The 229,224-nt window shown below is 55.5% G+C and overlaps 7 protein-coding genes and 1 long non-coding RNA gene across 16 annotated transcripts; 5 read left to right on the forward strand and 3 right to left on the reverse strand.

Annotated features, from left to right (window-relative positions):
* The first annotated feature begins 4,185 nt into the window (after window positions 1-4,185).
* On the forward strand, window positions 4,186-5,946 carry LOC138730561 (lysozyme C-like). The gene is given in 4 exon segments (XM_069875846.1): window positions 4,186-4,418; window positions 4,755-4,913; window positions 5,150-5,228; window positions 5,686-5,946. Coding segments are annotated over 4 exon segments (453 nt in total). The 5' UTR covers window positions 4,186-4,264; the 3' UTR covers window positions 5,747-5,946.
* Window positions 5,864-6,388, reverse strand: LOC138730562 (uncharacterized). The gene is made up of 2 exons (XR_011339044.1): window positions 6,242-6,388; window positions 5,864-5,941 (listed from the first exon to the last, which is right to left on the reverse strand). It is a non-coding gene; the product is annotated as an uncharacterized lncRNA (long non-coding RNA).
* A 3,092-nt stretch (window positions 6,389-9,480) lies between these two features.
* Window positions 9,481-58,903, forward strand: CACNA1S (calcium voltage-gated channel subunit alpha1 S). Its single transcript, XM_069875720.1, has 44 exons — window positions 9,481-9,765; window positions 14,189-14,294; window positions 23,578-23,717; window positions 24,260-24,393; window positions 24,943-25,095; window positions 25,383-25,588; window positions 26,167-26,270; window positions 28,014-28,162; window positions 29,089-29,170; window positions 29,700-29,860; window positions 30,504-30,729; window positions 31,301-31,508; window positions 31,984-32,104; window positions 32,596-32,710; window positions 32,836-32,929; window positions 33,692-33,761; window positions 34,005-34,137; window positions 34,414-34,543; window positions 35,307-35,366; window positions 36,773-36,879; window positions 37,287-37,374; window positions 37,638-37,745; window positions 39,076-39,128; window positions 39,676-39,822; window positions 40,075-40,276; window positions 41,590-41,748; window positions 42,094-42,204; window positions 42,711-42,794; window positions 45,845-45,901; window positions 47,790-47,918; window positions 48,520-48,585; window positions 49,090-49,181; window positions 49,663-49,822; window positions 50,217-50,344; window positions 50,873-50,969; window positions 51,953-52,055; window positions 53,167-53,268; window positions 53,390-53,514; window positions 54,516-54,644; window positions 55,912-56,108; window positions 56,853-56,917; window positions 57,380-57,489; window positions 58,054-58,170; window positions 58,411-58,903. Exons 1-44 carry the CDS (start codon window positions 9,605-9,607, stop codon window positions 58,669-58,671), a joined length of 5,550 nt encoding a protein of 1,849 aa, XP_069731821.1. The 5' UTR covers window positions 9,481-9,604; the 3' UTR covers window positions 58,672-58,903.
* A 5,030-nt stretch (window positions 58,904-63,933) lies between these two features.
* On the forward strand, window positions 63,934-108,954 carry KIF21B (kinesin family member 21B). Of its 8 annotated transcripts, none has more exons than XR_011339032.1 (36): window positions 63,934-64,032; window positions 78,872-79,094; window positions 79,395-79,577; window positions 82,979-83,128; window positions 83,333-83,467; window positions 83,833-84,000; window positions 84,822-84,937; window positions 85,912-86,107; window positions 86,663-86,852; window positions 86,953-87,016; window positions 87,488-87,712; window positions 88,010-88,091; window positions 88,557-88,674; window positions 88,979-89,170; window positions 89,794-89,993; window positions 90,144-90,251; window positions 90,699-90,767; window positions 91,116-91,345; window positions 91,713-91,863; window positions 91,965-92,159; window positions 93,439-93,540; window positions 93,651-93,816; window positions 94,112-94,172; window positions 94,497-94,554; window positions 95,036-95,241; window positions 95,719-95,793; window positions 95,963-96,076; window positions 96,740-96,778; window positions 98,445-98,581; window positions 98,864-99,044; window positions 99,929-100,093; window positions 100,615-100,732; window positions 101,468-101,638; window positions 102,524-102,723; window positions 103,162-103,426; window positions 103,996-108,954. XR_011339032.1 is itself a non-coding variant. In XM_069875723.1 (36 exons), the coding sequence occupies exons 1-35, from the start codon at window positions 63,950-63,952 to the stop codon at window positions 104,048-104,050; spliced, it is 4,926 nt and encodes a 1,641-aa protein (XP_069731824.1). In that variant the 5' UTR covers window positions 63,934-63,949; the 3' UTR covers window positions 104,051-104,090; window positions 104,294-108,954. The 8 variants fall into 8 exon arrangements, 4 of the variants coding, with proteins under 4 accessions (XP_069731824.1, XP_069731823.1, XP_069731825.1 ...); XR_011339033.1 differs by having other exon boundaries at window positions 91,716-91,863; XM_069875723.1 differs by lacking the exon at window positions 103,162-103,426 and having other exon boundaries at window positions 103,996-104,090; window positions 104,294-108,954.
* A 4,392-nt stretch (window positions 108,955-113,346) lies between these two features.
* Window positions 113,347-118,341, forward strand: ELF3 (E74 like ETS transcription factor 3). 2 transcript variants are annotated; one of them, XM_069875884.1, is made up of 9 exons: window positions 113,347-113,501; window positions 114,236-114,404; window positions 115,021-115,242; window positions 115,462-115,581; window positions 115,676-115,789; window positions 115,998-116,087; window positions 116,669-116,785; window positions 116,947-117,142; window positions 117,281-118,341. In XM_069875884.1, the coding sequence occupies exons 2-9, from the start codon at window positions 114,242-114,244 to the stop codon at window positions 117,399-117,401; spliced, it is 1,143 nt and encodes a 380-aa protein (XP_069731985.1). In that variant the 5' UTR covers window positions 113,347-113,501; window positions 114,236-114,241; the 3' UTR covers window positions 117,402-118,341. The 2 variants fall into 2 exon arrangements, with proteins under 2 accessions (XP_069731985.1, XP_069731986.1); XM_069875885.1 differs by having other exon boundaries at window positions 115,495-115,581.
* A 48,761-nt stretch (window positions 118,342-167,102) lies between these two features.
* GPR37L1 (G protein-coupled receptor 37 like 1) lies at window positions 167,103-173,399 on the forward strand. The gene is made up of 2 exons (XM_069875666.1): window positions 167,103-167,929; window positions 171,983-173,399. Exons 1-2 carry the CDS (start codon window positions 167,240-167,242, stop codon window positions 172,793-172,795), a joined length of 1,503 nt encoding a protein of 500 aa, XP_069731767.1. The 5' UTR covers window positions 167,103-167,239; the 3' UTR covers window positions 172,796-173,399.
* Window positions 173,400-175,298: 1,899 nt separating this feature from the next.
* ARL8A (ARF like GTPase 8A) lies at window positions 175,299-196,194 on the reverse strand. Its single transcript, XM_069875810.1, has 7 exons — window positions 195,894-196,194; window positions 183,744-183,824; window positions 182,909-182,982; window positions 179,430-179,523; window positions 178,168-178,235; window positions 177,209-177,279; window positions 175,299-177,067 (listed from the first exon to the last, which is right to left on the reverse strand). The coding sequence occupies exons 1-7, from the start codon at window positions 196,014-196,016 to the stop codon at window positions 177,018-177,020; spliced, it is 561 nt and encodes a 186-aa protein (XP_069731911.1). The 5' UTR covers window positions 196,017-196,194; the 3' UTR covers window positions 175,299-177,017.
* A 10,065-nt stretch (window positions 196,195-206,259) lies between these two features.
* PTPN7 (protein tyrosine phosphatase non-receptor type 7) lies at window positions 206,260-215,628 on the reverse strand. The gene is made up of 10 exons (XM_069875615.1): window positions 215,479-215,628; window positions 213,888-214,116; window positions 213,290-213,473; window positions 212,771-212,855; window positions 212,052-212,128; window positions 210,920-211,057; window positions 209,953-210,063; window positions 209,236-209,393; window positions 207,391-207,504; window positions 206,260-206,849 (listed from the first exon to the last, which is right to left on the reverse strand). Exons 2-10 carry the CDS (start codon window positions 214,016-214,018, stop codon window positions 206,756-206,758), a joined length of 1,092 nt encoding a protein of 363 aa, XP_069731716.1. The 5' UTR covers window positions 214,019-214,116; window positions 215,479-215,628; the 3' UTR covers window positions 206,260-206,755.
* Window positions 215,629-229,224: the final 13,596 nt, after the last annotated feature.

The raw sequence follows: 229,224 nt of genomic DNA on the forward strand, positions 1-229,224 counted from the left end.
TATTGATGGAATATTTACAAATGCACGGCCAAGAGTGTGTTCATAGGAATCGCTTGTTGGATAGTTGCCTTGTTACCATTGCATTACAATTTATACAGACCAGAGTGACAGAACCACATGACCACTTGTGCATACAAAGAAAAGTGGATGGTTAACACCTGCTTATTTGTCAAGTCCGCAAAACCTGAAGAAAGGTATAAGATGATTTTTGTTGTGCCATCCCTTTCACTTCACAAAGTTCCCTTCATAAAACTAAATAGAAAGTATAAAAACAACAAGGTAGAAATCTCTATCTTTGCTTTTTTTCACTCTGTATCACTCTCTGATTTGAAGAAAAAACCCACAGTCACCACCAAAACAAAAAGCAACCCCTACAAAGAACCGGATTATAAGAAAACAAGGTTATAATAAAAAAAAAATTAAACTGGGTTATAACAAAAAAACCTAAAGCCTGAACTATTAAATACACTCATGAATAAGACATCTGTTTTTCATGTAGCAGAGATTTTTCCTGTAGCAAACTGAGTTTTTTTTCCCTTAGTGTGCCCAGAAAAATGGATAATAGAAAAAGCAATAGAAACTTAAGTAACTTAGAAGTAACTCATTTATACTTCCTTTGTATTTTTAGTATTTCCGATACAATATTTGCATGCAATTATCAATTGCTAGCTAAGAACAAAAAAGAATGGTTCTCAGCATGGCCACGTTGAGTTGCTGTAATTTCAACCCAGTTGCTTACACAGCTTCTTGCTGAATGTTTCCTCCTCCACCCACTGTCCCTCAGAAACTCTTCCCCTGAACTCAATGACCATTAAGTGGTAGTTACAATTTCTCAGAATTAAGCCCTTTCTCCTAGCTAAATCTGACTGTCTTCCAATCATCATCAGTAACAAAAGCTCATGTTTCCACAACTATAACACACGCATAATTCCAATCTTACTAAACAATACCATAGATTTGGTCATACTATTATTCCAGCCCTGTTCAATGTCTTTATCAATGACCTGGAGGAAGGCATCAAGGGCACCCTTAGCAAGTTTGCGGACGACACTAAGCTGGGTGGAAGCTGGATCTGCTGGAGGGTCGGGAGGCTCCAAAGGGATCTGAACAGGCTGGATCCATGGGCTGAGACCAATGGCAGGAGGTTTAACAAGGCCAAATGCCGGGTCCTGCACTTGGGGCACAACAACAATGGTTGGACTCGATGATCCAGTGGGTTCTTTCCAATCTGGTTATTCTATGATTCTATGATTCTATGAAGGCAGCCAAGGGAACTGTTTCTGTTGAGGAATTTGTGTGTCCTGAGCAGCTCTGCCTCCCCGAGGGGGGCTGGGAGCCAGTAGCCCAGGCTCCCTCCAGGGCACAGGTCTGGGGGCCCGGCATCCTGGGCTTCCCTGTTTTTTCTGAGTCTTTTTTTTTCCCCGTCTCCTATTTCCCTAATTGCCATTTTCTGCCTTTTCTCTCTATATATTTTCACAGAGGTGACACTGGCTTTGCTGATGGTCTCAGCTTTGGCCAGCCCATCACTCTAGGTCTGTTTTGGAGCTGGCTAGATCAACTCTTCTCAACACACAGGCAGCCCCTGGCCTCTTCTCAGACAACTGCCTGCAACTCCCACAAAGTTATGCAAACGTTGTTCATCAAGCATGTAATCAGATATTAACACATAATTGTACTAAATGCCAAGCCATTCCTTGCACTTTCCGTGCATGCTCCAAGGGGTCTTTAGGGGCTCTGTGTGGTTGTCACCCCAAAAATTAATTACCTTCCAAGTTCACCCACCAGTCAGCTCCTCCCCATCTCCTCTCAGTTATTAGCTATTAGTTATTTAGTCCAAACAGCTTCCATGGAACTTTAAATTTCCTTAAGTCCTCAGTTCCTCAATCAAAAGCCATGCTGACAAATTGCATTATTATTTCCTAAACTCTGGCCTCTCTTATCTATAGAAACCCATACAGCGGAACAAATGTTGACTGAAAGTACATGTTCCCTTACCACAACAATTCCAAAAGATAACTGTTAACTGGGACCCATCCTGTGTGACGCTCCTGCCTGTATGACGATCCTGAGATATTTTTAAGGTACTCTGAAACACCGTGGGCTTTTACCAGCAACCACCCAGGTTGCTTTTTGCTGCAAATGAACTGGACACACCTTGTCCAGTCTCCATTCTGTTCATGAACATGCAAGCGGTATTAGCTCCAGTATCAGCCCCTGAGGAAAACTGCTCTAAAGTGACCACCACTAAAATTTAGAATCAGCAGCCATTCCACTTGGAGGTTCGTCTCGTTTTCACTCACCTTGCACTTCATCCATCCAGCCCTTATCACCTGATTTTCTCATCCAGGAAATTGTCTTGGAAGCCTTATGAGAGGACGAGGTTCACAAGCCTTGCTTTCCCATCGGCCATAGAAGTCGTCATTTCACCTTAGGGGGCAATCGGGTTGCTCAGCCACAATTTGCCCTTGGGCCATCCATGCTGACTGTTTCCAGTCTCTTTAGTGTCCTTCATGGACCTGGCAGTGGCTTCCAGAAGGACTGAACCCATGATCCTCCTGTACACTGAAGTGGGATTGACTGCCTGGGAATTCCCTGCATCCTTCCTTCCTACATTTTTGAAGATGGGCATCATGTTGGGTTTTTTTTTAACCAGTCCCCAGGAACTTCTCAACATACCACTGCTTTCCAGGGACATTAGAGTAACCACAGTGATATTGGGTATACCCTGTGGCACCTTCACAGGCATCCCACAGGGTGTCATGGACTGGTGTGTGTCCGGCATCCCTAAATCAGTTCAACACGGAGATTCAGCTACTGAGGAGAGGAAAGGGGAGGAAAGGAGAGGAGAGGAGAGGAGAGGAGAGGAGAGGAGAGGAGAGGAGAGGAGAGGAGAGGAGAGAAGAGAAGAGAAGAGAAGAGAAGAGAAGAGAAGAGAAGAGAAGAGAAGAGAAGAGAAGAGAAGAGAAGAGAAGAGAAGAGAAGAGAAGAGAAGAGACGAGACCAATTTCAGCTGACACAGACCTACAGTGATCACCTGGTCCAAATGCTTGACTACTTCAGGGCTGACCAAAAACTAAGGCATTGTATTAACGACATTTTCCAAATGCATCTTAAACACTGCTACCCTTAGGGCATTGACCACCTCCACGAAGCCTGTTGCAGTGTTTGACCACCCTCTTGGTAAAGAAGTGCTTCCTCACATCGAGTCTACAGTCTGTGTAGTTCTTCAGATCATGCTGGGAGCTGTGGAGACCTGCAAGCAGCTCTGGCTATTGAAGCCCAAGGTCCAGGTGGCATGGAGTACCTCAGCCCATCCCATGTCCTGAAAAAAGTGTTTGAGCTCTAACTATGTATTATGTCTAACTGTTATATTATGATTGTGTTTATTTTGTATTATAACAACAGTGTCATTGACTGGTATGCAAACTCCACTGCTGCACCATCATCTTATTGCAATCTCTTTTCCAGTAATGCAGTTTCCTTCAGGTCAGCCAAGTGGACAACCATTCCTTTAACATTTGGTTTGTGTATTGACTGAAGGCTCTACCTCCTTTCTGTAATAAGTAACTCATTGCTTGGAGCTCCCCCAGCCATTGTCCATGTCCACCCGGTGCCCAACAAACCCAAGTCCTACCCAAAGCTGGGAATTTCCCTCGCTTCCCAGCACTCTGTGTTTCTTCCTGAGCTGCCAGTAGAGGATGGTGGGGTGTCTAGGTGCCCCTGGCAGGAGCTGCATTGGAAACTCTTCCTCCATACACTTGTTGGTGTTTTTCACATCACTGAACGAACCCTATGGAAATGCGACCCTGGCCCTCAAGGTGCAAAATGCTTGAGACAGGAAATGTTGGTGCGCTAGGAGGTTGTCTCTGGGAGAAATTGCTCAGATGTCTACCTCACACTGGGCTTCTCATGTCATTAGGGAAATTCTAGCCTCATAATTGCCTGTGCAGAAATATCTCTTTTCAGTTTCACTGATAAAAGGAGAATAAGGCAAACCAAAGCCATAACAATGGTGACACAGGCATGTGCCCCAGCCTTGCAGGGCTGCTGGAATAGGTATGGGCATTGCCCAGGAATTGTCTTTGGCTTTTGGCCCACTTCCTTATGGGCTCCTTACTGTAAAGTCCTCCCACACTTCCCTGATGTGCTTTGCTGGCCAACTGGGCCTCCTCCTGGGAGTGGGAATAAAAGGCTGGCATTGCCGGCAGTCCTGGCAGACAGACAGCCCAAGCTGCTTTGGTACTCGCAGGCTGTGGACTGCGTGATGAGAAAGTCAATGATTCCTTTTGTCTTTCTTCCTGTCTTCCTTGGCCTGGTTCTATCAGGCACCCAGGGAGAAATCATCTCCCGATGTGACCTGGTGAGGATCCTACGTCAGAATGGCTTTGAGGGCTTTGAGGGCAAAACTGTAGCTGACTGTGAGTACAATGAGCTCCCACTGCGCCTCTCAGCCTATACCACCCTTGTCCTTCTCAGGTTCTTTGTAATCTACCAGCAGTATTATTCTGTCCCTCCATCCCTTTGACTTCATAATTTTTCTTCCTCATCCTCTTCCTTGCCCCCTTCTATTGCTTAAACAACAAACACCTATCCAGACCTTTATGCTTCCAAGCATTTACCCATCCATTTCTCAGACTTATGGTATCACCACTTCACTTCTCCAGCTCTTCATTCATCCTTGTGCCCTTCATCTCTTTTATTTACCCTGAGCACAGCTTGATCTTCGTCCTCAAGGAACTCTCTTCCTCCCACAGGAGTCTGCCTGGTGGCACATGAGAGCAGTTACAACACTGATGCGTTTCATAACAATGGTCCAAGCAGGGACTACGGGATCTTTCAGATCAACAGTCAGTACTGGTGCGACGATGGCAAGACCCGTGGATCCACGAACGCCTGCCATATCAGTTGTTCAAGTGAGTGTTGGGACAGAGCAGAGATCCTTTCTTTGCCTGTTCTGTGAAAGCCCCTGTTTCTGTTCATGACACCTGCCTAGAGCTGCTCTGGGCATTTCTCTCTCTGTGTCCTGTTCATCCATCTCCTCAGTATCCCACTTACCCTTCCTGATGAACACCTTTTACTCTGCCCATCTAAACCTGCTCTCCCTTTAATCCCTTTTCCTCCATACTGACCTTTTCCCCCTTCTCTACAGAATTACTGGATAATAATATTGAGGATGACATTCAGTGTGCAAAGAAGATTGCTGCAGAGGCAAGGGGCCTCAGTCCTTGGTAAGAATAATTGCAGTGGGTCCTGGGAAGAAGCAGGCAGAGGAGACCAAAGAAAACCCTGCTAGTGACTGGTGGTCGTGGGAGGGGGTGACAAGCTGTATTTGGGAAAGTTGAGCACAGTCCTCCTAGTGCTGAAAGAACTGAGGAATCCTGGCTCCCATCACCTGCCTTAACTCTCTGAATCTTCCCCCCCTCCCAGAGCTCTCCCTTTGGTTTCATAGAATAACCAGGTTGGAAGAGACCCACCGGATCATCAAGTCCAACCATTCCTATCAAACACTATTTCCTTCCCCTTTCCCCAGCTGCCTAGATTGAGGTGTTCAGAATTTCCATTGACTCATACCTTTCATGCCCAGCCTTCTTCACCCAAGACTCTCAAAGACTAACAGAGTTTGGGTTTATAATCAATTCAATCATTACCTAACTCCTCAAATTACATCATGTATTTCTTTTCCAGGTATGGCTGGAGATACTATTGTGAGGGCAGAGACCTGAGTTCCTATGTCGAGGGCTGTTAAATCACCTCACAAGCAGCAACTGTTTCCTCAGGATCCCCACGGGTGTAGTGTAAGGGTGTTGCGGAGCAGAGGCTGGGAAAAATGGATGGGTGTGGGGAACTGAGAGCAGCATATTGCTAAGGTAGAAAGAGTGGTGGCTATTGGTAACTCTATGAACCTTTTGCACTGCTGCAATGCAAATAGAGAACTAGAAGGCTGCTGGCTTAGTAGACACAAAGCTTAGCAGAAGAAGTGCATTAGAGCTGGAGTTTCAGCCGTTTACTTGCATAATCTCATCTCAAGATTTTGATTTCCTTACTAACAAGGCTTTTGTCTGGCACAAAATAGGACACTGGAGGGGATATCTGTCTGGCCTGGCTGAATATGGCTTTTCTTATCATCCTTGGAGGTATCAGATCAAACAAAGTCTCAGAAAGGCGCAGGTAGCATATCTGTGAGGAAATAATGGGTTGGAAAGCCATTTAGGAAAGGGAAATGTTTTGTCATTTAAGTCACGAGTGTTTTTTCCAAATGAAGGTTGAATCCAGAAACAGTACACAAACAGAAGGTGACAATACTGAAACCACATTTGCTTCTGCATGTCCTTTGTTCTGAGATGTGCTAAGCAGTGACTACTTTTATGTTCATGCAATAAAGTGATGCTTTAAGTCATGTCTTGTGTGAATGAACCAGCTATGAAAGGCTGAATCAAAAAAACCTCAGCCACCAAAACTAACAAAATTGTTCACAGTAGCCTTGTCAGCAGACCCTCTTCCCAACTTCTAGGCAGACAGGGTCTCTGTTCCCTCCCATGGAATCATAGAATAGTTTGGGTTGGAAGAGATCTTAAAGATCATTTATTTCCAACCCCCCTGCCATGGGCAGGGACACCTCCCACTAGATCAAGCTGTCCAAGGCCCATCCAACCTGGCCTCGAAGACCTCCAGGGATGGGACATCCACAGCTTCCCTGGGCAACCTGTTCCAGTGCCTCACCGCTCTCATAGTGTAGAAATTCTTACTTACGTCTAGTTTAAATCTGCCCCTAGTCCTATCACTACAAGCCTTTGTGAACAGTCCCTCCCTCACCTTTCTTGTAGCCTCTTTCAGGTACTGGAAGGTTGCTATAAGATCTCCTTGGAGCCTTCTCTTCTCCAGGCTGAACAAGCCCAACTCTCTCAGCCTGTCCTCGCATGGGAGGTGCTCCAGCCCTCTGATCATCTTAGTCACCCTCCTCTGGACCTGTTCCAACAGTTCCATATCATTCTTATGTTGAGGATTCCAGAATGGGACACAATACTCCAGATGAGGTCTCACAAGAGAGGAATAGAGGGGCAGAATCACCTCCCTTAACCTGCTGGCCATGCTTCTTTTGATGCATCCCAGGACACAGTTGACATCCTGGGCTGTGAGTGCACATTGCTGCCTCATGTCAAGCTTCTCATTGACCAGCACCTCCAAGTCCTTCTCTGCAGGGCCAGAAGGCTTCATTCTGTCATTAAGTAACCCAAGGCAGAACTATTTTATATGCCAGTGTTCGCCAGGCTTTTAAGAATACTCAAAAAGACTGAAGTAATCGCCTTCCTCTTGTCCACAGGGTGGGCACTTGCCATCTCTTTGGGTGCAGAAAGGGAGAAGAGAGAAGGGAGAAAGGGGAAGAGAGTGGGGGAAAGGGAGAAGAGGAGGGAGAGTTGGGAAAGGGGTGAAGAGGGAAAAGGGAGGAAGAGGGTAAGAATGCAGAAGGGAAAGAGGAGGGGAGAAGGGAAGGAGGGGGAGAGGGGAGGTGGGTTGGAGCAGGGAGAAGGAGAGGGAAGAGAGAGCAGAGCAGGACACAGGCCCGTGCCAGGAGGTGTGAGGTGTTCTGGTTGGTGTGGTCCCTGCTGGAGCCCCAGTGGAGGAGGCCGTTTTCCTATCCCTGCTCCTTGCAGAGCAGGAGAAGCCCACCTGGAAGGAACACCTCTGTCATGCAGTATGTTTGCTTGAAGCCATTTCATAACGGTGGTTGCCAGCACAGGATTGAGCAAAACAGAACATAGCAAGGTGAAGAGTGGTGGCCAGCTCGGTGTGTGAGCGTAGGGGTGTAGAGGAGATCAGTGAGGTCCCGAGTGTCCTCTCCACAAACCCCCGCCTGCGCCTGGCTGTCCATCCTTCCCAGGCTCACCCTGCCCTCTTCCCCTGAGACTTTTCCAGGGTGCCAAAGGGCAGCTGTTTCTCCTCGGGCTCACCACTAGATGGGTCCTCCCATCCTTGCTGGATCAGGTTGTCATGCACAGGCAGCAGAAATATGGCTCGTGGTTTTCACTGGGCTTTAGGGGGAAGAACAAGGACTAAATGAGAAATAAGACCATGCACGTACCTGCCTCACGTGGAGACGGGGATAGAGCCCTCAACAGGAGTGTTTTGACTCTGATTTGCACAAAATGCAGCAGAGTGGTGTCAGAAAGGGTAGGTTCCTAATTTAACCCCTTTACAGTTGAGGGCTCCTTCCTCCAAAGTGCATCAAAATGGGTTGGAGCTGCGGCAGGACCTGCTTTCCACACTGTGTCTCTGCCATGGGCAGGGAGAGATCAGTTCCCTTGGCACTGTGACCCTCCTGGCCCTTGGTCCAGCCTGCTGCACAGCTCTAAGAGCTTTTCCCTTTGCAGTGGGATAACCTTGCAAAGCAAAGGAGAGGAAGCTTTGAGTGAGGCAGTGTGGTGCAGTGGGCAGAGCAGCTCTCTGGGGTGCATGGGGTTGACTGGGGCACAGCTGATCAGTCCCATTAGACTATAGCATCTCTGTAGGACAGGGATACTGTTTGCCATAGGACATACCTGTAACTAATAAGATCACTGCAATTATTTTGCTGACTCAGTCCAGGAAACCCCAGGAAAACCCCAACAGCAACCCTTCCTGGGGCCTCGGTTTCCCCTGCTGTGAAGAGATGCTAATAACCTGCCACTCTCCCTATCTGCTTTCAGCTTGGGATTCACTCTAACAGTTCATACCATTCACCCAGCTGGGCTTTCCCAAGGCTAGCTGCACTTGCCAGGATGCAATCCAGCCTATGCCTGTTGGATTCCTGCATCTCCAGGTACCTCCACAGTCTTCAAGCAGGATTAGAGAAGTGAGGCTGAGCAAAGGGTTCTTTAAGTGACCAATGCAAGCCAATAGTTTCCTCTGCCCCTCCAGAAAAGAAAGCTTTTTTTAATCACCATGACTCCTTGTTGCTCTGAGGTTGGGGTCCAAGTCCCTGCCAGTGAGACAGACTCAGCCCCAGAGGCCCTGCAGCCCCGAGGTCACAGAACGCAGGGCTCAGCTGAGCAGTTTGCACCAAATGAAGGTGAAACCCTGCAGAGAAAGGGTTTGTGGAGTAACCTTCTTGGCAAACTGGGCAGGGTCGGGTTCTCCATCTCACTCTGAGTGATGTCATTCAGCAAATAAGGCTGCATACGTTGTCCCAGGCAGCCCAGCTTCCCAGTTTGGACAAGGGAGGCCAGGGGAACTGGGGAAAAAGCTGACCTGGGACAAAGGTGTTTTGCTTCTAGAAGCCGTGTGCCCAGTGAGGGCAGCTTGCTCCCACCCCCACCCATGGTAGTGGCATCTGAAGCACTCGCCCGCCTCCCCGTGCTCCCCGCAAAGAAGCAACAGCTGCAGGGGCCCTTTTGCTGCCTCAGGAGCTCTGACAGCACCCAGGAGCCAGGCTGAGGTCTAAATTTAAACTCATGCTTTCAGTGTTTGTCCATGCGAGCGCAGACTCCAGCGCTCAGTCCCCCACCGCCTCCCCGGGTGCGCAGAGGAGACAGACGCCACGAGAAGGGAGCTCCAGCTGGCTGGGACCCGGGGAAGGGGGGCTCGGCGGTGGGGCAGGAGGGGGAGAATTGACTAGGGGAGAAGCACCATGGACCCTGCTTCTCCACAGGATGATGTGAAGAAAAGGCAACAGAAGGAGAAGACCAAGAAGCCAGTGCCACCAGTAGCCCCCTGGCCACCCAGAGCTCTGTTCTGCTTAACCCTGCAAAACCCTCTGCGGAAGGCATGCATCAGCATCGTGGAGTGGAAGTATCCTTCTGGCTATGTGGCCTCGGGTGCAGGGATGCTGGGGAGGGATGCTGGGGAGCAGGACCCTGTGGGCTGCAGGCAGGAGAGCTGCCAGCCCTCTCCAAGCCTGTACTGGCTGTCTCATTGGGTCTGTGAAAGACAACAAGGTGCATGAGAAGCCCCAGTAGGATGCATTTCAAAAGTAACGGCAAACGGGGGCATGAATGGCTTTAATGGCATCTTGGCTTGTAAAACAGCATCTTGGCTTGGATCAGAAACGGCGTGACCAGCAGGGCCAGGGAGGTTCTTCTCCCTCTGGACTCGGCACTGGTGAGACCAAACCTCGAATCCTGTGTTCAGTTCTGGGTCCCTCACCACAAGAAGGATGTTGAGGCTCTGGAGCGAGTCCAGAGAAGAGCAACGAAGCTGGTGAGGGGGCTGGAGAACAGGCCTGAGGAACAGGAACGGCTGAGAGAGCTGGGGGTGTTCAGCCTGGAGAAGAGGAGGCTGAGGGGAGACCTCATTGCTCTCTCCAACTCCCTGAAAGGAGGTTGTGGAGAGGAGGGAGCTGGGCTCTTCTCCCAAGGGACAGGGGACAGGACGAGAGGGAATGGCCTCAAGCTCCACCAGGAAATTAGGAAAAAATTTTTCACAGGAAGGGTGATTGGGAACTGGCAGAGGCTGCCCAGGGAGGGGGTTGAGTCCCCTTCCCTGGAGGGGTTTAAGGGACGGGTGGATGAGGTGCTGGGGGACATGGGTTAGTGATTGATGGGAATGGTTGGACTCGATGATCCGATGGGTCTCTTCCAACCTGGTTATTCCATGATTCTATGATTCTATGAATAGGTCTGTAGGGGAAGCTGAGGCTAAGAAGTGGGTCAGGCCATGGGGACCTTCAGCAGGGTAGTGTGGGAACAGGCAGGGACGGCCTGGGTAGCCAGGGACTTGTGGGAGGGAACATGTCTTGTGCTGACAAGAACTGTGCTGGGGAGAAACAGGGTCAGCCCACCAGAGGGGAGAAGATTTGGCATGTGAGGAGGGAGCACAGTGCGATCCCGAGGTGGGGATGGAACCAGGCAGAGGAGGAGGGCCAGGCTGGGGGAGTGGGAGCTGAGGATGGAGCTGGGGACAACAGGCTGCCCCAGGGGAGAGGTTTGGGGTGGGTAGTGAGACCATGGCAAGCTGCTTGGGATGGCTCTTTGTGTGTGTCACTGCTTGCCTGATCTCACAGCTGCTCCCTCTGCTTTCCCATCCCTCTCCAGCACTGCTGCCCCAAGGGAAGGCTTTTGGGATCCAAACTGTCAGAGGGACCATATCTCTCTGTGCCTCTGGCTCAATTTAGGGATGGGGTTTGGTTGCTTGGTCTTTGCTGGCCATCTTTTCACTGGGACATTATAGCTCGGAAACACCAAAACATCATGTTTCTCCCAGACATCCAGGAACTATCCAAGAATGGTTGGACTCGATGATCCAGTGGGTCTCTTCCAACCTGGTTATTCTATGATTCTATGATTCTATTTTAGGCCATTAGATATCACCTTCTTGACTTGTATTTTATGTAAGGGAAGAGAGTGGGAGAAAACATTTCACTTTGGCAGCAAAACTTTAGGGCTTAAGCAAAAGTGATGAAATTTGGGGATGTTTCTGGCAAATCCAGTTCTTCCACTCCAACTTTTTTCCTTTTGGTTGCTGAATGTTGCTGAAGTTGCTGGATGCTCCTGTCTTTGGCCGGATCATCCCAGCCCCGGCCAGGCTTTGCTCCTCGTGCTGGTGGCTTGGTTGCCTCAGACTGGCTGTGTTGCTGTACACATCGTGCCGTGGGAACATCAAAACTGGGCCCCTGTGATGCTAGAGATGCCAGTTTGTTCAAAGCCCAGGGTGCCTTTTTGCAGCCCTGCTCACCCCTCTGGTGCTGCTTTGCTGGCCATGAGTTTTGAGCCCTTATTCCTTCACTACAAAGGGGGTCTCTGACCTTCAAGGAGAGCGAGCAGAACTAAAATTGAGGAATTTTCCATTTCTGCTTCTCTGGCATGAGGACTGGGTTGTTGTGCAAGCACACGGAAGGGAGCTGTGTCTGTGTCTTAAATAGGCACTGAGTGTGGAAGAAACTTGCGCATACACTCCGGAGCGGCATGGGAAGAGCTGGAAATAGGATTTGTGTCTTCTAACATGCTAAACTGCATTCCTTCTCCTGGGCCAATGAGTACCAGAGTGCCAGAGTGTGTAGTGCAGCGAGTGTCTTTCCCACGTTAGTGCCTTGGGAGGGGAGTGTGATGGGGAGAGGTGGGTGTCCCACCAGGAAAGTTGCAGATGCAGGTGGTTCTGACCTGTACAGGATAAATGATCCAGGCCATCAGGTTTCTCCAGTGCCTCTCTTGCACCTGGCTATATTTATACCCAAATGTACCCGACTTTCCACCTTCAGGGAACAGGATTTGCAAGGCGTGACAGGACTCCTCCAATTCTTACAGTCTTTTATGGTCTTCAGGGCCAGGCAGGCTGCCAAGAGGAGATTAGCAGTGCCTGTTTTCTATGGGGACACCTTGCATCTGGGCTCAGTGTGGCAGCACACATTCCTGTTCCTTTGGTCCATCTCTCCTGTATTGCTTCTGCTGTCGGAGCACCAAGCTGAGCCACAGGAGTGGCTTTTCCAGGCACTTGGAGAGTGGGGAGTATCACTGCACTCACTTTCAGTGGGTGAAAGTCAGGCTGGCTTGAGGCAGAGCAGGGTTTATGCTCACAGCTCAAAAACCATATTTGTTAGCACAAGGAAATTTGAGCACTCTGGAAATGGCTGTGCTCAACGTCTAACCCAGCAAGTTAATGGTTGGTTGCATATGTCCAGTTTTGTGATGTCACCCTGGTATACCAGGTTGGTTTATACCCAGGAGGACTTCAAAGCAGATGGATGATGGGTCTGGGGACCCTGGAGGACTACAGAGTTGCAAGGCATTGATTCCTACTGCAAGGCAGATGTTGGGACCCTTGAATGCTGTGTGGCAGGAGGCTGCTGGAGAGACAGAATTGAGATTGCAGGACAAGGATGAGGAGGATGTTGAGGCTCTGGCTCAGTGGCAAGAGGCAGAGATGCCACGCTCAGTGCCTCTTTTTTGGTTAAAAATCTGTCCCACTGTATTTCTACCTTATTACAGTGCCAGACTCACAGACTCACAAGCAGCAAGCTGATTCCAGCTCCAGTTACAAGATAGGTCACTCTTCGAGGAGGGCTGCTTTCACTGTCAGAGTGGACAGGGAAGCCTCTGATGCAGGGAGTAGCTTTTCCAGCTGATATTGGTTTTTAAAGTGTCGTCAAGTTGATGGATGGAAGGGTCCAGAAAAGGCAAAATAACCTGTGATGAATATCACACACAACTGACCCCACTCAGCCAGCTCAGCAGACCAACATGTAGAGAACGCTCCCTAGGTGCCCTTTGCCCCATGATGCTGGATTGGACAGTGGCATGGCCACTGCTTCCCAAGGCAGGCCTCAGAATAATTATCTGGAAAGTAACCTAATTATTTGATTAACTGTAGTGTAGGGAAGCATCAGTACAGCTGCAGGGCCTCTCCGCTGGGTTACAGGGTTTTGAGGGCTATGCTGGGCTCTGTAGTGGCATCAGTCTGTACGGCTGAGCTGCAAGTGCTCCCACAGAGCATGTTCGTGGGAGCTGTTCTCCTTTGGAAGGTCTATCCAAAGTGAGCTGGGGATGCTGGGAAATCCTGTCTTGTAGAATTATAGAATCATAGAATCACCAGGTTGGAAGAGACCCACCGGATCATCGAGTCCAACCATTCCCATCAATCACTAAACCATGTCCCTCAGCACCTTGTCCACCCCTCCCTTAAACCCCTCCAGGGAAGGTGATTCAACCACCTCCTTGGGCAGCCTGTTCCAGTGCCCAATGACCCTTTCTGTGAAAATTTTTTTCCTAATGTCCAGCCTGAACCTCCCCTGGTGGAGCCTGAGGCCATTCCCTCTCGTCCTGTCCCCTGTCACTTGGGAGAAGAGCCCAGCACCCTCCTCCCTACATCCTCCTTTCAGGTAGTTGGAGAGAGCAATGAGGTCTCCCCTCAGCCTCCTGATTCTGGGTGATTCACTGAAGGACGAGGAGGTAAACTACCAGCTCTCCCATCACCTTGTTATTTCTCCATGCAGCCTTTTGAGTTGTACCCCCTTCCCTATGTGTCCGTCTCTAGCACATGTCCTGAGTATCCAGGTCCTGCATCTCATCTTGGCCCATTCCCTCCCTCCTCAGGGACCTAAGAGATGGTCAGCAATGAGGTTGTGCAGAGGGTGAACTCTGACTGGTACTTTGCCCTGGTGTGAGGTTCTTTCCCCACAGCCAGTGGGGTTTGTCCACACAGACCTGGATAGGACAGAGGCAGAGGCAGGGCTGTACCTGCTTTTTTGTTCCTGTATCCACTCCTTAACACTTCTTCTCAGACCCTTTGAGATTATCATCCTTCTGACCATCTTCGCCAACTGTGTTGCACTGGCCGTCTACCTGCCAATGCCTGAGGATGACACCAATGTTGCCAACTCCAGCCTGGTAAGGAAAGCTGGGGAGAAGCTCTTCATCGGGGAATGGGGATAGGACAAGGGGGATGGTTTTCAGCTGCAAGAGGGGAGATTGAAATGAGATCTTGGGAAGAAATGTTTTCCTGGAGGGCCCAGGTTGCCCAGAGCAGTGGTGGCTGCCCCATCCCTGGAGGGGTTCAAGGCCAGGTTGGATGGGGCTTGGAGCCCCTGATCCAGTGGGAGGTGTCCCTGCCCATGGCAGGGGGTGGAACTGGGTGGGCTTTGAGGTCCCTTCCAACCCAAACCATTCCACGATTCTTGCTGTCCTGCTGGACAGCCAGTTGCTTGGCTTCAAGGGCTCTGCAGAGCTGGTCCCTCAGTGTGGTATGGATGGCAATACCTGGCGTGGGGTCATCTGCTGCTGCCCGGTGGGTTGCAATCAGATTTGGCTGGTTCAGCAAGAGATGCTTAAGTGAGAGACAGAGTTATGGAGAAATTACTGCAAAACAGTTTTCAGAGGGGCTGAAACGACCTCTGTGCTGACATCAAAGGCAACAGGAAGGAAGAATTGATGAAAAAAAGGAACAAATTCCTGTTTTATTTTAGCATTTTTGGAATAATTTTTTCTGACCTTTCATTTCAAAACTCTATTTTAATTTTTGTACTTTTTATTTAAGAGGAAAAAACCTATCTCTGTTAAGCAGAGAGTTTGCTCCTTTCTGAACAGTTATTCCATTTTTCCCTAGTCACTCCATTGTGACTGCAATAAGATGTTTTGATGTGATCCAAATCAATAATCTGCACTATTTTTAGTTTGCCCCCCACATTCCCCTCTTCAGATCCCTGTTGTGGTTCAATCCTCATTGATTTCCATTGAGAGTCTGAGTTCGGTGACTGAATCAAAGCATCAAAACACATCCTATTTTAATGAAATGTTCTCATCTGCTCATTTCTGGCCACTTCAATGTTGGGATGGGGTGTGTTGGGTGCAAATATTGCTGGCAACTTGTGACTTAAAAAAGCACCTCTCTGGTTTTTGCCTTAGGGACTCTCCAGGGAAAAATATTAAAGCAAATAATATAAAAAATATAAAAATATCAATGTTTCTGTGATACAAAATGTGAAGTAAGGTTTTACTTGTACATTTTTTTAGTTTCTTGAACTGCTTTTGCCTCTTTACCTCTCAACAAGCTTTTAACAACACTGAAGAGAGTGTTTCCTTGGGAAAAGAGGAAAAAGAGTCATTATGTCCTTAAAAAATAAAACCAAGCTCTGTCCACAAAGGAGAGGAATCAAAAATACCCACAGATTGTTCATTCCTGGGGTGCTCTTTCAGCCTCCCAGTGCATGACCAGCTTTTCAGGGCACAGTTAAGCTCAACGCACTGGTTTTAGCTTCTTCCCTAGCTGAGGGGGCAGCAGGATTTGGAAGGTGCTGTTACCTCAGCTGAGAGCTTGAAGAGGCAAAGCAAAACTGAAGCAAGTTGAGCATGGGAAGCCGGAGGTGGGGAGAGGGGCCTCCCACTAGAGCGGGGGTTGCAATCTGTCTGGGATGGGGATGCCTCTTAGTGTTTGATAGGAATGGTTGGACTCTGTGATCCAGTGGGTCTCTTCCAACCTGATGATTCTATGATTCGGTGATTCTATGATTCTAAGCCCAGCAGCATCTTGCGGTGTGGCACGATGGTGGCCAACCTGCCTCACGGTGCTCCCAGGCAGGGGTGGATGCTGCCCAAGAAGGACCAACAGCCTTTCCCATCAATGGGAGACAGGCAGGCATGAACTGACTCAGGTCAGGTATAAATGAAATTCTATCTATTTATATTCACTGTATATTCGATTACTTATGCTGCGTCCTATTGGGGGATTTTTCAGCCTGTTACCATGCCAACAGCCCTCTGTATCAGGAGCCTGGCAGCCCCAGGCTTCTGTTCTTTCGTCCCTGCTTTTCATGCCCTGTTGTCATCGTGTTCTGGTGGCTTCCTAGGAGCAATACCAGCTGAGAACTAAGCCAGATCCCCGGCACCTCAGGTATTGGCTATGCTCTGCCCGGAGCCCACAGGTAGTGCAAAAAGTGGATGTTGCAGGCATTTCTTCCCGCAGCAGAGAGATGCTGCAATGCATTTAATCTCTCCTTGTCACTACTTAAATTTTCTCTCTTCATTGTCCAGTCCTTTCCAGAGAGGACTGTCTTTATTTATTCCACAGAGACCTTAGAGTGCAGGGGTAGGACAAGGGGGAACGTTTTTTCAACTGAAAGAGGGGAGATTGAGATCTTAGGAAGAAATGTGAGAGTGGGGAGCCCCTGGCCCAGGTTGCCCAGAGCAGTGGTGGTTGCCCCATCCCTGGAGGGGTTCAAGGCCAGGTTGGATGGAGCTTGGAGCCCCTGATCCAGTGGGAGGTGTCCCTGCCCATGGAACTGGCTGAGCTTTAAGGTCCCTTCCAACTCAACCCATTCCATGATTCTACTTAAAGACATTGGAATTGTTGAGGAGACAAAACATGTGAAGGGTAACGGAGTTAGACCAGTGTCCCACGTTATTTGTGGAGGCAGGATTGGTGCTCACTTTCATCAGAGCTCACTGCTAACGAGTGTGCAGGAGCCTGTCCAGCCCCAGCTTCCTGCAGAGAAGCCTCCTGTGTCCCAGGCACTTAATGCAGTGAAATGCACTCTGCTTTAAATCTGACAGACTCCGGCACGGAGTCTCAGGAAGGGAGGGTCTTCTGGGAGACTTCTGCTGCCACTTTGTTGGAAAACCTGGAGAGCAACCATGCTTCTGACACTGTCTTTCCAGGACAACCTGGGGAAGATTTTCACACATCGTTCACACTAGATTTAGAATTAGGCTTTATTAACTAGAAGTCATTTGTGGGGGGTGAAAAAATGTGTGTTTAATAACCCGTAAATCTTCTATGAATCTGTTTTGCTTTATCCTGGAAGAAATACAGTTGTTTTATTTCAATGTAGTTCATTATTATTTTTTTTAGATTAGATTTTTTCTGATCCAGGAGATGTTTTTCTTTGGTAATGCTTCTTTTGGATAATTTTGTCCAATTCTAACAAGATCTAGAATTATTTAGAATCACAGAATCATAGAATCACCAGGTTGGAAAAGACCCACTGGATCATTGAGTCCAACCATTCCCATCAATCACTAAACCATGTCCCTCAGCACCTTGTCCACCCGTCCCTTAAACCCCTCCAGGGAAGGGGACTCAACCACCTCCCTGGCCGTTATTTTGACTTTTTAACTTGATCAAAATTCACAGCATTTATTTTCACTTTGACTTGAGGTCCCAAACTTGCCAGTGAGTTCCAAACCATGGAGTTTGTTTGTCTTTCATGAGACGCCTTGCTCCAGGAGCAAGAAAGTTCAGAAACCTGTTCAGCAAGGCGATTCAAGGGGATTGAAGGGGATTCAAGGGGATTCACCCAAGAAAATACAGGTATCTGCTGGGAGCAGCAGGGCTGAGTCCTATGTGCTTTGTGAGCGTAGCAGGCAGACCATGTGGCCTGGTGAGTGGGGACAGAGCTGGAGCTCAAACGGTACAGAAGACACTCTTAGTGACACAGATAGTGGCTTACGTGTGGGTGTTCTGTTAGTTTTGCAGATAATGGCTTGATGTTTAGGTAGCATGGATGTTTAACATGAAGGAAACAGGGTTTAAAGGCTTCTGAAGATCCCACTGCTGCTTTGGGTTGTATCTAAGGGATGCCTGTGTTTTAAAGCCTGAACACAGCCCCCGGCACAGCTCAGTTACAGGAATACAGGCGCCTGATGCTGTGGCAGGTGTCCCAGACCCCCAGCTGCTGCGCTGGACCACTTGTTTTGAATGCCAGTAAAAATACAGCAGATTCCAAAGCCTGCTCCATCCATCAGGATCCCAGAATCATAAGATGCTTTGGGTTGGAAGGGACATTTACAGCCCGTACAGTCCAACGCCCCTGCAGAAGCAGGGACATCTTTAGCTAGATCAGTTTGCCTGATCCGGAATATTTCCAGGGATGGGGGCTCCACTGCCTCCCTGGGCAACCTGGGCCAGTGTTCCACCATCCTCAGTGTGAAAAATTTCTTCCTTATATCCAGGATACCCCATGGTCCCCAGCTCCACAGCAAAGATTCCTCTGGAAGGACGTTGCTGACCATCTGCTGGCAGGCCTGGGGAAGGGTGGATTAACTGAGCTCCTCAGGATTTCTGTTCCTCTAGTTGGGCTCTCCACACCCGGGGTCTGATGGGCATCAACTAAGCCCATGTCTGTATTGTGTCAAAACCATTCTCCTTTTCCATGGTTTTGCTGGCTGAGGTAGTAGCCCTCAGCAAAGCCTTTTCAAACCAAGCAGACCCAGGGCATCTAGTGCAGGGACAACCCTCAGGAATGGCACCAAGGTGTCCCACAGACACCTGAGCAGACACGGGGCAGCTGGTGTGACAGGGAAGGGACACAGAGCAATGAGGAGCTGTGGACAGTGAGTGAGGGAGATCCAATGGGGAACAACTCATTGTAGGGCCTGACCCCTCCATGCTTACATATCTTCTGGAGTGGTTTGTTGCCTCTTTGGTTCTTGTCTCTGCAGCCCTAGGGTTTGTCAAGCCCAGGCCTGTCGTCTGTTTATAGGAAAGGAGAAGCTGTGGATCAGGGATATGGCAGAGAATCACAGCATCACAGAGAAGCTGAGGCTGGAATGACCTCTGTACACCATCCAATCCAACCACCTGCTCCAAAGAATTTGTGCAAACAATTCAAAAACTCTCCCAAATTCTTTCCTGCTCGTCTCTCATCCCAAATGTGCCCTTGCTGTGACAGAGGCTGCTGTGGGGAGCAGAAATGTTTCTCTCCATGTCTCTCCCTGGGCATAGTTCGCAGCTGCCCTGAGGGGCCTGTCTGGTTTCCACTGTGGAGCATGGCCACTTCTGTGCCAAGTACCAGGGTTTCCCCCCATATACTCAAAGGAGCCTTCCTCTGTCCCAGACCTCGTTTTTGTCTTGATTTTCCATAGGAGAGACTATGAGATTACTTTAACTGTGTTCCCATACTTTCACCAGCTGTACTGTTCCCTTCTTCCTCTCACACACAGAGAATCACACAGAATCACTAGGTTGGAAAAGACCCACTGGATCATCGAGTCCAACCATTCCTATCGACCATCAACCCATGCCCCTCAGCACCTCACCCACCTATCTTTTAAACACCTCCAGGGATGGCGACTCAACCCCCTCCCTGGGCAGCCTGTTCCAGTGTCCAATGACCCTTTCTGTGAATTTTTTTTTTTCTGATGTCCAGCCTGAACCTCCCCTGGTGGAGCTTGAGGCCACGTCTGCAGGGGTTCTCTCATCTACATTCAGGACAAGGGGAGACAGACACAGAGTACTCTGTTTTGCAAAGTGTGGTTGCTGCAAGCCTCTGGAGAAACCCCTTTTAAGTGTTTTATGTTTTAAAAGCCCTTATGAAAGACTTCAGCAGCACAGCTACCTGCTCGGCACATCCTAGAATCACAGAATCATAGAGTCATTAAGATTGGAAAAGACTTCTTGGCTCATCAAGCCCAACCATCAGCCCAACCCCACTGTGCCTGCTAAACCATGTCTCCAGATGCCACGTATAAATGTTTTCTTTAACCCCTCCAGGGAAGGGGACCCCATCACTGCCCTGGGCAGCCTGTTCCTAATGTCTGTGCACGCATCCTGGACAATGCACTGATGCACATACAAAATCCATTTTTACTTGGGAGGGTGGTCTAACCCTGGCAGAGGATGCCCAGGGGTGGATTGTGGAGATTTTGGAGGCAGTCAGGACCTGAGTGGACAAATCTGTGAGCAACCTGCTATAAGCTGGCTCTGCTTTGAGCAGTGAGGGCTTGGACCAGGTCATCCCCAAAGATCCCTGCCAGCCTCCAGCCTCCTGAGATGTGTGATGACTGCCTCAGCCTGGCAGTGAAGGGCAGTGTGAGGAGGAGAGGGGAGCAGGGTCTGACTGGGATGGAGAGGCTATAAGGGAGGTGCAGAGGTGATGGGGGCTGGAGCTGCAGGAGGAGAGGGGAGCAGGGTCTGACTGGGATGGAGAGGCTATAGGGGAGGTGCAGTGGCTGGTAGTGCAGGAACAGGGGGCACAGTGGAGGGCAGGAGGATGGGCACAGTTAGGAGGGATCAGAGAAGAGTATAAGTGCTGAGAGTCCTGCTGCACATGGATGTCTTCTATTGGGAAGCGGGCATAGCTATACGGCTATGTTAGTCACGCTGTCCCCTCACCATTTATCCCCCACTTTGGCTAGCTGAGATGCTTTAACCAAGGCCTGCTCCCCAGAATCCCTGGGGAGACACCAGGGACATGGAGCTGGGGGTCATTCTTGAGTGCCCTGTGTGGCTGTAGGAGCTGGGCAGTGACACTGCTGAACAGCCTGGAGATGTGTCATGTTGCATTGCATTGGCATGGTCCGCGCTGTTATTCCTGCTGCTCTGTGGCTCATTCAGTACCCACAGTTCAGGTTACTCTGTGTCCCTAACATGGTTGAAGCATGTGTGTATGTAGCAGCCTGGTGTGTTTTAACGACCTGCATCTTTTTATAGTGGTTTTTTGAATGCTAGACACTTTATGCACCAACCCCATCTCTGCCAGGCAGCCCTGCCGCCCTTCCCTAAGCAGCCTCCCACCTTGGGTAGCCAGCTCTGAATTCTGGGGATGATGAAGGGACACAGAGTGGGTCCTCAGCTGCTAGAAATTGTCCACATCTTCCATGAAGTCAGTGGAGCTGTGCCTGTACACGTGTGCCTGGCCTGCAGGACCTGCTGCGTGTCCCTCGTGGCACAAGCACGGGGTGGCCACTTGGATTGTGAGTGCCCTGTCTCTGTGCTGACCTGCACCATGGGCAGCACCATAGCTGGGGGAGGTGTGTGATGGATTTATTCTCAAATCAGCCATATGGGCACATAAGGGGGGTCTGCCCTAGTGGGAGGACATACAGTACTTAAGCTGGTATAAAGTCTTCCAGGACATAATATCTCTTAGCTTCTTTCTTCTGGCAGTCAGTCTGCCCTGCATCAGGTCATTGCATTGTGGCCACATGAGTTTCATTGCCAGCTTGTGTCCTGCAGCTACAACCTACCACTTGGAGAATCCAGAGAGAGTTTGCTGTGACTGCCCCACTGAAAGGCACTTCAGCCCACTGACAAGGATGCTCGTGGGATGTCTTCCTAGCCAGAGGCCTGGCTCCTTTTGCTCTGCTAACATCAGCACTTGTCCACAGTTTATAGTCAGATGAGCCAGGGGACCTGGACCAACTGTAGGATGGGTGATGGGGGAATCCCACCAGCCAGCACTGATGAATCACTGTGTACAACCTTTACGCTGGCCATGCCGAGAGTTTTCCTTATCCTAGACAAGTGATGCCAGAAGGAGAGATCAGGATGATCCAGCTCATTGTTTGTGGCTGGGCGTGCAGAGCCTGACAGTGAGCTGGTACTGTAAGACAGTTTGCAATTACTGCCTTTGCCTGGATAGAGGGAGTGTAGCCAGGTTGCAGGGGGCTGCCTGCTGGCTCTCCCTTGCCTAAGGTTGGAACCTTGCTTTTCGCTGGCTGTACCCTGGGCACCTTCATCTGGTTTGGGTTTCTCCAAGGGATGTCCAAGGAACATCAAGCCACTGTTGATTCTGGGGCGAGGGTTTTTAGAGGGAGATCCCTGGCAGTCAGAGACCCTGGAGGCTGATTCTGTCCTGCTGGATGGAGTAGGGCAAGGAGTTACAATAGCTTTTGCAATGCTGGGGCTCCAGGCTGGATCCTGATGCTCACTAACCTGGACCTTGGGAGCTGCAGGGCTGCAGTAGCTTGCAGTGGGCTCTCCTATTTCTTCTTCATTTCTAGCAGTGGAGATACCCACCTGCAATACTGGCTGCTGGTGTGGCTCTGCAGTCCCTCAATATATACCTCACGATAGTTGTATTTACATGTCTGGGATTGCAAGGACAGGCCTTTGGGGACAGGTTAGGGGAGAGCTGTCACTAATAAGGGGAGGAGGAGAGTGGCATTGAGTTGTGTTAATTAAAAACTTGAAGACAAATCTCTGATAACACCAATAATTGCAATGCTTACGTCTCTGCTCTTGCTGCGGCTGCCCTCAGATCTAACAAGGAACTGGCACTTGTGTGGGTGACAGTCATATAGGGACACTTGGCATGGCCTCTGCTTTTGGAGAAGCAATGCTTCTCTTGGAGCCCTGGTTTCTGAAATGGACAGCGTTTTCCATTTGGCAAGCCAGCAGGACCCCGGGAGGAAAGTATGCTTGCAGCACTGCAGCCTCCCCCAGTGGAGATCTGCTCCAGTTTGATCTCAGACAGACATTTCTGCCTTTCTAGGTGCGATTCCCTGCAGACCCCAAACAAGGATGCTCCTTGCCCCTGATGTGGTGCAGAGGGAGGAGAGGGGCCATGGAAATGGTTGGACTCGATGATCCTGAAGGTCTTTTCCAACCTAGTGATTCTGCGATTCTGTGAAAACCAGAAATATAAATAGCCCCATCCATCTAGCTGCTTCAGAGGGATTTTAATTCCAGTCTGGAAAGGGCCATCAGCAGCAAGGGCAGTGACTGCAGTGACAGGCAGAACCAGGTGGGCACAGGCAGCTCCTGGCTGTACTCTGGGGAAAGCTGAGCCATTACGGGTGCTGGGGCTGCAAGGCTGAGCCGAGCCCCTGGAGCAGGGTGCCAGGTCCTGCCTGGGAGCAGGATCAATGCCTCTGCCCAATGAAGCCCCCAGGCCAGTTTCTAGCAGCTCACTTTGCCAGGCAGGAGGTCTTGAGCCCAAGGGCTCATTTTCCTGGGAACCCAAGGCGCAAGGGAAGCCACAATGCAGCTGGCTTGTCCCTTGGTGGCTGTGCGGCGTCTCCAGAACAGACCCAGCAAGCCCTCAGCTGGAGAAGATGAGGAGAAGGTGTCAGTGCTGCCTGCGGGAGAAAGGCTGTGAGAGAACGGGAGGGTGAGGCAGGCAGGATAGGAACCAGGGATGTGCAGTGCCCTGGCCAGGCACCTTTGGGTGCTGGGTTAGGAAGAACAGGTACCCCTAGTCCAGGGACACGCTCCTGGCTGTGTGTCACTGCAGGGATGCAGGGGATCATGCTACAGACAGGGAGTGGCATGTGGTGGCTCCCTTCCTGCCAGGGTAGCCACAGCCCTGCCTGGTGGGGGTGGGAAGATCACAGATGGTTTCACAGCCAGAGCTGATCCAGAGAGATGCTGGGGGCAGCCGTGCATGGTGGTGATACAGGGGAGGTGACAGCTTGCTCTAACGGAACATCCTCTCCTGCTTGCTTTTCCAATACACAGGAGAAGATTGAAATCGCCTTCCTGATCTTCTTTGCCATCGAGGCGATGCTCAAGATAATTGCCTATGGGTTTCTTTTCCATACGGATGCCTATCTCCGAAATGGCTGGAACGTGCTTGACTTTTCCATCGTGTCTCTAGGGTAATGCAAGCAGGGGAAGCTGCTGGTGCTCGGCTCATACCAGGCCTGGTCTGTAGCCCATCAGCTACATCAATTTTTCTAGTGACTGCGGTGGGTTTGGGGGTACCTTATAGACTCAGTTCATGGCCTTGTCCCATGGGCCTCTTCTTCAGGCCCTGAAAGCCCCTGGGTTCCTCTCTAAGTCCTGTTTTTTCCTGTCTGACTCCTTGATGCTTCTTAGGTCTTCTTGGTCTGGAGAATGGGAGTAGCATGATTTTCTCTGGGATTTGGCACACAGGGAGAGAGGGTCCACTGGGCACCAGGGGGTGAGAAGGGTCCCCAGTTGTTCAGCAGTGAAGGTGACACCCACCAGAGGGGTGTCCAGCCAAGAGCTGTTCCCTGGGTCAAACTGAGTGTGGCTGACAAGGTCCTCGCTTTCCTTCCTGCAGAGATCTGAAACCTTAGCACAGATTTCTTGGTCTCCAACCTCATGCCCTTCTCTTTCTCTCTGTCCTTCCTTCTGCTTCCCCCCCACTCCCTCCACCCTGCCCTGGCTCTTTCAGGCTTATCACCATGACCCTGGAGCAGGTCAATGCGAAGCAGGCAGGGACTTCAGGCGGCAAAGGCGGCTTTGATGTGAAGGCCCTGCGAGCGTTTCGTGTGCTGCGACCCTTGCGCCTGGTGTCCGGAGTACCGAGTGGGTGCTGGTACCCAGGAGGGGCTGGCGGGTGGATTGAACCCCCATTTCTGGCCAGGGTTGGGGGGCAATGGGGCAGGTTTCTTGTTGCTACTGGATCAAGCCCAGCTACAAGATGGGTGTGGAGGAGCCACAGGTTCTTGCTCATCCTTGCAGCCTGAAGTTGTCAAGACTGGGGATCTGTAGGCTGGCACACTTACAGCTCTCTCCAGAGACATCATGGCTGAGCCAGACCTGGAAGTGTTCAAGGGCAGGTTGGATGGGGCTTGGAGCCCCTGATCCAGTCTCCCTGCCCATGACAGGGGGTGGAACTGGATGGGCTTTGAGGTCCTTTCCAACCCAAATCATTCTGTGATTCTATGATTCTATGATAGTGGGTAGAGAGAGGATTTCGTGCTTCAGAGATTTCAGTCCCAACCCACCTGTGCCCCTCTTCCCTTGGCATGGGGCATTTCAGAGGGTGTTTGTCAGAGGGGCTGGCAGAAATGGAAGGTGCACCCAAAGCTGTTTAGGAAGTGGCTGAGCTTTTCTCCCTTCTCCTTGGTGCAGGCCTTCAGGTTGTCTTGAACTCCATCATCAAGGCCATGGTGCCCCTGCTCCACATTGCCCTGCTGGTTCTCTTCATGATCATCATCTACGCTATTGTCGGGCAAGAGCTCTTCAAGGGCAAGATGCACAAGACCTGCTACTACCTTGGGACAGGTAGGGCTGTGGCAGGGATGTAATATGTCAGAGATGCCTCTGTGTGGCTGCTGAGGGGACCACAGAGGTTCTGTGAGTAGCAGAAAGTCTTGTCTTGCCAATGTTAGGCCTGAGAGTGTGGCAGGACCAAAAGATGTTTGGTACAGCACACAGCTTGCTGATGGTATGTGGTGTGAGGAGGCTGTGAAAGGGGCCTCTTTTGGAAAGCTTCTGCAGGGGGCTGGGAGGTACTGGGACCTGCTGAACTTGGCCTGACATGCTGCTCACACCATGGCTTTCCCCCTCAGATGTGATTGCCACGGTAGGATCAGAGAAGCCAGCCCCATGTACCAGCTCTGGCCACGGGCGACACTGCACCATCAATGGCACCGAGTGCCGAAGCGGCTGGCTGGGGCCCAACAACGGCATCACTCACTTCGATAACTTTGGCTTTGCCATGCTGACTGTCTATCAGTGCATCACCATGGAGGGCTGGACCGAAGTCCTCTACTGGGTAGGCTTCAGCGGCTTGGCAGAAGTGACTGCTGGTCCTTCCTCAGAACAAGAAATTCCCTCCAGGACACAGGACCCATAGCAGGGCTAGGTCTGTCTGACAGTGAAAGGCATCCTGCCCCATCAAGCTCCAAAATGGGATGCACATTCGTAATGCACCAAAAAACCTTCTGCATCTCTGCAGGCACTGCCCAAGTTGTCCTTGCTCAGCAGATAGACAGGAGGGTGCTCCAGCTCCCACCTTTGTGAAGGGGTACAGGCCAGGCACAGCCACTGACTGGTGGATGCTTCTCCAGCAAATCCCCGTGTTTTGCAGTCCTTGGGAGTCTGTCTTACTGAGGCTTAGGTATCAGGATGATGTTTAAATCTGCTCCCAAAATGCTTGGGTCTGAATTTACCTCTGCTAAACTCAGCTACAGAGACATAAGGTGCCAGGACTCAGAGTCAGGTCTGCCTGCTGCCATCGCAAGCACTTGCTTTAGAAGGAGCAGAGCTCCCCAAGACTCTTGAGGGGGGCCCAAGCAGTGACTGATGCCAGACAGTTCATTCAAATGCTTCATCTGCCTCTCTCCTTGCCAGGTAAATGATGCCATTGGGAATGAATGGCCCTGGATCTACTTTGTCAGCCTTATCTTGCTTGGCTCCTTCTTTGTTCTCAACCTGGTTCTGGGGGTACTTAGTGGGTAAGTGCCATCCTGTCTTTTCTCCTTGCTAGTGGATCAGTGAGCGTGATCAGAGCAGGGACATTGGCTCGGTTTAACTATGAGAAGAAAGCCTGAAGAAGTCTTTGTTCCTTTTCCTCTCCTATTCCTCTCCGCTCTTCTTTTTTCCATTCTTAGAAACCCTCAGACTTGAGTTACTTTGTGGGTTTGTGTTCATTACTGCCTGAGGTTTTAGCTCAACAGCTGATGCAGAAATCCTTTCCCTGTATAGCACAACGAGCTGCCAGCAAATGCAGCCATGAAGCACATGGTGAAGTGTTTGTAGTGTGGTCTGCCAGGTCTCACAGCAAAAGAAGGTGCACTCAAAGCAGTAGTTTTTACCCCACAGCTGTGAGCTGAGACACTCATTCTCACCGACACCCCCAGTGCTGCCAGCTTGTGAGTACACACGATTTCCATATGGCCAACTGAAGGAAAACACCTTTCATGTGAATGCAAAGAATGCAAGAGAGAATTATGCTTACTCCAATTAATGCTTCAACAGCCTCATCCAAACACAACCACAAGCTATCATCAGTCTGGCTACGGTGATCGTAACTCTTCTATGCCAAATGACTCAATTAATGCTAATTCCCACAGCAGTTGCAGTTAAAGCTGCTCTGCATACAATATCTTTGGTGCAACGCTCAACCCACTCTGCATTGCCGTGGTGAGGCGTCAGCATCCTGATTCTGTTGCTGGGAACTGCATGTTGTCCTGTGGAGTGGTGGGGGTTCTTCTCCTCAGTTCTGTGCAGGCTCAGGGTCTTTTTTATATGTTTCAGTCCTGTGTATGCAAGTGGATCACACTCATAGTCTCTATTAATTCACAGGGTTAGTTATCCCCTAATTAGTTGGATTTGTTAGTCATCTTCTGTGGCAAGAACCATACAACTGCACAAGGTTAATGTAACTAAAACAAGCTCAAAACCACAGGACAGACCACAGACACCTAACCCTTGCATGAATTTGGTTGTAAAAGTGGGACAGTAGTTACTGGGTCCTAGAAAAGCTGCAGGCAGAGCAAAAGCTTCTGAAGTGTACTTGCAAATACAGCTAAAATATGCTTGAGATCAGGAAAATCCAGACAAAACCTGACAAGTCTGGAGGTTTAGTGTGTCTAATGATTGTTAAAATGTCTATGACCTAGTACTAACACGTGGCACCTCCAGGCTGGCTGGGTAGCAGATCTACAGCCTTGCCAGATTCCAGGAAAGAAAAGAAATCAATTTAAAAAAAATTAGAAGTGTGAGACCCACTGCACTGGCAGATCTGCCCTTTCCACGTTGCCATGAAAAGTGTCCTGTTTACTTGCTGTGTGATGATCTTACCTTCAGCTTTCTGCCCCCCCAAGATGAGTGAGACCCAACTTGCTCTAATCCTTAGCAAAGCTGGAGAACTCCCACAGCTCTCAACATCTAGCATTAAGTCCAACCACAGGTCTAGCACCTGTCCAACCACAGCACCGTACAGCAACGAGCTCCTGAAGGGCAGCGAGTGGTGGAGAAGAAACCCTGCCTGCCATCAGGCATCAGGCGATGGTGCCCCATGATCTCACATCATGGAACGGGGCCAAGAAAGAGGAAAATCACTAGTGGTAGCACTAGGTGGTAGGATATTTCGGGCTTTTATCTTTCTGCAAGGACTGGCCTGGCTCAGGATTGTAGTATCTGACCTCCACACCATCCTCTTCCTTAGTCTCACTCTGCTGTTTGCCTTATCCCAGCGAGTTCACCAAAGAGCGCGAGAAGGCCAAGTCACGGGGCACGTTTCAGAAGCTGCGGGAGAAGCAGCAGCTGGAGGAGGATCTGAAGGGCTACATGGACTGGATCACCCATGCTGAGGTCATGGACAGTGACCGGGCCAGGGGAGAAGGTACCAGCTTTGCTTGGTCAAAGACTCTTAGCATGAGGGTCGGGTACCTTACACTGACTGTCCTAGACAGGAAGCATTGAGACTTTCAGAGAAGTCATAAAGACTCATTTTCCTTGAAAACCTTGAAACAGAATGCTCTGACTTCTGCAGTGCCGTTTATTCTACTTTTTTTTCTTTCCTGCATAATTTTATTGAATCTGACCCAAACTTGCAATAACGTGGCCCTCGTGCTATACCTCAACCACTGTGTTTAATATTTGCAGAGCACTAGCAGGGCCTAGGTCTCCTTTGGCAAAATGCCCTTGGAATGGCCATGAGAGGCCATGAGGAGCACGTGAGCTGTTGTGTGCAGGGGCAGAGTGCAGGGTTACCAGCTTGCTCACTAACGTGCATGAATTTCTTACTATTGTTTGACAATTTCAAGAGATTAGAAGTGCTCAGGGAAGGAGGGGAATACACAAACACCTAGCCCAAGGCTCAGCAAGGCCACTGAGCTGCTATGCCACCTCGCCTAACTTTTGATGCGTGAAGCTGAGCAATATCTGTTTGCAAAGAGCATTGGGAAACACCTCTTCCACACCACGGTTGGTGCACTCGTTGTTCAACATTTCCTCAGACCACAACTGACTCCAGTTTCTCCGTGCTGGGAATGTCTTGCACTGAGCGAGCCTACATACACACTGCTGGCTCTGCAGGCTGCCTCTCTCCTCTGCTGCTGCCCTCACTGCTGGGCAGGCATTCCCAGTGCTTCCCACTTGGTTTGCACCCAACACTCAAAACCTTCTGCCCAAACTCTCCCTGAAATGGCATTTTTTGATTTCACTTCCAATGGGGAAGCTCTTCCTCATGTGCTCCTGGAAGAGGTTCCCTTCCCCACGTTCTTCCCAAGGGCTCCAAGGAAAGCCTGGATGTCATTCCTTCCTTAGGTATGCTGCCATCGGATGAAGGAGGGTCAGAGACAGAGAGCTTGTATGAAATTGAGGGCATGAACAAGTGGATTCTCTACTTGTAAGTTTGCACTAGTTGAACCATCTGCTGCTCTGCATGTGGGCTCGCAGGGTTTCCTGCTCACTGTCCTGGCTGGGTCAGGCTCTCCTGTCAGCCACCAGTTCATGGGGGAAAGCTGGGGGGTTGTGCCCAGGAGGAAATGCAAACATTGCAGTCAGCAAACATGGAATTTTCCTCTGGTACCAGCAAAAAGCCACTTCAAGGTGAACAACTTCTTCACTTTGGGACCAGGCTCCGAGCATCCTCTCATGGTCCATGCATGCCTTGTGATCTAGGAACAGGGCCTGGTGCAGCCAACCCAGTGGTGACCACAGGCTAAAAAAGAGCCAGGAGGTGTTTGTGTGAAGGAACCACAACGCCTGAGCGAATGCGCCAAGTGCCAGAGGCAGGGTTATGTTTCTCAGCACTTTTCAGGGAAGGTGCCTGAAGAAAAGGGATGGGTTGGCTTTGCTCTGCAGTTTGCACTCACAGCCCTGGGTAGGACAGGACCTGCTGCTGAGCTCTGCTGACCCTTTGCCCGTCTCTCTAGCCGTCAGTGGAGGCGTTGGAACCGAATGTTTCGTAGGAAGTGCAGGGATGTGGTGAAGTCCAAGTTCTTCTACTGGCTTGTCATCCTGCTGGTGGCACTGAATACCCTCTCCATCGCCTCGGAGCACCACTTCCAGCCCGAATGGCTGACTCAGGTGCAAGGTGAGCAAAGAGTCTGAGGAGGGAGAGGGAGGGCTCGGACACCTTGCTGCCCTGGAGACATGTGGGAGTTCTTCCTGTGCATACGCAGCCACTCCAGCATCTCTTAGACACGTGCAGATTTGCTCATGCACACAAGTGTGTGCATACACCATCCCCACTGCACTGTCACACGACTGCACGCTGAACACGTGTGGTATCCCCAAGGACGTGGTTTTGCATGGTGAACATGCACAGAGGGTGTACATTTGCTCTCGCACGTGCACAGCACACAAACACACGTTGCATGTGCTCAGGCAGCACAGCCACATGCACATCTACACGTGCAGCCATGCTCTCTGCACTCACCCACACGCAAACACACACAGACACGCAGCGTGCAGCTGTGCACACGCGTACACTGCTCAGCCACATGCACGCACACATCCACAGCCCAGTGCACGCACACACACTGCATGTATAAAGTACAAAGTTGCCTCCTCCTCACCCTCCTCTCTTCTGCGCTCCCTGAAAGACAGTATTTGCTGCAGCTGCAGCTCAGGGCTCGGTCAGCAGAAAAGGGAGGTGAGCAGCACCTCTTTCCTTTCCTGCTGCGCCCTGCTGAAGTAAGAGGTCCATGCTCTGATGGGCTGATCTCCTACCCCAGACAATGCCAACCGGGTGCTGCTAGCACTCTTTGTGGCTGAGATGATGCTGAAGATGTACGCGCTGGGCCTACGCCAATACTTCATGTCACTCTTCAACCGCTTCGACTGCTTTGTGGTGTGCGCGGGGATCTTGGAGACCATCCTGGTAGAGCTTGGCACCTTGTCACCCCTGGGCATCTCTGTACTGCGTTGCATCCGGCTCCTCCGCATCTTCAAGATCACCAGGTTGGGGAGGGATCTCTGTGGGTGCTGGTGGCTCATTGTCCCCAGGCATCACTGGCCTCGTCCCTGGGGAGGGCTGCAGCCAGAGCTGAGCTGGTAGCTCCTGGATGGAGGAACAAGGCCAAGCTGGGGATTTCTGTCTCCAGGACATGGTCTGGGAGTGGCAAGAAGGAGAGAGCAGGGCTTGCTGGAAGTTCCTGAGGTCCTTCCCTTGCTCTGGGTTCTAGGTTGTTGTAAATGGGGGTGCTGTGGGCCAGGACTCCTGGCTTCTCTTTCTGGCACCAAGTTGCTGTGTGTTCATCCCCCTTCCTCATCCCGCTTCTGGTGTCTGGAGCAGGCAGCAGGGTGTCTTGCCTGTCACACCATGCCTGGAGCTTCATTTCCACCCCCTGGGGCACGGCTGGAGCAGTCCCAGTGCCCAGCTTTTGAGCGGTGCTGGTTCCAAACCCCCCCTTGCTGGCCTGACAACACATCCCCCTGTACCAGGTGGTCTGTTCCCTGCTCTTACCTTGTCCTGCCCAAAGCCTTCCCCACTCTTTTGCCTCCTGCACGCTCCTGTCTCTCCTGTCCCCAGGTACTGGACATCTCTGAGCAACCTGGTGGCCTCCCTACTCAACTCAGTCCGCTCCATTGCCTCTCTGCTCCTCCTCCTCTTCCTCTTCATCATTGTCTTTGCGCTGCTGGGCATGCAGCTCTTCGGGGGCAAGTTTGACTTCGAGGACATGGAAGTGCGGCGCAGCACATTTGACAACTTTCCCCAAGCCCTCATCAGTGTCTTCCAGGTACGGGGCTGCGGGAAGGGCCACAGGGGACTGGGGGACTGCGTGCTGGGAGTCACTGGGCCTGTGGGTCTCTGGACAAGAGCTGGGGCTCAGAGCAATGTGGGTTGGTGGGAGGTGAAGTCACTTTGAGGCAGGAGCAGGGAGATGCAGTTGGGGTCACAAGGAGAAGTGCAGGTTCAGGGCTGAGCAGGAGGTGGGGTTGGCTGTGGGGCTGTAGGAGCTGTAAATGGGGGAAATCAGGAGGTCATAAAGGTTCTGTGATACCCTGGGCTAAATTAAGGTGAAATGACACCAAACAACCAAGAAAAGTTTTATTTGATATCACACAACCTTTACACCACCCTAATTTCCCTTATTTGAGTCGTACTAGCTGTGAGGGCTTGGGGCTGGAGCCAGGAAGGTGGGACTGAGCTGTGGGGTTCTGCTGTGCTCTGCTGGGGCAGCTCGCGAGTCCCTGTTTCTGCTCTGCTCCCAGATTCTGACCGGAGAGGACTGGAATTCAATCATGTACGATGGGATCATGGCCTACGGGGGCCCATCCTTTCCCGGCATGCTGGTCTGCATCTACTTCATCATCCTCTTTGTCTGCGGGAACTGTATCCTCCGCCTGCCAAGCCAGACCCAGGGTCCCCACACCCAGCCCCGTGGCATCAGCTACATAGGACTGTGAAGGGAGCCAAGGAGAGGGGAAGAGGGGCTTTCTAAAGCTTTTCAGTGCTTACCTCAAGCCTTTTGGTTCTGGACAACAGGGGAACTAACCACAGGCTTCAGGGCTTGCATTAGCGATGCCTGGGATCTGGGGTCTGGAGTCTGGAGGAAAACAAACCATGGGGCAGAGCTGGATCACCAGCAAGCAGGGATTCAGCCGTCAGTCAGTGCAGTAACAAGTCTAGGCTGGAAGCACTGAGCTAAAGCAGAGAGAGGGCAGCCAACCCAGAGCTCAGTACTCATGAGGATGATGATCTCGAGGTTATCTTAAGGGCTCAACTACAGGAAGGTTTCTCAGGGCACCCTGAAAACCATGGGCAGTCATGGCCACGTCTTCCAAACAGAAAACAAGTTCATGTCCTTAGCACTGTCCTTCCAGATATCCTCCTCAATGTCTTCCTGGCCATCGCAGTTGATAACCTGGCTGAGGCTGAGAGCCTGACCTTAGCCCAGAAGGCCAAAGCAGAGGAACGCAAGCGTCGGAAGATGTCCAGGTGAGTGTTGTAGTGCCTGCCAGTGGGAGCTCCCAAGGCAGGTGCTTTGGTGTGAGGGGGCAGAACAGCATCGCCCATGGCCCTGCCTGGAGTTCAGTTCCTGCTCTCCCCTCCTCTCCACTCAGAGCTTACCCAGAGAAGTCTGAAGATGAGAAGCAGATGCTGGCCAAGAAACTCGAGCAGAAAGCGAAGGGAGAAGGGATTCCTACAACAGCCAAGGTCAGTGCTGGTAGGGCTGGGCCTTGGGGAGCTCCTGGTGAGGGACCAGACTCCTCCTCTGCCAGCCAGGACTGATATAGGCTTGGAGCCAGCCTAGGTCCGGGCTCTTTGTTGCCAGAATCACTCCTCACTTTAGCATCCTCTGGTGATGGGTGCTCTTTGGGCCCAGGCAGGTTAAACAGGACCATTGCTGGGGATACTTTTCCTATGATTAATTTCCTTGGCCATAGCCAGTTGTCAGGGTTTGAGGCGGACTGGTGCACAACAGTGTGGAGGGGAGCAGAGCAGATCAGCAGGATCCCAGACAGCCTTTATGTCTACACCAGCACAACCTGTATGCAAGCCTCTCTATTCAGATGTGCTGACTTCGTGCTGAACTGCCTTTCATAAGCATCTCACCAGCGGCTACTTCCCTACCCACTTCCCAGAGACGTCCCATGGGAACTCACCTAGGAGTCACCCCATGTCTTGTCCCACCTGTGGTATAGGTGCATGACCCCAGGCTCTTGCCCAGTGCATGTTCCCCTCGCCCATCCTCTTGATATTGCTCTTTGCTCACTTTGCAGCACCCCTGAGGTGTTGCCCCTCACTCTGCTCCCTTCTGAGCCAGGACTCCATGTTCTTGGTGCTGTACAAGCCAAATGCAGAGACCCTGCTTGCCCCACATGGCTTCCAAGATGACAGGGTCTGGCCACCATGCAACATTTGGCAGTAACACTGACACATGCAGCTGCATGTCCTCCTCTCTGTCTCTTTTTTTAGTTAAAAGTGGATGAATTTGAATCCAACGTCAATGAGATCAAAGACCCCTACCCTTCTGCAGACTTCCCAGGTAAGACTTGACCCTGGCAGGGCAGCAGGAAAGCCGAGGAGGCACTGCAGAGGGATTGTTCCAGAACCCTGGCTGTGTGCGGAGTGGAAGAAGTGGTGACCTTCTGCCAGACTCTGGGTGCTGTGCCCTTCTGGCACAAATCCCAGATCAGGATCACAGGATCAGAAGATTGTTCATAAGGTCACATTTCCTGTTCCTCTCTGGATAATTCTTTCCTTTCCCCCTGTCATGGTCACTCCACAGGTGATGATGAAGAAGATGAGCCTGAAATCCCCTTGAGTCCTCGTCCACGACCCCTCGCAGAGCTACAGCTGAAAGAGAAGGCTGTTCCAATGCCTGAAGCCAGCTCCTTCTTCATCTTCAGCCCAACCAACAAGTAGGCACTGACCCTTCTCCCAGTTTTGTGGAGCCAGGATTGGCCCAGGTACCTCTGGCACTCACCCTTCCCAGTGGGGTCCTGTTTGTGGGTAACAGCCAGCTCAGAAGGAAGCCAGCTCACTGGGAAAAGTCTGTGTGAAAGGGCAGGCAGAGACATCCCTTCATGCTTTCCTGTCCTTGAGGTTTCACCATAACCCTCTTCCAGGTTTCCATGGCCCTATCTGATGTCTCTCTGGCTGCTTGCAGGATCTCATGCTCTTTCTGTCCCTGGCAGGTTTCGGGTCCTATGCCACAGAATTGTCAATGCCACCTGGTTTACCAACTTCATCCTGCTCTTCATTCTGCTCAGCAGCATCTCACTGGCAGCCGAGGATCCCATCCGAGCTGAGTCCTTCCGCAACCAGGTGCCCATGTACCTGTGGAGGGTTGGGAAGGGTAGGGGAGACCTCATGGAGTCCCACAGTTCCTCAGTGAGCAGAGCCTTGCTCGCCAGATGTCAAGCCTCAGCAGGCAGCTGTAATTTCATCCCTGAGTCCGGGAGGGCAACACTCTGGGAGGAAAGGCTGGTTGTGTTTCCATTCAGGGCACAGCTGGGACAAGTTTTCACTGCTCCGTGTCCCAGTTTACTTCTGGGTGAAAAGATTGACCTGACAGGATGTGTGAGATCGGTTCAAGGCTGTGGTGGCTTGTCAGGGATAGAGTCATCCTATGACATAGCAAACTGGATCACTGATGTGTGCAGCACCCTGAAACGCTGTTGGCGTGGAGCAATGGTAGCCACAGGTCTAGCCACATGAGGCACAGATGGTTCTGTATGTGTGCAATGCCTGGCAGGGACTGGGGGGTCTCACATGAGACGACTTGCCAGGGCACTCAGTGTTTTTGGGATCGAGTGCTTTCAGTAGAATCAGGTCAAGCCTCACTTACTTGGAAACTGTGAGCTTGATCCCAGGCTGCAGGTTGGATCATGCACTGGGGAAAATCAGCAAAGCTGAGGGAAGGTCAGGAGTCTTCTTGGCACTGGTTTTGCAGGCTCTGTTGAGCTAGATGGACTTGCCAGTCCACCCAGTGGAAGGAAAACTACAATGACAGGATGTTTAAATACACTGGAGCGTTTATTTCCCATGCCACCCAAATCTCATCCAGTTCTGATGTTTCTGTTCCTAGGTTCTTGGATACTTTGACATTGCTTTCACCTCTGTCTTCACAGTCGAAATTGCCTTGAAGGTAAGTCCGTCTGTCTCATGGTTCCGGCCATGCACATGACCCAGCATATGGACATTTAGGCTGGACATTAGGAAAAAATCTTTCACAGAAAGGGTCATTGGGCACTGGCAGAGGCTGCCCAGGGAGGGGGTTGAGTCACCTTCCCTGGAGGGGTTTAGGGGACGGGTGGACGAGGTGCTGAGTGACATGGTTTAGTGATTGATGGGAATGGTTGGACTCGATGATCCTGTGGGTCTTTTCCAGCCTGGTGATTCTATGATTCTATGGCTCTAGACTGTTCTGGCCATGGGCACTCAAGCTCTTTGGGCACAAGCTTGAGGACCCAGACAGGAGAAGCTGCCAACTGATCCCCAGAGTTCATGAAGTCTAGTGGTGGGTGACCTGCCCCAGAGGCCACATGTCCCCTTCAGTGAGGTCAAGCCAGCCGTGCTGTGACACTGAGACAGATGGGCCATGGCATCTTGGGTTGTATCAGAAACAGCATGACCAGCAGGTCCAGGGATGTTCTTCTCCCTCTGGACTCGGCACTGGTGAGACCAAACCTCGAATCCTGTGTTCAGTTCTGGGCCCCTCACCACAAGAAGGATGTTGAGGCTCTGGAGCGAGTCCAGAGAAGAGCAACAAAGCTGGTGAGGGGGCTGGAGAACAGGCCTGATGAGGAACGGCTGAGAGAGCTGGGGGTGTTTAGCCTGGAGAAGAGGAGGCTGAGGGGAGACCTCATTGCTCTCTCCAACTCCCTGAAAGGAGGTTGTGGAGAGGAGGGAGCTGGGCTCTTCTCCCAAGGGACAGGGGACAGGACGAGAGGGAATGGCCTCAAGCTGCCCCAGGGGAGGTTCAGGCTGGACATTAGGAAAAAATTTTCACGGAAAGGGTGATTGGGCACTGGCAGAGGCTGCCCAGGGAGGGGGTTGAGTCACCTTCCCTGGAGGGGTTTAAGGGACGGGTGGATGAGGTGCTGAGGGACATGGTTTAGTGTTTGATGGGAATGGTTGGACTCGATGATCCGGTGGGTCTCTTCTAATGTGGTGATTCTATGATTCTGTGATTTTTGTTCTGATGTGCGTTAGGAAAAATTTTGACAAAGAGAAAACAATGGAAATCCGTGGACTAAAAAGAGTAGTTCAAGCAGGTGCTGCATGTTGTTCCCACTCCAAGTCTCTTCACTCTTTTCCTCTTTAATTTACTGAATGACTGGGAAGTGGTTTGTCTCCAGCCAGTACAACATGGAGGGTTTCCAGCTTGAGTCAGCTTCCTGCCCAGCTGAGAGGTAGAGGTCTGAGCAGGATAGGGTCCCCAGGTGATGGAGCTTTGTGAAGCCCCTTGTGCCTTGTCTACCCCAGGGCTGTGGAGGGACTGTTCCCCTTGAGCCCTTCTTGACCTCTCTCCTACCTCTTTCTGCCTCCCAGATGACAACCTATGGTGCTTTCCTGCACAAAGGCTCCTTCTGCAGGAACTCTTTCAATATCCTTGACTTGCTGGTGGTTGCTGTCTCCCTCATCTCCAGGGGAATCGAGTAAGCACCTCCACACTTTACATGGTGGGCACTGGTCTGTTTAACTTTGAGGGCAGCTGGAGTGCTGCAGCTCTCTGTGCTGGAAGGAGCCAAGGGCTGGGCATTAGCCTGTGTGTTAGAGTTCACAAAATCATGCTTGGAGGGACAGGGCATGGAAAACTGGGAGACAGGGATGCAAACTCTTGAGTGTTGAAGGTGAAGATCTGGGTAGGAATTCAATTTTGGAGCTGCCTTCTCTGGCTGCCAGCGCCCCTTGGCCTTGTGTGGGGTGATGGCTTAGTGACATCCACATGTCTCTGCCATCCCTTGCCCCTCATCCCTGTTCCCAACCTGGCCTCCATGGCTGCTCAGTGGGGCTGTGCCCCAGCAGGGGAATCTCCCCGCCTCAGCTCTGCCTTCCTCCTCAGGTCTAGTGCCATCTCAGTGGTGAAGATCCTCCGGGTGCTGAGGGTGCTGAGGCCTCTGCGAGCCATCAACAGGGCAAAAGGGCTGAAGGTAAGAAGGAAGCTAGGGCTGGGGGTCTTCGACCTGTGGGAGTCCTCATGGGAGGTTGTGTGGCAGGCATCATGCCCTGTGGGGTCTGTGGGACCAGGAACCCCGTTCCTACTCCCTGTCTGTGGAAGAAGTCTGCCCATCTCACTGCTCTTGGCAGGCTCATGCTCTTCCCAGGGTCCGTCCCTGCAGTGCGAGGGTGTGGGATGTGTGCTGGGGGCATGCCCCATCCCTGCTCATGTGTGCACTGTCCTTGGCCTCTGCAGCACGTGGTCCAGTGCGTGTTTGTGGCAATCAAGACCATCGGAAACATTGTGGTTGTCACGACGTTGCTGCAGTTCATGTTTGCCTGCATCGGGGTCCAGCTTTTCAAGGTGAGAGGTGTCTCAGGTGGACAGGAGATATGTTCTGCTCCGGCACATCCTGGGCAGGCTCTTGTAGTCATTGCCCTTGGGCACGGCATCTCCCAGTGTTGAGGTCAGCACAGGCTGTACTCTTTGTGCTCTGCAGGATGACCTGCCTTCATCAGGCTGCCCAGCAGGAGAGCCTGCAATGGGAATAAAACACCCAGGACACTGTCAGGGCCAGACAGTGCATGTAAATCCTGTGTTCAGTTCTGGGCCCCTCACCACAAGAAGGATGTTGAGGCTCTGGAGCGAGTCCAGAGAAGAGCAACGAAGCTGGTGAGGGGGCTGGAGAACAGGCGTTATGAGGAGCGGCTGAGAGAGCTGGGGGTGTTTAGCCTGGAGCAGAGGAGGCTGAGGGGAGACCTCATTGCTCTCTCCAACTCCCTGAAAGGAGGTTGTGGAGAGGAGGGAGCTGGGCTCTTCTCCCAAGTGACAGGGGACAGGACGAGAGTGAATGGCCTCAAGCTCCGCCAGGGGAGGTTCAGGCTGGACATTAGGAAAAAAATTTTCCCGGAAAGGGTCATTGGGCACTGGCAGAGGCTGCCCAGGGAGGGGGTTGAGTCACCATCCCTGGAGGGGTTTAAGGGACGGATGGACGAGGTGCTAAGGGACATGGTTTAGTGATTGATGGGAATGGTTGGACTCGATGATCTGCTGGGTCTCTTCCAACCTGGTTATTCTATGATTCTAAAGGGACCAGATTATCCCGCCCCGCTTAGTGCCTCAGTTTCCCCTTTCCAAGGCAGCAAGTACTTTTGACTTCCTCTGCACTTTGGATGCAAAGCGTTTCCCTTTCAGAGCACAACTGTTGCTCTCTGGGCCTTGGCTGCTCCATGGCCAAGCTGGATCTGGCTGAAGTCACCTTTGTTCTAATAATTGAGCTTAAATTCCCAGCCAAGGTGGGGAGAGTGTTCAGGGCACCCTGCAGACTGAGCAGACCTGACAGTATGCCTTAACTTTTAGTTAATTGTATGATTGCTACTTTCTTTCCTGTTTTCCAAATTGCTGCTTCCCAGACAGGAGGAGCTAGACAGGTCTCAGGTCAGGGCCCTGGAAGATTTGTTCCCATCACCAGGCAACGTTCCCTTGTCTCTGCCTGGGATTGACCCCAGGGTCCTTCGTGGCTCCTGAAACACCCTGTGAACTGGATTGTGTCCACAGGCAGAGGGGAAGCCAGTGGTGGTGTGAGGCCAGGGCTGGAGTCAGTGCGGAGGCAGGGTGGGGACAGACTGGGGAAAAGTCAAAATTGCCCAGGGCTTCTGAAGTCACAGCAATATCTGATCTCTTTTAAATGCAGGGCAAGTTCTATAGATGCACAGATCCATCCAAGATGACGGAGAAGGAGTGCAGGTAAGAGGTGACTGCAGCTCAGCCCCAGCTGGGCAGTGGCCAGGATGGGGAGGGTGTGTGTGACAGGGGCCACCTGTGCTCCTATGTGGGAATGCTGCATCCAAAAACAGGAGCTGAAGTCTTTTGCTGTTCTCCCTCACTCCGGGGTAGATCAGCAACAATCACAGGACTCCCCTCCCAGGGACTACAGAGCCCTGGGGAAGCGCCACAGTGGGTGAATCATAGAATCATAGAATCACCAGGTTGGGAAGGACCCATTGGATCATCGAGTCCAACCATTCCCATCAATCACTAACCCATGTCCCTCAGCACCTCGTCCATCCATCCCTTAAACCCCTCCAGGGAAGGTGACTCAACCCCCTCCCTGGGCAGCCTCTGCCACTGCCCAATGACCCTTTCCCTGAAAAATTTTTTCCTAATGTCCAGCCTGACCCTCCCCTGGTGGAGCTTGAGGCCATTTCCTCTAGTCCTGTCCCCTGTCACTTGGGAGAAGAGGGTGGGCTGAAGGGGCCCCTGCCTGATGAACCTCACAGCTCTTCTGCTGCAGGGGTTATTTCATCGACTACGTGGATGGGGACCCTACGCAGATTGAGCTACAGGAGCGAGTCTGGTTTCACAGCAGCTTCCACTTCAACAATGTCTTCTCAGCCATGATGTCACTTTTCACTGTCTCCACGTTCGAGGGCTGGCCAGAGTGAGTCTTGGCCATGTGTGGGGCTAGCTGAGGGATGGGGCTGTGCTGGGAGCAGGTAAATAAATGTAAAGAAAAGAGCTGCCCAGGCTGAGGGGCAGGGCTGTGGCTATGGAGCAGACAAGGTCAGCCCACCAGCCCTGTCCCACTGTTGTTGGATTTGGGATGCCTCCAGAGCTCACTGTAACCTTCAAGAAGAGAGATTGTATTTTCTGTCTCATTAGGAACTCTTCTGCCTCACTTTCTCTCTTGCAGGCTTCTCTACAAGGCCATTGACACTAATGCTGAGGATAGAGGCCCTATCTACAACTACCGGGTGGAGATTGCAATGTTCTTCATCATCTACATCATCCTCATTGCCTTCTTCATGATGAATATCTTTGTGGGCTTTGTCATTGTCACCTTCCAGGAGCAGGGGGAAAGCGAGTACAAGAACTGTGAGCTGAACAAGAACCAGGTAATGGGACGGGAAAAGGCAAGGTGGACCAGCCCTACGTCTGACACTGCTGGCACTGCCTGGTTTGGATCAGCCTTTAGCAGTGGTGCAGATGAGTGGAACCTACCCCGGGTCTGTTTGCCTTCCAAGGGGAGGGCAGTGGACCAGAACCAGTGAGGGGGCTTTCTAGTGCAGGCAGTGTGCCCAGAATGAGCTGGAGCAGAGGGTTGTGCCCTGTTCTGGGCTCCCCAGTACGAAAATGTTGTGGAAATACTGGGGTGAGTCCAGCAAAGGACCACTCGGATGACCGAGGGTCTGGAGCATCTGTCATGTGCAGAGAGACTGAGAGCTGAGTTTGGTTGGTATCGGTAAGAGAAAGTTCATGGGGATCTGTGTGTGTAAATACCTGATGGGAGAGTATAAAGGGGATGGAGCCAGGCTCTTTTCAGTTATGCTCAGTGACAGGACAAAAGGCAATGGGCACGAACTGAAGAAAACAAGAAATTCCATTTAAACATACCCCCCACCCCCTTTTTTCTTTATGGAAGGGGTGGTCAAGTACTGGAACAGATTACCCAGAGAGGTTGTGAAGTCTCCATCTGTGGAGGTATTCAAAACCCAACTAGGCACAGTGCTGGGTGAAAAGGTTTGGCTGGCCCTGCATTGACCAGACCATCTCCAGAGTCACCTTCTGCTGTCAGCCCTTCTGTGCTGCCATCATGCTGTGGTTCTAACTGGGGACATCGAGGTTGAAAGCAGCAGAAGTGCAACAGGCATTGACAGAGGACATGGCATGTGCTGGGGAGGACAGCTAGATGGTCCTGCTGGTCCACAGGAGATGCTGATGTGCTCTTGTGCTGAGCAAGCCTGCAGGGACAGTGTGGGCACTTGGAGCTGGAGTGATGAGAGCAGCACATGAACCCAGCAGAGATGGCCCTGGGCTGCTCAGCATCCCTCAGGCGCAGAGAGAAAACGCAGTGCCCCCTTCACCCCTGGTTCACGTGATGTCTTCAGGCTGCTCTTGGCCAGTCCTGAGATACCCTTGGAAAAGTGCTGTGGGAAACAGGCAGGCTCAGGTCTGGAGGGCATGGGACAAGGACAGCCTGGCAATCTTTGGAGGCAAGCAGTGGCTTTGGAAACTTAGTCCCATGCAGTTTATTTGCAGAAAGCACAGCAGATACCTGAACTGTGGCGGTGCCTGGCCTGTGTTGCTGGGCTGAAAGGAAGGGAGGGAACCCACTTTGTGCCTGTGGGGACAGTGCTGCTGGTGGTGCTGCCCCTGTGCCGCTGCCCTGTGCCCCTCTGTGGTTTCACACCCACCCTCTCCTCCTCAGCGCCAGTGTGTGCAGTACGCACTGAAGGCTCGTCCACTGCGCCGTTACATCCCCAAGAACCCCTACCAGTACCAGATCTGGTACGTGGTCACCTCCTCCTACTTTGAGTACCTCATGTTCTTCCTGATCCTGCTGAACACCATCTGCCTGGGCATGCAGGTAAGGGGCACGGTGGCCACCGTGGCTGGTGGAGGGGTGTCCGTGGCAGCAGATGGGCTAGCTCAGCCCTGTCATCTCCAAGAGAACTTCTAGGGAGGAGGTTTTTTCTACACTGCAAAACTCACACTTTGTGCTCAGCACCACTGGGGATAGGGGCAAACTGGCATTGGTTGGATGTGGGGAGCCCAGAGAAGGGGCTCTACGGGGGAATTGTCCTTTTTGCTGACCATTGCTGAACCATAGGTCTGTGGGAGGGGAGTATCTGCATCCAGCACACATCTCTGAGCTCACAACAGAGGTTGGACCAGCCACAAGCTAATGTGGCTCTTTCTGCTTTCCACTTAGCATTACAACCAGTCTGCAGAAATGAACCACGTCTCAGACATCCTCAACGTAGCCTTCACTGTCCTCTTCACCCTGGAGATGATCCTCAAGCTCATGGCCTTTAAAGCTAAGGTGAGGGGAGGAGATGGTCTGGAGAGCAGGAGAGGGCCTCAGGCCAGCCTGGAGGAGTCCATTTATTCTGCATTTGTCTCCCAAGTACAAGTACCCCCAGGCCTATTACTCTGGAGAACTTCTCTTTGTGAGACCCTTGGGGACCCCCACGAACAGAACCTGAGTTTCTAGAACTACTCTTTGTCAGGGCTACCCTTGCTAGCCAAATACAACCCAACCCAACCCAGCTAAGCACTGTTCCCATCTTCAGGGTCACCTGTCACTGGTGGGGTCACAGCTCTAGATGCCTCAATCCATCCTCCTCATTTCACACCTTTACAAGACAGGACCAGATGACAGACCAGAGGTTCCAGGGTCTGATCTCCATCCCTTCTTCTGCCTCTCCGTGAGGTGCCAGGCATCACTGGTTATCCTTCCAGCACTCCTTTCTCTGGGCTCCAGCATCTCTTTACTCCTTGACTTAACCCTAGGATATTCACTCCTTTTCTCTGTCTCTTCCTTGGCAGGGCTACTTTGGGGACCCCTGGAACGTCTTTGACTTCCTCATAGTGATTGGCAGCATCATTGACGTCATCCTCAGTGAGATTGATGTAAGTGTCAGGCTGCTCGGACACAGGGGTGTCCCTGCAGAGCACTGCTGCCAGCATCCACCTGAGGCTGTGCCGTAGCACCTGCCCTGAGACAGGGATGCCAGTGTGATGCCCAGCTCTGCAGAGGGTTTGTATCCTCTTCTCTGCTTGGTTCTGAGGAGGAACAAGGATCGGCCCGTGGCATGAGTGTGTGGAGATCACAGCAAAGGCCCTGTGGACCTTAAAGCACTGTTTAACCATAGGAGACCATGCCCAGACAGCCAACATGTTACACTGCCTTCTCCCTTCCTACAAATCTGCGGGCACTGGGATCCTATAGGGGACAACCAGGAGCAGAACGACCTGTGTCAGCTTCTGCCCCACTCTCCCTACCTGTCTTCTCCACGCGCATGCCTGGACAGCCAGTGTGTCCAGCCTCAGATCAGTGCAGGTGGTAAGAAAAAGGCTTCCACAACTGCCTGTACCCACTGGACACTGCTGTCCCATGCCAGGGGACGTTTGGGCTCATCGCATTTCAAGGCATTTGCTTTGCGTGTGGCCCTTTACACAGCGATCTGCACATATACACAGACTGCCTGGATATGTGCACACGTGTATCTCTAGGCACTACGTCAGAAGCTCTGCACTATGTGAACTGTGTGGCTTTGTGGCTGTAGGCAGTGGCTACACGGTAAGCGCTTCGCTGGGAGCATTTTCAGAGCAGTGCTAGGAAGCCAGCGTGCCACTGCCTTTCATAGCACTGGAGCATCCACGCCCTGGGTCTAGCACTGAAAATGCCCCTCTGCATGGGGAGGGTATGTGCTGTGTTTTGCAGATATGATGATAATGCTGCAAACAGCTGTAGGATTGGGTAGAAGATAAATCAAGCCTCTCTAGTGACTTCACCTACTGCCTCCTCTCGGGAGCAGGGCTTGCCAGTTTTGGTCCACTGCAAGGCTGTGTCTGGCAGAGCCGCTGCCACTGCCACCCCTGGGCAGGGTGATCTTCAGCCATTCTCGGTGCTGGGGAGGACAGGGTGTTCAGGGACCCTTGGTGGCAGTCACTTTCTTCGCTGGAATGTGGTCCAGGGCTCAGAGCTAGAATGAGCAGATCATCCACCTTCCTCCCCTGTGACAGCAACACACTCCTCCCTGCACGGCCCTGCAGACCACTACTGCTGTCCTCTAGTATCTGGGCTTCTCAGCCTTGATGAGCTCCCACATTTCATGCCAGTGCCAGCAGCCTTCATCTGTCATGAGGTCCTTGGCCTCCCAGCTCTTTGCATCTGTGACCCAGTTTCCTCTTGTCTGTAGGGTATAATATCCTAAGGCGCTATGCCCTTCCCCATGCTGTTGTCACTCAGAAGCGAAGTTCCAAGGGTACTCAGGGCCCTGCACTGGGCAGAGATTTTCAGTCCCTGTGGAGCAGGAGATCAGGTCAATTTGCATGGGTGCCAAAGAAGTGCCGTGCTTAGCCATGGGGATGCCTAGAACCCCAGGTCGACGGCACTAGGAGGAGTCTGGTGCCCAGGCTGGGCTGGCTGGGACTGACCCCAGTGCTGTTCTCTTTGTGCTACAGCACAGCTGGCAGCAGCAGGGCTCTGCAGAACCCCAGGCAGGATTTCAAGAATGGTCCTATCACGCCTGAGCTTTCCTGGTCCTCTCCCCTAGTTCTGCATGCCAAGGTTTCCCCTCCCAGCATTGCCAAGCTTTTCCCAGCCATCTGGTGATGTGCAGTGGGATTAGGATTAGGAGGTGGATGGGAGGCAGCCTCACCTGCCCTTCCAATAAGTTTCCTCCCTGCTGAGAGGTCAATGCAAGGTGGTTCTATTGCCTCTGTTTCCCAGGAGCTTCTTGCAACCCCTGCACCCATCACAGATCACCTTGTCAGTGCAGGAAGACTTTGGGGACCTTAGGGAGGATGGACTTCACAAAACCATCCAGCACCATGGTGTAGGGGTGGCAGGTGACAACTTGCAGCCAAGCTGTTTGTGGTGGCACCCAGGCACACGACTCTGGTTTGGAAAGTCTATCCTCTCCTCCTCTCTCTTTCCATTTTGCTTCTTTTCTCCTCCCTCGTGTCTCCATGTGGGGCTGTCAGGGTGAGGCAGCAGGGAGAGCCGTGCTGTCAGGAGCCCTCTGTCTGTCACCACAGCCAGATTCTCCTGGGTGTTCAGTCACTGAGTTCCCTCACATCCCAGGAGGTCCTGAAGGCTCTGGGGCAGGAGGGATGGGGGTCCCTCTGCCAGCGCTACCCCATGCTCTGAAGTGTAGGGGGCTGGCAGTGTCCATACTTGTGTGTCCCTCCTGCCACTGCCTGTGCTGGAAGCTCAGCCCCATTGCAAGGGCCAACCCTCCCATCCTACCCAAAGTCTCATGTGATCCCTATAGCCCAGGTATGAGCTAGACCTGCGCAGGGGAGACTGAGCCACTTCACGAAGGGTCAGGTGTTGGTGTCTGCTGGGAAGGAGTTCCCCTGCCCTAGAGCTTCTCCGTGTCTCTGCCCTGGGTCTGACCTGGGGGTGTCCATGCAAGGCAGCAAAATTACACAACCTGAGATCTGCCCAAGATTTCCTGTCCCGTAGCCCCTGCCCTTGAGGTGTAGGTCACAACAGGTGAGGTGTGGTGGGGCACAGAAGTGGGTAAATCCCTTCCCAGAAAGGGTCACTGGGCACTGGCAGAGGCTGCCCAGGGAGGGGGTTGAGTCACCTTCCCTGGAGGGGTTTAAAGGATGGGAGGATGAGGTGCTGAGGGACATGGTTTAGTGATTGATGGGAATGGTTGGACTCGAAGATCAGGTGGGTCTTTTCCAACCTGGTTATTCTATGATTCTATGATCCTTGTGTTTCCATGGCCATCTATCTGCTTCCCCTGCCCTTCAAAAGTCACATCACCTTGTCCGTAAGCCCAAGTGGTGGTGGCTGCCTGTCCTTCCCCGGTGCTCCTCCTCTTGTCCCCAATTTCCATCTTACTCATTCTTCTGTGTCTGTGTCTTCTTCTTCAGCCACCTATTCCTCCCTCCCTCCCATTCCCACCTCACTTCTATCGCTCATTCTCTTGTTCTCTTGACAGACAGTTCTTGCATCCAGTGGTGGATTGTACTGCCTCGGCGGAGGCTGTGATGGCATTGTAAATATCAGCTGCACGTGCTTGTCGTGCTCTCTTTTCCCTTCTGCTGCCCATGGCCGTGCCAGCATGCCCGTGGCCAGCATCTGCATGTGTCCTGCATGTCCTGCATTGAGACACACCAGACCCAACTGCTCTCCCCTTGCTAACAGGGACATGGGGCAAGACATAACTTCATGAAGTTCCACAAGGCCAAGGGCAAGGTCAAGCTCCTGGGTCGGGGCAATCCCAAGTGCACATCCAGGCTGGGCAGAGAATGAATCGAGAGAAGCCCTGAGGAGAAGGACCTGGGGATGCTGGGGGATGAGAAGCTCCACATGAGCCAGAGAAGTGAAGTGCACTTGCAGCCCGGAAACCCAAACCGTGTCCTGGGCTGTAATCCAAATCCATGGGAACAGCAGGTTGAAGGAGGGAGGGGATTCTGCCCTTCTGCTCCACTCTGGTGAGACCCCACCTGGAACATTCAGTTCTGGAGCCCTCAGCACAGGAAGGACATGGAGCTGTTGGAGCAATTCCAGAGAAGGCTGAGACTACCATGGAGATGCAGTAGGGTGGAGGTGCCCCGGATTGTTCCATAGAAGTTCTTGTAGGAGCTTGGAGACTGGGGAGGGGTTGGCTGTTGCCTCTCATAGGCTGGAGCCTCTTCCCAGGGGTCCTAGGATGTTGGTGTGGAGGGCAAGCCGGCCTTGCTGGGCACTGCCCTGGTCCTGGCAGGGGGGACATGGTGCACCGGAGCTGATGAGGTGTTCCCGACCACTGTGCTTGCTAGGCAGGATCTGGGCATTAGGAGAATGAAAAGTAAAAGAAAGATGGATGGGGAGAGGAGCTGGTGTTTTCCAGTGCAGAACTGGAACTCAGAAATGCCAGACTGGGGAAGATGAAGCTGCTGGGAGGGGTGTTTAAAAGTGGTTTTCATTGCCCTGAGATAGCTGGGAGTGAGTGGGTGCAATGATGGGAATGAGGAGGATCCAGTGGCAGCAGTAAAGCTCTGGGTGGCTGGAGAAGCAGTGGGGAAGGTGTCCGAAGCAGTGATGGAGTCAGGATGGACGGTGCCAGCTGGAGACCATGAGAGTCTGCTCATGGTTCCTGGTGGCAGAGGCTGGAGCTGTGCCACGCTGCAGCAGCCAAGGGAGCTGGTGACTGAGCCCCCAGCATCTCCAACTGCCAACGTCCCAGGTGCTCCCAGACAAGACCTGGCCCTTTAAGCCTTGGAGCTGTGCCAGTTGGTGAACAGCCCTGGGACTTGGCTGTTTGCCCCTCCAAAGCTGGGCCTGCAGCCACTCGGAGGGGAGGCATCACCGCAGGTGGCAGCAGCCCCCACAGCCACCCTGTCCTTGGGTAGTCAGTCCCTCCTTTGGTTCATGAAAGCTCTGCCGGGACATTCTCAAAACAACCTTTCCTCGATTAAACAGCCATCATTAACCCTTCATGTGCCTGTTGCCTGGCCCACAGCTACTGTTACAAATAGGCTCTGAGGTAGAAGCATCCCATACGGTCAGGAGGGATCTGCGCCTGCCCTTGGGTGGCCCCATCTGGTGTGTGGGGAACTGACAGCTCTCCCAGCCTGCATTACAGCATGCCTTTCTCCCCGCAGTGTCCCGTCTCCTCAGCTAATGGGGTTGCTCTCATATCCATAAGCGAGCATCCCAAGTGGCTGAGGGAACAGAGATGTGAAACATTGGGGTGGGGAGGGGTGTTGGAAAGGGTGGAGGGAACGTGCTGACACATCCCCTTTGCAGTCTGGTCCTCCATGCAGGCAAGGGCTGTGGGGACCATGACTGATGCCTGGGAGGGAATCTTGTCACCCTTCTGCCCCAGGACCTGGTCCCCACCTTGTCTGCCTGGAGGCATCAGCACTTGCTGCCCTCCAAGTGTTGTGATCTGCCTGCAGGACCCTGATGACAACTCCCGCGTCTCCATCACTTTCTTCCGACTGTTCCGGGTGATGCGGCTGGTGAAGCTGCTGAGCCGGGGGGAAGGTGTCAGGACCCTCCTGTGGACCTTCATTAAGTCTTTCCAGGTAAAGAAGGAACAGCACTTCCCTCCCATGCCCTCGGCTGGTGGCAGGCTCCGATCCTCTGGCTAACTGGGCGAGCAGTCTGGCCTCACTGGGCAGAGCAGGAAAGCTCCAGTGCTGGCAGGCAGCTGGCCAGGGGCTTGTGATGTGCACGAGAACATTTCCTATGTGGGTGGGAAGATGTGGGGCATCTCCCTGGCTGAAACCACCACAGGTCAGAACTGGGTTGAAGCAAGCAGGCAGGGTCTGCCTGAGCCCAACAGCCCTGGTCCCAGCAAGGCTGGGCTCTGCATCAGGTAGGTAGCTCCAGACCGCACTGCAGCATCTCAGCACACAGCTTTCTCAGCCCTGGGAATCCCTGTGTTGTACTCGGCTTTTGTTCCAGCTGTAGGGACCCAGTGCTACCTTGGGGGTTGGTGTAAGCCTCCTGTGCATGAGAACTGGAGAGTGGGGCAGTGCGAGGGTGGTGAGAGGAACGGGTGGGACTTAGGTTGTCTCCTCCCAACACAGAGGCCTGGATGCCAGCCTCACCAGGAGTTCCAGACCCTAGGTTGCTTTGATGCTGGGCTGGTGTCTCACACAAGCTGTGGTCCTTTTGTCACAGGCCCTGCCCTATGTAGCCCTGCTGATTGTGATGCTTTTTTTCATCTATGCTGTGATCGGGATGCAGGTAAGAGGCACAGGGGTGGGATTTGGTCTTAAACAGATGCCCTGAGCCTGATAATGTGTGGGGAGATGGGATGGAGAGGGACTAGGTCCTCTACCGGGCATTCCCTGGGGCTTTGCACATGAAGGGTACGTTTTACCCTGGTCTTCAAGGATGCTTACAGCCTCAGCAGCCCTCTCCTATCCCCAGGCTGCAGCCAGGGCGGCTGGGGCATTCAGCAAACAGCACTTTTGGAGTCAACAGCACAACCTCGGCATGGAGCCACCAGTGCTTGTTCAACAGATCTTGGCCCAGCTGAAGTGCAGCATAGGCAGGAGCATTTTCATCATAGGCAGGAATATCCAAGGAGTTCAGGAGCCTCAGAGCACTGACACCCTGATCCCAGTCTCTCTGGGGGACACCCAAAGCCAAGTAAACAAGAGGAATTGTTGCTTAGGGACAGAGCTGCTCTGGAGGGTGGTCAGTGCCTGAGAAAGGGTGCTGGGGACCTGACAATGTGACTTACAGATGTTTGGGAAGATTGCCATGGTGGACGGGACCCAGATCAACCGAAACAACAACTTCCAAACCTTTCCACAAGCTGTGCTGCTGCTCTTCAGGTAAGCCCTGTCTCAATGAGTGAACAACTCCAGAAAGGAGCTGGGCTCAGAGTTGGCATGGGAGCCCATCAGCTTGGAGTGAGGGAGGCTGGCATTTCTGTAGTTGATTTCTTTTTTGCCCTACAGAAGAATCTCTTGCAGCAGGGGAAGCATTTCAGGAGTGGCCGAGCTGCAGGAAAGAGAGACACTTTGGGGTTTCTATTCTGAATGTCACCTTCGCAGACTGGGTTTTAATTGGTGAATTGTGAGGAAACACAAGGGGAAGCAAGAGCTTGGCTCAAGGCTTTCCTTGACTCCAAAAACTTCACTTTGAAGCTTTCAATAGCAGTGTCATGACAGCAGCACAGCAAGCTCAGGATCCTGCCTGCTCCTTTCCCAGTGGTTCCCTGTTCCCCTGCGTGCTGGGCTGCCCGCAGCCCTCTCTGCCAAACCAGCTTGTGTCCAGGACGGGCAGAGACCAGCAGACATCCTCTGTCCCCAGGTGTGCGACCGGCGAGGCCTGGCAGGAGATCCTGCTGGACTGCAGCTATGGCAAACTCTGCGACCCCGAGTCCGACTATGCTGAGGGCGAGGAGTACACCTGTGGCACGGGCTTTGCCTACTTCTATTTCATCAGCTTCTACATGCTCTGCGCCTTCCTGGTATTCTGGGTCCCAAGGGGCTCTCTCTGGTACCCCCATCCTGACCCTGGACAGCCCCTGATGCTGAGTTACCCTTGCATCTCCTGGGGCTGAGCCCGCAGCACTCTCTTCCATGGGGTTTCTTCCCATCTACCCAGCCTTGCTGTAAGCCTGGCACCGCACTCCTGTGGGGCCCAGGAGCCCTTGTTGCTTCCTTCCCACAGCCCTCATGCTGCCTTCCAGATGTGTCTGTGTTGGCCCTTGCGAGGGTGGAGAGGGTGCATCGTGCCTGCTGCCGCCTTTCACGTGATCTCCTTGGGTGGAAGACCCTGCTTGGGGTGCCCCACAGCATCTGCTAGCTCCAGGGGACCCCTGCCCTAACTTGCATCCTTCACACCCACCCTTCTGCCCTCAGATCATTAACCTCTTCGTGGCAGTCATCATGGACAACTTTGACTACCTCACCCGTGACTGGTCCATCCTTGGGCCCCACCACCTGGATGAGTTCAAACGAATCTGGGCTGAGTACGACCCTGAGGCCAAGTAAGTGGCAGGGGGTGGGTGGCACAGAGGGGATGGTCTGTGGGGAGCCTGGGGTGGGCTGCCTTGAGACATGTTTGGCAGTGTGAGCTGTGGCACTGTCTAAGAGTTGGATCCCAGCATCTCAGAGGAGGATGTGGACTTGCCAGCATATTCTAGGGTTGATAAAAGCCATTAGGATGTTTGGGGACACAAAATGTCCAGTCACCTCTTCATTCAGGCCTGCTGATGCTGTCAACGCTTTCATAGGATCATGGAATAAGCAGGTTGGAAGAGACCCACCGGATCATTGAGTCCAACCATTCCTATCAAATACTAAACCATGCCCCTCAGCACCTTGTCCATGCCATTGTACACCTTTCTTTGCTGTCCAGTGCTATGGGGAACAGCTGCTTTCCCCGAGAGCAGTGCAGGGAGGTGTAGGGATTCGCCCATCACAGAGCCACGGGGCAGGTGACAAGGATAAGCCCACACAGCCCCTGCCCCCCATGGCTGCCACCGTACTATTGATGCAGTTTGTTGCCTCCACAGGGGCAGGATCAAACATTTGGATGTAGTGACTCTGCTGAGGCGCATCCAGCCTCCCCTGGGCTTTGGGAAGTTCTGCCCACACCGTGTAGCTTGTAAGGTAAGAGCCAAGGGGGTGGGGCAGGGGATGTGTGTACAGGGGCACCTTCCCCAAGCTGTCATAGAATCATAGAATGACCAGGTTGGAAAAGACCCACCGTATTGTCAAGTCCAGCCATTCCCATCTATCACTAACCCATGTCCCTCAGCGCCTCGTCCACCCATCCCTTAAACCCCTCCAGGGAAGGTGACTCAACCCCCTCCCTGGGCAGCCTCTGCCAGGGACCAATGACACTTTCCTTGAAATATGTTTTCCTAATGTCCAGCCTGAACCTCCCCTGGTGGAGCTTGAGGCCATTCCCTCTCGTCCTGTCCCCTGTCCCTTGGGAGAAGAGCCCAGCTCCCTCCTCTCCACAACCTCCTTTCAGGGAGTTGGAGAGAGCAATGAGGTCTCCCCTCAGCCTCCTCTTCTCCAGGCTGGAGAGATGGTGGATGCTCCACCTGGAATCCTCCTGGAAGGATTTAGAAGACATGTGGATGTGGTGCTTAGGGTCAGGGTTTAGTGAAGGAGTTGGCAGTGTTACATTTATGCTTGGACTTGAACCATAGAATTGTTTGGTTGTAAAAGACCTTTGAGATTATCAAGTCCAATCATACCTGTCCACTACCTGATGATCTTAAAGGTCTTTTCCAACTTAAATGATTCTGGTTCTGTAATTTTCTCCCATGGCACCAATGCCCCATAGGTTGGGTTATTTCATAAATCTGTCCTGGCCCTTGCCACAGCTTGGTCTGGTTTAGCCGGCTGGTTAGGACAAGTGGTGTCACTGCTGCTGGCCTGTGTGCTGCCAAGTGGTGGTGCCGAGCCCTGTGGCTCTGGGCAGAGCAGGGAGAGCCGGGAGAGCTCCTTGGTCGGCAGCTCAGTGCGCCAAGCAGAGCCTCTCCCCGGGCAGTGTGGTTGCCCTCTGGCCAGGACAGGCTGTGTGTCCGTGGGCTGCAGCTTGCTCTGCTGCTTGGGGTCACAGTTGGTGGTTTGCTGTGCAGCGTCTGGTGTGCATGAACATGCCCCTGAACAGCGATGGCACCGTCACCTTCAATGCAACCCTCTTCGCACTGGTGAGGACAGCCCTCAAGATCAAGACAGAAGGTAAGCAATGCTCCTGTCTGCCTCTATGGCCTGATGAGGAGCTGGTTACACACCGTTGCCCCACTTTGTCTAGGTGCCTCAGGGCATTTGCCTGCGGAGCCAGACCCTCTTGTGCAACTCTCAACTTCATGCTGTTAATTATCCCACTGGGCTGTAGACAGTGGGTACATGTGTGGGGCTGCTCAGGCCACTCCTGTAGAATATCAGTAGTTGCAGGCACGTGTGTTGCAGCCCTGAAGAGTGAACCAATGCCACCTGGCTGCGTAACTTCACCCTGAGCAGCTCGGGAGCCCTTCTGACCCAGTTCCCATCACTGCCACAAGGAACAGCCACCAGCCTCCCTCCTGCACTGCTGGGTGTAGACAGATCTCCCCCTGCCCCTGGTACAGCACTGCCTGCTCCACTTTTGCATTTCCCCATCTATTTATCAGGGAGGGCAGGGATAGTATGAGGGGAATGGTTTTCAGCTGAAAGAGGGGAGTTTGAGATGAGATTTTAGGAAGAAATGTTTTGCTGTGAGGGTGGGGAGACACTGGCCCAGGTTGCCCAGAGCAGTGGTGGCTGCCCCATCCCTGGAGGTGTTCAAGGCCAGGTTGGATGGGGCTCTGACCCATCCAGTGGGAGGTGTCCCTGTTCATGGCAGGGGGGGGTGGAACTGGATGGGCGTTGAGGCCCTTTCCGACCATTCTTTGACAATGATTTGATGATTTATAATCTCAAACTGGAATGGAAGGAGATAGATCATCTCCCAGTATAAGTGTGCTAGGGAGGAGTTGCTTTCACCCCCTTCCTTGCCAGCAGGATGGCTTGCAAAGCCCTGCTTTCAGAAGATGACCCACCAGTTTGTTTCCATGCCAGGTTTCCATCACCAGAACAGAGATAGAGGCACTGGCACTCCGCCTGTTTGCTAAGTCTGACTCGCTCCATACTTCAAGTCTTTTTGCTAAAATCAAAGCTTCGTTCCTAAAAAGCTCATTTTTGTAGGGAGAGGAGTCTGGAGAGGAGCTGTCCCACCCTGGAGAGGTGTGGCCAGGTTTTCACATGCTTTGTCTTCACTCGTGATCATGTTCCCCTGGGAATGAATCGCTCTGTCCTGCTTGTTTTCTCACAGGTAACTTCGAGCAGGCCAATGAGGAGCTCAGAACCATTATCAAAAAAATCTGGAAGCGCACAAGTATGAAGCTTCTGGACCAAGTCATCCCACCTATTGGAGGTATGTCACCTGGTGGTACTTCCCAGAGGGGCAGAGCAACAACCGGTCGGGGTCTGTGCTGCTTCAACAACTTGCGACCACGTGATAGGTGGTATCATCAGGTTGGTTTCCTCCCCTCCAGATGATGAGGTGACAGTGGGCAAATTCTATGCTACTTTCCTCATCCAAGAGCATTTCAGGAAGTTCATGAAGCGCCAGGAGGAATATTATGGGTACCGGCCCAAGAAAAACCCTGTGGAGATCCAGGTTGGTAGTGTGAGTGTGGTGTTGGAGGAGTGACCATTCCTGGGGCTGGGCAGGCTGTGGTGGGAGCTCTGCATATCCAGGAAAAGGACTCTCCCAGCTCAGGAAAGTTCACAGTGACTTAGAGAGGCAGAGCTGCGATGACACACAGGGGCTCTGTGCATCAGGCTCTGGAAATGACGTGGCCCCAGGTGAACCAGCACTGAACTGGCAATGAGCACGCCACCCCAGAGGGTGACCTTGGTCTTCAGGGCATGAGTGACTCTGGAAGCAAAGGAGAATTTTGACTCTGTCCTGCTGATTTCAGCCGCAGAGAAGGCTCAGCAGGGTCTGATGACTCCCTAAGCAGTTTTAAGACCTGGAAATCCCCATCACAGACCGATGTCTGGGCCAAATGCTGCTCATCCAGGCCCTTATCCGTTTGGTCTGTTACATTCCCTTCTCCCTTTCCTCACCCTAGCAGCGTTTGGGTAGTTCTGTGTGCCTGGTGCACGTCTCATTTCCTGCTGCAGCATCAGGTGAAGCAGGGATGATGTGCCTGGTCCTGAGCAGCATCACTGCACTCACAGGAGGATGCTGTCAGGGTGAGATGGGAGAGGATTTATGCGCCTGACCAGTGCAGCTGGGATGTCCCCAGCCTCTCCTGACTTTATGAGGAGAAAATCACTTGTAGAGATAAAAAAACCCAAGCCCCAGAGGTGCAAGGCACAGAAAAGAGCTGGCCCCCACCTGGTATCTCCAGCACGGCTACCCCTTGGGCACCAGCAGCTCAATCCCTCACCAAGACACCCTTAGCAAAGCCCTTTGTGGGACAGCATCAGCCCAGAAGTTGTTCCACCAAGCACAGAGCCAGACAGGGCGAGCCGTGGCCTTTCTAGTAGATCTCACAGAGCAGCCTGGCTTACCAGGTGAGCACATGTCATCACGTTTCCCTCTACAAAGCACAAAGTAAGAAGGGTGGTAGGGAGAGGCCTCATCCAGCCATACCTTCTTGTCCCCATCAGGCTGGGCTGAGAAGCATTGAAGAAGAAGCTGCTCCTGAAATCCGTCGGGCCATTTCTGGGGACCTGACTGCTGAGGAGGAGTTGGAAAGAGCAATGGTAGAAGCTGCCATGGAGGAAGGGATATACAGGGTGAGTGCAGCCCTCGGGGCACCCTGGGCAGTGTTGTTTTGATGTGTTGGTCATAGGCTGACTTGGCTACCAGCAGCTGGAGGGCAGTTCACAGAGTCTGACTCTAAAAGACAGTGTGGCCCACAAGGAAGAATCAGCAATTCTTTCTGCTTTCTGAGCATCAGAACATCCTGGTTGTGTCACCTGGGAAACCTGCTCTCTGCTTCAGTTTCCCCTCTGTGAAAGGACCCTCGTATGGTGATAGGGGTGTGCTGAATGTTTACCCATGGGCTTGGATGGCTCCGTTCACACCTTCTGCCAGGCTAAGGCAGGACAGCTTAAGTATCATCATCATCATCAGAGCAGGGACAGAGTCACTTCACACTCCCTAGGAGGCTTTGAGACAGCCTGGACAGCTGTAGTGTTGCAGGGTTGCACCTCCTGATGTGTCCAGAGGTGCCAGTGGCACAGGCTGTTTCACAGAGGTGGCAGGATTCGTCACGCACAGGGGTGGCTCTCATCTCAGAGCTGCTGCTTGATTGTCACCCCTCAGTGCCTCAGTTTCCTCACCTGCACAATGAGGGTTTTGGAACCAAGTGGTCTGTAAGGCCCAAGCAGAGAGACAAGCAGAGAGACCACTGCGCAGCCTGTGCTCATAGCTGAGAAAGCCACCCGTGTCCTGGGCTGTATCAGAGTGTGACCAGCAGGGTGAGGGAGGAAATTCTGCCCCTCTACTCTGCTCTGGTGAGATCTCACCTGGAGCCCTGTGTCCAGTTCTGGAGTCCTCAGCACCAGAAGGACACAGAGCTGTTGAAGCGAGTCCAGAGGAGGCCACAGAGATGATCTGAGGGCTGGAGCACCTCCTGTATGAGGACAGGTAGAGAGTTGGGGTTGTTCAACTTGGAGAAGAGAAGGCTCCATGGAGACCTTAGAGCAGCTTCCAGTCCTGAAAAGGGCTCCAGGAAAGCTGATGAGGGGCTCTTGGTCATGGAATGCAGGGATGGGATGAGGGGGAATGTTTTTCAGCTGAAAGAGGGGAGATGGAGATGAGATCTTAGGAAGAAATGTTTTTCTGTGAGGGTGGGGAGGCCCTGGCCCAGGTTACTCAGAGCAGTGGTGGCTGCCCCATCCCTGGAGGGGTTCAAGGCCAGGTTGGATGGGGCTTTGAGCCCCCTGATCCAGTGGGCTCTGTTCATGGCAGAGGGTGGAACCAGATGGGCTTTGAGGTCCCTTACAACACAAACCATTCATTGGTTCCTTTCTGCGATGCCCTCCTTATTGGTTGCAGAGGACAGGAGGCTTGTTTGGCCAGGTGGACAGCTTCATGGAGCCCAGCAGCCCCCTGCAGCCCCACGTCGCCAGCCAGAGGCCCCTGCAGTTCACTGAGGTGGGCAGCGAGGACCTTGATTCCCCCGTCTTCCTCGATGACTTCCCCCAGGAAGGCAACACCAACGTCAACAATGCCAATAGCTACTGGCTTGAAGGGTAAGGACTGGAGAGCCTTGCATGGTCAGGTGAGCAAAGGCAGAGCTGGGCTGTGCCAGCGGCTCCCAGCAGGGCTGAGGGGGCAGCTGGCTGCGTGTCGGTTTGGCCCAGGAGCTCTTCACAGATGGGTAAGGTCTGGACAAGTGGCTGAGCTGCATCAGTGAGGTCCCCGCAGACTGTGGGAGGAATCGCATGCTGGATGTGAAGGTGGATTCATGGACACAGGAGCTTTGTGCAGAATCAGCCCTTGGCATGTGAGGCAGGGCTCAGGCAGGGGGACAAGGAGGACAGACACACTGGTCCCCAGACCCAGCCTAGTGCTCCAGAGGCGTCCCTAGAACGTGCAGGGTAGCTCCAGGGCTGGTGAGTGGCTCCACACATCAGCAGTGGCTCCCTGCGTGCCCTTCTTGTCCTTTGCATCACTCCATCTTGGTGTCATGAGGATCAAGGTGGACAGCAGGGCAGGAGGGATCGCAGGAATGACCCTTCCCACTTCCCTGCCAAGGCCGAGGTAGAAGCCACCAGCACCTGCCTAAGCACAGGGACAAGGGATACCAATGTAAGAAGGTCCTTAATCCTACTTCTTGGGGTCTCCACCCTGTTCTTCCGTCCCAGGTGTCCCTTCTAATCTGCCCCTCCAGCTGCATTCCACAGGGTGAGAAGGTGGGGAGGGCTGCACCCTGCATAGGGATAGTCTCAGTGCTTGGTCCTGCTCAGTCTGATCCACCTGCCTGCCTTTGCCAGGATGGAATACGAGGATGAGGTGCAGAGGAAGACAGTGCCTGTAGCAGCCACACATCCTTCGCAGGGTGAGTCTTAGCATCATTCTTTTTTTGGGAGATCTGGACTAGCTTAAAGGCCAGGGTAGGGAGAAGGAGCTGATGTTGACAGGCAGGGGGAGAAAACGCAGGCCCCAACAACTTGGACGTTAGCTGAGAGCCCCAAGCACACAGGACCTGTCTGGGGAGCTCCAGGAGACCCTCCTCCCACCTTCCCACCCTCTGGGATGATGGAGCCAGTGCCTTGGGTTGCGGGAGAACTTACCACCTCTGGGCAGCAGGGCCAGAAGACCATGTTCTTTTCTGCAAACAGGGACTTCTTCCCTGAGTGAGTGAGGAGGCAACACAGGGCAGTGAGCAGGTACTAGGTCTTGAGTTGGTCCTGAACTCCTAAACGCTTTGGCTCGCCCAGTCTAGTTAACCTGGTTCCAGATCTGGGTAGCAGTCCTTGCTCTTGTGCCCATCCAATGTCCCCACCTTTCTCTCTCACAGAGCACAACCACCCCTTACACATGGAGAGGCTGCCACGGAGGCCAAGCAGGAGGCGAGGGGCCACCTCTGGCCATCACCCATCATCAGGGCTGCAGCTTCTTACCCAGGAGGTAAAGGGGACAATGGATGCCCAGAGGCAGTGATGCAGAGGGGCGGGGATGAACCTCCCTGCCCTCCTGGGAGAAGTTGTCACAGCCATGCTGGGAAGTAGCTGGTCTCTAGGTTTCTCCATCATGAAGGCAGCTTTGCTGGAGCTTTCCTTCATGATCAGCTTGAGGAAGGAGCTGGGACCCCTCTCCATTGCTGCAGTGGGTGCAGGGTGCTCATCCAAGCTGGGATAGCTTGAAGCAGCATCTCTCTGGCTCACTGGCCACCTCCAGAGCCAGGGCAGACCAAAGGGCTGTGCCAGGTTTGCCCCCACACTCCCCTGGCTGCCCTTGGCTGCCCACAGTGCCTCCTTGCCTGGCAAGTGCCAGGGCAGGAGATAAGGGCTGGTTCCCAGTTTGTTCTGCCCGTGTGGCCCTGCTGGTCCCACTGCGGGTGGTGACCTGGAGCTGGGAGGAATGGGAGTGCCTTTCCAGGCTGGGAAAGGTACTTGCAACCCCACGTTGACATGGAGGAGAGATCTTCCATGGGCATTGTCCCAGCTGCATCTCTCTGCTCCTCTTACTCAGCTGCCCAGAGAGGATGGCACCACCATGGGAACGGCATCCAGCTCAGGGTATCAGCAGGGTGAAAGCAGTGACCCGAGCACGTCCTCCACTCCGGCCATCACCTTTCTCATTCAAGAGGTAAGGCAGGAGTGCAGCCTGGCAGAGGGAAAGACGGGGCTGCCAGGGAGTGAAAGGGGTTGGCAGCGGTCCCGTGCTTATGCCAGGCTGGGGGGTTGGATGGCAAAGCTAAATTCCGAGGATGAGCAACAGGTAATTGCCAGCGCAGAGGGAAAAGAGGGCGGGGTTGGGCTGCTTGCAGTCTGGGACATCTCTACAGAGTGAGCACTCACTGGGCTGTGACCCCATCCTCTACTGCAGGCTCTGATCTCTGGGGGCCTTGCGACTCTGGCCCGTGACCCATCCTTCGTAGCAGTGACCAGGGACGAGATGGTGGCCAGCAGCCAGATGGAGGTAGATGAAGCGGAGAACGCAGCTGTGGCACTGCTAAAGGGAAGAGGAACACCGCAGGGCACAAGAACTGGCTCTGCCCCCCAGGATACCTCAGCGGCATCGCCAGCCAGCTCCCCAGGGCTCAGCGCAGCTCTCTCCCAAGAGACCATCGCTACCACTCACCTTTGAGCCGCCTGCTGATGCAGCCCAGCAGGCATGGTCCCCTCAGCAGCTTGCAGAGGTTTGCTGGAGCAATGAGGCACTACTCCCTCTCTCTGCCTGGGGTCTTGGTGGGCTCTGTCCAGCTGCAGAAGGAATTTTGGGCCGGGGAGCCAGGGTGGTGGTGCAGGACAGGGAAATGCTATGCCAGCAGGGTCTTGCAAGAGCTGGACGAGTCATTAAAGAGTTCCTGCTGTGTGAACCCATGGATTCCCTTGGTCCAGTGCTTCATCTGCCAAGCTCTGTGAGTCTCCTGGTATCACAGTAGCTGGACCCAATGTCCTTAAATCTCTGCTGGAGCCTAGTCCTCCTGCTTGCACTTGGGGAGGAGGACATGTCGGGATGGGGCAGAGGCACAAAAGCATGTCCAGATCCGTAGCCCTGGGTTTAACCACCAGGAGGGCTGGCCACTGCGGTGCAATTTCTGTCACTTCAGTACCTCCAGGCATTGCTCTCAGGCTTGGGCACACACCGTTCAGCCTGCAGGAGGATCTCATCCAGCCTACAGGCATCCCCGCTGCTCTGGGGGGCACAGGCCAGAGGTGCCGCAGCCAGGAGAGCTCGGGGAGCACAGTGCTTGCTGTGTGCCCAGCGCTGCCTGGGATCGAGTGGCAGCTGAGGTTATTCCTGTCTGGGAATGGGTCTGGCCAGGCGTTTCACTTTACAGATCTCAGTGCCCCAGGCACTGGGTGCTGAGAACTGTAGCAGCTACTCTCACCGGGCCAGCCCTTTGCTGGGATGGTGCTCCAGAGGGGTCCCAGCCCAGCAAACCTGGGACACTCCAAACATGAAGGGTGACACTGTGGTGGGGACATACTTTGGTGATGGGGCACCTTCCCCTGAGCTCTGGAGTTGCCCAGGGGCTGATCTGCCCCAAAATGTCATCTGGAGGCCATGGGGGGAGTGGTTCTTGAGTTGATTTCTGGCTGAATTTGAGCTGGCACAAGGGTGGGAGGAGGGAGATAGGGCCAGCAGCCCCACAGCACAGTCACTGCCCCTCTCTGCCTGGAGCTTTGGTGGGGAAGGGTTCAGTCTCAGAAACAAGGGCAGCTCAGGGTGGGATGTCCCCCTGACCCAGGTGTCCTTGCAAACGCAGCCCTCAAGGACAAAGGAAGAGAAATGCCGGCTCCTCACATACTTGCAGATCAACAGCCGGGCCATATCCTGCTCATCCCCATGGTGATGTACCAGCATGAGGTGTCCTGGAATTTACCCATCCCAGCAGGTGCCAAGCCAACTCCTCTCAGGTACCAGCATCTGGTCCTGGTACCTTGGGAGCCTTGGGAGGAGCACAAACAGATGAGGTGAAGGGACAATGCTGTTGAGGTGAAGGCATCCAGGCCCCAGAGCAGGTGCTGGACTCCACACTGGGCGCAACTCTGGCTTCGTTAGCAGTTGCCCACCAGTGCTGGCATCTCAGCGGCCTCAGAGCACAGCCTGGGCTCCTCAAAGTAAATCTCGGCATGCTTCAGCTTCCCCTCACACTCTGTTGCTGTCCACCCTTGAAATCAATACCAGCCTGCAGAGCTGGGGTTCCCCTGTAAGTCCCAAACCAGCTTCAGGTTGGGAGGTACTTTTTCTTGCTGAGCCAGAGGCTCTGGGTGTCCCTGGGCAGCACGTCCACCTGGCATCAGCCCCAGCCAGGTGAAGGCAGGTGACAAGGAAGCCAGGACAGGGCTCCTTCAGCTCCATGGTGCCCACTGGTCCCCAGTCCTGCTCCCTGCTGGGCCCTGGACGTGTTCCTCTCGCTAACCTCCCAAGAGCAGCTCCTAGTGTGGAGCTAGTAGCCCTTGGGCACTGTCCTCTGCTGCACGGGTGCCCAGCTTGCTGCTTGTCCCATGCAGCCCCGTGGTATGGACTGGGCATGCTGGAGAGCTGTGTTGGCCCCTGGGCACTGTCCTATCACCCCCATGCCATCAACCTCACCCCCTGTCTTCTTGGGATGAGTTCTGGCCAGGCCCTGGGCAACCCACAGGGAGACCATCCCCTCCTGTCCCAGTGGCTCTGGCAGGACAAACCAACTCACCAGTGCCCTGCTGCTCGGTGGAGTCATCCTCCCCACCAACCACAGGGCTCTGGGATGGGGCCAGGTGAAGCCATGAAGGTGTTTCAGCGATGTCAACCAAGTGGGGAGAAAAGCCCTGGAGCTAGTAGCCATTCACCTCTGTCCTCCAGGCACCACTGCTCGCAGGGGCAGAGACCTGCAGGGTCCCAGTCTCCATTCCCTATTCCAAACCACATCATCACACCACACATCAGGCTGAAAACATCCTTGTTCAGCACCGCGGGGCTGGGGAGTTTAGTCTGGGGACCATGCGGGGCTGTCATTAATGCCCAGGGAGGTGTTTCCCTCCTCAGTGCCAAGCGTAACGTGCCCTCATCAGTGCTGGGTGGCTGGGGACAGTGTATGGGGTAACAGCCCCCCTGTCCCTGCCTGTGTGCACACTCGGCAGTGCCCACACCTGACGGAAGAAAATGGGACAACACGCAACGATCAATGAGATCCAAGTGAAGCCATTTAATTGAAGTTCATAACACATTTTATACCTTACTTAACTCAAGCAAGCCATTGTTTTGCAAGCTGATTTGACAATTCTCCATTAGCAACAAATAATCATTAGTTACAATGCATTATTATATTTTCCCATGAGAAATAGCTATGTGAGCATTTCAGTCTACAAACTGATAGACTACGAAGTAACAAGTCAAGGACTACTGAGGAAAACTTCCCGTGAGAAATGAGAGGAGTATAAGGCAGAACAACTCTCTATTGTTGCAAAGAGAAACCTTGAAGACAGTGCGTTGTTTACCGTAGCTGCTTCTTCTGCAAAGTTAGCTTTAATTCTGGTGCAAAAGCTGTGAGGCCTTATGCTAAGGTGCCTTTATTTCATTTAGCATAAGCTGCTCAGTGCTCGGGGTGCTCATTAAATGACCTCTGGTTCGTAACCACCCATCACACACCCTCATCCATGCGGTGGGTTCTTGCGTGCTGCCCGGCTCCTCGCCATGACGCCCTGTGTCCATCCACTCGTGGGGAACTGGGGGTCACCTGAGGGGCTGTGAACCAGTGCTGCCAGGGCTGGGCTGTCCCAGGAACGTCATGTACCCTCCTTGTGTCCCACTCCTGGGCAGGGACAGTTCCAGTGTCCCCGCACAACAGCACCTGAGCTGCGGGGCTGGCTGGGAGCATCCCCATTCCCACCTGGGGACAGAGGGGCTGGGCGACAGGCACAGGGGCAGGACAGGAGGCCAGGGGGAATGAGCTCATATCATAGAATCATAGAATCACCAGGTTGGAAAAGACCCACCGGATCACTGAGTCCAACCATTCCCATCAATCACTAAACCATGTCCCTCAGCGCCTCGTCCACCCGTCCCTTAAACCCCTCCAGGGAAGGTGACTCAACCCCCTCCCTGGGCAGCTTCTGCCAGTGCCCAATCACCCTTTCTGTGAAATTTTTTTTTCCTAATGTTCAGCCTGACCCTCCCCTGGCGGAGCTTGAGGCCATTCCCTCTCGTCCTGTCCCCTGTCCCTTGGGAGAAGAGCCCAGCTCCCTCCTCTCCACAACCTCCTTTCAGGTCCGGAGTGGGACCTGGGTGCTCCAGGGCTGGTGAAGGACCTGGGTGCCTCCATCGGGTCTGGATGCACTGGGTAGCACCAAACTTTGTTGGGCTACAGGCTGGGCTGGGAACCGGGCGGCACTGGGCTGGCAGGCAGCTGATGGCCTCCCTGGAGTCTCCCAGCTCCCTGGGGCTCCTTCCACACTGGCGTCTGAGAAGGTCCCACAGCTTCCCACGCATGGACAACCCCCACGCTGCAGGAGCCGGCGGCTCTGTCGCTGTCTCTGGGGACACACACACACGGCACAGCCCCGGCGCACACTGGCACAGTCCCACAACAGTCCGATACAGCCCTGTACAACCCCAGCAAAGCCCGGTACAGCCCTGTAACGCCCCACTAATCATGGAATCAAAGAATAAACAGGTTGGAAGAGACCCACTGGATCATTGAGTCCAACCATTCCTATCAAAAAGCTCAATACAGCCCAATATCGCTTGGTACAGCCCAGTACAGACTGGTACAGCCAGGTACAGCCCCAGTAAAGCCCAATACAGCCCAGTACCACCCAGTACTGCCTGGTACAGCCCAGTACAGCATGGTACAGCCTGGTACAGCCCAGTACTGCCCAGTATGGCCTGGTACCGCCTGGTACCACCTAGTACAGCCTGGTACAGCTTGGCACAGCCTGGTACCACCCAGTATAGCCCAGTACAGCCCCGACACAGCCCGGTACAGCCCAGCACATCCCAGTACAGCCCAGTACAGCTCAGTACAGCCTCAGTACAGCCCAGTACAGCCCCGGTACAGCCCGGTACCACCTGGTACAGCCCGGTACAGCCCAGTAAAGCCCAGTACCGCCCGGTACAGCCCAGTACATCCCCGATACAGCCCAGTACAGCCCGATACAGGCCAGTACATCCCTGCACAGCCCCGATACAGCCCAGTACAGCCCCGGTACAGCCCAGTACAGCCCAGTACTGCCCGATATAGCCCAGTACATCCCCGGTACAGCTCGGTATCACCCAGCACAGACCGGTACATCCTGGTACATCCCGGTACAGCCTGGTACAGCTCAGTACATCCCCAATACAGCCCAGTACAGCCCGGTACGGCCCTGGTACAGCCCAGTACAGCCCGGTACAGTCCAGTACAGCTCAGTACAGCCCCGGTACAGTCCAGTACAGCCCCGGTACAGCCCGGTACCACCTGGTACAGCCCGGTACAGCCCAGTAAAGCCCAGTACCGCCCGGTACAGCCCAGTACATCCCCCATACAGCCCAGTACAGCCCGGTACAGCCCAGTACATCCCCCATACAGCCCAGTACAGCCCGGTACAGCCCAGTACATCCCCCATACAGCCCAGTACAGCCCGGTACAGCCCCGTATAGCCCAGTACAGCTCGGTCCAGCCCGGTCCAGCTCCGGTACCGCCGTGTGCAGGCGGGAGCGGGGCCGCTGCCCCGGCAGAGGGCGGCAGCGACCGACGCGTGAGCGTGTGTGTGTGCGTGTGCGCTCATGTCAGTGTGAGCGTGCCCGAGTGTGACTCCGCGCGTGCCCGTGCGCGTCCCCGCGCACCGGGGCTGCGCTCCACTCCCCCCCCCCCCCCCCCCCCCTTCCTCCCCCTCCCCCGGCAGCTCCCGGTGCCTCCGCCCGGCCCCGCCCCTCCCGCCCCGCCCCGCGCCCGCGGATGCTCGGGGCAGCGGCACCGCCGAGCCGGGGCTGGGCTGGGGGGATGGCGGCCCCGGACAGCTGCGTCAAGGTGGCCGTGAGGTGAGTGGAAGGGATGCGGGTGGGCACCCCCCGCGGTGAGACCCCCCCCCCCCCCCCTCCCGGTGAGCCCCTCTTCCCCGGGACATTGAGTGTCCCCCACCCTCCCGGTGAGCCCCCCTCCCTCCCCCGGTGAGTCCATCCCCCCACTCCTCCGGTGAGTCCATCCCCCCCCTCCATCCCGGTGAGCCTCCCCTCTTCCCCGATGAGTCCATCCCCCCCTCCCCCGATGAGTCCATACCAACCCCCCCCTCCATCCCGGTGAGCCCCCCCCTGCCCCCGGGACACTGAGTGTCACCCCCTCCTGCGATGAGTCCATACCCCCTCCTCCATCCCGGTGACCCCCTCCCCCCTTCCCCGGTGAGTCCATCCCCCCCCTCTCCATCCCGGTGAGCCCCCCCTTCCCCCGGAACACTGAGTGTCACCCCCTCCCCCGGTGAGTCCATCCCCCCCCTCCATCCCGGTGACCCCCTCCCCCCTTCCCCGATGAGTCCATCCCCCCTCAATCCCGCTGAGCCCCCCTGTCTCCCCTGCTGATCCCCGCCTTCCCCAGTGAGTCCCCCTTTCCCCGGGACACTGAGTCCCCCCCTCCCGGTCGGGTTTCGACCCCCACCCCGTCCTGCTGGCAGCCCCGGCCGGCAGGGGGGTCGGGGAAGATGCTGGGGGGGTGAGTGGGTCCCTGCGTGTGTCCCCCCCCCACACTCCCCGATGCGGTCTCGGTGTCCTTTGTGCTGGGAACAATGCGGCTGCCCGACCGAGCACCTCGAGGAGGGAGCAGCGGCGCTTGTCGGGCTCGGGGGGGGCTCGGGGGGAGCTGGGCAGGGCAGGATCGGGCCCCGTGGGGACCCCCCCACCCCGGGGAGGGCGGGGGATGCCGCGTCCCGCTGTCAGCAGGAGGCTGGGATGCTGCTGGCATCCGCGGCGGTGGGAGCCCTGGGAGCGGGGGGCACCTGTACGCCCCCCCCCCCACCCCCAGCCTGGGCTGAGCGAGAGCACAAAAGATGCTGGTGCAGTGTCAGGGATGGAGGGAGGGGGGGGGTGCGGGGCTGTGCACGCGAGTGGGAGTGGTGCGGGTGTGCGTGCATGTGTGTGTGCATATGTGTGTGCATGTGCACGCATGTGTGTGTGCATATGTGTGTCCATATGTGCATATGTGCATGCATGTGTGTGTGTGCATGTGTGCCTGCGTGCATGCGTGTGTGTTCATGCCTGTGTGCCTGCATGCGTGTGTGCCTGCGTGCATGCATGTGCATGTGTGTGTATGTGCATGCGTGCATGTGTGGATGGTCATGCATGTGTGCCTGCGTGTGTGCCTGTGTGCCTCCATGTGTGTGTGCCTGCATGTGTGCATGTGCATGTATGTGTATGTGCGTTTTGATAGGAATGGTTGGACTCCACGATCCGATGGGTCTCTTCCAACCTGGTTATTCTATGATTCTATGCGTGTGTGTGCATGTGTGCCTGTGTGTGTGCCTGCATGCAGGCATGTGCGTGTGCATATGCATGTATGCATGTGTGTGCATGTGTGTGTGCATGTGAATGCATGTGCATGTATGCATGTGCCTGCATGTGTGCCTGCATGTGCCTGCATGTGTGTGCACCTGCGTGTGTGCCTGCGCGTGCCTGCATGTGTGTATATGCATGGATGTGCGTGTGCATGTGTGCCTGTGTGCATGCCTGCATGTGGGCATGTGTGTGCCTGCGTGTGCATGCGTGTGTATGTGCATGTGTGCCTGTGTGCGTGTGCATGTGCATGCATGTGTGCCTCTTCATGCATGCGTGTGTGCCTATGTGTACCTGCATGTGTGCATGTGCGTGCATGCATGTGTGCCTCTGCATCTGTGCATGTGAATGCGTGTGTGTGCGCCACAACACCTCCCAGCCCTGCCTGCCCTTCCAGCCTTCCTGTCTTGGAAGCCGGCGGTGGGGATTGTCTGCCTTGCTCCCTTTAAGAGGCTGAGAAATGGGGCCAGGCTGCGATTCTGCGGGATGGAGGAGCCGGAGGGGTGGGTGACAGCTCTCCCCTGGAGAGGGTGTTGCTGGGGTGCCTGCGCTACTGCATGGGTGACCGTGTTGGGACACTGACCTGGGAATAGGGTGATGCCAGTGACTGGGATTGGAGATTTCCCGCTGGCCAGACTCTTCCCATCCTGCATCCTGCATTCCTCTTGGGATTAAACGCTTTAACAAAGGCCTGTCTTGAGGCTGGGGTCCCTTTTCGCCTGGAGATGCAGTGGGTGCTGCGATGGTGGCTGCAGAATCCTTTCTGCTGGGCTCTTCCCACCTCATCCCTTTGGTCCTTGCCAGTGATAGAGTTAAGGACTGTTTTCCCATGCACGAAGGGAAAACCACAACCGAGAGGTGACTTGAGTCTGCAGCATCCCGGTGAGGCTGGGGTGTCCGTGGCAAGGAGGGGTGTCCAGCTCTCTCCCACCCTTCCTTGAGGGAGCGAGCCAGCGCCCAGTGCCGCTGTTGAGTGCTGGGGCGACGCAAAGGTGAGGTAGCAAGACAAAGGAGGGCTGGGAGCAAGGAGGCTGTGAGACAAAGCAGGCAGGTTCAAGGCAGGAAAGTGGCTCCTGAGGCTGGACTAGGGGTGCAAGGACTGAGCCGCTCTCCCTGTTGACCACCTGCCTTTTCTGCCAAAGCAGCTCCCCGGGGCCTGGGGATGGTTTTCCATCCAGAATGGTTTTCCTTTGTCAGTGCTCGTGCAGAGACAGTGTTGCAGGAGCCTCCAAAACCCCCCACCCTGCAACCAAACCTACCCACAGATCCCACCTCCATCAGCCATCAAGGTGTGGAGGAGGCTGAATGCCTCTGGGCTGCTGCAGGACGCGAATTTATTGATAGGAATGGTTGGACTCGATGATCCGGTGGGTCTATTCTAACCTAGGATTCTATGGTTCTGTGATTCTTTGTGATAACATGAATGTGCCCGCTGTGCCATTTCTTCGGGGTCTCTGTGCCTGTGCTGCTGGTGGGAGGAGTTGGGACCTGGGGAGGGCCAGGTGGGACCTTGGAAGGCCCAGGGACACAGGGACATTGGTCCAGCCAAATACTGAGAGGTGCTGCAGCCAGTGGGACTTCGTCTTGGGCCTCACAGAGCCCTCAGGGTGGGACGAGTCGGGGTGGAGGAGCACTGGTAGTGGGGCTGTATGGTCCTTGGTCCTTGCTGGTTCTCCTGGGCTGGCAGGAGAGGTGCTGTGGCATTTCATGGTCAGCTTCACACCTTCCCGTCTTCCCCTTGCGAGACCCCCCAACTGCCCTGTTGGCACTGGAGGTCCGAAAAACTCAGGTGCTGAGCCACTGATTGAGGCAGGGGGGTGTTTTTACGGCTTTTTCTGTGACAGGAGCCGAACGGCTGCTGCAGTGCTGCTGTGGGCAGAGCGAAATGCTGGCCCAGCGGCTGCTCGTGGCCGCCGGGCTGATTTGTACTTGCGGCTCAGACCTGCACCGCCTGCAAGGCTGCGTCGTGCCCCAGCTCTCCTTCTCCCTGCCCTGCTGGCTGGCGTTGCCTTTGCTAGCGCTGACGGGCAGAGCCTGGCGTGATGCTGCATGGGTGCGTCCGTGCTCGCCGGCTGCAGCGGATGCTGCTGCGGAGGAAGCGATGGGGCCAAGCTGCCAGCACCGGTCGGGTTGGGTGCCCGTGCGCCCTGTGCTGGGGTAACGGTCTCCGCCAAGGAGCCACGATGGTGCTGAGCGGGGCAGCCTGGGAGTGCTCGCTTCTTGCTGCTGAGGGGGGGGGGTTTGCTGAGAGAGAGGGGAAGGCAGTGTAGTGTCTGCCTTTTCCTTCTGGAGGTGACCTTCAAATGGGTCCTTGCAATGCAGGCAGCTCCCTGCTCATGCCCCACATCTGGGAGCACAGCTGTCCCTTGGGGATCCAGCACCCCCCTCTCCCCGCAGCATCACCCCTCTCTCTCTCCCCGCAGCGTCGCCCCCATCTCTCCCCGCAGCGTCGCCCCCATCTCTCCCCGCAGCGTCGCCCCCCTCTGTCCCCCCCAGCGTCGCCCCCCTCTGTCCCCCCCAGCATCGCCCCCCTCTCTCCCTCCAGCATCGCCCCCCCTCTCCCCTCCAGCGTCAACCCCCCTCTCCCCTCCAGCGTCAACCCCCCTCTCCCCTCCAGCGTCAACCCCTCTCTCCCCCCAGCATCAACCCCCTCTCTCCCCCACATCCTCCCCTCCCCTGCATTCCTCCTCCTCCCTCCCCATCACCCCCCCAGCCCCCAAGCTCGCAGTCAGTGCTTTCTGCCACCAGCTCTTGCAGCTGCAGGGAGCCAGGGGTGCTGCAGAGGTGCTGCAGGGGAACGGGGCTCGTCTTGCTGGTTCCTGGAGGTGATTTTGCTGTGTCTGGAAGGACCACAGTGCCTATGGACCCAGAGGCCATTGAACCCCTTGGCGAGGTCTGAGAAGCCACTGCCCAGGTCTGAGAAGCTACTGCCTGCAGAAATGCTCCCTGAGGGCACTAACTGCCCAGCTCATCTGAGAGAAAGGGGCACCCCCTGTGTGAGAGCTGCTGCGCTAGCTGCTGAGGTGCTGCAGAGGCTCAGGAAATGCAGCTTCTGAAATTGGGGAAGGAAGTTGAGTCGGATTTCAAGTCTATTTAAACCCTTGCAACCTCCAGTGCTCTGCTGCTCTTATAAACAGTTCTGGCTGTGATGCTCTGTCTCCTGCCCCAGGGAGCTGCTCCCACCTCCTCCTCCTCGGGCAGAAAGGCAGGATATGTCGCTTGGGATAGGATGGACTCAGCACCCATCACCATGTGCCCTGGGTGGCCTCGGCTCCGTGGGAGTGAGCTGGCAAAGGGCACGTGCTGGGATCCTCTGGGCTCATGGTCCTGCCGGGGTTCTGATATCTTTGCTGCTGTGTGGCTAGGGCTGCTCTGCCTGCTGGGATGGTTTCTGCCAACCCAAAGCCTCCGGGACCGCTGGTGCCCAAAGAGGTGAAGTTGTAGCTCTTCCAAACCAGCTCCTGCTAGGATAGTTTTGGATCCAGATGGAGCTATGGTGTGAGCCCAACCTCTGCTGCAGTGTGGAGGGAGCTTGTGCAGCCTGGCACCCACTGCCCATCATCACCGCGGAGCTGCTGCAGCTCTGAGCCCCTGTGGGGTGATCCCAGGGGGATGAGTGGCTCGTGGGACACTGTCTCCTGTGAGGATCTGGCTCATGTCAGCCTGGTTTTGCTCAGATAGAATCATAGAATCACCAGGTTGGAAAAGGCCCATCGAATCATCGAGTCCAACCATTCCTATCAATCACTAAACCATGTCCCTCAGCACCTCGTCCACCTGTCCCTTAAACCCCTCCAGGGAAGGTGACTCAAGCCCCTCCCTGGGCAGCCTCTGCCAGTCCCCAATGACCCTTTCCATGAAATATTTTTTCGTAATGTTCAGCCTAAACCTCCCCTGGCGGAGCTTGAGGCCATTCCCTCTCGTCCTGTCCCCTGTCCCTTGGGAGAAGAGCCCAGCTCCCTCCTCTTCACAGCCTCCTTTTAGGAAGATGTCACAGGGTCGTGCAAGGGAGAGATGAGACAAACCCACACCACCACATGGGATGTGCCTGACTCCCTGTGGGGACGGAGGGAGGCTGCTCCAGCCTGGGGGTGCTGGGCAGGCAGACCACCAGTGTGGCCCCCCCCAGCCACTTTCCCCATCCTTTGCCTCCACTGAGGACAGCTTGGCGCTGGCAGTGCCCCCCCCCCCATGTCCTATATCTGTTTTGCTGCTGTACTGAACTCATCTGGATGATCTGCTGCTCTCTGGTTTCACTTTGGGTTTTCCCAGCGCCACGGTGACGCAGGGGTGAGCGTGTCGCAGGGGTGTCTGTGCTCACAGCCAGCAGGGTTGACTTGGTCTTCCTGGTCTGGAGGGAGATGTTGGGGGTTGTGGTGGGTGGGGGGTCCTGCGGGGTCTCGGTGGGAAGTGCTGAGCCCAGGTGTTTGGGCGCAAGGTTTTTTCTTCTGTGCCTGGCTTCAATCAGGAGCACACTTGCTGGCTTTTACAGCACAAATGTTAGAAAGGGGATGGAGATGGTTCTGCTACAAAGGGGGAGCACGCAGACACATCACTGCCCAGCATCGCTCGGAGCAAAGCAGCTTTCAGAGGGTTTTGGTGCCTGCACCCATCACCCGTCAGTGAGGGATTTAAATATATAATGCCATGAAGTCTCAGGAACTTGGGAAGCTGGGGCTGCCTCTAAACCAGAGGACACAGCCAGCTGCGGCTTTCCTGCAGCAGCAGTGAAACTGGAGGCAGGAGCAAATTGCAGGAGATCAAGCCCTAAACCAAGCTGTTGGAACAAGGCTCCTGGCCCCTGGAGAGGGAAGGTGATACCCGCGCCGAGCCTGGCTCTCGGTGAGGAGGCAGTCCTGGCTGTTCCTGCTGGGAGGGGAGGTCTGGCCCCAGTGGTCCCATGGGGCTGTTTCCTGCTGGTGGCTGTGAAAACAAACCCAGTCGTTGGTTAAACAGCCAGTGGGGTTTGGAATGTGGTGGATTGTTGAGGGAAGATGCCACCAGACTCTGCTGCAGGAGAGCAGCACGCTGCGGGGTGACCCCGTGCCCTGTTGCATGCTGAGAGGTTTCTGCTTTGGCTTGAGGGGAGGGCAGGTGACCAGCATCCTGTCCCCTTCCCCACCAGGCAGAGCTGTGCTGCCCTGCCACGTCCCCGTGTCCCTGCTGGCTCTGTGCTGCTGTGAGACCAGGGGTGGCTGGCAGCCTCAGCCCCTGTGTCCTGCTCCATGTGAACATAACACCATCATCGTTCCAGGTGAGGCTTCAAGGCTGAGCCCAAGGTCCCAGGAATCGCAGCGAAACCCCTTACCCTTCTCTGCAGCTCCCTGGACCCAGGACGTAGCAGGGAGGGTTTTTGTCACATCTTGCTGTAGGTGAACCTGACCCCAAATCTCCCTATCCCATGGTCCTTCCAAGCCCACGTAAGCCCCGGGGCTGGGATCTCCTCCCTGCCCATCTGCCCATGCCCGGCTGTGGTTCCTGGAGGGGGGTCTCAGTACCCTGCTGAAGATCTGGATCTGTGCTCCTAGTGTCACCAGCACCAAGGGCAAAGCACTGGAGACTGGCACTGGGGTGACCCAAGGGACATTCCTGCACCGCTCTGGCCCTCCCCAGGGCTGAAAGATTTAGTAGTTGTCCTTTCTCCCTGGCCCCTGGGGTTTGTTGCAGCCAGAGCCACACAAACTACCTCTGACCTCTTCCTTGGGCTCTTCCTTCCTCCTTCCCTACAGCCTGGGTCGTGTCTGGGTGCTGGAGCCCAAGGACCCAGGGAATGGTGCTCAGGGTAAGGGATGGAAGTGCCGGGTCTGTTCTGTGAGCTCTCTCTTCCTGAGAAGTCGCAAAGAGCTTCATGAGAGCTTCTGCCCTGCTGGGTACAAGAACCCAAAAAAGCTGTTGGCAGAGCCCTGCGTGTGTGCTGAGGGCACTCTGCCTGGGTGGTAGGGGTGGGATGTCTTCATCCCTGTGCACATTCGGGAGGAGATGAGTAATGCAGGCCAAGGAGGAAAGGCATCGTGTTGGGGGCTCCTGGTCCTTCCCTGCCTCTCTGCCCTCCAAGCACTGAGTGAGGACACTTCCCTGGCCCAGTGTTGCAGGGCTGGGAGGCACAACCTGGCCGCTGCCTGCTCTGGGAGATGCTGGTCTCTTAGATCATGTTGCTGTGATCTCTGCTCATCTGTTCTCTGATGGTGCATCTGCCTGAGGAGGATGTTAGGGCAAAACATGCATGGTCCCTTCCTAGCTGTGGGACCAGGTTTGCTTCTGGGTGCTTTGTGGCATCCCCTGTCCTGCTAGCTATGTGCTTGGGATTTTTTGGGGGGAGGTGGGCAGGGAAGAGTTGAAGAGGCACCTCTTCTGTTCCATGCACTCTTGTCTTGTGGGCAGGTTTCTCCAGAGGTCCCCTGCAGGCTCTGGGGTTGTAGCATCTTCTGCCAAGTTGGGGTTGGTTTCTCAGAGGCAATCGATGCAGGCATGCCTGCTTTCAGGGAGCTGGGAAAGCCTGATCTCCAGTATGGGAGCACCAGTACTGAGGTGGGAGTGGGGCAGTCAGACTTCACCAGGACACCTGGGAATGGAGAGACACTGTGGGTGTGATTCGCTGGCTTGGGAGGAAATGGGAGCCTCAGTACCAGGGTGAAAAATCAGGAGGGGGAGTGTGTCTGCCTGTCTCTGTCAGACCCAAGGCATCTCGATGTCCTACAGGGTCAGGGTGAGGGCTCCGTCAGGCCCAGAGTCTCCTGGCAAATGATGGTTTCCTGTCCCTCTTCAGTAATTGCTGATGCTGCTACTGAGCGGGTGGTTTTGTGGCTGTTCCTGCGTGGTCAGATGGGAGCAGGGGCCCTGCCAGGGTGCGCGTTGAGCCTCATGTGGTGCCATGCAAGTGTTTCCTTGTGCTGCCCTGGGGTTTTGGGGCCCTGCACCCCTTTGCAAGTGGGTCTTTTGTTTGCAAATGGTGTTTTCCAGACATTTCTCTTAGGCAGTTCCAGCACGGAGCTGATGGCGTTGCCAGTCACTTATGGGGGTGAAAAGGAGTCCAGGGAGATTCCAGACTCAGCGTGATCCTTCTCCCCTCAGGCTGGGTAAAGCGCTATCCTGTGCTTCCCCTAGGTCTCTGCCCGCTGTCTTGGGCTGGGTGTCCCTGGACACTGGGTCCCCGCAGCGTGTCCCTCGTTGCCACCCCAGTGGGTCTGAGTGCAGAGCAGATGGTGCAGCTCGGCGCCGGTGCGCTCCTGCCAGAGCTAATGAGCAGCACATGGCAGCTGCCAAAGCCTGATTTAAAGGTTTCCCTAAGCCTGAGGAAGCCTGGAGCAGGAGGATTGGGCTGGGGTGGGGGGTGGAGGGCAGCGCCTCTGTGGTCCAAGGCAGCCGGTTTGTCCCACAGGGAGCAGGCTGGGAGCAGCCGGCGTGGAGGATCTGTACTGGGGTCGCTTGCCCGGGGGTTGGATGTGGGATGAAAGCCTCTCTCTCCACTGGGTTGTGTCCAGCATGCCTCTAGACACACCCCAGCACTGCAGGCAGGGAGCTCCATCTTCCCCCAGTGCTGGTCCAGCTGTGCCGGGCACGGCACGCTCTGCCCGGCGGGGTTTGGCTGGCACACAGGCAGCAGCTGCGGGCACGGGGGGTTCCACAGGCGAGCTTAGCCCAGCACTCGCCCGTGTTATGCTCACTCCTGCTAGGTGCTGCCTCGCTCTATCTCTTAATTGGAGCGTTTGCTGACCAGACCTGGCAGTCCCCGGGGAGCCTGATTCAATTTTCTCCGATTGCTGAGCCGTTTCCCTTCTGCGGTAATTAAATGCTTAACTTTGTCTTGATTTGGGTCCAAAGCAACCTGTGGGCAAAGAGCGAGCCCGTGGCAGCCAGCTGTGTTCCTGGGACCTGGTGCTCACAGGGGGAACGGGGCAAGGGGGCAGATCCCTCATGGGACCAAGACACACTGAGCTGAGGCTTGGGTAGCCGCTGTCTACTGGGAAGGGCTAGCACCCCGCGCTTGCTGTGCTGGCTTGGATATACGGGAAAACCTGGAGCACTTTGCTCTAATCTTACTCTGGTGATGCTGGCAGCACCCAGCTGCCTGCGGAGCTGTTTGGCCAGGCTGGGTGCCCTGCACACCACCACAGGGCACCCCACGTGCCACATGCCGCCTGCCCTGGTGGATTTGCGATGCCCAAGGTGTCCTTGACCCGCAAGGTGTCCTAGGAGAGCACAGGATGATGGTCGAGCTGCTCTCCTGCTGCCTGCTCTGTGCTGCTGGGTGGGATCACAGGCGCAGCAGCAAAACATGGAGAGCAGGTTTTAGGGGGAACAGAGAGGGCAGCAAGGCCAGTGGGTGGGCTGTGTATGAGTCTGGGCTCTCTGGCAGATGCTTCTTCAGTTCTGGTGCTGGGAAGGTGGCAGGAGCTCAAGCAGGGCAAACATGGGCAATGCAGGGAGTGGGAATGGGGCAACGGGGGGAGTGGGGATGGGAGCCGGGCAAGCATAGGTGATGCAGGGATGGGAGTGGAGTGAGTGCAAGGTCATGTGGGAAGGGGAAATGGGGCAAATACAGGTGATGCTGGGAGCAGGGTGATGCAGGGATGGGAGCAGGGTGAATGCAGATGATGCAGGGAGTGGGGATGAGAGCAAGATGAAGGCGGGCGACGTGGGGAGCAGAGCCAGGTGCTGCCTGGGCTTGCCCAGCCCGCTTGTCTTGGCAGGCACATCCACAGCAACCAGGCTGCACTGCTGGCTGGGATCTGCCGGCGCCGACCTCCACCAGCCCACCCTGGCAGAGGTGCCCACAGCTGGGCAGCGGGCAGTGCATCAGCCTCTGACCTGGCGCTGGAGCTGCCAGCATTGCAGTGGGCAGCCCTGCCCCTCTGGAGATGAAGTGGATGAGAGCAAGTGGCTCTGAGCCTCTGAGGCTTGGCACAGAGAGGGAAAATGCTGTGGAGCTCCTCCATTCCCTGCTCTGGCTCAGCTCCCTGGGAAACCAGCCCTGCCTGGCTGGGCAGCCTCCTCCTGTGGGTGCAGGCAGTTTGTTGCGGGGGTTGTTGGGTTCTGGGTGTGGGTGGGAGGGCTGTGGGAGTTTGCTGCCAGAGATCTGGTGATGTGCTGGAGGGCCAAAGGGTGCTCGGGAACCCCTTGGGGTTGCCATAGTGGTGGGCTGGGAGTGGGGAGAGGTGAGGAGTTGGGGACACACGAGGACATAAAGGCAGCAGTCCATGTCAGCCGGATTGGAGGGGGTTGAGTCCCCTTCCCTGGAGGGGTTTAAGGGATGGGTGGACGAGGCGCTGAGGGACATGGTTTAGTGTTTGATAGGAATGGTTGGACTCGATGATCCGGTGGGTCTCTTCCATCCTGGTTATTCTATGATTCTATGAAACAGCCTCCCTTCAGTGCACGGGGCGGCTGGGGGGTGTCTCCTGGTGGATGAAGCCCTGCCATGGGGATACTGGCTGTGCCCAGGGTGGTGAATGCCATCCGCTCCACTGATTGCAGGGCTTGGGATGCTGGCACAGGCAGGTCTCTCCACAGCTTCTGCTGGGATGGAGAGACCCCTGTGCTGACCCTGTGAGGCTGCTCTGGATACTGGCTACCCCATGGTATCCATCCAGTGCTTGGCTCTCAGCCTTGCTCGGTTCCCCTTGGCCCTGGCCAGCGTGGGGCAGTGGCACCGAACAACCCGGGCTTTGTGCTTGCCACTGAGCACACCCGCATACCCGCTGAAGCTCCTTGGAGTGCGGGACCTGCTTCCCCTTCCTGCCATGTGCTTGGTTGCCCTGGCAGCCCAGGCGTGGAGCTGGGCATTCACACCCTGCCAGCCCAGCACGGAAGGGAAGGGGAGTGATGGAGAGGCTCCCAGCCGAGGTCCCCTTTGTGTCCCTGGCACACGCATCGCTTGTGCTGCCCGGCTTGGCTGCTGATGCTGGAGCTGGCAGGCTCCTGCTGTGCCACCCGTCGTTGCCCCAGCAGGAGCTGCCGCTTCAGGAAGGAGAGGTCCCCGACCCTGCCTGCATCTCTGTCTCTGCATCCATCTGCCTCCCAGACCTGTGTGCCTGGTTCCTGGGCTGGGAGGTTGAGAGGTTTGCTCAGCAGGAATACTCAGCCAGGACCGTGCAGCTCTGTCCTGTGTGCTCGGCCCCTTACTACGGTCTCTTTGCAGTGAGGTGAGTGTGGCCGGGCTTGTGGTGCTGCTGTGGTCCTGCCAGCTCTCTCCTCCCTGGCTGTGTTGCCTGTGCTGAGGCTGGTTTATCAGCATGGGCAGGAGGGAGGGGGGGCTAGTACTGATCATCTTGCTGTCCCCAAGACAGCCCGTGTCCTCCCCATGCTTTGCTTTGAGCAGAGAAGCCGTCACCCACCGGTGTGGGGACACTGGGAACAGGCTGCCCGGTGGAGCTGGGCTCTGGTCTGCTTGTGCCTGAGCTGGGGGATGGCGAGGCAGCACCCCACTGATTAAGCACAGGATTATTTTGCTTAATGCTTAGCAGGTAAGTCCCTAATTGCCACAGAGCCATAAGAGCCTGTACCATGGGGTCCCAGGGGATCAGCCAGGCTCTCTGGGGGTGTCCTGGCTGTCCTTCTGGCTGGTGGCCCGTGACCAGGTGCAGAGCAGGTTGGCTGCCTGTGTTCAGACACGGGTGATGGAGCAGCTCCAGAATCTTGTAGGTTGGGCCAACAGCATTGCAGCCAGTTCTTGCAGACCCGTGGGCAGACAGGACGCAACCGGCATCTTTTTTGATAGAGGTAGGGGCAAGGAGTGCCAGAACGCGCTCAGATGACCACCACTTTATGACCAACAAAGCTGCTGAGCTCTGTTGCAGAGCAGGGAAACCGAGGCAGAGTACAGCAAGCACTGTCAGTGCTTGCTCAAGCACTCAAGCATCACCTGGTGGAGTTGAGGATGGGGCCAAGAAGAGAGCCTATGCTGGCTCTGCAGATGTTTATATCATGTTTGGAGGAGGTATTGTGGTGCCTGGGCTTGGCTTGAGCTACATGTGAACACCTACCTGGCCCAACTAGGGTCTTGCATTGCCCAGTGCTTGGCATGATGATGTTCTTCCTGGCAGGGCAGGGATGGGACCCACCAGTATGGGAAACCCTCTGTTATATCTCTTGGTGGCCACGTAGATCTCTGGTGATGCTAGGTGGCATCTTTGCACCATCCCATGTGAGGCTGTAGCTGCTGGCACTGGTTCCTGCCCTCCTACTCTGCTTGCCCTGCTCTTGTAGGGAGGGTCTGTGTTATTTGCACACCAGCTGGCAGCAGCTTCCCCTGGTGATGCTTGACCAATTGCCTGGAGAGCTGCACCCTTGTGGAGGCTTCCTGCCTTCTCAAGGTGGGTCCTCAAATGTCTTATGGAAGGTTCACGGGCGCACATCCCTCCACCACTGCTGTTCATCCTCTTTTCCAAACCCACATGAATATTGAACCACCTAGGGGGAAGTCAGGGGAAAAGAAGACAGATGTCTTTGCTGAGAGCCCTGTTCTCATTTTTCTTAAGAGGGGAAAAACCACTCCCCAAATCCTCTGGTTTCAGTTTGTCCCTTTGCCTGCTCCCCAGGGGTAGGGCAGGTCTGGGGTGGGGAGAGGGGGAAGCACATCGTGTTGGTCAAAAAGTAATTAAAGCTGGAGTTAATTCTCCTGGAGGAGGGTGGGACTCTGGGAAGGCGACGAGAGCGAGACTAGAGCTGAGCACATCAGACAGTGCTTTCTATTGTGGCTGCTGGGCTAAATTAAATGTACCCAGGGACACAGAGCTGTTCTCCCAAGCTCTTGGTGGGGAGCGCAGGGTGCTTGTGCTGCCCCCGGGACACCCTGTCCCCCCAAACACAGTGGAGTTTGGCCCTCCTGGACTTTGCTTGTCACCACCCAGGCTGGTGGGACCCAGTGGCTCATGCAGAGCCCCAGCTCGCAAAGCGTCTGTGGTGGTTGCGCTGCCTTGCCAGCGATGTGGCTTTAGAGGAATTAATAGCTGTGTTAATAAAGCACCCAGGGAGCGGGGATGTGCAGTCATTAGCTCTAATGGGAGCTCTTTGCCGTGGCTCTTGGCTCCACGCTCTCTCTTTCTCCATGAGTCCTCTGGGACCGGGCAGCTTCCTGCAGCCGGCACAGCATCTGTGAGCTGGAGCTGCTGCAGCCCTCATGTGCCAGTGCCCGCGCCGCAGCGGAGCTGTGCCTGCATGGCTCTGCCTGTGCTGTACCCACATCTTTCATTGTCGGGGAAGGGGGGTTGACTGGGGATGCGGCAGGTCAGTCGCGCATGCTGCCAGAGCCAGGAACCCAGCCCAGCATCGCCTGTCCCCTTCCCATCTGCCGAGTCCCTGGTTGGGGACAGCCACAGGGCTGGGTGGTGGTTTGGTTTTGATGGTTGTTTTGGTGCTGGGACTGTCTCATCATGTTTTCGTGTTTTGCATTTCAAGCATTTGCAACTGCAGTTAGATCTCGCTGGCTGCAGCGCATCCCAGCTAGCTGCAGCGCATCCTTGCTGACTTTAGGCATCCTGGCTGCTCGCCAGTGCCCTGGCCGTTCCTTTCAGGGCTGTTTTGATGTATTGATCGGTGTCTGTGCAGCTCAGAGCAGTTTTAAGGTTAGGCTGGTGTCATTGCTGGGTCTGCCTGTGCTGTGGTGCCCAGCCCTGCCTGGCACCTTGGCTGCAGAGGTGGCTGGTGCCATCGGTGGGATGCATCAACCTCTTTTCTCAGCCACAAATGGACCAAGGTTGCCGATGGATGCAGGAGTTGGAGCATCCCCTGTGCTGTTTTCTCCACACTACAGGCAGAGTTGCTGCTGGTCCTCTGCCCACAGCAGTGATCATGGAATCATAGAATCACCAGGTTGGAAAAGACCCACCGGATCATCGAGTCCAACCATTCCCATCAATCACTAAACCACGTCCCTCAGCACGTCGTCCACCCGTCCCTTAAACCCCTCCAGGCATGGTGACTCAACCCCCTCCCTGGGCAGCCTCTGCCACTGCCCAATGACTCTTTCTGTGAAAGATTTTTCCCTAATGTCCAGCCTGAACCTCCCCTGGTGGAGCTTGAGGCCATTCCCTCTCGTCCTGTCCCTTGGGAGAAGAGCCCAGCTCCCTCCTCTCCACAATCTCCTTTCAGGGAGTTGTAGAGAGCAATGAGGTCTCCCCTCAGCCTCCTCTTCTCCAGGCTAAACACCCCCAGCTCTCTCAGCCGTTCCTCATAAGGCCTGTTCTCCAGCCCCCTCACCAGCTTCGTTGCTTTTCTCTGGACTCTCCCTGGAGAAGATGGTTCCAGCTGGGCCCATGCTTGCATCCTCAGGACTAGGCTGGTGTCTTCCAGGACTGGAGTAAGCCCCAAGGCTGCCCTCAGCCCTATTCTCTTCCTGCAGGATCCGTCCCCAGCTGCCGAAAGAGAAAATAGAGGGATGTCACATTTGCACCTCGGTGACACCTGGTGAGCCCCAGGTGCTGCTGGGGAAGGACAAGGCCTTCACCTATGACTTTGTCTTCGACCTGGACACGTGGCAGGAGCAGATCTACATGACATGTGTGGGCAAGCTCATCGAAGGCTGCTTTGAGGGCTACAATGCCACCGTGCTGGCGTACGGCCAGGTACGTTCTCTGCCTTGCTCCTAGGGCTCTGGCGTGGGCATCAGGCTCTCCTGCAGCCCCTTGTGTTGCAGTTGCTGAGGTGGCATCTGCAGAGGTTAGGGAAGGTGGGAGGGGGTGTAAACTTCTGGATGTGGAAAGGACAGAGTTGTCCCTGGGATGGGGCAGGGGGTGGCCTTAGTGGGAGGAGAAGGAGGCAGGAGCTGTTGGGGATGAGAGGGTCAACAGAGGCATCTGGGGGGTTGTGGGGTGGCAGGGGGAGGTGTGGGCCCAGCCAGCCCCCCACTTGCTGCCTCTTCACAGACTGGTGCGGGGAAGACGTACACCATGGGCACCGGCTTCGACATGAACATCTCTGAGGATGAACAGGGCATCATCCCGCGGGCCATCGGCCACCTCTTCAGCGGCATCGAGGAGCGCAAGCGGGCGGCACAGAGTCAGGGCACGGCGGCCCCAGAGTTCAAAGTCAGCGCCCAGTTCCTGGAGGTGGGTGACAGCGGGTCTGGGTGACACCGTGGCCCTGCCCTGTCCTTTGCTCAGCTCCCGTGTCCTGGGCACCTTGATTCCTCCCTATCCTGGGTGCTCCATGCCTGAGCTGGAACTCAGAGCAGGTGTGTGGCTGGGGTGTGTGCCAGGGCAGAGGCAGCTCAAAGCACCTGAGCGTTGTTGACCCCAAGATGACCACAAACTGAGGTGGCACTTTCTTGGCAGCCGGGAGCACCTTCCATAGGGACGGTGTTTGTGCCTTGGGCCCCTCAAGATCTGGGGGCTCTGGGCTCACTTACTCCTGTTTGAGGTGGAGTACAGCAACCTGCCTGCTCCCTTGGGTCTGGATCAGTGTGAGACAGGGAAAGGAAAAAGTGCCATTCTTTGGGGGATTTGAGGAAGGGCTGTGTGATTTCCCATGTCCTTTGCTGCATATTTGACCTTGAGAATGCTCCTTTGCATCCTCTCCCGCCTCTACTTTGGCTTCCATTTCAAAAGCCTCTTCTATTAACTGCTTCTTTCCCTGGAGAAGTTTGTCCCAGAAAGCCCGAGGACCTTGTGTGTCTGCAGTGGTTTCCCTGGGGGCTGGTCCTGGGGTGAAAGTGCAAAGAAGTTCAAGATGGGAACTAGTTTAATGTCCTGGTGAGAAAACATAGAGTGGCATTGAGCAAAGCTCTTGAACACACTTCATCTGGCTGGTGTCCCGATTCGGGGCACAGCCCAGAGGTGACATGCAGGCAGAGAGAGGGGCCCTGTGCTGTGATATTGCCTACACGTGGCATTGGTGGCCATCACATCTGGGTTCCTCCAGATGTCGGTGTCCTAGAGAGGTGAAACAGTGTCCAAAGTCACCTCCTTACTTGGAAAGCTGACCTGCCTGCTGGAGAAATCCTTCCCAAACAGCATTCAATCTGCAGAGCCTTTGTTAGCTCCCACAGTGCTGTTGTGTCCAGCCACATCCTTCCCTCCCCACCACTTGCCTGTGTGGGTTCCTGGCTGCCTTCCCACACATCCTCAGCCTTGTGGATCTCCACACTAGAGAACCTATGGGCTGGGATGGAAATGGGGATGATTTCTTGCCTGTTCTGAAGCCCTTATGGGCTTGTCAGGCTTTCACCCCACTGAGGTTCCCCTAATCCGGCTGGGGCAGAGACCTACCTGCCTTCCCTGTCTATAGGATCGGATACTGGTCTTCAGCCCGGTGTGCCCCATCACCCTATGTGACACACCTTTCCTTCCCTCTCAGCCTCCCATGTCTGCCCTCTAGGAGCTCCTCTGCTGTCCCCCTATAGTTTTCCTTGCCTCAGTTTCTCCCACTCAGTCTGGGATGAGTCCACATTTTCCCAAGAAGCTGGGTGGCCTGTTAGCTGGGGATAGGACACATGAAGGATGAACACTGGCGAGTGGATGGCTGTGCTGCCTCTGTCCCAGACCATCCTAGGAAGCATCTCTGCAGATCAAGAGGTCCAGCACAACCCCAGGGGCACCTGAGGGGGCTGGAGCAGTGGCCTTGCATGGGGGCACACCAGCAGCTGTGGGGATTTCCTGTAGCCTTGCTCTCTCTTCACCACCTCTCACCCTTGGTGGTTTTGACTCTCAGAACAGCCTCAGAGATGCTTTTCTGATGTGGCTGCGGTGGAGGATGAGAACAAGACTTCCTCTGCCGTGTTTCAAAGCTGCTCATGGTGATGCTCCCCAGGCCAGCTGTGCCTAGTGGGACACTGGCAGCCTCAGTGTGGGAGCGCCATCTGCCAGCTCATGGGGCTTGAAGGCTTTCCAAGGGCGCTGTTACCTGTGGGGAGAGCAAAAACCCTGCCTGCTGGCCCAGTGATCGAGGCTGCTGGAGCCTGTTGAGGGCTTTGCCCACTGATCTGCCCTGCAGGCATGGACATCAGCCCAGGAGCTCTTCTGCCACTGTGCTGAGACGTGTCATACAGCCACCCGTGTCCAGGCATCCTGAGGAGGTTTTATTGGCTCTCCTGTGCGGCGTGAGCATGTGGCTGCGTGCTGGTTGCCAACCTTGGGTTTGGCAGTGCTGATCCCCATCGTGTGACTCTCCTCCTGGGAACAAGGCTGTCAGAGCAGGGTTTAAACCCTTGGGGAGCCTGTTTCCACCTGGGGTGGCCAGGGATGGATTAGCCTGATCCACTTGGCTGGCCAGGAGCCTGTGGTCCTTGGGTGACCCAGCTCTGTGCTGGGACGTGAGTGCGAGAGGGTGACTTGTAGCATTGAGTGGTGGTGGCAGAGGGACAGATGGGCAGGAGTGTCCCTCCACCCTAGGGCAAGAGGATGCTGCAGGGTTAGGGTATAGATGGGGGCATCCTCTGTCAGGTCCAAGTCCTCAGGGTTTTCATAGAATCTTAGAATCACCAGGTTGGAAGAGACCCACCGGATCATCGAGTCCAACCATTCCTATCAAACACTAAACCATGTCCCTCAGCATCTCGTCCACCCGTCCCTTAAACCCCTCCAGGGAAGGTGACTCAACCACCTCCCTGGGCAGCCTCTGCCAGGGGCCAATGACCCTTTCTGTGAAAAAGTTTTTTCCTAATGTCCAGCCTGAACCTCCCCTGGCGGAGCTTGAGGCCATTCCGTCTCGTCCTGTCCCCTGTCCCTTGGGAGAAGAGCCCAGCTCCCTCCTCTCCACAACCTCCTTTCAGGTAGTTGGAGAGAGCAATGAGGTCTCCCCTCAGCCTCCTCTTCTCCAGGCTAAACACCCCCAGCTCTCTCAGCCGTTCCTCGTAAGGCCTGTTCTCCAGCCCCTTCACCAGCTTTCCCTGCTTGTCCAGCACTCACTGGTCTCCTTGTTCTCTTTGCACCCAGCAGAGGTGACCTCAGGGAGCTGTGCTGGGAGAGGGGCTCCGCTGCCTCCTGTGACCAGGGGCTCTCTGGGGGAGTAGGGAAGGCTGGGGACGTGTGTAGATCCTGAGTGTCCACTCAGGCTCTGGAGACAGGGTTCTGAGAGTGTCCCGATTCCCACACTGCTGCTTCTGTGGGATCAGGGACAGGATAGGGTTGGGCAGCTGGAACCAACCCAACAGCAGCTCGGAGCTTCGTGGGGCAGACAGGTGCACGTGCACACCCACAGCTGTCCTTGGGGTGCTGTGTCCTAGCTGGGTGTCTGTGCGTGCAGGTCAGAGCTTGCCTGTGCATCATCTCCTCTCTGTACACATCTCCTCTCCTACGCTTACCCGCACATCAACCCTCTGGTCAGCCTTGTCTACAAAGCTCACGTGCATGTTGTGTGTGAGCGCTGGTGCAGCCCTGGCTGTGCAGCCGCTCCTCATGGGGTTGCAGCAGCAAGAGGGCAGAGGACATCTCCTGTTGGTCCCCGCTGGGCTGGGCTCCAGCAGCCTCCTGCTCACTGCTGTTCACCACACACCTGCTTCCACCCCCCTCAGCTCTACAATGAGGAGATACTGGACCTGTTTGACAGTGCCCGCGACCCTGACGCACGCCACCGCAAATCCAATATCAAAATCCATGAAGATGCCAACGGGAGCATTTATACTACGGGAGTCACCTCACGCCTCATCAACTCGCAGGACGAGGTAGGATGGGGCAGATGTGGAGGAGGGGTGGTAGCTAAGTGCCCTCTGGGCAGGGAAGGAGGGGGATCTCATCTGAGACAGGACAGAACAGCCCTGGATGGTGCAGGGAGAGGTCACTGTGCCCACAGGGGTGCTGCAGGGTGCTGTCCTGGCTCCCTAGCGGGGCTCTTGAAGGTTTTTCTTCTCTGCCCTGTGTCGTTGCAGCTGATCCAGTGCCTAAAGCAGGGGGCTCTTTCCCGCACCACCGCCAGCACCCAGATGAACGTGCAGAGCTCCCGGTCCCATGCCATCTTCACCATCCACCTGTGCCAGATGAGAGTGTGCACCCGCCCAGAGCTGGTGAGATGTCCTCCTGCCTCCCGGCTGAGACCCAGGCGGTGTGTGGAGGTCCCTTGCAGAGGGGAGAGGGCTTGAAGACTTGCAGAAAGAGGCAGGGCTTTGTCTTGCTTCTTCCCAGCCACAGCCGGTGTTATCATTTAATGAGGGCTGTGGTCTGCCTTGGAGCAGCCCCATCCAAAGCAGGGATGCCAAAGCCCAAGGGATGGCCCAGAGCAAGCTGCTGTGGGATCCTGATCCCTGTCCTTGAGGATCTGGATGGAGAGGGAGAATGCTCAGGCTTTGCTGACCCTCTGGGTGCAACTGAGGTAGCTCCTGCCTGCTCCATATCTGTGACAGTGACCTTCTCCATGTGTGCGTGGCCGCAGGTGAATGGGGAGGTGACCAACCTCCTCGAAGGAGCCCAACCCACCACTGAGTACGAGACCCTCACGGCCAAGTTCCACTTCGTAGACCTGGCTGGCTCAGAGAGGCTGAAGCGAACGGGTGCCACTGGCGAGAGAGCGAAGGAAGGCATCTCCATCAACTGTGGGCTGGTACGGCCCTGGGCACCAGCACGGGAGGGGAGAGGGGAGACAGGGCCCGTGTGGGGAGCTTGGGTCACCTTTGGGTCCTGCTTGGAGCTGCTCTGAGCTGTTGGGGATGCTGCTGTCACTGCTGGGGTTTGTGGTACCTGGCCCTGTAGACAGGAATATGCCCAATCCAAAATGCCAGTGGTGAGGGCACAGCTCTGCTGCTGAAGGCAGGACTCGGGCTGGGTACAGATGGGCACAAGGGTGCAAATCCCCAAAAGGCTGAGGTCTGGTAACTTGAGCTTAAACAAACTCCAGGGCGCGATGCTGCTACTCAGTGCGTGTGGGAGAGAGCAGAGCCCAGGGAGGGGGGGCGAATGGCAAGACTGTGCCTCCACCCTCATGAGAAAAGGAGGCTGAGGGGAGACCTCATTGCTCTCTCCAGCTCCCTGAAAGGAGGTTGTGGAGAGGAGGGAGCTGGGCTCTTCTCCCAAGTGACAGGGGACAGGACGAGAGGGAATGGCCTCAAGCTCTGCCCGGGGAGGTTTAGACTGGACATTAGGAAAAAAATATTTCACAGCAAGGGTCATTGGGCACTGGCAGAGGCTGCCCAGGGAGGGGGTTGAGTCACCTTCCCTGGAGGTGTTTAAGGGACGGGTGGACGAGGTGCTGAGGGACATGGTTTAGTGATTGATGGGAGTGGTTGGGCTTGTTGATCTGGTGGTTCTATGATTCTCTTGAACTCAAACCTGTGTGGCAGTAGATGCCCTAGTGTGCTGTCTGGGTGGCATCTATGTTCTCAGCAAAAGCTGAATTTGGGTGTGGCCTTTCCTTTCTGTTGGTAGCTGGCCTTGGGGAATGTCATTAGCGCTCTCGGAGACCAGAGCAAGAAAGTTGTGCACGTGCCCTACCGTGACTCCAAGCTCACCCGCCTGCTGCAGGATTCCCTCGGTGGCAACAGGTACGGCGGTCCCAGGGCAGGGCTGGGGGAGGACCGCGGGGGCTTCCCCCTGCAAACGGGGCCAAGGGTCTGTGGGGCCCTGGAGGAGCTATTTTGGGACTCTAGTGCCTCATGGGTTGCCCACTGGTGGGGAGGGGCTGCTCGCTGGCAGGCAGTCCATCCATCTCTTTGCAGATGTAAAGCCCTTGGCTCCTCATGAATCCCAGGCACAATCAGCCAGCTTAGGCAGAATAAGCTGGTGTAAATGCTCTGGAGGCCTTGCGGATTTGGGACTTGGCCAGAGGTGTTGCCCAGCATGGGCAACATTGAGTGCCCTGCCTGTCTTGGAGGTGCTTTTCCAAAGAGCCCGTTCTTCCCCAGCAACCCTGGCAAGTGTGGGCTGGCTGGTGGAGGTTGGCATTTCTCAGCGCTGAGTGGTGGGGATCTTGCTGGTGCTCTAGCTTGGGGCTGAATCCAGTTTATATCTTGGTTATAAAACTCAGAAGGGCATAAGATGGGTGTCCAGGTGCTGAGTTGGTGTAGTGTAGGGGGCTGGAGAACAGGCCTTATGAGGAACGGCTGAGAGAGCTGGAGGTGTTTAGCCTGGAGAAGAGGAGGCTGAGGGGAGACCTCATTGCTCTCTCCAACTCCCTGAAAGGAGGTTGTGTAGAGGAGGGAGCTGGGCTCTTCTCCCAAGGGACAGGGGACAGGACGAGAGGGAATGGCCTCAAGCTCCACCAGGGGAGGTTCAGGCTGGACATAAGGAAAAAATTTTTCACGGAAAGGGTCATTGGTCCCTGGCAGAGGCTGCCCAGGGAGGGGGTTGAGTCACCTTCCGTGGAGGGGTTTAAGGAACGGGTGAACGAGGCGCTGAGGGACATGGTTTCGTGATTGATGGGAATGGTTGGACTCAATGATCCGGTGGGTCTTTTTCAACCTGGTGATTCTATGATTCTATGAAACTGTCCTTTCACCCTTACTTTCCCCTCCCCAAGCCAAACGATCATGATTGCCTGCGTGAGCCCATCTGACCGGGACTTCATGGAGACCCTCAACACGCTCAAGTATGCCAACCGGGCTCGCAACATCAAGAACAAGGTGGTCGTGAACCAGGACAAGACAAGTCAGCAGATCAGCGCCCTGCGGGCTGAGATTGCTCGCCTGCAGATGGAGCTGATGGAATACAAAGCAGTGAGTGGCTGTGTGCTCCTGCAGAGGTGGGATGGAGGCAGGAGCAGAAAGCCTCCTCCTTGGGTTTGAATTGAGGTGGGTTTAGCAGGAAAGACCCTCCTGTCTGCTGCGCTCTGTCCCTCTTGGTCAGGGTGGCTGCTAGGAGAGGTCAGGAGGCTTCAGGGATGAGGGCTCAGCTCCTGCCTGCCACAGGCAGGACCTTGGGCAAGTCTCCTGGGGGTGCTGGGGCAGGGAGAAGCCTTGAAGCATCTCTCACCCTCTTCCTGTTGAGCTCAGGCAGAGGTGCTTAGATTTGTCGCTGCCCCTGCTTTGGTAGCTGGGGCTGCCCCCAGGCATGCAGAGGTGCGCCCCCACATCTCTGCCCAGGAGAAGGTTGAGTCACCATCCCTGGAGGTGTTTAAAAGACGGGTGGACGAGGTGCTGAGGGACATGGGTTAGTGATTGATGGGAATGGTTGGACTCGATGGTCCGGTGGGTCTCTTCCAACCTGGTTATTCTATGATTCTATGATCTCAGCTCACCCTGCGCTCAGGGACTGCCCTCCTGTCCCCACAGGGCAAACGGGTCATCGGGGAGGATGGCTCAGAGAGCTACAGTGACCTTTTCCGCGAGAACGCCATGCTGCAGAAGGAGAACAACACCCTGCGCATGCGGGTGAAGGCCATGCAAGAGGCCATTGATGCTATTAACAACAGGGTCACCCACCTCATGAGCCAGGAGGCCAATCTCATGCTGGCCAAGGCAGGTGAGGCTGAGCTGCTGTGTGGTGTGCTGGGTCAGCCCAGCCGGTGTAGTTGGGAAGGGGGCTGTGGTGCCTTGATCCACCTGCACCTCTGCTCCTCCAGGTGATGGGAATGAAGCCATTGGTGCCCTCATCCAGAACTACATCCGGGAGATTGAAGAGCTGAGGTGAGCTAGACTCGGGGCTGGCGAGGCACCAGGGTCCCCAGAGCGGTGGGTGCTGTAGTGGGGTCTGAGCCCAGGTGTGGCTTGCGTCTTCCAGCGTCATTGGGGTGAGTCAGAAGCCCTGATGGATCAGCAGCTGAGACCACTGGGGCTGTGGGAGTCTCAGCCCTGATGCTGGGCAGTGCTTTGGCCATTGTCATCCTTTGTGTGGTGGTTGATGGAGAGGGAGGTCCTGGTGGGAGTGCCTGGTGTCTCCCAGGGGCTGCTTGCTCCCTAAAGCTGGGTCCATCCCGGTTTCTTGCCTGTTCCTGGGACCTTGTCTCATAGCATCCTGACCTTCTAACCCAACATGAATCGGAATGACTTTGTGGTGACTCTGTCCCTGGCTTACACCATCTGAAAGCCAGGCAAGATCCCCTCCTCTGGGGACAGTGGATGTCCTCTCTTTGATCATATCCTGTCTTCACTCCCTAGGACAAAGCTCCTGGAGAGCGAGTCTATGAACGAATCTCTGCGCCGCAGCCTCTCCCGTGTCTCTGCCCGGCCCCCCTACTCCATGGGCTCATCCCCAGCATCTGGCTTGGTTGGCCTGTGCAGCCCCATCACCTCAGTGGATACAGAGGCCTCCGATGTCCTCCAGCGGGCCAAGCAGGACCTGGAGCGCCTGAAAAAGAAAGAGAGGAGGCAGCAGAGGAAAAGGTGAAGGCAGCTGCTGTCCGGTGCTGGGAAGGGGGAGGCTGTCAGCCCTTGTGGGGTCAGGTATCCTGCTTCTTCCCATTTACGTACTAAAGCCAAGGCACCCAGACAAAGCCCAGACCCCTGAGTTCCCCTTCCAGCAGTGTCTTGCCCTTCATCTCCTTTTCACCTACCACATTAACATTATCCCAGAGGCTGTTTTCCTAAAGGGTCCAAAAGAAGGAGGTGAGGGGAGCTCTGGTAGAACCTGTCCCTGGGCTCCCTGCTCCGGGACTCACAGCATCCTCTACTCTCCCCCAGCCCAGAGAAGGAAGCGTTTAAGAAGCGGCAGAAACTGCAGCAGGGCAACGGGGTGGAGATGGATGAGAATGAGGTGGAAGAGGTGAGCAGACATCATGGTCATACTGAGGGAGGGGTGTTTGGGTGCGGAGCATTGTCATTGCCACATGTGGGAGAGGAACCAAGCCCAGCTTGGCCCTGCCAAAAGGCTGGAGTGGTTGTGGAGCTGACGGTGTTGTGCTACAGCAGGGGGGAGCTGGATGCTCCCCAGCCAGCCCCACCATGGAGCGAGGAGCCATGGACTTGGTTTCAATAAGAGGGATGTGGCTGTGCAGCGCTTCTCACCTGGGAGGGGATGGATGCAAGGATGGATGGGGCACAGAGCTGAGCAGCAGCGTGCGCTGGAGGTCCAGAAATGGTGCTGCAGCCCCTGGGTATCCTGTGTGGGAGGCTGAGCCCTGTGGTTGGGGCTGTTGCTGTGGAGTGAGCTCAGGTTTGAAGGAGGGGAGAGCTGCAGAGAGAGGGGCAAGGCAATGCTGGAAGCTGAGGTGAGGCATTTGTCTCTCAGGAGGAGGAGGATCAGGATGAGAGTGACTGTGAGGAAGAGGATGGACACGAGGATGAAGATGAGGACTCTGGCAGCGAAGAGAGCCTGGTGGACTCAGACTCGGATGCTGAGGAGAAGGGTAAAGTGCAGAGCCGCGCATGCAGCTCAGGGGATGGGGGCACATCTATTCATATCTCCCTGGCACTGAGGTCTGGTCCTGGGAAGTCTGCTGGGTTGCCCCAGCCATCTCTCCCCTGGGGAGCTTGGGGAAGCACCATGCATGCTGCAGGGAGTCTTCAGCACCCTTTGGGGTGCTTCTGTACCCCAGCAGTGTGGTTTCTCATTGGCTCCCTCTGCCCTGTTTTTGTGCTGTGGCTCAGGGGAGCCATGGGAGCGATGCTGCCACATCCCTCCCAGCCTGACTGTCCCCCACTGCCCTCCAGCTGTGAATTTCCAGGCTGACCTGGCAGATCTGACTTGCGAGATAGAGATCAAGCAGAAGCTGATTGATGAGCTGGAAAACAGCCAGCGGCGCCTGCAGACCCTCAAACACCAGTACGAGGAGAAGCTGATCCTGCTGCAGAACAAGATTCGGGACACACAGCTGGAGCGAGACCGGGTCCTGCAGAACCTCAGTGAGAACCTCCTGAACCATGGGATCCCATCCCTGCAGCACTGGGCCTCAGTCCCTGTTCCTGCCCAGCTGACTCAGAGCCAAAGCATCCACCCCCTGCACACAGTGCTGGCTCTGGTCGAGCTTTGCCATCCCCTGCCTCTGCTTGAGCCCCTGGGATCCCCAAGACCCTGCTTGTCTTGCTCTGGGAGTATGAGTTGGGATGCTCCTGACCCCAGGGGTGCTGGAGAGGTGACTGGAAAGGATGGTGAGGCAAAGTCTTTGATAGTCTTGAACGCTGCTTCATGAGATGTGGGAACGCTCAGGGAAACTGAGGTGCTGAGGGGAACACGAAGACTTTAAAGACCTCGTAGTGTCGCTGATCTCGAGGCTCAGCAGGGCAGGATCACCCGTGCACTTGGCTGTAGGTCCAGGGCTGCAGCTCCTCTCAGCCCAGCGATTGTGCTGTAACCACTGCTCCCCCTGCACTGAGCCCTAACACACCCCCTCCAGTGGGGGCCTCCAGGCAGCCCCCTGCCTGCAATGGTGTGAGGGGGTGATGCTCAGTGCTTCCAGGCAGGATGCGTGCATGCAGGAGGAGCCTGGGATGCGTGCTCATTGCATGTCCTCCTCTGGCTTCCCCAGGCACCATGGAGTGCTACACAGAGGAGAAAGCAAACAAGATCAAAGCAGACTATGAGAAGCGGCTGAAGGAGATGAACCGGGACCTGCAGAAGCTCCAGGCAGCCCAGAAGGAGCATGCTCGCCTGCTGAAGAACCAGTCCCGCTATGAACGGGAGCTGAGGAAGCTGCAGGCAGAGGTGGCTGAGATGAAGAAAGCAAAGGTACCTGCACATGCTGGGCAGGGAGGCACCCCTGGTCTGGTCTGGCTGCCTTGTTGAGATGTGATGTTTCCCACAGGATGTCTGTCTGTCTGGTGGGCATCCTGGGGTGGTCAGATGCCCGCACTGACACGTGGTACTTTCCTGTTCCAGGTTGCGCTGATGAAGCAGATGCGGGAGGAGCAGCAGCGGAGGCGGCTGGCAGAGACCAAGAGGAATCGGGAGATTGCGCAGCTCAAGAAGGAGCAGCGCCGGCAGGAGGTGAGGACCCAGCCTGCCCATATGCCACTGGGCATCCCTGTGCAGGGGAAGAACAGGGCTGGCTGAGGGGTGGGTGTTTGCCCTGCTCAGACAGTCTGACCTGTTCATAAATAGCAGTTGGTCAAGCTCGGGGTCCTGCTGCACCTATGGCCTCGCCAGGTCCAGCAGAGCACACCTGGCTGGATGATTCCCAGGGGCCTCCTGCAGCTCCCAGTGTGGCTGTGGGAGATGCTGTGAACTCCCTGCTGTGCTTGGGGGTGCAACGCACCATCAGGGCCAGCCTCAAGGCTGGAAACCTGCTCGCTGTTAAAAACAGACTGTTCATGGCAAAGTAACTGCTCCAAGCCTGGGTGGTGGGAGTCGTGGACTGTGCCCGTCGCTGGGGTGGCTGGGCAGGACTCCAAAGGTGTCTCTCTCTCAATCTCTCTCTCTCTCTTGCTTGTGCAGTTTCAGATCCGGGCTCTGGAGTCTCAGAAGCGGCAGCAGGAAATAGTGCTGCGGAGGAAAACCCAGGAGGTGAGGATGGGGACCTTGGCACCGCGTAGCCCCCAGCCCTCACTGGGGTCCTGGACCCAGCACTTGGCTCAGAGACATCCTGTCCTTCAGACAGTGCCAGCTCTGGGAGCAGGTTTCCCAAAAGGGTGGGAGGACTTTTGTAGCTCAGTAACCAGGTGAGAGAGGGTTGCAGGCAGCAGAGGGTGGACTGGGAGGGAGAAGAGGAAAACCCAAGGGGCACAAATGGGCCAGGGCTTCAGCTGTCGAGAGCTGCCACTCTTGGTTCCGTAGGGACCTGGAGCTGGTGGTGACAGACTTGGGCTGGGGGTGCCCATCTGATGGCCTCTCCTCCACTCCTCCTCTGGGCAGGTCTCTGCTCTGCGCCGTCTCGCCAAGCCCATGTCGGACCGGGTCGCGGGCAGGATGAGCCAGAAGCCGGCCATGCTGGACTCGGGTGCCGAGGTCTCAGCCAGCACCACCTCCTCTGAGCCCGAGTCCGGCGCTCGCTCTGTCTCCAGCATCGTGCGCCAGTGGAACAGGAAAATCAACAACTTCCTGGGAGACCCCTCATCCTCTGTGAATGGGGCTCGGCCTGCCAGGTCAGGGCAGAGGCTGTTTGGATGAGTGATGTGGCATCCCAGGACTGCCACATGTGGTTTTTGGCTCGTGGAGGGCATTGAATGCCGGCTTCTTGCTGTACGTTTGCTCTGTGTTAAACCGTGACCCAGTGACAGGCAGCATGTGACTGTCACCTCAGCCTGAGCCCAGTGCTGGCCTTCCATGAATGTTAAACGCCGCAGCACAAACCCTGCTGGGCTCATCTCTTGTCCCTATGGAAAAGTTGGGCAATCCAGAAATGTTGCAGATGCCTCCTCCATTCCTGGCCAGCCAGAGCCCAGACATTGTTTTGGGGTAAGCGCGGCTTTCCAGGTGGGTCATCCGTGTGCCTCTTCTCCCCCCTGGCAGTAGAAAGAAGTTCCCCAAGAAGGGGGCAAGCCAGACCTTCAGCAAAGCCGCCCGCCTCAAGTGGCAGTCGCTGGAGCGGCGCATCTTTGACATCGTCATGCAGAGGATGACTCTCATCAACCTGGAGGCTGACATGGAGCGGCTCATCAAGGTGATGGTGGTGCTGGGGACGGAGAGAGGGCTGGGTGGTGGGTGCGGGGCGGTGGGGTAACTGTGTTGAGAGTGCCCATCCTGCTCCTTTTTTTCCCCCAGAAACGTGAGGAGCTGGCACTGCTGCAGGAAGCGTTGCTGGGCAAGAGGGCAAAACTGCAGGCAGAGAGCCCCAAGGAGCAGAAGGGGCTGCAGGAGCTGAATGAGGAGATTGAGGTGCTGGGAGCCAACATCGACTACATCAACGACAGCATTTCTGACTGCCAGGCCACTATCATGCAGATCGAAGAGACCAAGGTGGGTGGCTGGACCAGGCCCAGCTGGCTGGGAGGGAGCAGGAGCATCCCTGGGAGGTTGAGGGTGGGTATGGCCAGGCTGGGTGTCCCAGAGTCTTCTGAGCTGTGCTGTGCGCTCTATGGGGCTGCATCTGCATCCTCACCTCATGAAGGGCTGGGCTGCCAGGTCCTTGCACGCCCATGGACAAGGTGCTGGTGACCCAGGGTGTAGAGGAGCTGCAGCCCCTGTTCCGCCGTAGGGCTGCTGCTGAAGTGACTTGCACCCATAGGAATTTCATGTGCTGGGGAGGACTGACATTTTTTCCTGCAGAAACCCTGCAGGTTTTCATAGAATCACCAGGTTGGAAGAGACCCACCGGATCATCGAGTCCAACCATTCCCATCAATCACTAAACCATGTCCCCCAGCACCTCGTCCACCCGTCCCTTAAACCCCTCCAGGGAAGGTGACTCAACCCCCTCCCTGGGCAGCCTCTGCCAGTGCCCAATGACCCTTTCTGTGAAAATTTTTTTCCTAATGTGTAGCCTAAACCTTCCCTGGCAGAGCTTGAGGCCATTCCCTCTCGTCCTGTCCCCTGTCCCTTGGGAGAAGAGCCCAGCTCCCTCCTCTCCACAACCTCCTCTCAGGTAGTTGTAGAGAGCAATGAGGTCTCCCCTCAGCCTCCTCTTCTCCAGGCTAAACACCCCCAGCTCTCTCAGCCGTTCCTCATCAGGCCTGTTCTCCAGCCCCTTCTCCAGCTTCGTTGCTCTTCTCTGGACTCGCTCCAGAGCCTCAACGTCCTTCTTGTGGTGAGGGGCCAGAACTGAACACAGGATTCACAGTTTTGTGTCTAGTTTAGACACTGGGCACTCCATAGAGACACTGTGTAGCTCCTGGCTCTCCTCTAGCAGCTGCTTCCCAGGCCAGAGGCTGTGTGCTGTCCCTGGCTTGTCCCCAGCTGTCACCTGTCTTGATAGGGAAGAAGGGGCTGCCATTAATTCACACATCGGCCCTTGGGCCCATGACCTGATCTGCTGTGGGTTCAGGTGAGGCTGGTGTTGGTCAGGCAAGATTAGTGTTGTATTAAGTTTTGGCACCAGGACTATTGTAGCAACACCGAAACCCTTTGAATGGTGTTGGCCTCCAGCATGGCTGGATCTTCCCAGTAGCCACTTGGGCTGACCGAGGAGAGTGGGTGTTGGGAGTGGGCAGTGCTAGAAGGACAGTGAATGTGGCCATGGTGCCTGTTCTGCCCGTCCCACACCCAGCAGCAAACCAATACCCATCCCTCCACATTTCAGGAGGAGCTCGACTCCACGGACACCTCAGTGGTGATCAGCTCCTGCTCCCTGGCTGAAGCCCGGCTCCTGTTGGACAACTTCCTCAAGGCTTCCATTGACAAGGTGCGGGGCTCGGATGCAGGACAGGGAAGGGAGGAGGGTACCAGGGTGGGGACTTGGTGGCAGGGACCCAAGACACCAGCTTGAGGTGCGGCGTGGCCATCCTTCCCCAGGGGCTGCAGGTGGCACAGAAGGAGGCCCAGATCCGTCTGCTGGAGGGGCGCCTGCGGCAGACAGATGTGACCGGCTCCTCGCAGAACCACACCATCCTGGATGCCCTGCGGGAGAAGGCAGAGTCACATCCTGAGCTGCAGGCCCTGATCCACAACGTCCAGCAAGGTGGGACCCCGTGCTGGTGCATCCTTGGGACAGGCTCGCTGCCTGTGGGGTGAGGTGCCCACCCGTGCTGGTCTGCCACGAAGCACCTGAAGGTGCCACAGCAGAAACCAGCATAGCCAGAGCTGCGCCAGGAACGATGCTGGGTGGGGACGTGCTCTGGCTACCACACAACAGGGATGGGGACTATACCCCCTCCGCAGTCACCTGGCTGCTCCCTGCACTGCGTGGTTCAAATGGGGTTTAGCTCGATGGGGTCCCCTCTGCGCTGCTAAAGTGCTGTCATCCTCCTGCACAGAGAATGGCTACACCAGCACGGATGAGGAGATCTCGGAGTTCAGCCTGGCCAGTGATGGAAGGTGAGTGCCCAGCCCAGCCCTGACTGAGCTGGTGGTGGCTGGAGGTGCCAGGGGTGGAGTGGGATGTCTGATGCCACCCGTGGGACCTCAGAGGTGGAGTGGATGAACAAAGCCCCACCTAAGCTTTCCTGTGGTGCCCAGACCTTGGGGAGGGGAGCAGAGATGTCTCTTAAACACCAGCAGGGACTGAGGTCTAGGTCATCCCTTGGAGAAAGGGTGCTAGGGAACAGGAGTTGACCCAAGTTGTCTGGTGGATTTGTGGCAACTTGCTCTCTAAAAGGAGCTTGGCACTGAAGATCCATCTCTGCTCCCATCTCCTTGCAGCATCTCCCAGTCCTTCACCATGAAAGGTTCAGCCAGCCAGGATGACTTCAAGTTCAAGGTTAGTTGACCTTTCTGTGTGGCTGTATCACAGGGAGTGGAAGGAGGGATGGAGGGCCGTGGTGTTCTGCAGTGCTCCAGGCTTCTGCTCTGTAGTCTGACCCTTGGAGAGCTGTGCCTGCCATAAGGCGCTATGGCTGGTCTCTGGCTGGGGTCAGATCTAGGCAAGGAGGGGAACACAGGCCTTCTGCTCCTCTGAAGCTCTAGAGAGTTGGGGGACTTCCACCACACCAACCAACACCCCCTGGATTTAAGCGGGCACCAGGGAGGTGCCTACATTGGGAGCAAAGGTGGTGGAAAGCCTGTTCTGCACAGGCTGTCACATTTATTTGGTGTGGAGAGCCAGCACGGTGATGGGATCCCTGTGTGATTCAGGGGGAACTTGATCTCCTGCAGCCAGAGAGCTCACCCTACAGCTCTCTGACTGCTACTGCTCTCCTCCCCTTGTGCTGCCTGTGCCTGAGCCCTCTGCCCTGCTCTAGGGAGAGCCCAAGCTCTCGGGGCAGATGAAGGCAGTGTCAGCTGAGTGTCTGGGACCCACGCTGGACGTCTCCACCAAGAACATCACCAAGTCCTTGGCATCCCTCATGGAGATCAAAGAGGATGGGATCAGCTTCTCCATCCGAGACTCCTATTACAAGGAGAAAGTGTCACGCACCATCAGCCTGCCCACGCGAGGAAGCACCTTGTGAGCATGGGGTGGTGGGTCCCTGGGCACTGGGAGGCTTGTGGAGGCGTGGGCCAGCAGGTGAGAAGCTGTGCCCTGGCTGTGGAGATGCAGAGTGGTGAGGGTGAGACCAATTCTGCATCTATCCAGGCCTGTCTGCAGCAAACAGTGATGGATTTTTTCAGTGGGCCTTGGAGAGTGTCCAGGAGTGTGTTGGTATCATATGTGGATGCAGAGTGTCCAGGAGGAGGGAAAGAACTGGGGCATGTGAGGGTCCCTGGCTCACTGCTTGGGGTTATCAGCCTTCTTGGATGCTTCTTGGGTTGCCCAAAGCCCCCATGTCTGTGGGGTGACTTGAGGCATCCTCTGATCTTGTGTTTGTGATCCCAGGGCAGCCCAGCTTCCTTGCTCTGCTGGGAAAGAACATGGGTGTCCAGCATGGAGGGATCCCAGCAGGGGCAGCAGGCACTTATGGGGCTTTTGTTTCACTTTCTTTAGTCCCAGGCAATCCCGTGGTTCGGACACTTCGCCTCTTACAAGGAGGAAATCCTATGACCGTGGGCAACCTGCCAGGTGAGTCCAGGAGCTGGAGAAATGGCAGCATGGACAGGGAGAGATGGGTGGCCCAGACACGTGGGGAGAGATGCTGCCTGAACCAGCTCTTGCTGGGCCCTGGCGTGCCAGGCAGCTGCCACATGAGCAATTCCCAAGTCATGTGTCCCTTTAATCCTCCCTGGCTCAGGCCTCCAGATGTTGGCTTCACGCCTCCCTCATCCCCACCCACCCGTCCACGTAACGACCGCAATGTCTTCTCTCGTCTCACGAGCAACCAGAGCCAGGGGTCTGCCTTGGATAAGTAAGTCTTGGTGGAGTGGGAGGATCTGCGTGATGGGGACTCACTCTGTAACAGCAGGTGGCACGTGCTGGGTCCCTTGGTGGGGTGTGGGAGCACAGGACCTGCTCAAGCCAGCCTTCTGCCACTGATTTCACTTCCTGCTTCTCTCCATGAGGGAGCAGATGCTTTGCAAGGGCCGTGCTGGACCCTCGCCCTGTCCTGCCTGCTACATGTCCCCTCCAAGCTTGCAGGACCTCACAGTCCTGCCCTCTGGCTAAGCCCTTCTTGGAGACTTGGCGGTGCCAGGTTGGACGACTGGAAGAGGCTGTTGATCAGGATGGGGTGAGGTGGATTGGGGCTCGCAGGAAACCGATGGACTGGCACCAACCAATGCTGCCCCTGCCTGCCTCTTATGCAGGTTGGGCTGCCCTCGCCTCGGAGCATTGCTAGCAGTGCTGACATTCCCTGGTGGAGACCTGCTGTCTGCTCCTCACATGCTCTCCTGCTCCTCTGCTCTCTCCCCTCGTTCTCCACGTGTGCTTCTCTTTCTTCCTCTCTCCTCTCCTCCTCCTGTTTGTCCTATACTGGCTTGGATGCAATAACAATCCTCCATCTCTGACTTCTCTACTGCTTTTTCTAGTCTGGGTTTTCTCTCCCATAATCCTGCTAATTTTCTGCCCCTAGGTCTGATGACAGCGATTCCTCTGTCTCGGAGGTGCTGAGGTATAGAAAACATTCTATTTATTATCCCTTCCTCTTCTTCTCCTCCTTCTCTCTGTCTCACGAGTCTGCTCTCCCCTGTCCCTGCATGCTCTGCCTGCACCTTGCTTCTCTCCCCCACCTCCCAGCTTGTGTGTGCTGTCCTCTCCTGGCATGCCACCTCCAGTGTCTGACACTGGCCCCTCGGTTGTGAGTCAGAACTGTTCCTGCTCTGCTTAGCCCCTGGAAATGTGGCGCTGGGCTCACCTGTGGGCACTGGCTGGTTTGGGGTGGCAGCATGTTCTGCTCTGTCTCTGATGGGCTCTTGCCTGCATGACACCACCGCATCCCCTCCTATCCCTCAGCTCTCCAGCAAGACGGTGTGATGCTGGGGAAGGGGGCAAGCAACGCTGGGTGCTTCTAGTGTGTCCTTCTTGCAAGCATCTTCCAGGCAAATACCTCCAGGTGCTCTCCACACCTGGTTGTGCTTCCCTGGTGTTGGGTTGTGGGTCAGTAGACCTCTTTCTGTAACCAAGACAGGTTGTGCTCCTGGGCTTGTCCCACTGCACCCTCTTGCCTACACAGAGGTTTCCCAACATGAGGGCCACCTTTCCCCCCACCCTTTAGGAGCATCAGCCCTCCAGCACCTGGCTGTCCCCTCACATTGTCCATGCCTGATTTCCCACAGACGCCCAGTCCCTGGAGAGGTGGCACCAGACACGTCTGTGCTGGCCAGGCAGCCGCTGAAGTCTGTTGATAACATCTCACCCTGGGGAGCAGGGATTGCCATTTAGATTCAGTGTCAGCTTGAGACTGGCAGAAGCACTAGAGGTCAGGGGAGGGCCTTTTAATTTGAATTTGGAAGCGCAACTGTGAACTGAGAAAGATCACATGCATGTGGTTTCCAAACCCAAATTAATGAGCTTGTTTGTCCTCATGACTAGTACAAACTTTAAGTGGCCTCAGGCTTGCCCTTCTCCAGCCCCGTGCCTCAGTTTCCCTGCATAAGAAGAGACCAGCACAGCCCAGGGCCGGTCCCCACGGCCACGGATGCCAGCTGGGAAGACCTGTTGGCCACGCACGCTAGGCTGAAGGGTAGGGCTGTTGGTCCTCAACACCGGGAGCAGTGCTGAGCTGGAGGGGAGATTGATGCAGTGTCCAGAGGTACAGGCAGCAGGGATCCCTTGGAGGAAGGTTTCTCAGGGACAGCTCCTCTCCTGCCCAGAGCCAGTGGTGGGTGCAGAACTTCAACAGTGCAAATGCCAGTGCTGTCTGTGCCACCTTTGTAGCCTTAGGTAAAGGAGCAAGGTCCTGTCTCTGAATGTCACCAGCCACAGGCTGACAGCCTCCACGGAACTAGGGTGGTAGATACTGGTACCCTGAACACTTACCCAGCAGAGCTTCAGGCTGGAGAATGCACATTTTGTCACAAACTTACTCAGTGTCCTGGGTCTCACGACAGCTTGGGTCTGTGTTGGCCAGGTATGAGAGGTTCAGCAGGAGAGCAGGAGCCACTGAGCAGCCCTCCTTTTCCCAGTCTGTGTTGCTGGGGCAGAGGCAGGAGCTGCTCCTGAGGAGATTCCCAGGGTTTCCATGAAGAGCTTTGCTCAGACTAAGGGGCCCATCGCACTGCATGATGCCTTTCCACACACACCCCACCAGCACTTTCTTTCTTTCTTTCCCATGCAAGGGGCATCATTAACCCGGTGGGTGGCACCAAGAATGCCCGGACAGCCCCGCTGCAGTGCGTCTCCGTGGCAGAAGGACACACCAAGCCTGTGCTTTGCCTGGATGCTACCGATGAGCTGCTTTTCACTGGGTCCAAAGGTGCGTGGTGGCAGGGAAGATGCGCGAGTTGCTGGCCTGCAGATGCTATAGGAGCAGGTTGGCGTGAGGGAATATGTGAAGGGCTGGGCACTGTGGAGTGGCTTGTCCTGGGCCCTCTTCGTGTCAAGCCTTGCCCTACACTACCCTGGTGCTGGCTCCTTTCCTCTGGCCCTTTGGGGAGGGGAGGCAATGCTGATGAGGGTTATCGCCCCAGGCCTCCGTGCCCTCGCAAGGGAGACTTCCCTCAGCTGGACATTCTTGGACACATTCCTCCTCCCGCAGACCGGAGCTGCAAAATGTGGAACCTGGTGACAGGCCAAGAAATTGCTTCCCTGAAGGGTCACCCAAACAACGTGGTCTCCATCAAGTACTGCAGCCACACTGGTCTGGTGTTCACCGTGTCCACGTCGTACATTAAAGTGTGGGACATCAGGGACTCGGCCCGGTGCATCCGCACCCTCACGTATGTGGCAGGCGGGAGCAGCTGTGGGGTCTCCTGGGCGTGCTGGGCATCTCTGGCTTTGCAGAAGACAATTCTAGGACCTGCTGGGGATGGGGGCAGGGCCAGTGTCAGTTTGCAGCACGGCATCCTTAGGCAACGGGGAGGCTGGGAGAGAGCTTGCGGTGAGGGGACCCTTGGGCACCTCCTGCAGTGATGGCTCAGGGTAGTAAAAGAGCTTTGAAGTGATCTTCAGCTACTTCTAGGGGTGGCCAAGAGAGCCAACAGTTCTGTAGAAGAGGCATAGGCCTGAATGACATCGTGGCTGGGTAAATCATAGGCTCTCCAGTGGGAAACTCAAATCATTATGAGGAGTTTGAGGTCTAGAAAGGAGCATGGGACAGTCTGCAGCTGTGGTTTGCCAGTCTGGAGCAGGGCTAGGATGTTAGGAGGTGGTGGCAGTCCAGGGTTACCAGCTTGCTTCAGTATAGAGCTCCTTCCTCCATCCAGCCTTGGCTCACCTACCTTGGCCTGAAGGTGCTTCTCCTCTGGTGCAGAGGACAAATACCTCTGCCTTCCTGTCCCTACTGCCAGCACTAGGCAGCTCTTTCTGCAAGAAGCAGAGGAATGGGAGGAGAGAAGAGCAGTCCTCAAATGGAAACCAAGGTGTGATGCTCCATGTCAGGCACATGCGCATGGTTCCCTCTGCAAGCAGGGCACTGGCCTAGGGGACCAAGATCTTGTTGATCTCATGGTGGCCAGAGAGACAATGAGTCCTCTAGGGCCTTTCCCTGATGTGGGACCCACCTTTGCCAGCCTGGAGCCAACAGCCTCATGTGGTTCCTCAGCGGGGCCTTGGTGGCCCTGGTCTCTGCTTATGCTCCTCTTTTGACTTCTCTCTCCTTTAGATCTTCTGGACAGGTGATCTCTGGGGACGCCTGTGCTGGGACCAGCACCCGCACTGTCACCAGTGTGCAGGGGGAGCACCAGATCAGCCAGATCGCACTCAACCCCACTGGCACGATGCTCTATGCTGCCACGGGTAACTCTGTCCGCATCTGGGAGCTGAGCAGGTGAGGGGGCAGGGCTGGAATGGCAGGATGCCCTGTGGATGCCCATCAGACATTGTTCCTATGGGTCTGAAATTACTCCTTCCCCTCCCCCATCTGGGAAAGTGAAAACCTTTTTAGCAATTAAAATTGCCTGGAATAAGGACTTTCAGGATCCTTCCCTATGGGACCCAAAGGGTGACGAGCAGCAGTGGGCTCCTTGGGGTGGGAGGTTTGTCTGTGAGCTTGAGAGAGCTTAGGAGAAGGGAAAAGACGTGGGATGAGCAGCAGTGCTCCTCTGGTTTTGCCCTTGCCTCCTCCATGCCAGGGGAGCACTGGGCTGCTGACCCCTCGCTGCAGCCTGGGCTCTGTAGCCAGAGGCTGAGGTGCCCCAAGGCTGCTTTCCTTCCAATGGAGGAAGGGGGTCCCTGCTTACAGTCCCCGAGAAGGAACAACCCCTGCTGGGGGGTTCTTTGCCTGGGAGAACCCTTTGGAGGAGCTCTGGCCCCTGGGGAGGGGCGGCTGATCCGTGTTACTGAACTCAGGTTGCAGCCCATCGGGAAGCTGAGTGGCCACATCGGGCCCGTGATGTGTCTCACGGTAAACCAGACGGCGAGCAACCATGACCTGGTGGTCACAGGCTCCAAAGATCACTATGTCAAGGTACTGTCATCCTTGGAGCTCAGAGCCCTGTGTCCCATAGGAAAGCCCAGATGCTGGCAACCCCTAAGGTCTCTTCTCCTGAAATCTGAGCCCAGATTTCTGTTTTCACCTCTGCACATGAGGTTTTTTGTCTCCTCACCCCAATTCCTACCTTTTGCTTGGTCCACACTACAAAAGCACCCTTTGAGATGGATTTGCATCTCTCATCCCCCAGGCTCTGTGGGTGGTGTTTGCATGTTGTGGCTGATTGAGATTAGCAGCTCACACCATTCTGCTTGATTCTCCACCACAAGACAGATGCTTTGTGCCTGCACCTTCACCACTCCAGCACAGCGAGAGCTTGCCCGTCCCTTTTAGGTTTTTGCTGGGTTTTAACAGTTTGAGTCGGAGCTGGCACGGGGCGCATGAAGAGGGATGGTGAGATGGTAAAAGAGGCAGATCCCCACCCTTCTGACAGCTGCAGTCTGTTAGCTTGTCTCATGGAAGCTCACCATGAGTGAAATGCAGCGGGATGGGGGCTCTGTCTGGTGGCAAACCTCCCCTGGAGGCAGCAGGAGCCCTGGCAAGATCTCAGCCCCACAAAGATCTCCACTGGCCAATGCCCACTCGTCTTTTCAGCATTACTCTGGGTGCCCCGAGCCTAGAAAACAGGGTGAGGGCCACGTTCTTCAAGAGAGAGTCATCTCTGTTTCCAGTGCTATCTGGAGTCTCTCACCTGCTGTTTTTTTCCCCTAGGTGTTTGAGATTGCGGAGGGCACGGTGGGCAATATTGGCCCCACTCACAACTTTGAGCCTCCTCACTATGATGGCATCGAGTGCCTGGCCATCCAGGGAGACATCCTCTTCAGTGGCTCCAGGGACAACGGCATCAAGAAGTGGGATCTGGAGCAGCAGGAACTTATCCAGGTCTGGAGGGGAACATCCAGTACAGATTCTTGGGGTGATGTGGGGCAGAGAAACAGTGCTGCTGAGGCGTAGAGGGTGACCATTGCTCTGGGACCCAGTTCCAGTGTCCTGCACTGAGCTAACCAGAGGGGCAATCCCATTCCTGGGAATCTTTCAGTGCTGTGCGAGGTGGCTCTGCACCCCTCTAAGTCTGTGCTGTAGGGTGCTCAGGATTGCTGGCTCCTTTGGCACAAAGGCATCAATTGCGGTGCCGAGTATTCTGTTCCTTTCTGAAGATGGAGTTGTTGTCTCATGCCCAGGGAACAAACCAAGCCCTGACTTTTGCATCCATCCCCTTGGCTTTCCTAACTTTGCATCACTAGCTCCATGATCCAGACCAGACCCAAGGCAACAGTGAGGATGTGAGCCTCCCAGGCTGGGTGCATGAGCCTTACGAGGAGCGACTGAGAGAGCTGGGGGTGTTTAGCCTGGAGAAGAGGAGGCTGAGGGGAGACCTCATTGCTCTCTCCAACTACCTGAAAGGAGGTTGTGGAGAGGAGGGAGCTGGGCTCTTCTCCCAAGTGACGGGGGACAGGACGAGAGGGAATGGCCTCAAGCTCCGCCAGGGGAGGTTTAGGCTGGACATCAGGAAAAAGTTTTTCACTGAAAGGGTGATTGGTCCCTGGCAGAGGCTGCCCAGGGAGGGGGTTGAGTCACCTTCCCTGGAGGGGTTTAAGGGAGGGTGGATGAGGCGCTGAGGGACATGGTTTAGTGATTGATGGGAATGGTTGGACTCGATGATCCGGTGGGTCTCTTCCAACCTGGTGATTCTATGATTCTATGAGGCTGCTGCTGGTGCTGCAGATGACGTTAGTTGTGACCTCCACTCTGTGCTTGTACCTGCAGCAAATCCCCAATGCCCACAAAGACTGGGTCTGTGCCCTGGCCTTCATCCCTGGCCGCCCCATGGTGCTGAGTGCATGCCGAGGAGGCATGATCAAAGTCTGGAATGTGGACAACTTCACGCCGGTTGGGGAGATCAAAGGGCATGACAGCCCTATCAATGCCATCTGCACCAACTCCAAGCACATATTTACTGCCTCCAGGTGAGCCCCTGGATTTCTGCTCCCCAGAGTCCCTGGGAGGTTGGAGACCCCTGGATTGCACTGTCATCCCTGGGCCTGGGTGGGTTTGCGCTGAGGGAACAGGGAGCAGGGAGGGAGGGAAGGAAGGAATCTCACAGCTTTGTAGTCCCTCTACTCCTTCATCTCACTTTGCCCCCTCAGCCTGCCCCATGCGACAGCCTGCCCACTGCAGTGCCCAGAGCTCTGGCCCTGGCCATCCCCTGCCCATGCTCTGGTGATGTCCTGGGTCACCCCCACACAGGGACCCCTCTTCCCTGGGGCTGGGCATCCTCTGCTGCTCTTGGGGAGCTATTTGGCAGCAAGACTGATATCCTCTTTTCGACCATGTCCCTTTTCTCCCTTCCTTTTTCTCTGTCTCTCTCTGTCTCTCCTCCTCCCCACCTCCCATCTGTGCCACAGTGACTGCCGGGTAAAGTTATGGAATTACGTGCCTGGGCTCACCCCTTGCCTTCCACGACGCGTCCTTGCCATAAAGGGCCGTGCTACTAGTCTGCCTTGACCCTCCTGCTCTTTCCGACTCTCTTGCTCATGCACTCTTTTTCTGTCTTTCCTTTCCTTTTCTCTTTCTCTCCACCTTGTTCTCCCTCTGTCTTTCTCTCTGTTGCTTGCTTTTGCTCCTCTCTCTTTTTCTTTCTTTCTCTCTGGTCTGAGCTGCTTCTTCACGGTATGAAACTATTTTGCGTTTTTTTCCACTTGGTAAATCTTTGCTAGAAGTGACTTGTCCCATTGTCCCAGCCACATCCCTCTATTGGTTTGGTTTGCATTTTTTTTTTTTCCTTGACAAGTGCCCACATCCACTGTGTCAGCTCTGTGGAAGCCGTGCCTTGCATGGATGGTGGGGTGGGAGTCAGCAGCACCCCCCGAAGCAGCCCATGTCCTGGGGTGCCCAAGCGCAGCAGCTCCCTGCGGTGTCACTGCTTTGACTTAGAGCTCATTGAAGGGGTGCAGGAGTCCTGTTGTTGGGGTCAACCCTGGAGGTCACCATTTCCCTTTGTCCCCAGTTGCTGCCAGTGGGGTGAGCTGGAGGCTGAGCCCCATTGGGCCTGTCTGCTCCCCAAGACAGACTGGGCAACCTCCTGCCCAGAGAAGAGAGCCTGGAGGTCTTGTGGGCTGCATGCTGCCGTGGGCTGGGGGTAGGGACCGTTTCTCCTCGCGGTGCCTTTCTGCAGCATTCCTGTGGGGCTCCTGCGAGAACCCCTGGGTCACATCGTCCTTCTTGCCGTTGTTCCTCAGTGACTTGACAGTGAAGCTCTGGAACGGGAGGAGGTTGCCCACGGGGTCGAACTAGGAACTGCAAAAAGACTGGAAGATGCGACAGGAGGGTGAAGGTCGGGGTATGTCTCCCTTGCTGTCAAGACCCTGTCATGAAGAGGAGCTCAGCCCTGATACAGGGATTGCTGTGCCTGACCCAACAGGGTGGACGATGTCCCATCTGGTACTTTGAGCACTGGCAGCTCCGGTGACGAGCAGCTCCGTGGGGTACTGTCAGCTCCACCTTCCCTCTTGCTGAGGTTTCTTGGTGGTTTTCCAGTGATCAGGAAATGTTTCATCTCTCTTCTCACCCACCCTGCTTCAACACCTGCCAGGATTTCTAGGGGTCAGAGCTACTTAGCTCCTTCTCAGAGACACCCTCCTGCCACCACGGGCTCTTGTGGCCTCCACCATGATATGCTGCTTCTGTTCCTGTTGGCTCCGGGGCTGGTTCCTGCAGGAGTCTTCCTCCACTCCATGGCCATGAGGATATTTGGTGTCTGCTGGCCAGGACCATGGCATAGAGGGGATGCTTCTTTGGAGACATTACTCGTGGGACAGCCTCTGCGGTGGGATCCTCTGCAGCAGGATTTCCAGGTGGTTCGTCTACCTGTCCCTAGTGACTGGAGGTGTGCACCTCTAGGCTCCTTTGCCATGTCCCAGCTGTGGAGGAATGGCAAGCCTGGGAAGTTCTCCATCAGGTAACTTCCATCCAAACCCTCTGCAGTTCTTTTCGACATTTTCTAAACCCGTCTCAAACTCGGCTGACCCATGGATCATGGGCTCTTGCCCCTGTGCCCACCTTCCTCTGCTCTGGAGAAGGGAAGGGCTGCTTAGCCCTGCTCTTGACATCTGGGCCCTCAGCAGGGGTTTGTGGTGGATTCCTGCAGTGTGTGAACTCCCTCAAGATGAAGAAATGAAGCAAGAACAGAGGTGACAGGGTGAAGAAGCCAAGACTGGATTTGTCACCCCCACCCCTGTGGCCCATCTTGTTTTACCATCGGTGGTGGCTGAGAGCTGTAACTCCTACCCTCAAGCTCTGCTCTCAGCCCTCCTCTAGAGAGGGGGTAGTTTGGGTTTCGCCCATCGGTCCCCGTGGATCCAGGAGCTGGAGGGGGCCCAGCAAGGCATGGAGCAGCTGGATTGTTGGATGGAGCTGGCTGTGCCTGGAGCAGGGTGAGGAAGGGGTTGCACATACTGGTCCCGCACAAGTCCCCTGATTCACCCCGGGCTTGAAGGACAATCCTGCATCTTCCAGAATCCAACCTCCATGAAAGGCTGGGGGCTCTGTCCAGGAGTGTGTCCCCAAGGACATGGCTTCTCCAGGATCCCTCCTCTTGTGCAAGGGGGCTGGCAAGGCCCTGCTCTCACACTAGAGCTTTCCTCCATCGCTCCTGTGGCTTGTTGGACCTCCCCCTTCTTGGCCAAGCAGAGCTTGTGGGATGGCCAAGGAGTCCCCAGGAGCTCTTGCCTCACGTGCTCTCACTTCCTCTGTCACAGAAGCAGCAGCTTTTGAACTCCGGTTTCAAAACTTCTCCATGTGATCCCACCAGGCACTGAACTGGGATCTCGGAGGCCAGGGGCTGCAGGACCTGCCCCATAAAGCATAGACTGTTTTCCTTCTGCTTTGTCCAATCATGCTGACTCACAGACGAGCCCCAGGCTGTTTGCCACCGGCCCTCGTTAAAACCATTCCATGTGGAGCATGGGAATTCCTCTACATCCTGAAAGGCAGGATTTGATTTAATGGGATTTTTTTCCCTTTTTGGTGTGGAGAAAAAAACCTATCCTGCTGCCTTGCCTTGGTGGAGGGCGTGATGATGTGTGTGGATGTGACCCTACCCAGGACAGTGGTGGTGGCTGAGCCCCGTGCAGCCAGGGACTGGTGATGGCCTCGAGGTGAGGAGCTCTACCTGCCGTGGCTCGGGGAGAAGTGGTGCCAGCGTCAGCAGCTCCGGGCTGGGCGCCCCACGAGACTGGAGGGGATCAACAAAACTGCATGGGGCACCACAACCACCAGTCACACACAGCTATGGGGAGGTCTTACCCTCTAAGCCTGCCTGGGAGAGGCTTTCCCTGCTCATTCCTCAACAGCTTTAAGCTTTGCTTGGCTGTAGGGTGGATGAGGGTGTGTGTTTGTAGCCAGGTGTGTCTGCACCAAGAACTGCCAGTGCCTGACGTGAAACCTGCTCCCTGCTGAAGGGACCTGCTCTTGGGGGGCTTAGGGTCAGACCTGCCTTGCCTTTTGCCACCCGTTTCCTCCTGTGTGTAGGCTGCAAGTGCCTGCTTCATTTCCCAGGGCTGAGTGGCCAATCCTGGATGATGCTGAGCATCCACTTCCCTGCTGTTTCAGCAGCACGGCGAGGGCGATTTGAGGCATTTGCAGCCTGCAGGTGAAGGGAGCTGGGCGCTGTGGCACAGCAGCAGAAGTCCAGAGCTGGGGTGGTGGATCTTTGAAGCATGGGGTGACTGTGGTCCCTTAACTCTATGTCTAGGGGTGTGTACATGTCTTACTGTCTCGTGTGGGTTAGTATTTCCAACACAGGAGAGCATTTCTGGGGTGTTGATCTGGTTTAGCTACCTCATGGTGCAAGCTGGGTACTGTCATCATTGGGGTTTTTGGGGGGATGGGGGTGGGGAGTTTGTCTTTGAGTTTTTTTTCTTCTCTTAATTAGTGTTATTGTTATGGTTTTGATACTTGAATTTGTCCTGGGGACATGTGGCCTCGCCCCCACCTTGCTGCACTTCTGAGCCGTCCCTCGTGTCCCCCTGCTCTGCCCTGTGCCCAGCTCTCACCTTTGTGGTGGGTTTTCCCCAGCTGAGTCGTGACACTGAGATTTTACTCCCATTGCTAGTGCAATGCTTGGGCTGAGGCTCAGCAGTGTTGCCAGTAGTTCCTGGCTTCATTTGCAACCTGGAATTAGTCCGTCTCATCTCTCTGAAGGATTGGAAGGGACCTCAGAAAGGCTCAGCTCAGGCTGTGTTACTGCCTCTGCTCTCATAGATATTCCCTGTGGATGCAATGAAGCCCTTCTTGCCTGGGATGTGTCTGCACAAAGCACATTGCTGGAATGGGCTGGTCCTAGTCCTCATTTTCTAGAGCCTGCTGTAATTCACTGGCAGCCCAAAGTGGCCGGGAACTGGTGCTGTAAAAGCCTCCATCCAGGGTGGAGAAGGGAGGCTGTGAGAGAAGCCAATTCTTGTGTGTGATGTTTGATATTTTTTACCCCAAAACCATAGCTGAATCTAGACCCTGTCCCAGGCACTGAACATAACCCAGGGTAACCCAGATTATGCCCTACGTGGAGCTGGGGAGCCGACACGGGGCCGTAACCCCCTCCCCTGGCACAATGGGGTTTGGGAGGGGGTTTGCAGCTCTGAGCCACCCTGCCAGTAAGGGGGGAGGCAGGTCCTCCCAAACACTAAAGCACAAGGTCCCAACATGCAGGGAGTGGAGCAAGGGTGGCCCCTTGGCCTCTGGTCCTTCATAGCTCAGAGTGGCGCTGTGGCCTTGGACAATCAAGGCAGAGGTGGTTAGGGATGATGGTGGAGAGGGCTGTTTGCCTGCTGAGGAGGCAGGTGAGCTGTTTCATCCTTTGGTGCTGTGCTGGGTGCTCCCTTGCGGCTCAGGACTTGTACTGCTGTGTAGCTGAAGTCCTTTCTTGTCATCTTGGAGCTGTTCTGCCAGTCCCTCCACTGCAGGGACAGTTTGGAGCTGCCTTGGTTTGTGCCGATGATACCTGTGGTCTGGAGAGGTCCTTCCCTTGATCAAATCACTGGGTGATGCATCTAACCCTGGGCCCTGACCCTTGCTCCGTGAGTCTCCTCCCTCCAGCACACAGGGGCCAGCATCCCTCTGCTGAGGCTGCAGTGCTGGCCCTGAGCTGAACTTTGCGCACAAGGGGTAGAGATGACTCAGGGATCCCAAAAGCACTGGGCCCTGAAACCACTGTGAGCCCAAGCAGGGAGCCTGGGCACTGTCCCCTCCTTGGCACCCACAGCTCTTAGGGCACAAAAGGACAGGCTGGTGGTGCATCTCTCAGCCTCACCAGCTGCAAGGAGATGGAGCACCAGCATCCTGTCTCCCCCAGGTACGATTTTCCTCCTCAGCACCTCTGCCCACGGCTGCTTTGGGGTCTCAGATGCTACCTCCTGCCTTGGTGCTGCAGAACCAGTGCCCGCTCCCCAGATCCTCTCCCAGTGCCTATCTCCCAGTCCTTCCCCTGTCCCATGCAGGACGGGTCAGGTACAATCCCTTCAGAGCACAAGCCTCCCACTTGCTTTTCACCAAGCTCACTGGAGCTTTGCTCTCTTGTGCAGGCTGCATGCCCTCCCTGATCCTCCTTCACCCTCCTGGGGAGGGAAGAAGTCCTGCTGGCTCTGACCCCACCATGGTCTGCATGGTGCTGTAACCATGACCCCAGCACAACCCCGACCCCCCAGGCCTTCTCCTGGCCTCTCTCACCCTCAGAGAACCACAGCTCTGCACCATCCTACCCCCAGGGACTCGTCCCTCATCTGTGACAGCCCTGCCCATGGTACCTGCCAGCTCTTAAGCATCCCCTGTGTCTCTGACCACCCGGTACCCTGTGGTCCAGCCCTGTTGCAGGGCTTGGGCAGCTGCAGCATCACATCGCCTGCTCCATCACCCTGTCCCGCTGCACAAGTATCACAAATAGCAGGTGCCTTTTCTTGCTTGGAGCTGTTTTCTAGAGGCCAGCTCTTGTGAAGGCTTTTTTTTTTTTTTTTCTCTGCTGGGTCGTGCAGCCCAGCCCAGCTGTCTGGGTTTGTCAGAGGACAAGGTGTGTACATGTATTTTATACCTCAATGTGTTCCTGTAAATAGTGTAAGTTATTTTGGTCTCATGATGTACATGGTTTTTCAATGGCTGTGTTTGTTCCTTGCCTTTTTGTCTTCACAAATAAAATGTATGGAAATAAAGTGACACGGCAGTGATGGCTTTGAAGAGACGAAGAACAGAGGGGGAACAGAGCTGGAGGACAAGTATTATGAGAGGAGCTGAGGGACCTGTGATGGTTTAGACTGGAGAAGAGGAGGCTGAGGGGAGACCTCATCGTTCTCTGCAGCTCCTGAAAGGAGGTTGTGGAGAGGAGGGAGCTGGGCTCTTCTCCCAAGTGACAGGGGACAGGATGAGGGGGAATGGCCTCAAGCTCCGCCAGGGGAGGTTCAGGCTGGACATTAGGAAAAAATATTTCCCAGAAAGGGTCATTGGTCCCTGGCAGAGGCTGCCCAGGGAGGGGGTTGAGTCACCTTCCCTGGAGGGGTTTAAGGGATGGGTGGACGAGGTGCTGAGGGACATGGTTTAGTGATTGATGGGAATGGTTGGACTCAATGATCCAGTGGGTCTCTTCCAACCTGGCGATTCTATGATTCCATGATCTGGTTGAAGCTGTCCCTGCTCCTGCAGGAGGCTCGGGTTCGATGGGTTGCGAAGGTTACTTCCAACCCAAAGCATCCTATGACCTTCCTGAGGGGTCCCGGGCCTGGAGGGGCGCTGTGGGGCCAGGACTCGGTCCCTGCTGGTTGCCCGATCCCCATTCCCGCTGGGGTCACCCGGCGATCGGGTCCTGGGGATGCGGGCTGGCTGCGGGGACAGCCGGCAGGTGGCAGCCCCGACCGTGGGAAGCGGCGTCTGGCGGGGGGGGTGCGGGTCCCCTTCACCTGCCGGGATGGGGGTGCTGGGGCGGGATGTGGGGTCCCCTTCACCTGCCGGGATGGGGGTGCTGGGGCGGGATGTGGGGTTCCTTTCACCTGCCGGGATGCAGGGTCCCCTTCACCTGCCAGGATGGGGGTGCTGGGGCAGGATGTGGGGTCCCCTTCACCTGCTGGGATGAGGGATGCGGAGTCCCCTTCACCTGCTGGGATGAGGGATGCAGGGTCCCCTTCACCTGCCGGGAGGAGGGATGTGGGGTCCCCTTCACCTGCCGGGATGGGGGTGCTGGGGTGGAATGTGGGGTCCCCTTCACCTGCTGGGATGAGGGATGTGGGGTCCCCTTCACCTGCCAGGATGGGGGTGCTGGGGTGGAATGTGGGGTCCCCTTCACCTGCCGGGATGGGGGTGCTGGAGCGGGATGTGGGGTTCCTTTCACCTGCCGGGATGAGGGATGCAGGGTCCCCTTCACCTGCCGGGAGGAGGGATGTGGGGTTCCCTTCACCTGCCAGGATGGGGGTGCTGGGGCAGGATGTGGGGTCCCCTTCACCTGCCGGGATGAGGGATGCAGGGTCCCCTTGACCTGCCAGGATGGGGGTGCTGGGGGGGAATGTGGGGTCCCCTTCACCTGCCAGGATGGGGGATACGGGGTCCCCTTCACCTGCCGGGATGGGGGTGCTGGGGGGGGATGCAGGAGGAGCAAAGGGGAAGGCGGTGAATGTGGTGCCAGCATGTGGGGTGTGCTGAGGACCCAGAGGGTGGTGGATGGTGTCCCCCACCTGTGCTCCCCAAGGCACCAGCAACCAACCTACCCCAGCCCCAGGAGCTGCAGGGCAGGGAGGTGGGTACCAAGCTGTGCCCCCAGCTCCACAGGGCAGGACCTCAGCCCCGCATCCTTCACTTTCTCTTTCCCAGCCAGCGCTGGTTAAACTGGTCCGACTTGGATGGAGCAGCTGAGCGGGGAGCTGCCAGGCGTGGGTTGTGCCCTCAACGACCACCCCGGATGCGGTTCCTGCTGGCACAGCTCCCGCTCCCCATGTGGGGCACCCCACGCCCTGGGTTCAGAACACCCCATGCGGGGCTCGTCCTGCGCGTGGTGCCAGTCCAGCCCTAACGGTGACTCTGAAGGGCTGGTGGTGCCCAGAACCACCTCAGTCATGAGCACCGAGTCCTGTGTCACCCTCAGCATGTGCTCTGGCTTGTCTTGGTGCCATTCTCCAAACCGCAGTGCTGCTAGGGCAAACGGGATCTGTGGGGCAGCAAATGTGGGGGTGTCGTGGGCACCGTTACTGCTGGCAGGGCAGGTGACACGAGTAGCAACCAATTCCCTCCTGGTCTCCCGGCTGCTCACTGCCCCACTGACACTTTCATTGCTGACTCTTGTGTCACCAGTTACCTCCAAACTCATGACCACCTCTTTCTCACTGCAGCAAGATGCCAAGCCTTGCTGGCAGTGCCCTGTGCCACGCTCCCCACCAGCCCGAGGTGTGCTCAGAGCTCAGATTAGCAGCAAGGGAAGAGCAGGGGCACATCCCTGGGCTCTGGTAGTGAGAATTTTGGTAGCCCTCTGCCACTTATCCCCGAAGAATTACTGTGAACCCGTAAGTGCTGCAGCTGCTCCTAGGCAGCAGAGGGTTCCATGGACACCATCGAGCAACTTGCTGCTGCCCTGTGGCTTTGGGGAGGGCATGGGGAACCCCAGGACAGGCTCATATTCTCCTGTGCTCTGTGAGGGTCTCAGCATCTCCAGACAGTGTCCTCCACTGTCATCTTCTCCCCACAGTGCAGCATAAGGCCTGGATTGTGTCACATGAGGCAGGCAGATGGGCAGGAAGGCCGTTTCTCGAGGTCAGTAAAGCTGGACAGTGCCTGCAGGGTTTTGGGGAGGATTGCTTGGCCCCTCTGGCCACCTGGTTCCCAAACACAAGGGAAAGGAAGGGGGCAGGCTAAGCCGCAGGAGGACCCAGAGAGCTCCAAGCAGGCATGAGGCATGAGGGTGGTCTGGGCAGGGCTTGGGCAGGAGGCTCTGAAATGCTACATGCCCACCCCATCATCCTGTGGCCCAGGGGAAAGCTGCCCTGTCCCTCTTTGCTCCACGGACACCTGCATTTCAGCAGTGGATAGAAAAAGCTTCCCCAGGGGGAGGTTTGTAACCACAGGCACTGGAAGTCCAGCCTGGTGGACAGGTCCCCAGGCACAGTGGGAGCCCAGTGCTCAGCTCCCAGCTGAGTGCAGCCTTGAGGCTCTGTGTCTGCCCAGCACCGGTGTTTTCCCCAGTGGTCCTGGTTTGCTCCACGGTAGAATAATCATAGAATAACCAGGTTGGAAGAGACCCACCGGATCATCGAGTAGCAAAGGCAGAGGCTGCTCCTCGGCATGGAGATGGCCTTGTGGGATGCTGTGCCCAGGAAACAACAGGGCCTGGCAGAACCCAACACTCGTGACTGTGCTGTGGAGGAATGAAGCTGGGGCAGGTAGTCAGCTAGCGTGACCCAGTGCCTCCTGGCTGGCACGCTGGCCCTGGGGCCACAGCATGGCATGGGAGGCCAAGGTGACGTGACAAGGGGATGTGGCCACAGCCCTTGATTGGCCTGTGAGCTGAGAGGGGCATCTATGCTTGCAACAGTCTGTCACACCTTGTCACATGAGGTGGTTTGCTGCCAGGTACCAGTCTGAAGTGACAAGGACCTTGAGGGGCTCGTGTGGTGCCAGCTCTGCCCCACTCACAGTGGACAAGGTTCACACCAGCCCGTGTATGGCACTGAGGTGCCGGCTTAGCAAAGTACTATCCCTGCACAAATGGGCACCGGGCTGTTGTCTGGGACAGGTCCACGGCTCCTCTGCCAGTGCAGGACCACAACCAGCATGATTGTATCCCCTGCTCCGGAGCCCAGGAGGTAATTCCCCAAATGCATCCCACAACTCTGCCTGACTCCTTGTCACGTGTCCCTGGCGAGTGTCTGTGTGTGTCTGTGCCAGGCACTTGTGAAATGGCAGGGAAGGGGCTGTAACAGCCTGGCTCAGACCAGCCTCCAGGCAAAAATCAACCCAGCTTAGCAGAAAGCAGCAGTAGTTGGTCACCTGCCTGGCTTCCAGTCCGTCCCCACGCAGACCACTCATCCCCACCGGAGACCTGCTCCCAGCATCTGCCTGGCTTGGTCACCAGATCCTTTCTGCCTCTTTGGGAGAAACAGTTTCTGTGCCGGAGCAGGGAGCGAGCAAGCCTGTGCGTGGCCAAGGTCCCCATGCAGCAGGGCTGGGCTGCCCTCCCGGGACCGTGATGCCGCACAGCTAAGCGGTTGCCCAGGGTGTTGTTCCCAGCCCCTTTGGTGCAGGCAGAGAGCTGGGGAGGGATGCGCAACCCCCAGCGCCCGCTCCGGCCCTGCTGGGTGTGTTTGCCTGGCAGCAGGAGCCAAGTGAACCTGCTGCTATGAGCAAACAAACACGAGCCAGAGAAGAAAACACCGCGTGAAGCCAGGTGGGTGAAACTCTGGGCATCGGCAGGGCAAGGGCTCTGACAATGATTAAACTGGCCAACCCAGATTTCCCGGCAAGGCAGTGCTGGGCTGGGACCCGGTGGTTCATATTATGCAAATCACCTGGATCTGGGAGCATGAACGTTTCAGGCTGGAATTCCCCTCAGGCTGCCAGATCGCATTACGCAGCCTGTGCTATAAAAGAGGAGAGGCACTGGGCTTGCCCATCGGCATCAGCGTCTCAGGCCCAGGAGCACTGGCCAGTGGCTGGGCAGGGTGTGCTCCATCTCCCCTTGCTGCTTTCTGGATTAGCCGCCACTCCAGGATTGCCATTGCAGAAGGTACCAAAGCTTTTCTCCTCCGGGGCCTGTTGATGTCTCCCAGCCCAGGATGGCTGCTTTGCTCCCCTCCCCGTGCATCTTCGCTCTCGCCGGGGGATGCGCTTGTTGTTTCCTTGGTGGGCGATCCTTTTGGGGATCAGCAGGACAGCGGACTGGAGGGCGCCTTCCAGCCCCCAGCTTTTGTCAAGTGAACAGCAAGATTTGCCTCTTCCACAAGGGCCAGGCAGGAGTTTGGTCTCCTCCTGGCTGCAGAGTTACTGGGATGTGCTTCTTGCGACTGGTTGAGAGGACTGGAGCTGCCACACTGGAGTCCCAGCACCAGTCTGTGCCAGCCTGAGCCCTGCTGGGCTGGGGGAAAGCTCGACGGCTGAGCTCCCCGCAACACCCATCCCCATGGAGGGGCCACGCAACACCATCCTCTGCGAGCCACCTGCTTGCTGGCCCTTTGCACTGGCTGCAGTGGAGCTGTGGGGAAGGGGCTCTTCTGCGAGCCCAGTGACGCCATGTCCCCGGTTTGCTCCAGCTCAGCCTCCCGGTGCCTGGGGCGGTGGTGAGTCAGGCCCAGCCCTGGCTGGCAGGGTGCTGGGCGGGTGTTTCTGCAGAAGTGACCTGAGAGGTGACGATGGGTGGAGGGAGGGAGAGCCCAGCCTCACCCAGCCCGGTCCCTGGGGTGCTGCAGGCTCAAGCGTCCCTGCCTCCGTGGCGCCAGGGCTCACTGTCGTCTCTTGGCACAGAGCTTGATGGCGGGATCTTGTGAGATCAGCAACATCTTCTCTAACTACATCAGCGCCATGTACCAGCCAGAGGAGGTGCAGCCAACCCTGGATATGCTGGGACACCTTGGGGATGACGGCACCCTGGGGCTGAGCCTCCCCACCAGCCAGCCCCCAGCACAGACCACAGGTAGGACCAGGGGAGCCGTGGTGTCTGCACAGGGGAGCCAACACATGAGGCAGTACAGCTGTCTTGGAAGAGCATTGCAAGTTTCTTGTCCCACTGGGGCAGGTCAACAGGTTCCAGCATGCCTCAGTTTCCCTAGATGTTTGTTGGCTAAAGGGTTGCTGTAGGAGGTCATTGGTGGTACAAGTTGTGGCTGCTTGGAGCACAACAGATGTTTACAGGGGATGAGGGAATCATCGCCCTTCTGCCCTAGCACATCCCAGGGGGTGGGCTGCTCACCGGGAGAGCAGTTTAGAAGAACAGTCCTGGTGACAGGGGTCCCATTCCACTGGGATGGCCCTGGGAGAAGCACAGGAAACACACCGACAGAACAGGGCAGATCCCAGCATGGACGGGACAAATGGCACTCCAAGGACAGGAGCAGGGCAGAGCAAGGTGACTCAGGAGCAGGCACCAAGTGCCTGTTAGTCCCATAACCCTCCAAGCGCAGGGCTCGCGGTGCCCTGTGTGATTGCCGCGGGACGGGACCTTGTGCCGAACTGCATCAGGAAGCCCACACATGGCACATGGTGCTGGCACAGCTGCCCTGCCTCTGAGCTGCGCTCTCCATCCTTTGCAGACAAGCCAGAGTGGTTCAGTGAGCTCCCGTACTTCTGGACCAAAGTGCAGGTGCTGGAGTGGATCAGCTACCATGTGGAGAAGAACAAGTACGACGCCAGCTCCATCGACTTCTCCTGCTGCAACATGGATGGGCATGCGCTGTGCCACTGCACCAGGGACCAGATGCGCCTCATCTTTGGACCCCTTGGGGACGAGCTCTATGACCGCCTGCACGAGATCAGTGAGTGCCCCAACGCTCCCTTTGTCCCCAGGCCTGGCAGCTTGAAGCATGAGGCAGAGATGCCCCCACCGGCCCAGGACCTCGTGCTTCCTGGGAGCTGCGAGAGTTGTCTTGGGGGCTGCACGGCGAAGGCTGCACAGGACTTGGGGGCACTGATCAGAGTCCAGGCAGGGCTGGGCTCAGCTCCCCGTATGCACTGTTCCCCTCCATACCAAATAGGCATCGCTAATCCCAGTCCCTCCACGCCTGCAGCCTCCAATGAGCTCAACTGGATCATTGACTTGCTGGAAAAAGAGGATGTGGCTTCCCAAGGATTATTCCTGAACTCCAGCCACTTGGGTAAGAGAAGAGCCCTGGCCAAGCCTTTTCCCCAGGGACTGTGTGCCAATGCAGCCAGGGCTAACCCGTTCTTCCCCTTCTCTGCTTCTTCCAGAGCTGGGAAATCCCAGAGACTCCCTGGAGGACATGAAGCCCACAAACCCTTTCCTATCCACAGACTTCACCTGCTTGCCTGGTGCCATGTCCCCAGGCAGCTCTGATGTCTCAGGTCAGTGTTTTCAACTTGCGAAAGGCTCCCTTCAGTTGTGCTGATCTGGGACATCAGTGGGCTAGCGGCTAGGTCCTAGTGCCCCAGGGCTTGCGGAAGGTTTGGGTCCCGCACCAGGTTGCCTGCAGTGGCCTGAGGGGGAAACCCAGGGGAAACCCCTCCAGATGCCAGCACCTGGTGGTCTGAGCTCTGTCTCTTTTCCTCTCAGGGCCTGTGATGTCCCACAGCCCCAACTCCCAGGACTCCGGTGGAAGTGACCTTGACCTCGACCCCACAGAAGCAAATCTCTTCCCTGATGGTGAGTTGTTTGCTTCCAGCTGGAAGTTTGGAGAAGGGGCTTGCTCCTGGGCACTTTCAGCAGCTGCAGAGCACATCCCATCTGGCACTAATTCAGGGACAACACCTGAGCTTCCATCCTCACAGTGGGAAGGAGGGAGTGATCTGGTTTTCCATGCCCCATGGGTTTGTTTGTCTCAGAGTATGGTGATGGGGCAGCCAGGGCAGCAGAGAGCTTGGTGGGAAGGGGTAGGTAACAGCAGCTGTGCGAGGGTTGCGACCAGAGCTGCTGGGCACTGAAAGCTGTGTTCAGTATTGTCCCCATTTGGTGATGATCTGGGGACACCAGGGATGCAAGGAAGCATCAGGGTTTGAGGAATGAACAGCATGGTGCCCTTAGCACGGTGGCACACGTAAGCATCGGACAAGGCTGGAAGGAATAGGGACCTTGGCATCAGGGGTTGGTTGTAGTTCCCGATATCTCCTCCTACCCCAGCCAGTTCTCCTCTGTCCTGAGGAGGACATCTCCGCGCCCAGGGAGGGAGTAGCTTCAATCCAGCAGGCTCTGCCCAGAGTAACATGGCCCCTTCTCTGTGTGCACAGATGGCTTCTCAGGGAGCAAGAAAGGGGACAGCAAGCATGGCAAGAGGAAACGGGGACGGCCCCGAAAACTGAGCAAGGAGAGCAGAGACTGCCTGGAGAGCCGGAAGAGCAAGCACTGTACGTGGACTCCCCAGTCTGGGAGGGGGGACTGCCTTCCCCAGCTTGGCTCCATGGGAGGAAGGGCCATGTATGCCGGGCATGGCGTTGGCAGAGGGGTTTAGGGAGATCCAAAGTGCAGAGACCCACAGGATCCTCTACAGCTTACTCTCTTCTTCTAGCCCCAAGGGGTACTCACCTGTGGGAGTTCATCCGCGACATCCTGATCCACCCTGAGCTGAACGAGGGGCTGATGAAGTGGGAAGACCGGCAGGAGGGTGTCTTCAAATTCCTGCGCTCGGAGGCAGTGGCTCAGCTCTGGGGCCAGAAGAAGAAAAACAGCAGCATGACCTACGAGAAGCTGAGCCGAGCCATGCGGTGAGTTTCCCCCCAACCCCAGGGGGTGACCTGCCCTCAGGGCTGGTCACCAGTAGGGCTCAGCTTCAATCCCTCACAGCAGCTCCCCAGCGCGTGGGGCTGCACACAGAGCCCTGATTCCACCCCCATCTCCTCCAGATACTACTACAAACGAGAGATTCTGGAGAGAGTCGATGGGCGACGGCTGGTGTACAAGTTTGGGAAGAACTCCAGCGGCTGGAAGGAGGAGGAGGTGCTCAACAGGAACAAGGAGCTGTAGGAGTCCTGGATGAGCTGGGGTCTGACAAGCCCCTCGGGGCCAGCCCCGGGCTGCACTCCTCGGCAAGAAGCTTTGCCTGCAGCTGCATCTGGAAGCTGCTGCCCTGTGCAGCGTGTGAAACTCCCAACCTTGCATGGGCACGCTCATGCGTGCTGGTGGCTGCCAGCATTGAGGTCTTCAAAGCTAATATTTTGGCTTCAGTAGGTTATTGTAAACCACTATTTCTCTTGCTGGTTTTGTACCTCCAACTGGAGTCGCAGTGACTGTGGCTGTTTCAAAGCCGAAACAAACGGAAAGGGGAAGAGCAGTTTGAGTAGCAGCTGGCACTGCAGTGAGTGCCCAGCAGTCTCTACTGTCACCCACCTCCTGCCTGGGCTTTAGGGCAGCACCGCTGTCTCACCTGTGAGCGGTCAGACCTTGTTCCAGCAATGGTGTCATCCCCGAGCACGGCTTGCACCATGCTGAAGGCGACCACCTTCCTGTTTGCTCCGCATGGGATGGGTGAGACCCTCCTTTTGCAGCAGCTACTCAGTGTTGCTTCTACTGAGAGGAGATGGGAACATTGGGGAGCCTCATCTGGCCCTGGAGAGCCCGCGGGGCAAGAGGACTCAAGACAGCAGGATCGCGTTGCGTTTCCAGCCCTGCTGCCTGTATGTAGAAACAGGCCTTTTCCCCCAAAGTAGCTTCTAATTTATCTAAGATCAAGAATCAGCACAGAATGAATGTACAGATGTATTTTTTCATGAGTGACATGTTCCCATGTGAGAGCGTGCGTTGCATGGCACACGCGTGTCCTGTGGCAGCTGGTGATACTCAGCTGGACTGAAGCAATATCACAGGGGCACAGGCTGGCTCTGTGCCAGCCAGGCACCCAGCAGGTGCATGTGGTTTCCTCCTTTTCAGATGGGAACATAACAGGAATAAATTGTTGTTTGGTTGGTTTTTTTGTACCTCCCTGTCATTTCACTTGTTTTTCTTAAAGAAATGGTCTGGACCAGACTCGTGTTACCTGGGATGTCCCATTGCATGAACTTCATCCGTCACCATCCTTCCTGCCTGCCATAGTTTGGACTTTCCTGCTCCTCCTGCCATGCTCTCACAGGGTCTTCCTTAGTGTGAGGTGCTGAGGGACATGATTTAGTGTTTGATAGGAATGGTTGGACTCGATGATCCGGTGGGTCTCTTCCAACCTGGTTATTCTATGATTCTATGGTTCTATGAGGTGGCTGCTTGTCCCTGGGCTGGTGGGAGTGAGAGCTGGAGACCTTGTCTCCAAGCCAGCAATGCAGGAGCACCTTACACCCACTCCCAAAGCTTGGCCCTTCTGAGGGCCTTCCAGAAATCCAGCGCTGGCTCTCGTCTTTACAGGAGGGATGTCCTGGAGCACCGGCGCCAAGTCAAAAGCAGGTTCCTTTTCCCAGAGTTCTGCCGTGGTCTGTGAGAGAAAGAGGGAGAGAGTGTGTGTGTGTGTGTGTCTGTGTTTCTCATCTCTCTTCAGGGCGAAGCTGTGGGAGGACCTCCAGCCCCTCTCTGCTCCCTGCTCTCTTCTGGAGGCATGAAGGGACAGAGAAGCCATACAGGCAATGCAATATGTTTAAGCCTTGCTCATCTTCCATACTGGCTATTTAGGAGCCTCTCCTAAGTTCTGAGTGCCTCTCAAGGACCTTGTCTTCAGGACTTTGTCTCAAAGACCTTGTCTTCACGAGAGGGGACTGCTAAGGCCTGGCAGTGTGGACAGCCCAAACACCCCATCTTTCCCTAGCTGCTCAATGGCAACACCAGCCTTCCCCAGCAAGACCAGCCACAAGGAGTCGGGAAGGGTGCCCCAGCGGTGCTGGGGGGATCTCTCTGACCCACAGGATATGTCTGTGGGGCAGCAAACAAATTGATGAGGTTGGAGGCCAAGCAGGCTCTCACAGACATTCCGACCATGAGCTTGGCAACCAATGGTCCATGCACCACTCCTGGTGGGCGTGCATTGCCTGCATTTCAGAGAATCATAGAATCATAGAATCATAGCATAACCAGGCTGGAAGAGACCCACCAGATCATTGAGTCCAACCATTCCCATCCATCACTAAACCATGTCCCTCAGCACCTCGTCCACCCATCCCTTAAACCCCTCCAGGGAAGGGGACTCAACCCCCTCCCTCGGCAGTCTCTGCCAGTGCCCAATCACCCTTTCCATGAAATATTTTTTCCTAATGTCCAGCCTGAACCTCCCCTGGTGGAGCTGGAGGCCATTCCCTCTCGTCCTGTCCCCTGTCCCTTGGGAGAAGAGCCCAGCTCCCTCCTCTCCACAACCTCCTTTCAGGGAGTTGGAGAGAGCAATGAGGTCTCCCCTCAGCCTCCTCTTCTCCAGGCTAAACACCCCCAGCTCTCTCAGCCGTTCCTCATCAGGCCTGTTCTCCAGCCCCTTCCCCTGCTTCGTTGCTCTTCTCTGGACTCTCTCCAGAGCCTCAACATCCTTCTTGTGGCAAGGGGCCCAGAGTGATGAGTCTTTCTGAATACCAGTCTTTCATGATGAGTCTTTCTGAAGGTCTTGTTGCCACCCTAACCTCTTGCTGGCATACAGGACTCTGCTGAATGTGGGATAGCACCACTCAGCTCCTGGTCACCCCCAGCATGAAAGGCCTTGGGACTTGATGGTTGGACTCGATGATCCGGTGGGTCTCTTCCAACCTGGTTATTCTATGATTCTATGATTCCTCTGAGTTTGGAGCTTGACCAGGGCTGGCATGCCCAGGCAAAAGCACCGTTACATCCTTCTGAATGGTTTCAGCCAAGACCTGGCGTGCCCCAGGAAGGGAGCCAGCTCGCCACTGCGGGGAGGGGGAAGAAGGGGCAGTGGGGAGGGGAAGGAGGAGAGTTTTTGGGATGCTCCTAGACAGTAGAAATGCCTGGAAAAGCCTGAGATGCCTTTTTGGCAAGAGGACCATTCGATTGTTCTCTGACTGCCCTTCATTACTGCAAAGATAGTTAAAAATCACCCATCCCACACTTGAAAGAGTGTGTCCCAATGCAAAATAAAGAGGAAGAAGTCCTCCAAAGCAAGATCTCCCACGGCCCATCTGTGCTGGCTCCTCTGGGCTGTCCTGGCTGCAGCAGCTGGAGCTGCCATGAGTCTATCTCGCCTCAGCTGGAGGGTCAGACAGGTGGCTTGGAGCATCCCTGCTGCTGAGCCACTGTCCTGTTGGGGGAAGCCCAGGCCTCTCCTTCACCAGGACATGAATAGCATGAGGCTGTGGGCTCAGTGGAAGCTGAAGGACCTCTTGGAGATGCTGCAGTGCATGACCTACAAGCTTTGCCAGGGGAAGGAGGAACCTGTGGGCTTGGTCCAACCTCTTTTGGGTGGGCTTAGATGCTGTTTACACAAGGAGTTGCCTTGCTGGTCCAGCTGGGTTGTCTGGTCTCCTGTGACCAAGCCACACTGACCTTTGCAATTCAGCCGGACATAAGAGGTGGTCTGCAGTCATGTGAAATGCCAGGGACAACAAAATCATATGGAAGAACTCCAGCCCTCGCCTTCTAGTGTGGTGGGCTGAAGTTGTCCTGTTCCCAGATCCACATGCTGAGATGAGGCCATCAGGGTTCATAGAATCACAGAATAACCAGATTGGAAGAGACCCACCGGATCATCGAGTCCAACCATTCCCATCAATCACTAAACCATGTCCCTTAGCACCTCATCCACCTGTCCCTTAAACACCTTCAGGGAAGGTGACTCAACCACCTCCCTGGGCAGCCTCTGCCAGGGACCAATGACCCTTGTTGTGAAAAATTTTTTCCTAATGTTCAGCCTAAACCTCCTCTGGCAGAGCTTGAGGCCATTCCCTCTCGTCCTGTCCCCTGTCACTTGGGAGAAGAGCCCAGCTCCCTCCTCTCCACAACCTCCTCTCAGGTAGTTGGAGAGAGCAATGAGGTCTCCCCTCAGCCTCCTCTTCTCCAGGCTAAACACCCCCAGCTCTCTCAGCCGCTCCTCATAACGCCTGTTCTCCAGCCCCCTCACCAGCTTCGTTGCTCTTCTCTGGACTCGCTCCAGAGCCTCAACATCCTTCTTGTGGTGAGGGGCCCAGAACTGAACACAGGATTCAGTTGTGGTGCAAGAAGAGGTATCAGTCCCTGGGTGTGAACCAGGACCCAGTCCATGGTCTGGGCTGCAGCCAGGCCCTCATCACATTCCTTGTGTAACCTTCCCCCGGGAACAGGTTTTCCCAGCTGGTGTCTGCTGGCTCCAGCAAGCGGAGAGTTCTCCTGGCCCATCCCCGACCTCCTGGAGCTGCCACAAGGAGCAGGTGGATGGGGTGGCAGGAGGGACAATGCCGAGATGCTCAGGCTGTGGGTGCAAGCGGCGTGTGTGGGAGGGGGCTGGGACGATGTTTGGTGGCAATCAGTGTGGCCAGGGAGGGGACACTGCCAGCAGGACAAGCCCAGCCCCCAGCCAGGTCCTGCAGGAGCTGTCTGCGCTGCTTGGCTGCCATCCCTCAGAGTTTGGGGTTGTGGGCGAGGTGTTTATTCTCCATCAATAGATAACCCTGGCAGGTTGGCAGGGGGAACGGAGCACTTTGTCACGCAGCCCGCTGCCCTGCCAAGCACACCTTGTTTGCTCAAGTGGTTTCATTTCTTTCCCGCTGCGGTTTGTGTTACCTAACTGGCCCAGGACAATGTTTAACCAGCTCCGGCAGCAGCACGGAACCTGGCTGCCTCTCCTCCTGTGCCCCCAGCAGCTCCACCACCCACCACTGCCACCCCACTGTCCTCACTGAGTGGGGAGCACGCTGACCAGGAGGCTGGGGGCAGAGGTGAGGGGCTGTTAGACCCCTCAGCTGTAGGGGTCTGCTGGGACATCTTTCCCACCAGGCATTTTCAGGTTGGACGTGTTTCTGGCAAATAGTTCCCACGGAAATATCTTGGTTGCCCTTCAAATTTGGGCAATAAAGTGAGTTTTCTGTCCTTCAGAACCCCCCACAGTGACACGGGAGCCATTGCTGATCCCTGGTCCCAGTTAGGGAAGAGGATGGTGGTTTGCCCTGACCAGCGCTTCCCTAGGACCTGTGGACCTAAAGCAGGCTGTTGTAGCTGAAATCTGTCAAATAGGAGCGGAGAAATTGGGTAAGGGGAGAAGTTTTGGCTGGGCCAACCATGTGTCCAATATCCTCCATGCCAGACCATGAACTGCCCCTGAGCACAGCAGCACAACCTGATTTTCCAGCTGAGCCGGACTGTGGCCATCCTTTCTGCAGATCAGGGTGGATGGGAATGTGGTGGGGATGGGGGCAGCCTGCAGGAGGCAGAGACCATCTCCCTGGGATGCTCCCACTCTCACTCCCACTCCCATGGCCTCTTCTTCAAGCTTCTTGCAGTCCCTACTGGCTCTCACCCTTTTTTACCCTCCCACCTTTGGCTCAGCATGAAGGGGGAGCAAGATTGAACTCCATACTAGAAGCGACTGGGGGGATGGGGTCCCAGCTGCCTTCCCACTGCCATGTGCAAGTGAGCTCCCTGCAGCACAAGGATGGAGAGAGAGCTCAGGGCTGAGGCCAGGGCAGCACCTGACTGAAAAGGAATGCTGCCTCAACATATCCAATGTCTCCTTTCCTCAGGGGAAGCATTTCTTTGGCGGGGCAGTTCTTTGGCACGTTCCTCCCTGGGGTGCCTGGTCTAGGTGGGAATCAGCCCTTCAGACTCTGGGAACAAGATTGCAGAAAGACAGAAAAGCCTGTAAACTGTTGGGTCTGGCTCTCCTAAAAACATCTCAGGGAAAAAGCCTTGGAAGCCTGTGGGAGATGTTTATTGGAGCTGGACTTCTGCAGCTGTGACAAGAAACCCTCTCCTCAATGGATTTCACCTGGCATTGCCCTTGCCAGTCCCTAACCCAGGCTCGCTTCATGTCCTCCAGGCTGGTGTCTCCCAGGTTTCAGGGCTGGCTACACCTGGAGGAGCTCTGCAGGGTTGGGCACGGACGGAACCTGAGAACCCAACCTCTGCCATGGGATGTGTTAGAGAGCAGAAGCAGCAAGAAAACGGCTCCTCTGGGAGCTACAGCACTGCTGAGGAGGGGATGTCCACACCACATGGGAGAGGGAAGTGTGTGGGGCAGGGTAGAGTGTGGGGCAGGGTGCACACCTGTGGGGCACAGGTGGGGCTCAGGGTTAGAGCTCTAGGGGCTGTGTGAGAGGCAGGGAGGTGAATCCTGCTGGGGAATATGCTGGAAGGGTGAGAGTGTTGCACACCTGCACTTGTGGAAGCTGAATTATGTGAGGGAAGGGCTGTAGCTCAGGTGTGATATGGAGGGCAGAGTTATTGCCTGGGAGATAAGAATCACCCAGGAGCTGGGAAGGCCAGTGCTGCAGCGGGTGCTGCTGCTGCAGGCTCAAACCTTGCCACCTTCTAAGGCTGGGCTGGCAACCTGGGGCTAGGCAGGCATCCAGGGCTGGGTCTCTCTTCCCCTGGGTAGCAGCAGTTACCTGGGCTCCCAGACAACATTCCCCCCTGCCTCGTGGCCCAACAGTTTCTTTGATAATTGTTTCCAGCAGTAGCTGCCCTGGGGGTGTCTGGCTCGTCCAGGAGAGCCACTTGCTGATGGAAACTCGTCTGTTAAAACCCAGGGCTGTTCAGTTGTTAAACAAGAGAGTGGCCGTTTCCACTGTAGGAATGGGGAAGCCACTGCTGTGGCTGCCTGGAACCAGAGGCAGTAGGTGGCCAGTGGGCTGGGCATGCACAAGAGCACCCTCAGGGTACAGGGGTACCACTCTGGGGCACACCATGTTCCTCTGCCTGCGGGTGCCCATCTTCCCATTTCCTTGTGGTCTGCACTGCATTCAAGCTTCTCCATCCCACCCATCCCTTGCCTCCAGCCAGAATTCCAAGGGCTCTATGCTAGAAGGTCCTCCGTTTGCCTCCCTGTGATGCCAACACATCCAGGCTGGAGGCCTCAGGCTCCCCAGACAGTTGGCTAATGGTTGTCCCCATGGTGATTTAGCACAAAGTATTTTCCTCACAGCCTGGGAGCAAAGCAGGAGCTGCCCTGTCACCTGTGAGGTGGGATCACGCCAGCCCCATCTCTCCTGTGATGTGCTAGCTGCTTCTCCGGGACCAGGGCTTGTGGCTTGGCTGTGCTGCACATATGTGGCTCCTGCTAGCCACATCAGCTAGTTCCTGCTCCTCAGGACCAGAATTGGGGACCTCCTCCTAGTCCAAGGCTTTATTCCCATCCAGGTCTGGCAAAGCTGCGTCTTTCCATCCTCCTTAGCTCATGTTCCCTGCGCAATTGCCTTTCCTCCTACAGAAAGTGCCAAATTCTGGACTGCTCAGGGCAGGATAGATGTTCAGCCCTTGGTCTCTGGCATCCTCAAAAGGGTCTGATGGGTCTTCTTGGGTGGATTTCTCAGCTTCCTCCCTTCCCCCCCACCCCACCCCCCACTGCGACCAAAAATCCCAGTCCTGTTTCATCGTGAAACAAAAGAAAATGTTCACCGCATTCTTGTTTCCTAGCCAACTCTACCCTTTGTTATCCACCAAACACAGCACGAAGCCTGGCACTGCACCAGCTTGCAAACGGAGTCAGTGGGAGAGATCGTGAGCTGGAAAGTCCAGGAAAAAGAGAGAATGAGCTGAAGGTCCCATCCAAGCTCATGGCATCGGCGGCAGGTTGACAGATGATGAAAAGGCTGCCCAGGGTTACTGCAGCCCAGGTCCCATCACACATACCTTTCACTTAGAATAAAATTGTAGAATTGCTGAGGTCAGAAGAGATCTCTAAGCTCATCCAGTCCAACCATCAACACAACACCAACATGCCTACTAAACCATGTCCTGAAGCGCCACATCTACGTGCTTTTTGAACCCCTCCAGGGATGGGGCCTCTGCCACCACCCTGGGCAGCCTCTGCCACGGCTTCACCACTCTGTCATTAAAGAAATTTTTCTTAATATCCAATCTAAACCTCTCCTGGGGCAACTTGAGGCCATTCCCTCTCATCCCACCACTTGTTACTTGGGAGAAGAGCCCAACACCCACCTCACCACAACCTCTCTTCAAGCAGTTGTAGAGAGCAATGAGGTCTCCCCTTCTCCAGGGTTAACAGCCCCGGGTCCCTCCACTGCTCCTCATAAGACTTGTTCTCCAGACCCTTCACAAGCATCATTGCCCTTCTCTGGACACCTCAGTATCTTTCTTGTACTGACTTCAATGGGCCAACACCTCCTGAGATCTTCTATCTTCTCAGAGGTGATCACAACATGTAGCTCTTCTCCCAGCTTTCTGCTGAGCAGACCATGTGGATACAAACCCAGAAACCTGCGTTTGTCACACTGTCAGGATATGTGGTTCTGAAAGTCATGTGTCCCAGAAAGGTTTCCTCCAGGCTTGGTGACCAGAGAACATGCAGACACTGCAGCTGTGGAGGGTGCAGAACAGAGATGTGTTAAGTCATGGGCTGCAGCTCCTAGTTGATATTTTCTTTCCTCCAGCTTGCTCAGGTAAATTTCACAGTGAGATCTCCAGTAGCCCTGATCTCCTCCATTTGTCGCCCACCTTCCCACACAGCTCTGGCCACATGCTTTTAAGTTTTCAACTGAGAATTCAGGTAGCAAATTGAGGTGTTTGAACCCACTAAACCATTTTGGGTACATTCTGGCCCCAGTTCAGCAAGGCTCTGGTCGTTGAGCTCCTCTTGGAAAGCCACAGTTTTGAAAGCCAGTGTGGCCAGGGTGCTACTCCTGGAGTGCCCTGACTTGCTGCAGCGTGGAGGTGCATGAGCAGGGTTGTCCTAGCTCCCACCTTCCCCTGCTGAAACACCCCAGCACCTCCTGACAGAGCACAGGAACGCACGCAGTCAGACAGGGAGGAAGAGGAGAACAAGGCAGTGGAGAGGGAAGAAAGATGAGTAGCACAGGTGTCCAAGATGCCTGAGAGAAGATGCAGAGGAGTGGTGGGAGCTGGAAGACAGAAGTTGACCAGTTTCTGGTTGCCTAAAGAAGCCAGGCACACGGGGAACTATTTGCTGAGCATTTTACTGTGCCCATCAGGCCTGGATGGAGAGGACAATCTCTGGATGCTCCAAGAACAGCTCTGAGGGCTTCCTGGCCCTCAGCCCTAGGTATGGCAGGAGGGCTGCCAGTGATGTTATGAGAGCACAACCCATCACACAGTCTGCGTGGGACAGGGAGGACAGGACTGCCAAGGCCATGGCCAGGAGCTCCTGCGTCCATTTCTGGCAGGGCTCAAGTGGTTGGTGAACAGAGGTGGAAGACATGTACAGAGAAATGTCCAGCCTCCTGTACTGTATAGTAGGGTATTTACCAGATTCCCCTGCCCAGAGGCCCCTGAAGTTGCTGGCTGAGCCAGTGGGGACAGCCCCCTGTTCAAATTCTTCCAGAGCTCCTAGAGAAGCACCAGCGAGCACACACAGGGCAGGGGACTCCTGCTGGCCCAAGTAACGTACCCTGTCAGTGGCCACAAACAGCAGAAATTTCCAGCTGCCTGACGTGTGGGTCCTCCAGCAGCAGTGCTGGCGATGCCCGCTGAGCTGCGGGCACACCTGCTGAGCACGAGACATGCTCTTGCGTCACCTGTGCTCTCCTCCAAAGCCCCAGGGCAAAGGTTGGCTTCGGATTCTGGTGGCAGAGCTCCCTCCATCTCTGAAGGACGGGGTGAGCCAGGGAGATGAAGATCGACTGAGATGAGCTGAGGATCTAGTCACGGTTGTCTCAATGCAAAGCCTTTGAGGAAGTCCCTTCACATTGATCTGACTGGGGGACAAACCCCTTCACCAAAGCTGTCTTCGTTGAGGGGACTGACTGATGCCAAGGGCAGCAGGGTCTCTGCTGTCACAACACATCTGCTGGCGAGCACTGGTGGCCACAGTGTCCGGGCCACAGGTCTCAGCTGGGGCACATGCAGCTCAGTGAGGTGCTCTCGTCATGGAGAAACGTGGTGGCAGCTCCTGTGGGATCCTCAGATTCTCCACAGGGACCCAAGAGGGTGCTGGGACTCCAGTGCAGGACACTCTGCTCCAGCCAGGGGACTGGGAGGGAGGGGGGCCTGGGATGTGCTTCAGGGATTCTTTGAGCACAGCAGGAGAGGAGATGGGTACAGGAGAGTCTGAGTGTCTGTGGGCTGCAGCCTCCTCTCCTTTGGCTCATTCCAGCCCTGAGGCTTTCCAGGGTCCTTGAAGCTGGAAGCCCTTCCCCAGCCATTCCAGGGAACAGGTCTCAAGCTCTAGTAGGTCCTCAGTCTTTGTGCCGAGACCCATCCCTCCGGCATCCTCCCTTCCCAGAAGTGACGGTGGCAGGCGGCCAGCCTCACCTGTCTGACAGGTAGAGCAGGAATGGGGGAGCTGCTGGCACCCGCTGCCTGCCCCAGCCTGCCAGGCCCTGCCAGGGCTCGCCCCGCTGCAGCGGGCAGGAGCAGGGGCCCCTGGCCACCAGTGCCACCCTGCAGGGACAGCACAGCTCAGCCCCAGCACAGAGGGCAGTTGGGAAGCAGCGCGGGGCTGCGTGGGGAGTGCCCAGGTGCACCCTCACTTGCGCACATGTGTGTTTGTGTGTTACACAGAGACAGACACACTTGCAGACGAGCAGTTGCGGATGCATACAGTGTGTTACACTGGTGAACAGTCACAAAGGCAGACGCACAGCATGCGCAGCGTGACCGCTGTGGACATGGTTACACACTGCGTTGCATGCACACGGGCACACACAGAGCCTGTCAGCTGCAGGCACGTACCCAGACACACTTAGACACAGAGTTTCGCACATGTAGGTACTCACACAACACCTCCTGCCCCATTCCTGACTTCTCACTGGTGGGCAGATACGGTCCCTCAGACAGGCTGCACCTAGCATGTTGGTAGTCGGAATTGCACTCACAGCCCATTCCCAGCACCTGCAGAAGATGCTTAAGTGTCTCCCAGCCCAGTTGTGGCCAGATGCTCATTCCCCAGCCTGTCTTCTCACTCCCTGATCCCTGGGTTGGGTAGAGTTTGGGATGGGTGGAAATCCCTGCAGGGTGCTGATGAGGTCAGGGAATCCTGGTGGTGTGTCATGCCCAGCTCCAGCCTTGGGCCAGCTGAAAGCAACAGGCAAGGATACCTGGGGCTACAGGATGAGCAATCCCTGTTCTGGGGCAGCAGTAACACCCAACAGTCAGGAGCCATCCCCCAGACCTGGCTGGTGAAGGCAAAAGCAGCCATGGGTGGACTCAACCCCATCCCTGATATTTGGCAGGAGGTAGCAATGCCAGGCTGATAGCTGTGGTTTGCTGGCCAGGACCCTTCCTGGCACCCATCCACCCAGCACATCCCCAGCAGGGCTGCAAAAGCCTGTTGAGGGCACGGCTGGGCAGTGTCCAAGGGCTGTGTGATGCCACTGCACAATTCTCCTAGTTTCAGTCGTCAGGGACCTGTTGGTAACCTGAGCACAGAGCTCCAGGGACAGACTGAGGTCAAAGAGCCCCAGCACTCACAGCATCTCAGCAGCTTCCTGAGAGTCACAAAGAGCCTCGGGGATCCAGCTAGGTCACTCCAGCCCCAGGCAACAAGCCCCAGCACCTTGCCCAGCTACTTGCAGAGAAGCCAAACAGCTCAAGATCTCCCAGATTGGATGCAGCTATTTTGACCCCCTTGCAAACAAAGCAGAGGTGTGGATTGAGCCGCCCTCCTCCAGGCAGAAAGTGGGTCCCATGTCCTTTTGCTGCTCCTGCCTGTGATATGCAACACAAAGATCCCATGCTTGATACCAACACTGCACCTCCCCAACCCGCTGGGTGCTGCGGAAGCTGTGCTAGCTCCCTGGGGCCCTCACAGGTTGGGGTGAGAACGCCATACAGCTGCCCAGATGAAGAGGTAGGTGGGCACCCCTCTGCCCCAGCAAGCTGACCACAGTTCACACACTCCACCAACCAACTGGTATTTATTTATTTGCCCAGGCAAATGCCACAAAGCATCCTTGGGGCTTTGCTGTGAGTAGGACACCTGGGTTCCAGAAAGCATGAGATGAGTGACAGAGCTCACTTGGATGAAAATAGCAATCAGGTCTATCATCAGGCAGATGCACTGACCAGGCATGGGGCGGTGGGGAGACCAGATTCTGCCCCTGGATCTACAACAGCACTCTGGGAATCCAGATGCAGACAAGAGACTCTCGCTTGATGTCCGCCGACAGTGAAAGCAAATCCCATTTATCCAAAAGAAACAGGAACCTCCACCAGCTGTGCCACAGAGATGGGAAAGGGGCCTTTGGCTGCAGCTGCCACGAACCCGTGGTTGTCCCACACTGGGAAGGCAGCGAGCCCGTTTCGCCGTGTTTACCCTCCCCGCTGCGAGCCAGGAGTTTTGTCATGAGGCAAGAGCAGGAGTGGGAACAGGTTATTCAAGGTCTGTGGGGCCCAGGGCAAGCGTAGGTGAGTCCAGGGGCTGAAGGTGTCTGGGGGTGCAGGAGCAGGGTAGGCAGGTGGGGTGCAGACCCCTCCTCTTCCCACGACAGCCCCAGCGCCGGGCACCGAGGTGCAGCCACAGGGCACAGATGGAGGGAAAGGCAGACTTTGAACCCACCTACAAGGTGCGGCAGAGACGCTGAACAGTCCACAGGGTGCAATTATCATCAAGTCCGGAAAAGGCACGTTGAGGCCAGGATGGGTCACAACTGGGTCAGACTGGGAAACCTGACCTGGATGGGAGTAAGAGAACCCCCCTGGGATGGGGTTTGCAGCACGAAGGCAGCCCTCCCTTGCTTGGGACAGGGTCTCCTTCTGACTCACGGAACAATGACACCCGACTCGGAGTTAGGGGCAGATATGTGGCCATGCACAGGGTGCAAGGGAGATTCTTCCTCCAAGCTAGAAGTTATTGTTCAAGCTAATTCTATATTTTAGTTCTGAAATCACAGAAGCTATACATAATATTCAAACTTACAATAGGTTAGTAACTTATAACAAATGGTCTCTTCTTCCACTTCCTTGGCAGCCGTCGTATCCCTCACTGTCATTTTCCTGGCCTAAGAACAGATGGATTAAATGTCCCCAGATGCACCAGAACACATTCTGCAGCCTCAGGAGCCTGACGCTGCTCTCCCCATGCTCTCCTTTGCCACCTGATCACCAAACTGGGCAAACTCCTCTTGGTGAGGCCATGACCCTGCAGGGCACAGTGGCCCTTCTGGTCTGCCATCCCAAGGCATTGGCCCCCTGGGCAGCTTGGAGACCTGGTGACCTTCACCAGAAGCTGTTCCTCATCTTTCTCTCCAACCGCTGCTTTTCCCATGGGAACATGGCCCAGCTCCAGCCCCTACCAACCCCGTGCCCACCTCACACACACTGGGGAGGCTGCAGTGCTTCCCCCTCTTCCCCTGCACTGTACATCAGCCTCTCCCCACATGGACCCCTCGCTGCTCTCATGCACAGCACAGCACTGCACACACTCCTCACCCTTGCACCCATCTTTTCTGTCCACCTGTATGACCACAAATGTGCCAGCCGCTAGGATTGTTTGGTTCTTCTCCCCTTTTTGCTTTTGGGATCCCACAAACACAGTGACTCTGCAAACACACATCTTCTCCCCCTGGGGTGTGAACCCATGTGGGTGGTGCAATCCAGCCCCAGGCAGGGGAGCTCAAAGCACATAGCTGCAGGTTTCAGCAAGCCCAGGGCTCTTCTCTGGAAAAAGAGATCTAAGGAGAAAAGAGGAAAGGTACCATGTACCACAATGTCCCTTCATCCGTGTCTCTCCCTGCTTTACCCCTTGGGCTGGTGGTGCTGCTGTTGCTGGGAGACCTTGGCTGCTGACCCAGAGTGTCATAGAATCATAGAATCACCAGGTTGGAAAAGACCCACCAGATCATCAGATCCAACCATTCCCATCAGAAGAGTCAGGGCTGGAAACATGGTGCCACATGTGGTCTGTACACAGAAGATTTGGCCTCAGCTAAGGCTCCAGAAGACAGAGGAGAAGCTAGGAAAGCACTGAGATCTGAGGATGCTCCCAGGTGGTGCCCAAGCTCCACTGACCCCATGCTGCCTCAGGCCTTCCCCATGGCTGTAGAGGGCTGGGCTGGCCACACTGCTCTTGGCTCCATCCCCAGCCCAGTGCAGGAGGCAGCAGGGACATCTGCCCCAGGGGCTGAAGGAACCCAGGGCTCTCTTCTTGTGGGCAGGTCAAGCATCGTCTTAAGACCTTGTCAGGTCCTTGCTCCAGCCACTTGTCTGGGAAATGATTGCAGCTCCTTCCTGCCCTGATGATCGTTGGAAATTTTCTCTTTTCCTGCTGAAATACAGCCACAGACAATGTGGTACCTTCACTTCTCCTTGTGTGACCTCTGCCTGTCACCAAAAGAGCCTCTATGAGTCCATCAGACAAGGCTGCACCCAGATCCCAAGATCTGGGGATGGGATGGACTGCAGAGTCTGGTGGCGCCTGACATAGCTGGAAAATGGGGACAGGGAACTGGGGAGAGGTGACCCCATAGAAGAGCTCACAGAACACCAGCCCAGTGAGGTGGGCATGTGAGCTGTGCAACAGACCTCCTCCCAGGGGCACAGCCAGGCACAAGCGAGCTGTTTGCGTTGTGGGAGGTTCGATGTGTGTGTGTGTGTGTGTTTATGCGCCTGTACAAGTGGGCAGGTCCCCCACACACTGAGCTGAGCGAGGACGTCACTGCAGGCAGGGGTGCGGCACCGCCCAGACATTCATTTCGCAAACAGAGATCGGGTCATGAACTACATAAAAGGGTAGATGTAGGTTCTGCCAGCGCCCGGGCTGAACCGCACCTCCCTCATCCAGGTCATCCCAGGAGAGCAGAGTGGCACTGAGGCGCAGGGGGTGCATGGGAGGACACAGCAAAACCCTTTGCCCTGGGACAAACAAAGCACATCACCACCCCATGGGAAACTGAAACGTTTTGGGACTGAGGATCCCCCCAGCCAAGAGCCCGGTGCTTTGGGAACAGCATTCCTACTTGGCTCCCCCAGCAACGGGCATGTGGATCTGGGGTTCATCATCCGCTGGCTGGGCTCCCAGAAGAGATGTGGGAAGCCAGGAGGTTCCCGGCACCCCCACAGATCTCCAGGGCAACTGGAGATCTTGCAATCTTGCTGGGTCTCCCAGAGCTGCAGAGGAGGGGTCAAGCTTTTAGCTCAACTCAGCCATAGTGGCCCCAGCACCACTGACTTGGTCCTTGGTGGAGCAGCAGAATGTCCTGGCCAAGGTGCTCCTGCCTGCCCTGGGTTTAGGAGGACAAGTCCCTCCCTGCCCTCACCACAGCTTGTGACCACACTGTTTGGGGACCCTTCTCCCTGCTGCTGTGCCTTCCCACCCCAGCCACCTTGCAGCAGGGGACATCAGGGCACAGCACAGTGAAGCCCCAGGCTACTTAATCACCATGAGCAAGCTCCTCAGGACAAGAGTGATGCACACAGGAGGCCAGATGTGGCACAGCCTCCCACTCCAGCACAACCCCACTCCCCCAGCAGCTCGGGGAGCTCTTTTAGCCGCGCTCAGGGTGCAGGGGAAGCTCTGTGCCTGCTGTGGCTCAGGGCTGCCTCAGGCCCAGGACCCTGTGGAGCTGGGGCAGCCCCCTGCGTGCAGCAGAGCTGTGGGGCTGGGGCTGCAGGCTCTGGGGAGCTCTGCTGCTTTTCAGCTATGTATTGGTCTTGCAAAGCTTTTTGAAAGCCCTCATTTTTTTCCCCAGACTGGAGCCCTATGGTCATGCTCTTGCACCGTGCTCCTCTGCCTCTGCCCTCTGCTGTGGCACAGCCTCTGCGTCCCCTGCCAGCAGATCTAGGGCTTAGCGAGTGTGGCAGAGCTGCTTGCTCCTTTTGACGCAGGACTGGATGAGATGTGTACTCCAGATGAAGAGAGTCTTTGCCCCCATTCCCCAGAGAAAGGATGGGCTTGCAGGGAGGCGAAGGGCTGCAGGACCCCCCTGAACTTCACTCCTGTCTTCTCAGGAGCAGGGTGGTTCATACAACAGCCCTGAGCAGGAGACCTGCAGCCTTGCAGGCTTTGCCTAGTGCTGCTCCACATTCCGCGGAATTTGTAGGCTTGTCCCTGGCCCTGCACTTTGCTGACTCATAGCCCGACTTCAGGTTGGCCGGGGCAGCTCTGTGTCACTGGGCTTCCCAAGAAGCGGTCTTGGCTTAGCTGCTGGCTCTCTGGTCATGGAAATTCCCCACCTCCCTCCTCTCCCCAGGACCTGGCCTGCCTCGCCACCCTGATATTCCAAGGATTCTGCCCTTGGCCAGCCCCACACGCTCTCCCTAGTGGATCTTGCACCCTGGAGACCAGCCCATGTCCTAACTTTGCCAAACCCAGCAGCCCCCAGGGATGAGCAAGCCTTGACAGCACCGGAGGAGGAGCCTGGCTGCCAACACTGACTTCTTTGTCCTGGCTGGGAGCAGGCTCCTGGTGTTTATTTATTTATGGAGGTGAGTGCTAACAGCTTGTCAGAAAGGAAACCGTGCACCTCCGGGCACTGTGGGCAGCTGCTCTCCCCTGTGACTGTCCCTCTGGCTCCTGCCCCAGCCAAATGCGGGCACCGCACACTGTGCCCCCCTGGATGTGTGCGCTGGACGGTGGGAAGGGCTCAGAGCACCCAGGTCTCACCCAGTTGCCCTCCCCATGCCCCTCCGCAGGCTTTTTGGGAAGGGGAGGCTGCAGCAAGAAGTGAAGGACAGCAAAAGCCCGGAGCCCGGGGTGCATGCAATGCTCTCCCGTGGCCAGGACCTGGTGCAAGCCCCACATCCAACCCCTCAGGGCTTGTCAGGATCTGCCCCAGCCCTGACACGGGTTTATCCCACATCTGAACCAGCGCAAGGAGCGCTGCACCCACAGCAGGAAGCTCCTCCCTGCCTTTGGCTCGTGACCGTAATAGCGATACCGCTGGGCAGTAAAACGGTTTGCGTGACACCTGTGTCTCCCAGCATCGCTCTAGGACTGGGACTGGGGCACAGGCAGGAGAAGAGAGGCCAAACCAAAGCAGGAATGGAAGGCACCTGGTCAGCTTTGGGCCATCCTGTGGCCAAAGGAACTCCGTGTGTGCCTAAGGCTCAACCTACAGATCTTGGCTGCTGTGAGACTTCACTCCCACAAACTTGGCAGCAGCCGAGCTCTTCATGGCATGAGCTGGGCTCGCCAAACCCACCCCACCCAAAGCCCATCTTGCTTGCCTGGGAAGCCTGGTTGAACACAGGTGTGTCCGTGTGGTTTTGGGGGGCAACCCAGTGGAAAGCTGGTTTGCTCCAGGGAACCGAATCCCTCTGTGGATCCTGGGGCTGCGGAGGGAAGCTGCTGACCTGTTCCTATTTATCCCCCACCAGCAAGTGTCACCTCACCAACCACAGTGTCACCCTGGCTCCTGCCTTTGTCACCCCATGCCTGGTCCACCTGGGCACCTTCTTCCCCAGCAGTGGGGATGGGGCAGCAGTTCTGCCTCTTCTCCATCAAGGAACATCAATCCTTGTAGGAGTTCCTGGCAGCGTCACACCAAGACGGCCCCATGCTGATCGTGGCCACAGATTTTACTCCATCTGGGAAATGTAGTATTTTTGAATCAGGACCAGAAGCCTGGCACTGCTTCTCCAGCGATGCAGGAAGCCTGAAGTCTTGAGGTAGCACATGTTCATTCTTCACTGCTGGTGACCTGTGGAGAGGACTGTGTGCTTCTGGGGCCACTCCAGCTCTCCAGCCAGTTGGGATCCTGTGACAGGATTTCAGGCACACGCTGAGGAGCAGTAGGATGTGATGGTGTGAGTGTGTGTGGTCCTGGTGCAGCTTGGCTGGCACTGTCTCAGCATCACATCATCGTGGCTCGTGCGTCTAGCAAGGCTGGGAAAAGTTCAGTGAAGCAGGTGAGGTTTAAACTAATCACCAGGAGAAGCTGATTGCCGGCAGTGCATTTAGGACCAGGCCTAGCGAAGCACGGGAGAGCTGTAGCAACACCTGGATCTACTGTGGCTGCTTCTCTGAGTGCAGCTCATGCTGGTGATGGGGTGGCCTGAGCCAGCCTGGACCACCTCCACGGCCTCGTCTATAGACACAGTGCTGGACTTGGCTGGCCTGGAAATGGCCACAGGAGGGCAATGACTACATGGGACACACAGACAGTTGCTGGTAACAAACTGCATATGATAGGATTATAGAATGGTTTGTTTGGACAAGACCTGTGAGATCGTAGAGTCCAACCTTACCTGTCCACTACTGAACCAGATCCCTGAGCACCTCGTCCACCCGTCTTTTAAACAGCTCCAGGAATGCGGACTATACCACCTCCCTGGGCAGCCTCTATCAGTGCCCAAGAACACTTATGATGAAGAATTCTTTCCTGATGTACAATCTGAACCAGCCTTGGTGCAACTTGAGGCCATTTCCTCTTGTCCTATCACCTGTCACTTGGGAGAAGAGACCAGAACCCACCTTGCTACAACCTCCTTTCAGGCAGTTGTAGACAGTGGTGTGGTCTCCCGTCAGCCTCCTTTTCTCTCAGCTAAACAACCCCAGGTCCCTCAGCCACCACTCATACGATTTGTTCTCCAGCCCCTTCACCACCTCCGTTGCCCTCCTCTGGACACGTTCAATATCATTCTAGACTGGAACCCCTCCACTGTGGAGCTGGTGAGCCCATGTAACCCCAGGGATGATTCTACAAGCACAGATCCACCTGTTTGTTCTTTTGCTGATATCACACTGGCTTTCTTCCAGTTTAGCTTAAGCCAGTTCACAAGTGATGTAAATGAGCACATTAACCATCCCATTTCTGCTGAGAAAAGACACCAGCACCAACCAGTACAACATTCACCCCAAACTGAGACTGGCGTGGCTTTGCTCTGTCATCAGCAGACTCATCTGTAGATGTCTTCACGTTAACCTTGGAGATTTCTTTGGACCTTGAGAAATCAGTTCAAGCCAGCCCTTCTGTTAGATAGGGGCAGTTCCCTACTGGACACTTGCCTGGCCGGAGCCTGATGAGCAGGCTGAGCCCACAGTGTCAGGGACATGGGTTTGGGTCCTGGGGTGCTTGTGAGTCCTTCCTGGCCGTTAGCCCTAGGTAGCCATGAGAGTGCAGCCACCAAAGAGGAGATAAGAGAGCCTGACAGCAAAAAGCAGAGTTCAAAGCCCTGCCATGTCTGAGATCTTGTCCCTAGGACAACGGTGGGATGAAGGAGGGATGGTACATGTTCAGAACTAATGGCTAGAATGCTATGGAGCCAGGGTGTAGCTCCAACCCCAGCACCCACCCTGTCGTGGCAAACTGCCTTTCTGATGTGGAAGCTCTTGTGTCACCACCACCATCACATAGGGGTGACACCATCCATGGGGTAAAGCAGATCTGCTCTCCCCTGAAAGCGAGACTGTTGAATCTTTCCCATTCCCCCACCAGGTCTCCCCACCCTGTAGCCTCCCAGCTCAAACTGGATCTTGTGTCTTTATTGCAAATCCTGCACTGGGGGGAGCTCAGGGAGGCAGCAGTGGGGACACAGCCAGCTCTGGCCCTCCCTGCCAGCTGCTTGTCTCTTCCCACACGCTATTTGCTCAGCACCGAGTGCCCTGCAAAGGCAAACACGGCTGTGCTGGCAGGAGTAGAAACAACAGCAAACAGAGGCTGGCAGAACCTCGCAGCCTTCCGGGGCACTAAGGGGCATTTAGGGGGGTCCCAGCACGCAGACAGAGCCAATGGCACTGCAGAGCCCTGACAGACCCTCACCTCTTCCCTGAGACCGCTCAGAGCTCAGTGCACAGGAACCACCGCCTAAGGGGCCCTTGTGTCAAGATGAGAGCTGCACAACCAGCTGACACCAGCTGCAACCCCAGCTGAGAGAGCTGGGGGTGTTTAGCCTGGAGAAGAGGAGGCTGAGGGGAGACCTCATTGCTCTCTCCAACTCCCTGAAAGGAGGTTGTGGAGAGGAGGGAGCTGGGCTCTTCTCCCAAGTGACAGGGGACAGGACGAGAGGGAATGGCCTCAAGCTCTGCCAGGGGAGGTTCAGGTTGAATATCAGGAAAAAATTTTTCCCAGAAAGGGTCATCGGGCACTGGCAGAAGCTGCCCAGGGAGGGGGTTGAGTCCCATTCCCTGGAGGGGTTTAAGGGACGGGTGGACGAGGTGCTGAGGGACATGGTTTAGTGTTTGATAGGAACGGTTGGACTCAATGATCCAGTGGGTCTTTTCCAACCTGGTTATTCTATGATTCTATGATTCTATGACCTGGTGCATGGAGACCTCGGCCCACGGGCTCTGGCTGCCACCTCCCCAGCAGCATCTCCTGAGCTTGACCCCAGGCCACGTTCACGGAGTGTGGATCTAAAGCTGGACCATGTGAGCCAGGTGGACCAAGCCCCCAGGGACAGAGAGATTGGTGGCTCCTGAGGACTGAGGGACAGTCCCCGATGGAAGGATGGTTGATGCTGTGAAACTGAATCTTCCATCTTCATGCGCTGTCTTGAGGAGCAGAACCTGTACGGGTCAGTCCCTCTGGGAGGGGAGCAACCCTGAGCCCCATCTGCAACATCCCCTTCCCTCTGAGCCCCAGACATGTCCCACTCTGCTGTTCCATCTGCAGCCACAGGGGAAGGGATGATGCACCACCAGCCGCCTTTGCTCTCAGCTCCCTTTGGCTGCTGGAGATGAGGGAAGGGAAAGTTTGGAGTGTCACCCCAGCACTGCCTGGGGAAGGACGAGCGCGTTCAAACCAGGGTTGGCAGTGGTGGAGTCTCATGTCCCCATCTGAGTCTGATGTGTGCTGGGCTGACCTCATGGATGAGATCTCTAGGGCCCCGGTCCTTCACCAAGGCAGCAGCACCTGTAGACAAGCGGCCCATTTGACCTGAAAAGGATCATGCTGGGACAATACACACTCAGCTCCTTGGGAGCCTGCAGTCCACAGTCAGAGGTGACACCACACTGGTCCATGACCTGGCTGACCTTTGGCTGTAGGAGACTGTGAGCCAATGTCAATCACCTCCTCCTCCACTAATTAGCTCAACAATTTGCCGGGGAGCTGTGCTAATTTCTCATATGGCGTCCCAGGTCAGAGACAGTCCCAGTTTTCCTCCTGACACCTGCTGAGGCCAACCTACTGAGAACATGCCCTGCTCATCACCTGTGTACCATGGTGGGTTTGCTCTCAGCTGGGCCTCCAGGCAGGTGCCTGCCCTCACACTTTGGAAACCATTTACACCTCTCAAGAGGGAGCCTGAAATATCTTCTCACTCCTCCCGGATCTACTCTGTGGGCACCAGCCAAGGGGACTCAGTGTTCCTGCCGTGCCAGGAGCTGTGCTGATCCAGACTGGAGGGATGTGACCCTGAGAAGCGTGGCCTGATTGCATAAGAGCACTGGCATTTCCAGGACCACCTCTGCCAATTTAAATCAGAGAGAGAAATACAGCGTTCACAGGCTGATAGCTGTGTGCGTGGGGTGTGGCCGCAGATAATGACAGCGGGGTCTGAAGTCCAGGAGATAAGAGGCTGGGGAAAGCTGTTTGGGGAGCCACTGCCAGGAGAGATTTCAAGGCTCTCCAGAAGGAGTGGAGCAGATTCCCAATGCACCGAGCTAGGGAGACTAGGTCATTCCTAGAGAGATCAGGTCATCAGCAGCCCCTGGTCCAGCGTAGTCCCAGAGTCCAACCCCATTGCCGGGGGATGAGGAGGGTGGTGGGAGGCACGAGAGGATGAGAGGCACGGCCAGGGCTCATGGCAGGCAGAGGGGGTCAGCTCTGCCAAAGCTCCCCACGCCTGCTCTGTCCTGCACAACGGCCCTTTGTCCCATGCCCGTCACAGTGAGGACGATGTCCCTGCTGCTGCTCTTGCACCTTCAGCAAGCACTGAACCCCATGGCCCCGATGGCTGTCGCAGGCAAAATGAGAATAATTAGAAGGAGGTGCCTTTTATTACAGGTGTCACTGAAGGTCTGGCTGAGTCTGACCCTGGGGGGGCCCCTTTGATCTCAGCCTTTGAAACTCTATAGTTTTGCTGACAGAGCTGCTCTGTGTCTGCGGGTCACCGGGATGATCATTTCCATCTGGGAACAATGCGCTCTTTATGTCACTGTGTGCCAGACCCTCCCTGTGCCAAGCAGAACAGGCGCACGGGAAGGATATGCTACCTCACAGGCCCTTGTCAGGGTTGGCTTCTTCTCTAGTGGGTGACGCAGCGAGGGAGAGTGGTGGGAGAAGACCACCCAGCTCAGCATCCTCGCTCCCCATGGGAAATGGGAGTCTTTTAAGGCCAGGTGATCGAATTCCAACAATGCATAGCCCTGGGAGAGAGGTGCTGCTGTCAGAGGGGAAGGACTCTGACATGGCCTCTGAGACAGCAGCTCCCCAGAAGCTGTTCTGGAGCCCCTCAGTGCTCCACACTCTGCACAATCAGCTCCCCGTGCTCTGCCAGTGCCTGGGCAGCAGGAGGGAGCCACTCATCTGGTTTTCTCAGGGCAATATGGACTTTGCTGGTTAAAGAGTCCTACTACAAAGCCCTTAGGAGCTGGTTACCTGAGGGCGAGTCCAAGAGCAGAGAAGAACCTGAGGAAGAGCAGCCCCTCAAAGGGCCCCGTTGGCTCTTTGAGACTTTGAACTGGAAAAAACAGCATTTGGTTGAAACAGCATCTGAAAAAAAAGAGCATCTGAATAAAACAGCACCTTCATGGTCTACATGCTCTGTCTCTGTGCCCTTTCCAGCTCCTCAGCCTTCCCCAGCCCAGGAACCTGCAGGGGCACCTTTATCTCCCTTTCCTCTCACCATGGTAACCGGCCCAGCTCCCTTGCCCACCCTGGGTATCTGTTCCTCCACCCTTCTACGAGTCCAGGTTGGTGTGAGGCTGCTGGAGGCTGTGGTTTGCATTTGTCTTTGTCAAAACAACACGTTGTTCTCCAGTAGCAGGCAGAGGGACCAGTCGTGCAAGTTCCTGTGGTTGTTACAGTCAGTATTTCCTGGGGTACGAGGCAAGAATTTGACGAGATGAGCTCTGAGGTCTGGTTCCTGGGGAATGGGGTGTCCCCACAAGTGGTTTGGGGACATGCACTGGGGATGTGTCTGACCTTTTTGGGCTGTATTTAGGTTGATGCTTATCATCCCCATACACCATGATGGAGCCAAATATCTTGTGGCTGTTCTCAGCCTGAGGAATGGAATGAGTTGTCCCTGGAGAAGCCAGCAGCGTTAGCCGCTGCCTTCCAGCTTCCAGCATCAACTGGCTCAATTGTCATACACCAGCCCATCTCTCATCTGTGCCCGTGGAGCCTTGGCAGACCCTGTGGGATGGGACATGTCAAAGCCGGAACAAAGAACCTACAGCGTCCGCTGCTGTGCAGGCAGTGGCAGTGGTGACTGACAGGCTAACCGCTTAACGGAGAACACAAACAGAGCCACCAGTGTCCTTGTGTGTGGTTTCTGGGTGCCTTTGTTGCCCTCTCCTAGTGTTTGATGTCACCTTCTGGTTTTGCAAAGCAAATCCTGGCTGTGCAGGCGTGGTGGAGCAGGGACACCTGCTCATTTGCCATGTAAATTCCCCGTGGAGCAGAACACAAGTGAGGGCCAGCAGCCAACCTCTCTGCCTGACTTCACAAAGCTGTTGTCATCAGCAGGGGGATGTGGGGGCCCATCTCCAACCCCTGCCCCGCTCAGTTTCGGCACCATGCTCTGGCAGAGGGATCTCCAGGCAACCCAGCAGGAGTCAAGGAGAGGCTCTCCCTTGCCAGCCCAGTGTGTTTGTACCGGCACATACCTCACATACCTGGATACAGGCATCACCAGGAATGCTAACCCTTTCCTGCACTGGTAGAACACACTAGTGAGACCGCTCCTCGAATCCTGTGTTCAGTTCTGGGCCCCTCACCACAAGAAGGATGTTGAGGCTCTGGAGCGAGTCCAGAGAAGAGCAACGAAGCTGGTGAGGGGGCTGGAGAACAGGCCTGATGAGGAACGGCTGAGAGAGCTGGGGGTGTTTAGCCTGGAGAAGAGGAGGCTGAGGGGAGACCTCATTGCTCTCTACAACCACCTGAAAGGAGGTTGTGGAGAGGAGGGAGCTGGGCTCTTCTCCCAAGTGACAGGGGACAGGACGAGAGGGAATGGCCTCAAGCTCTGCCAGGGGAGGTTCAGGCTGGACATTAGGAAAAAATTTTTCCCAGAAAGGGTGATTGGGCACTGGTAGAGGCTGCCGAGGGAGGGGGTTGAGTCCCCTTCCCTGGAGGGGTTTAAGGGACGGGTGGACGAGATGCTGAGGGACATGGTTTAGTGATTGATGGGAATGGTTGGACTCGATGATCCAGTGGGTCTTTTCCAACCTGGTTATTCTATGATTCTACTCTCCAGACAGCAACACTGGCCTGGTTGCTGGCCTCCTGTGGACGCTGCTGGCCTCCTGACCCAGTCCCAGGATCTCGTGGCTCCAGGACTGTGCAGGCACTGTTGGCATCCATCTAGGCGAGGAACCAGGAGCATCCTTTGTGCCAAAACTCGTGCTTTGCTGCCTCCACGTGTGTCCTCACTGCCGGAGAGCTGCTTTGCTCCATAAGTAAGCTGGAGGGCAACTCTCCCTGTTTAAACCTGGTTACCCATACACTGCTATAACCGCTCTTACACTTTGATTGTGTGTCCCTCTGGCAGCCCCTGGGGTAAGGAGGCTCTCAACTGCCCCATGAAACAGAAGTTGTGATGTAGGAAGAGTCCACTGCAGGTATGGGGTTTCACAGCAGATCTTTGCCTCCCCTAAGCAGTGCTGAAGTGAATCAGACTGGATCCCTGCATATCTCCAGGACGGGAAAAGTTCCACCATGTTCCCTGTACCATCATTGGATTTGTTTAGCCTGGAGAAGAGGAGGCTGAGGGGAAACTTCATCGTTCTATACAACTGACTGAAAGAAGGTTGTAGCAAGGGGGGTGCTGGTCTCTTCTCTCAAGTGACAGGCAGTAGGATGAGAGGGAATAGCCTCAAATTTGTGCTAGGGCAGGTTCAGCTTAGACATCAGGAAAACTTTCTTCACTGTAAGGGTTCTCAGGAACTGGCAGGGACTGCATAGGGAGGTGATGGAGTCACTGTCCCTGGAGGGGTTTAAAAGACGGGTGGATGAGGTGCTCAGGGATCTGGTTTAGTAGTGGACAGGTATGGTTGGACTTGCTGATCTCAATGGTCTTTTCTAACCAAGTGATTCTATGACTCTACGATCGTCCACTCTCAGCTGTAGCCTGGCCAGATCTGGCCCCAGTGGTTGATCTCAGTCAGGACACACCCAGCACTCAGGCCATGGTGGTCTGACAGTTGTCTTGCATCCAAACTCAGTACCTGCAGGGGTGTTAGGAAGGAATCCTGGGAACAAATCAACCCGTGCCACACATGGCAGTTTGTACTGGGTAATTGCTCTTCTGGTTCAGTGCAGATGACCCAGTCCACACTTCATAGAATCACAGGATGCTTTGGGTCTGAAGGGACATTTACAGCCCATTGAGTCCAAGCTCCCTGCAGGTTCAGAGAGAGCTTCAACCGGATCAGGTTGCTCAGAATCCCATCCGACCTTGCCTGGAATGTTTCCAGGGATGGGGCCTTCACTGCCTCTCTGGGCAACCTGGGCCAGTGCCTCACCACACTCTGGGAAAAATTTCTTCTTTCAATCCAGTCTAAATCTCCCGTCCCTTAGTTTAAAACCATTACCCCTTGTTCTGTCAGAATAGACCTTGCTAAAAAGTCTGTCCCCACCTATCCTGGAGGCCCTTTCAGCACTGGAAGCTGCTCTAAGGTCTCCTCAGAGCCTTCCCTTCTCCAGGCTGAACAACTCCAACTCTCTCAGCCTGTCCTCATATGAAAGGTGCCCCAGCCTGTGGATGTGTGCCCCAGTGAGTGGTCCAAAGAAGAAAAGGGGCCAACTCTGCAGCATGGCATGAGAGCATGCAGGTGTCTCTGGAGGATGCTGTGGTGAGCTAGAGGTACAGGCAGTGTCCAGTGCACATTGGACTCCAGACCCTCTGCTAGGCAGAAGGGTGGGATGGGGTCTAATCTGCCCAGGGTTGCCAGAAGGTTTTTGGCTGTTTCCTGGACAGGTGAATCTCAGGAGACCCGAGGGACTGCTAGCCCAGGCTCTCCTTGACTGTGGATCATGCCTGGTGGCCCTGTAGCCCAAGAAGACCTGTCAAGTGGTGTCTACACCAGCCTGAGTGCAGCTCTTCACCACTGGCACCCTCGTGCTAATTGTTATTTTGCAGGTGACTTGTGGCAAGTGCACTGGGGGCAGGGCTGGTGCTGGTCCCTGAAGGCAAGCTGGGGGTGCAGCTTGGAGTGACAGCTCTGCTGCATTGCTGAGTCCTTGGGGGCATGGCACAGAGGTGAGCAGGGAGTGTCAGGAAGGGAGTTCCAAGCACCGGGAGCAAAGGAGGCTCTGGCACCTTTGCTGTGTTTCTGTCTCCCCAGATGTTATTACTGTTCCAGTATTGCCAGCTCCTGAGTGAGAGCAGTTTAAGGAAACCCCAGCTTGGTGTTGAGACCAGATTTAGATCTTTTGGCTGATGAAGGAAGCCTGCTCCAGGGCACCTTCCAGCACCGATCACCCAGTTTGGAGCAGGTTTCCAAGATGACAGGGATCTTGCTCAGGCTCAGGAACTGTGACTTATGCTAGCAGGGCTGCTCACAGCCACAGGGCAGCCCCACACTGAGGAAAGCAGCAGGTGGAAGTGCCAGGGTGATAAACACTGGTGTGCACAGAGCGTGGCTGCTCACCACAGCTGGCCTGTAGTGCACTATGCAACGGATGTGAGATCCCGGTGCAAGCAAACCAGTAAAGCAGAGGAGGGCATGGCTGTGGGGTTTACTTGCCTGAGACAGAACCACTTGGCAGCCCCAGGAGCGAAGTCTGCCCATCATCTCTACCTCTTCAAGCTCGTGAGCTGTGCCTGAACCCGCTCTAGGCACACTGGAGTGAGTCGGTGGCTCTTGTCAGCCCTTCTCCCCAAATATGCCATGAGCTTCTGTGTGGGAGAGTGCACCAAGAGCTGAGCCCTGCTGCTACCTTTGAGGCTGCTCACACCTTTCCTCATGATCCCTGGGCTGGCAGCCTGCACTGTGTTGCGCCCGGGGTGCTGGCTTAGAAGTTGCACAACAGGTGGGGCTGAGCCCTGGCACCAGCTCAGCAGCCACCAGGCTGAGACGGGAACAGCCTGGACACCCGCAGCCCCTGCCTCTGTTCCTGCCCAGAGGTCCTGGGGAGCAGAGCCACCGCTGGGTTTGTGGAGAAGCCCAGGCTTGGTCGGACCTTCCCAAGTGCTCACAGCCGGCCCGGTGCCCTGTGCCTTGTGCCCTGCTGCACCAGGTCCCGGCACGCTACCACGGTGCCTTGTTTCCGTGCCAGAGAACTGCGTCACTTCAGAGCAAACGGAGAGGAGCTGAAGCCCTCCCATGTGTGACCTTGGCACAGCTGGCTCTCCTTGGAGGTAGTGAAAGGCGTAGAGATGACCTCAGGGGTCACTTTGCCAGGGAGACAGCGCCTGCCAGCTCAGTGAGGCAGAGCCGAACTCTCCAGGCAGAGGAGTAGAATGCCTGCTTTTTTTTTTTTTCTTCTGTGCTTGGCTTTGTGAGCTGCATTAGCTCTGGGCTCCAGTAAAAGGCATTTCAGCCTCCCAGTGGTTTCAACTGGCCCTGGGCACACAGCTGGGAGGTACCTGGGAGGAGTGAACTGCCAAGCAGAAATTGTCCCCAGTTTGGAGCCCCCTTTGGGACGTTGTCCTCCCCACACCAGTGTAGAGCGTGATGTTCTCATCCCTGCTGGGACATGTCTGACGTGTCTGCCGTCTTGCAGGCTGCTGGTAAACTGAGTCAGCTGCCTCCAACCCAGGAGATCTTCTACCATAGATGGGGAAACTGAGGCAGGGTAGTGGTTGTGACTTGCTCCCATCTGTGGAGGACCCAGGACCCAGCACTGGGCAGCGCTGCCTGCAGGAGGAGGGGTCCCGCACCAGTACCAGGGTGCAGAGGAGAGGGCAGGGTGGCAGAGTGGGGCAGCAGAAGGAGCAGCCTGGAGCATGATGACTCAGCTGCGATGAGGTGGGGAAGCATGGGCTCTGCCAAACCCAGCCTTTCACAATGTGTTTACCAGGACCTGAACGGCCGGTGCCTTCCAGGACGAGCAGCCCAGCCTCTTCAGTCCTGAACCTGTTCACCAGGCTCAGCAGGGCAAAGGAGGGACCATGTCCCCATCCCAGATTTGCTGGCTCATGGTGGGGAGCCTGGCGAGGAGCCTCCAGCCAGCTCTCTGCTCCAGCACTGCTGCTGGCACAACCTCTGCCCAAGGGGAGAGGAACCACACCTAGGTCCTGGACCGTGCTCCCAGGGCAACAGAAAACTGCCTGGTGCACTGAAATCTGGCCCTGGCCCACGGGAAGGTGATGTCCCAACAGAGGATTTATACCCACTTTGTGGCATGCCAGGGAGAGAGGCAGAATTTCCCTGCTTTCCTTACACCTTTACCAGACTGCTGGCCCAACCACCCAGCCCCTTCTGCCAGCTGCCAGGTTACGTGTTCCAGATAGGCAGGACCCAGAAAGTGAGGGGCAAGTCCCTTTTAATGGATGGTTTTAGAGCAAAATGGTTGTTTGCTGGCCTCTTCTCCCAAGTGACAAGGGACAGGATGAGAGGGAATGGCCTCAAGCTCCGCCAGGGGAGGTTCAGGCTGGACATTAAGAAAAAATTTTTCATGGAAAGGGTCACTGGGCACTGGCAGAGGCTGCCCAGGGAGGGGGTTGAGTCACCTTCCCTGGAGGGGTTTAAGGGATGGGTGGACGAGGTGCTGAGGGACATGGTTTAGTGAGTGATGGGAATGGTTGGACTCAATGATCCAGTGGGTCTTTTCCAACCTGGTGATTCTATGATTCTATGGTTCTGAAAAATTTCCCTAGAGGAAAGCAAAGAACAATATATCTCAACAATGCTTTATTTCATTTCAGTTTCTTGTGGAGTTTGAGATAGGAAATGCTGGTCAGAAGATTTCTTTCCCCATTGAGCTGGAAAGGAGAAACATAGAATCATAGAATAACCAGGTTGGAAGAGACCCACTGGATCATCGAGTCCAACAATTCCTATCAAACACTAAACCATGCCCAATGGTGGCCCATCTTCCTGCTTTCTTCTGTAGGTGAACTCGACTTTGCTGTCACAGCAGAGCTGGGGATGAACACTCAACACCGAGGTTCACCAGTGCTCCTGCAACCCACTGCAACTGGGGATGCCTGCTGTAATCATGGGCAGGAGCACCTGGCAGATGGGGATCCCCTGAAAAGAGTCCCTGGGGACATCAGCGGAGATCTCAGGTGCTTGCAACAGGTCCATGTTGATTCCAACCACATGAGATATGGACGTGGCAGAGTGATGCTATCATCTGCTGAAATTTGCTCGAGCCTGCTTCGCCAGGACCTTTTGTCACGTTGAGCGAATTAACTGTTTTCAGCAGTTATCCTCAAAATGTAGTTTCCAGTTAACCCACTTTGGTTCTGCACAAGGGTGGACCCTCCAGAGAAAATCACAAGCAGGTTTCATCTCTCACTGGCCTCTTTGCTGGCTGGTTTCCATCATGGAATTCGTAGAATCATAGAATCATAGAATCACCAGGTTGGAAAAGACCCATTGGATCATCGAGTCCAACCGTATTCATGTCACTTCCCAGCGCCAACTGAAGGGACCTGTGTTGTTGCATCTCCCTGGGGTATTTATTGCTGGGTTTCTGAACTTGCTGCAGGCTGGCAGGAGGCAGAACCTGGTGCCCGCAGCCTGACAGGAAGGGTGGCAGGGGAAAGGCTGGCAGCTGGGCAACACTCACTGCTGCTGGAGCCCTGGCTCCTCCAGCATCACGAGGCTGCAAGGATGGGTGGCGAGAGGCAGCTATGCAGTGTCATGGCTGGGCATCGCTCTTGATACTAGCCCTGGCTGCCTAGGGAGGGCTCAACCACCCTCCCTGCCCTCTGGGCTCCTGCCAGGCATCCGCTCCTCCCTGCCGCTGCCCTGGGCATTCACCCAGGCTGTTCCGTTGCTCCAGCTCCACAGCAGGAACATCAGAGGGCAGGGCCCACATGTGAAAGAGAAATGTCTTCCCCCACCCCATGCCAGCAATATCTGCCTGCAGGGCGTGTGCACTCCTGGGCATGGCAGGTTTTGCATCAGTTGCTTCTCAGGGATGGGCTCCCAAACGTGCATCCAGTCCATCCTGCTGCCCCTTCATCCCCCGGAACGAGCCTGCAATGGCTTTCCCTCAGCTCTGGCTCACCTGCAGCCTCCCCACTGCAGCAGGATCTGGCAGGTTCCTGGATCCTGTAAGATATGAAACTCTCATCCCCATCACCAAGGCCAGGGGTTGACCAAAGAGGTGCCGCAAGGCACTCCCAGGGGCCACCCATGCCTGTAAATCAGTAACAAAGGCAGGTCCTTAGCTGCTCCTCTTTCCCCACTCATGACTCTGCTGTCCATGCCCTCTCCCCTTGGATGGGGGGCAAAAAAAGATGACGTTGGGACTATTGATGGCAAAGTGCCCCTGGGCTGCCACCACCCTGCATGGTGGCACTGGGATGAGCACCAAAGGGCACCAATGGGTGTATGGGGTGGACTCCTCTCCTGTGGGGGACTGGGTGTGCTCCATGCCCCCAGTGCTGAGTAGGTGATGGCTGTGGCAGGGTAGGCTGGGGCTGGAGGTCAGTCCTGGGACACACACACAAGCCTCTTCTCCTGATTGCAGTCATATCATAGAAGAGAGTCATAGAATCATGGCATGGTTTGGGCTGGAAGGGACCTCAAAGCCCATCCAGTCTCACTCCTGCCATGGGCAGGGACACCTCCCACTGGATCAGGGGCTCCAAGCCCCATCCAACCTGGCCTTGAACCCCTCCAGGGATGGGGCAGCCACCACTGCTCTGGGCAACCTGGGCCAGGGCCTCCCCTTCCTCACAGCAAAACATTTCTTCCTAAAATCTCATCTCAATCTCTCCTCTTTCAGCTGAAAACCGTTCCTCTCATCCTATCCCTGCACTCCCTGAACTAAAGCCCCTCCCCAGCTTTCCTGGAGCTCCTTCCAGCACTGGAACCTGCTCTAAGATCTCCCCGCACCTGAACGACTTCAACTCTCTCAGCTTGTCTTCTTATAAGAGGTGTTTCAGATCCTCACATCATCTCCATGGCCTCCTCTGGACTTGCTCCAACATCTCCATGCCTTTCCTGTGCTGAGGACTCCAGAACTGAATGCAGAGCTCTAGATGAGGTCTCACCAGAGCAGAGGGGCAGAATCCCCTCCCTCGCTCTGCTGGTCCCACTGCTTTGGATGCAGCCCAGGACACATCTGGCTTTCTGGGCTGTGAGTGCACACTGCCGGCTCTCCCCCAGCAGCTGAAGTCCTTCTCTGGGCTGCTCTCTAATCATGCCCCTCGTTTGGTAACTGCTATTCCCTTATCACTTCTCATCACTATGTGAGCATGTGGCATCAACCTCCCCAGCCAGCAGCACTTCAGTGGTCTCCAGCAGATGACACTCCCTGAGACAGATACACTCAACCCTCCAGCAAGCTCCAGGACCAAAATAAACTTTTATTTCAATTTTCAAATCCTTAACAGTGAGGGACAGAGAGGGCACACAAAAAAAACCCAGTTTTTATAGTAACCAGGAGTAATCTCCATGGAGACAGTGTTGTCTCTGTCAATCTCCAGTCCAGACTCCAGTGATGTGTTAGTAATTTTTTTTCACAGAAAGGGTCATTGGGCACTGGAACGGGCTACCGAGGGAGGGGGTCGAGTCACCTTCCCTGGAGGGGTTTAAGGGATGGGTGGACGAGGCGCTGAGGGACATGGTTTAGTGATTGATGGGAATGGTTGGACTCGATGATCCGGTGGGTCTCTTCCAACCTGGTTATTCTATGATTCTATGATTCTATGATAAGTCGTGGCTGCCTCATCCCTGGAGGTGTTCAAGGCCAGGTTGGAAGGGGCTTTGAGCCCCTTCATCTGTGGGAGGTGTCCATTCCCTGTGGTGGTTGGGGGAGGGAAACTAGATGAGCTTTGAGGTCCTTTCCAACCCAAATCATTCATTCCATGATTCAGTGATACAGGGGAGAGCATGTCACACCAAAACCATTAGAAAACCCCCAGATAGGGTCCCTCATTGGCAGAGCCCTCTCATCCTTGCAACGCCGTTCCTTATCTCTGTACCAGCTCCCTTTGCACGCTGACCTGTTAGACCTACCAACCCTGGAGCCAGGAGGAATTTCTGCAGTTTCACAGCTCAGTGAGCAGGACAGGGATCTGCCCTCTCTCAGCCCGTGAGTCAGCAGCCAAGCCTGCACCACCAACAACTCTTTGCTGTAGATGAGTGCTCCTCACTTACAGTCTCACTGCGGCTTGGGGCACTTGGGACATTCCTACTAGTGACACCTTTGACCTGTCCTACACCTCTTCAAGCTCTGATGGTGGGTGATCGAGCACCCTGTCACACCATGGCAGGGGTGTTTCCACATGGAGATCTTCCCAGCACGTCCTGGCAGCCCATGACATATAGGAGGGGGCAGTGTGTGCTACATCATCTTGCATCCACATGAGACAACTCGACATAGGAGTGCACAAGAGGCCTCCACCCATCCCTGGAGAAGACAGGGACTTATCTGCTTCGAGGTAGCTGATGGCACCACATGGCACAAAGCTGCCCATGCTCACAACTGAAGAAAACCCTGGAAGGAGTTACTGGGAGAAGTTATGGAAATCTGAGGAGGGGCTATTGATCAGGAAGCGCAGTGATAGGGCAAGGGGAATGGTTTTCAGCTGAAAGAGGGGAGACTGAGATGAGATTTTAGGAAGAAATATTTTCCTGTGAGGGTGGGGAGGCCCTGGCCCAGGTTGCCCAGAGCAGGGGTGGCTGCTCCATCCCTGGAGGTGTCCAAGGCCAGGTTGGATGGGGCTTGGAGCCCCTGATCCAGTGGGAGGTGTCCCTGCCCATGGCAGGAGTGGTGGAACTAGATGGGCTTTGGGGTTCCTTCCAAGCCAAATGATTCTATGATCCTATGATCATCTGGGCAGCTTCCTCTAGCTAACCTGCTCTGAGCAGGCATGTTGTATTGGGTGATCTGCAGAGATGTCTCCAATCTCAGCCTCCCTCTGCCCTCCACTCTGGGAACCTTGTAGGTGTCTTGAGGGAGGCACCTGTGAGGAGGTGTCCAGGGCCACCAGAGCCACGTTCGTGTTGGGGGAGGAGGTGTCCAGACACGCTCTAGGCTCCAGGTATGTCTCAGGCCAACCATTTCAGTTTCAAGTGTTCTGATGTCATTGTTTTCCAGCAACGGGATGTTCTGATCCCTGAGTAACCCTTCATTAGCTGCCACTTCTGACAACTCCAGAGCAGAACAAGGTGACTCCCAGGGCCAATCAGGGCACGGCTGCCACTCCTGCAGGTGCGGCAGGAACGAGCAGCCTCTGACTGGCCGTGTGGGTCTCTCCTGAGGGTTTATTGGTGAGAGCTGTTGTCTGATTGGCTGCTTGGGTCTCTCCTTGAGGCTCCTTGGTTTTCACGACTGGATTCTTGCTTGCCACAACATTGCACCCTGGGACAACACTAGGTGTCACGGCTGTGCCCAGCACTCCAGCTCCCTGCCCTGCCTCGCAGGGACCCCCGACCCATGGGAGGCTGGGAGGCTCCTGTCTCCACTGCCTGCTTAGCCCCAGCCCCTGCGTCTGGTGTGGTGATGCAACCACTGGGGCTGCCCTGTTCCTCACACTTGGCTGGTAGTGCATGGGCCAGAGCCTCTCCTGTGTGTCCAGCTCCTGGGGAGAGGGCAGAATCTTCCCTTGGCTCACCCCATTCGTGCAAACCTAGGCACGAGCACCCCTGGCATGGGAGCCAATGTCACACCTTCAGGATGCTGAGGATGTCCCTGCTTCCTCCCTGGGGATCACCATCTGCTGGGAATGTCAAACGAGGGCCTTTGTCAGGTTCTAAGCATCATCTCCCTGTCTTTCCACTCCGCTTTGAGACCCCAGCACAAGCCCCAGACCCTGAGAAGACAAACCAGTACAGGTAGAAATCTATTTCTGGCTGCAGTCCTGAAAGCTTTAAACAATGTCTCTGATTCCTTAGGAGGTCAGTGGAAGAAAGAGGCTCCACCTGTGCAGCAGAACATGGAGCCGGTCATAAAGCGTATGGGTGGGCAGAGACACTGGACAAAGTCAAGGGAAATGGGTATGAGGCATCACGTGTGTTCCTTCTCTCCTTGCTGTTGAATCTCCCTTTGCACTAGGGAGCAGACCACGTGAAAACAGAACGGTCCTTTCCTACTCCATCATATCTGCACAGGGAGTTTCCTGAGAAGCTCTGTCTTTGACATTATCAGACATGCACTGACCTAACTGGCTATTGTTTGTCACCATAAGGACTTTCTGTAGCTTTTAATGCCATCAGCAACACCAGCTCCAGAAAGGATCCCCAACTCAGCTGGTGACCTCAGTCTTTAGAGAGCATTTCACTGACAAAATCACTCTGACTCTTCCTACAACACAGCACTAAACCACATGCTGTGGATTCCCTGCTACTCAGAAGCACCACCACTGAGTTCCCCAAGACTTTGTGTGAAGACATTTCCCCAGCTGAAGGTCCTGGCATTTTTTTCTGTCCATCTATGTAAACTAACGTGTTCTGAAATGTTCTTCCACTGGAATCCTCCTTTCATAGAATTATAGAACCATAGAATAGTTTGGGGGGGAAGGAATCTCAAAGCCCATCCAGTCCCACCCTCTGCCATGGGCAGGGACACCTCCCACGGGATCAGGGGCTCCAAGCCCCATCCAACCTGGCCTCGAACCCCTCCAGGGATGGGGCAGCCACCCCTGCTCTGGCCAACCTGGGCCAGGGCCTCCCCTTCCTCACAGCAAAACATTTCTTCCTAAGATCTCATCTCAATCTCTCCTCTTTCAGCTGAAAACTGTTCCCCCTCACCCTATCCTTGCCCTCCCTGATCAAGAGCCCCTCCCCAGCTTTCCTGGAGCATCTTTCAGTACCAGAACCTGCTCTAAGGTCTCCCCGCAGCCTTCTCTTCTCCAGGCTGAACAACCTGGGATCTCATCTAACTTCTCTGTGAAGAAGGAGTCCAGATCTGGAAGCTCTAGGGTGTCTCTGCAGGGAACAACAATACAGGAGATTAAACACCTTTTTCTTTAGAGTTTACCTTCCATGAGTGCTCCTGTTGTTCTCCATCACTCCTTTACTCCAACCTCTCTGGCAGGCAACCAGCTTTTGTGTACTTGAAGAAATCCCGCCTGTCTGAGTTCATGGTGCCTTTAGTAAGTTGTTCCTCAAAAAAAAAAATTGTCTTGCCTTCCAGTGGTTTTACATTTCACTTGCCCAGGTTGACATGCTTTGGGTTTTGCCTTGTATGGACACAGCTTTCCCTCATTCAAAGATATCACTTTACTTCCAGCAGGCTCCAATAATTGCTTTTTGAAAGCAAATAGTGCCAGAATCTCTTTGGACAGGCCGTACACATTCACTCTGTCTCTCCACTATCATAGTCACATAACATGCAGCATTTTAGTCTTTTGGTTGCATTTTTTTTAATGTCTTCATTTCCTCATTTTCTGAGTTTCTTCACTTAATAGTGTTCCTGTTTTTGTACATAACCATTGCTGTTGGTTTTCCTGGCCAAGACATTGGTATGGTCATCACAACAGCGTTTTGGACTAGGTTTGCTGTCCTGCTTGTAGAGTGATGTGATAGATATACTAAAACTGGGAGGAAGAAAGTACGTATGGGAATGGTTGAGTGTGAAAGCCCTAGAAGAAACCCTAAAGAGGAAATTATGAGACTGGCTGCACTGATAACCAAGGGCGCGACCAACAGTCAGGCAGATGCTGAGGAATCTGGTGTTTGCATCAGCCCAGATGGCTGCACTTTGCTAAAGCCTGGATGTAGATAACTCACCAGGAGGATGGCAACAAAATACAAGCATATCCCCTATGTCTTCCTCCTCCCCCAACATGGTGATAGCACCTGTAAAGACACCCACAGCAAGGAAGCCCAGACAAAAGGCAACAATCCTGCCTGAAGCTATTGGAGGGCAACCTAAGCAAGGATCAAAGGCTAAAGTTGTTGCCATGAGAATGGTTGATACTTAAAGGGTGCAAAAGACCTGTCCTTATCAGTTTGCTGGAGCCAATAAAGAGAAGCCCATGAGAGATACAATGGAGACCCAACTGCCAGCATCCTTTACACCTGGTGCTGCACACTGATATCCTGATTAGACCCTTGTGTAGGCGAGAGTGGGGATGAGTGAGATTGGGAGAGAGGCAGTGTGAGAGATTGAGTCTGTTTGGCTTAAAATAAACAATCCTCTTCCCCAAGGAATTTTATTATATTAACACTGCATGATGTGCCTGGCCCAGAGGCCTCGTACTGCTGCAGTGGAAGCAGGAGCCCCCGGCTTCTTGGCAATCTGGAGAATATCCAGGAGAACATCCCTGCTGTCTCATCCCCACTGCCCAAGCCCCACTGGTATGGTCTTGGAGGGCTTTCCTAAGGCTGTCCACCCCTGGGCTGTGAGGGTTGAGAGGTCAGGGGTATCGGTGTGTATTCAGTTTCAGCAACACTGCCCGGTAACTCAGCTGGGTATTCATGGAATGGTTTGGCTTGGGAGGGATCTTAAAGATCATCTAACTTCTACCCCCTGCCATGGGCAGAGACATCTCCCACTATGCCAGGCTGCTCAAAGTCCCATCCAACTTGGCCTTGAACACTTCCAGGAATGGGGCAGCCACAACTTCCCTAGTCAACCTGTTCTGTGAAGAATTTCCTCCTTATGTCTAGTCTAAATTACCCTTTCCAATTTATAGCCATTCCTGGAACTGAGATTCATTCGCTCAACAGAGTTGCTTGAGGCTGAGGAGCTGAAGATGTACCAGCCAGGCTGGTGATGATGCTTCCAGCAGCTGCTAGGAACACACTCTTAGAAGATGAGGTTGGACCCCACAAAGGCAAGGCCCTTGTGAGTTCTTGAAGAGCTGCAAAGAGGTCCCCACAGTGCTGCAGAAGGCGATGGCTGGGGCCGTGTCATGCTCAAACCTGCCCAGACATATGGGGGTGCACAGAGCAGGAGTCTCCTGAGGGCACTGCAGGCATCTCTGCTATGTTTTCTCCTTGGCAGGCAGGATTACTTCTGCATCCTAGAGCCCAGGAGTGCCCTCCTTATCCTGTGTCCAACACTGCAAGACGAGGATAATGTTTGAAAGAGGATCAGTGCTGCCAAATATCCAAACCGTGCTGAAAACCAGCACATCTGCAGCTGTACAGGCTCACCCAGGAGAACAAACCTGCTGTGTCATCCCCAGTGCCGGGATCTGTGGTTGACAGGGTTGCACTAAGGGTACCACTGCCCCAGCAGAGGTGGGGGATGTGCGCACAGCGAGGTGCAGGCGTAGGCATGTGGGCTTGTGACCATGTCACCCTGCAGGAAACAACCTCACCCACAGACTCTGGGCTTCCTAGGCACCTAGGTCAGGTTGTTGTCCTTCCCCTGTCACCCCATCGCAGCAACATTCCTACAAGATAACTCATGGGTTTGCAGCTACATCCTACACCTGCCCAGCAATTGGGGAGGACACAGCTCCTCCCCCTGGCATGGCAGGTTGGCAGAACTCTGTGACCCAAGGTCAGAAAGGTGTTTGAGACTGGAGAAAGGGGGAGGGAGAAGACTGTCATCATGGGCTCAGACTTGGCTCAGCCTCTTTGTCACTTTTTAATTATGGAGTGGGAAAAGACAAGTAGGTGTCAAATGGTCCATCCACCCTCCAGGTTGAGAGCAGAAAACTTCAGCATCTTTGAATAAAGGAAAGGAAGAAAAGTGAGAAAATTTTGAAAGGGAAAAGAGAAAATTCATTTCAGCAAATAGAGAGCCATTTAAACAAAGCTCTGCAGAAGAGATGCCCAAAGACATGTTTGGATTAGGGTCCAGAGGCAGAGGAGGTGAGATGGGCAGAGAAAAGCATCATAGGCTCAAAACTATGTTGGACAGTGGAAATGACAGGCCTGTCCTCAAATATTAGGAACCATTTGGGATGCAAACCGCACCTCAAAGCAGGAATTGTCTCCAAAGGATACTGACATCCTACCCAGGGCTGATCCAGCTGGGCTGGTGGAGTCTGGAGCAGAAACACAGGAGAAGCAGTGACTTCCTTCCGAGAATGTAACAAAATCCAATACCAGACCTTGGTGACAGGGGATTTCTATTTTAAACAAACCTGATGCAGTCTCTCACACTTCTTGCTGGTCTCTCTCGCCTTCACCGCCTTCCCCACCCTGATGTGTTTGCACAGGGTGTTTGGCCAGGTCTTCAGGCTGATGGGGGTGCCAAGTTCTCTCTGCATGACATCCTCCCGAGTGGGAAATACCAAACTAGTTTTTGGGCAGGTTTTGGACAGGCATCAGCAGCTGATATTGCAGGATCTTTCACCACCAAACCTTGCTCACTTTACCCTCCATGAGACTCCAGCAGAGCTTCTGCTTTTTGTCTGTTCATCCTCATTTTGGGTGTCTTTTTTTGGCTGTTATCTGTCACAGTGCTGGCATAGGAAGAAGACACAGGGTGTCTGCTCACATCATCTTCTTGTTACATGTTCAGGCTTCTTGGGCTCAGGAAGAACACTGCATTTCTCAGTGTTTATCCATTTCCCTGTGGTCACTTCCACCGCTGGTAATTGATACAGCACATTCACATAATTCTTGGTGCTTTTTGGGGTTCTTTCATATTGTGATATTCCCATCCATGTTTCAGCCAATCTTATAACTTTGTTTACAGTCTACACTGTGATCCTGACAAGATACTCGCTTTCTAGTCACCAGTTCTGGGTTCAGCTTGAAATTCATTGAAACCCACCTGAGCAGTCTTGCTATTTGATATAGAGAGGAGTTCAAGATGAGAACATAGGCAGAAATGTTTTGCTGTGAGGGTGGGGAAGCCCTGGCCCAGGTTGCCCAGAGAAGTGGTGTCTGCCCCATCCCTGGAGGGGTTCAAGGCCAGGCTGGATGGGGCTTGGAGCCCCTGATCCAGTGGGAGGTGTCCCTGCCCAGGGCAGGAACTGGATGGGCTTTGAGGTTCCTTCCAAGCCAAACCATCCCATGATTCTATAACTCTATGACAGGAACATTTGTGTTACTGCAAGGCTACATAAGGCCACTCTGCACAAATTGTAGCACATTTAAGAGGACCAGATCTGGTCCAAGGATTTGTCGAGGGCCCAGCAAATTAGCAAAAAAAGTCTTCATGTGAGGTTTGGTGGTTTGGGTTGAAGAGGCAGGAGCTGGTTTGACCAGGTGGATTTTTAAGACCTATTTAAGGGCAATTCTAGGATAAAAGGTAATTTGAACAATGTCTCTCCTTGCTTCTTTTGGAAAACATCCTATTAAAAATCTCTAAATGGCTTTCCTCAACATATTATTTCTAAATCCAGCACATTTGGTCCAATTGGCTGCTGCCCTGTCCCAGTGAAGGTGGAGCCCCAGGTGCCCCAAATAAAGAGAAAGGGCATCCTCACATGCAGCTTTTCCCACAGTGTCTGGCCAGTTGACACCACTCTCCTCTGGCAGCAGTGTCCTTGCAGCGCCTGGCACTGTTACCACCTGCCTGGCAGCCTTCCCCTGCACCGGCTTCGGAGCCTGACACCGTGCGGGCTCAAACACCTGCCTGTGGCAGCTCACCTGCCAGTCTGCCGGGAGCCCAGAGATGACTGCAGATATCCCCGTGTTTCATGGGTTTTCTACGCCTACAGCCGTGAGCTTCCAGGAGCCCTGGCACGCAGAACAGGAACACCTGGGCTGTGCCCGCTGGCTCTGCTCAGCGCTCGCTCCCTGCTTCTCCCTCTCTTTGTTGTGGGCTCATTCAGCACCCCACAGATAAAAGGTTATCAGGTCCTGAGGTGCTGGAAATCCTCCAGATCTTTGCCACAGGTGATTCCCATGAGGCATAACCATTTGCAGCCCATTGTCTCTCACCCCTTCTGCCTTTGCTTTCTGCTGGCAGCCCCAGACTTGCTCCCATATAATGAGACCAGAGAAAATGTTTTATTTTCTGAGTTTCCCAGCAAGGAGGGAGAGACTTGCCAGGCTGGGCAGGACCTAATCTTGCCTACTGAGCTCACCTGCATGGCTATGATTAGGACAAAAGTCTTGGGATACACTTGGAGGACCAAGAGACCATCAAGGGCAAAGAGTGCCTGGGAGTGTGCTGGGATTGTGCCCAGTCCTGGACTTCTGCTCTCCAACACCTCTCCTGTGCAGTGGTAACTGCAGTCTAGGTGACACAAAACACCTTATTCCCTGGACAATGGTGTGTAACTCTGTCCTGCAGTTTGGAGATAGAGATGTCACGTGGTTTAGGGAAAAGAAACAGCACCTTTACTTTTATCACTACGTTATCACTGTCTACAACTGCCTGAAAGGAGGTTGTAACGAGGTGGGTGTTGGTCTCTTCGTGTAAGTGACAGGTGATAGGACGAGCAGGAATGGCCTCAAGTTGCGCCAGGGAAGGTTCAGATCGGACACCAGGAAAAATTCCTTCACCAAAAGGGTTCTCAGGCCCTGATGGAGGCTGCACAGGGAGGTGGTGGAATCACTGTCCCTGGAGAGGTTTAAAAGATGGGTGGACGAGGTTCTCAGGGATATGATTTAGTAGTGGACAGGTACAGTTGGACTTGATGATCTCAAAGGTCTTCTCTAACCTAGTAATTCTATGATTATACAGTTTTAGGCTGATGGGTCTAAAGCTGCCAGCGCCAATGTCTGGGATTCCCATGGGGGACATTCCTGTGGCACGCTTCTGTTCAGCCTGAACGTACTCTCCCTGCCTGTTCAGCACCCAGCAAGGAATCACCTTCACCTGGTCTGTAAGTTCTCCCCAACAATGGTAGAAGTCAAAGCACTCTTTCCCTGTCCTGGATGTGCTTGAAGCGTCCCACTGTGGCATTTGGTGCAACCCCCTTCCAGGGGCTCCACGGCCTGGTGCTTTCATAGAATCATAGACTCATAGAATCACCAGGTTGGAAGAGACCCACTGGATCATCAAGTCCAACCATTCCCATCAATCACTAAACCATGTCCCTCAGCACCTCATCCACCCATCCCTTAAACCCCTCCAGGGAAGGTGACTCAATCCCCGCCCTGGGCAGCCTGTTCCAGTGCCCAATGACCCTTTCTGTGAAAAATTTCTTCCTAATGTTCAGCCTAAACCCAGCTCTCCACTGCTCGCAGGGATGCTGTGTCCCAGGTCAGGCATCTGACTCGCTGGAGCAGGTGGGGAAGGTCACAGTGTGATGATCGGGACCTGGCAGGCAGCAGACCATGCCTGTGGCCGTGCTGCCAGGGACAGGGAGAGAGGGGTGGGGAGTCTGCCTCAGGTATGAGCCCCAGGCAGCCCCGAAAGGGCTCCTTGGAGTTTGATAGCTTCTCCCAGGAGACAATAGCCCGAACCCTAGCAGACTTGTGACACCTGACAGCCAAACAGTCTGTCTTACCAGCTCCTGGGCAAGTGTCCAAAGCTGTGAGAAGCAGAAAGATGTCCCCCACCCATAGTCACAAGTGCCACAGATACCGTGTTGAAATTACTGCTGCATCACTGCCTCCCTGTGCTCATGAGCTAGCTGGCCTCACGTCACCGGTTGTGCTGCCACACCTGGGAGATACCAGCAAGTTATGGTTGTGTCACCTGATGACTCAGGGCCACTGGCTTCAGCATGAAGCTGGAGCTACTGACCCGAATCCAGGGGAGATCATCTCTCAAGCTGATGGCTCCTGCCTTATTGCAGCATTGAGGGAGCTCCAGCCCTCTGTGGGATGCTGGCTCGTGGCTGTGTGGATCAGCATCTCTGTGCTGGGCAACTCACTGTGTGGGACAAGTCACAAGGAAAGCAAGGAAAACTGCACAGAGAGCCTGGGGTTTTCTCCATCACTGTAGAGAGGACAACCACTTGCTCTTGCTGGCCAGCTGCCACAGCCTTGGCTGAGGCCTCTGACCCACAGGCAGCAGAGCTTGAGGTCTGGGGTGGATGGTGCCAGCAGCCCCAGGAATCCTGTTTTCATCTCTGTGCTTGTGGCTGGCCTTGCTGATGCTGCAGCTGTTGGGCTGGAGAAGTTCTGACTTTGACACCATCTCAGTCAGTTGTGGCTGTGTGCTTGTGGCTGTCATGTGGGCATCCCAAGATACAAAGGGTCCAGTGCCTCCTCTGAAGGTATCAAACTGCAGGTAATAAACTTGGTAGAGAGTTTTTTCTCTTTCTGCATCATCCATCCTTCTTCAAGCACCCCTGGCAGTACCACAGCCCTGGAAAACAAGGCGGCTAAGGAGAAGGCTTAGGAGATTCTGCCCTCTCCTCAGCCTCAGCTGAAGGTACCTTCAGAACACGTGGTGCTGATCGTGCTGATCTGGACATCAAGAGGGGTCCTCCCCACCTCAGACCAGACCAGACCAGACCTGGCCATCCAGCATCGGCACAATCCCAGCCCTGCGGTGCCCGGCGCTCTGCAATGGGCACAGGTACCAATCCTGCATGGCAGAGCAGAGACAGCTGCCCAGCACCCCCCAGGAGCTCCTACTTTCTGAAACCCTGGGCACAATCTTCTCCCTTGGCCATAACATTGAGAAGGTGACCAGCTCCACAGGACATCCATGGTCTCAGAGTGGCGCTGCTGGTGTGTGGCTCCAGCAAAGGCTCCCCTAGCTCTGGAGGGGGGTCTGTCAGGAGGGGTTGTCTATCTGGCAGTGCTTGGACACTGCCCACCCGGTGTACGGCCAACCTGTGAGCTCTACCCTTTGCGACCAGGACATCCCCAGGGTGGAGGACATGTTTCAGGGGCTCAATGAGCTGTGATGGTGGCCTGGGGTAGGGTGAGGAGCAGCGCGGAGCATCCCTAGAGCTGCTGAGGCTTGGAGAAGGGAGGGCGGTTGCAGGGGTCGTGGGCACCGGGTCCCCAGCTCTCATTTTCGTGTGAGCGCTGAGGGAATTTCCCCATTTTTTCCAGCCCAACGTTCTGCACAGCGACCTTCATCCCCACCCAGGGTGGGGCGCCCATGGCAGCTGCCAAACGTCACCGCGCTGCCCCACACCCCGCTGGCGTGATGGGGACCAGGCCCTCTGGGCAGGGGACAGCGGCGCTGCCCGGGCTGGGGGTGCCCACAGGGGGCAAAGACAAGGGGGCTGGACCCTCCCCCAGCACCCACGTACCCCTGGCTCGGGGCACGACAGGCAGGCAAAGCGCCTCTGCCACTCCCAGCATGTCATCAGCCCCCAGTAAGTCCGCTTTGTTCCCCCCACCATGTTCCTAAACCTCTGACATGTTCCCAGCCCCCCAGCACATCCCCAGCCCCCAGCGTGTCCCCAGCCCCTGCAGGAAGGGTGGGGAGGACGAGCTCTCTGATAAGAAGGCAAACTGGGAGCAGGAGACCATGTCTGGAGGTGAGGTGGGATGGGGGAATCTGAAGGACCCCCCTGCAGCATGGAAAGAAGGATGTTGAGGCTCTGGAGCGAGTCCAGAGAAGAGCAACGAAGCTGGTGAGGGGGCTGGAGAACAGGCCTGATGAGGAGCGGCTGAGAGAGCTGGGGGTGTTTAGCCTGGAGAAGAGGAGGCTGAGGGGAGACCTCATTGCTCTCTCCAACTCCCTGAAAGGAGGTTGTGGAGAGGAGGGAGCTGGGCTCTTCTCCCAAGGGACAGGGGACAGGACGAGAGGGAATGGCCTCAAGCTCCGCCAGGGGAGGGTCAGGCTGAACATTAGGAAAAAATATTTCATGGAAAGGGTCATTGGGCAGTGGCAGAGGCTGCCCAGGGAGGGGGTTGAGTCCCCTTCCCTGGAGGGGTTTAAGGGACGAGTGGACGAGGTGCTGAGGGACATGGTTTAGTGATTGATGGGAATGGTTGGACTCGATGATCCAGTGGGTCCTTTCCGACCTAATGATCATCCCCCAAAAAGAAGGTGACACTTGAAGGTGGTTTATTTTCTACATTAAACTTACGAGTTGTTCCACTCACATTTTTGTATTTGTGAGTTCTCATGGGAACTGGGGGGTAAATCATCAAGTGGGGTCCACCAAAGGGGCTAAGCTCAGGGCCTCTTCAAATGGCCTCTTGCTGCTTGTTTTATTCCACAGGAAAATACTGCTTGTGCCCTAAGCTGAACTTGCCTTGGGTTCTCAGTTCCTCCCCTGAACACAACGTGACTGCCCTGCTGTGAGCAGAAACGCAGCCCCTGCTCACATGAGCTGACAATGCTTCCCCGTGCAGATGAGGCTGCTCTGATGCCGTGGCACTGACCTATAGAGAGGTGGATGTCCCCACCATGGTCCCTGTGAAGAGCCCTGGGAACTTACCTCCTGCTGTGGCTCGAGGAAAATCCCATATTTATTTTGCTTTCCACACTGCAAAATCGATTTGAGTGTTCATGTCATGCTTTAAACCTGTGACTACTGGGAAACTTGCAGGACGGAGCAGAGCCAGCATCCCGCAGACAGCCAAGAAGGCAATGGGCATGGATTTGTCTCAGCAGTGCTGGCTGTGGATGGACAGGAGAAGCTTTTCCCAAGCTCCAAGGAGGGAGAGCCATGGGCTTCAAAGCCTTTCCTGGCTCCTGTTTGCAGCTGGCTGGCACCACCCTGTGCTGGGAACAGCTGGTCAAATATCACAGGTGGCTTCACCCTGAAAGCCCCAACTTGTGGGCTGAAATATTGCACACCAACCCTGCTGGAGAGAGCAGCTTGCAGGACTGGTGCCATCAAGACGCTGATGGGAACTCCGAGCACCACCATAAAGCCCTGAGTGAGGCAGGCTCAGGCCAGCACATTGAGAGTTAATTTTGAGACAGAGGACCCTGGGTGAATGCAGACACCAGGCTTGTCCCAGCCATCGGAGGGAGGCCACAAAAATCATCTCAGCATCCAGAGGGACCTAGGCAGGCTGGAGAGGTGGGGCTGTGTGAACTGTATGGGGTGCAGGCAAGGACCTGCAGCTGGATCAGGGCAATCCCAAGCACAGATCTAGGCTGGGTGGAGAGTGGATTGTGGGCAGCCCTGAGGAGAAGGACTTAGGGTGCTTGGGGATGAGAATCTCCAAATGAGCAGGCAATGGATGCTCACAGTCCAGAATCCAACCATGTCTTGAGCAAGAAGCACCACGACCAGCAGGACGAGTGGGGGATTCTGCCCCTCTGCTCCATTCTTGTGAGACCCCACCTGGAGCCCTGTGTTCAGTTCTGGAGCCCTCAGCACAGGAAGGACATGGAGCTGTTGGAGCGAGTCCAGAGGAGGCCACAGAGATTATGTGAGAGCTGGAGCACCTCCTGTATGAGGACAGGCTGAGGGAGTTGTGGTTGTTCAGCTTTGGGGAGAGAAGGCTCTACGTACACCCTAGAGCAGCTTCCAGTGCTGAAAGATGCTCCAGGAAAGCTGGGGAGGGGCTTTAGATCAGGGAGTGCAGGAATAGGACAAGGGAGAATGGTTTTAAGCTGAAAGAGGGGAGATTGAGATGAGATTTTAGGAAGAAATGTTTTCCTGTGAGGGTGGGGAGGCCCCGGCCCAGGTTGCCCAGAGCAGTGGTGGCTGCCCCATCCCTGGAGGGGTTCAAGGCCGGGTCGGATGGGGCTTGGAGCCCCGACCCAGTGGGAGGTGTCCGTGCCCATGGCGGGGGGTGGAACTGGATGGGCTTTAAGGTCCCTTCCAGACCAAACCATTCCATGATTCTGATTCCATGATCTCCATCCAGGACCAGGGGTCACAGTGGTGGGGGGAGCTCTTCATCCACTTCCTACAGCCCAGCCTTCAGAGCAGCAGCCTCATCACCCTTTGCCTGCACCAGCTGCCAGTGTTTACCCTGTCCCCTCCCTGCTCTCTCCCCGCTTTCAAGGAACCACGCAGGTCACCAACAGCACAGGGCAAACAGGCGGGTACCAGCCCGGTTATTGCTTTGCCTCCTGTGCCTCGACTGTTTGCTGGAAATAAAAGGGAGTTGTTTCCATCCTCTCATTGGGTGTTTGGGCTTTGGCTGCCCTGAGTCTCTCCAGCAACAGGGATGTACAAGGTGCCACAGGGTGAGGGGCATCGGTGGTGGCAGGGGGTGGCGAGGGTCTGGAACGTCCTGCATGCTTCATGTGCAAGGTAGACAGGGCAGCTCTGTTTCTGGCAGAGAGAGCTTGAGTGATCTCTGAGGAGCTCATCAAACCTCAGTGGAAGGCAGGGTGAAGCCTCAAGGGGGTGTCTGACATTTATACTGGTTTAACAAGAAGACCATTTTCATCAATGGAGAAAAAGCAGGGGTGAAATCGAGTCTGAGCGAGCCTGCTTTTCATGCTGGCTGTGGATGCAAGGGGCTCTCACCTACTTTCAGGGCTCTGGAAGAGCCAAGCTATGCTGTGTCTAAACTCGCTCTTGAGGTCTGGTGAGACACATGCTTTCTGCTAAAAGCAGGACATGAGGTGAATGGCTTTGGTATCTCCCAGAGCCCTGGTGAGGATCCTGTGTCACTCGATGGCTCAGCAGAGTACAGACCCACACAGCAGGGAGTGCAGAGTAGCAGGAGGGGGCCTGTGTGGAGACGAATGGGGCTGCCGGAGGTTGTGGTGCTCTCACCTCCTAGGAAAAATGCTCTTCACCCCACACACAGACAGTCCCATGTCCCCTCAGATGACCACCTCTCCCACTGCCCACCTCCGCATGTGGCATCCCCTCCAACCACTGAGAGACAGCCAATCAGTGGGATCAGATAGTTGCTCCCTCACAACCCCCTCCGTCCTTCCTGAACCATCTGGAGAACCATGGTGGGGGCACGAACGCAGTGGATGGGAGAGGAGCTGTTGCTGAACGGCTTCATAACTGCCCTTGGCTGCAACAGAGCTGTCCTGCTCCAAAAGAGCAGCTTAAAGTAGCCCCCAAATGGGGAAGACATTAGGAGTGCTGCAAAGCAGGCTCAGAAGTGCTGATGACTTTTGTCCCTTTTCCATCAGATGATTTTGAACATGTTCCTGAGGGGGTTGTCCCCATGGGCCCCACGGTGGGGAGGTGCAAGTCTTAGAGGGGATTTTTTATGTAGGTATGTCCAAAACTCATAGGGTTGAATGAAGTATCTGGGAGAGGGGATTTAGGAAGAAACCTCCCTGGGTTACAGCAGAAAGTTCTGACTCTGATAAAGATCCTCCAAGGAGTCGTCTACAAAACCCAGACACACACTCATCTCCTGAGAAACAGTGTCAACCTGTCTGTGAATCCAGGCTGGAGGAAATAAATGCGAGGTTCCCAAAGAGTCTCCAGGGCTGTTGCCTGGCCCCCATTTGGGGGGCAGCCAGGGACCCACGCTGCCTGGGATCTCTTGATTCAAGAGAGGGAAGAAAGAACAGCATCCCAGAGAGGCTGCTTGGGCAGCAGTTCCCTGGGCGACAGAGCCTGCCTGAGGTCACTCCCTTGCCACCAGAGTGTCACCTTGCCCCAGTGAACTCTACTGTTGTCTTCAGGCAGCTCCAGGACACACCCAGCGTTGTGCAACAGCCATGAAATTAAACTAAAAATAGCTCCCTCTCCTCACAGGAAAACATCCTGCTGCCTTGAGCCGAGTGGGAGGGTGCTGGTACCCACTGCTGCGTCCCTCCTGGTAGGCAAGGAATGCACCAAGGGCTCCCTCCTCTGAGCTAATGTGGGCACTGAAGAAAGACCTCGTCCTCCTCTGTGCTCCAGCCCCAACTCCTGGCTTGCCTCTGCTCATCCTCGCTCAGCTCCATGATCAGGAAAGACCATTGTCCTCTGAGCCTCACTCAGATGCAGCCGCATCGCTCATTGAGCTTCATATAGGGACCCTTACCACCATCTCTCCTACCTGGCCTTGACAGACAGAGCTGGGATTGGCGCAGGGGGTTCTCTGGGAACAAGTTCATGTTATCCATCCTTCAGTTAACCATACTGATTAAAATGTTGGCCAAGGTACACATGCCCCAGCTCTGCTGGCATCCCCACCTCTGAGCACAGCGCTGTGCCCCCCTGCAAACCAAGTCTAGCTTTCGTCTCTCACATCTCAGACCTTTCGGGGGTTGTATCCCACTAAGGAGGACACTGGGCTCATTTAGGATGTGGGATGGTGGGCCAAGGCCAGAGCAGGCCCATGGACCCTGGAGCTGGTCCCTTGATCTTTCACAGGTGGAAAGTTCCTTGTGCCTTGGAGCCAAAGCCCCTGAAGAAGTTGGTAGCCCATAGCAGCGCTGTGTGGTCATCAGGCTGTCACTGAGCTCAGGTTGAGGTGCTCTTCCTTTGTAGTAGGTGGCTCTGCTAGCATGGGGCCAGTGACCACTTTGAGGTCCCCCTGCACTCAGGACAGAACTCAGCTCCAGGCTGCTGGTGTGTCCCCATTTCTGTGGCCTTTGCTCATCAGCGCTGTCACTCATATCGGAGCAGTCGTTCCAGAGCAGAAGGGGTGAAGGTCTCGCACCCGGCTGAGCCAAGTGATGTGGGAGCAGAGACTCCTCCTGCCTCAACCTGGAGGGGTGTGGGGTGACAGAGATCCCTGCCAGCCCAGCCACGGAGGCTGGTGGCTGAGGACCAAGGTCCAGCTGAGTATGATGTGATTTTGAGCAGAGCAGGAGCACCCTACAGCTGAAACCCATCTCAGCAAATGTCCTGCTCGCTGTGGTCACACGCTTGCTGGGAAGAGGCAGCCCCTGAGCTCTGGGGCTCAAATTGACCTGCTCCGGCTCCAGTGGCATCAGCTCCACCAGCTCCCAGACACAGGGCAAGAGGCCAGTGTCTCTCTTGGTGCTCCACGACATCAGCCCAGAGGCTGAGCAGCTCAGGGAAGGGCATGGTGCCCAGCAGAGGCAGCAGGGTTGTCCCAGCTGGTGTTTGCTAGCTGTGATGGGGTGAAGCATCCCTGTTATCACCACCATCCTGTGAGGGAGAGCAGGAGAGCACAGGCACCGGGAACGGGAGCCTGGGCAGGGGAGAAGGGATCGGGGCGGGGAGAGGTGGAGAAATGGAGAAAGATGGTTGTGGGGATGAGATGATGGGTATGAGGAGAAGTCAAAGGTAGAGGGGATCAGGAACTTAAGTTCTGTTCAAAACTCTGTCCCGGGGATGGGGGGAATTCAGTAGGAAAATCAGCAACTAACCTTGGAAGAACTGGGCCAGCAGATCTGACTCCCCAATGCAGCAAGGAGCATTTCCTGAGGCCAGCCAGTCCTACCCCTCATCCCCAGTCACCCTTGCAGCCCTCGGAAGGTCACCTGGCTGTTGGAGGAAGTCCTGAGCCCAGGCTGCATGGCAGGGGATGCTACGTGGTTCCCAGTGCCGGACCTTGGGCATCCTTAGTGCCGTCTGCTCAGGGACGGGGAGAGGAGATCTCGGGTGGGAAGAAGTGAGCTGATCAGCCTGTCCCCAGTGCCAGGGTGGGGTGTCCTTCAGCTGGTTTGTGTTGGAGGATGGTGGGGAGATGCTGTGGCAACGCTGGGGGATACAGGCAGGATGCTGGGAGGATGCTGTGGCGATGCTGGGAGGATGCTGGGAGGATGCTGGGAGGACACTGAGGGGATGCTGGGGTGATGTTGGGGGTTGTTGAGATGCTGAGGCGATGTTGGGGGTTGCTGAGCTGCCGGGCCTGGGAGCTGTGGTGTCTCTGCAGAGCTTGGCAGCCTCCCCGGGCGCGGGTGGGTGACCAGCAGAGGGCTCGGCTCTCCCGCTCCCCAGCCCAGCATTTATTGTGCCCAGAGCTCTACCGAGAGTCCAGAGCAGTGGCCAGAGCCGGACAGAGCGGCTGCTCCTCCGCACGGCTCCCTCGCTGCCAGCAGCCCCGGGGTCCCTGTGCTCGGGGCTGCTCTGTCTCCCACCACACGCTTTCACCAGAGGGTGCAGAGGGGACCATGCCTTCTCCACCAACACTTCTCCTGCTGCTGATGCTGCTGGTGCCAGGAGCTGCGGCGAGACGAGGCGAGGACGGGCAACCTGGGGAAGGCAGCACCCACCTCGCCCAGGGTTCAGATGGAGGCAGGACTCTGGCGACAATCTCCTGGGACAGACCAGAGGTCCAGATGATGAAGGAGAGGCTGCGCCGGGGCACGGAGGAGGACTCCAAGTCAGTGCAGCAGTATGTGCCGGCGGTGCGGGTGGAGTTCCCACGGCCCCTCAACTCCGGTAGCCTGCACCCAACCAAGGCCCTTCTGCCATCCAGCACAGACCCATCTGAGAAGCAGCAAGGGGTCCCCACGGACAGGGAGGGGACGGAGCCCCGAGCCAACCTCGCCACCATGTCTGACAAACGGCTGCAGATCCAGAACCCTTTGTACCCAGTGACGGAGAACTCCTACAGTGCCTATGCTGTGATGTTCCTGTCCCTCATTGTCTTTGCCGTGGGCATCATCGGAAACCTCTCTGTGATGTGCATTGTGTGGCACAACTACTACATGAAGAGCGCCTGGAACTCCATCCTGGCCAGCTTGGCTTTCTGGGACTTCCTCATCCTCTTCTTCTGCCTGCCTGTAGTCATCTTCAACGAGATCACCAAGAAGAGGCTGCTGGGGGACATATCCTGTCGCATCGTGCCCTTCATGGAGGTAAGGGGCTGCATGGAGGGCTCAAGGACCTGTCTCCTTTCTTGCCTTGGGGCAGTCTGTGCTGTCCTGGCCGGGCGCAAGGGCCGTGTGCTTGAGACACCAGTCGTGGGGCACGGCAAGGAACTGAGGGATCTTCCCTTTGTGTCCTCCTTGAGCCATCCCTCCTCCGCAGCCAGCAACAACCCTGCTGGGGCTGTGAAGAGCCCATGCAACCTTCCTTTGTCCACCCAGCATGGGGACTTCTGTCCCAGGGGTCCCTCTGTCTGTCTGACTGACAGACCCAGCCTGTGGGCTTAGCCCTGTGAACACACTTAGCCCAGGCTGTGGCTGCTGAGGATAACCCCGGGGCAGGGGCTGCAGGTGGGGAAACACTGAGCAGCAGTGGGGTGGGAGAGCCCTGGCAGTGCGTTTGGGAACCTGAGACGTTCATTTTTCCTCAGATCTCACGTGATGCCTTGGCCACGATTGGGGTGAGCTGGGGACCCCCTGAGAAGGCTACAGGGACTGTGGTGGCAGGCAAAAACTTGCCAGATGGGTTGATTGGTGGTCCTGCTCTTGCATTAAAAACAACCCCATGGTGTGGGTCAACTCCCACCCTCCAGAGTTGGCTGGGATCAGGCTGCTCCCCTTTATGCTGGTATCTGACGGACCCAGCCTGTCTGTGCATGTTGCCTGGGGCTCCAAAGCATGGCTGAATGAAGGAGGGTGCAAACACAAGGGTGGAAGGGATCAGACACAATGTCCAGTCCCTGCAGGCTCTCTGAGGCTTGGTCAGGCCAGTCAAGGTTCAAAACCTGCCCGTCCCACCAGGCGCCTCCCTGCAAGGTCAGTGCCTCTGACAAAACAGATGAAAACCAGCCACGAGTTGAGGGCCTGGCTGGTGCTTGAGGGCTTGGGGGCTGCTGCCTTCATTCTCCTCAAACCTGCCTGGGTTGCATGGGACCATGGATACCTTTCAAAACCTGTTCCAAGGCCAGCCTGCCCATCCCAGGGCTGTCGTCATGCTGAGCTGGGACCTGACCATCTCTCATCACCAGATCTGTCCATGCCCATCACCAGGACTCAAGCCTGCTCAGAGAAGCAGCAGCTGGAGGAAATAGAGAGCAGGCCTTGGCACTCGGACAAGAAAGGCTTGTGGCTGTAGGGAGCTCAGTCATTACAGGGAAAGAAATGGCCCCAAGACATTGACAGGTTCCACCACAATCCCTTCCCCGACATCCCTCTCCCTAGTCCAGCTTCTGCTGGGACCCACAGGGCTCTTGGGTGCAGGATCTGGCTGCATCCTCCTCCCTGGGTGGCTGCATTATCCTCTCCCGCTTCACCTGACAGCAGCTGTGGGTTGGGGTGACCCCAGCACAGGCTGAGGGATAGACATGGGCCTGGATGTGCTGGCACAGCTAAGACTCTGAGGTGACCAGGGCTGAGGCCACCCCTGCCACCAGTGGTCTGGCTCTGTCCTGCTGCTCCATCCCCCTCAAGCACTGTGACCGCCAGCTCCTGGATGTCAGCGCCTTCACACACGGTCTGCAGACGCACCGGGGTCCCTGGGTGTTCATGGACGCGTTGGCTGTGTGCACCTCCAGCAGGGGACCCCAGTGATGCCACTGGGTCTTTTGGGCACAGACTTGGGTTGACGGACCCACACCCTGGGTATCCTGCCAGGTGCAGCCCTAAACGTGCAAGTTCCAGCTCAGCACCATGAAGTGGTGTTTGCTAGAGGAGATGGGCAGCCCCCTCACCACACCATCTCCCCTGTTCAGCAGCCAGGAGCGGCTCCGTTCTGGAGGTCTCCCACCCCAGCTTCTTATGAAATTAATTACTTGTCCCATTCCTATCTTCCACCTCAGGCCTGTGATGTTGCAGACAGGCAGGAGGACTCAAAGAGGGGCAGAAATACAAACCCACACCTGCCCAGGCAGGCAGGCTCAGCACCCTGGCTGAGGACGGGAAGGAAAGGGTCAGTTTGCCCAGAGCAGGGGTGGCTGCCCCATCCCTGGAGGGGTTCAAGGCCAGGTTGGATGGGGCTTGGAGCCCCTGATCCAATGGGAGATGTCCCTGCCCATGGCAGGGGTGGGACTGGATGGGCTTTAAGGTTCCTTCCAACCCATTCCATGATCCTATGTCCTCAAACCAGCCCCCTTCTTGAGAAGGGTCTTTCATAGCCTCCTCTGAGCTGCCCCACGGGCTTCATGTCTCTGTCCCTGTGTGTGCAATCCCTAGGGATGTCATCTCCAGTGACTCAGCATCAGCAGCTGTCCTTTGGGACAGCTTGGGCCCCAAAGGAGGCAGGAAGGTTGATGGGATGTTGAGGCTGATGCAGGATGGGCTGGTGTGGTCCTCTGAGGAGGACACTCCCTCTCTGCCACCCCAGCTGCCACTCCTGCCCTGCCCTCCTGGGCCCAAAGCCAGGGCAGAAAGGGGCCTTGGGGTTTCTCTGTTCACTTGGGACCCAACACCAGGGGCTCCTCAGCCTGGGTGGGACAGCGTAGCCAGGCCAGCAGACTCAGCCACAAGAAGGGAAGGAGTCTACAGCCCAGTGGTTCACATCCAGCCTTTTTGTGTGGGACCGTACAAGCATTTCAGGCTGTTGGATGAACTCTGAGGATCAAACCTTCTGTCCTCCTTTCTGTGGCTACTCAAATGCTCAGGGGGTGATGAGGGGGCACAAAGCCAGGTTTTTGAAGTGGATCTGGCTACATGGGCTCCTGGTGGCAGGCAGTGTGCAGAGATGTGCCTGGGGTGGCAGCAGCTGCATCCCTGCCAGGGCACCGGAGAAGGAAGCCCTGCTGTGTCTGAATTACTCACCAGGACCAAGGGGACCAGGGGAGAGACAAGAGCCTGTGGAAGGGTGTGTGGGGAGAGGAGAAGCAGCAGCACAGCAGTGCTGGGAGGGCTGCAGGTGCCAGCCAGAAAGCTGGGCAATGCTCTGGGTGCTGACTGTGGAGCAGGGCAACGGTGCTGGATGCTCAGGGTGGCTCCGGGCATTGGGCAGAGGGGCTGGGACGCGCTGTGTGGTGGGGCTGGTGCAATGGTGATGCTGGGCCAGCGCCCTGATGCTGTGTCTTTAGGGGGATGCTGCTGCTCATAACTGAACAGGGACGCTGGGTGCTAGGCATCGGCGGTGGTCAGGAGCTCCCATGCTCTGCAAGACTGAAGGGGCCAACCCAGGTCCACAGGAAAAGGCTTGGGGCAGGAGTGTTGATGCCAGACCTGCCTAGGGCTGCTGCCCAGGCACCCTGCAGAGCCCTGAGAAGTTTCCCGAGTGCAGAGAAGGCCCTTCAGTACCGGGTGACGTTTGATGGCTTCATGAGGTCAGGAGCAGCACAGGACTGGGGGGCACCAGCCCGTGACTGCCGTTTTCCTGGCCACGGGCTGTGGGACCTGGCTCCAAGCGACGCCGCAGATCTGGGGCTGGGCCCAGGAACACTGATTGTGACCCCCAGTGCCTTGCCAGCCCTCCCAGAGCCACTGCGGTTCCTCTGTCTCCTTTGGCCTCTTCCCTTTGGCAAACGGGATGTTTTTCCTGCCACGCTCAATGCAGCGGAAATCGCTCCAAGCTGGTTCGTGACATCGGCACCTTCAACTTGTTTGGCCTGTCCTGGAAGCGGGCGGCAGCTCCACAGACCAGGGCAGGGACAAGGCATCCTGGGGCAACCGAGGGACTTCGGGGACCCTGGGAATGTGCTGGTGGGTGGGATGGCCCCTGCTTTTCCTCTCCAAGAGTTATCCAGAACAGAGAAAGAACTAGAGGGACAATCCTGCTATTCCCACCCTGGCTGGGGTTGGAGCAAAGCCTCTCCCTTCTGCAGAAAAGGGAGCTGATCAGGGACAAATGGGTCAAGGGACACTTCTATACACTGTCATTTCAGGAGTCACAGAAAAGCGTCTCCAACCGTGGGATGCAGCCACAGGTTGCGAACCCTTTAAAACCTTGGAGGAAAGGTCTTGGGCTGTGTCTTGGGTAGCCAGGGGTTTGCCACCAGGCTTGTAAATTCAAGTCCCCTGTGATGTCCCTGCAGCAAAGCTCACTTGTTCTGCCTCCCCTCTTGCCAGGTGTCGTCGCTGGGAGTCACCACCTTCAGCCTCTGTGCTCTGGGCATTGACAGGTTCCACGCGGCCACCAGCCCCCAGGCTAGTGCCCGGCCCATCGAGCAGTGCCAGTCCATCATCGCCAAGCTGGCTGTCATCTGGATAGGGTCCACGACGCTCTCGGTGCCAGAGATCCTGCTCTGGCAGCTGGCACAGGACACATCGCCCGTGTCTGGTGTGGTGACCGAGTATTGCACCATGAAGCCCTCATCCAACTTGCCAGAGTCCATTTACTCGCTGGTGCTCACCTACCAGAACGCTCGCATGTGGTGGTACTTCGGTTGCTACTTCTGCTTGCCCATCCTCTTCACCGTGAGCTGCCAGCTGGTGACGCGGAGGATCAGCGGCACCGAGAAGAAGACCGAGTGCCGAGGGACCAAGCACAGCCAGTGTGAGAGTCACTTGAACTGCACCATCATTGGGCTGACCATCATCTATGGGCTCTGCACCATCCCCGAGAACGTCTGCAACATCGTGGTGGCCTACATGTCCCCCAACATGTCCAAGCAGACCTTGGACCTCCTCAACCTCATCAACCAGTTCTTCCTCTTCTTCAAGTGCTCCGTGACGCCCGTCCTGCTCCTGTGCCTCTGCAGACCCCTGGGCCAGGCCTTCATGGACTGCTGCTGCTGCTGCTGCGAGGGCTGCAGCCCCGACACAGCCTCCAGCGAGGGCAGCACTGACAGCAAGCTCAAAACGGAAATGTCCTCTTCCATCTTCTTCGACAAGCCCCGGGAGTCCCCTCCACCCCTCCTGGCCCTCGGCACCCCTTGCTAAGTGCCACCGGGGAGCTGTAGAGATCGATCCACCACCTCCTCCCAAGACCAAACATTGTTTTGCCATTAGCGCCCATGTCCGGATGCGGAGCAAGCGGAAGAGACAGTGCAGGGGGGCTGCGCCATGGGCTTCAAACCCCACATTGGGCAAGTGGGGCTTGAAACCCCAGGTCTTGTGGCTACATTGGCAGCCTTCTTGCCTCTGCAAAGACACCAGCGCCCTCCCGTCCTGGCTGCCTGGCTGGGCTCGGGGCGGTTGCTGCTCTGGTGATGGAATTGTGCCAGAAAGGTCCCATCTGATACTACCGAGGGTTTCCATGGCAGCTTGCAGAGGACATAGGAAACAAATTGCCCTCATCCTGTCCCACCGCCTCCTGCCAGCCCCCTCCACAGTAGGAGAAGGTCCCGGTGACTGTATTCCACCAGATCCAAGCCGTGCCCTGTAAGAGCTCAATAAACCAGTAACCTAGAGCACGTTGTGGATGCAGCCGTCCAGCACCGATGAGCAGAGACATGGGAAGCCAGTGCCTGGCACCTGGGGGGCTCTTTCCCAAAACCTGGGGGCTCTGGGGTGGGCACGGGGACCTGGGGAGGGCACAAGGGCAGGAAAGGGGATGGAGAACAAGTCTTACGAGGAGCGGCTGAGAGAGCTGGGGGTGTTTAGCTTGGAGAAGAGGAGGCTGAGGGGAGACCTCATTGCTCTCTACAACTACCTGAAAGGAGGTTGTGGAGAGGAGGGAGCTGGGCTCTTCTCCCAAGGGACAGGGGACAGGACGAGAGGGAATGGCCTCAAGCTCCACCAGGGGAGGTTTAGGCTGAACATTAGGAAAAAGTTTTTCACAGCAAGGTTCATTGGGCACTGGAACAGGCTTCCCAGGGAGGGGGTTGAGTCACCTTCCCTGGAGGGGTTTAAGGGACAGGTGGACGAGGTGCTGAGGGACATGGTTTAGTGTTTGATGGGAATGGTTGGACTTGATGATCTGGCAGGTCTTTTCCAACCTGGTGATTCTATGATTCCATGATTCTATGATTCTATGAAAGCAGCTGTGCCAGGTCAGGCAACACCCAAGCGCAACGGGAAAAGGCCCTCTGCTGCCTGCCCTCTGAGGTGATACTGAGCAAGCTGGTGTGAGCCGAGACCCTGGTAGTGTCCTCTCCAAAGCACCAGGCTTAGGATGACCTATAAACGGTCTCGAAGTGGTCTCAGTAAAGCCCAGCACTGGGCTGAGGTGCTCCACAGTCTTCAAGGCAGGTGGTTACTCATCTGTGCAGGACCAAAGTGCTGCTGCTGCAGGTGGAACCAGCACCCCTGGGGCAGCCAGTTGAGTGAGAGCATCTCATCCAAACACCTCCAAATGCTCCTGGCATTCATCTCTCCACCCATTGCAGGGCCAGACTTGTCCAGGACAATGGTTCCAGGACATCAGGGGTTCCAGGCCCCACATCTGCCCCCTGCCCGGGGCTCCTGCACCCACAGAGACCCGTGGGGAACAGCCTGGCTAGCAGGACAGGGCTGAGGGCACACTGGCCACACCGGCCACGTCTCCGTTAGAGCTGTGAAAGCTTCTTGTCTTGCGCTGGCACCCGCCCCAGCCTGTGAAATGCCGGGGCGAGGGAGACGGTTGCCATAGCTGGGTGAATGCAAGGGGCTCACTGTGCTCTTTGTGCGGCACCGACACCCACTGGGCTTTGCTTTCGCAGCCCAGTTTCCAGGGAAACAAAAGCCCCAGTTTTCTTCTGAGAGCACAAAACTGGGTTTTTCCTTTCCTCCCCCTGCCAGCGCTGGGCCCTGCAGTGCAGGAGCAGCCGGGGAGAAGAGGGATCTCATCCTGCGGAGGGGCTGGAAGTGGGGAGAGGAGCCCAGGGTGCCCTCACCCCCTCACATCCCCACGGGCGAGTGGGGTCCCCGTGGGGTTTGCTGGCGGTGGGAAGGGAGCGGGGGCAGCGCTCATGCGCTTGGGCTGTGCCACCTGGTCCTGAGCCCAGGCCAAGGGTGAACAAAGCGTGGATTGTTGCTGCAGCCCCGCAGGGAGGAGGAGAGCGGGCAGGGAGGGCGCGGGCAGCGCCAGCAGCAAGGGGTGCGGGCACCACATGGCCCCCGTGCAGGCAGAGCCCCACACAGGCAGAACCCCAGCCCCCAGAGCACACAGGCCCCCCAAAAATGGGGCAGGGCACCTCCAGCAATGGACACAGCTCCCAGGAAGGGGTTTTTTTGCGGGCAAGGGGGCAGGGAGAGGGAGCAAGAGCTCTGCAGCAGCCTTGCTCCAAATCCAGCATCAAAACAGGCAGTCCTGGGACATGATGTGGGGGAAGAGTAATCCAGAGGTCTCCGAACTCATCTTTGCAACCAGGCCTAGAAAATGAGGCTTCTGGAGCCATCAGAGCTGGCTCTGACACTTCTTGGGTGAGTAGGAGAGTGCCCAGTGCAGCCAGGGACATGGACCCTGCGTATGCTCCCAGGGCACCGAGAAGGGATGGAGGGCAGTGATGGCAAGGAAGCAATGTGACAACAACCACAGCCCCCCAACGCAAAATTGTTAATTTATTATTATTAGGAGGCAAAAAAATTGTACAGTTACAAGAATCATTTCCTAACAGAGGTCAAATCTGAGCCAAAATATCTCATTAAAATAAAAAAGAGGAGGGGTGGGGGGGTGACAACACTTTACAATTCATTAAATTAAAAAAAAAAAAAAAAGAAAAAAGAAAAAAGGAAACCTCTCTTTGTGCAATTCTGCAAAAACAAGAACAGAAGAGAAACCCCCGGCCTCACCGCCCCGGAGGCAGCACCAACCCTGGGCCACCACTGCCTTCTTCCCCAGCTACTGCCCTGACCCCTCCACATGCCCACACTCCCGATGCCAGCACGACCCCCTCAGCCCAGCAAATTCCCCCCCAAGCTGGCCCCAAATCACCTGCCCAGGCCCCCAGGCTGCCCTTGCAGAGACCCAGCACCTCATCACGCAGCACAGATGGGCAAAGCCTTCCTGACCCTCCCCAAAATTTCCTCTCACCCTCTTCCCACCTTCAGACACGACCCAACCTTGCCCCACCGTACCCTGACTCCACGTCCCCAACCGCAGCAGAGCTGGGGATCTGACTGATTCCACATCCCCAACCCCAGCAGAGTTGGGGACCTGTGTCAGGAGCAGGGCACAGGGAGCCAGACACGTCCTGGACAATGACCTGGCTGTGGTGGGCAGTGCTGTGGGCGCAGGGGGCTCTTACCCACCCCTGGAGAAGGTGTCTCCGTGTCCCAGGCTGAGGCAGAGCCAGCAGCCCCCAGCTGGGCACAGGCGATGCCTTTTGGCATGTGAGGAGTCACCATGGCCCCCCAAGAGGCTACACGGGGAGCCCCGTCGCGAGGCAGCTGGGGCAGAGGGGGCACAGGAGCCAGCCCCCTGCTCCCCACATCGGTTGCTGGATCGCTGCCCCCCATGCAGTGGCTCCGGAGCAGCAGGATGGGGCAGCAGGGCAGGATTCAGCCTCGGGGGCCTGGGGATGATGTGGGGCAGCAGGGCGAGTGGCCCAGGGCAGCAAGAAGGGACTGGGGTGGTGACACGTAGCCAGAGGTGATGGGGAAGCTGATTATAATGGGTTATGACTGACCCCTGACCCGCCCCGAGGGGGTGAGAAGCCCAGGGGTCAGCATTGCCTCCCCCCGACCCCTGCCTGTGGGGGCAAAGCAAGGGGAAGGGCAAGGCAGGCACATTCCCCACCCCCCCTGGGTGCTCCCAGCTCGGGGTTCAGGCAGGGTACCCAGGGAAGGGACAAGGGAGCCCCAGGGAACCTGCCTCTCAGCCCCAGCATCATCTCCAAGGGGCTGCCTTCTGCCACTACCTCATCTTCCTCCAAGCACGGCTCCTTGCCCAGTGCTGGGGAGCCCACAGCCTTCCTACCACTCACGGGGCGCAGTTTAGTGACAGTGCTGCCAATTAAATTAAAAAATTAAAATATATATACATATATATATATACTGTATACACAGACAACAACAGAACAGTGCCAAAATGGGAGGAAGAGACAGAGAGAGGAGAGGAGAAGAGGGCAGAGTCAGACATTTTCTTTACAATAAAAACAAGGGCTCCACCTCAATGCGAGCGGAGTCTGGGGTCCCCTAAAAATACCCATCTAGAGAGAGCTGGAGGGACAGAGCAGGAGAGAGAAGGGACATGGGCTTGTACAATGGCAACTTCTCGATCCGAGCTGCAGCCTGTGGGATCTCAGCTTCTCCTAGACTTCGAGTGCTGGATAAGCCACTGTAGGGTGATGTCTGCAAAGGCAAGGGCACACTTAAGAGTCTCTCCCTCTGGCTGTCACCCCCTCCTGTCCGTCGGCAACAGCCTAAGGATGCTGCTACCCTGGGCATGGGCTGCCAGACCTCAAGCCCAGCACCAGAGCTGTCAGGACTCACCAATGTTGTCCTTTTCTTTGCAGGAGATGGAGTAGCAACAAATCTCTCGGTCCTGGATGGCAGAGAGGTTCCTGCAAGGAGAGGTTTGAGCTCTGGCTGCAGCCCCCCAGGATTGCACATCGGCACTGATGGGAGACGCCTCCGGGCAGCCCTTTGAAGGGCCCTTTTGGACCCCAGTTTGGAGGACAGGGAAATATTTGCCGGGATTGCATCTCCACAGGATCCTGAGGAGCTACAGGCACGTTGGGCAAGGACACCAGTGCGCTGTGCCTACAGGATGGGGCAGCAGGGACCCAACCTCAAGGCTGTGAAATCCCACAGCTTTCCTCTCCCGGGGGAGCGGGGGCTCAGGAGCAGCCCAGGGCTGGTGGCACGGGCGCTGCACACACACCTGCAGGACAGAGGAGATCTCTGAAGAGTGGAAAGGGGGAGCAGAGATGCTGTGAGTCAGCGAGGCATCCCAGCCCCCAGCTGCAGTGTAGACATGGAGGTGGGCAGGAGGCAGCATCAGCCATGAGGAGGCCACGTGCTGCATGGCAAAGGGTGGTGACATAAGGGAAAGGGACAGGGATGGTGTCACACACTGGAGCAGGATTTGACCTCCAAGCAGCGAAGGGCTGCCCACACCAGGCAGAGCCACAAGAGGGTGACAGGAGCAGCGCCCACGTGGGACCACGGCTCCAGCGCCAAGCACCGTGCCAGGCCCCAACGCCACCGTGTGGCACACAGCACCCAGCCCTGGCACAGGTGGCTCCGGATCCTCTCCCGCTCCCCAAACACAGAGATGTCACTTCTGCCACCTGCTGCCTCAGAAGGTGTGCAGCCAGCCCAGCCCAGCAACGGGGAAGGAAAACTGCCAGAGCACAGCGGGGTGACCGTGTCGGCGGGGACACGGCAGGAGCAGGGGTGTCACAGTGTCACAGCCCCACCACGGCCACCCAGGTCACTGGCACACTTACATTTTCTCAATGAGCTCCTTCTCATCCAAGGCACCAGGCAGGTCTCGCTTGTTCCCCAGCACTAGGACCTGCAGCAGGGGAGAGGCGACACCTGAAGCCCCTGGCCACCAGGCCAAGTGGGAACCTGCTTCTGCCACCCATAAGTGGACCCTGCTTGAGATGCAAGCCAGCCCAGACCACTTCACCAGGAGAAAACTGCTTTAGCAGGCAATCAGAAGGCAGCGCACTTCAATTAACGGCTTTAATTAGCCATATACAACATCTCCTGAGTATTCTCTAGTCCCAGAAGCTGGCCCCACAGCACATCCTCCCTGAAGGGCACCAGCAGCTCTCATGCCATCTAGGACGCTCTCCCAGGATCCTCTTGCTTTTTTTGAGAAAAAAAATCTAGTGAAATTGCTAAAACTGATGTTATCAGGAAGGAGCAAGATTGGAACATCACATAGAACCTGCTCTCTGCAGGCAGCCAGCCCAAAAAAGCAACGGCTGTTTGCACCATCCTCTGATCTCTCCTTACTTCAAGGCTTTTCTCCTCCACAAAGGCATCCTCAGCCTATGCGGGGAAAATAATCACCCAGCAGGACTCATTCATGCCTCTGGAGCACGCCACGCGCCTGTCATCTGACAGGGCCAGCACTGAGGCTGCAGGGTGAGCCGGGGTCTCTGCAGCAGCATGGCAATCAGCAGCCCCCAGGTTAAATTTGGAGACTTGCTCTCAAATAAGAGCACTCAAAAGGGCTGCAAGCGCAGTGTTTTATGTCGCAAGCTTAACTTACTTGGCAGCAAATGTTTGGGATCAGTGGCAAGGTCCCTGATTAGCTCCTTTCAAAAGATGCTGGTTTTGGACACTCCACAAGCCCCCCACCCTGGCACATGCCGTGTGCCCAGGCCGCACTCCCGCTGCTCACAGCTCACACCTCCTGCAAATGGCTCAGCCCAGTGGCCACTCTCCTAGGAGACAGGACCTTAATGTCCCACCATAAATAAGGTGCAAATTCATGCAAGAGGACAGATCTGACATAGCCAGGGGCGGCGTTTGGTCTCTTCTAAAGCTCCCTTCCCTGCTGGTTGGCCTGGCCCTGGGCTAGAAAGCATCACTTTCCAGCTCCTGCAGGAGTGCAGCGGGAAAGGGGACCCCTCCAAGGAAGGAGATCTGCTCCCAGATCTGCTCTGCAAGACGCAAGCTTCTCGCTGCAAACCCCGGCAGCCACCAGCCTAGGGCTGCAGCGAGCTGGAAGGCACCGATCCAAGCAACAGCTCACCGGGATGCCCTGGAGCTGTGGCTTGTCAAGCAGGTTGTGCAGTTCATTCTTGGAGGCCTCTATCTTCTCCTGGTCAGCAGCGTCCACCATGTACCTGCAAGGGAAGGGACATCCCTGAGCATAGGCACCGAGCTCCCCACATCCTGCTGCTGTGCCAAGGTTTGTGCCACCACCAAACCTTGCTCGCACGGCAGCTGCATCACCCCCACCAGCTCCCAGGCCAGTGTGAGGAGGGGATGGGATAACAGGGTCCTTCCCCCAGGGCCCCTCTTCCCAAGGAAGGCTGTGGGGTAAGAGCCTTTTGTTTCTCCCAAGGGAGTGGGGGCCTCCACGTGCCCACTCCCATGAGGGCTCATCCCAGTGACAGCAGAGACATGGCAGGTGAGTGGAAGAACCTGCAATCATAGAATCATCGATTCATTGAGGTTGGAAAAGAGTTCTAAGCTCATCCAGCCCAACCAACAGCCCAACCCCACCGTGCCAACTAAACCATGTCCCAAAGTGCCATGGCCACATGGGTTTTGAACCCCTTCAGGGATGGAGACTCCACCACTGCCTTAGGCAGCCTCTGCCAGGCCTTCACCACTCTTTTGTTACAGAAGTGTTTTTTAATATCCAATCTAAACCTCCCCTGATGCAACTTGAGGCAATTTCATCACATCCTATCGCCTGTCACTTGGGAGAAGAGACCAACACCCACCTCACCACAAGACTCCTTTCCAGGAGCTGCACAGAGCGATGAGGTCTCCCCTCAGCCTCCTCTTCTCCAGGCTAAATTGCCCCATGTCCCTCAGCAACTCCCAGAGACCCTGGGCTCCAGACCCTTCCTCAGCTCCGTTCTCTTCTCTGGAGGCACTCCAGCACCTAAATGTCCTTCTTGGAGTAAGGGACCTAAACTGAACCCAGGATTCGAGGTGTGGCCTCTCCAGCACTGAGCACAGGGGTCGACCCTTCCCCTGCTCCTGCTGGCCACCCCACAGCTGATCCAAGCCAAGATGCTATTGGCTTTCTTGGTCACCTGGGCCACTGCTGGCTCGTGTTTAGCTGCTGTCACCCAGCACTCCTAGGTCCTTTTCCACCAAGCAGCTTTTCAGCTACTCTTCTCCAAGCTTGGAGTGCTGCATGGGGTTGTTGTGGCCCAAGAACAGGATCTGGCACTTGGCTTGGCTGAATCTCTTACGACTGGCCTTGGCAAAACACACACTGTCCCCAAGCACTGCTTGTCTGCAAGTGGCAGGTCCTTATGGACACCCAGAATAGAGGACAACAAGTGGAGAAGACAAGAGGAGTTGATGATGGAGAAGAGAAGAAGATATCGACTGGAGATCCTGGCAGGTGAAGGACTTGCTCATCTTCTCTACAGGAGCAACCTTGGGTATGGGGCACAGAGCAAAGCGCATGCAAAGCCAGCAGCCAGGAACACTACCTGAGTGAAGATTTAGGGAAGGATTTAGCTCTTACAGGCAGACACTCATCCTGCAAAGGACATGTGAAGCCATAACTGGGGATCAAAGTAGGCTTTATTTTAAAGATCAAGAAGCTAGGAGAGAAGAAGTGAGAAATACCATCCAGCTTCATCAGGCCTTGTGGGGTTTATTAAAAACAGGAAAAGAGCCTGGCTGTACGGAGAAGGAAAACCACCATCCAGGCATTGCCTTGAGACTTTGGTCTGCTGGAGGGGCAGGAGGGCTGAAGGCAAGAGAAAAAGTACGTGAGGAAGGCAGACTGAAGTGTGACCAGGATGACCACAGGTCCTTTTGTTTCCTCTCAACTAGATGGGCCGCTTTGGATAAATTATAACATTATGGAAGGAGGCAGTAAAAAGAGAAAAAAATGGCATGGATCCAGCAAAGCCCACTGCAATAAAAAATGCCAAGAACATGTCCCAGTATGGTGACAATTAGCAAGGACAGGACCAGACACTGCTGTCCTAGCAAGCAGGTCAAGTGGTCCCTCACTCCCCTCCACTGCCAGACCTACAGCTGGGAAGGGCAGTACAAAAATCCAGCTCTCCACAATCTCAAGGGATTTCCAGCTGGTGAGTGCGATATAAACCTGGTTTTCTAATTGGGTTTAAGCAACACCGATGTGGTCTTCTAGGGTAATGCTTGTCCTTAGGAGCAGGCAGCTTGCTTCCCATGAGCACTTTGCCAGGCTCATTCCCAGCATGGACTCCCTGGGACTGTGCTTACTGCGACGTTTAAAAGCAAGGGACATACACACGGGACCCTCATAGTCTTGCTGAGAGGCAGCAGCAGGTGCTGCAGGAAGAATCTCAGCATAAGATTCACAGAATCACCAGGTTGGAAAAGACCTTTGAGATCATCAAGCCCTACTGTACCTATCCACTACTAAATCATATCCCTGAGCACCTCATCCACCTGTCTTTTAAATCCCTCCAGGGACGGTGATTCCACCACCTCCCTGGGCAGCCTCTAACAGTCCCTGAGAATGCTTTTGGTGAAGCAATTCTTCCTGATGTCCAATATGAACCTGCCCCGGTGCAACTTGTGGCCATTCCCTCTCATCCTATTGCCTGTCACTTGGGAGAAGAGACCAGCACCCACCTTGCTAAAACCTCCTCTCAGGCAGTTGTAGACAGTGACCATGCCTCCTCTCAGCCTCCTTTTCTCTAGGCTAAACAACCCCAGTTCTCTCAGCTGCTCCTCATAACCCTTGTTCTCCAGACCCTTCACCAGCTCCATCCCCCTTCTCTGAACACGCTCCATGACCTCAATGTCTTTTTTGTAGTGAGGGGCCCAAAACTGAACCCAGGATTCAAGGTGCAGCCTCACCAGTGCTGAGTCCAGGGGGATGATCCCTGCTTCTGCTGGCCACGCCGTTTCTGATACAAGCCAAGATGCCACTGGCCTTCTTGGCCACCTGGGCCCCTGCTGGCTCATGGTCAGTCGCTGTCAACCAACATCCCCAGGTCCTTCTCCTCCAGGCAGCTTTCTAGCCAGACTTCTCCTAGTCTGTAGCGCTGCATGGGGTTGTTGTGTTCAAGTGAAGGACCCAGCACTTGGCCTGGTTGAACCCCATCCCATTGGCCTCAGCCCATCGATTCATCCAGTAGCACATAAACATCACAACCTGAAAACACGTTGCTGCCCTCAAAACCAGCCTCTTGGAAAGGGCTGAGCCTTTCCGATGGCCTTTGCTTAGCCCTTGCGATGACCAGGCAGCACAGAGGAAGCTCGGTAACCAGGAAGGGCAAGATCTGAGGAACAGAGATGGGCTGAGTGATGCTAGAAGGGATGTGGCTGCCGTGGCTGGTGGGGACGTGGCTGCCCTGTGCTCAAAGCCCATGGGGCACCAGTCCTAGAGGGGAAGCACCTCAACTCTCAACACGGGCGTCCAGCATTGGCAGCAAAAGCCCTGCAGCTCATCCTGCTCAGCCCTGCCCAGCACCGTTGGATGAGGCGGTGGGATCCTGGCCCCACCAAGTGGCTGTGCTCTGGGCTCCCAGGGATACTCACACGATGGCACTCACTCCACGGCAGTACCGCTCCCACATGCTGCGAAACCGCGGCTGTCCACCGATGTCCCAGAGCTGCGACAAGGAGAAGGCTGCATTACCCCACTGTCTTACCCGTGACCCTTCCTCACCCAGCCGGAGCACCAGGCATGCACCAAACACACTGCCATCCCCTCCTCTTCATCTCAAACTTAATGAGGAGGCTCTAGGCTCAATAAAGAAAGGAAACATCTTGGGAAGGGCAGCTGGAGGGTGCAGAACATTGCCTGGGATGTGCTCTGCTGCCACATGGGGATCCCTCCACCCACACGCCTCCTGGCCTTGACTTGATGTCTTTCCCATTCCAAACACACAGCATGGTCTCAGAAATGTTTCTTCAGCAGAGAGAGAGATCCCCAGTCAGCTTTTCAAGCCCATCCCACCATTACTTCCCCATCAGATTCATGGCACGTGAAAGATCCAGAAGGGGTGGAAACCTCTTCCCCCTTTGCTCTCAAGGCAGCAACCACCACTGCAAGACATTACCTGGTTTTTCTGGTGCTCCCACCTTCAGCAAGGTGACCACAGCCACAAGTCCCTGCCAGCAAGCCAGAGGTATAAGAAAACCTCACAGCTTTGCAGCCTGAATTGGCTTTTCCTGCAAAGGTCTGGACCTCCTACATCCCCTCCCACCATCTTCTCCGGTGGGTAGCTGCACAAACCCAGCAGGACAGGTTTTCCCAACTGCAGCTGGGGTTGCCAGTGCCTTTCAGCCTCTGCTAGAAGTCCCACCAGCCTCCCTTCACCCCAATTTTCATTCCAAGGAGCCCACACCAGTGATAAATTCTTCACCTCACCTTTATGGTGACGTTCCCCTTAGTGATTTTCCTCATGTTAAAGCCCACCGTTGGGATCATGTCTTCATTAAACTGCCCTGACTGGAAGGAACAAGATGAAACAGCATTAGGAGGAACAGAAACCATGCAAAGAGTCCCCTCTCCCCCTCCCTAGGAGCTGCCACTGTGTGTCCTCCAGCAGCGCGGCTCTGAGCCACGTCAGGCAGGACAAGCATGAAATTGCCACAGATTTGCAGCATCCCAGTGTTGCTGCGAAACTAGGTTAGCGGTTTTGGAGTGGTGAGCAGCAACAGCCCCTCTGCTGCTGCAGGGAGATGCCAGCTTGCCATGCCACACCACGTGCCCAGCACCGCACCACAGGGACAGGACGGCGCTGGTCTGTGAAAGCCCACCCTGTCTTCTAGTTTGCTGCTCAGATCCCACTGTAAGATGACCCCGCCTGAGCAGTAGAGAGGGAGGCTCCAGGCAGCCCCAGCAGGACCCTGGAGGCAGGGGCCACCACAGCCCTTCACCCCCTGCCTCCTGCAGACTCGCACCCAGCAGGCAGCCTTGCTGGGACTCACAACAGGTTGATCTGCTTTCCTTTTAAAATATATCATAGAATCATAGAATCATCAGGTTGGAAGAGACCCACCGGATCATCGAATCCAACTATTCCCATCAAACACTAAACCATGTCCCTCAGCACCTCATCCACCCGTCCCTTAAACCCCTCCAGGGAAGGGGACTCAACCACCTCCCTGGGCAGCCTGTTCCAGTGCCCAATGACCCTTTCCGTGAAAAATTTTTTCCTAATGTCCAGCCTAAACCTCCCCTGGTGGAGCTTGAGGCCATTCCCTCTCATCCTGTCCCCTATCACTTGGGAAAAGAGTCCAGCTCCCTCCTCTCCACAACCTCCTTTCAGGTAGTTGGAGAGAGCAATGAGGTCTCCTCTCAGCCTCCCCTTCTCCAGGCTAAACAACCCCTTGTAGAAGGCCCTGCTGCAGGTCACCAGGGAAGCTGACAGGGAGGAGGGTTTGATGACCACAATAACACAGTGCTGGGGCTTTGGGCAGAAACCTGCAGGAACCACCAACCACAGGCAAACTCATCCCAGCAGCTTCACTAGCTTCAAGTCTTGTTCTTCCTAGGACTTCCAGTAAACACAGACCTCAAAAAGGGAAGGCAACTTATGCCATTTTCTGATAAGCAGAATTTTGTGCCTGGTTAAGCCAACAGCTCCTCCAGACCCACAACATCAACGAGTCTCCAGGGCTTTCCTGATCTCTTCCAACGGTTCTGCAATATGCACCACTTCCCTTTTTCATTTCCCTTTGCACTCATCGGCAAAGCATGGCAGCCAAGAGGTCTTCAAGCCATGGTGAAACCGAAAACCACACTAGGGATTGAAAGGGAAAGGTGTGGGGAGAGGAGGGAAAGAATCCCTCTACCAACGGCCAACACAGAGGATGTCTCCTGTGAACTGAGGTTCAACACACAATTTGGCTTTATGGACCAGGTGTTAAGGAATTATCAGGTTTGGATTAGAAGATGTGAAGAGCAATCACTGAAGAGGTGTTGGAAGCTGCAGGAACTTCCATCCCGGATCTTGGACATCATGTGAAGTGCCGGTGTGCAAAAGCCACCTGAGACATGGTTCACATTTGATGGTAGCTCTTCTTCCAGGAAGGGATGAACCAAGCAGCAGGTGACAGGACAAGAGGGAATGGCCTCAAGCTGCACCAGGGCAGGTTCAGATTGGACATCAGGAAGAATTTCTTCACTGAAAGGGTTCTCATGCGCTAGGGCAGGTTCAGATTGGACATCAGGAAGAATTTCTTCACTGAAAGGGTTCTCATGCGCTGGCAGAGGCTGCTCAGGGAGGTGGTTGAGTCACTATCTCTGGAGGTGTTTAAAAGATGGGTAGATGGAGTGCTTAGGGATCTGGTTTAGTAGTGGACAGGTATGATTGGACTTGATAATCTCAGAGGTCTTTTCCAACCTGGGATTCTGTGAGTCTATGATTGCAGGAGCCAGAAGTCACCTCTGCTTTCCCCCAGAAAAGATGGGAGTGACCATGTTGCTGTGATAAAGCATGGCCTTGCTCCCTACCCCAGATCCTTCCCCCACCACAACGCCTGCCTACAGACTGCCCACGGCCAAGGGACCAAGACAAACCCACTCATGCTGTCCAAAGAAGGCCAGGCTGGGAACGTGGCATGTTGTCGAGCAGGATGGCTTGCACATGGTCTCTGCTCTCCTGGCAGGGGCTTTTCTCACCTGTAACCTCCCCACCCAGCCTCACCAACAGCTGACAGTGTGGGAGCGATGGCAGCCGGGAGCTTCACTTGCAAAGCCACTGCTCTCCCAGGAGCTCTTCTATAAAACAGTTAAAAAAGATCAGCCCCGCTGCACGGGCTCGCTTTGCCCCTCACCAAGCTGAGACATGACAGCCCGACAGAGGGATGCTTGACTCCTGCGTACCCCAGTGAGATGGGAAAAAAATCAAGCCTTTACAGCGTTTCCCCTGGACTTGCAGCTCTCTGGGCTCTGAGCACCACAGGTCACGTAAGGCATGGAGCCCTCTGTCCCCAAACAGGAGGCACCGGAGGGGACAAGGCTGTCCCCACACACAGCACAGCCCTCCCAGGGGACCCAGAGACCTGGGAATGGGAGCTGGGTGTGACAGAGGCACCCCAGTGCTGGCAGGAAGAAAGAAGAGTCACATGGGTCTAAAATTGTGACAATCCCAACTTTTGCCCTAGATCCTCAGCGTGCTTTGGTTTCAAAACCTCCGTGCAGAGGGATTGCGCTGAAGGGATCCTTGATGGCCAGAGTCTACCACTGCAGGCAGGCTGAGATGGGCAAGCGTGGTGCTGTGAGATAGAGATGGGCACCACCGTGCCCCTCCACCACAAAGCAGATGGTCTCACCACCACCACACAGCCTGGCTTGCAGCACCCCTCAGCTTGGAAACTCAACATCACGGGCTTTCAGCATAGTGGAAACCCCACTGGCCCCTCCTGGTCATTCTCTCAGTGGTGCTACCACAGCTGGAACAGGCTGTGCTGCCATCCCTGACCCCATGGGCCCTGCCTCCAGGGCATTCTGTATCTCGAGAGCAAAAATGGGATCCAGGGACAAGCCTGGGGACAGCAGCCAGGCCACAGGCTAGCTGACCCTGGTGTGAATGACACTAATGGCGACCCCACAGGAGCCAGGCGAGATGATGGAGATGATACTCTCCAAGAGAGGTTCATCCCACTCCCTGCAATGCAGCTAATGGCTTTCTGGTTTTTTTATGCTATGACTGAAGCTCTGTTTCTTTCATAAAAATGAGGTTTCTCAGATGAAAGAGAAAATCCTTGGGCTGCTCTTGCTGCTTCAGCACTGCACCACGGCCTGCAATGCTCTGGACGGCGGCACTGAGGCTGTGCTGACCCAGCACCTGTTCGAGGCACAGGCAGAAAGACACACAAGAGATGCTCTCAGCAATTCCCTAGGGACACACAGCACAGCTCTCAACTCCTGGGTGGAGAAGGCATCTCTGTACAAGAGCTGCAGCAATGTTTGCTTCCACCTGTACCCAGACAGAGCCCACAACCACCTACAAATTTGTTAGCGATTGTTCTGGTTCAGGATGTGTCCGTAACGAGGCAGCATCCGGACAGAGAGGCAGAGGTGATGGGCACACGAAGCGCTGGTGGATCTAGTGTCACCACCTTCTGCTGGTCCAGGCTTTGGGGTGCTGGATGTGCACAGCATGACCTGATGGCAGCACAGAGTCTGTTACAGACACTCTAGAGAGAAGCAAAAGCCTCTGGCTCCAAGCAAAGTACCGAGAAGATGCCCTCCTGCACACTCAGGAAATGATGTGGGATAGAAGCAGAGCCACACCACACAGCACAGCACTAAACCTGCAAACTGGGGAAAGCATGTAATGCCTCCAGACGACTTCAGGTGCTCTGGGACAAGATGAAGGTCACAGCTGAGCATCTCTGTCCTTAGCATTGTCCTCTTGAAGGAAATGGAAGCGGCCTCTCTGCTACTCAGTGCATGTCTCCAACCATGGTGGATGCTCATGAGGTGGCTACGTGGTACTTGCACCCTTGGTTCTGGCTACCCAGCCCAGTGCATGGTCCCAGCAGTGGAACCCTGAAGACATGGTACTTAATCCACCCCCAACCCATAATGCCTCCATGCCCCTGCTCTGCCACTGCCAGCATCCATCTGCCTCCTCCTCACAGTCCAACCCAGCTCATAGAAATTGGACCAGCTTAGCCCGTCTCTTGTTTCTGAGGTCACTCAGTCTCCCCTGGTCTTCTACCAAACTACAATGCCCAGGCTGTCCTCTCCTCAATTGTTCTGGCTTCTCAGAGACCTCCAGCCACTGCCCTGCTCTCAGCTGCATCTTCTCCCTTCCCATCCCTTCTTCCCTCAAGCACAGCAGCCCAAACCAGCTGTGATGTCCTAGGAAGAGCCAGGAGCAGGGCATGCACACCACAATACACATTGAGGGGCCTCAGGGTGCTCCGAAAGGCATTCTTAGGGCTCTCAGGATCCTGAATCACACCCCATTTGCCCTGGAGAGCAATGAAATTCACACCTAGGGGACTGGAGCACCCCAAATGGTAGGACCATGGGTCATGGAAGCATCAGAAGGCAGACTGACATGCAGGGGAACCCCAACAGACTGACCAAGGGTCTCGGAGCACCCCAAAATGTACCCTGTGTGGTCTGGGGTAGCCCTTCCAGGACACTTGTGGTCCCTGATGGCACAGCACTATCGGTAGCTGTGCCACAGGTCCACAGCCTGGCCAGGACACAAGTAGCACTTTGTGAAGACAAAGCTTTGTGCTTCCCTTTCTGAGCTGGGTTTCACCACAGGGAGCTGCAGGGTATCTCCCAGACAAGTTTAGCAGAGGTAATTGCTAAATTCAGCAATACAAAAACCTCATTTGCACACACACAGAGGAGAACGGAGAGCAAAGAACTGGTAGATGAACCCCTAGAATTCCTGGCCTGGCTGCTCCCAGGGCAGGAAAGCCCAAGAAGGTTCCTCACACAATGTGCTGGACACAATGGCATGGGAGAAGCACCACAGCACTGCACAAGACTTCTGGGATGAATATGGGAACAAACATGGAAAAAGAGAGGGATGAGAGGATAAAAAGGGCCAGCAGGGAGCTGGTCAGTAGGTTTGGCTGCGCCTCCAGCTCATCCTGCACAGTCTGCCCTGCCTTCTTCCCCAACTGCATTTCTGTTTCCCTGGGAAGTGTCTCCACATTCTGCAAACATGTGTGTGTTTGGGAGTCTGAGCACCACAACTAGTCCCCACACCAGGGATCAGAGGCCACTTGTCCCCGGGGCAGCACTGGAATGAGTGTGGGTGAGCATGCAGCCACCACTGAGCAGGCACAGTGGCCATCAAGACAGAGGGTGGGCATCCCCGGGGCTGACACAGCAGGCAAAGGCAGCTACTGGAGGGACCAGGAAAGTGAGGACAACTCCCAGAGAAACATGGGGTCTGAGGGGCAACTGAGAGACCTATCTGGGTGTGTTATGGCTGGGGAATCATAGAATCATAGAATAACCAGGTTGGAAGAGACCCACTGGATCATTGAGTCCAACCATTCCCATCAATCACTAAACCATGTCCCTCAGCACCTCGTCCACCCGTCCTTAAACCCCTCCAGGGAAGGGGACTCAACCCCCTCCCTGGGCAGCCTCTGCCAGTGCCCAATGACCCTTTCTGGGAAAATTTTTTTCCTAATGTTCAGCCTAAACCTCCCCTGGCGGAGCTTGAGGCCATTCCCTCTCGTCCTGTCCCCTGTCCCTTGGGAGAAGAGCCCAGCTCCCTCCTCTCCACAACCTCCTTTCAGGTACTTGGAGAGAGCAATGAGGTCTCCCCTCAGCCTCCTCTTCTCCAGGCTAAACACCCCCAGCTCTCTCAGCCGTTCCTCATCAGGCCTGTTCTCCAGCCCCCTCACCAGCTTCGTTGCTCTTCTCTGGACTCGCTCCAGAGCCTCAACATCCTTCTTCTGGTGAGGGGCCCAGAACCGAACCAGGATTCGAGGTTTGGTCTCACCAGTGCCGAGTACAGAGGGAGAAGAACCTCCCTGGACCTGCTGGTCACACAGCCACGGCAGGCAGAGCTGGCAGCCACCACTAAAACTGAATTTAAGTGAAACCCCTGCTTTCTCCAAGGCTGCGAAGATGAGACCAAAGTAAATATTTAAGCAATGCCCATAGGAACCAACTCTTCCACCTGCTGAAGCTGTTGCTCCTGAGTAGTGCAGTTAACTAGGAGAGAAAATGTGCATAATGGCACTAATTATAAAGCAAGCACGATGACACACAGAGCCTGACCAATGCCAATACATTCTCCACTTCTAGAGGAAATGAGGACTGCATTTGATTTTCCACTTAAAAATAAAAATACAGAACAAGAAAAATGGAGAATCAGGCAGTGGAGACCGTCTGTGGAAACAGGAGGAAACTGGGGACAAGGACAAACCTCTCATGAGGCTGTAGCTGGTGGACTCTTGCTACCAGGCCAGAGAAAATACAGGAGGTTGCTCCTTGGCCATTCCTCAACAGCTCATGCTATCCTGTAACTTTGCAATCGTACTGATATTTACATTCTTCTGGGGCTGCCTTTCAAATTTGTGCTCTTTAATTTTAAAAAAAATAATAATAATTACAACACTCCTTAATTAGCAGGTCTTTGCTACATCCGGACCTTGGGTTATGCTGAGGAGAGACTCAAGGACCACGTCTGGGTTTCTCAGGATGGACCATGGCTCTCACCCAGAAGATGGTACCCATGCCGTGGGATGTACGTGGCCAGGCAGATGCTTCCAAACCTGGCTCAGCCCTGACACCTGCACACACCTACACCCAGGAAAGCCCAGCTGAGGCACGAAGGTCTCAAACCTATTCCCTGGGTGCAGTGTGATGCTAGCTGGTATCAGCCTTGGGATGGGACAGTCACTCTTCTCAACTGTGCCAGCAACAGCCCCAGCAAGGACATTCCAGTGAGCCCTAAGCATGGGAAGATATTTCTCACAATAAGGGCGGCGAGGAACTGGCCCAGGTTGCCCAAGGAGGCAGTGGAGGCCCCAACCCTGGAAACATTCATGGTCAGCTTGGACGGGGCTCTGAGCAACCAGATCTGGTTAAAGGTGTCCCTGCTCTTGCAGGAAGGTTGGACTGGATGGGTTGTAAATGTCCCTTCCAACTCAAACCATCCTGGAAAAAAACCCTCTGACCATTTTTTCTTGTCTCACACCGACAGAGCTTGCAGCAGCAAGGCAAGACTCTGCCCCAGGCAGCTCCTTCTCCTCTTCCAGAAACATGAAGAAACACCCCAAAAAACCTACCACCCTCTGCACTGCGAAGCTCAGGTGCGATGGAAGCAACTGTTGAGGGCCCAGAAGCTGCATCTGGAGGCAGTGACCACCCAGCACAAGGACCCACTCCCACCTCCCAGCCCATGTAAGGGGCATGTTGGGATTTACTGGGAGGGGAGGGTGCCACACAGACCAATAAAAGCACTTCAGAAAATGATCCTCCCACTTCTCCCTCAGCATCTCCACTAGCATCCCTCTTCTCCACCTCCCCAGCAATCCTTGGAGACCTTGCAGCACCTGGAGATGCCACCTCCCCTCCCAGGCTCAGGTACTGAGCCAAGACAGGTCAGTTGGCCAGCGGAGGGGAACAGTGGCTCCTCAGGGACAGGTGGGAGCAGGCACTGAGCTCTTCCATCCTCTCAGAAGCTGTTGGGATGCATGTCAGAAAGCTGACCAGCTGCCATGGCATCCATCATCCTACGTGATGCCATGTATGAAGCCGACATGGTTTCTTCTTGCAGCGTTGATTCAAATCAACTTCTGAGTGCGGTGAAGCATGGGATGCTGGCCCAGTCCCCCTCCTCCCCACCACGGAGGTCAGATACTACAGCATACAGTCTCTGCAGCTCTGCTCCCTTAGAAGGCTTTCTAGTGCAGGTGGAAGATGTGTTATGTTGAATCAAAAGCAGAACAACACTCGCTTCTTCTAAACATCGCCTGCCCTGATGGGGTTTGAGCCCCAGCACCTCTTGAAGGGCTCTTGATGCCCTCAAGTCTTACCCTGCTCCCTCCTAGATTGTGGAAAAGGCAGCTGACTTCAGGTTAAAACCAAGATCAGATGTGTTTTACAGCCTTTCACATGTCTTTGCATGAAGGCCTTCCAGCTTCAGCTCCCACCAGCCAGGGAAAGAAAGATGAGCCCTGAAAAATAAACACCCCAGCCGGGAGACCCAGAGGAGTCATCCCTGGATCGTGGCTGCCTTCAGCAACACCTCCACCTGGCACGGCCACAGCTCTGGGCTGAAGGAAATCACCCCATCTTCCAGGCAACCAGATCCCATTTTTCAGCCAGGCACATGTAAAAAAATCTGGAAGACAAGGATGGCATCAAGTCCTCCAGCAGAGCTCTGGCCCCAGGATCACTTGAGGGCTGGGGAGCAGCACTGACAGCCACAGAGATTCCTGGGGAAATCTCTCCAACAACACCAAAATCTGATACACTTCAGGTCAGGACTTTCCCCTCCCAAAGCCCAAATCCCAGCTTTCCCCTTCAAACGCTCCCATTACACCACCTTAAAGCCAGGCAGCTCAAACACTTCTCATGCAACTCCACTGAATTGGGATTTTCTACTTATCAGGTTATTATTTCACTGCCGCAAACACTTCCTTATTTCCAGGATGTTTTCTTGATGGTGAGTGCCTCTTTTTGTGTGTGTATCTGCCACAAAATCTGAACTTGTGAAAGAAATTCACAGAGGCAAAACAGCAGCAGAGACTGAGGTCGTTGTTCAGCACCGTGAGCCTGACTGCCCTGCAAGGGTGTTGAATACCCCATCACAAAGCCAGATTCAGCCCTCACTTGGAGAACTTCCCTTGAGAGCTGCCGAAGTCCCTGGATATCACTTTTACCTACACCAGTGGAGAGTCTTGATGTACGGGGTCTTGTCCACAGTAAAAGCACCAGGTATGAAGTGTTTACTTGCAGAAGCAGGAACAGCACCAAAGCCCTCGCTGAGCCCAGTGCGCTGCAGCCGTGGCCAGGAGAGAAGGAGGCACGTGGGGGAAGGGGAACCAGGCTGGCAAAAGAGCCGTTGCAAGAGGGCAGAATCATAGAATCACTGAGGTTGGAAAAGATCTCTGAACTCGTCCAGTCCAACCAACAGCCCAACCCCACAGTGCCCACTAAACCATGTTCCAAAGTGCCACAGCCACACGGGGTTTGAACCCCTTCAGGGATGGAGACTCCTCCACTGCCCTGGACAGCCTCTGCCAGGGCTTCACCACTCTTTTGGTACAGAAATCTTTCCTAATATCCAGTCTAAACCTCCCCTGGCACAACTTGAGGCCATTTCCTCTCATCCTTTCACTTCTTAGTTGGAAGAAGAACGCAGCACCCACCTCACCACAACCTGATTTCTGGGAGGTGCAAAGAACGATGAGGTCTCCCCTCAGCCTCCTCTTCTCCAGGCTAAACAGCCCCAGGTCTCTCAGCCACTCGCAGAACCCCTGGGCTCCAGACACTTCCCCAGCTCCGTTCCCTTCTCTGGACACGCTCCAGCCCCTCAAGTGTCCTTCTTGCTCTGAGGGGCCCCAAAATGAACCCAGGATTTGAGGTGCGTCCCCACCAACGCTGAATCCAGAGGGATGATCCCTCCCCTGCTCCTGCTGGCCACGCTGTTTCTGATGTAAGCCAAGATGCCACTGGCCACCTTGGCCACTTGGGCCACTGCTGCCTTGTGTTCAGCTGCTGTCACCCAGCACCCCCAGGTCGTTTTCCACAGGGCAGTTTTCCAGCCGCTCTTCCCCAAGTCTGGGGCTCCACAGGGTTGCTGTGACCCAAGTGCAGGACCCGGCACTCGGCCTGAACCCCATCCCGTTGGTCTCAGCCATGGATCCAGCCTGGCCAGGTCCCTCTGCAGAGCCCCCCCAACACTCCCGCACAACTTGGTGTCATCTGCAAACGGAGGGAGCACTTGATTCCCTCACCCAGATCACGGGGAAAGATACTGAACATGACTGGCCCCAGCACTGAGTCCTTGGGACACCACTCGCGACCGGCTGCAAGGAGCTCAGCAGGTTTGGGATAAAGCTCAATCACTCTTTAAGGCTAATCCAGTTATTTGAAAAGATGCTAAATGACTTTTCCATTTTCAATGCAGCCTGTGTTGCTACAAGCAGGCTGGCAGCACATGGCGTGCCTGGAGTAGAACCAGCCCACATGTGGCGCTACCACATCCTTTCAGATATGGGACTGCAAGAAAGGACCATTAAAAACGCAAATGGTGTGGAAAGAGTCACCCCAAGAAATGATTGGTGCTCACGGTCACTGTCCCACAGCCACAATGCTCCCCGTCCCCTGGGAGAACCAGCAGGAGACCTGAGTGCCCAGTGGTGGCTCCCAGCAAAACAGCTCGAGAGCAGGAGCACCATTGTCTCTGGGGTGAAAAGCATTTTAAGGTGTCCTCCCTCTACCTCCAGACACTTTAGAAAGGACGTTTTTGTCCCTGCAATGCCCAGCTCCAAGGGAAATCCTCCCAGGAGCAGATCTGCAGTGCAACGAAGCTTCCAAATTAGCTGCAAAATCACCTTTGACAGCTCAGCAGCTCGCAGTGCCTCGAGCGAGCAGGAAGTACTGGCTTTGCTTTGGAAACGAGGAGGCAGCGAGGGAAGCAAAGTGCACAGACAAGAGGGACCAGGGGGAACCGGAACAGCTGGAGGATCCGCATCTGCCTCCCTCCATGAAACACCCGGGAGCAACAGCCCCTTTGGGATCCGCCTGCCAGCGGCTGCATCGCAGCAGGAGAGGGAGAGAATAACCCAGAAAGCACGAGGGGATACACCAAGCACCCCCTGGGTGAAACCACACCCTCAGTTTCAGGATCCAGAGTCCCCAGCTCCACCGTTGGAGCCTGGGACCCCGCGGACAAGGCACCCAGCTGGGGAGGGTTCGCAGGGTCTCCAGGGTGGTGCCACCGCCCCGTTCGGGTGCAAAGCGTGTGCCATGGAACACGGTGGCTGGTGAGTGCTCGCCAAGGAAGGGGTGGAGGTCGCAGGACATGCACACCAGCCACCGAGCAGAACCCCTCGTGCGGTCAGCACAGGCCCTCAAGGGCGGCAGGGCCCAGCGATGACAAAGCGCCTGCTGCAAAGGGGACAAGGACCTGAGCTGCAGCCACCCAGGGGGACCCCGAGACCCGCAACCTCCCAGCACGGCAGCCCCAGCTGGGCAGGGCAGGTGGGTCCGGGATCCTGTCCGCCTGCACTCACGGAGCCACCGCGCGTGGGGACGTGGGGAGCAAACGGTGGGGTTTGCCCAAGCCCTCCTGGTGCTGCCAGGCCTGCACCCTGGGCCAGATCCCTGTGGCTGTGCCCCACAGCCAGTGCCCTGCACCCCACAACCTGCAGCTTGTACCCCACAACCTGCGCCCCATGTCCTCCGCCCTATGGCCTGGGCTCTGCACCCCACAGCCTGCGCCCTGTATCCCACGGCTTGCACCTTGCACCCCACAGTTTGCACCCACAGCCTGTGCCCTGCATCCCACGGCTCACACCTTGCACCCCCATAGTTTGCACCCCACAACCTGTGCCCTGCATCCCACAGCTCGCACCTTGCACCCCACAGCTTGCACCCCACAGCCTGTGCCCTGCATCCCACAGCTCTCAGCTTGCACCCCACAACCTGTGCCCTGCATCCCACGGCTCGCACCTTGCACCCCACAACCTGTGCCCTGCATCCCACGGCTCACACCTTGCACCCCCATAGTTTGCACCCCACAACCTGTACCCTGCACCCCACTAATGCATTGCCGGGCGGGAGCAATTCTGGGGAGCAACTGGGGGTGAGAACGACGGGGCTGCAGGATTGGGGTGCAACAAGAAGGGATGCGAGATGGGTGCAACGGGGGGTGCAGCAGCCGGGGTGCAAGAGCCGGGGAGGGGGAGCAGGGCCTGCAGGAGCCGGGGAGGGGGAGCAGGAGCCGGGGAGGGGGAGCAGGGGGTGCAGGAGCCTGGGAGGGGGAGCAGGGCCTGCAGGAGCCGGGGTGGGGGGTGCAGGAATCGGGGGGCGGGGGGCCCAGGGCGGGGGGCCCGGGGCGCTCACCGCGATGACGTTGACGAAGGTGGTCTTGCCCGAGTACTGCAGCCCCACCAGGGTCAGCTCCATCTCCTCCTTCCAGAACAGCGCCCGGAACCAGTCCAGCAGCTTGCTGAACAGCGCCAGCATCGTGCCGGGCCGCGCCGAGACCAGCGGGGCCGAACCGGGCCGAGCGGGGCCGAGCGGAGCCGAACAGAGCCGACTGGTGCCGGGCCGGGCCGAGCGGGACCGAGCGAGGCCGAGCGGAGCCGAGCGTGTCCGAGCGGAGCCGATCGGGGCCGAAGCCGCCGCCGCCGCCGCCCCGGTATTGTCCGCGCCTCCTGCCGCCCCGCGCCGCCCGCCGCCGCTGCCGCCCCCTGCCGGCCGGGAGGACCCGCGGCACCGCGCGGCGGCTGGGCTGGCATCCTGCATCCTGCACTCTGCGATCTGAACTCTGCACCCCGGAACCCCTGAACCCTGCACCCCTGCATCCTGCACCCTGCACCACTGCACCCCTGTACCCCTGAACCCCTGCACCCCTGCATCACGGACACCCTGCACGCTGCTCCCCTGAACCCTTGCACCCTGCACCCCTGCACCACGGACACCCTGCACCCCTGCACCCCTGAACCCCTGCACCCTGCACCCCTGCACCCCTGGACCCCTACACCCTGCACCTCTGCACCCCTGCACCACGGACACCCTGCACGCTGCACCCCTGAACCCTTGCACCCTGCACCCCTGCACCACAGGCACCCGGCACCCCTGCACCCCTGCACCCCTGCACCCTGCCCCCCTGCACCCCTGAACCCCTGCACCCTGCACCCTGCACCCCTGGACCCCTGCACCCCCGCACCCCTGAACCCCTGCACCCCCCACCCCTGCACCCCTGCACCCCTGAACCCCTGCACCCCGCACCCCTGGACCCCAGACACCCTGCACCCCATTGCACCCCTGAACCCCTGCACCCCTGCACCACGGACACCCTGCATCCCTGCACTCTTGCTCTCCTGCACCCCTGCACCCTGCATTCCGTATACCAAGCACCTCCTGCACCTCTGTACACCCTGCATCCCTGAACCCCAAACAGCCTGCACCGCTGCACCCTGCAGCCCCTGCACCCTGCACCCCCTGCACCCCAGTACCCTGGACACCCTGCATCCCCAGCATTCCTGTGCACACTGCACCCTGCACCCCCTGCACCCTGCACCCCCTGCTCCCATGGACACCCTGTACTGCTGCACCCTGCAGCCCGTGCCTTGCACCCTGCACTCTGGATACCCAACACCCCCTGCTCCCTGCACCTCCGGCACCCCTGGTACCCTGCACCTCTGCATCTTCTGCACCCTTGCACCCTTCACCCCTGCACCCCCTGCACCTGGATACTCAACAAACCCTGTACCTCCTGCACCTCCGCATCCTGCACCCCCTGTACCCTTGCACTGCGGACACCAAGCACCCCTTGCACCCTGGATACCCAGCACTCTGCGCCTCTGCATCCTGCACCCTCTGCGCCTCTGCACCCTGCACCCCCACACCAGCACCCCCAGCCCCCAGCACATCCGCACCCCAGCACTCCTGCATCCAGCGCCCCCAGCACCCTGCACCCATACACCTTTCATCCCCACCCCGTTTGCTCCCAGCACCCACTGCACACAGCACTCCTGCACACCCAGCCCTGCACGCTGACTCGTGGTGCCCCTAAACACCCTGCACCCAGCACCCCTGCACACCCAAAATCCCTGCACCTTGCGCCCCTAGTTCCCCTGCACTGATCACCCCCTGCACCCTCAGTACTTCAGGACTTTTGCAAAGTCACCATCACTGCACCCTGGACCCATGTGCCCTGCAACATCCTCAGCCCAGCATCCTCAACACCCCCTGCACCCCCGGAACCCCCTGCACCCCCCTGTCCCCAGCAGCTCTGTACCAACCTTGCACCAGGCAGCTCTTGCACCTTCCCGATTCCTGGACCTTCCACACCCAGCAGCCCTCACACTCCCACTACCCTCCCTTTTGTCCCCAGTGACCCCTGCGCATGGCAGCCTGCGTCGAGCAGCCCATCTCTGCCCCTGCACCGGGTGGCATGGATCCTGCACCTTGACAGAGCCGGCACCTGCCCCTCCAACCGTGCCAGCAGGGCAGACTCCCAGTCCTGCACCCTCTCGTGTCTTCTCCCCTGGATCCCAGCTCCCCCATGGGTCCCACAGGGTTCCCCGGACCCACAGCAGTGCTGGCCCAGCCCGAGGGGCTGCTGCCCTGCCCTCCAGCCACGCCACAGTCCTCGTCACGGTCCCCGTGCCTGGGACACAGCCAGAGCAGGAGATAAGGTGCCCGGCCAGGGGCCAAGGCAGCTTGGGTGACACAGCAGGAGCCACCTCCCTGACATGGTGCCCTGGTGACAGTGGCCGTGGGGAGGTGCTGGATGCTGCTGAAGGAGGACGTGGCAGCATCACCCCAGTGGTGGCAAGAGTGAGGTCATAAAATCATAGACTCACAGAATCACCATGTTGGAAAAGATCCACAGGATCATCAAGTCCAACCATTCCCATCAAGCACTAAACCATGTCCCTCAGCAACTCATCCACCCGTCCCTTAAACCCCTCCAGGGAAGGGGACTCAACCCCCTCCCTCGGCAGCCTCTACCAGTGCCCAGTCACCCTTTCTGGGAAAATTTTTTTCCTAATGTCCAGCCTGAACCTCCCCTGGTGGAGCTTGAGGCCATTCCCTCTCGTTCTGTCCCCTGCCACTTGGGAGAAGAGCCCAGCTCCCTCCTCTCCACAACCTCCTTTCAGGGAGTTGGAGAGAGCAATGAGGTCTCCCCTCAGCCTCCTCTTCTCCAGGCTAAACACCCCCAGCTCTCTCAGCCGTTCCTCATCAGGCCTGTTCTCCAGCCCCCTCACCAGCTTTGTTGCTCTTCTCTGGACTCGCTCCAGAGCCTCAACATCCTTCTTGTGGTGAGGGGCCCAGAACTGAACACAGGATTCGAGGTTTGGTCTCACCAGTGCCGAGTCCAGAGGGAGAAGAACCTCCCTGGCCCTGCTGGCCACGCCGTGTCTGATCCAAGCCAAGATGCCATTGGCCTTCTTGGCCACCTGGGCCCCTGCTGGCTCATGGTCAGTCGCTGTCAACCAACACCCCCAGGTCCCTCTCCTCCAGGCAGTTTCCAGCCAGACTTCTCCTAGTCTGGAGCTGCTCAGGGTTGTTGTGCCCCAAGTGCAGGACCCAGCATTTGGCCTTGTTAAACCTCATCCCGTTGGTCTCAGCCCATGGATCCAGCCTGTTCAGATCCCTTTGGAGCCTTCTGACCCTCTGGCAGATCCACACTTCCACCCAGCTTAGTATCACCCACAAACTTGCTCAGGGTGCACTTGATGCCCTCATCCAAAGGCAGGAACCCCAGCTGAGATCAGAGGGGTGTGAGGGGACCTCATGGCACAAAGGGGCCCTCATCCTCCTGCTGATTTCTTTTCAGTCATGGGACAGTCACTGGGTTTCTGGGGTTGGAGGTTGGGCTTTCCACATGGCCTCACGCCCTCAGGCCTCAGTTTTCCCATATAACGCCCTGCACATTCTTTCATGTTTTCACCCTTTGACTCCTGAAGACAAGACCCCTGCAGAGCCCGGTGCCTAGAGCGATTTCATAAGTGCTCCTGAGCAATTTTGCACACGTGGAACAAAACACAAACCAAAGGCACGGCTTTCCCGAGGGATGTTTCTGTAAGACTTCTGCAATCTGCTGCCTCACCAGCCTTTAGAGATGAAGGTGAGCCCTGCAGTCTCAAAATGCCCTCATTTTTGCCCTGCTAAGCTCCGCTGGGTGGCAAGGGGATGCTAAGCTACTCCTGTGCTCTTGATACATGTGCTGGTTGTGCTTTGGCTCTGTTTTGCCCTTCCACATCGATGCTGAATGCTCGGTTACACGCTGATGCGAGGCTCGGTTGCATCCAGACGGGACTTGAGCCAGTCCTGAAGTGAGGGCTGACACACAGGGTGTTTGTAATTCCCTAGCACTGGGGTGAAGAGGCAGGGCCTTCATTCCAGTGGTTGTTGGGATGAGCGCACATGCCAAGGTTACTCCTGCTCCGAAGTGAGACTAGGATGCTGAATTAATGGCTGAGGAAAAGTGTATGTGCACAGAAAACAGAGAAACTGAGCTCATAGAATCCTACAATGTCCTGAGTTGGAAGGGACCCCCAAGGATCACCGAGTCCAACTCCTGGCCCTGCCCAGGACATCCCAACATTCACTCCATGGGGCATTGGCCAAATGCTTCTGGAATATTGTCAGGGTCGACGCCGTGACTGCTTCCCCAGGGAGCTGTTCCAGGGCTCCACCACCCTCTGTGGGAAGAACCTTCTCCTGATGTCCAGCCTAACCCTCCCCGGCATATCTTTCTGCATCTTCCCTTGGGTCTTGTCGTTCGTCACCAGAGAGAAGAGCTCAGCATTTGTTCCTCCCCTTGTGAGGAAGCTGCAGAGCATGATGAAGTCTCCCCTCAGTCTCCTTTTCTCGAGGCTGATCTTAGCCTCTCCCCACAGGGCTGTCCAAGGGTGAGTGGATCTCCCTCCCAGAGGGTTTCTTGGAGCTCGTGACAATTAACAGTGAGAGAGACTCCATCCTGTACTCTAAGTCACTGGGAAGCTGCAGTCATTTTCAGAGACAGAAATCCTTTTGTTTTCAGAGATGCTGCAACACCAAAGCTCCCCGTGCTCTCAAAGGGAGGTCTGGGGAAGCAGGAAGATTGCTGCTTTTTGTAATTACTCCATTGTAACTCCTCCTCATACCATTGAAAAATTCATTGTTCCTCAATTCTTCTGTGTAATTTCTGCTTGAAAATGCTTTTTTCTTTACCAGATCCCAGCCCAGGGAAGGTTCCCTGCTCCGTTTTGGAGCTTCCCACCCAAAATGCCTGTGGCACAGATTTGTTAGCGGATGTTGCCTCCTGATAGCACGAGTGTTACTACAGTCCCTGCCAGAGAAACCCTCAAGGAAAACACCCCACTCCCAGCACGGATGGGTGAATCCATCACAGAAGGAGAGAAAGAAATGAATGAGCAAAAAAACCACCTTTTCACATACTGGTCTGTCTCTGCTCAGCACCAATCTTTTATCCCAGCGAGGGAAGGGTCTCACATCAGCCCTGGCAGGTTTGGAGGTGTCTGGAGGTTTCCCCCTGGTTTGAAGCAGAGTGTCCTGCTCTCTACTCCCTCCAGAAAACCCATGACATCACGGACGGGGATGTCCCACACGGATCCGGTCCTTGCAGCTACACTTCTGCAGGTCTACCCATCATTGAATCACCCTCTGGTCACCGTGCCAGGAGCATGAGACTACGAAGAGTGTCTTAGGCAAGAGCCAGCACCACTCCAGGACCTCTCCAGACATGAGCATATTTGAAATTCCCAGGAGGTTTTAATGTGGTTTCTCAACCAAGTTCCTTAAAGAAACTGAACTGTCAGGGCTGTGCTTCTCATTAATGTGAGGCAGTGAAGGGCTAATTCACCACGTTCCTCTGTCTCACTATTTAACCACTGGGGTTCTGAAGACCTGCATGTCATTCTCACAGTATCCATGGAGCCTCCAGCCCCCAGGTCAACCCCACCCCTCTAGTGCTGGGTGAGAAGCCTGCTCTCACAGTTCCCCTCTGAGCTCCTGGGACCTCAGCGCTGCCCTTGATATGCCGTAGAATCAGAGAATTGCTAGGTTGGAAAAGATCACTGAGATCATCAAGTCTAACTGTGCCTGTCCACAACTAAACTGTACCCCTAACCACTTAATACACTCATCTTTTAAACATCTTCAAGGATGGGGACTCCATCACCTCCCTGGGCAGCCTCTGCCAGTGCTTAATAACTCTTACAGTGAAGAAATTTTTCCTAATGTCCAACCTGAATCTGTCCTGGTGCAGCTTGAGGCCATTCCCCCTTGTCCTACCACCTTTCGCTTGGGAGAAGAGACCAACACCCACCTCTCCACAACTTCCTTTCAGGCAGTTGTAGACAGTGATGTGGCTTCTGCTCAGCCTCCTCTTCTCTAGGCTAAACAACCCCAGTTCCCTAAGACAATTCTCATAAGACTTGTTCTCCAGCCCCCATGTCAAAGCCTGCCCCTTCGCTGCAAACCTGCCCAGCGGCTCTCCTCGAGGTGATAAACTGAAAGCATGAGAAAAATGGAGCATGTCCTGTTCTCCATGGAGAACATGGGTGAAGACCGTGCTTTGGTGCAGTTCACAGGCTCTTCAAATTCCCCAGCCTGAAGGGAATGTGGTGGTGGGGAAGACTCGGGAAAGAGCCAGATGAAGAAAGCCTGTATCAGACAGGCTTGAAACTTCCACTGGCGGCTCCAGAGACACCATCAAAGGCAATAGTGTGATATGAAGTCAACTGACAAATCAAAGTTCTGAGCTGTGTTCTGACCCTCAGGGGGCTCGTGGAGGCTCTGTGGTTGCTCTGAGAGCCCAGACACCAGGCAGGAGCCCTGCAGAGACTGAATTCCCCCCAGCAGTGTCCCAGCTGGGCAGGTTGTATCAGGAGGAAGGGCTTACCTGGCAGGTGGTGCAGGAGCTTGCTCTGCCAGGGTGTTCCAGAGCTGCATGTGAAAAGATGTTACAGCAGATCTGAATTATTTCCTGCTACAAGGCCAGGGAGTGGGATTGTTCATGGGATTGTGGGAGGGGGCTGTGCTAGCAGAGAGGGTCTCACTAGCTGTCACTTTTCCATCCACTCTCCAAGAATTCCTCCAAAACGATTTGCTCCTTGCCATGAGCAGATGCTTCAGCATGGTTTTAGTGTGCTATAGCCAGTGCCCTGGCAAGTCCTCTCTCCAGAGAGTCTGCAAACACATAAGAAAGACTAATAGGGGAGACCATGGCTCAGCAATGCATGGTAATTTCTGTAATATAGGGTATTTTTGCACAGTGGGACATGCCTGGTCTGCCACTGGGTTTGCTACTTATGTCCAATAAGACCAGGAAAGAGGAGGAACTAGCTTTAGCTCTCTGCTTGTCGTAGAATCATAGAATCACAGAATCACCAGGTTGGAAAAGACCCACTGGATCATCGAGTCCAACCATTCCCATCAAACACTAAACCATGTCCCTCAGCACCTCGTCCACCCGTCACTTAAACCCCTCCAGGGAAGGGGACTCAACCCCCTCCCTGGGCAGCCTCTGCCAGTGCCCAATGACCCTTTCTGGGAAATATTTTTTCCTAATGTCCAGCCTGAACCTCCTCTGGTGAAGCTTGAGGCCATTCCCTCTCGCCCTGTCCCCTGTCCCTTGGGAGAAGAGCCCAGCTCCCTCCTCTCCACAACCTCCTTTCAGGTAATTGTAGAGAGCAATAAGGTCTCCCCTCAGCCTCCTCTTCTCCAGGCTAAACAACCTCAGTTCCTCAACCACTCCTCATAAGACTTGTTCTCTAGCCCCCTCACCAGCTTTGTTGCTTGGATTCACAGGCTTGCTTGCTGCTCTTGTAGAACCGGAGTGGGGCCGTAGAGGAGCAGTGAGACTGGGACACTGGCAGAGAGGACACAGGTCTGAAGACCCCTCCTTCTGAACTAATGGCAAGACTGGAGGACTGCAGAGTTAAGGATGAAACTTCTTTTTTTTCATTCCATCATCTTTCCTCCCCAGAGCTTGGGCAATGGCTGAGCCCTTGGGCAGCCATTCACCATCATTTTGGGGACCCTCTGAGCAGTGGAGGGGGGTCCATGCACACAGACCTGAACAGGGGTTGCTGTGGAGAGGAGCTAAGCTCAGATTCTCTCAGTAAGGAGATCAACCCTTTCTTCCCTGGATCCCACATGTTGAGCTGGACACATTAGCGCCTGTGGACACCAGCAGGTGCAGGCTGAGCAGCCCACAGCTCCTCATCCACCCTCCCTGCCCAGCAGGGCAAGCAGCGCCCATCACCTAAAGACTGGTTTTGAATAGTTTTTTTACATAATATTTCATTTACAGAATATTTCCATCTTTCCATCCCTTTGCTTTGTGCCAAAATGTTTCTCATCCTTCTTCTTTTTGCACACCCTCCCCCTCAAGCACCCCTGGATTTATCAGGGGAAAAAAACCTAACTATCATTTTATTTTGATTTCAGCATAAAAGCCAACAATGCAAATTGTCACAGAACAAAAGGCAATATGGAACACACTGCCTGCAAAGCCACAGAAGCGCTTAGGAATCACAGCATCATAAAATAGTTTGGGCTGGGAGGGACCTCAAAGTTCATCCAGTTCCAACCCCCCTGCCTTGCGCAGGGACACCTCCCACTGGATCAGGGGCTCCAAGCCCCATCCAACCTGGCCTTGAAACCCTCCAGGGACGGGGCAGTCACCACTGCTCCGGGCAACCTGGGCCAGGGCCTCCCCACCCTCACAGGGAAACATTTCTCCCTAAAATCTCATTTCCATCTCCCCTCTTTCAGCTGAAAACTGTCCCCCCTCATCCTATGCCTGCACTCCCTGATCAAGAGCCCCTGCCTAGCTTTCCTGGAGCTCTGGAAGCTGCTCTAAGTTCTCTGCAGAGCCTTCACTTCCCCAGGCTGAACAACCACAACTCTCCCAGCCTGTCCTCATACAGGGGGTGCTCCAGCCCTCACATCATCTTTGTTGCCTCGTCTGGACTTGCTCAAATAGATCCATGTCCTTCCTGTGCTGAGGACTCCAGAACTGGATGCAGGGCTCCAGGTGGGTTCTCATGAGAGTGGAAGAGAGGGGCAGAATCCCCACCTTTGACCTACATTATGGTTATTGAGATGGTGTTGGACAAACTTCAAGAGGAACGCTGGCTGCATAACCAAGGCAACCAACTGGGCACCTTTTGTACCGAATCATCCTGAGGGAATAGGACAATGTGGTTGCCAAGTCACTCTCCATGATGTCTGAAAAGTCATGGCAATCAGGAGAAGTCCCTGCTGACTGGAAGAAGGGCAACATTGTGCCCATTTTTAAAAAGGGTAGAAAATATGACCCCGCAAACTACCAACCTGTCAGCCTCACCCCTGTGCCTGGGAAGGTCATGGAACAGATCCTCCCAGAAGACATGCTGAGGCCCATGAGGATATGGAGGTGATTAATGGCAGTCAGCATGGCTTCACCAGGGACAAGTCCTGAATGACCAACTTAGTGACTTTCCATGATGGGGTAACCACAGCAGTGGACACGGGTACACAAACGGATGTGGTCTATCTGGACTTTGACACGGTCCCCCCAGCATCCTTCCCTCTAAATTGGAGAGATATGGAGTTGATAGGTGGATGGTTCAGTAGATAAGAAACTGGTTGGATGGTTGTATTCAGAAAGTAGTGGTCAATGGTTCAAAGTCCAGATGGGGATCTGTGGCAGGTGGTGTCCCTCAGGGGTCTGTACTGGGACCGGTGCTGTTTAATATCTTCATCAATGATACTGATAGTGAAATCTAGTGCACCCTCAGCAAGCTTGCAGATGATACCAAGCTGATGGTGCAGTTGTCACACTAGAAGGACGGGATGTCATCCAGAGGGTCCTGGACAGGCTGGAGAAGTGGGGCTGTGAGAACCTCATGAGGTTCAACAAGGCCAAGTGCAAGGTCCTGCACCTGGATCGGGGCAATCCCCGATTTCAATACACGATGGGGGTGATGTGATTGAGAGCTGCCCTGCAGAGAGGGACTTGGAGGTGCTGGTGGATGAGAAGCTCAACATGAGCCAGTAACATGTGCTCACAGCCCAGAAGGCCAATCATGTCCTGGGCTGCATCAAAAGAAGCATGGCCAGCAGGTCGAGGGAGGTGATTCTACCCCTTTATTCCTCTCTTGTGGGACCTCATCTGGAATATTGTGTCCAGTTCTGGAATCCTCAACATAAGAATGATATGGAACTGTTGGAACAGGTCCAGAGGAGGGTGAATAACATGATCAGAGGGCTGGAGCACCTCCTGTATGAGGACAGACTGAGAGAGTTGGGGTTGTTCAGCCTGGAGAAAAGAAGGCTCTGAGAAGACCTTACAGTGACCTTCCAATACCTGAAGGGGCTACAAGAAAGCTGGGGAGGGACTGTTTACAAAGGTTTGTAGTAATAGGATGAGGGGCAATGGGGATAAACTGTAGAGGGGCAGATTTAAACTAAACATAAGGAAGAATTTCTTCACTGTGAGAGCAGTGAGGCACTGGAACAGGTTGTCCAGGGAAGTTGTGGCTGCCCCATTCCTGGAGGTGTTCAAGGCCAGGCTGGATGGGGCCTTGGATATAGTGGGATATGTCCCTGCCCATGGCAATGGGGTTGGAACTAAATGATCTTTTAGGTCACTTCCAACCCGAACTGTTCTATGATTCTATGATTCTATGATTCTATGATTCTATGATTCTATGATTCTATGATTCTATGATTGAGGTATATCTTTAGGAAGAAGGCATCACGATGTGTGTTGGGAGCAAGCCCAGCCCTGCATGCTGTGCAGCCCCTGCCCACAGACAATGCACAGCCAGGAGAGAGGCTCTGTTTATTTGCAGGGAAATTGTATCAGCTCCGCTCTAACGGGTTAAACATTTCTGTGCAGCTAAAAGGCAAACCATGCTCCTGGTGCTCACCCAGCTTCAATTCCTCCGCACGGCTTGCTCTTCTGGTTGAGAAGGAAATGTTGCACAATTCAAAAGCCAAAGCTTCTTCCCAGGGATGAAACGTGCCTCAAGGCAGCAGCGACAGACACCTCAAGCACCATTGAGCCCACCAAATCCTGTGGTCGCCAAGGCCACAATCCCCATGGGTTTGCTCAGCTGTGCTCATCCTGAGGGATGTTCGTACCGCTGCTCTCTGTCCCAGCAGAAGCAGAGAGGAGTTTTGGTGGAGGCGCCCCTGAGGCTGGGGCAGGAGAGGCTGGAGTAGGGAGCCAGCAGCTTGCTGGGAGCCCTGCGCTAGTGGCCTCCTTGCTCCGGCAGCTGAGAAGCGTAGAGAGCCAGTGTATGATGAAGGAACTGGTACTGCTCGCTTGTCTGGATCATCCCACCTCTGCAACGGAAAGGCAGGTCTCAGTGACACCTCACCAAAGCCCACAGCTCCATCCCCGGCTCCCTGCTCCTGGGGCACAAGTGTTCCTGCTTCACCTACCACCCCCAGGGGCATCTGATATGCTGCCCGAAGCGTATTTGGCCTCAGCAGCATTGCTGGGCTGTTCAGAATGAGGATTAGCAACTGATTCAGCTCTGATTTTTACCAGTACTTCTTTAACAGCGGCAAAATCAGGCATTTCTGTAATTCATGGCTGAGCTGGAAGGGGCAGAGCAGCTGCCAGGTTCAGAACTACTCTCCTCTCCTTTATGTCCTCAGGTCCTCAGAGCTACAGCAGCCCTGAGAGCAAAACCAGATCAACACTGGACTATTGCTTGCTGCCATCATGTCTGCATCTTTCCACAACCCTTCTGGTTTCCATCAAAAATTGACCCCATGCCCCCTCACGACGATGCCTGTCCTCACAACCCCCCCGCATCCCTCCTCCCAGGTGTGGCTCTGGGTAGGACCCTCCAAGGAGCAGCCTGCTCTCCGCACCCACCTGTCTATGCGGAGGTGGCACACAATTCCCAGGATATCCACCTCCCCCTTGGCCTTCAGCTGCTGGCATCCGATCCTGGTAGCGATAAAACAGCCTGTCCGGCCGATGCCTGCACTGTGGGAGAGACACAGCTGACCTGAGCACCAACGGCATCCGCTGCCTGGACCTTGGTCTGTCTGAGCTGGACACACTCCTGGTTTGGTTTGCTGCCACGATTTTTGCCTGGAAGCATGTTGGGGTCCAGGTCCCAGCTGACAGACCAGCGTTCTCAGCCAGACACCAAAAGCCATGGGCTGGCATCACTCTACCATGGCTGAGGCCACTTTGGAAGTGCAAAACCAGTCTGCGCCTCCAATTCCTGTGCAGTGCAGTGATCTCTGCAGCCCCCTCATCCCATCCTAATTGTGCTCTAACCCCAGGTACTGAGCGGTTTGCCTGGGGCAGGCCAGCCCGCAGCATCGCGGGGAGACCTCATTGCTCTCTCCAACTACCTGAAAGGAGGTTGTAGAGAGGAGGGTGCTGACCTCTTCTCCCAAGTGGCAGGGGACAGGACGAGAGGGAATGGCCTCAAGCTCCACCAGGGGAGGTTCAGGCTGAAAATTAGGAAAAAAGTTTTCACAGAAAGGGTCACTGGTCCCTGGCAGAGGCTGCCCAGGGAGGGGGTTGAGTCCCCTTCCCTAGAGGTGTTTAAGGGACGGGTGGACGAGGTGCTGAGGGACGTGGTTTAGTGTTTGGTAGGAATGGTTGGACTCGATGATCCGGTGGGTCTCTTCCAACCTTGTTATTCTGTGATTCTATGATTCTATGATTGCGTGCCGAGCATGTTGCACAGAGGACACCGAGCGCTCTGCTCCACGGTCCCCAAATTCACTGAGCAGTGGGAGAAAACAGAGACACCACTTCCTCTAGGAGAATTGCTTTAAAAAGCAGTGTCACAGCCACGCTGCAGGCCACGCTCGGGGGCAGAGGACGCAGGAGCCTGAGCTGTGGGTCTGCTGGTTGGGTCCTGACCCTGCGGGGCTCTCCGGCTCCCACCTCACTGTCCACAGACCGGGCACAAATCAGACTTCTTTACAGGTCAGGGTGCACCATCCTGATGCCAGAACAGGAGTTCTAGGGCTGAAAATTCTGCTATGGGAATGTCGTGCCCTTGGATTTCCGTACTACAGCTGCACCAGCTCATGAAGGCCAATGGCATCTTGGCTTGGATCAGAAACGGCGTGGCCAGCAGGGCCAGGTAGGTTCTTCTCCCTCTGGACTCGGCACTGGTGAGACCAAACCTTGAATCCTGTGTTCAGTTCTGGGCCCCTCACCACAAGAAGGATGTTGAGGCTCTGGAGCGAGTCCAGAGAAGAGCAACGAAGCTGGTGAGGGGGCTGGAGAACAGGCCTGATGAGGAACGGCTGAGAGAGCTGGGGGTGTTTATCCTGGAGAAGAGGAGGCTGAGGGGAGACCTCATTGCTCTCTCCAACTCCCTGAAAGGAGGTTGTGGAGAGGAGGGAGCTGGGCTCTTCTCCCAAGGGACAGGGGACAGGATGAGAGGGAATGGCCTCAAGCTCTGTCAGAGGAGGTTTAGGCTGGACATTAGGAAAAATTTTTTCCTGGAAAGGTTAATTGGGGACTGGCAGAGGCTGCCCAGGGAGAGGGTTGAGTCACCTTCCCTGGAGGGGTTTAAGGGACGGGTGGATGAGGTGCTGAGGGACATGGTTTAGTGATTGATGGGAATGGTTGGACTCGATGATCCAGTGGGTCTTTTTCCAACCTGGTGATTCTATGATTCTATGATTTTCCCCTTTCCCCAAGGTGAAGGACACACAAGGGCTCGGGTGACGGGAAAGCTCTTACCTGCAGTGCACAACAATGGGCCCTGGGCTGGCTGGAGCCTGGAGAGTCTCCTCCACCTTAGATACCAAGTGCAGCAGGGGTTTGGCTGACTCAGGTGTCTGCTGGTCCGGCCAGGAAGGGAAGAGGATGTGTTTGACCTGGCGGCATTCACCTTCAAGCTTTTCCAGTGCAAAAGAAAGAGAAATCAGGATGCGGGAGCATGGACTCACTGGCTGGGCCAAATGAAGTCATGGAGTCCAGCTCAAGCTGAGGCCAGGCTGCCTGTGCCCATCTCATCTGCTCTCCTCTGAGACCCTGCCAGACACCCAGGAGTGACCCCTGGGAAGCGACCCATCCCAGAAGATGGGAACAGATGCAGTGTGCCAATACTGTTCCCACAGCCCAGGGAAAGCCATTGGCTAGTGACAGCCCAGGGTGAGAGTGGAGAGCCCATGGGGCACTGCCCAGAGCACAGTGCAAACAGCAAAGGGCTGATAGAGAAGGTCTCCCTGACTTTACCCCTCTCCAGGGCTGGGTCCTTTTCCCTCTCAGCCTCCTTGGGCAGGCAGGAGCTGCAGACCCCTCCCCTGGGGTCAGAAGACCGAGCTGTCCAAGCTATGAACCCTCTGCTCTCCTGTTGCACACCACTGCCACCCCGCTAGAGAGCCTGGGGGTGTCAGGGCCACTGCCAGACCCTGCTGGGCTCCTCCACTGGCACAGGCTGGAGCTCAAACCCACCTGGATGGAGAGATCCCGGACCACATACTCCACGCACTCGCTCACTCCCTGCACACGGATGGTGAATGGGCCATAGATGCCCTCCTTCTCAGGCCAGTAGTGGACACATTTCTGAAAGAATAAAATAGGGTTCACGGCTGTGGAGATGCTCAGGGCAACTACTGGATGTTTGAGTTATGCTTTGCTCAGTGCTCCTGGGAAGGGGCATCACTTGGGGAGCTGTGGGGCAGCAGGGAAGGTGGATGTGGAGTGAATCAGAGGGGAAGCTAAAGAAGGGATAGATCCCTCTCCCCACATCTGCTCCCCTTGCACCCTTTCCCCTGCCACATGGCTTTCAGAATCCGGGACTGTGTGGTTCTGCCCAGCCCCACGGGAGCTGTGCCTGGGCTAGTCCATGTCCTAGCAGATCTAGGAGGACCCAGCTCAGTGGAGGGCACGGGGGTGCTGCACCAGCCACAGAGAGAAGGGAGGAAAGGCATGGCCAGGAAAGACAGGGTACATTCCCCCAGGCAGATGCTGCTTGGATGGGGAGCCAGGGAACCCAGTGAAGTCACAGGGTGGCTGCCATGCAGGGCACAGTGCTGCTGGCTCCCATCCCACCCTGGATCTGCCGACCAAGAACTCCCAGCCTAGCAGGAAAGCTGCTCAGGGCCAGAGGGACACCTCTGCCTCTGCTCCCCATCCCAGGGGTTGCCCTAGTCCCTTTATCGTATTATCCATCTGGCAAAGTGTGTCTAGAACACAAGAGGCCACATGAGTAGGAGAGGCTTTGCTGGATGGGGCCGAGGCTGCAGCCCTAGGACTCTTCTCCATGTGTGATCCATCAGGGGTACCCTCTGAGAGCAAAGCAGAGAAGCAGGTGCTCAGACCCGACATTTGGCCTCACAAAACCTTTTACTGTTGTTATTACTGCACCTCACCCTCTGCTGCTGGGTGGGTGCTGTTCCAGGGCATGGGACAGACGTACCTCTTTGCGCTCCTTGAGCTTGGTTATCATGATGATGAGGGGCACCTCCTCCTGCCACACCATCTCCCAGAAGTCAGTCACAGTGTTCAGCATGGGTCCCTGGGTGGCAATGTACTCCCGCGGCCGCCCTGCGTAGCCCTGCAAACACACCATCCACCAGCGATGCTGGAGGGAACCCTGACATGCAAGGGGAGCCTAGTCTCCATGCCACCCCAGCTCTCGTGGTGCTTATCTTCCTCTACAGGTGAAAGGCTGAGCCAACACGGGCTATTTCCTACTAAACCTGTGCTTGAAATGCTTCTATAGACCTGATCAGGAACTACCAGGCATTGTCTCCATCTTTCCAGTCGTCCAATCCAGCAGCAAGCCCAAAGAGCAAGCCACGTGCACCCAAGATCCATGCAAGCATCCCCAGGTTATTGGTGTGATGACAGCAGGTGTGATGGACACCTTGGTGAGTCAGAGCTCATACAGAGAGGGCACTTGTCAACCCAAGGACAAGCAGAAGTCATCAAGTTCCACTGGCTGGGACTTGGGACAGTCCCAGCTGGGTCCCACCAGAGGTGCCTCCCCACCAGGCTCAGGAGGGGTCATGGCAGTGCCCAGCAGTGGGAAGGCTAAATCTGGGGACACAGGGAGGAGAGCTCAGCACTAGCCTCTGCTCTGCCTTTGCCCCAGTCTCAGTTTCACAGTTCCAAGCATCCTGGATTGTCTGTTGAATAGCACTGGGCTGTGATGCTTTGTTGACACAGCTTCCCTTCTGTGGCCTTACCAGACAACAAATCAGTGTATGAAGAAGAGGTAGAAAAGCCACTGCAAGAGAGCCCACGTGAGTGCTCAACCAACCCAAGCAGCAGAAGCCAAGAGCAGCCTCCTCATGTGGCTTTCCCACTCAAAGAGACAGTGGTCTGCCTCGCACAGATGGAACCACATCTCTCCTGCTCAGAAAGAGGTGGCAAGTTCAGACTGTTGTCCCAGGGCAGTCACAAGACAGTGGGTGACAGCAAAGCCCAGGCACGCAGGTCTCAGTGTGGCACCTGCAGCACTGAGGAGTTTGCAGTACGATGCCCTGCAGGCTGTAGGCTGCAGGACCTGTGAGGTCACCTGCTCTCCAGCCAGGCAGGATGCTCACCGTGATGTAGTTGGCATTTATGTAGCTGTCTTCCTCCTGGTTTCCTGCCCTCCTGAGACAGACGCGGCTCTCAGGATCTGAAAGAGATGGCTGGCATTACCCCAGGCACCGTCTTTCAGAGCTTGATCCTGCCCATCCTTCCTGCCTCATCTCCTGAGGCTGGAGACCTCTCAGCTCCTTGCTCTGCTTGGAGCTGTCTGTGCCCTCCATCGGGCTCCTTCATTCCACACATCACCTTCATGTGCCAGGGGATGCCCAGACATGACAAACCTGCCCATACTGCAGGGAGCACAGGGGGTAACTCACCCCCAGGCAATAACCCACAGGGCCCTCCCACAGTGCCTGACCAGAGCCCAGATGTGTCCTCCTATCACTTCTCAGCCTTTATAACCCCAGTGACGTGACCCTGGGACATGTAAGGACCCAGGCTGGTCTGTCATGGGCTGCACAGCCTTGGAATCCACCCCAAGGACTAGCTCCCCACATCCCACCCCATATCACAGTGTACTCCTCCAGCAACACAGCACCCAGCTCTTGCAGAATGGGAAGCAGGACCAAGCACAGCAGGAACACCAAGAACACCCACGGTGCCCAACCCGCTGCCAGGGCTGCTCTGAGCCACCCCTCTCCCCTGCACAAACACCTGCGCACGCGCACACACACACACACGTGTGGTCTCCCTGGGCAAATGCAAGACAAAGTGTTGCAGTGGCACATACTGGGGAGGATGGTTTTGTATCTGTCCTTGGAGGCACGTCCAGGAATCTCCAGCTCCTCCGGACTGACAAAGTTGGGTGGGATTTTCTGCAGGAGGAGCAAACAACTATGAAGAACAACGATCGCTGCTGCTCGTGTCCCCTTGTTGTGGCAGAGCTGGTACCCCAAGCAATGAGAGGCTGACCCAGTGACCAAGCAGCATCACCAGGAATGTCAGCTCCTGGGATGAGCCCTACCCTTAGTCCAGATGTGGTGGGACACCCTCCAGAGGCCACCTGAGGAGAAGAGTTTGGCGTGGGAGGGCAGGACAGGCTTTCCAGGGACACAAGGTGGACGTGTGTGGTAAGCTCCCCAGGCCGCTCCCTACCTCTGTGTGCCCACATCGCCTTTCCTGCTACTGGTGCTGTGGGGCACAGCTGGGCTTGGATCCTCCCTTAGAGATGTCCACCCCATCAGCCCCTGCCTCCATCAGCCCCTGCCATCTCTCCTGTGAGGAGGGAGAGAGGACAGAAGCATTGTACCGAAAATTCCTCCTGGAGCTGTGTCAGACTCTGCGCGCGTTGCTGGAGCTCCTCTCTTCGCAGCACATGGCTGGACGTCCTGAGGAAGTTCAGTGTGATGTCCCGTGGTGTGCAGACAGGCTGGATGGGCTCCACGCTCCCCAGCGAGCTCATGTCCAGCATCAGTGACACGTTGGAGCCCCTCCTGCAAAGTGAATGGCAAGGGCTCCCTAGATGACCCTCAGCTACCCAGGATGGCAGGGCAGCCCATCCTGCCATATCACCAGCTACAACCACCCCACACCAAGAAAAAGTCAGAAAAACAATAATCGAGGGTGAAGAAAGGGGCCAGGGTGAGACCCCAGAAGACAGAGGGGATTGAGGAACAAAGAACTTGCTGGTCATTTCATGGTTTTCCTAGAAAGCCCTCAAAGCACGGTGTCACAATCAGACTGAGCATCCGCAGAGTTCGGCAGGCAGTGGGCTGGCAGGGCTGGGTTGAGAAAGGAAATTTGGAGGAGCCCAAGCCCTGGGGATGAGCAGTGCCACGGGTCACTCTTATCTGGGCTGAGTTGGGCAGCACAGGGTTTGGGCTGCAGGGCCATCCAGCTGCACTCACCTCTCTTGAAGCCGCACGTGCTTCTTGGCAGAGGAACTGGACTTGTCCATCTGGTCCCTTTCTGCCCCAGCTGCCCAGACTGTCAAGCCACCGTTATGAACTCTGGAGCACACGAAGCAGGCTTGTACCATGCTGCAGCAGCAACAAAGCCCTCGTCCTGAAGCACAGGGAGTGGACACGGGGAGTCCTCAGCTCCCAGCAGATCAAGGAGCCATCGGAGGAGTAGCAGCTGGAAAAGAAAAGGCAGATCTCAGAGATATCATGAAGCTGGACACCCTGATGAATGGTCCCTAAGCAAAGGACAGGATTGGGGTCCTCAGCTGCCCTGGAACCAGGGCCCTCAGCCCCTATCCAGAGCTTCCATCATGTTCACCTTCCAGGACACCACAGCACTGGTGACCTGGGCACAGCACTGATCACCTGCTTGCACCAAGCAGATGACACCCATGCCCTGTGTTGGTGGAGAAGGGTCTAGTTTAGGGGGAGCTCAGGATGCTTTCCATCTCCATGGGGAGCACATGCTGCCATGTTCTTCCAGCTCCTCTCTAGAATGCTTGTTTTGTCCTGGGGACATGGTGGGGAGGAGGAAGAGCTGGGACCCACATGAACACAGCGGCATTGGCCAGGTGAGACAGCATGGGCTGTAAGGAGCCTTGCCATCTCCTGCTGTTGGGAGATATGAGGCCAAGCACGCTCAACAGCCTTGCAGCTCTGGTAAAGGAGGCCCTGGGACAGTGTCCTCCATCCCACAGGTCTCAGCAACCGTCAAGAGGAAACTGCTGTATCTGGGTGGTTGAGCAAAAGGCGATGGGGTAGCCCAGCTGGTGGAGGGTGCCAAGGCTCTAATGTCACCAGCACCAAAACAGCCCCTGGTAGGGATGGGGAGATGCAGGCGATGCTGCTTCACCTCTGGGCAGAGTTCTTCACAGTGCAGGACGCACCCTGGGATTGTGAAGCTCCTTCTCATCCCCAGCTCTCTCCATGAGGAAGAGATGGATCTGAAGGGACAGTGGATGATGGAGCTTTTGGTGAGCAAAGAATGGGATCGTGGGAACCATGTCAGCTCACACAGGTCCTGTGGAGAATTGGGTCCAGGCTGTGACCAAGCTGTTTGAGAAAAAGCCTGGGGTGGGGGCCGTGACTTTCTGTGCCCAGTGACATTTCTAGTGGTGGCTATGCTACCACTGCCACATGCACCATCCCAGTGCCCCACACAGGGTGCCCACGGATGCCTGTCCTTCGGCCAGGCAGGACAAGAGCATCTGCTCCCCAGGAGCTGCAGCACCAGGGTTGATCCCAGCCAGAGGCAGCAGCAGGCTGCAAGTCCAGCAGCCATCCCCCACGCATCTGCCAGAAAGCACCTGAGAGCAGTCCCAGCCAAGCCCCTGGCAGGCAGGAGAGCCCTGGGAGGAGCTGCAGCTGGGGGCACCTGCAGGGAGAGCATCCTCACCACCCTGCCCAGCATTGGAGCCCTGCTCGGGGGCTGCTCAGAAGCGAGTGCACGGCCAGCATCCAAGGGCATCAGGGCCCAGTTCTCCTGGTGGGATACCCTCTCCAGTGGGTGGCAGGGGTGGGCTGGGGGGCTGCCTACCTGCTGCCCCGCGGGGTGGGCTCCGTTGGTCCCAGCACAGGCCCTGCAGCCACCACACGTTTCGGTCTGTCACCACGGTTTGAAAGTGTTCAGGAAGCTGCTTATCAAAGGAGCTGCTGCCTCTGCTGCTTCCTCTCCCTCCTTCTCCCCCACCCTGCCTGCCGCCCACACACATACCGGCCACATCGCCGCAGCTCAGCTCTGCTGGGCCGCCTGCAGCCCCAACCCCGCTTCCCACCCGTGAACCCCGTCCTGCACCCGTGGGCACAGCCCTGCCTGCCCCCAGGTCCTGGGGTGCCCGCTTGGGCATTGCAGAGGGACCGGCGGGTGTGCTCGGTGCCCTCTGCTCCCTGCCACACCAGTGCCAGCCTGAGGGGCACAGAGGGATGGGCAAGAGCTGGCCGTTGGGCTGCTGGCAGAAGGGTCAAGGTGAGATGGTTCCCGTGTGTCAGTGGTGCTGCTCTGGGGACACCAGACCCCATCTGCCACTCTGAGAGCCAGGACGAGTCCTCCTGCCCCTGCCTCCCTGCCCATATCATAGAATCATAGAATCACCAGGTTGGAAAAAGACTCACTGGATCATCGAGTCCAACCATTCCCATCAAACACTAATCCATGTCCCCCAGCACCTCATCCACCCGTGCCTTAAACCCCTCCAGGGAAGGTGACTCAACCCCCTCCCTGGGCAGCCTCTGCCAGTGCCCAATGACCCTTTCTGTGAAATTTTTTTTCCTGATGTTCAGCCTGAACCTCCCCTGGTGGAGCTTGAGGCCATTCCCTCTCGTCCTGTCCCCTGTCACTTGGAAGAAGAGCCCAGCTCCCTCCTCTCCACAACTTCCTTTTAGGTAGTTGTAGAGAACAATGAGGTCTCCCCATATGCCCTTGCCCAGGCTATGCAGCATCCATTCTCCATCCTGCTGCAGAGTGAGCCTGGGCTTGGCACCTCAACCTTTCCATGGAGCGTGGACCTCATGCCACCTCACCCACCCACTAACCCATCTCTCTGTGGGTGCTACCCACCACCCCTCTGCACCCAGCACCATCCCTGGGCACCTCTGGGGAAGACATGTGAGCTTTCCTTCCCCAGTGGGGCAGGGAAAGGGGTGTCCTTGGGGAGGAAAGTCCCTGGAGGGCCGGGCTCAGGTGGGACAGGTCTGCCCTTGTGGCACCACACATCCTGCCTGCCGATGCCCGTGGCCGCAGCCCTGCTGCTCTTCCTGTTTGTTATTGCCCGGGATCTGTGCAGACACTGTTCGCTTCCTTCCTTTTCTGCCCCCACCGCACTGTACTGCGGCATCTCCCACATCCCAAACACCTTCTCATTCAGAATGCCCGACTGGCCTCTCCTTGCCTCCCAGGAGCCTCCGGTCCCAGGCCATCTCCAGCCCAGCTACTTGTGGTGACTGAGCCACCCGTGGGTGGTGTGGTCAACACCAGTCACCATGCAAGAGAGGTGCCTGTCCTGTGTGTTTGCAGGGCCCTGTGTGCAAGGGGGTGTTGGGGTGCCAGAGCTTCATCCTGAAAGCAACAGCATCTTCACTGGTGGCCCCTGTCAGCACATTTGCACAAGAACTAGGAGATCAGAGGAACCAAGCTTCAGAGCAAAGTGCTGGGCTTGGCCAGCAGCAGAGCAACCTTACCCTGGAGACAAGAGCTTACCAGCATTTTTGTCTTCCAAGCAGATCCCAGGTTGTCAGCAGCCTCTGCAGACCTGGACTGGACTCTGTATCACACCTGAGGATGGACTGAGGAACTGCTTCCAGTCCTGTGTGGGATGAAAGAACTTGGCTATAGGGGGCTAGACACGGCCGCATCACAGACAAACAAGCCCCAACACTACCCTTCCCTCCCACCTTCTCTTTTCTGACTGAGAAATCTTCCTAACATTCCTAGCAGTGCGCTACTTAACAAGGTGGCAGCATAAACTTGCCCTCAGTAGGGACCAGAGTAAACAAGGAGGGTTCTTTCCTGACATATTAGTCAGTCAGACAATGCAGAACTGTTCTTCCTCAGCAAGGCTGAGGCTGGGACTGTGTCTATGCAGTGGGCACCCCTCGCATCTGGGTGGCTTTGAGCTGAAAGGATCCCTGAGGATGTAGCCAAGATACAAAACCCATACTCACCCCCAGCCTGCCCACGCCAGGTGCCTGTGATGGGGAGGATGGGGACAGCTGGACCCCTGCAGACCTTGTAGAGCCCAATAAAGACCCACAAAACCCAGCAGCACCCAATGGTGCAGAGAAACAGGGCTGTGATCCCCAGAGTCGGGCTGTGCAGAGGCCCTCACTGAACCAGAGGCACCACGGGCACATCCTGCACCTCTACCTGGAGAACACGGAACAAGAGACCAGAGGGCAGCACCAGCCTTTGGAAGCTGAATTCTGACACTTTTACCCCAAAGGGAATGGGCTTCTTTCACCGAAATGTGGGTCTATCCAAAAAAACAAGTCCAGGCAGCAAAATTGGTGTGGAAAAAAATGACTTTTATGGAGGCCCAGAGTTCCCTGTGAGCTGTCAGACTTAGTGACCTGTGGCTCATAGTGATTTAAGAGATTTGGTGGCCATTTCAAAGGCTTGGGAAGCAGTAATCCCCTTCCTCCTCCTACCAGGTTCTGCCTTGATCATGAAGCCCTCCTGAAAGTTGCAGTGAAGGATGCAGATGTGCTCGCTTTGCAAAATGAACTTACTTGATTGCCCTGGGAGCTGGGTCACTCCTGTGCCTCAGTGAGGAGTAAAAGGAGGAAACAGACCCTGAGAAGCAGTGTGCCCGGCCTCTGAAGCAACACAACATGCAGGTACTCACCATTTTGGTGCTCATGGACCTAATCATATCACTGGCTTGGCTCTACCAGCCATGCATATACTTGTGACAGCTGGGACCAAGCAGGACACGCAGGACAGGACAGGAACCTTTTGGCTTTTCCTTATGCAGAAAACACCTATAGAGAATTGAAGGGACTATCCTGGACATGGACACTCTCCCAGGATGGAGGGAATGCCGGAGGGAAGCGGAGATGTGCCATGGCTCAGGCTCCCAGAGGCAGAAATTCTGCATTGCTGAGACCTCTTGACTCCTACACATGTCTGATGGTGCACGAATGGATTTCAACATACTTCAACATGGTCCGCGTGGCCTCTGTTCCTCCCCCTGCTGAAGCCCCAGAAGACCTCAGCCTGCATATGTGCATATGGGAGGAGACAGGAGACCCAGAGCACCCTGAGCACAAAAGGCAAGGTGCTGGTGGAAAACGAAGCATGAGCTGACGAGTTAGCCTGGATGTGAGGAAGACCAGGAGCAGATGGAGGAGGAACACACCACTAATTCCGGGGCACTTTCCAGCTCTCAGTGCCATTCCTGCAGCAACCTTTCCCCCACATCTTGTTGCCCGCAGCTGCTGAGAATGACACATGCCCCTCCACCTGCACACGGGCAGGATGCACACCCACACGTGCAAAATCAACATCCCTGGTTACGCACCAGTGTCCACCCATGCAGGCAAAGGGCATGCAAATGCCTCGCTGGCCTCTGCAGAGCAGAGACCTTCCAGAGGTGCATACGCTTTTTGTGCCCGCTGCTTCTCCCAGCTTGGCAGACGATGCTGCCATCCTGCTCCTCCTGAGGGACACAGCGCTGCAGAAGGGTGCAATGGTGAGCAGAAAGCCAGGAGCTGCTTGGTGGTGCAAGGCAACAGGACCTGCATCACTGTTCAGCCACACACGTCCTGTGTTGTACCTGTGTCACGCAGCACAGCCTGGCTTTGGCAGCAGAGGGTGTCCAGGCTGGGGCAGACCCCACTCCAGAGTTGGTTTGTTGTCAAGGCAGGACCAGGACCCCAGGGCAGCCACCTCCATCACTCACTGCTACAGGCAAAAGAGGAGCCAGGCAGCCCCTGGAGTGCAAAGTCCAGGAGATGGGGAGAAGCAGCACCAAAGGCAATGGCTCTGGTGTGGGTTCCACAGAGCCCCAGCTGGGCTCCTCACCATCTTCCCTATCTTCTTCGGTAGGGTTCATGGCCCAGAACAGGAACACCCCTTGTCTCCAGCAAATCCTCTCTGATCTGACATTTGTGATGAAGGGCTGGGGGTGTCAATGCCTCCACCCTCTTACTCTCACAGGCTATATGGAGAGCAGGACAGCTGCAAGGAAAACAGCCTCCCTGCTGCCACAATCCCTCCCCTGCCTTGTCCTGCCCTTAGAGACATCCAGCCCTCACAATATACCCAACACCCAACAGCAAGCAGGATGGGTAAGTAAGTGCAGCATTTGTGCTTTGGGAGGTGATGATGATGCCCAGAGTGGTGCTAGGTCAGCAGAGGGCTGGTGGATGCACAGGGAAGGGTCCCAGCTCTTACCACATCAGCCTTCTACCTTGGTCCAATAGGTGTGTCCAGAGCTGTGCCAGGCATGGGATCCCATGCTCCCTGTCCCCAAAAACCTGTGCATTAGGGTCATGAGCTGGGATGCAGGGGCTGGAGAGGTTTGTGGTAGAGCCCCAGAGCTCTTCAAGGGGCTGCATGGCTGTTGCCTCTTTCAGCAAGTCCAGCAGGACCCCATGGAGCTGGTGCTTCAGGGAGGGAGATCTGGATCAATCCCTTGGTACTTGCTGGTTGTTCATTCTCACTTTACAACTCCACTTCTATGGGGTCATCTTGCACTCTGAGTGTCCTCTGGCCATATCGTCATAGTCAACTCCCTTCATGCAAAGAGCAGCTCCCAGCTTCAGGATGTGAGTTGTTCTCCCCACTAAAGCCCAGCCAGTCCTTACTCCCATCACTGCCCTCTTACCCCAGCCACCCTGTGCTGATCCACACTCCCCAGCACCATTTCTCATACTCTCCAAGCAGCAAGGTAGCTCCAAAATCACCTGAGCCCAAGCAGGCACCAAACTAGCCCCCGTAACATAGATGCTGCCCCGCGGTCACACTGCCTACCACATCCTGGCCTCATCTTGCTGGGCCTTGGTCACCTTTGGGTCCAGCGCTCGGACAGGGCTGGTCTCACTCCCGCTGACAAACCTGGGAATTCAGGACGTCCTGCAGGGTTTTGGAAATCAGCCCATCTCCTTCGCTGCCTAAACATTGCTCGTGGGCTGGAAGGTGTAGCGGCTGCCTCGGGATTCAGCAGACTCTGTTAAGGCCAGCAGATCCGCTCCTGGCAGGACAACGCAATCAGCCCGAGCATCCTGCAGAGCCCGCTGCTGGGGGGGCAACAGCCCCATTGTGGCACCGCGTCGGGGGGCTCCACATCACACACTCGCTGGCCTGGGGACAGCCGGGAGCTGGGAGCTGAGCGAAGCGCCTCTGCAGATTGCTGTTCCCAGAGAACAACGCAGGGCTACTCCAGCTTCCTCCGCATGAGCGCGTTCCCAAGGACAGCCCAGCACTCTGTGCCGCAGCGGGGACACGGCTGCCACACGCAGCCGATGTCAGCAGGGACCTCAGAGCCCGCAGAGCAGTGCTGCGCGCCAGCCCAGATGCTCATCCTGCTGCGGTGGAGCTGATCCTGAGGAAGGAGAGCTGGAGGGAGTGGATGTGTGACCTTCCTCCCTGTTGCCAGTGATGGTGTGCACGGCTCACTCCTGCCGCTGCCCAGCTTGGTCTGGGAGCAATGGAGGAATTACTGTTCCATTTTCTCAGAGCATCCACCTCTGATCTTGGCACCCTCTGCACACCTGCCCCTCTCCTCAAGGAGAACCAAGAGGATGGGTTCTCACCTGTATTTCTTGCTTAACTTTGTTTTTCCTTATTGGAACAACTGCTGAGCAGACCCACTTTTGGTTTCTGGAATGAGATGTCTTGCCACACGTCCTGCAAACAGGCTGAGCTTTCCTCCAGATTTGCAAACAGAAAGGTAGAGGCAAAGCAGGTGAATACCAGCCCCGTCTGCGTAGGAGTAGAAACACTTCAGGGCTGGTGCCATTGTGAGCTAAAGGAGGATGCATGGGCACCAGAACAATCCCCGGAGAAACTGCTCTCTACAACTACCTGAAAGGAGGTTGTAGTGAGGAGGGTGCTGGGCTCTTCTCCCAGGTGACAGGGGACAGGACGAGAGGGAATGGCCTCAAGCTCCACCAGGGGAGGTTCAGGCTGAACATTAAGAAAAAATTCTTTACAGAAAGGGTCATTGGGCACTGGAACAGGCTGCCCAGGGAGGTGGTTGAGTCACCTTCCCTGAAGGGGTTTAAGGGACGGGTGGACGAGGTGCTGAGGGACATGGGTTAGTGATTAATAGGAATGGTTGGACTCGATGATCCGGTGGGTTTCTTCCAACCTGGTTATTCTATGATTCTATGAAAGATGCTCCTGGCATGAAGGTGCTTCATATCAGCATGGTTTATTCTTCTCCTCATGTGGGAACAAGCTTTCCCCATTTGTTTTAACATCATGCATGGAGGAGCAGTGAGTGCAGAGCAGATCTAAGCCAACACGTGGCCACATCCTCAAGGTGACAAGACACTGACTCTTAAATCTAACACATGCTGGAGCTGATTCAGGGCTCCAGGTGAGGATGCTGCACCCTGTAACAGCAGAAACTTTGGTACTCAAGGGAATGGGCTGATCCTCGCTGTCAACCCCACTAAAGCTCAGCTGGGTTTGCCTTGCAAACAGCACCTCTGTCTCCAGCCCCTGGGTTGTTTTCTTGTGGGAGCACAGAGCGTGGTGACCTCTTGCCCGGTGCAGGGGCTGTTATCAATAACAGGAAATGAACTTGTCAGGAGGGTCAGGAGGGAGAGAGAGACCCAGAAAGAAAGGAAGCGGTTAGAGAGTAGTCACTTCCATTTTTGCTGTGAGGCAGCCTGCGCCCACATGCCATGGGCTCAGGGGGTGTGGTGCTTGCTTTCCTCAGCCTTATCTGGTCTGGGATCGGCAGTGAGATTTTCACAAAAAGTGTGCAGATCATCTCCTAGCCCATGATAACAGCAGAAAGAAGACAGTAAAACCAGGGCTGGTTAAAAATAGCCCACTCTTAGCCGACGTCCGGTGCAGAAATAGGTGCAACAAATCAAGCAGACACTGGTTGTGTCACTCCGTGGGGCCAAGTCTCTTCACCTCACTTAAAATGGCCCATATGTGTGACGCTGAGTGCACCCTCCAGCCCCAGCACAGGCTGGACCCGTGTATGCCACTATTTGGGACCAAAAAGCCTTGCTGCTGTGCAGCACGGGACTGGGAGGATGGGCCAGTACTTTCTGTCAGAAGTCTGAGGGGTGAGGATGAGCTGGGGTTGTCTGAAAGACCAGTGGTAGAGGGTGAAGCCAGCCCAAGAGCTTGGCACCTCCAGTTCCCAGCTACTGCTGCTGGGCAGGAGCCGTCTCTTCTCTGTGCAGGCAGTTGCATAACTTGCCCTGACGGCCTCTTCCTTTTCTCTTGGGCAAACTGTAGAGCTGAGACCTCTCATATCATAGAATCATAGAATCACAGAATCACCAGGTTAGAAAAGACCCACCGGATCATCGAATCCAACTATTCCCATCAATCACTAAACCATGTCCCTCAGCACCTCGTCCACCCGTCCCTTAAACCCCTCCGGGGAAGGTGACTCAACCCCCTCCCTGGGCAGCCTCTGCCACTGCCCAATGACCCTTTCCGGGAAAATTTTTTTCCTAATGTCCAGCCTAAACCTCCCCTGGCAGAGCTTGAGGCCATTCCCTCTCATCCTGTCCCCTGTCCCTTGGGAGAAGAGCCCAGCTCCCTCCTCTCCACAACCTCCTTTCAGGGAGTTGCAGAGAGCAATGAGGTCTCCCCTCAGCCTCCTCTTCTCCAGGCTAAACACCCCCAGCTCTCTCAGCCGTTCTTCATCAGGCCTGTTCTCCAGCCCCTTCCCCAGCTTTGTTGCTCTTCTCTGGACTCGCTCCAGAGCCTCAACATCCTTCTTGTGGTGAGGAGCCCAGAACTGAACACAGGATTTGAGGAGCGGTCTCACTAGTGCCAAGTCCAGAGGGAGAAGAACCTCCCTGGACCTGCTGGCCACACCGTTTCTGATCCAAGCCAAGATGCCATTGGCCTTCTTGGCCACCTGGGCCACTGCTGGCTCATGGTCAGTCGCTGTCAACCAACATCCCCAGGTCCTTCTCCTCCAGGCAGCTTTCTAGCCAGACTTCTCCTAGTCTGTAGCACTGCATAGAGTTGTTCCTAATTCCTCGATCCCACAGCTGGGGAATGGGCTGCCGGCACCCAAGCCTGGCAGATGGTGCACTGAACCATGCTGACCTGCTCCCAGAGGATGTTCTTGAGTTGTGGTGTGTCTTGCAAGAGCCAGAGCCCAGTGACAGCAGCGGTAGATCCCAGCCGGAGATGCGTGGAGGCAGCCAGAGGGCAGCAATATCAAGACAATGCAGAACTGCACAGTGAGGCTGCAGCAGGTCTCACCAAGGCAGGGTCACGCATGCGTGCTGGTGCATGGGTCTGGCTGCTCTTGGGTCTGGCTGCTCTTAGAAGCTGTTTTGGATCATGCTTTCAGGCCTCAGAAAATGCGGAAGCTGCCACGTTGGGCTGCGTGTTGCTCCCGTTGCATGATTCCTCCTGCGTCCCCTTGCTCTCGCTGCAGCAGTGGGGCTGAGCCGCAGGAGTTCATGGCACACAGAGCCTGTTTTATTCCAGCTTCATGTATCAGAAGTATTCCTGTTGGCTCACTGTGGGGAAATCAGAGTGCTGGAAGCCATAAATGCCCCAGATGTGGAGAAAAACCTAAGAAACACCGAACTTTTTTGTTCTTTTTTCTTCTGCTGTGGGGGCCAAAGGGTGTCCTGAGCTGCTCTGGGATAGGGGACACCTTTCCTGCCAGCACACGCAGGTCGCAGAGGACAGAGCCGTGGGGTTTTCAGCACTGGAGGGCAACTCAAGCCAGCAGCTGGTGGCACAAGAGGCTCCGATGCAGCACAGGCAGGGAGCTTTTTGCCCATGAAAGCCTCACCTTGCCAGCACTGAGTGAGATGCAGAAGCAGACAGCGGACCTCTCCATGACCTGTGCTATAGCCAGTGCCCTGGCAAGTCCTCTCTCCAGAGAGTCTGCAAACACATAAGAAAGACTAATAGGGGAGACCATGGCTCAGCAATGCATGGTAATTTCTGTAATATAGGGTATTTTTTCCCAGTGGGACATGCCTGGTCTGCTGCTGGGTTTGCTACTTATGTCCAACGAGACCAGGAAAGAGGAGGAACTAGCTTTGGCTCTCTGCTTGTCGTAGAATCATAGAATCACTAGGTTGGAAAAGACCCACCGGATCATCGAGTCCAACCATTCCTATCAAACACTAAACCATGCCCCTCAGCACCTCATCCACCTGGTGCCTTAAACCCCTCCAGGGAAGGGGACTCAACCACCTCCCTGGGCAGCCTGTCACCAGCCAGCCTGGCACCACAACACCCCAGCAGATCATGTACCACTTGGTGGGCATCAGACCTGCCAAGGGGCATCTTCACCAGCTCTCATTGCCCCCCAGGCAGCTCTGCCTGCCCCTCTTCTGTGGATCTCCTCAGCCTCTCTTCAGACACAAGAGCCACCAGCAAGGCCACCTCAACCTGGTCTTGGTGAGCTGGAGTCCAGCCTGGAGGACTCTGCAGAGCGCAGACATAGCAGCCTGCAGGCGTGTGCCAGACAGGGACCTGCTGCCTGCTCCTTCCAAGGAGAAGATGCATCCCGCAGCACGGGCTGGATCAGGACCCACAGGTGCTGACAGGAGTCCCCTATCTCTCTCTGTTTCCCTATTCCTGCAAGGGCCTGGTTTATGTTTCTGTCAGGTATGGACCCTGAGGAGGTCCAGATGGACTCTGTCTTCCACGAGAAGCCAGGACTGATTCAAGCAGTTACCACAGCCCTGCACATCAGCATCCTCTCTGCCCACCTCTTCTCCATGGGTCAGACAGTCCCCAGAGCCCGACACTGCCTGGCTGTCTGTTCAGACTCTCTGCTAACAGCCTCTGTTTAATAATGCTCAGCAAATGAGGGCAAAAGTGATGTTTGTCAGCTGAGAAAATATCTACGTGTTTCTCTGGAGACCTGGTGGGATGTCCCGATGTCCCTGCTCCGTGTCCCTTCCAGAACAGAGCGGAGGTCAGTGACAGGCAGGGGAAGGAGGAGAAGGAGCTGGGCAGGGTGTTCTGGGCTGGGGCAGAGGAACTGCAGTGGGTGCTGGGTGGACGACAAGCAGGGTGACCTGACCCGTGTGCACAGATACAGACAGGCCCGGGGCGAGAAAGGACAGACCCAAGGCTGGAACAACACTGAAATCGAGCAGGGCTGTACAGGTAGTTTGTATATATTTGCACACAGAGTCAGGCAACGGAACTGAGGAAGGGTCTGGAGAAAAAGTCTTATGAGGAGCAGCTGAGAGAACTGGAGCTGTTTAGCCTGGAGAGAAGGAGGCTGAGGGGAGACCTTATTGCTCTCTACAACTGCCTGAAAGGAAATTGTTGTGAGGTGGGTGCTTTTCAACCAAGTAACAAGTGATAGGATGAGAGGGAATGGCCTCAAGTTGTGCCAGGGGAGGCACGGTGGTGTTGGGCTGGTGGTTGGACTTTATGATCTTCAAGGTCTTTTCCAATCTCACTTATGATGATATGATTCTAGTAAGCAGGACGTCGCCTGGGAGGAGCAAAGATGATAGAGACTCACTCCGTGGTCCTGGGAAATATTGCAGTGCTCTGCCCCAGGGACTCCCACTGCCCTCAGCTGCATCCCGCATGACCCGCAGCACTGAGACATTCTTGATCGAAGAACAGCGCTGAGTCCTGGAGCTTCAACACTCCCCACACAGGGTTGAGTGCGTCAAGCAGGTGGCTGTGCCTGTGATGAGTGTGTTAGGTCATGGAAAGCTCTCCTTAAGAAGCACCAGCCAGACTGTGTAAACAAGTGGTGTCCAGCCTGTTTCATGCTAGGTGAGACCATGTGTTCATGGATGCTTTTAGTCTGGAGAAGAGGAGGCTGAGGGGAGACCTCATTGCTCTCTCCAACTCCCTGAAAGAAGGTTGTGGAGAGGAGGGAGCTGGGCTCTTCTCCCAAGGGACAGGGGACAGGACGAGAGGGAATGGCCTCAAGCTCCACCAGGGGAGGTTCAGGCTGGACATTAGGAAAAAATTTTTCCCAGAAAGGGTGATTGGTCCCTGGCAGAGGCTGCCCAGGGAGGGGGTTGAGTCACCTTCCCTGGAGGGGTTTAAGGGATGGGTGGACGAGGTGCTGAGGGACATGGTTTAGTGATTGATGGGAATGGTTGGACTCGATGATCCGGTGGGTATCTTCCAACCTGGTTTTTCTATTATTTCTATGAAATAACACTGTCTCCCACTGCAGGTCTATGGTAAAGGTCACAGCTGATCCTAGAGCCAGTTTTTTGTGACCTCTTTCTCTGCCAGATGTCAGGTAGCAGGAACTTGCCTCCCCAATGAGGTTCTGCCCTAGGACCAGGCTCTCCATGGACAAGTCCTCTGCCCTAGTGGTGCTGGAAGAGCCACTTAGAAAACAGGAAACCACTTGACCAGGAAAAAGCAGTGAAATGTTTGCTTATTCTGCACTGTTTGTTGTTTTAGGCTCTCCCAGCCAAGCGTCTCAAGCTGAAGGGCAGCTCAGCTGATCCTCAAGCCTTGGACTCTGCAGCCAACCCGGCCCGACTGCACCACCCACGGGAGAAGCAGGACAGCGTGGCTTCACCGCCCAGATGCCAAGCTCACTGCTAATGACAGGCCAGGGAGGGATGAGGAGGCTCAGAAAAGCTTGATGTGTCCCCGTTACCAAGCTGCCACCTCCCTTCCAGGAGAGCACCTCTGCTTTCCAGTACATGGACAGTAAGCTGAGGCAGAGTGGGTGTGTTCCAGCTCAGAGGTGGAAATAACTTCTGTCAGTGCTTTGGGTTCTCCAGTTCTCCTAGTCTGGCATCCCAGAAGGTCTCCATTTCCCACATGCCCCCAAGCCCTCCAGCCAGGTTGTTCAATTCCATGGGCACATTATCAGTGGTCCCTGGACAGGCAACGCTGAGCTGTGTCGCTCTGCAAGACCCAAGGAATAGTCCCATCACACCAAGTCAAGCTGCAGAGTCTGTGGCTGAAGGGACAGACACTTTGTAGGGACCTGGAGCAAAACCTTCAGAAGGCAATGGTGGAGGCAGCTGATCCTGCACCCTTTGCTACTGCCTCATCCCTGCTCTAGAACTGCAGCACTCACCTCGTGAGGCCAAGCTTGTGCCAGTAAAGGCTTCAGCAACTGCCAGCCATGAGACCCACACCCATGGCCAAGATATGTCCCAAGGAGCAGCTTCATCTTGTATCAGAAATGGTGTGGCCAGCAGGACAAGGGAAGTGATTCTGCCCTTTTACTTGGCACTGGTGAGGCTGCACCTCAAACACTGTGTTAGGTTTTGGGCTCCTCACTGCAAAAAAGACATTGAGGGGCTGGAGCACGTCCAGAGAAGAACAACCAAGCTGTTGAAGGGACTGGAGAACAAGGAATATGAGGAGCAGCTGAGGGAACTGGGGTTGTTTAGCCTGAAGAAGAGGAGGCTGAGGGGATACCTCATTGCTCTCTAAAACTACCTAAGAGGAGGTTGCAGGAAGGTGGGGGCTGGTCTCTTCTCCCAAGTGACAGGTGATAGGAAAAGAGGGAATGGCCTCAAGCTCCACCAGGGCAGGTTCAGATTGAACATCAGGAAAAATTTCTTCACTGAAAGAGTTCTCAGGCACTGGTAGAGGCTGCCCAGGGAGGTGGTCAAGTCTGCATCCCTGGAGGTGTTTAAAAGACAGGTGGATGAAGTGCTTAGGGTTCTGGTTTAGTAGTGGACAGGTATGGTTGAAACTGATGATCTCAAAGGTCTTTTCCAACCTAGGGATTCTATGATTCTATGATTCCACTGCGATGGGTGAATGCCACCTACAGCAGTGCCATGGGGAACACCTAGGCTGCAGCTGTGCCAGCCCTAAACGTGCGTCAGTCTGGGGAGAGTGGTCTCAGGGTGGCCTGCAGCTCAGCTGGAGGGAGTAGAGGGGATGGGGATCCCTCAGCTGCTCCTGGGAAGAAGCAGAGCTTCCTTCTTTTGAGGTCTGGGCGCAGAAAGCAGCAGGCACTGCTGACTGCCGAAGAGACAGGCTTGTGTTGTGTTTGGCTCCGGTCGCTGTGGGAGATGCCAGGGAGAAGCTGAGGAGCTGCAGGAACAGAAGCAGGCAGGGCTGAGGCAGCAGCCGTGCTGCAAGGAGGGGAGCAGCTCGGGGTGCTGTGCTGCAGCCCTGGCACCGCCGCAGTGCAAGGAGAGCCACGGGCAAATGTTGATCTGCTGGAGGACCAGCTCTGCCCTTGCACAGCCCCATCCTAGGACTCTCCAAGGCTTCCCAGTGCAGGAATGAATGTGAAAACCCTCGTCCAGGAGCTCAGGGTCCAGCGCTTCCAGGGTGAGCCAACCGGCACCTCAGTATGGCATTGGTGTTGGGGTATGGTCTGCTTGCAGGGGGCGTGTGAGAGGGAAAGCAGCCAGGCAGCAAGATGGGACAATGCCCTGAGCTGCCAGGCACGGAGGATGGGCAGTCCTTGTGTTTACTCCTCCAAAAAAGAGACCTTCCTTCCGAAAACAAAACCTTTTGTGTGCAAATGCAGCCATCTAGCAGGTTTGTTTTTGTACAGGAAACTTTGAACTAGAGGGCTGGGGCTGGTTTCATTTTGAGATGAGTTTTTTAATCCATGGTGGTAGTTGGAAACTGAGCTGCTTTCCAGCTTTGGAGGCTGAGTCCTCACGTAGCTGCTGAGCATGGCAGCAGTGTCCAGGG

This window comes from Phaenicophaeus curvirostris, chromosome 24, assembly GCF_032191515.1.
Source record: "Phaenicophaeus curvirostris isolate KB17595 chromosome 24, BPBGC_Pcur_1.0, whole genome shotgun sequence".
Classification (NCBI taxonomy): domain Eukaryota; kingdom Metazoa; phylum Chordata; class Aves; order Cuculiformes; family Cuculidae; genus Phaenicophaeus; species Phaenicophaeus curvirostris.

Bases quoted from the DNA above. Each gene is read 5' to 3' on its own strand.
- CACNA1S (XM_069875720.1), top strand. From the start codon at position 9,605: ATGGACCCTGCTTCTCCACAGGATGATGTGAAGAAAAGGCAACAGAAG. The intron at 9,766-14,188 runs GTATCCTTCTGG...ACTTCTTCTCAG, and splicing joins ATCAGCATCGTGGAGTGGAA to ACCCTTTGAGATTATCATCC. The intron at 34,544-35,306 runs GTGCCCATGTAC...TTCTGTTCCTAG, and splicing joins CTGAGTCCTTCCGCAACCAG to GTTCTTGGATACTTTGACAT.
- KIF21B (XM_069875722.1), top strand. From the start codon at position 63,950: ATGCTCGGGGCAGCGGCACCGCCGAGCCGGGGCTGGGCTGGGGGGATG. The intron at 64,033-78,871 runs GTGAGTGGAAGG...CTCTTCCTGCAG, and splicing joins TGCGTCAAGGTGGCCGTGAG to GATCCGTCCCCAGCTGCCGA. The intron at 86,108-86,662 runs GTGAGTGGCTGT...CTGTCCCCACAG, and splicing joins AGCTGATGGAATACAAAGCA to GGCAAACGGGTCATCGGGGA.
- ELF3 (XM_069875884.1), top strand. From the start codon at position 114,242: ATGGCGGGATCTTGTGAGATCAGCAACATCTTCTCTAACTACATCAGC. The intron at 115,790-115,997 runs GTCAGTGTTTTC...TTTTCCTCTCAG, and splicing joins AGGCAGCTCTGATGTCTCAG to GGCCTGTGATGTCCCACAGC. The intron at 116,088-116,668 runs GTGAGTTGTTTG...CTGTGTGCACAG, and splicing joins AGCAAATCTCTTCCCTGATG to ATGGCTTCTCAGGGAGCAAG.
- GPR37L1 (XM_069875666.1), top strand. From the start codon at position 167,240: ATGCCTTCTCCACCAACACTTCTCCTGCTGCTGATGCTGCTGGTGCCA. The intron at 167,930-171,982 runs GTAAGGGGCTGC...CCCTCTTGCCAG, and splicing joins GCATCGTGCCCTTCATGGAG to GTGTCGTCGCTGGGAGTCAC.
- ARL8A (XM_069875810.1), bottom strand. From the start codon at position 196,016: ATGCTGGCGCTGTTCAGCAAGCTGCTGGACTGGTTCCGGGCGCTGTTC. The intron at 182,983-183,743 runs GTGAGGTGAAGA...TCCTTGTCGCAG, and splicing joins AGGGGAACGTCACCATAAAG to CTCTGGGACATCGGTGGACA. The intron at 179,524-182,908 runs GTGAGTATCCCT...CTTCCCTTGCAG, and splicing joins CGTGGAGTGAGTGCCATCGT to GTACATGGTGGACGCTGCTG.
- PTPN7 (XM_069875615.1), bottom strand. From the start codon at position 214,018: ATGGTACAAGCCTGCTTCGTGTGCTCCAGAGTTCATAACGGTGGCTTG. The intron at 212,856-213,289 runs GTACAATGCTTC...CTCCTCCTGCAG, and splicing joins AGCTCCAGGAGGAATTTTCG to AAAATCCCACCCAACTTTGT. The intron at 211,058-212,051 runs GTGAGCATCCTG...GTGTGTTTGCAG, and splicing joins TAAATGCCAACTACATCACG to GGCTACGCAGGGCGGCCGCG.